This window comes from Bos indicus, chromosome 17, assembly GCF_029378745.1.
Source record: "Bos indicus isolate NIAB-ARS_2022 breed Sahiwal x Tharparkar chromosome 17, NIAB-ARS_B.indTharparkar_mat_pri_1.0, whole genome shotgun sequence".
Taxonomy (NCBI): domain Eukaryota; kingdom Metazoa; phylum Chordata; class Mammalia; order Artiodactyla; family Bovidae; genus Bos; species Bos indicus.
Genome location: NC_091776.1, coordinates 45,053,052 through 45,304,513, shown reverse-complemented (window position 1 = coordinate 45,304,513; position 251,462 = coordinate 45,053,052). Strand labels below are relative to the sequence as shown.

General features: G+C 50.4%; 5 protein-coding genes, 3 long non-coding RNA genes, 1 other non-coding gene and 1 pseudogene across 30 annotated transcripts; 6 read left to right on the top strand and 4 right to left on the bottom strand.

The window, feature by feature from the left end:
- Nucleotides 1–25,468: 25,468 nt before the first annotated feature.
- ULK1 (unc-51 like autophagy activating kinase 1) lies at nt 25,469–48,424 on the top strand. 6 transcript variants are annotated; one of them, XM_070769330.1, is made up of 30 exons: nt 25,763–25,807; nt 26,145–26,237; nt 26,320–26,361; nt 26,632–26,746; nt 34,103–34,135; nt 34,440–34,476; nt 35,168–35,341; nt 35,419–35,492; nt 35,801–35,902; nt 36,948–37,006; nt 37,098–37,180; nt 37,625–37,675; nt 37,979–38,067; nt 38,861–39,071; nt 39,759–39,819; nt 40,026–40,115; nt 40,616–40,741; nt 41,156–41,304; nt 41,426–41,512; nt 42,310–42,578; nt 43,248–43,441; nt 43,726–43,835; nt 43,922–44,065; nt 44,501–44,694; nt 44,792–44,964; nt 45,051–45,169; nt 45,510–45,667; nt 45,932–45,967; nt 46,506–46,641; nt 46,726–48,424. In XM_070769330.1, exons 3-30 carry the CDS (start codon nt 26,330–26,332, stop codon nt 46,779–46,781), a joined length of 3,162 nt encoding a protein of 1,053 aa, XP_070625431.1. In that variant the 5' UTR covers nt 25,763–25,807; nt 26,145–26,237; nt 26,320–26,329; the 3' UTR covers nt 46,782–48,424. The 6 variants fall into 6 exon arrangements, with proteins under 6 accessions (XP_070625430.1, XP_070625428.1, XP_070625426.1 ...); XM_070769329.1 differs by lacking the exon at nt 26,632–26,746 and having other exon boundaries at nt 25,469–25,807; nt 38,918–39,071; XM_070769327.1 differs by lacking the exon at nt 26,632–26,746 and having other exon boundaries at nt 25,469–25,807; nt 38,876–39,071.
- Nucleotides 48,425–52,034: 3,610 nt separating this feature from the next.
- On the top strand, nt 52,035–62,502 carry PUS1 (pseudouridine synthase 1). Of its 3 annotated transcripts, none has more exons than XM_019977937.2 (6): nt 52,035–52,156; nt 52,946–53,177; nt 55,978–56,115; nt 56,976–57,078; nt 59,709–60,400; nt 62,190–62,502. In XM_019977937.2, the coding sequence occupies exons 2-6, from the start codon at nt 52,956–52,958 to the stop codon at nt 62,235–62,237; spliced, it is 1,203 nt and encodes a 400-aa protein (XP_019833496.1). In that variant the 5' UTR covers nt 52,035–52,156; nt 52,946–52,955; the 3' UTR covers nt 62,238–62,502. The 3 variants fall into 3 exon arrangements, with proteins under 3 accessions (XP_019833496.1, XP_019833495.1, XP_019833493.1); XM_019977936.2 differs by having other exon boundaries at nt 52,116–52,291; XM_019977934.2 differs by lacking the exon at nt 52,035–52,156 and adding an exon at nt 52,438–52,640.
- A 6,453-nt stretch (nt 62,503–68,955) lies between these two features.
- LOC139176717 (uncharacterized) lies at nt 68,956–71,676 on the bottom strand. Its single transcript, XR_011561129.1, has 2 exons — nt 71,547–71,676; nt 68,956–70,569 (listed from the first exon to the last, which is right to left on the bottom strand). It is a non-coding gene; the product is annotated as an uncharacterized lncRNA (long non-coding RNA).
- Nucleotides 71,677–71,868: 192 nt separating this feature from the next.
- EP400 (E1A binding protein p400) lies at nt 71,869–179,066 on the top strand. 14 transcript variants are annotated; one of them, XM_070769309.1, is made up of 54 exons: nt 71,869–72,006; nt 91,020–92,377; nt 93,860–93,970; nt 106,128–106,215; nt 107,585–107,692; nt 108,198–108,583; nt 110,535–110,831; nt 111,314–111,499; nt 112,618–112,758; nt 113,793–113,871; nt 114,550–114,599; nt 115,008–115,065; nt 115,910–115,999; nt 120,546–120,653; nt 121,615–121,805; nt 122,053–122,230; nt 126,754–126,890; nt 127,866–128,035; nt 128,338–128,512; nt 128,595–128,731; nt 129,278–129,464; nt 132,002–132,168; nt 133,676–133,845; nt 134,672–134,914; nt 136,752–136,916; nt 138,152–138,307; nt 139,543–139,637; nt 140,138–140,409; nt 143,586–143,788; nt 143,878–144,047; nt 146,144–146,340; nt 148,341–148,452; nt 148,602–148,745; nt 151,510–151,653; nt 151,864–151,947; nt 152,251–152,385; nt 152,652–152,696; nt 152,799–152,952; nt 153,074–153,315; nt 153,450–153,623; nt 155,910–156,046; nt 156,170–156,226; nt 157,776–157,854; nt 157,948–158,199; nt 159,183–159,231; nt 159,314–159,423; nt 161,673–161,880; nt 161,992–162,182; nt 163,828–164,046; nt 165,847–166,042; nt 166,408–166,532; nt 168,031–168,177; nt 173,730–173,807; nt 176,098–179,066. In XM_070769309.1, exons 2-54 carry the CDS (start codon nt 91,055–91,057, stop codon nt 176,368–176,370), a joined length of 9,393 nt encoding a protein of 3,130 aa, XP_070625410.1. In that variant the 5' UTR covers nt 71,869–72,006; nt 91,020–91,054; the 3' UTR covers nt 176,371–179,066. The 14 variants fall into 14 exon arrangements, with proteins under 14 accessions (XP_070625410.1, XP_070625412.1, XP_070625411.1 ...); XM_070769311.1 differs by having other exon boundaries at nt 106,125–106,215; nt 115,008–115,041; XM_070769310.1 differs by having other exon boundaries at nt 106,125–106,215; nt 159,186–159,231.
- Nucleotides 145,775–145,905, top strand: LOC139176861 (small nucleolar RNA SNORA49). The gene has a single exon (XR_011561341.1). It is a non-coding gene; the product is annotated as a small nucleolar RNA SNORA49 (small nucleolar RNA).
- Nucleotides 179,067–179,107: 41 nt separating the features above from the next.
- On the bottom strand, nt 179,108–181,023 carry LOC139176718 (uncharacterized). 2 transcript variants are annotated; one of them, XR_011561131.1, is made up of 2 exons: nt 180,550–181,023; nt 179,108–180,362 (listed from the first exon to the last, which is right to left on the bottom strand). It is a non-coding gene; the product is annotated as an uncharacterized lncRNA (long non-coding RNA). The 2 variants fall into 2 exon arrangements; XR_011561130.1 differs by having other exon boundaries at nt 180,794–181,019.
- Nucleotides 181,024–181,032: 9 nt separating this feature from the next.
- On the top strand, nt 181,033–194,070 carry LOC109571437 (tRNA (cytidine(32)/guanosine(34)-2'-O)-methyltransferase pseudogene; annotated as a pseudogene).
- Nucleotides 194,071–196,258: 2,188 nt separating this feature from the next.
- Nucleotides 196,259–203,912, bottom strand: DDX51 (DEAD-box helicase 51). The gene is made up of 15 exons (XM_019977029.2): nt 203,567–203,912; nt 203,329–203,480; nt 201,020–201,170; nt 200,563–200,708; nt 200,406–200,477; nt 200,206–200,312; nt 200,007–200,115; nt 198,545–198,690; nt 198,211–198,409; nt 198,017–198,132; nt 197,812–197,928; nt 197,513–197,614; nt 197,334–197,397; nt 197,088–197,222; nt 196,259–196,900 (listed from the first exon to the last, which is right to left on the bottom strand). The coding sequence occupies exons 1-15, from the start codon at nt 203,874–203,876 to the stop codon at nt 196,874–196,876; spliced, it is 1,953 nt and encodes a 650-aa protein (XP_019832588.2). The 5' UTR covers nt 203,877–203,912; the 3' UTR covers nt 196,259–196,873.
- Nucleotides 203,913–203,940: 28 nt separating this feature from the next.
- Nucleotides 203,941–209,732, top strand: NOC4L (nucleolar complex associated 4 homolog). The gene is made up of 15 exons (XM_070769324.1): nt 203,941–204,115; nt 204,458–204,578; nt 205,076–205,182; nt 205,450–205,557; nt 205,713–205,862; nt 205,946–206,045; nt 206,124–206,158; nt 206,507–206,557; nt 206,648–206,759; nt 206,996–207,056; nt 207,450–207,560; nt 207,714–207,874; nt 207,961–208,043; nt 208,327–208,440; nt 208,544–209,732. Exons 1-15 carry the CDS (start codon nt 203,999–204,001, stop codon nt 208,661–208,663), a joined length of 1,551 nt encoding a protein of 516 aa, XP_070625425.1. The 5' UTR covers nt 203,941–203,998; the 3' UTR covers nt 208,664–209,732.
- A 29,428-nt stretch (nt 209,733–239,160) lies between these two features.
- LOC109571566 (uncharacterized) lies at nt 239,161–241,672 on the bottom strand. Its single transcript, XR_002182688.2, has 2 exons — nt 241,200–241,672; nt 239,161–240,798 (listed from the first exon to the last, which is right to left on the bottom strand). It is a non-coding gene; the product is annotated as an uncharacterized lncRNA (long non-coding RNA).
- Between the last annotated feature and the right edge of the window lie 9,790 nt (nt 241,673–251,462).

Genomic DNA, 251,462 nt, shown 5'->3' with positions numbered 1-251,462 from the left:
CAGATGGTAATTGCAGCCATGAAATTAAAAGACGCTTACTCCTTGGAAGGAAAGTTACGACCAACCTAGACAGCATATTAAGGAGCAGAGACATTACCTTGCCAACACAGGTCCGTCTAGTCAAGGCTATGGTTTTTCCAGTGGTCATGTATGGACGTGAGAGTTGGACTGTGAAGAAAGCTGAGCGCCAAAGAATTGATGCTTTTGAACTGTGGTGTTCAGAAGACTCTTGAGAGTCCCTTGGACTGCAAGGAGATCCAACCAGTCCATTCTAAAGGAGATCAGTCCTGGGTGTTCATTAGAAGGACTGATGCTAAAGTTGAAACTCCAATACTTTGTCCACCTCATGTGAAGAGTTGACTCATTGGAAAAGACCCTGATGCTGGGAGGGATTGGGGGCAGGAGGAGAAGGGGATGACAGAGGATGAGATAGTTGGATGGCATCACTGACTCAATAGACATGGGTTTGGGTGGACTCCGGGAGTTGGTGATGGACAGAGGGGCTGTTCGTGGGACAAAGAGTCAGACACGGCTGAGCGACTGAACTGAACTGAACTGAACTGAATCCAGTTACACTAATTAATTACTAATAGGGAAGGATTTGCTCTTGCCATTTTGTTCATGCTCTTCCTATTTACCATTTCTCTTCATCTTTCTTTTTTTTTTTTTTAAATTTATTTATTCTTTGGCCGTGGGATGTCTTCCCTGCTGCATGTAGGTTTTCTCTAGTTGCAGCAAGCGGGGGCTACTCTCTAGTTGCGATGCACAGGCTTCTCATTACGATGGCTTCTTTTGCTACGGAGCACATGCTCTAGGGCGTGGGCCTCAGTAGCTGTGGCTCCCAAGCTCCAGCGCACAGGCTCAGCATTTGCAGTACACGGGCTTAGTTGCTCCCCCCATGTGGAATCTTCCCGGACTGTTGCAGGAAAGGGAAACCTCTTCCAGGGCCTGAGAATGAGCTTTTATCTAACACTCTGAAATGAATTATCTGAAGAGACACCTGAGCTGACAAAGCAAGAGAGTTTATTGGGAAGGGGCACCCAGGTGGAGGGCAGCAAGGTAAGGGAACCCAGGAGGACCGCTCTGCCACATGGCTCTCAGTTTCGGGTTTTATGGTGATGGGATTAGTTTCTGGGTTGTCTTTGGCCGATCCCTGTGACTCAGGCTCCTTCCTGGTGGTGCACACGTTACTCATGATGGATGCCAGTGAGAAAGATTCTGGGAGGTGGCTGGACATGTGGCATTTCCTTTTGACTTTTCCCAGTCCCTCCTGGTTGGTGGTCGCTTATTAGTTCCATGTTCCTTACCAGGACCTCCTGTCGTAAAACGGCTCACGCCAATGGTTACTATGGTGCCTGGCCAGGATGGGCGGTTTCAGTCAGTGGTTCCCTAAGAAGACCAGGGATGGGACTAGTGTCTCCTCCATCCTAAGGCGGATTCTTAACCACCGGACCACCAGGGAAGCCCCATCTTATAATCTCTTTTCCTTTTGCCCGCTTCCTTGGGTTTGCTGATTTTTTTTTTAATATTGATATGCTTTGATTGCTTTCTCCTCTTTTGTATAACTCCATAAGTAATTTTTTGGTGTGTGGTTACTTTGGGATATACATAAACTATCTTAGTTATAAAACCCAACTTTAAGCTGATAACTTATGTTCAGTTGCATACAAAAGCCCTAAGTTACCTTCCCATCCTACACACACATTTTTTTTTCAGTTGAAGTATAGTCGATTGTATTCAATTGTATTAGATTCAGGTGTACAACAGCAATTCAATGTTTTTATAGACTGTACTCTATTTAAAGTTATTAGAAAGCACTATTTTCCTTGTGCTTTATAATAGATCCCTGTAGCATCTTCATTTTATTGACAGTAGTTTGAACCTCTTAATCGCCTATCCCAATCTCGCCCCTCCCCAGCCCTCTCCTCTCTGGTAACCACTAGTTTGCTGTCTGTATCTGTGAGTCTGTATCTGTTTTGTTATGTTCATAGGTGTGTTTTACTTTTTAGATTCCAGATATAAATTACAACATAGAGTATCTGTCTTTATTTCACTAAGCATAATACCTCCAGGTCGATTCATGTGTTGCAAATAGCAACATTTCATTCTTTTTGATGGCTGAGTAATATTGCATTGTGTATATGTACACTACATCTTCTTTATCCACTTATCTATTGATTAGCATTTAGGTTTCTTCTATATCTTGGCTATTGTAAATAATGATGCTATGAACATTGGGGTGAATGTATCTTTTCAATTTTGTGTTTATGCTTTCTTTGGCTATACACCCAGGAGTAAAACCGCTGGACTATATGGTATTTTTAGTTTTAGTTTTTAAGGAACCACCGTAATGTTTTTGTTAGTGAGTGCACCAATTTACATTCCCACCACACACACACACATTTTATGGTATTGTTGTCACAATTTAGATCTATTCATATTGTGTATTTTAACATGTTTATTAATTATAGTTACTGTTTAATACTTTTGTCTTAAAACTTTTATACTAGAATTAAAAGGGATTTACCACCACCATTGCAGTGATATGCTACATTTGTCTATATATTTACCTTCACCAACAAATTTTCTTATGGCATTGTGTTGTGTTTTTATAAACACAGTCAGTTTTATAAAACTTGAGAACAAACAAAGCTGAAAAAAAAGAACCGCCAACCAATGTAGGAGACAACAGAAACGTGGGTTCAATCCCCCGGTTGGGAAGATCTCCTGGAGGAGACCATGGCAACCACTCCAGGATTCTTGCCTGGAGAATCCCAGGGACAGAGGAGCCTGGCGGGCGATAGTCCATGGGGTCGCAAAGAGTCAGATACAACTGAGGTTACTTACGCGGTACATGCTAAGAAGAATACTGAAGTGGGTTGCCGTGCCCTCCTCCAGGTGATCTTTCTGACCCAGGGATCGAACCCATGTCCCTTATGTCTCCTGCATTGGCAGGCGGGTTCTTCACCACTAGTGCTGGGAAGCACGTACAGATATATGAATATATATATATATATATATATATATACACAGGTGCACACATATGCACATTATATATATAACACATGCATATATAATATGTATTAAGATTGTTTTGTAAAAGCGAGGGAAGGTTGAAATTTCACGGGTGAATCTTATGGACATAACTCTTCCTGAAAGAAGCCAGACACAGAGACTGAGCTCTGTATGACCCATTTTTATCAAGTTCAAGAACAGGCAGCATCGCTCTGGTGAAAGAGGCCGGGACAGTGGTTCACTGTCAGGGGCGATGGGGGGCACCTGAGAGTTTTCTGGGGCTGGGAAAGCAGCTCATCTTGAGCTGGGCAGTGGTCACACAGGTGCAGACGGTTGTAAAAACTGATCACCGTATCCTTCAGATTAATGCACTAACGTGTTGGTCAAACCCAAGTATCCTGCATTGCAGGCAGATTCTTTACTGATTGAGCCACAGGGAAGCCATTGTAAGTTACGTCTCAATTAAAATTAAAGCAAAAAGAGGACCTCCCTACTGTCGCAGTGGATAAGAATCTGACTGCCAGTGCAAGTGACACGGGTTCGATACCTGGTCTGGGAAGATTCCACAGGCCAAGGAGCAGAAGCCCATGCACCACAACTTCTGAGCCCACAGTCTAGGGTCATCAAGCTGCAACAATTAAGCCCGTGCATGGCAACTACTGAAGCCCGAGCTTCTAGAGCCTGTGCTCCGCAACACAAGAAGCCACGGCAATGAGAAGCCTGTGCAACACAACGAAGATTAGCCCCCACTCACTGCAACTAGAAAAGCCTGTGCACAGCAACAAAGACCCAGCACAGCCAAAAATAAAGAAAAATAAAATTATTTTTAAAATTTTAAGCAAAGGAATAATAAACCCAGGTACTGATAACTTCTGGCTGAGGGGTCGAGCAGACAGGATGGGAAGGAACACAGACAGAAATGGAAATTATTGGGAATGTCACCCTGCTTTAGCTCAGTGGGGGTTTCAAGGCTGTTTGTTGTCTGATTATGTCTTCCATGTGTGCTACACATGTTATTTTGTATGTTGCTGTTTTTCAGTTGCTAAGTCTTGTTTCACTCTTTGCACACCCCTGGACTGTACATGACAGGTTCCTTTGTCCTCCACTATCTCCTGGGGTTTGCTCAAATCCATGTTGAGTCAGTGATGCTGTGTAACCGTCTCACCTTCTGCTGCCCTCTTCTCCTTTTGCCATCAATCTTTCCCAGCATCAGAGTCTTTTCCATTGACTCGGCTCTTCGCATCAGGTGGCCAAAATACTGGAGGCTCAGCTTCGGCAGTAGTCCTTTCAATTAATATTCAAAGTTTATTTCCTTGAGGATTGGTTTGATCTCCTTGCTGCCCAAGGGACTCTCAAGAGTCTTCTCCAGCACCACAATTTGAAAGTATCAGTTCTTCAGCACTCAGCCTTCTTTATGCATACATGACTACTGGAAAAACCATATGTTTGACTATATGGACCTTAGCTGGCAAAGTGCTATCTCTGCTTTTTAATATGCTGCCTAGGTTTGTCATAGCTTTCCTTCCAAGGAGTTAAGTGTCTTTTAATTTCATGGCTGTGGTCACCATCTGCAGTGATTTTGGGGGCCCAAGAAAATAAAATTTGTCACTGCTCCCACTTTTCCCCTATGTGCAATGAAGTGATGGGACCAGATGCCATGATCTTAGTTTTTTTTTTATATTGTTTCAAGAAAGCTTTTTCACTGTCCTCTTTCACCCTCCTCAAGAGACTCTTCAGTTCCTCTTCACCCTTTGCCATTAGAGTGGTATCATCTGAGGTTGTTGATATTTCTCCCAACAACCTTGATTCCACCTTGTGATTCATCCAGCCCAGTATTTGCCTGAGGTACTCTGCATATAAGTTAAAAAAGCAGGGTGACAATATACAGCCTTGTTGTACTCTTTTGAACAATTTTGAATGAGTAAATTATATCATGTCCAGCTCTAACTGTTGCTTCTTGACCTGCATACAGCAATCTCAGGAAACAGGTAAGGTGGTCTGGTATTCCCATCTCTTAAAGAATTTTCCACAGTTTGTCGTGGATGTTTTTCTGGAACTCCCCTACTTTCTCCATGATCCAATGAGTGTTGACAATTTCATCTCTGGTTCCTCTGCCCCTTCGAAACCCAGCTTATACATCTGGAAGTTCTTAGTTCACATGCTGCTAAAGCCTAGTTTGAAGGATTTTGAGCATAACCTTGCTAGCATGTGAAATGAGCTCAACAGTATGGTAGTTTGAACATTCTTTGGCATTGCCCTTCTTTGGGATTGGAATGAAAACTGACCTTTTTCAGTTCTGTGGCCACTGCTGAGTTTTCCAATTTTGATGGCATATTGAGTGCAGAGCTTTAACAGCATCATCTTTTAGGATTTGAAATAGCTCAGCTGGAATTCCATCACGTCCACTAGTTTTGTTTGTAGTAATGCTTTCTAAGGCTGACTTGACTCCGCACTCCAGGATGTCGGCTCTAAGTGAGTGACCACAGCATCGTGGTTATCTGGGACATTAAGACCTCTCTTGTATAGTTCTTCTTCTATAGTATTCTTGCCACCCTTCTTAATCTTTTCTGCTTCAGTTAAGTCCTTACCATTTCTGTCCTTTAACATGCCCATCATTGCATGAAATGTTCCCTTGATATCTCAGATTTTCTTGAGGAGATCTCTAGTCTTTTCCCATTCTGTTGTTTTCCTCTATTTCTTTGCATTGTTCACCACCAGACACATTCACAACTGAGCATCATTTCTGCTTTCCCCCAGCCACTTCTTGTTTCTGTAACTATTAGTGATTGCCCTCTGCTCTTCCCTAGTAGAATATTGGACACCTTCTGATCGGGATGGGGGGTAGGGAGGGGCTCGTCTTCTGGCACCATACCTTTTTGCTTTTTTATACTGTCCATGGGGTTCTCTAGACAAGAATACTGGAGTGGGTTCCCCTTTCCTCCTCCAGTGGACCACATTTTGTCAGAACTCTTTGCTATGACCCATTCATCTTGGATGGCCTTGCACGGCATGGCTCATAGCTTCATTGAGCTACACAAGCCCCTTCTCCAGGACAAGACTGTGTTCCATGGATGGGATTTTGTATGTAATTGAATGTCAATAAACATTTTCAAAATAGATAGGAATGAATGTCCAATAAGTACTTTTTTATATCTCTTATGCAGAATTTATTTTCTGTTTGTCATGAAAAATGTCAAGCTTAGAAAATAGTTCATTGAGCAGTCACACAGCACCTAAATTTAATCATTGTTAGCGTTTTGCCATATTGCTTCACTTATTTTTGTCCTTGCTGAAGTAATTTTACATAAAATAGACCTTGTTTCATTTCTACTGCATTTTACAAAAATGTAGACTTGCGTTTTTTTGGACCAATTAAGGTGGTAAGTGAATTACATTACTTGGAAAACATAATTTGCTTTATCAGGAGACTTCATTGCCCTAATGCAAAAAAGTTTCAAGTGCAGTGATTTCAGGCAAGACCGGAAGTAGTGAAGGAGCTAAGTTTTTAACATTTGTTCAATAACTATTTCCTGAGTACCTGGTAAAAGCAAGATACTGTGTATTAGGTGCTGTGAAAGAAATCCAATTGCATGAGACCTGATCCTTGCCTTCACAATTTGGAAAGTGAATTAAAATATTTATGCAGGTATCCCCCAATTTTTAAAAATAAAGTAACGTCATGACACATTATCCTAACTGCTTTGTATACCTCTCTTTCAGAATAAAGACACTATTATATGTAACTACACGTCAATTAAAAAGGTCATTTTCCTATACGACAGCAGCAGCACTGTCATACTTTCCGAAACTGACAATCATGCCCTAATGTCATTTCACATGTGACTTAACTTGATGAGCAGCTAGGATTGATTGTCCCCAGACAAGAAGTTTATTTATTTTTTTAAGTTTAATTTTATTTAGTATTGGAGTATAGTTGATTTACAGTGTTGTGTTAATTTCAGGTGTAACCTATATGGTTACTACAGAATACTGAGTAGAGTTCCCTGTGTGGTACAGTAGGTCCTTGTTGGTTATCTATTTTATATATTGTACTGTGTATATGTTAATCTCAAACTCCTAATTTATCCCTACCCCCCACTTTTCCCCTTTGGTAACCATAAAGATTTTTTTGAAGTCTGTGAATCTGTTTCTGTTTTATAAATAAATTCATTTGTGTCATTTTTTAGATTCCACATATGCGATGTCATGGATATTTGTCCAAGACAAGAACTTTATTTTTTTTTAACTTAAAAAAAAGTATCTATTTATTTGGCAGCCCTGGGTCTTAGTTGCGGCATCCAGGATCTTTAGCTGTGGGATGCAGTCTCTTAGTTACAGCACATGGGACCTAATTCCCTGACCAGGGATTGAACCCAAGCCCTTGCATTGGGAGCATGGAGTCTTAGCCCCTGGACCACCACAGAAGTCCCCCGAGACAGGTACTTTAGACAAAGTAGACCAGAAAGAAGTGATGGAGCTGGGGTGAGGGAGCGTGGCTCTGCTTTAAGTGGCCAGGCATGCACTTAGAGGAGGAGACACCTGGGCTGACCCAAGAGCCAGCCACACAAATTTCTAGGGGGAGGGTGTGCCCCGCAAGGGTGAGGCACAGGCTCAGCATGTTTGAGGAGGAACGTGGAGGCCCGAGTGGGAGGGCCAGTGGACAGGAGGAAGTGCTAGAAGTGCAGTCAGAGGAGCTGGGGAGCCGGATCATGAGGAGCTGAACTCGCCAGTGGATAAGGCTGGTGCAGACATTCCGGTCGGATGACCTCCCATAGCTATGAATCATCTGCTGGGCATGAGCTGCGTGCTGGGCACGACACAGGCCCATCCTCACGACAGCCCAGTGAATTCCTGAGTGTCAGGACTTGCTAGGCTCTGCAGCAGTGACAGACAGCTCCACAAAGCTCTGAGACTTGAAGCATACAGGTTTATTTCTTGCTCCTGCTACGTGGTCCTCCATCGCAGGGTTGGCTGGGGGCTGCAGAACAAACGTTTGACTGTCTGACATCGACATACCAGGGGCGAGCTCAGGAGGGGCCATTAGGAGCTCCCTTCTGGAAGCTTCTACTGATAACTCATGGGCCAGAACCCATAGCATAGCTGTAACCATGAGAAGGGCAGAAAGTTTGTCCCCAGGAGCTGGGAAGCTGGAAACATCCTTATAGCATTGTGGCCCCATTGTACAGATGAGACAGCTAATTTAAAAAAGATAAAGCTGCCTTGCCCAAGGCCTCACTCCTGGTCATGGGAAAGGCAGGGAGAGTTGACCTGGACTTTGGCTCTGATGGCAGAGGCCACAGCAGGAGGATGTCCTGGGTGTGGTGGGAGTGGCTACTCTTACCACCTCTGACACGGGGCACAAGCATGCTGCCCGTCTGCCTCAGAAGACTGGAATCTGCCTCCAGACAGATTCCCGACTTGCTTCCTAGCCTGAAGACTCCCCAAGTTCCCAGGGGGCCACGCGGCTGGTGGTGGGCCTGGAACCAGGAGCCGCCCGCCTTTTCTGCCCAGGCCTCCCCGACCTGCGTTTTCTCCCCTGCGAGGGGTGTCCTGTACGCTCTCTGTGCCCCACATCCACACCAGGCTCTGGACCCTGGATGCTGCAGCACCCAGGCTTCTGATCTCTTCCGGGTTTGGTCAAGCAGAAGCCCTCAGTCCCGCCCCCTTCACAGCTGTGAGCTCTGGGACCACCTCCCCATCCACCCACTCAGCTCCAGTAGCCCCTGAAGGCCTATGAAGTCCCAGCTCCTCACAACTCTGGAACTGGGCTTCATTAACATCCAGTGAAGCTCTCCAGAGTGGAATTCTGTTTCCCGCCAGGACACTGACGGGGGTTGGTAAGGATAATGGTCACTTCACCAGGGAGGTCTGGAGGTAAGGCAAGGACCTCGCACGTGACTGCTCACACAACAGTTTCCACGGAGTGCTTCCTGAGGACCAGGTGCCAACTGATGTTCCGGAAAACCCCTTCCATCATGGAACTCACGTTCCAGTGAGGGCAACAGACAATGGACGCCATTAAACAAGGTCCGTTAGATGATGCTAGGTTTCCTGGAGGAAAATAGAACAGTGAAGGGGGATTGAGTGTGTGGGAAGGGTCACAAGTCTTATTGGGAGGTCAGGACCTGAGGGAAGGGGTGCTGGGGGAGATCTGGGGAAGACAGGTCCCTCCCAGCAGAGTCATCAGCAAGTGCAAAGGCCCTGGGGCAGAAGCGATGTCCTAAGTGTTCAGGAGGAGCATGGAGGCCAGATGGGGAGGCAAAGGTGTCCACCCTGGAGCGTGAGGACCTGGGGTCCTGTTTGGAGTTACCTGGGAGTCCTTGGAGAGGAGGTGCACTTTCTGACTTGGGATTTTCCAGAACTGTGAGCCTACAGAAGTGAAAAGAGATTACAGTGAGAACCAGCTAGAGGCTGGGGATGTGACCCCGGAGGGAGATGCTGGTGGCATAAACCAGCACCTCCCACCTGGAGCAGGTGCTGTACTGGGTGGCATAGAGTTCCCAGAAATTCATGTCCACCCGGAACCTCAGAATGTGAGCTTATTTAGAGAGAAGGCTTTTGCAGATGTACTTAGTTGAGTTGAGGTCATGTTCAATTAGGGTGGGTTCTAAATCCAACAACTCATGGCTTCCCTGGAGGCTCAGCAATGCAGGAGACACAGGTTTAATCCTTAATCCAGGAAGATCCCACATGCCTTGGAGCAACTAAGCCCTTGCACCACAACTACTGAGCTTGCACTCTAGAGCTATGGAGCTGCAACAATGGAAGCCCGTGCACTCTAGAGCCCATGCTCTGCTGCAAAAGAAGCCACCGCAATGAGAAGCCTGTGCAACACAACCAGAGAGTAGCCCCTGCTCTCTGAAACTAGAGAAAAGCCAACACGGCAACAGAGACCCAGCGCAGCCACATATAAACAGATAAGTAAAATTATTGTTTGTTTTTTTTTTAATAAATCCAATGACTCATATTCTCATAAGAGGAGAGGACACACAGACACAGGAGAGGAGGCCATGTAAAGAAGCAGGCAGAGATGGAGAGATGCAGCCACAAGACAAGGGCTGTCTGGAGCCCCCACAGCTGGCAAAGGCAGGCGCCTCCCCACCCCAGGGCCTCCAGAGGGAGCACAGCCCTGCCCACACCTTGATTCTGAATTTCTGGCCTCCAAGGCTGTGTGGGTGGTCATTTGTTACAACAGCCCCCGGAAACGAATCCCGGTGGTGGGATGTGGCAGGATTCTAGATGTGTCTTGAATATAGAGCCAGCAGGGTTTCCAGATGTGGGAGAAAGTGTGGGTCAAGGACACTGCAGGGTTCTGGCCTGTACAGCACAAAGGATGGAGCTGGCATCCGTTAGTTACTGGGATGCCTCCAGTAAATGTGACCTGGAGTTGCTAGTCTGCCCACCCTGTCCCAAGACCAGTAGGGAAACAGCCAAGATGCTCCTGGGCTGGGGCTGCCTCAGCAGAGGTCCCTGCCTCTCCCTGCAGCCTCCTGTGGCCCCAGCAGGATTGCTCTGATCAAAGACCCTCAGTGAGCAGAATTCACGGTCCTCTGAAGTCCCCTGACAGGCTAGGGCCACCCTAACCTCAGACAGCAGGGCCTGGAGCTGGAGGGAAGTTTTGATGGATGGAGAAAGAGCTACGACTCCTCTCAGGATGCCTCTGGGCCTTCTCCTCCTTTCTGACAGGGGCCCCAGGGCCTTTGCACTGGCCAGTCTGTCTGCCCAACTCACTTTGGCACCAGCTCCTGTCCACACAGGCACTTTGACTCTGTCCTCAACAGGTCTCCTCTCACCACAGACTTGGGGTTTCCTCACCTGGAAATTGAGATAAGGGCTCATAGCAGCATTCTGTGTAATAGCCAAAGGTAGGTTAAAAAAAAAAGTTGGGCTCAGACAGTAAAGAATCTGCCTGCAATTCTTTACCAGAAGACCTGGGTTCAATCCTTGGGTCAGGAAGATCCCCTGGAGAAGGGAATGCAACCCACTTCAGTATTCTTGCCTGGAGAATCCCATGGACAGAGGAGCCTAACAGGTTACAACCCAGGGGATCACAAAGAGTTGGACACAACTTAGCAACTTACAAACACACTTAGCTGTTCAATTAAAAAATGTGGAGTATCATTCAGCAGGAGAAAGGAATAAGGCACCAATATATGTCACAGCATAGATGTACCTTGGAAAGAATATACTGAGTGAAAGAAGCCGCACACAAACAAAACAATAAATAAATGGAATAGAAGGGAAAAAAGAACAGAAATGTCAGACATAAAAGGCCACGCATTTTACAATTCCACTCATACAAAATGTTCAGAAGGGCTAAATCCAGAGAGACAGAAAGACTAGTGGTGGCCAGGGGCTGGGGCGGGGAGGGGGTGGTGCCTGTCAGTGGATGTTGGGTTTCTTTTTGGTGTGTTGAAAATGTTGTGGAATTAGATAATGATGATGGTCACAGAACTACAGACGCGAAAAACCACCAAGTGTCCACTTTAAAAGCCTGAATATTATGGTATATGAATTACAGCATAAAAAAACATTTTTAATTATAAGAAATAGAGTACTGCCTGACCCGCCTGTCTCTGGGTGCCAGCAGTTGGAAAAGCAACCTGGGTTGGAGGATGCAAAGCGTCAGGGGTGCCACGCCCCAGTGCACTGCCCTCAAGGCATACTGGCGAGTGTGGATGCTGGTCCACAGCTGAGCTCCAGGACGCTAGGGTGTGGCTCTGGACTAGGCCTCAGCTTTCTCACCTGTGGAATGGTCCAGTGATTAGGACTTCAAGCTGCCAGCTGACAGCTAAGGGCACGGGTTCAATGCCCAGTCTGGGAACTGAGATCCCATAAGCCGAACAGTGCAAAGAGAAAAAAAAAAAAAAAGAATGGGGAGGGTAATGGTACCCACCTGGGGTGGAAGTGTAAAGGATGTGGATTGTTTTCTGAGGAGCACCTAGAGCCAGGCCTGAACAGGGCGCTGTGCTATCCATCCCCTCACAGATCCCTCGGAGCAGCTCTCCCCAAGCCAGAGCCCCTCAAGGTGTCTTTTCTGAGGTGCGATTCACTTAACACAAAATCACTCGTTTTAAAATGAACAATTCAAGGACATTTAGCACGTCCACAATGCTGTGCAGCCACCACCTCTGTCTGGTTCCAGAACATTACATCACCCTGAAATAAACCCCATCCCCATTAGCAGCCCCTCCCCACCCCCTTTCGGGCTCCAGCAACCCGTCTCTGCGGGTTCACCTCTTCCTGGTGTTTCATATAAATGTACCACCCATGTGGGACCTTAGACTTTCCCTCATTTGAGGCTGCCAGGAGATAAGAAAATAAAAATATGTCCCCACATGGTTATATAAATTGTCCTTTTCAAAAAAAAAAAATTCTAAACCTCAGATGCACTATTTGGTTGAATCTTAGTTCATAATGCAGTGTCACCAGCAAACTGGACTTATTTTATTTATAGTATAAAAATGCATGAATTCACCAACCCCTGCCAAGAACTAGGGTATCAACAGTAACTTCTTTCACCCGCCTCTGTGCCCCACACTGTCTCATCCGTCCCAGGAAGCACTGATTTTGTGTTGGATGGTAGTTTTAGTACAGACAGACAATCACCCACATGTTCATCATACATGCATCACAATGTCATGTTGAGTTTTAATTGTCTTCAGCTTTGTAGACAGGGTGTCATGTTCTAGGTCATCTTCTAGGACTCATTTTTCCCCATCGCATATTATGAAAGTAGAAAGCATCTTAGTTGTTGCAGGAAGTTGGCATCTGTTTCTTTTTTCACCACTGGGTAATACTCCACTGAATAACATGTTAAACATATTATAACAAAGTTGGGGGGAGGGTTCTAGTTTTTTTTTTTCCCTTTTATAAAGACTACTGCCGGGACTTCCCTAGTGGTCCAGTGGCTAAGACTCAATGCTCCCAACACAGGGGGCCCAGGTTCAGTCCCTGGTCAGGGAATGAGACCCCTCATGCTTGACCTTGCATGCTGCAACGAAAGATCCTCCATGCCACCACTAAAGAAAAAAGTCCCATGAGCCACAACTCAGACCTTGTGCAGCCAAATAAAAATTTTTTCAAAAAAAGACTACTGCGGTAAATGTCCTAAGTTCCCCTTTGTGAGTGTGAGTGAGGCCAGGGCATGGGCCTGGACGAGGTTCCACAGGAAGAGAGAACCATGCTCTGTCAGCAGAGAGTAGAGGAGGATCTCTGGGGATGGATGGACAGGTGAGCGCCTGGACACTCCCAGGCCCTGTCCCCTCCCATTCATTTGCTCATTCATTCATTGATCAACAATAATGAATTGAAGTTCTCCTAAGTTCTTTTTAGGTTAATGACAGATTCAAGTTTCCTGTGTGAGAGCTTCGACACTAGTGGAGAGAGTTAAGCCTGTGAGCCACAACTATTGAGCCCAAGCTCTAGAGCCTGCGGGTCACAACTGCTAAGCCCACGCATCACAAGAGAAGTCACTGCAGTGAGAAGCCTGCTGCACCCAACAACTAAAGAAAGCCCTTGTCCAACAACAAAGACCCAGAGCAGCCAAGATAAATTTAAAAAAGACAAAGTTCCTATAAGGTAGGAAGAAAATGATGTGGGGATGAAAGATTCTTACTTTTTTAAATCTTAAGCACTTTGGAGAGGGTGAACATTAGCTTTATATTGGAAGTAAGTGAAACAAGGATTTAAGTGTCTCTCAACCCACTTCCCTTAGCTTCCCAGGTGGCTCAAGTGGTAAGAAAGTGGCTTGCAATGCAGGAGATGCAGGTTAGATCCCTGGGTCAGGCAGATCCCCTGGAGAAGGAAATGGCAACCCACTCCAGTATTCTTGCCTACAGAATCCCATGGACAGAGGAACCCGGTGGACTACAGTCCATGGGGTCACAAAAGAGACACAGCTGAGGACACATTCCCACTTCATAGACCCTTGATTGTGTTCTAACAACAGCCCACTATTGTTAGAGTGCCTGGAGAGAAGGGGGCTTCTTTAAATGGAATGGCAATCAGGGAAAGCCTCTGGAGGAGGTGACTTTAGAGCTGAAACTAGCATTTGGCCCAAGATTGGGTCAGTGCAAAGGCCCTGTGGCTGGGACAGGTGGAGTGGGGCTGGATAAGGGAAGTGAAGAGGGAAGAAGACAGCATTTCTCTGAGGAGTGTGGCTGAAAAGGAGGAGCAGGACTAAGGGATCCTGGGGTGGCCCAGGTTCCAGACAGGGGTTTGGACAAGGGTGTGGCCAGCGCATGGAACTAAGTGACGGAGAGGACAGCAGGTTGTGGTTAGGAGGCAGGAGGAGCCTGGGCATCATCAGAAGACACACCGAGGTGCTACTTAAAACAGGGACGACTAGAGGGAGAACAGGTTTGCCAGGCTGGGAGAGCAAGAGCTCACAGGATTCCGGAGTTGGGGCCCAGAGGCTTAGAGAAAGCCCCAAGCCCTGGTCCCTGCCCCAGGCCTGGCAGAGGCTTGGGCATGACTTTAAGATGTCCCACAAGGCTCCTGACTGTCTGTCATCCATCAGCAGGGTGGCTAGTGTCCATGTCAGGCTGAGTCACCCACCTGGCAGTATATGAAGGCCTTGGGGCACTCGACTTTGACTTCTGCAGGAACCAGTCTGGCCAGCCGACGGCCCTGAGCCAGCCTGGGTCTCACTCAGGAGCTGCTGACTTCCAGGGCTGAGAAGATGCAGGGTAAAGCTCGGGTCACTGGACGCAGCAGTCACCCACTCCTTCTCCCTCCAGCCTTCGCTGACACTGACTCCTGATGTGTATCCTAGGGCCACACCACCAGCCCCCCAGGGCAGCATCAGTGGGCACAGTGGGAAGCCCCCACACACATCAGCAGTCACTGCCCCTCCCCATCCCCTGCCAGCCACCAATCCTCTTTCTGTCTCCATGGATTTGCCTGTCTGAACATTCCACATAAATGCATACAAGATGCGGCCTTTTGCATCTGGCTTCTTTCACTTCCCAGGATGTTTTCTGGGTTCATCAACTGTAGTGTGTCAGTGCTTCCGTGTGCGGCCTGTGAGAGTCTTAGTTACACCTTGCAGACTCTCAGTTGTGGCATGTGGGACCTAGTTCCCCACCCAGGGATCAAACCCAGGCCTCCTGCATTGGGAGTGTGGAGTCTTACCCACTGGATCACCAGGGAAGAGCCCCCAGTGCTTCTTTTTAAAATTAACTTTTAAAATTGAGCTATAATTCACACACAATTAAATACTTGTATTTCGGGACCTCCCCAGTGGTCCTGAGACTGTTTACTACAGACTGGGACTCGAACCTATGTGCTGGGACTCGAACCTGGCCAAAACCCAGCTTGGGACTCTAACCCGTGTGGCTAGGGCTCAAACCCAGCCACAACCCAACTCAGTCTTCCAATGAGATCGCAGACCTGGTTTCAGGACCTAATGAAGCTCTGGTTCTTGATGTTTCATTGCAGAAAGAATTCAGTGAGAGACAAAGTGATAGATAAGACGTGGATTTATTTAGAGACAAACACATTCCACAGACATCTCAGAAGGTGAGTGTTGCCTCGGAATGTGGTGTGGTTAGCTTTTATAAGCTAGGTAATTTCATAGGCTAATGAGTGGGAGGATTATTTCAATCACTTGGGAAAAGTGGGAGATTTCCAGGAATTGGGCCACCACCGAGTTTTTGGTCTTTGATGGTCTTTTTGGCTTTGCAACTGTCATGGCACCTCTGGATGTATCATTTAACTTGCTGATATGTTAGAATGAGCATGTAAAGGATCTAGGTGTAGTCAAAGTTGCCATACAGATCCCATTTGATTCTAATCATTCTATGTTGTGTCCTCGGGCTATGTCATTCTTTCTATGTCATTCTTTGTGTTCTGCCCTCTTCTCTCCTGTATCAGTCCAGTGGTTAAGAATCTGCCTTCCAATGCAGGAGTTACAGGTTTGATCCCTGATTCAACTGAAATTCCATGTGACTCCTGGTCAAAAAAAACGAAAATGTAAGAAACAGAAGCAATATTGTAACAAATTCAATAAAGACTTTAAAAATGGTCAACATCAAAAAATCTTTAAGAAATACTGGCATTTCAAGGCTTGTGAGAACTGTATAAAGCCCTATATCTACCACCACCCCAATCACTATAGAACATTTGTCACCTGCAAGGTCCCACCTGTCCTTTCTCAGTCAATCCTCCCAACCCAGACAACCAACAAGTGATCCAGTTTCTGACAGATGAATTCCACACAGGATGAGTCCCTGCAAGAGAAGTCTTCTGTGTCCAGCTCCTCCTGCTATGCATCCAGGGCGTCGAGGTTCACCCACGCAGTTGCGTGGACCAGATGGTTTTTGTCTCCACTCCAGAGTGTGGATATACTCCTCTATGTCTGCCTTCACCTGTTGAGGGACATTTGTTTCCACCTCTGGGCTACTCTGAATAAAGCTGTAATTAACATTTACATTCAGGGACTCTGTGTAAACATCTAGGAGTGGATTGCTGGGTAGTAAGGTACACGCTAGTAAAGTAATGCTCAAAATTCTCCAAGCCAGGCTTCAGCAATACGTGAACCGTGAGTTTCCAGATGTTCAAGGTGGTTTTAGAAAAGGCAGAGGAACCAGAGATCAAATTGCCAACATGCGCTGGATCATCAAAAAAGCAATAGAGTTCCAGAAAAACATCTATTTCTGCTTTATTGACTATGCCAAAGCCTTTGACTGTGTGGATCACAATAAATTGTGGAAAATTCTGAAAGAGATGGGAATACCAGACCACCTGACCTGCTTCTTGAGAAATCTGTATGCAAGTCAGGAAGCAACAGTTAGAACTGGACATGGAACGACAGACTGGTTCCAAATAGGAGAAGGAGTACGTCAAGGCTGCATATTGTCACCCTGCTTATTTAACTTCTATGCAGAGTACATCATGAGAAACGTTGGGCTGGGCTGGAGGAAGCACAAGCTGGAAACAAGATTGCCAGGAGAAATATGAATAACCTCAGATATGCAGATGACACCATCCTTATGGCAGAAAGTGAAGAGGTACTGAAGAGCCTCTTGATGAAAGTGAAAGAGGAGAATGAAAAAGTTGGCTTAAAGCTCAACATTCAGAAAACTAAGATCATGGCATCTGGTCCCATCACTTCATGGGAAATAGATGGGGAAACAGTAGAAACAGTGTCAGACTTTATTTTTGGGGGCTCAAAAATCACTGCAAATGGTGATTGCAGCCATGAAATTAAAAGACGCTTACTCCTTGGAAGAAAAGTTGTGAACAACCTAGACAGCATATTCAAAAGCAGAGACATTACTTTGCCAACAAAGGTCTGTCTAGTCAAGGCTATGGTTTTTCCTGTTGTCATGTATGGATGTGAGAGTTGGACTGTGAAGAAAGCTGAGCACCGAAGAATTGATGCTTTTGAACTGTGGTGTTGGAGAAGACTCTTGAGAGTCCCTTGGACTGCAAGGAGATCCAACCAGTCATCCTAAAGGAGACCAGACCTGGGTGCTCATTGGAAGGACTGATGCTGAGGCTGAAACTCCAATACTTTGGCCACCTCATGTGAAGAGTTGACTCATTGGAAAGGACCCTGATGCTGGGAGGTATTGGGGACAGGAGGAGAAGGGGACGACAGAGGATGAGATGGCTGGTTGGCATCACCGACTGGATGCACAAGAGTTTGGTTGAACTCCACGAGTTGGTGGTGGACAGGGAGGCCTGGCGTGCTGTGATTCATGGGGTCGCAAAGAGTCGGACACGACTGAGTGGCTGAACTGAACTGAACTGATGGTAAGTTGATGGCTTCCCCAGTGGCTCCACGGTAAAGAATCCAGCTGCCAGTGTAGGAGATGCGTGTTTGATCCGTGGGTCGGGAAGATCCCCTGGAGAAGAGAATGGCGCCCTTCAGTATTCTTGCCTGGGAAACCCCATGGACAAGGAGCCTGGTGGGCTACAGTCCATGGGGTTGAGAGACAGGACTGAGCAACTAAAACAGCAAGGTAAGTTTATGTTTAGCGTGTCCTGCCTGGGGGTCACAGGTGTAGCCCTTCCCTCTGGGCTTGGAGCTGGAAGGGATTGGCTGAGAAACTATGGTGGGTGTGGCCTTGTGGTTCACCCAGCTCATTTCAGTTCAGTCGCTCAGTCGTGTCTGACTCTTTGCTGACCCCATGGACCGCAGCACGCCAGACTTCCCTATCTATCACCAACTCCTCGAATTTACTCAAACTCACGTCCATTGAGTCCGTGATGCCATCCAACCATCTCATCCTCTGTCGTCTCCGTTCCCTTCTCCTCCTGCCTTCAATCTTTCCCAGCATCAGGGTCTTTTCAAATGAGTCAGTTCTTTGCATCAGGTGGCCAAAGAATTGGAGTTTCAGCTTCAACATCAGTCCTTCCAATAAATATTCAGGACGAATTTCCTTTAGGATGGACTGGTTGGATTTCCTTGCAGTCCAAGGGACTCTCAAGAGTCTTCTCCAACACCACAGTTCAAAAGCATCAATTCTTCGGTGCTCAGCCTTCTTCACAGTCCAACTCTCACATCCATACATGACTACTGGAAAAACCACAGCTTTGACTAGACAAACCTTTGTTGGCAAAGTAATGTCTCTGCTTTTTAATATGCTGTCTAGGTTGTTCACAACTTTTCTTCCAAGGAGTAAGCGTCTTTTAATTTCATGGCTGCAATCACCATCTGCAGTGATTTTGGAGCCCAGAAAAAGTCAGCCACTGTCTCCACTGTTTCCCCATCTATTTCCCATGAAGTGATGGGACTGGATGCCATGATCTTAGTTTTCTGAATGTTGAGCTTTAAGCCAACTTTTTCACTCTCCTCTTTCACTTTCATCAAGAGACTCTTAAGTTCTTCTTCGTGGTGTCACCTGTATATCTGAGGTTATTGATATTTCTCCTGGCAATCTTGATTCCAGCTTGTGCTTCATCCAGCCCAGAGTTTCTCATGATGTACTCTGCATATAAGTTAAATGAGCAGCGTGACAGTACACAGCCATGACGTACTCCTTCTCCTATTTGGAACCAGTCTGCTGTTCCATGTCCCAGGGGCCCCTTCAAATTCCCATCCTGCCCAACACTAAGCTTAGAACCAACACTGGCACCAGGGCAAAAGCCGTTCTGCCCTGCTGATGTTTAAACAAAGTCTGAAGCCCCTGAGGTGAGCCTAAGCCCTGGAAGCTTTGCTTAATATCCCCTAGGGGAGGACAAAGATCTTTCCTGGATGAGATCACTCGCTCTCCCTTCAGCAGTGTGCTCTCTTGGCTGGAATTAGCTTGGATAGGCAGGGAGGTGGTGGCATTCTAGGGAACTCCTCTTGAGGAAGCTGGCTACATTGTTCTAATTAATCCTCTTTATTATCCTGGGTGAGATAATCCAGGCTCAGAGGACCTAGGTGGCTACCCCAGTCTCCACCCTGTGCCTGGAGGGGACCCACCCAGGCAACGTCATCAGTTCAGTTGTCCAACCCATGGTTGGGGGAAGGATCAGGGCTAGAGGAGGAGGAGGGCCTCCCACACACCATCAGCAAGTAGTGTTTCAGTGGAATTTGAGGAGCACATTCATTTGTGGGCATCACGGACTGGGGTGATACAGACAGAAACTCCTAGGTTTTGCTTGTATCCTCTACCACTCTTTGGAAAAATGACCCAAAGTGTCAGTAATGACTTCACCATGCTCTTTTGTGGTCCTGTTGGAGCATCAATGAAGGATTACTTAATTCAAGGCCAGGGTCACCAAACTCATTTTGTAAAGGGCCAGATGGCAAATATGGCTTTGCGGGTCATGCAGTCATCTTTGCAGCTACTTAGCTTTCCAGGTACAGCTTGGAAGCAGCCAGACAATAAATAAGCAAGTGGGTGTGGCTTAGTAAATAAAGTAAACAAACTTTATTTACTAAGGTAGGCAATTAATCTCCAGAAAGTATAAAAAAAAACTACAACTCAAACAATCCAATTAGAAACTGGTCAAAGGACTTGAGTAGGCATTTCTCCAAAGAAGATAAACAAACGGCCAATAAGCACATAAGATGCTCAACATCACTAATCATTAAGGAAATGCAAATAAAAACCACAGTGACGAACCACAATCACTAGGACAGCTATTTTTAAAAAAGCAGAAAACAATAAGTGTTGGTGAGGATGTGGAGAGATTGTGATTGCTGATGGGAATGTAAAATGGTGCAGCTTCAGTGAAAACCAGCATGGTGGCTCCTCAAAATACTAAAAATAGAATTACTAGTAATCCCACTTCTGGGTATATAGCTAAAAGAATTGAAAACAGGATCTGGAAGAGACACATACATACTCATCATATTCGTAGCCACAGTATCCACAATGGCTAAAATGTGGAAGCAACCCAAGTGTCCATCAATGGATGAGTGGATAAACAAAATGTAGCATATGCATACAATGGGGTATTATTCAGCCTTTAAAAAGAAGGGAATTCGAACACACACTACAACACGGATGAAACTTTTGGACATTGCTGCTGCTGCTGCTAAGTCCCTTCAGTCGTGTCCGACTTTGTGCGACCCCAGAGACAGCAGCCCAACCAGGCTTCCCCGTCCCTGGGATTCTCAAGGCATTATGCTAAGGAAAATAAGGCAGATGTTAAAAGACTGTAGGATTCCAGTTTGATGAAGTACCTAGAACTGTCAAATCCACAGTGACAGAAAGTGGGATGGTGGGTGCCAGAGGTGTTAGTGGGTTTTTGCGGGGTGGCACATTAGTGTTTAATGGGAATAGAATTTCAGTTTGGGAAGATGAAAAAGTTCTGGAGATGATGGTGGTGATGGCTGCACAATGATATGAATTGTAAACTTAAAAATGGTTAATTTAAGATGGCAAATTTTAAGTTATGTATATTTCTAAACTATTAAAAAATAATAAGAAAGAAAAACACAAGAGGAGGGCTGGATTTGGCCCCTTAGACCATAAGTTTGCAATCCTTGTTGCAGGGGTTCTGCACCTGTGTTTACCTATCTGTTGACTAGAGATTGAAAGCTAAGGATCTGTGACATTATCTCCAAGTTAACTTGCAGGTTTCTGTCAAACAGAAGATAAACGATTTCTCTGAAATAGAAAAGATAATCAAAGGTTAAGGTTTTACCCTGGGAAACAATAACCAGTTCTGAATGTGACTGATCCATCTTATTCTAACATTCTTTTCAAATCCCTGTAAATAACCAATTCCTCAAATTTCCCCCAGGAACCATTTTCCTATCTGGTTGCTTCCCTCATTATTGAATTAACTAAACGTCTAGCCCACTTTTTGTGCCCCATTCATGTAAGAGTTTTAACTTCTTGAAAATTACACTGGTGAAGTCATGATGACACGAGCCCTCCATCTGTTTTAAGGCAACGGTCCCCTCTCCCCTCTCCTGGGACAGACACTACTAATCAATCACAGAACTCTTAAGAACTCTGAAGCTTAAGGCTGTGAGGAGCTGCCATCAGTCCCTTTGAAATAATACCTGTTCACTATTCCTTTCACAGAAGGTGGCACCTGTACTGGAGCCCTGTCTGGGTAGGCAGGTGGCACCTCTATGGAAGGTGATGTGTTTTGTGTGTTGAGTAAGCAAGTAGGAGGTGGTCTTTATTCTTTCAGCAAATTTCTTTACTGATTGCTGGGCACTGAGCTGAGCACTGGAGGTCAAAGATGAACAGGATTTAATCCTTGCCTTTGGAGGTTTGGGTGGCTTCCCTGGTGGCTTAGATGGTAAAGAATCTGCCTGCAAAGCAGGAGACCCAGGTTCAACCCCTGGGTCAGGAAGATTCCCCTGGAGAAAGGAATGGCTACGCACTCCAATATTCTTGCCTGGAGAATTCCATGGACAAAGGAGCCTGATGGGCTACAGTCCATGGGGTCACAAAGAGTTGGACACGACTGAGCGAGTTTCACTTTTGGAGGTTTGGAGACCTACAAGGATGAGGAGCAAGGGCTTGCAGTGGAGAGGCACCAATTCCTTATACCATAGGAGTCTACCTCCAAAAGGTTGACATGGGCATGAATTACTTCCTGTAAAGAGTATTGCCTGCATAATGCAAGGATAGCCGATTCTCACTGTTCAAGGTACTGGGAATGAAAACTGTCACCTGCCACATCCTTCAGTAAACAAAGGGTGTTGCAGCCGTCAAGCCATCACATTACAGCTGCCCGGATGGGGCACTCTGAGGCAACTTGGGCTGAAATGCACAGGATACAGGCCCCAGATTGCTGGGGTGCACATGAAAGGAATGATTTCAATGACCTCAGTCTTTGTGTCTTCCTATACACAGAAAAGTGCTAAATTCCTTAAGTCGAGATATCTGGTTTTCCTTAATGAACACCAATCTTTTGATGTTCCAACTACCTGGTCTTTGTTGCAAGTCTCCTATGTATCCTGGCTTCCCCTTTGCCTCTTTGGAGCGGTCCACTCTCAGAGTTATCTGAGTTGCCATGTCCTAGGCTTAAGTCCTCAGTTTTGTTCTTCAAATAAAGCATAACTCTCAAATTTTAGGTTGTGCATTTTTTTCAGTTGACAGTACCTATGCTCTATGACGGTGCCACCAGTACCGAATTAACAGATTCGGAATCTGCCCCAGGAAAAATACAGAGTTAGGCTCCTGCCACCCTCCAGTCACATTTTTGCCAACTGTTCAATCCATCATGGTGTCTTTATGTGAGTTTTTGTTCTTATTTGATACAGGCAGTTGATTCATTAATATCGTTACATTTTGAACAGCGAAATCACCAAGAAAAAGCACAAAGATTCAAGGAGTGCGGCCCTAAGTAGTTCACACGACACCTGTTTGCAATGTGAGCGCTGCCAACACAAAGCGGTCACCTCCCTCACTCTCATGAGGGCATGAGGGCCTCAGGAGACTCAAATGTTTTATCCGTAAAAGCATATAAGTATGGATTTGAAAGTTATAAAAAAAAAGTTAATGAATAGGCAAATTTGCAAATATGGAATCTGAATAATGAGGACTGACTTGGCACAGACCATGGTGGTCATGTCCCACAGAGGAGGGTGGCAGCCTGAGCCACTGAGCAGGGCCCAAGGCCATAGGGATCAAGCATATGTAGCCTCCCCACTTTTCCTCCCTCAAGGGCTTAGAAAACTTTTCCAGATGCATATTCCATCTCATCTGCCCCCTCCTAACTTCTACCCCATCAACTCATAAGTTAAGGGTAAAGATCTCCTTCCCAGGGTGGGTGGACTCCCTCTAGCAATCTTAGACCCTCCTGTCTGCCCTGCTCATTCTTTTCACTTTCCTGGGTTGAAATTTTACAACTCCTTCTGCAGTCATTGCTCATCTTGTTTCCCAATCCCAACCACTGAACAGCAAGGTCTTGGGCTTCCCTGGTGGCTCAGTGGTAAAGAATCCACCTGCCAATGCAGGAGACATGGGTTCCATCCTTGGTCTGGAATGATCCCACATGCCTCAGAGCAACTAAACCCATATGCCACAACTACCAACCCTGTACTTTAGAGCCCAGGATCCACAGCTACTGAACCTATGCACTGCAGCCACTGAAGCCTGAGCACCTAGAGCCCATGCTCGGCAACAGGAGAAGCCACTGCAATGAGAAGCTGTCACACCCACTGCAACTACAGAATAGGCCCCGCTCACCACGACTAGAGAAAAGCCTACATGAAGCAACGAAGACCCAGCACAGCCAAAAATAAAATAAATAAATAAAATTATATATTTTTAAAAAGGAAGGCCTTGAAGGAGGGGATTCTCTCTTTTTGTCCTGTGGCGACTCCTGGCATTAAATAGTCATTGAATGAAGTTGGGGGATGGATGAGGAGATAAGGGCAGGCTATGGCTGACCCGTAGAACTGCAATACCTGGTCCTTGGAAAACAAAGATGACCTATTGTCCAGCTCTGATAGCCTCTGGCCCCAGTCCAGGGTAGACAGCTCGCATGTCCTGAGGCTTGGAGTGGGGTTTCTCCTTGAGTGGCCTGGGAGCCTGCCCCTCAGAACTGCATCCCCACAGGCTGATGCAACCATCCAGGGCTATTACTGAAGATTGGGAGTGGCAGCAGAAATTGTTGAAGATTCTGCATTTCCAAAAGCAATACTTGAAGGTGATAAGAGCAATTCACACTGTACTCAAGGCATAAGGTGAAAAGGACTTACTCTTCCCAAAGCAACTGCTGTTAAAAGTTTCTCCTGTGAGAATCCAGACTCTTGTCGGCTGTGTGACTTTTGAGCCTACTACCTAACTTCTCTGGGCCTTAAATGTTCTCATCTGTAAAACAGGGATTTAATAGTAAGCACCTCATGGAATCGCTGTGAAGAATAAATGTATTAATATATAAAAAGACAATAGCCTGGCATATGGTAACCAATAGTTAGCTGTTATAAATTATACAATGTACTGTATATACATACATATAGTTCTAAGTACCCTATAACTGTAGGTGCTCAGTCACTTTCATGTCTGACTCTGTGTGACCCCGTGGAGTATAGCCAGTCAGGCTCCTCTGGCCAAGGAGTTTTCCAGGCAAGAATATTGGAGCAGGTAGCCATTTCCTATTCCAGGGGATCTCCCGGCCAAGGGATGGAACTTGCATCTCTTTCATCTTCTGCACTGGCAGGCGGATTCTTTACCACTGTCCCACCTAGAAAGCCCTCTATATATGTATACAAATATATGTATACATTTGTAGGTATTGTATACACATCCCCTTCTCCAGTGACTTTCTAAAATGACAGTGACCAGTTCATTGTTCGAAATCTTGCTTTCATTGAATTACATACTTTGGAGCACTTTTTTTTTTTTTTTTTTTGCCAAGATCCATAGTATGTGGAATCTTCCCCAAGAAGGGATTAAACCCCTGTAGCGGAAGGGTAGAGTCTTAACCACTGAACCACCAGGGAAGTCCTGGAGCACTTTTTATCTGACCACTTCTGCCTTTAAGAATCTGCTGTGTATTATTCCATAGAAAAGATGCATCAGAATTGACCTAACCTTTAGGACTTCTGGGCTATTTCTTCGGTTTGGTGCAGTTTTGGGGAAAAGTTTTTAACTATTGAGCACAATTTTAAATGCTTAACCTGCAATGCAGTAGTTGTTTTTCGAAGAATTTATTCTATCCAATCCCCAGCCCTGGGGTACGCAGTCGCCAGGTATTAATGGCGACTATGGCAAATGTGCACCGCTAGGGTGCACAGACAAAGGACGTAGTGCAAGGCAGCTGGAGGAGAACTGGCTGGAGGACCAACCTTGGCCTATGACCAGGCTTGTAGCTCCCATGCCATTACCAAGGGGGAGGGCCCGTTATTGTCCCCGCCTAACCATCCGATAGGTCCCGCCCCTAATAGGACCCGCCCACTATGGCCCCGCCCCACAACCGGCGCCACCACCTACTAAGCGCGGCCACTGGCCAGGCCCCGCCCCTCCCAGGCCAGGCACGCACCAGTCCCCGCCCCTTCCTGGGTAGACCCGCCCCCAGGCTCCGCCCCACCCGGCGCTCAATGCGCTTGCGCGGGCGTCTCAGGCTCCGGGCCCCGGCGGCAGCGGCTCTTTTGTTTCCCCGCCGGAGCCCGAGTCGGATCCGAAGCTAGGGTCCGAGCCCGGGTCAAGATCGGATTGGAGTCGAATCGCGTCCGCATCCCGGGCTGCCCGATGGGGTGCGCCCCCTGCCTACCGCCCCCGGTCTGTGCCGTCGCCTGAGCCCCGGCCTGCCTGGCCCCGTCCGCGCCATGGAGCCCGGCCGCGGCGGCCTGGAGGCCGTGGGCAAGTTCGAGTTCTCGCGCAAGGACCTGATTGGGCACGGCGCTTTCGCCGTGGTCTTCAAGGGGCGCCACCGCGAGGTGAGGGGCAGGCGAGCCCGGGCAGAGCCCTGGCGAGGGCGGCCCCCCCGCCCCGGGGGCCCCCCACATTCCGCTCCAGGGACCCCCTTATCCTTACCGCTGGGCACCCCCCGTCCCCACCTCCACATCCCGGAGACCTCTTCATCCCGCCGGGGGCCCCACATGTACATAGCCAGGCGTCCCCTCATCTCCACCCCACAGCCCCGGGACCATATCCCTCATACACTCCTGACCGGTCATCTCCAGGGACCTGCCAGGTGCTTACCTGGCTTGGGCAAGGCCTTCAAGGGGTTGCCAGGTTCTCGGCACTTGAGGGACACTCACGCTTCGTTTTCAGAAACACGACCTGGAGGTCGCCGTCAAGTGCATTAATAAGAAGAATCTCGCCAAGTCTCAGACTCTCCTAGGGAAGGAAATAAAAATCCTCAAGGTGAGCCGACACCAGAAGCCAGAGGGGCGAGGGTGGTGGGTGAGTCCACCTCACTCACCGGCAACTTGGCTTTCTGTCCTAGGAATTGAAACATGAAAACATCGTGGCTTTGTACGACTTTCAGGTAAGGCTTGGGGCTGTGGTTGTGGTGGGGAGGGGTTGTGCTCTCCCCAGGCTGGCCCCAGCTTAGCTTCAGGCCCTGGTGGCTCCCGTTCCCAGGCCAGCTAACTGCTGGAGACCCCGTTAGGAGTAGATTGTTCTAGGCCAGCATCTCGTGTTGGGGGAAGGAGCTGGGCACCCCTATGTGTTGGATGGGTGTTGGAGGCCTGATGGGACCTTGGAGACCCCACCCTCAGTCCAGTTCTTGTGTCTGGGCTTCCTCTGGGCATGTTAGGAGAGCTCCCACCTTCCCCGGCACCCCAATTGCCACGGGCACCAGCACTCTTCCACGGAGGGAGGTCTGGCTACTGTGTGGCCCTCCAGAGGTGTCGGACCCAGTGGTCCCGAAGGTGAGTCCTGTCCCCAGCCCAGGCCCAGGGTTATCCTGCCGGCCTGGACCACCTGTCTGGGCCGACCGATTGTTTGTTGACATTACTCCAGTGGCCTGGCATTGGCCAGTGTCTCCCTGCGTCAGACTGGGGGAGGGGAGGAGCCAAGGGAGATTCCTTCTTGCTGGCAGTTGGGGCCAGCCACCCAGGCAGGAGGCAGGAGGGAGGCGGGCACCCAGCTGATGAGGCCACCCCAGGCCTAGCTGGCCCAGAAAGCTGAGGCCAGCTTCCCTCAGTGCCCCTGGCCTGTGGGCCTGGCGGTGGGGCCCAGCCTTGGCCCGGGTCTGAGACCCTGGAGACCCAGTTTGGGACCGAGGAACCTGAGGCAGCAAATCTGAGGGCCAAAGTGCTGACTAATGGTTTTGAAACCTGTTTACTGAGGCCACGGGACCAGCCCCTGGCTGAGGGGAAGTTCCCAGCCCGACTGTGTTTTGGTGGCCTCCTCCCTCCTGCCCTGTCCTCTCCCTCCCCCTTCAGAGCTGGGCTGTGGCCTTGGGTGCTGTGGCATGACATGAGGTGACTTGGGGAGGGCCCACATCCAATGTGACAGCGAGAGCGGGTGCCTGGAAGCTGTGTCCTGGGGCTAAGAGGGCGGCCCCCTGTCTCCTCCTCTTCTTCCTCCTCTCCCACTCTTCCCTACCCGCCCCCGCTTCAGACACACACATATATACACACTTCTCTCCCTTCTTCCCATCCTGGCTGGGCCACACACCTGGTTGTGGGCAGTGCCACTTCCTCCAGGGCTGGCAATGCTATGGCTTCCCCTGTGTGGAGGAAGTGCTTAAGGGCCAGCCAGCCTCTCATTTCCAGGCTCCTCACCTGGGGCTCTGTGCTTTCAGCCCTCGGAGTGTAAGGTGGTTCCCCAAGTCCTTAGACACCAGTCTGAAACATGCTTTGTTTAGTTGCTAAGTCGTATCCAACTCTTGTGATCATATGGACTGTAGCCCGCCAGGTTGCATGTCCATGGTATTTCCCAGGCAAGAATACTGGAGTGGGTTGCCATTACCTTCTCCACTGAGACACCCATGGGACCCAGGAAATCATGGCTTTAAAAAACAATTAATGATTTGACTTAAAAATGAAGAAGCAGTACAAAAGGGGTGTGGAAAAAGGTGACTCTACCACCCCTGTCCCAATGAGCCCCATCTCCCCCAGAGGGTCTCTCTGGGATCAGGATACATCCTCACGGACCTTTTTGCTGCCACACCATCCACTGTTCTTCTATGGTATTTTTTGCTTAAGTGTGTGTTTTGGAGAAAGTCTATGTCACTCCACATTAACTGTCTCAGTCCTGAGGTGAGAAATGACACCCCCTCTCCTTCCAGGAGAATTATCCCCCATTCCTTCTGCAAGATTCAGAGCCCAGGCTCTGAAGCTAGGTGACCTAGTTCCAGTCCTGGTTCTGCCACTTAAACTAGCTGTGTGTCCTTGGACCAATATCTTAATTTCTCTGTGCCTCCATCTCTTTCTCTGTAAAACAGAGTCTGGAGTTGTTTGGTTGAAACTGTGTGTCTTAGTGTTGTTAATGATCGTGGCTGTGGGTATTATTTGCAGCTGTGGGCGTTCATGGCCCCATATTCCACAGTTGACCTCACCAATCCGCCGCTGATGGAACATGGGGTTATTCTGGGATTCTGACATGTCAGCAGTGTGGTGGCGACTCTCCTTGATTCACCTTTGCCATGTGTATGTGTCTGCAGGGTGGATTCCTAGAAGTAAGAGGATGCGTATTTTAGTTGGGAACAGTTGCCAGATTGTGGTCCATTGAGGATGGACCGTGGACACAGCAGTGCTACCTGTGAGAGGGCCTGTCTCCCCTCATCGTTGCCAGGAGATCTGTTATCAGAGTTTCATCTTGGCCACTCTGAGTGGTGGAAAATGGTGTCTCGTATGGTTTTGGTTTTCACTTTTGAGTGAGGCTCAGCATCTCTCCTTGTGCACAGGAACACTAGGAATGCCTCCTGCCCAGGGATGTATTCCTGTAGGTCTTGTGATTCCCAAGGCTGGACAGCATGGTGTTGAATGGCATGGGCCCTGTGCCATACTGCCTTTCTGGGCCCAGCTCCCCCATTTACTTACCTGTGTGACCTTGGGCAAACTACTCAGCCTCCTGCTGCCTCTCTGTTACCCAGAAAATTGGAGATTTTAACAGTACACCTGTGTCGTAGGGTGGTGTGGTGACAACTTGAGTCTATATATATCAAGCACTTAGACCTGTGCGTGCTAAGTTGCTTCCAGTCATGTCCAGCTCTTTGCAACCCTAGGGACTGTAGGCTGCCAGGCTCCTCTGTCATGGGATTCTCCAGGGAAGAATACTGGAGTGGGTTGTCATGCCCTCCTCCCTGGGATCTTACCAACCCAGGGATCGAACCCAAGTCTCTCATGTCTCCTATACTGGCAGGCGGGTTCTTTACCACCAGTACTACCTGGGAAGCCTGGTTAGACCTGTACTTGGTACTTAATAAGAGCTATATAAATATCGTTGATTTGTAGGAACTCTTTATATATTGGAACTGTTTATATATTAAGGAAAGCCCTTCTGTGATAGTTTACAAATATTCCCTCAGGTTGCCTCTTGTCTTTTGAGGTGGTTTTGTTTTGGGGCCATATGGAATAGTGACTGTTGTCAGGCCAGGCTGATGTGGGTGGGTAGGTGGTAGGTAGGCACCCGGCAGGGGCCGGGGGTGGGGTGGCGGATGGGGGTGGTGCTCTGTCCTGAGGCCTGCAGACTTGTGGGGAGGCACCTGGAGCCCTGGCCTTTCCTTGAGGGGTAGAGGGTTGGGCCCTCGGTCTTAACGCTAGCCTGCTGTGTGGTGTCCAGATGTGCTCTTTCTGGGGAGAGCGGCCATCCTAGGAATCTGGGGACCAGCCCTGCCCAGCGTGCCCCGGGAGGAGGGCCTTCCTGAGGCCTGCATGCCGTCTGGCTGGTTCCCACAGCTGGATGACTCACTCTCGCCAGCCTGGCCGACAGAGCCAGCCTCTTGTGACTTAGGGCTGGTGGACACCTTGTCGGGGGTGGCGGGGGGTTGGTCTGCCTCTCTGTGGGAACTTTGAGGACGGTGGCAGCCCTTGGCCTTGCTTTTTTCAGAGCCCCGGCTCAGTAGTAAGTGGACTATGCCGTCCCAGGGAGGACCGTGTCGATTCTGTGTTTTCCATTCTGGAAGTGTCCTTGCTTTTCCCGAACCAGGGGCAGGCCCGGCATGCGGGAAGAAGGGGGCTGGAGAGAGCAGCCGGCCTCCCCTTCCCCCCTCCCGGGAGCCGCAGGCACACAATAGAAGCTGAAGGAGGCTCCGTGAGGACGGAGGGTGGGCCTTCCTCCTCAGGGTGGGGCCGGGCATCCCTTCCTGTCTGGGCGCTGTCCAGGAGAGCCCAGCCTGGGGGCAGGGAGCAGCCTTGCTCCCGTGGGCGGCCGCGCTCTGGCGCTGGCTGTGGCTTTTGCCACCTTGTTGGGAGCCAAGACAGCCCACTCCCCAGGAGGTAACTAGGTCAGTGCCCGCCCACCCACCTGCCCACCAGGCCCAGCCCAGGATCACCAGACAGAGTGGGCTCGGCCCAGCCCTGGAGCTCGGATCCTATTAAGCAAAGCACCTTAGCACCCTGTGGCGGGGCAGCCTCCTACGTGCCTGGGCGCCCGTGCCAGGCTGCTCAGGACACCTGGCCCTGACACCCAGGCCAACCCCGTCCCCAGGGCCTGTGGGCACACCACAGAGAGAGAGAGGGTTCATGTCATCCTGCCTTGAAGGCCTTGCCCATTCACCTCAGGCGCACAGGTTGGGGCTCACCGCCCCCTGCCTTGGGGGCCACACGGTGGGGTAGTCAGGACTCCGGTACCCAACCCTTCCCCTCCCTTGCCAGTTGTGTGAGAAGCAGAATTGCAGGACCTCTCTGCCCTCAAATAGGAGGACATCACTGGGGCCTGCGCAGTCCTCAGGTTGCACTGGGGGTGACTGGAGTGATGGAGGTGGTGGCCCTGCTGTGCTCCCTGCAGGACCCGGGGGCCGGGGTGGGGGGAGGGCAGCGCCTCAGCCGTGTGTGTATTCTTGTGTTAATGACGTAACGGACCCCTGAGGACAAGAATACAGCTGGTAGTGCTCATCTGCCTACCTTCTCTCGCTCTGGGATCACTGCAGACCCAGGAGGCAGTCAGGTGTCTGGACTGACCCCTAAGGAGGAGGCCTGCCCTCTGGAGCCCACTTGGTCCCCACTTCCTGGGGGAGTTTGTGAAGACCAAGTTTAGCTCATGAGGAAACAGGCCGAGGCAGAACCTTTTCAGGCTCCGGGTGGGCAGCAGGCTGCCAGGGGCTGACCAGCTGTGCCCTCGAGGCCGCACTGACTTCTCTTCCCCCAGGGGGCCCAGAGAGTCGTCTGCTTCAGGGAAAGGTGGGTGGTGGGGGATGCCCAGCGAGGCCTCAGGTGGCAGGAGGGCCTGGGCACACAGCCTCCTTGGAAGAGTGTTCCACCGGGGGCCCTGCAGGCCCTCTCGTTGGGGCTGTTGTCATTGGACCTGGCATGAGGGGTGGCGGGGCCTTGGGCACGTTTCCTGACCTCCTCAGGGAATGGCCAAGGCTCGTGCCAGCCGGCTGCTTTAGTGCCTTACAAGCTGATGCCACTGGCGGGGAGACAGGCCGTGGCCTAAGGGGCCCTCTGATGCTAGGCTTGAATCCCACGTGGTGAGGTTTGGTGGGTGCTACTCCCCCCGCCCCCCACCCTTGACCCTCTATGCCCAGTAGGACCTGCGGGGTTTGGGGCGAGCCCCAGGGCAGTGGGCCCTGTGGGCTGGCACAAGGGAGGGAGTGCGTCTGGCCTGGCATTTGGAAGCTCCCTGGATGGAGTAGGTACGGTGGGTATGGGGGTCCCGTGGATTCCTGGGTGCAAAACACAGCATGTTGTCATTGAGGCCACAGGGACATCCTGGTGAGGAGGTGATCATGAGGTGTGGATGCTCCCAGATTTGGGGGACGACAGGTGCATCTCCCAGCTGGCAGGCCCCTCATCCCCAAGCGGGCATGGTGGTGGCAGCGTTCCTGCCAGGCCTGGGTGACTCTGGGGACAGACACCCTGTGGGCATGGATGCTGCATCCGTCTCCTGTCCTTGTCACTCGGTCCCTGGCTCGGTGGGTGAGTTGGGGGCTTTTCTGGGAAGCAGGGGCCCTGAGTCCCCGCTCTGCTGCCCGTTTGGCTGCATGGCCCAGGTTGGGCAGAGCCTCTGGGCCACTCGAGACAAGGGTGTTCCCTGGTGGGTGAGTTTGGGAGCCTGCTCAGCACGTCCGTCCGCAGAGGTGGCCATGGTCCGGGTGACAGCAGGTGAGGGAGCAGGTGGCCTGGGTGTCACGGGGAGTGGGTGTTCTGATCTCCGGGGTTATTTCTGGGTCCTTATCTCTGGCACCTCCCTCCGCCCTCTGCTGGGTCCTCTGCTGGGAGCCTCCGACTCTGCTCCTGAGCCTCCATGTGTTTTCCTCTGTCTTGATCTCCCTCTTTCTGTCCCCCTGTCTCCCAGTGTGCCTTCCCCGCTGGCCTGGGCCCCCCTAACCAGTCCACGTGTGACCTCCTGGGACTCCTTCCTTCCCCTACCCTGAGTTATCTCTGCCCACAGCTGGCCTGGGAGGGCGGGGCCTGCAGGCAGCTCCCACGCTCTCACTCCTGGGGGGAGGGGCAGGGCCCCTGTGGACTTCTGTGGACAGAGCCTGCCCCCCTCCCGGAGGAGCCCCAGCTGGGCACTTTGGAGGCTTCTTGCATGCCTGCTGGGACACAGAGTAACCAGCCTGGGGAGGCGGGGTGGGGACATGTGGAAATGGGCTTGATCCGGGCCCCAGCCAGCTCTAAGAGGTTTCCGTGTTGACCTCATCCCTGCTCCCTGGGGTATCTCCATCCTAGACCCACAGGCCCTCTGTTGGTAGAGCCCTGGAGGCGGGGTGGAGGGGTTTTCTTGTTATAAGGCACTGACATTTACACAGAGGGTGTCACTAGTGGCTTTGTGTCACCGTTGATGTGGGTCTGAGCCCGGAACCAACCTCCTGGGGGCAGGGTGACTGGGTCAGGGTCCTCTGTCCTGCCGGGTGGGAATGGGGACATGTCTGGGACCTGAGTAGGAGTGGAAGGCGGTGGCCTGCTGCTGAGGGGTCAAGTCTATCTGGGCCTCGGGTGCCCTCCCCCAGAGGCCACTGAGATATGTCCCTCCTGCAGCCACCTCCCCCTTGGGGCTCCCCCCTTGCCTTGAGAGCTACAGGGCCAGCTCACACACTTGCCCCCTTGCAAGGTGATGGGGGGTGGGTTAGAAGTTGGAGTTCCTGGGAGTAGCATGCTGGTGAGGAATGAGGACTTGGTGGTTTTGCGGGGTGGGGGGAGGGGCGGCGGGAGGAGCTCTTCCTGGTTTCCAAGACCCTGCAACGTACTGGTGCTGAAGGGGCTTGGGGACCTTGTCCTGGCTGGCAGAGCCCCCCGCAGTTAGGGAAAGCCCCACCTGGGGAAGACTGGAGGGAGTGGTCTGCAGGAGAGCGAAGAGTTCAGGTCCACACCTGCGTGGTGGACTTGGCTCCTCCAGCCTATTTCCTCATCGGTGACCTGGGATCTCAAGGGCATCTCCCGTAGGGACACTGGTGGGGTTCCACACCAGTCCAGGCAACAGGCCCCTCAGACTTGCGGGTGTGGACCGAGCCAAGGATGCCAGTGTCTCCTTGAGGCCACGGGTGGCCAAGGGCTGAGCCGGAAGCTGGCCTGGTGCTCCTGGCTAGCAGTGGGCTGGCAGCACTGACCTGTAATCCTCTTGGCATCTTTGAGTCTGAAGGCAGGAGTGGTTGCCTTGGCCTGAGAGACAAGGCCCTCATACCCCAGTTGTGTCGTTTTTGCGGGCCTGGATCCCCCACCAGCTGGGTCCACTCGGCCACAACTCGCCACTCAATAGGACAGGAAGTCCCATCAGGACCTCAGGGCTGGAGCTGACCCTGATCCTGTTGGAGTCCTGGGGTTACCGGGGGCCCTCCCTGGAAGGTGGGGTCGTCACTCCAGCCCTGACATCTCTCCTGGGACCTCAGCTCCTTTCCCGCCTTGACAAACAGAGTGATATGATTGGCTCCTCCTCCTGTCACTCAAACTCACTTGGCCCTCAGATGTCCTTATGTCCTGGTCACTAACCAACTGTCTGAGCCCTGGTGTGACTCCCGGAGCTGCTGCCTGAGCCCAGGCAGTATGTTGAGGACAGCTGCAGAGGCCGGGCACCCAGGTCACACTGGGGCTAAGCCGGGCTTCCCAGACAGTTGCCAGACTGGGGGACAGGGCGTGCTCCCCACCACCTCTCACTGCCTCTTCTGTGTCCTGCAGGAAATGGCCAATTCCGTCTACCTGGTCATGGAGGTGAGTCCTGGCGGCCGGCTGTAAGAACCAGGAGGCTGGGCCCTCCTGTTTCTCAGGCCCCTTGTCATCTAGGGGTTAGAAGTTGTCCTCATGTCTGTGGGCTTACCAAGCCAGCAGCCCAGCGGCCACAGCAGGGGCTGAAGGGGTGGTGAGCATCCCCGTTGACCTCCTTGAGAGTTGCAAGGCATGTCTACCCCAAGTGCCAGGGGAGCAGGTGTCCTGGGGTTGGGTAATGGGGAGACCTGGGCTGGGCTGCAGGGTCTCCCCTGGCAGCTGACCAAGACACGTGGCTGGTCTTTTGCAGTACTGTAACGGCGGGGATCTGGCCGACTACCTGCACAGTGAGTGGACACCCGCGGCTGAATGGGCTGTGTGCTCACCTTGACCCAGTGTGAGAGGTGGCCTGGTGTGAACAAGCTTTCTTAGGCCTAAAGGTGGTGTCGCCTGCTGGGAAGGATGGAAGGGTGACTGAAGACCTGTTAGGGTTACATGCTATGTCAAAACCACAAAGGATGGCCTTGCAGGGCAGACTTGGTCTGGAAGGGTCACTCTTAAGCTGGGCTCCATTCAGTCTGCTGGGATGTGGTGCCCTGCGGGGTGTCCCTATGGCCACTGATTGGTGGCTCTGCAGGAGACAGGCCTGTCCTGAGTGCTCTGGACTCCAGAGATCCCTGGCTATCCACAGGGGGCAGGCCTCCCCAGGGTCCTGGCAAAAGTGGGGAACTGCTCTCTCACCTGTTGGATGAGCCCTTCGCTGGTTGAAGCTGGACCTGGGGCTTCTCAAGCAGCCTCTGGCCATGGTGTTTACCCTGAGCAATAGGTGGAGGAAGCTGCTGAGAAGTGGTCCTAACCTGAGAAGGGGCAGGGTGTGCTGGGCGACACCCTGGAGCTGGAGGGCATGCTGGAGCAGCTCAGGGTCAGGTGGTGCGAAGGGTGGGTTCAGAGGCCGCAGGGAGCAGTAGGAGGAGTAGGAGGCCCCTCACTCTGGGTGCCCGGTGAGCTGCGCCCACCTGAACCCCGTCCCCTTTGCAGCCATGCGCACACTAAGCGAGGACACCATCCGGCTCTTCCTGCAGCAGATCGCGGGCGCCATGCGGCTCCTGCACAGCAAGGGCATCATCCACCGGGACCTGAAGCCCCAGAACATCCTGCTGTCCAACCCCGGCGGGCGCCGCGCCAACCCCAACAACATCCGGGTCAAGATTGGTGAGGCGGGGTGGCTGCGGCCCGGGGGCCCCAGGGGCCTCAGCCGCCCCCCCTCACACATCTCTCCTTGCCTGCAGCCGACTTCGGCTTCGCCCGGTACCTGCAGAGCAACATGATGGCAGCCACACTTTGTGGCTCCCCCATGTACATGGTAGGTGGCTACCCCCAGCCCCTGCTGCATTGCCCTGTCAAAGGGGGCCTCCATCCACACGGGAGCAGGGTCCCCTCCCGTGTCCAGAGCTGAGCCCCATCCTGTGGTCTCACCTTGGGTGGCAGCCGACATGGATATACCATTTGTTCCCCACCATGTCTATGGCGTTTGACACCTGGCTAGTGTCTGTGTGACTGGGTGGCCCCTGGCTGGTGTCTGTCCTAATTGGCTGATGCCTGGCTGGAGGCAGGCCTTGGTCAGCACAGTTCAGTGTCCATGCTCACCACACAAACTTGTACGCCCCGCAGGCCCCAGAAGTCATCATGTCCCAGCACTATGACGGGAAGGCAGACCTGTGGAGCATCGGCACCATCGTGTACCAGTGCCTGACAGGGAAGGCGCCGTTCCAGGTGAGGGCCCAGGGCAGAGGGGTCTGCTACAGGTGTGCACGTGCTCGTCTCTGCAGCCTGCCATAGTCGTGGGTCGTTAAAGTCCTGCAGCCTCCCCTCCACTTGCATGACATGATCACCCAGCTTCCCACTGTGCAGTCACTTCAGGGCTCTATCCTGCTTAGAGCCAAGGCCGGAGTCTCCACTGGTTCTGGAGCACTCCTGTGTTTGTCCATGTGTATGTCTGAACCAAGTGTCACGGCCTCCCTCCTACCCATTCCAGTGCCGAAGTGAGCCAGGACATTGATACCAGGACCCCAAACTCTGGGGTGTACCCTACATTTGGAAGGCAGTGGCCTGTCCTGCGCTGGACCCTAGAGGGCCCGTGCGTCTGAGCCCACCCCACAAACACACGCGTCCTGCAGTGACTCCATGGCCTGACCTCGCAGCTCTCCTTTGCCACCAGCTTGCCCCAGAGCCTCTGTGCCTGCCCAGTGACCTAGGCCAGCCTCCACCCCCAGCTCCCTCCACCCCTCCCTGCCTACTGTTTTCCCCATGTGGGCAAGCACAGGGCTGTCCCTGGCTGGCATGTCAGCCTTGGGAACGTTGTACCCTCGTGCCTGGAACAGTGCCTGGCACATAGCAGGGCTCAGTGAATGATTAATGAACATGCATGTGCCAGCCATGTGTTATCAAGGGAGGCAGGGCCCACTTGTGGAGCAAACTTACTCTAGGGCCCTCTTCTGGAGCTGGCACATTGGCTACTTTTCAATTTCAAGAAGCAAACAACCAGTTGCAGCAGTTACCCAGAAGTCATCCACAGCAGGTGGGTGGAAGGCCCAGCAACCTCCTCTGGGCGCCCCCAGCCTCCGCCTTTGTGCGGTCCCCGCGATTCCACAGCCTGAGTGGGGAGAGGGGCACTCCTTCTTTGGATGCGTGGGAGGGCCCTCAGTGTTCAGGCAGGCAGGCTGGCGGCGCTGGACCGTGGATCTCTCGGGGTCAGGTGCAGAGTGGGCAGTGGCCAAGTGGAGCGGGCGCTCACTCCTCACCCCTTCCTGCCTTCCAGGCCAGCAGTCCCCAGGACCTCCGCCTCTTCTACGAGAAGAACAAGACGCTGGTCCCCACGTGAGTGCCCCTCCCCTGGCGGCAGACCCCTGCCTGCTTCCTCACTGCCCCGATCAGGCTGCCCTGTCAACGCTGTGCTCTGTGCCCCCAGCATCCCCCGGGAGACCTCAGCCCCGCTGAGACAGCTGCTCCTGGCTCTGCTTCAGCGCAACCACAAAGACCGCATGGACTTTGGTGAGTGCCGGCCGCTCGGCCCCCTACTCCTTCTGACAGGCCTGGGGGACAGGGGCCCTTCTAGCTCTCAGCCCTGCACCCCTCATCCTGCACCCCCAGCTTCCAGGGCCCCTGTGGCCACAGTGAGCGGGTTTCCCCGTTCCCACAGCTCCTTTCCCAGCTGCACAGATAGAAAAACCCCCACTTGTGCAATAGGCAGCGTTGCTGGGAACTGTCGGAAGGGTGGGTGGAGCCCAGCCTGGACCACACTGGGGGTGCCAGATGTGTTCAAGAGCTGCCAGCTGGGGCTCTGTCTCCCCCCGTGCCTGGCGTGAGGCAGCCAGGACAGGGGCCAGAGCCTGCTGGAGCTCAGGCCCACAGGAAGGGATGGTGGGGGCCCAGCCTTCACCCTGGGAGTTCTGTTGTCAGACCCTCCTGAGCCCTGCCCCAACTTTTCTCTTGCAGATGAGTTTTTCCATCACCCCTTTCTGGATGCCAGTGCCACTGTGAAGAAGTGTGAGTCCCCTGAGGGTTCTAGGACTCCTGTGCCTCCCTTCTCCCCATGGGCTTCCAACCCCACCCCCACTTCCAGCTCCCCAGTCCTGCTCCAGCCTGTAGTCCCTAGGGACCCCCAGGCCATGGAGTGGGCTTGAGCTCAGCTGACTTGGTGCAGCGGGATTGGGGAGGTGGGGGCAGGGGCCTCGCACAGGTCTTCTCCCTGGCTTCCTGGAGGGTGTGGGGTTGTCATGGGCGGGGTGGGAGTGTGCAGGGCCCGGCAACATCCCGTGCTGACATGCGCTGACCCACACCCTCCCCCAGCCCCTCCTGTGCCCGTGCCCTCGTACCCGAGCTCGGGGTCTGGCAGCAGCTCCAGCAGCAGCTCCACCTCACACCTGGCTTCCCCACCGGTGAGTCACATGCAGGGTCGGGGCTACGGGCTCCTCTCCCCTCGGCTTTGGGGCATGTAGACAGCTGCAGGAACCCTGTTGGGGCTTCTGTCCTACCCAGGCCCCCACGTTTATTTCTGCAGTGTTGTCTGGTCAGATGACACCAGACTTACACATTCTGCTTGTGGACGTGGAGCGGTAGAAGTGGGTGAAGTCCCCTTTCAGGGCCCCCTCCCCGGTTGTGTCCCGGAGGCTGACCTGATGCCCGTCAGCGAGTTCAGGACTGCATCAGCTCTGAACGTTCTTGTGCATGGGTGGACACGGACAGGGGCCCCAGGGAGGATTGTGTGCAGGGGTCCCTGTGTCCTGGGATCCGATCCTTGCAGCCCATGTTCCCAGTACAGGGGTGGGGTGAGGTCTGGCAAGGTTGTGCGCGGGGTTGGGGGTGCTGGGACTTGAGCCTCCACCTGTCCATCCGTCCGTCCTGCTAGGCAGGGACCAGGGCTGGACTGGTGGCGGAGAAAACAGCTCTTTGGTGCCCCGTCTGCTGAGCGTGGCACAGGGCTTGTGCACAGGCAGCCTTGCCCCCTTGTATGTGTCCCCAGCGTGCCAGGCTGTACGACCCTTCACAGGACGGAGGGAGAAGTGGAGGGTCACCTGGAAGGGGGTCTCCCTGGAGCTTGTGGGAGTGAAGCGCCTCCTCACCCTGGGGGGCAGGTGGCTCTGTGAGATGACTGTCCTTGTGGGGAAGTCACAGGCGAGCGTGACCCGTTGGGGAGAAGATCATGCAGAGCCCTGGCCTCGTCCCCAGCAGCCCTGCTTCCCCCAGGCCCTGGGCCTGAGTCTCAGCGGGCTCCCCTCTGACCCCCAGTCCCTGGGGGAGATGCAGCAGGAGCTCCAGAAGACCCTGACCTCCCCGGCCGAGGCTGCTGGCTTCCTGCATGGCTCCCGGGACTCAGGCGGCAGCAGCAAGGACTCATCCTGCGACACCGACGACTTTGTCATGGTCCCGGCCCAGTTTCCAGGTAAGGGGCCCCCCACAGGGTGGGCAGGGGGCTCACTGCAGATGTGCCAGATACACCCCTAAGAAGGGACTTGGAAGCTCCCACCCCATATGTGGTTGGTCATTGAGTCAGAGCTGAGTCCTGCCTTTGGCCACACACAGGCCTTGTGCCCCCGAGTGTCCAGAGCGTCCAGAGCACCTGCCCATCTGTATCTGAGTTGTAGCCTATGCCCCACAACCCTTCCAAAGCCCTGTCCTGGGGTCCTCAGTTCCTCTCCTGACTGTAGATGCTGGTGCTTCTCTCGCTGGCCCTGGCCACCAAGACCAGCAGATGGGGTTGGGTGGGAGCCAGCCCTGGTGTCCAGTGGGGCACCCTGAGCCTGTCAGCTTGGCTCTGATGCAGAGGAGGGGCCTGGTACCCAGCCGAGGGCATTGCAAGGAGGACAGCAGGAGGGAAGGGGGGAACCTGAAGATCCGGGAGGAGGGGCAGACCCAGATTGGGAGGTGTGGACACCCGGCCTGAGGTTGGCTCAAGGCTGCTGGGCAGGGGAGGTACCAGGGTCTCCTTTAGAGCCCTGAGTCCAGACAGGCAAAGGGAGGTGGCAGTGTGAGTGCCAGAACAGGGACAGGAGAGTGCTGGGCCCTGCATGGCCCCCACCACCCCAGGAGGAGGTGTCTGGGTCTGGCCTGACTCATCTCCTGTCCACAGGTGACCTGGTGGCTGAGGCAGCAGGTGCCAAGCCGCCCCCAGACAGCCTGATGTGCAGTGGGTAAGCATCCCCTAGCCCCGTGCCCCTTGCCCCCTGTTCTGAGGGGAGGGCAGTGCCTGCTCTTAGGTTATCTTTCGACCCTCCGGGTCAGAGTTTGGGCAGGGCCAGGTCTCCTGTGCCCAGTGCAGGATGGGGTCCCGAGGGTGATGCCAGAGTCCGTGTGCACGTTTGTCCTGAGTGGGGACTGCCTGTTGCTCTGTCCGCAGGAGCTCGCTGGCGGCCTCCACAGGCCTGGACAGCCGTGGCCGGACCCCGTCTCCTTCCCCGCCCTGCGGCAGCTCCCTTAGCCCCTCAGGGTAAGTGGGGCAGGGGCCACCTAGGCTTCCCTTGGCATCACAGCACGCCAGCACCAAGCCGGGCCATGCAGGAAGCAGTCATGTCCAGAGGCTGGGCAGGCTGCCAGGCCCCTCATGGGTGGTCCAGCAGAAGGGAGGGTTTGTGGTGGGAAGGATGCAAGGTGGGGGCTGGGGGAACTACCAGAGACCAGTGTCATCAGCCCCGCTCCCCGAGCTTGTAGGGCCAAGGGGGCAGGGATGCCCAGAGCCCACAGGAGCAGCCCACTCACTGTCCTCTGTCCCCTTCCTACTGGCTGGTCCCAACCAGAAGCCACCTGAGTGTAGAGTAGTGGGGAGGGAGTGCCCACAGACAGTCCCTGATACCCCCTGGAAGCAGTAGTGGCCGTGTGCGGAGACAGGGAAGCAGGTGGCTGGAGTGGCCTCTGCCCCGGGATATTGGGCCTGGGGTTCAGCCCAGTGCCCCGCCTGCAGTGACCCTGACCTCTCTTTGCCCACCACAGCCGGACTGGCACGTTCTCCAGCAGCAGATGTGGGGCCTCTGTCCCCATCCCAGTCCCCACGCAGGTGCAGAACTACCAGCGCATTGAGCAGAACCTGCAGTCACCCACCCAGTACCAGACAGCGCGGTGAGTGCAGGGCCCCCCCACTGGCCAGGCTCGTTTGTGGTAAGAACCCCACTTGGGTGGTGCAGGGCCGTCTCTCAAGTGCGGTTGTGCAGGCTGCACACTGCTTAACCATCAGTGCCACCACTTGCCTCGTGGACATTCTGGCACTCTAGCTGTACGGTGACTGCTTGTGTTTATAAAACTGATGGTGATTTGTGTTAAGTTCCAAAAGAGAGTGGGAAGGGGTACTTTTCAAATTAATTCCCGGAAGCCCCTCTGAGTTGGCAGTCACCCTGGCAGGGACTGGGGACGCCCAGCTGGTTTTGGCTCCTGGCGAAGCCCATTATTTGAATGGAGGGGGACAGACACATGGCATGCTCGTGGCCCTTGCCGAGCGTGGCTGGGGACCTCACACCTCGTACTGCTTGTCCCCAGGTCCTCTGCCATCCGCAGGTCAGGCAGCACCAGTCCTTTGGGCTTTGCACGGGCCAGCCCATCACCCCCGTCCCACGCTGAGCACGGAGCCGCCCTGGCCAGGAAGCTGTCCCTGGGTGGGGGCCGGCCCTACACACCGTCTCCCCAGGGTGAGCCTATATACTGCTGGGAGACCAGCCTCTGAGTGGGACTGGGTGTCTTCACCCTGGGGCAGGGGAGGGTCTTGCTCTCCATCCCATGTTGACCCTGGCAATTTCTCTTTCCCCCAAGTCGGAACCATCCCTGAGCGGCCAGGCTGGAGTGGAGCACCCTCCCCTCAAGCATCTGAGATGCGGGGTGGCAGGTCCCCTCGTCCAGGTGGGTGCAGCCCTAGCCTGATTGATGGGTTTGAGGGTGGAGCTGGGGAGGGGCACAGGAGCTGGGCTGACCTCCCTGGGCTGGCCTGTCACTGCTTAGAACAGTGGTTGTCTTCCTGTCCACAACCGTCATTTTTTTTTTTAAGGTTTATTTAAGTATAATTTTCTTTCTTTATTTTTGGCTGTGCTGGCTCTTCGGGGCTGTGCAGGCTTTTCTCTGGTTGTGGCGAGCAGTTGTGCAGGCTTCTCATTGTGGTGGCTTTTGTTGCAGAACACAGGCTCTTTAGTAGTCGCAGCACACAGGCTCCGTAATTGCCAATTCCTAGGCTCCAGAGCACAGGCTGATTAATTGTGGTACATAGGCTTAGTTGCTCCGTGGCATGTGGGATCTTCCTGGATCAGGGATCAAACCCAGGTCTCCTGCTTTGGCAGGTAGATTCTTTACCATTGAGCCACCAGGGAAGCCCCATAATCATCATTTCTTATGAGTTGAAGAGAGAAAGAAAATTCCATAAGACTGTTTAACAAGCTCCAGCCTTCAGGTTATGGAGGCTGACGAGGGGGCTCAAATTCAGCCCTCACTCCTGTCATGCCGTGTGACCCTGGGCAGGTGTCTCAGTGTCTCTGTGCCTGTTTCCAGGTACGCAGTAAAGCGTGGGTGCAGTGTGGCTTGGGTGACTGTGAGGGTAAAGGGAATCCTGAGCAGAATGGGGGCCTCTATATACTATTGGTTGGTAGTGTGGGCTGGTCCAGGCGTCCACGGACGGCTGTGACTGGGCTCATCCTGTCCCCTCCCAGGCTCCTCTGCACCTGAGCACTCTCCCCACACCAGCGGGCTGGGCTACCGCCTGCACAGCGCCCCCAACCTGTCCGACCTGCATGTCGTCCGTCCCAAGCTGCCCAAGCCCCCTACGGACCCGCTGGGGGTGGCGTTTGGCCACCCACAGGCCAGCCCCCCCCAGCCCTCCCACGGACTTCAATCCTGCCGGCCCCTGCGCGGCTCGCCCAAGCTGCCTGACTTCCTGCAGCGAAACCCCCTGCCCCCTATCCTGGGCTCCCCCACCAAGGTAACAGGGCCCCAGACCTCCAGGGGGTGGGTGGGAGTGACGCTGTACTTCTCCCATGTGCCTGGGCCACTGGGCTTTCTCCCTGGTGGGATTCCCGCAGGACATGAGGGTCCCCAGAAGCCGGAGGTGGGGCCTGCATGCTCCAGCACAGCTGGGCCTGCCCTCTGCGCCCAGATCTTCTGCACCAGCTGGTAGCTGACTCCATAAATCTCCCCATTTACACGCGGAGTGCCGCGATGAAGACTGGCCCCAAAGGCACAACATTTCTTGGCCCTTGATGGGAAGTATCCTGACCCTGATCCAGGGTCCAGAGCACCAGAGAACCTAAGCTGCCGCAATGGGCAGATGATTTAGTTCAGCCCTTGCTTCAGTTTTCTGTCTGTGAAATGGGGCTAGTACCTGCAGCCACCTGATGGTGTCTGTGTGAGGGCATAGGTGCACACGTGTGTGCCCAGCATGGTACATGTCTGCATGTGTGCCTTTGCTCCAGCACAGGACGGAGTCAGCCACACACAAGTCTCACTTCTTTGCTGTGAAGACTTGGGTCAGTGAGGGTTGGGCCTTTGCGGAGGCGTGGGGCCTTGCAGATTCAGGCCAGCACTGCTGACCCTGTCAGGATGTTAGCGTTACCATGCGGGTCATCCTCAGCACCTTCCCTGCCCCTCCTAGACTGTGCCCGTGTTCGAGTTCACCAAGACCCCCAGCTCCCAGAACCTGCTGACCCTCCTGGCCCGGCAAGGCGTGGTCATGACGCCGCCACGGAACCGGACGCTCCCCGACCTCTCCGAGGCAGGGCCCTTCCAGGGGCAGCAACTGGGCCCCGGCCTGCGGCCCACCGAGGACACCAAGGGCGCCTTCGGAAGGTGAGTGTTGAGGATTCCCCCAACACTGCCTGGGGAGTTGCGGCGCGGCCTACCTGCTGTTTGCCTGCACCGCACTCCCTCCACCACCACTTCTGAGCCTCAGTTTGCACATCTGTTCAATGGGTGACAGTAACTGCCTGGAATGGGCAGGGCTGGGCACGCTGACCAGACTGTGAGGTTCCCCAGGCCCTGCCTGTGGGGTGTAGGGGGCCAGCCCTGGGAAGTGGGTAGACTGGTACCCCCAGGGCGGCTCATGGCACCTCATACCACCCTTCACCCTGCAGGTCCCTCAGCACCGGCCGCCTCACAGATCTGCTCCTTAAGGCTGCGTTTGGGACGCAGGCTCCCGACTCAGGCAGCACGGACAGCCTGCAGGAGAAGCCCATGGAGATTGGTGCGCCAGAGGGGTCGGTGGGGAGCTCTCTGGGAAGTGGGGGGCCGTGGCGGGAGGAACTTGAGCGCCTCTTCTCACTCCCCCAGCGCCCTCTGCTGGCTTCGGAGGGAACCTGCACCCAGGAGCTCGTGCTGGGGGCGCCAGCAGCCCTTCCCCCGTAGTGTTCACAGTGGGCTCGCCCCCCAGCGGGACCACGCCACCCCAGGGCCCCCGCACGACCATGTTCTCAGGTGAGGACTGTCTGGTGGCCTCAAAGCTGCAGTGAGTCAGTGGCCCACGCCGTCCTTCAGGAAGCGGGAGGGCGGTGGCTGACGGCACCAGTGCAGCAGGGGTGATACCCTGGGCACCGGGGCACCACCCCCACGCTGAGGCCCTGGGAGGGTCCCCCCGGGAGGGTCAGGGGTCTAGGGCTCAGCGCTGCCTCTGGGCGGGCACAGGTCATACAGACAGGCCTCTGCAACCCCAGCTTCTGAACTCGAGGGTCCCACCTACAGTGGACAGTGGACGGAGGCCTGGGAGTGGTGAGGCCTCCACTGTGGGCTCTACTCCCTGGAGGGAGAGCAGCCGGGTGGTGGGGACCAGACTTGTGTCTCAGAGTGGCAGAAGATTGGTGGGGAAGGGGCAGCCGTGGTAAGGGCCCCTGCTCACCAGCCCTCTCCCCACAGTGGGCTCCTCCAGCTCCCTCAGCTCGGCCGGCTCCTCCTCCGCCCGCCACCTGGCGCCCGGGGCCTACAGCGAGGCCACCCTCGAGGTCCCCGCCCCCGGCCACTGCTGCAGCTTTGCCGACCCTGTCACCGCCAACCTGGAGGGGGCCGTGACCTTCGAGGCCCCCGACCTCCCTGAGGAGACCCTGATGGAGGTGAGAGCTGGGGCTGGGATGAGGCCCAGCATGATCTCTGGGCAGGGCTGGTCACAGGGTTGTCAAGGTCCGTCGCTCAGCCGCCCCGTCTCCCCAGCAAGAGCACACGGAGATCCTGCACAGCCTGCGCTTCACGCTCGTCTTTGTCCAGCACATCCTGGAGATCGCGGCTCTGAAGGGCAGCGCCAGCGAGGCGGCCGGGGGGCCTGAGGACCAGCTGCAGGAGAGCGTGGTGGCCGACCAGATCAGCCTGCTGAGCCGCGAGTGGGGGTGGGTGTGCCCAGTGGGTGCCCAGCGGGGAGGCCGCCTGGGGCATGGGCCCCCCAGCCCCCTGACACATCCGTGCCGCCCTCCAGTTTTGCAGAGCAGCTGGTGCTTTACCTGAAGGTGGCCGAGCTCCTGTCCTCGGGCCTGCAGACCGCCATCGACCAGATCCGGGCCGGCAAGCTCTGCCTGTCGTCCACCGTGAAGCAAGGTGAGGGCGGATGGCTCGGGCTCCCAGCAGGGTCGGGGCAGGAGGCTGTGAGCTCGTGGGGAAGACAGGGAGGGTGAGGTGATGCGGGAGGCCTTTCTAAGGTTACCTGGTGCAGGCCCCACCCAGGTGGGATAACGGCCAAGGGGATGGTAGAAGGCCAGGTGCAAAGGCCCCGAAGCAGGGCCCTGTGTCTGGGGGTGGGAAGGCACAGTGTGCATTGCTGGGGCAGAATGCATAGGAGGTGGAGTCAGAAAGCTGCCCCGGGGGTGGAGTGAGGGGCTTTTTGCCTGTTGGTCCCCACTCCTGCAGTCAGCCTGAGCTGCAAGGTCCCCTCCTGCAGTGGTGCGGAAACTGAACGAGCTGTACAAGACCAGCGTGGTGTCCTGCCAAAGCCTGAGCCTGCGGCTGCAGCGCTTCTTCCTGGACAAGCAGCGGCTCCTGGACCGCATCCAGAGCGTCACTGCCGAGAAGCTCATCTTTAGCCACGCAGTGCAGACGGTACGACCTACGGGACCCCGCGTGGGGAGGAGCTGGGAGAGCGGGCCAAGGAGTGGGCAGGGCTGTTTGATGGCCACAGCTCTGCCAGACTGCAGAGGGCGTTGCTCCACCATGCTGTCTACTCTGCCAACCAGTGATACACAGGCCCCGCTCCAGCCCCAGCAAGGAGCCCAGAGCTCACCTGAGCTTAAGCCCCACAGTGTGACTCCATCGTCCAAGTGTATCTCTGGTCACACCCCTCTCTAAACTCAGTTTCCTTACCAGGAAAACAGGGGACCTCGTTTTCAAGTCTCTTTACAGGTGAGTTGGTTTCTTCTGCAGTAGAAGAAACCTGTGCAGGCAGGCCAGCTCGGAAGACACAGCGTGAAGACAGCTGGGGGCATAGAGGGGCCCTGCTCAGTGTTCTGCCTCTGTTGCTCTCCAAAACGAGTGGCTTCTAAGGCAATCTCTGTTTTTTGAAAGAAGTCACTTGTAGTAAAAGCAATGTTTGAATAAACATTTGGGAAAAGTCTGCCTTCTCATCCCCAAACTCCTGGGGTGACCATTGCTAAGCTATGCCGTCGCTGGCCCACACTGATAGTGACTGGGACCAGGTCCGAGGGAGCCTTCTCCCCAGTGGCAGTGCTGACCTGGGAGCAGAGCTAGCCACCCTCGGGGTCTGATCTGCAACCCCAACTGCCTGAGGTGAGTGGGCATCTGTTTAGGCCTCATGTGACTTGGACGGTGCCCGCACCACCCTGCCCCGTCACTCATGCCCTCCAGCCTGCAGGCAGTCAGCTCCAGGTCCTCCTACCCGGTTGGGGGGCTGCCAGACCCAGCCTCCACCCTCGCCCGGCAGGTGCAGTCGGCCGCCCTGGATGAGATGTTCCACCGCCGGGAGGACTGTGTCCAGCGCTACCACAAGGCCCTGCTGCTCATGGAGGGGCTGCAGCAGATTCTCACGGACCAGGCGGACGTGGAGAACATCGCCAAGTGTCAGTGCCACTGGGCCTGGGGGAGCGGGGGGGAGCAGCTGGGCACCCGCTCACTGGGTACCCTCTCTCCCTCCCTCGCTGCAGGCAAGCTGTGCATTGAGCGGAGACTCTCGGCCCTGCTGACCGGCATCTGTGCCTGACCTCTTGGAGGCCCGGCCTGTTGTGCCGAAAGGACTGGACCTTCTCTGCAGATCCATGGGGCGGGGAGCAGTGTGCTGGCCAGGCCGAAAGAGACAAGCCTGTGGCCTTGACACTGCTCGCTGGTGCTGGGGAAAGGACCTCGGCTCCCCACCCAGCGGCCAGAGCCAGGCCTCAAGCCACGTCTCCATCTCCTGGGCTCCTCGGCCATGGACTTCAGGGCGGTGGAGGGCCCCACCCAGAACCTCAGCACAGGCCAGTCCCTTGGCCTGGCTGACAGGCAGAACTCCTAGCCCAGCCAGCGATCTGAACTTCTCTCTCGGCTGCCTCGATGGCAGGTGGGGATGCGTGGGCATCCCCCGACCCCACCTAGACCCCAGGGCTGTCATGCTGAAGACAGAGGTCCTGAGACCATGATGCCCACTCAAGCCAAAGCCGCCAGGCCTGCCCAGTGGATCCACCCAGGAAAAGGTGTATCCTCCTGGCTCCCTCCTCTGCCCTTCCCCGAGACCACCACCCAGCTTTGTGAATCACCCAGCACTTTATGCAGGCGGACTGGACCCGGGGCTGCCACTCGGTCCCGGCTGTTGCACTATGAGGCGTGTGTGCACACCCGTATTCTCGTGTACGTGTATAAACAGCCCCACGAGCACATGTGCTATGCCCGCCACCCGGGACCCTCTTCGGGAAACAGCCGTCTTATTTAAATGTTCTTTTAGGGACGGACAGTACGAAGCACCGAGCTTCCAAAACCCAGCACAGACGTTGCAGTCTTTCACATTTTTCTCCTAAAACGTGTCTTATTTTCTGTAACTCTTTTTTTTTTTTTTTAAGAAAACTCATACGAGTTGATGTTTTGTTTTGAAAGGGTGGGAGCAGGGCAGGGACGGCCTCGGCAGCAATGCCGAGACCTGGGGGGGTCTATGGTGCTGGGCGCGTGCGGTCTGCGCTTAGCTGTCTGCCCTACCCTCGCCCTCGTTTCCTGCCTGAAGATGGTGGGCAGGTGATGACCGTATTTGTGCAAAAGCCTCCCAGTCCAGCTTTCACAGTAGGTTTTAACATTAAGTCACCCCACACACACCCAGGTCCTGGCCATATTTGGGGGGTTGGCGGAAAAGCCCTCCTCTAGGCCCTAGGGTGCCCTTCCTTGATCTGCCAGCCCTGCCCAACTTCTCTCAAACCTGTTCACAAGGATGCAGAGGGGGCCCCAGTCCATCACCCACAGCTTTGAGGTCTCACCCCAGGCCTAGGTGAAGACCCTCATTTTTTCTCTCGGTGATACTTGAAATCTTGCCTCCATGCTTGGACCTAAAAGCAAGCAGGCCTGGGACCCCTTTCTGTCTCATCACCAGTGACTTGAGTTTCTCCTCCAATGCAGAATGTGTTCGTATTTATTGCTTTATGATCTGCTGGAATCAGGGCCACTGGGAGGCCAGCGCCATGGGAGTAGCCACTCGCAGCTCTGTTCGCTGTCAGCCTCCCAGGGCACAGGGTGCGTGCTGCCAGCCCGTCCTGTTCTCCATGACACAGCTCTCCTCTCAATCTACCTTAAGAGATGTTTCGTGTGATCCCCACCCCCACACACACACCATTATGTTAAATTGTGTAATATCAATTTAAGGAAATAAACATCTGGATTTGTTGAGCTGCTGTTACTGATGGTTTGTCACTGTCTTGTTCTGTCACCTCCTTTCTTGGCCCCCCTATCCCCATGTTCAGCAGCATCACCTGGCGACTGGGGATCAGGCTCAAGGCAAGGCTGAGGAGCTCAGTCTTCTGGGGGTTCACCAGCCGCCAAACCGTAACAGCAGCCACAGCATTTCCATCCCAGGAGGGTCCCCCGCTCCACATCGGTGTGGGTGTGAGAGGCTGTGGTTTTGATTTGCACTATCCTCATGGTTAGTGACCGCAAGTGTCTTCTCACAGGTTTGTCAGCAATTTCTACATCTTTTCTATTTTAAGTTCCTTACCCATCCTTGAATTGGATGGTTTCTCTATTGTTGAGTGGTAAGGTTTGCATTTTTAGACTACATATTGTTTCAATAGGTTAAAAATAATTCATTAAGTTACCAAAGAGGCTAACCACAATGTGAGATGAAAGTTCCTGGAAAGGTAGCGTTAAGAGGAAGTGGAAGGTGGGGCCCCAAAAGGTCGGGTCCCAGCAGGGCTGCTCCAGTCTGGCTTCCTGGAGCGCGTGCTCCCTTCTCTGTAGACAGGAAGGGTCGTGCTGGCAGAGAGGCAGCCCCTTCCGTTCTGTGGGGCTCCCCCGTATGTTACAAACGCCAAAAGAGCATTAAGACAACCATGGCGTTTTGTTGTCACTTTAATAAACTTCATTTCAGCAGTTTCAGGTTCACAGAAACATTGTGCAGGAAGTACAGAGAACTCGCACATACTTCTCCCTCTCCTGCTTTGCCCCCTTCACTGCCCCATTAATAACTTGCACCGGTGGGATTCATCTGTTAACCATTGTTGAACCGGCACCAACACGTCATCACCCAGAGTCCACGGTTTATGTTGTGATTCGCTCTCGGTGCACATGCTGTGGGTTTGGACACGTGTAAAGTGATGTACCATTTCAGTATCATTTCACTGCCCTTGTTCATTCCACCAATGTCAATCCCTGTCCCTTTACTGTCTCCATAATTTTGCCTCTTCCAGAATGCTGGAATCATACAGTGTGCAGTTAATTCAGAGTGGCTTCTTCATGTCTTTTCATGGCTTGATGGCTCATTTCTTTTCAGTGCTGAATGATACCGTCTAGAGGTACCAAGTTTATTTATCTGTTCACCTACCAAAGGATGTCCTCTGGCTTCTCAGTGTCAGTATTTATAGGTGAAGCTGCTATAAATATCCCTGTGCAGGAGCCTGACAGTAAAGAGGGCCCAGGAGAATTGGCTAGGCCTGGGGGTGCAGCAAGCACACAGGAGGGACTGGCTTTCTTTCTGTAGACCTTGCATTGCACGTTCCTGGCATGCTCACAGGGACCCTCAGCCAGGAGGCCCAACTCAGGGGCCTGTCCCACTTCAAACTGTCCCCTGGGCACCTATCCCAACCTCACAGGCTTCAATGTGTACTCTGACATAGGTCAGAGATGGCGAGATCAGAGCTGCTGGCATCGATGAGAGAGCAGGCATGCTTGGCGCTGCCATGGCCGGTTTGCAGGAAGCCGCCTCTGTGGCCTTTTCCTTTCATTCTGTCTCACCTGATGCAGGACCTGAGAGCAGGGCCCCAGGCTTCTATGGTCCCCACCTGTTAACTCAGGCCCCCTGCCCCCAGGCACAACTCAGGGTCTTGGACCTGCCCCTGAGACTGACTTCACCCTGCCCGGGGTTTCCATTGCAGCAGAGTGGGCTTCTTGGTTCACTCGGGCAGGGAGAGGCTGACTGATCTCCAGGACACAACCCAAAGTCCCCATCATTGAATTTCAACAGCTCTCCTCAGCAGCTCTAGTTCCTCTGCCATTTCAGCCATCACAGTTGCCCAGGTCATGCACTCACAGGAGCAGCTCAGCCTGGGCCCTCGTGTCCATCTGCAAGTGCCAGAGCGGGGCCCACACCTCTGGAGCTGCAGAGGCTGAGAGCGGGAAAGAACCAGCCCCTGATAATGGGTCTCTGTCTATGGTAAGGGGTGAGGGGGGCTCTGTGTGAAAGCGCCCTGCTGCTTCTCAAGGCCGCTTAGCCACTTGAGTTCCTAAGACCACACATAACCTTGACCTTTACTCATGCCTGGAGCCCTGGTGCCGCTCTTCCTTCCCTTCCCCCAGAGGGATGGGCTGTCCTGGAGCTGTGGGGTGGGGGGTTGTTTAACACAGGTCAGCTGTCCCCTCCCATCTGCCTGAGCTCTTGTCCAACCAGGTCTGACTTGTGTGCAGAGGAGGAGGCTGAGTAGAGTTTGATGCACAAAAGAATCCTTGGCAGCAGTCACAGATCTACTTTCTTTCTTTCTTTCTTTGTGGATTTGTTTGTTCTGGACATTTCATGTAGAGTTGACCCATGAACAACGTGGTGGTTAGGGTCACAGACCCCTCAAGCAGTTTGAAAATCCACATATAACTGGACAGTTGGCTCTCTGTATCCATGGTTACACATCCGTGGATTCAACCACTGGCAGACTGAGTTGTACTGCAGTTGGGATTTAGTGACACAAACCCTATATAAGTGGAGCTGCACACTCAACCCTGCATTGTTAAAGGATCAACCGCACGTGGAGCCACGCATGATGTGGCCTTTTGCATGTGGAGGCCCCCATGTCCATGGGGACCAAGCAGGAGCAGGATAAGAAGGCCCGGAGTGGCTTCTCCCGCTGACCATATTCTCGGGTACCCCTGACTGTAGCATGCGTCAGTACTTCTGAGTCATTCTTCACTCAGCATTTACTACTTGATCACACTCTCTGACTGTTGGTTTGTTATGACCTGTCCCCCCAGGAATGGAAGCTTTCTGTGGACAGGGGTTCTGCTCCTCATCTATTCCAGCCTCTGGAGGCACCGGGAACCTAGCAGGTGCTCAGTACATAGCTGCTGACCAAATGACCCACTCAGGGAGATATGAGTACCCTGCCTTCAGCAGCACTTCCTTCCACCTTCTGTGGGTTCTGTTGCTCATTCCACCCACCCATAGTCTTCCAAACCCCACGCATGGATGAGTTTCCCAACTGTCTTCCACCAGTTCCCGGGAGGTCATCACTCCCTGGAGCCTCAGCATGACTCACTCTCTCCCTGGCATTTCGGGGCCTCTGGGTGTAAAACGGGGACAAGAAAACTTTGCTCAATGTTTCATGAGGTTTGAATAAGCTAACATGCATCCGAGCCACTAGAACAGCACGTGGCACATGGCAAGTGCATTTTTAGGACAGGTTTGTGGGAAGGCGCTGGTCTGCACGCTGTTGAAAGACAGGCTCTCATTCCACATGCCAGGGCTTGCTGCTGTGAAACTTCAGGCAAGGGGCTCAGCCTCTTTGTCCCTCGGGTTCCTCTTCAGTAACGAGGAGATCCTATGGTGCTTGCTCCCTAGGGTGGGTGAAAGGACTGAATGAACTGACACATGTAACACGGAGCAGGGCCTGGGAGCGTTTGCTGCGAGGATGATTCGTTCTCTCTAAAATGGTGCATTCACAGTGCCGCGAACCGGCCGGGAGTCTGCGGCGGCTGCGGCGGCGGCCGGGAACCCGGCTCCCGGCACCAGGTCCCGCCCCTAAACCACGCCCAATACCGCCCAATACCGCCCAGTCCCGCCCCCGACACCAAGGTCCGCCCCAAGCCACCTCGGCCCGCCTCGCCCAGAAGGACTTTTGTCCACGTCCGGCCGCCGTCCGGCAGTGCTCTCTACTTCCGCCTTCGCCCACGTGGTCAGGTTCGCGCTCAGTCCGCGGCTCCGTGAGTGGGGCCGGGTCAGGGCGCGCCCCGCTGGTCCCGGCGTGGGTGGCCGGGGTCTCCCCGACTCCCGAGGGAGAGCCAGCTGGGTGGGGCGAGAGGACGAAGGGGTAGCAGGAGGGACTAGGGAGGTCAGAGGTCAGCCTGGGGGTCAGGGACGTCTGAGGTTATCCGCGGGCGGGGCTGGAGCGGGAGAGGGTCCCAGGAAGGTTAGAGTTCAGAAGGGGCGGGGCTGGAGCGTGGCGGGTTGTGGCGGGGGCGCGGGGAGTTCGGGAGGGGCGGGCTGGTGTGTAGGGGCCCCGGGGAGGTCAGGGATCTAAAGGGCCTGGGAGGGTGCGTCCCGGGTGAGGTCAGGGGTCGGGCGCGTGCCCCCTCACCCCCGCCACTCCCGGCACTGCATGGGGCTCCCCGGCCTGCGGGCGGCGGCCTGGGCCCTGAGGAGAGCCTGCGGACCGTGGACCCCGCACCTGGGACCGCGCCTCCTCTGGTAATGACGGTGCACTTGTCTGTGACCCTGGGGTAGCACGCTGACCCCCACTGAACCCGACTGCATGCCCGGCGAGCACCAAGCCCTGGTCGCGTTAAGTGCTGTCACTGCTCCGTTTTTCGGACAGTGAAACGAGGCCAAGTTAGTGGTTGGGCAAGATCTCCAGTTAGCGCCCAGCTGGGGTTTGGACGCCGCGGTGGTCAGTCCAGGGTGTTTACCGGCCCATGCTGCCACCGGCACTCTTTCACTGTTTCCTTCTTTGTTGCTCACCGCCCCGCACCCTACCCCGCACCGTGTCTTTTCAGTTTGCACCCAATGGCTGGGAACGGGGAGGCCCCCATCCCCGTGGGAGCCAAACAGGAGCAGGACAAGAAGGCCCGGAGTGGCTGGCAGGGCCCCACCAGGATCTGGGAGGAAACAGAGCAGCAGGCCAAGAAGCTCAAGAGCAGCGAGGATGGGGAGCAGCAGAGGAAGCTGCCCAAGCGGAAGATCGTGCTGCTCATGGCTTATTCTGGGAAGGGCTACCACGGCATGCAGGTGCGGGTGCCCCGAGGGGCCTGGACAGCTCTGACCTCTCAAGGCCACCATGTGCTTGGGGCGGGGACCTCAAGAGTGACAGTTGCCCTGTGAGCCATCTCAGGAGATGGCAGAAAGGGAGGTCTCATTCTTCACCTGTTCTATTGGGTGGTTCCCATCAAGTAAGATTCAAATGGAAGCAGCTTGAGACCTGTGTCATCTGTACATTGCTTGGATGCTTGTAGGGGGTGTTCACGAGCCTCCTAAGGTGATTAAGGTCCTAGGCCTGCTGATGACCAAGCACTGTGGCCTCAGGCAAGTGACTGGAGCTCTCTCGCTTCCTCTTCTTTAAGATCACAGTCCTGGCATGAAGAGTCATTATTAGGCTGAATGATGCTGCTCGCTAGGATTGGGACAGTGCCAGGGATGCTCAGAAGAGGCTGCTGTTTCTCTTTGTCAGAGTCGTGAAGGTGACAGTTTGCAGGTGCATGGGCGCATGAGAATTCCCTGCCCGGCCCCACCAGGCAGTCCTTTCCTGGAAGGCAGAAGGGTCTGGGTGTCCTGACAGATGCACGTGGGTTTTCTTCTTGTTCCTTGTGGTCAGCTCTGTGGCTCTTACACTTTGGTTTCTTGTTCTGTAAACTTCTTTAAGCTTGGCTCCCAGGGAGTAATTCACTGCTGTGTAAAGTATCTAACTGAAGCAGAAGTTTAAGAAAACGATGCCCAACCTTACCAAGCGCTGTGGTAGCCTTCACTGTGAATAACAGTAGTAATGAGCTACTTCATTTCCTATTTCATTATTTTCTTTATAAGGTGGCACCCATGAACCCAGTTTGATGACCACTGGTAGATTGTGACAGTGGGTGAAAACAGTGCTTCAGTCCCACTTAGTGGAACAGGCTGACCACCTCCGCTGCTCTTTGTGGTTATTTAAATGCTTTTTTGAGGGTGACTTTGATCACATGTGTTGTTGCCTTATCACCGACTTGAGAATTTTGCCCATGTCTCCTCATACCCAGTTGGCCTCAGTTTCGTCATCAGGGGAATGAATGAAGGGTGGGGAGTGACGGTAGCTCACATGGTGATAGGGCACGTCGGGATGTGTGGAAGGGTTGTTACCCCTGTTTCCTAATACCCATGCCCATCGCTGGAGGAGCATTTACAGCTTCTTGCTGAGTGACTGGCTTATGGTGCCGTGGAGACTGTAAGGTGAACTTTGGGAAGAATCTTCCCACTGTGATGAGCCTTGGTGAAGTGCGTGTAGGACTGTGTCCCTTCCTTGTCAAAGGTTTTCTTGGAGAATGTCAGGTTGGTGATCTCATCAATGTCACGGGATCCTGCAGGACTGGGCTGGGGTTACACCGCATCCCTCACCCACTCACATTCCCATCCGCACCCACTAGATGCTGGTAGTACCCTGGGGTGGCTTCCTTCTTTAGCGAGGGGCCTGCCTCCCTGTAGTGATGCAGGAGGGCATGCTCAGGACCTGAGGGGCGGGGGGACCCTGGGGTGCTGGGGGAGGGGATTCCCAGGGTGATGAGGGAGAGGAGTCCCTCTTTGGCCAGGTGCTGCAGACAGATGGGTCTTCAGCAGGAGGGTGCTGGTCTCTGACTTGTTATTCAGTCGTGTCTGACTCTTTGTGACCCATGGACTGCAGCACACCAGGCTCCCCTGTCCTTCACTATCTCCTGGAATTTGCTCACATCCACTGAGTTGGGGGGATGCTATCCAACCATCTCATCCTCTGTCGTCCCCTTCTCCTCCTGCCCTCAATCTTTCCCAGCATCAGGGTCTTTTCCAGTGAGCTGGCTCTTTGCATCAGGTAGCCAAAGTGTTGGAGCTTCAGTTTCCAAAGAATATTCAGGACTGATTTCCTTTAGGTTGACTGGTTTGATCTTCTTGCTGTCCAAGGGACTCTCAAGAGTCTTCTCCACCCAGCCCTGGTGGGGTTGCCCCCTCCCCACCACAGCAGTATTGCGCACGCCCTTGACCCCAGGGGGCAGCCCTGGACCCACGAGCCCAGCGGGTGTGTGGAGTGCAGACTGGGGTCTCCTGGGGTCCTACCACTTGCCCCCCCTGCTCAGCTCCAGAAGAGAGAGCTGCAGCTGGTGAGGAGCTGGGGCCCCAGGCACTGACCCTGCAACTTGAGAACTTCTGGCGACAGTAGCAGCTGCAGGGGTGATGTCATCAACTGCGTGCTGGCCTGGTGGTGTTGCTGACACGCTCACGACGTTACAGAGAAACCGTGTTAGAGTTGACTTTGCCTTGATAATTACTGTGAACGCTTTGTTCATTTTTCTTTTTTATTCACAAACTAAACCCATAGGAAATTATAAAGTTGAAAAAACAGTCTTCTCCAGCATCACAGTTCAAAAGCATCAGTTCTTTGGAGCTTAGCCTTCTTATGGTCCAGCTATCATATCCGTACCTGACTACTGGAAAAGCCATAGCTTTTGGACCTTTGTTGGCAAAGTGATACCTCTGCTTTTTAATACGCTGTCTAGATTTATCATAGCTTTTTTTCCAAGGAGCAAGCGTCTTTTAATATCTGACTAGGTAGGGGGAAATGTTGTCTCAGGTGAGGCCAATGTTGGCTGCCCAGGGTTGGAAATTTCTAGGACTGTGGGGACCCACAGGTGGCTTTCCTACTTCTCATAGGTCGGGGGACGAGCTGCAGGGTCTCTCCACGTCCACAGGTGTGGTCCCCACTTGCCAGGTGCGGGCAAACCACACACGTCCCTCCCTGGACCGGCCCCAGCCCAGGGCCCCTTTTTGTGGGTCGTGACTGAGTAAAAAACAATTTTTCTTCTCTTTTCCTCAGAGGAATGTTGGGTCCTCGAAATTCAAGACCATCGAAGATGACCTGGTGTCGGCCCTGGTCCGCTCGGGCTGTATTCCTGAGAATCACGGGGAGGACATGCGGAAGATGTCTTTCCAGCGCTGCGCTCGGACGGACAAGGTAGGTGCTGTCCCCAAGTCCCCGGCAGGTGCGAGCAGCACCGAAGCCGCCTGTTTGTGCTTTCTGTTTGTCCTTGTCCCACTTTCCCTCTTAGTGTCTCTATCTCTCAAGGTTCTCTTGGTCACAAATGACAGATGCACAGATCAAGCGAGTCTAAGTGGAAAGAAATTTTTTGCCTCGTGCGACCAAGAAGCCGGGGCATTTCCGGCCCAGGTGTGGCTGGACCTAGGTGCTTGGGGCCGCAGGCCCTGGTGTCCTCTCTGCCTGTGCTTTCTCTTTGGCTGCTCCTGCGGGTGGCGCAGTGGCCACGACATCTGCCTTAGGGCCAACCATCTCAGGCTCATGATACAAGCAGGACCATGTGGCCACAGAGGTATAATATACAAATGGTTACTGCATTCATCCTGAGCACAGAGCTCGATCAGTTGTGTAACCAGCGCCCCATCCCCAAAGGATTCCTGCTGTTGCAACTCAGATAGTGACCTCTTCCTTGCTCTGCCCTGGAGTTCTGTCATCTAACTTGCATTTTCTTTTTTTCCTAAGTCCTGGAGAATCACATCCAAGGTGGGACTTTATCTCCTATCTGCAGGATGTCATAGATTTGTTCCCTAGCTTTATGTTTTGTTGAGCTTCAAAGTTCACTTGTAATGTTTTATGAGTGGCACAGCATTCGCTCCCTTGGTATACAGAGCACTGTTCTCGTCTCTGATTATTCCCTTCAGATGCATTTCTAGAAGCAGAATTCCTCCGTGGAAAGACGCAGCGTGTGCGTGGTCCTTCTGCTGAAGAGACCAGCGTGCCGAGCGTCGTGCTCCAAGTGCAAGGCCCAGCTGGCCCTCCCACGTCTGCTTCCTTTGCAGGGCGTGTCTGCGGCCGGCCAGGTCGTGTCCCTGAAGGTGTGGCTGATTGATGACATTTTAGAAAAGATCAACAGCCACCTTCCGTCTCACATTCGGATTCTGGGTAAGCCATGTGTCCCTGGGGCTGTGCACCAGGTGGTGGCCGGTCCCAAGAGAGAAGGGACATGCAATTCCTTCTCTCGCTGAGTTTCTCTATTGTGGAGATAAGACAATAGAGCAGGTCCTTAGCGGTTGGTTGCAGTGGCTGTACGTCAGTTATAGAAAAGGATTCAGGACTCGAGTCTCCTTCAGGAAGGGACACAGCCAGACAGACAGACTCAGGCCATCGGTGCAGCACTTTGGCACTACATGTGCCTTGTTTTAACCAAATGCTTGGGTATGAAAATCTGGATTTGATCAAATTAAAACAGGGGCAATTATTCCCTTTTGTAATAGGCCTGATAATGGGATTTCTAGGTCCTTTTCTTTTTTTTTAATCAAGTCTGACTCTGCCTTTTAGGTGGCGTATATGTGCCATTGGTGTTAATAATTATCATAATGTGTGCTGGGATGGCTGGGTGAAGATCTTCTTGCTTCCTGTTTCTCTCTGTCCCATCTGTTACTTTGTTCCCCTCCTCTGTTTCTCCCTCCTTTTGGATTAATTGATGTTTCTTATAATTGCTTTTAATTATCACTTTGGGCTTCCCTGGTGGCTCAGCTTAAGAATCTGCCTGCAATGTGGGAGACCTGAGTTTGATACCTGGATTAGGAATATCCCCTGGAGAAAGGAGCAGTTTGGTTAGTTAATGCTATGACTTGCTATAGTTTTTTTTTTTTTTTAAGTGATTGCTTTGGGGTTTAAATTTAAAGCAAGAGTTGGCAAACTTTTTTCTGCAGAGGGCCAGAGGGCCACAGAAGTCGTGGACTGTAGCCCACCAGGCTGATCTGTCCATGGTATTTCCTGGGTAAGAATACTGGAGTGGGTTACCATTTCCTTCTCCAGGGGATCTTCCTGATCCAGGGATCAAACCTGCATCTCCTGCATTGGCAGGCGGATTCTTTACCATTGAGTTTCCAGGGAAGCCTGAATTTACTTTTAGTATAATATAGTTTTGTTTTTATTACACTGTGGTCTTTCTCTCCCTGGTAGGGTAATCCCTCTTGAAAACCTCCTCCTAAGTCCCATTTGACGCTTCTTAACAGTCATTTCCCCAGGGAATATTCTAATATTCGTCATGGGTTGTTCCCCAGTTTTGCTAAAACAATACCAAACCCTATGCACAATCGCAGCTGTTTATACTGCTTCTATAACGTGACACAACACAACCATTAACAGCCCAGCTGTCTGGTCGACTGCCAGCCTCCCCCAGCCTCTTGGAGATTATGTTCCACACAACGGAAATTACATGCTAAAGCATATTTGTGATGCTCAGTGTCGACCAAGATGAATTCTTAAAGCAAGACAAAAAACAAAAATAAGATTACCCCAAGTCAAACATAACAGCAGAAACAGATGGTGGCGAGCACAGGGAAGGTGCAGCCTTGAACTGGCAGTGGTGAGCGGAGAGGCAGGGGCAGCCTGGAGGCGCTGGCTGCTGTGGAGGGCTGTCGGGGTGGGGAGGCATCGAATCACCCCTTGAAATATGAAGCCAAAGTTGGCCTTTAAGCCAGGCTCCTTGTGAGGCTGACTCCTTGCAACTTGGTTGTGCCTTCAGCGTGAGGACAGCCATGCAGCAGGGAGCATCCAGGCCACGGGGGACTTCTGGTCCCCAGCTCCCAGAAGCCATCCCCACCAACAGTTCTCGCCATGCTTGTAGAAATTTTCTGTACAAATATGGACATAATCTCTATATGTGTATTCCTATCACAAAAAGAATCCCCCTTCCTGTAGTTCTCCATTTTGCTTTTCTTTCTTTATATTTTCTTTTTTTGTTGTGTTGTCGCTCTGGGTCTTCATTGCTGCGAGGGCTCTTGCTAGTTGCGGCAGGTGGGGACTATGCTCTTAATTGCAGTGCACGGGCTTCTCATTGCGGTGGATTCTTTCGTTGAGGGCACAGGCTCTAGGTGCGCAGACTCAGTAGTTGTGGTGCACGAGCTTAGTTGTCCCGAAACATGTGGGATCTTTCCAGACCAGGGATCGAACCCATGTCCCCTGCACTGGCAGATGGATTTTTATCCACTGTACCACCAGGGAAGCCCCATTTTACTTTTTTTTTTTTTCCACTTAACGGTTAAATATTTTTGGAGCTCCTGCCAGTACAGTGAGCCCTCAGCCATGAGGCCCCCGGTCCAGGTGACGTGACACCTGCCCTGCAGGCCTGCCTCTCATTTCATCCTGCAGATGTTCAGGAGCCACTGATGGCTTTCCTATTGCTGGGCTTTTTAAGCTGCTTTTGCTGTTGATCACACTGCTGCCCCCGGCCTCACCTGCAGAATGGCTTCTGACCCACGGGTTCCAAGTCAGGGTCACCGGCTGGTGCTTTGGTCTCCATGGCAACTGTGCCAGGTCCCCCTGGGATCCTAGAGACGAGAGCAGGATGCCCAGCACTTTGGCCGACTCTGGGTTCTGACAGATGCCTGAGAGTTGGCTGTACTGGTTGGTTTGGTTCTGAGACGGAGTGTCTGGTGGACTGAGGGTTTAGCACGTGGAGCCAGGTCCCCCTCGGGTTCATCTGGGTTTGGGAGGTGAGGTGCCAGCACTCAGAGCTGGTCATGGTGTCATCAGTTTGTTCTCGTTGCTTCCTCTGCCCCCAGGACTGAAGAGGGTCACGGGCGGCTTCAACTCCAAGAACAAGTGCGACGCCAGGACCTACGTCTACATGCTGCCCACGTTTGCCTTCGCCCACAAGGACCACGACTCGCAGGACGAGACGTACCGACTGAGCGCGGAGACGCTGGGGCGTGTGAACCGGCTCCTGGCCTGCTACAAAGGCACCCACAACTTCCACAACTTCACCTCCCAGAAGGGGCCCCACGAGCCCAGCGCCCGACGCTACATCCTCGACATGTTCTGTGAGGAGCCCTTCGTGCGTGAGGGCATGGAGTTCGCTGTGATCAAGGTCAAGGGCCAGAGCTTCATGACGCACCAGATCAGGAAGATGGTGGGGCTAGTGGTGGCCATCGTCAAGGGCTACGCGCCTGAGAGTGTGCTGGAGCGCTGCTGGGGGGAGGCCAAGGTGGACGTGCCCAAGGCTCCAGGGCTGGGGCTGGTCCTGGAGCGAGTGCACTTCGAGAAGTACAACCAGCGCTTCGGCCATGACGGGCTACACGAGCCGCTGGACTGGGCACGGGAGGAGGCAGAGGTCACAGCCTTCAAGGAGCAGCACATCTACCCCACGATCATTAGCACTGAGCGCCAGGAGAGGTCCATGGCCCAGTGGCTGAGCACCCTGCCTATGCACGACTTCAGCGCCACTGCCCATGCTGCCGCTGGCCTAGGCACCAAGGTGGGGCTGGGGGCTGGGGACCACGGGGACCGTGGGGGCTGGTGCCGGCCTTCCCAGGAGCTCAGCCAGGCGCTTGTCCACACCTGTCATTGAGTGTGCCCATTCTATAGATGAGCAAGCCTAGGTGCCAAGAGCTGCGTCACTCCTCCAGGGTAACAGCAGCGGCAGGAGCCAAGGCCAGGGCAGAGGTTCTGGTGGCTGGTTCACCTGCTCTGTGCTTGGTGACCCCGGCTGAGGGGCACACTCAGTGGCCCATCTTCCCAAGTGTGAGATGGAGGTGTCACTAGGATGTCCTTCTCTGGCTCATGCACTTGGTCAGTATGCATGTGTCTGACTCCAGAATGTGGGATCGCTTGGACCCAGGACACTGAGCAGCCCGGAGGCGTTCTCCTCACCTAGGGCGGTGTTCCTATCCAGGCCCACGGTGCTGCCTTCCATCTGTGGGGGAATGCAGGCTGATGCAGACCCTGCATTTTGGCCCATCTCCCAATCAGGCCACTTTGCTCAGCGAGCAAGGGAGCCAGGCTTGCTGTCAAGTACCTCCCAGGGCCCTGGCTCAAAGTGTGACTCATCTGTTATGTAACTACCAACCTTATGTTAGAAGGAGAATATCCATGATTCAAGGTGCTGGAGCTAAGAGTTAACATTTTAACTTTAGTTCTCAATTCTTTACCCTGCAGTGAGGGAGGTCCCCAAAGCCCATGTTCTCTTGTGGTGGTCCAGCAGGCAGTCAGAGGGTGAGATTCCCACCTGGAGCTCTGGGAGATTTCTTCCCATGTTCTAGATATCCAGAAAGACACTGTCTTTCCTCCACAGCTGGGCTTGTAAACTCAGGTGCATCCAGGGAAGGGAAGTAAGCAAGGTGGGCCAGGTGTAAAGAAAGCAGGTGTGCAGGTCGGATGGTAAGTAGCATCCATTGTCAGGAGGCAGTAGGGCTTGGTGGAGACTGTGGCCAACAGGAGAGCTCTTGCTCCACCCGAAGGGGCAGGTGCGGTCAGTTCAGCCAGTGGAAGTGGAGCCAAGTGGTATCAGTTCAGTTCAGTCACTCAGTCATGTCCGACTCTTTGTGAACCCATGAATCGCAGCACACCAGGCTTTCCTGTCCATCACCAACTCCCGGAGTTCACTGAAACTCCTGTCCATCGAGTTGGTGATGCCATCCAGCCATCTCATCCTCTGTCGTCCCCTTCTCCTCCTGCCCCCAATCCCTCCCAGCATCAGAGTCTTTTCCAATGAGTCAACTCTTTGTGTCAAGTGTGTCAGAGCTTATGTTTTTTTTCCAGAGAAACTGGCATTCCAGGATTTTATGTGAAATATTCTACCTTTTATTTATATACTTTGGGTTGCGCTTCTACCCTTTGATGGTTGATTATCAGTTTTCCCAAGCACCATGAGGCCAAGTCGAGCACATGTACGGATATGACCTGGGGCCAGGCTTGCCCTCTGCTTGATTCTGTGAATAGAGGCCTCCGGCCATTTGCCATCTGTACATACTGCTGAGGGGCTTGTACTTGTCCAGCTTTACAGTGGCCCAGTTTTATGTTCCCAGGGTTCTGCAGTGGTGGCCTCTGGGCGTTTGAAGGAGCCCAGTGAAGACCTCCCTTCTTGTTCCCAGCCCCTGGCTTTCCCAGTCTTAAGACAGGTTCTTGAACTAGTTAAGAGACACAGAGTCAGAGTGAGCTCTGCCTCAGGCAGGTCAGGGCAGCCCAACCTCCACCCCGGGAGGAAGTGCCTGCCCCTGGACGACATGGTTCTTCACGGCTGTCTCCTGTGTGCTGTTGCTCTGCAGGCCCCCAGCTCCCTGGAAGGCAGTGACGGGGTCGGGGACAGTGACTGAGGCCCTGGGAGCGTCTTGGAAGTGGCCCACGACACATGCCGGGACCTGCCAGCCTGCTGTTGGCTGTGTGCCTTCGCCAGATGGGAGAGCCCCCACATGCCCTCTTCACCTCAGGGTCTTGAGACCTGCGTGTTTCTGAGTTTTCTCACAGGGAGAACCTGCTGCAAATCTTTTTTCAGCTCAACACGTTGACTACACACACCTGAGCATGTAAAGACTTATTTTTTTAAAGAAGCGATTTTCTTATTAAATATGTACAAACTTGGCTTAGTCACTTCTATTCATTTTTGAGCTGTGGCGCTGGGCATGTGGGATTCTTAGTTCCGCAACCAGGGATTGAACCTGGGCCCCTGCAGAGGCCTAAGCACAGAACACCAGGGAATTCCCACTTAAGATACTTCTTTGACTTTTTTCCTCAGTCTTTTCTGTGGGTCTTTCATGGAGAGAGACAGTTATGTGCTGTGTTAGCAACAGGCCTGGCTCTGCCTCCACCCTGAGCTGTGAGAAACGTGGGTTGGTCAGTGCACATCAGGGGCCGGCTAGTGGGTGGAGGCTGGAGTGGATGGGACGCTCTTGGCAGGATGGGGCTCAGTGGCCAAGAGAGCTGCACAGACAAGAAGAGAACAGGGTGACTGTTGGGCCATGCACAGCAGTCCCCAGCGCCAGAGAACATGGGTTCCTTCTGTGTGTCCACCTGGCCCCCTGCAGCACATAGCTTTCCTCTGGATCCATCCATCCCTGGCATGTTCCACACTCAGGGAAGGAGCATGAGACCCGGGTGGGAAGACCGAGGGCAGAAGGAAGGGGCACATTGTTGAACCTCTCCCTTAGCAAGCTTTCCTGCCAGCAACTGCATCCCCTCATTGGCTAGAAGTGTGTCATGTGGTCTTCTGTAGCTGCAAGGGAGGCAGGGAATGCTTTTTAAGTGGTGCCCTGCAGAAGAACAGTGATGTTCTGTCAGCGAGGAAGAGTGGGTCAGGAGGTGGCAGTCGCTGAGTAGCAGCAGAAGTTCATTTCAGTTCAGTCGCTCAGTTGTGTCTGACTCTCTGTGACCCCATGGACTGCAGCACACCAGGCTTCCCTGTCCAACACCAACTCCTGGAGCTTATGCAAACTCATGTCCATTGAGTTGGTGATGCCATCCAACCATCTCATCCTCTGTCATCCTCTTCTCCTCCTGCCTTCAGTCTTTCCCAGAATTAAGGTCTTTTCCAATGAGTCAGTTCTCATCAGGTGGCCAAAGTATTGGAGTTTCAACTTCAGCCTCAGTCCATCCAAAGAAATCCCAGGGCTGATCCCCTTCAGAATGGACTGGTTGGATCTCCTTGCAGTCCAAGGGACTCTCAAGAGTCTTCTCCAACACTACAGTTCAAAAGCATCAGTTCTTCGGTGCTCAGCTTTCTTTACAGTCCAACTCTCACATCCATACATGACCACTGGAAAAACCACAGCTTTGACTAGATGGACCTTTGTTGGCAAAGTAATGTCTCTGCTTTTTAATATGCTGTCTAGGTTGGTCATAACTTTTCTACCAAGGAGCAAGCATCTTTTAATTTCATGGCTGTAGTCACTATCTGCAGTGACATGAGAGCCTCCAAAAATAAAGTCTGTTACTGTTTCCATTGTTTCCCAATCTATTTGCCATGAAGTGATGGGACTAGACGCCATGATCTTAGTTTTCTGAATGTTGAGTTTCAAGCCAACTTTTTCACTCTTCTCTTGCACTTTCATCGAGAGGCTCTTTAGTTCTTTGTTTTCTGACATAAGGGTGGTGTCATCTGCATACATGAGGTTATTGATATTTCTCCCAGCAATCTTGATTCCAGCTTGTGCTTCATCCACACCGGCATTTCTCATGACATACTCTGCATGTAAGTTAAATAAGCAGGGTGACAATATACAGCCTTGACATACTTCTTTCCTGATCTAGAACCAGTCTGTTGTTCCATGTCCAGTTCTAACTGTTGCTTCTTGACCTGCATACAGATTTCTCAGGCGGCAGGTCAGGTGGTCTGGTATTCCCATCTCTTTAAGAATTTTCCACAGTTTGTTGTGATCCACACAGTCAAAGGCTTTGGCATGAAGAAGTAGATGTTTTTCCGGAACTCTCTTGCTTTTTCAATGATCCAACGGATGTTGCCAATTTGATCTATGATTCCTCTGCCTTTTCTAAATCCAACTTGAACATCTGGAAATTCACGGTTCACATACTGTTGAAGCCTGGCTTGGAGAATTTTGAAGATTACTGTGCCAGTGGAGACCCAGGAGCTTTCAAATGGAGAAGTGGTGTGTGTGTGTGTTGGGCCTGTGTGGGTACGTGTGTCCCCTGGGATGCAAGCATTCCTGTGCTGTGTGGTATGTGTTTACCCGTGTGTGCCAGAGTCCAGCTCCAGCAGCCAGGGAATCAGCCTGAAGAGATGAGCGGTATCAGTGGAGAATGATGCAGCCTCTGACTCAAGGTGCGGGACTGCATGTTTATTTCAAGTTCCAGGTTCTCTTTTATACTTTGAAAAGCATTAGGTCAGAGGCTTAACATTTTCAGTTCCCCCTCACCCAGATTTATTGTCTCATTGTTGCCCTTCAAACAGAGTTCCTGCTTCAGCAATTTTCTCAAAATTGTGTTTACTTGTGATTACATTGTAACTCATGCTTACGTATGGGCTGCATACCACATTCCTCAGTTTATTTCTTATCTTTCTAAATCCTGCTTGCCCCTAGTATCCTAAGCTCACTATCTCCTAAAAAGGCTTCTAGCTATTAATATCTCTAAAATTCCTAATCCCTACAAGCTACAGTAAAATATGCTAACACTACAACATTCCTTAAACTTTTAGCTTCTAACTATTCTTAAATATTCCTAAACCCTAAACTCAGCAACCTTCCTTTGCCATTAACATTTCTCTCACAAACAGGTCTCAGATAACAATCCTTCCCATGGCCTCAAGCTACGGTCTACGTGCTCATCCTGGAACGTTCTTTGTAAAGATCCTTGAATAAACGTCAATGGTTAACTTTATGGATTATTCTCTGGGCACAACTGCAGAAGGCTTTGTGCCTTCTCATGCTCCTCTCAAGAACAATAAGCACCTTAACATTCTTTCCAGCCAACTCAACCGAAGAAAGGAAAAAGCAAGTCAGAATCACAAGACCTAACTCCTTTATCCTGGGACCCTGCCTGTGGGACGAGGAGACGGGGTTGGGGCTGTGCCTTCATTTTGTCAGCAATGCCTAACGCGGCTCCTGACACATGTGTATGCACATGTGTTGTGCAAGTGGTCTATACATGTGTATTTATGTCATATATAAGTGTAGGTGATGTGTGTGCACAGATACCTGTGTGTGCGTGTGATACATGTGTGTGTTGCACACCCGTGTGCACAATGGGACAGATCTTTTTGAGGGGCTGTTCCATTTGGGAGAATAGATGGAGTTGGGCAGTAGAATCAGGAAGACTGGCAGTGACGTGGGGGAGGCACTGTGGTTGGGGAGAGGCCGAGTGAGGTGTGCCTTTGGGTCACTGCAGGTGTTCCCCTGACTACTGGGACAGGAGGGAGGGTTTAATGCTGACTTAGGCTTTGTGTTTGATGAATTGATGAGCTGGGCCATTAACAGGTGGGGTGATCAAGAACAGGATGGGGTTGAAGGAGAAATATTGGGGGTTGTCTTTAAGCATGTTAATTTTACCTGTGATAGGGTTTTGTAAGTCACTTTTTAAGTCACCAGGGCAGAAAGTAACCTTAAAACTGCTGCAATCATGGGGTTCTCCCCATGAAAAGTTACATGGTCTTGGTCTCAGGGTCAAATTGTAGACAATTCCCAAGTGTGACTCCAGGCAATTAGTGGGTAATCATTTCAGTCATCTTGGAGGATCCATAGGTATGTGATATTTTAAAATAATATGTGTTTGGAGGGGACTTCCCTGGCATTCCAAGGGCTAGGACTCTGCTTCCACTGCAGGAGGTATAGGTTTGATCATCTCAAAGTCCCTAACTATCCCTTCCCCTACAGGTAAGTCTTTAGTCTCTTGCTTGGCCATTTCTGCCTGTTTTCCCTTTGCTCCCCTTTTCCCATTTGTTTGCACCAATGGCCCCATGACTGGAGATGTGTGATCCCTGGCCCAGAGCTGAGTCCAGGGCCAGGGATTCAGGTCAAGAAGTCACTCACAACTGGACCTCCCTTATAGGAGAGACTCAAATTTGTCAACTCCTGCAGCAAGTGCAGCCAGGAGCAGCAAGGAAGCCACCTCCCGGTGCCTCCACTCCTGCAGAGATGCAGCCAGTGGGAGGAGCTGGGACTCTGACCTCCGAGGAGTCTGAGGGGTGTAGTTTTTTAACTTCCCAAATTCACTAAGTGGGAAGTGGAGTGAAGATTGAAAGGGCCTCCCTATCAGTGCTCAGAAACACAAAATTGAACTTTCCTGGTGGTTCAGAGGTTAAGAATCTGCCTGCCAATGCAGGGGACACAGGTTTGATCCCTGTGTCTGGGAGTCTTCCTAGTCTGGAAAGATCCCGCATGCCAAGGAGCAACTAAGCTGAGCACTGCAACTATAGAAGCCTGCAGCTCAAGCTCTGTAGCAAGAGATCAGCACCCACCCATCTCCATCTCCACAATTAGAGAGAATTTCACACTCCTTGTGGCTCAGTTGGTAAAGAACCTGCCTGCAATGTGGGAGACCTGGGTTCGATCCCTGGGTTGGGAAGATCCCCTGCAGAAGGGAAAGGCTACCCACTCCAGTATTCTGGCTTGGAGAATTCCATGGACTGTATTGTCCATGGGATCTCAAAGAGTTGGACAGGACTGAGCAACTTTCACTTTTAAAGCCTGAGTGCACAGCAATGAAGACCCAGCACAGCCAAAAATAAAATAAAAAAAATGTTTTAAAAAGTAAAAGAAACATGCAATCATTCTGCTCTGCTCTTTTATCCAACTAATTATCCCCTTTTATGCTCCTTTATGGTCTCCCTTTTATAGTCAAGTTTGTTCTTTTTTTTTTTCTTTTTCTGTGTGTTTAATATCAGAGGTGGTATTTGCATGTGCATTTTGCTGAGGAGTTGGATCACTTTAGCTTGCATCTTTTTAAAAACAGAGTTGTAATTGAGGTATAATTCATGCACCACAAAGCTCATCCTTTCAAAGTGCACAATTCAGTGGTATTTAGTAGATACACAAAGTGGTGCAATTGTCAGCACTACCTAAATTCATATATATATACATACACATAGACATTGGCTGTGCTGGGATTTTGCTGGGGCGCACGGGCTTTCTCTAGTTGTGGTGAGTGGGCTTCTCTTGCTGCAGAACATGGGCTCCAGAGTATGTGGGTTCACTGATTTCCAAGCACAGGCTCTTTAGTCATGTTGCACAGGCTTAGTTGCCCTGTGGCATGCCCTGAGGCATGTTCACAGACCAGGGATTGAACCTGCGTCCTCTGCATTGGAAAGCAGATTCTTAACCACTGGACCACCAGGGAAATCCCTGTACATTTGACATAAATGAAATCATGATACATGGCCTTTTGTATCTGACTTCCTTAACTTACTATAGTATTTTCAAGGTTCATCTATGTTGTAGTCTATGTCAAATTCCATCCTTTCTTTTTTTGCTGATTAATATTCCATTGTATATATTTAATGTAATTTTATAGAATATATAATATTCCATTATATACATATATTCTCAAGTTAAACAGATTTATTAGCTCCAGTGGCCACAGCAGCCAGCTCTTGGCAGATGGAGGCTTTGGGACCAGTGAGGTGCATGGATGGTCCAGTACAAACTATAGTACTAAATCAGGCCCTGAGAGAGTGCCCAGAGGTCCTCCCTCCCTCCCTGCCCTGTGAAGAGGGCCCAGCTGGTGGGAGGCAGGAGTGTGGGCTCTGTTCCTGGCTGACTGGCTCCAGGCTGGAGGCTTCCTGGACTGGTCTCAGCTGTCTTTGGCAAAAGGGAGTTCAAGTGCCCACACCCAGTGTGACATAGTTTATTTATTCATCAGTTGATGGATATTTCGGTTGTTTCCATTTCCTGGGGATTATGAGTAATGCTGCTAAGAATATTTTCATATGCGCTTTCATGTGGATGTGTTTTTAATTCTCTTGGATATATACTTAGTAGTGGTATTCCTAGGTCATATGTTAAGTCCTAACAACTCTTCTGTGGAACTGCCAAACCATTTTTTTCAAGTGGCTGAATCATTTATTTTTTACTTAAAAAAAGTATTTATTTAGGCCGTTTCAGTTCTCAGTTGTGGCAAGAGGGATTTTTGTTGTGGCATGCAAACTCTTGGTTGTGGCATGTGGGATCTAGTTCCCTGACCAGGGATTGAACCCCAGCCCCCTGCATTCAGACTGTGGCTTAGTCACTGGACCACCGGGGAAGTCCCTGACTGCATCATTTTAAATTCTGACTAGCAGCAGGTGAGGTTTCTGATTTTTCCAATGGGCTTGTGAACACTTCTTACCTGATTCTTTGGTTTAAGCCATCCTAGTGGTTTTGGTTTATATTTCCCTGATCCCTAATGTTGCTGAACATCTTTTCATGTGCTTATTTGTACATCTTCTTTTGAGGCATGTATTCAAGTCCTTTGCCCATTAAAAATGTTTTTTTAATTGAAGTATAGTTGATTTACAATGTTGTGTTAATTTCTTTTGTACAGCAAAGTGATTCAGCTTTATATATATATATATATATAACTATATATTTAGATAGATAGATAGATAGGTAAGGAAGAGGATTATTTTTTTTAATTTGAAACATCACAAAAGCAGTCTGGATTTCCAACATGGTAATAATACAGATTTTAAGCAACATCCAGTTTATACAGGTTCTGGATTAATATTTTCATGTTTTATGCCCAGTTCAATACTTTAAAGCAGAATTAGGAATAAAGCAGTAAATATTATAAAATGCATTTTGTACATTTCGGAACTGTACATTTTGGAAAAAACAAATTCCTTCATTAGAGCAAATGTTTTTACAAAAGAGTAAAACAGCAAATAGATTAACTTTTCTAAGGTAACATGCATTTTTTATAATGTAATTAAAAAAAAGTTGGTCAGGTAAGTGTACAACATCTATACTGTTTCAAGTCGTCTGCTCAAATTAAGTATTAAAAAATCTATACTGTTTCAAGTTATTCCAAGTATGGGCTTCCCAGGTGGCACGGTGGTAAAGAGTCCGCCTGTTACCAATGCAAGAGATGCAAGAGAACTGGGTATGAACCCTGAATCGGGAAGATACCCTGGAGTAGAAAATGGCAACCCACTGCAGTATTCTTGCCTCGAAAATTTTTTTGGAGAGAGGAGCTGGCTGTCCAGGGGGTCCCAAAAAGTTGGACACGACCGAGCATACACATACACACACATATGTGTGTGTGAATATGTAGATATATAATCTTTTTCATATTCTTTTCCATGATGGTTTGTCACAGGATATTGAACATAATTCCCTATGATATACAGCAGGATCTTGTTATCCATTCCTTTGCCAGTTTTAGAATTAATTGTCTTTTAATTATTTAGTTGCAAGTTCTGTATTCTGGATACAAGTCCCTTATTTGATATATAATTTGCAAATATTTTCTCTCATTCTGTGGGTTGTCTTTTCTTAATGGTGTCATCTGAAGCACAAGTTTTTTTATTTTGATGATGTCCAACCTATTTTTTTTGTTGTTGTTGTTACTTTTGTTTTTGGTGTCATAAAAAATCAGTGCCTGATTTATGATACTGAAGATTTGTATCTATGTTTCTCTTTGAAAGTTTTGTAACTTTAGTACTTACATTTAGGTCTTTGATCCATTTTGACTTCAGTTTTGCATAAAGCATAAGGTTGGGATCCAACTCCATTCTTTATGAAAGCAGCTCTTTTGTCCCTTTATTGGCCCACTTCTGTCCCCCTCTGACCTTCAGTTCAGTTCAGTCGCTCAGTCCTGTCCGACTCTTTGCGACCCCATGAATCGCAGCACGCCAGGCCTCCCTGTCCATCACCAACTCCCGGAGTTCACTGAGACTCACGTCCATTGAGTCAGTGATGCCATCCAGCCATCTCATCCTCTGTCGTCCCCTTCTCCTCCTGCCCCCAATCCCTCCCAGCATCAGAGTCTTTTCCAATGAGTCAACTCTTCGCATGAGGTGACCAAAGTACTGGAGTTTCAGCTTTAGCATCATTCCTTCCAAAGAACACCCAGGACTTTAGAATTCCTTTAGAATGGACTGGTTGGATCTCCTTGCAGTCCAAGGGACTCTCAAGAGTCTTCTCCAACACCACAGTTCAAAAGCATCAATTCTTTGGCGCTCAGCTTTCTTCACAGTCCAACTCTCACATCCATACATGACCCCTGGAAAAACCATAGCCTTGACTAGACAGACCTTTGTGGGCAAGGTAATGTCTCTGCTTTTTAACATGCTATCTAGGTTGGTCATAACTTTCCTTCCAAGGAGTAAGCGTCTTTTAATTTCATGGCTGCAATCACCATCTGCAGTGATTTTGGAGCCCCCCAAAATAAAGTCTGACACTGTTTCCACTGTTTCCCCATCTAAGAACGTAATTACAGGAATGAGATCACTGAGTAATTTAACCGAACTCCTGACTTGTGCTTTCCTTATTGCCCACTATGCCTGCGCCTAACGTATTGATTCTTTTCCTACGTTGAAAGAAGTCAGAATGAAGAAGTTAAAGAATGACTAGTTCTCTCCCCACAGCGGCTCCCTCAGCAATCCAGAGGGCAGATCACTTGTGCAACATCTGAAGAGTCAGCCAGTCTGCACACGGAGGAAAAGGATGCAGAGCCCACCCTCCAGATTGACGATTCCCTGAGGTTCTCTCCGCTTTTTCCCTTTAAAAACTGTCAAGGCTGAGCAGAATCTTCAGAGTTGGCCTCAGGACATAAGAACACCTCCTGCCTAGAACACCAGATTTCTTTTTCTTTTCAAAAATTAATTATTTTGGTTGTGTCAGGTCTTAGTTATAGCACACAGGATCTCTGTCCTCTCTTGTTGCCCTGCACAGATTCTACAGTTGCGGTACACGGACTTGGTTGCCTGAGGAGGAATCAAACCTCTGTCCTCTGCACTGCAAGGGGGATTCTTAACCACTGGCAGTTCCGATTGCCAGTTTTTCTGATTAAAGCACCTTCCCTTTCTCCTGACTCCTGCCTCTCTTTATTGGCTTTGAGCAATCAATAAGCTGAGTTGAGTAACACAGGTGGACACCCGGTCTCCCCGTGTCCTTTTGTTTGCTTCTGAGGTATGACTTTCTCTGCCCCGCCCCGTTTCTGCACCTCCTCCTCACTCAACCCTGGACTGGCCTTTTCACCTGCTTGGTCCGCCGGGCTGTCAGCCCCTCGCCCCAGCCAACCCCACTTCTCGAAGAGGCGGCTCCACAGGCATTCGAGGTCTCCTCCCCAAACCTAGAGCCGGCGCTGAACGCTCGATCCGGCTGGCCGGAGTGAACGCATGCCCACACCGTCGTCTACGCAGCGCCCTCATGGCAACCTCCAGTCTTCACAAACTCGGAACCGCTCCGCCGCCAGCCCATCGGCCCTCGCCCTCGCCTTGCCTGTCTAACTCTCCCAGCCCCCTGGGCGCCTCCCGCTCGGCCGACGTCACACCAATGCGCAGCTGCGAGCGCGCAGCGCGCGTCCCTTCCGGCTCGCCGTAGCAGCCGCGCCGCCGCTTCTTCCGGCCGGGCCCCGGATGTGTTGAGCCGATCGGCGCTGTCTGGGCCCGGACCCCAGACCCAGCCCCAGAGCTGAGGAACGCGGCCCACACCCGGGGTAGGTGTGGGCGTGGCGCGGACGACCGACTTGCGGGTTAGATGGCCCGCGCCCCGGCCTCGGTTCGCCCTGGAGCCCCCGAGCCGCGCCGAGGAGGGAGGCCCGGAGCGGCGCTGGCTGTGGGACGGCACTGAATCTGTGCGGGGACCGCGGGTCGTGACGGGGGCCGCCGGCGGCCGGGGGTGCTGCGGGTTCCCTGCCTGCCGGCTCGTTCCTCCCTGTGAGCGGGGCGCCTCGCGTTGTTTTTTCTGCGCGGGGTTAAAGTTAGGTCCGGTGCTTTCTTTTCACTTGGTTTTCCGGGTTCGATGCTCGACTCCTTCCTTCCACAGGATGGGGATCGCACCACTTTGCTTCTTCGCGCGAGGTGCACCGCGCAGGGGTAAGCAGAGGTGCAGAGGGAAAGTGACTTGTCAGACGTCGTCCAGGAACCCCCTGCGCCGCTCCCTCCAGCTCCTCTCCGCCGCCCGCTAGCATCCCTTAAGTGGCGAAGCCTTTTCGCTCCCGGGCCTTTGCGTTGCACGCCCGCCCCTGCCCGGAACTCACCTTCCTGCAGAGGTCTGCAACCCGCCTCTCTGCTCAGACGTCAGCTTATCAGTTAGAGAAAAATAATAGAGCGGGATGCTAGTAGTGTTTAACCTGGGGGTTATAGTACGTTTTTTCTCTTCGTTTATTTGTGTTTTCTGATGGATTGCATTTTTCTTTTTTACGTGATATGTACCATGAAATAGTTTCTGTGACTTTTTTAGTGAAACCAATGAAATAGAAATATGCTTTCTGAATGATTGGGGGAAAAGTAAAAATACGTCTTAAAACTAAATCATTCAACCACCCAAAGATAAGCATAATTAGCAGTTTCTTTGTGGCCTCTTGTCCTTTTCATTTAATTTTTTTATTGTACAATGTAATTTTATGTGCTTTTAAAAACATGTAGTTAGCATGATCAGGTGCCATTAAATCTTCCACAACAGTTGTTGTTAGTGGGACAATATCTGTAAGCCATTGGCCATTTAATCTCTCCTGTTGGATCCACCCCTTCTTGCCTTCTCCAGCCCGTGGCTCTAATATTTTGTTTTGCCTTCAGTTCTTCTCTCCAGAGTATTTCCATCAGTATGCAAACCCCCCAGCTACCGTTACCTTTTCTAGATCTTCAGATCTTCTTGTTTACTTGCTAAGTCTTGTCTGACTCTTTTGCAATCCCCTGGACTGTAGCCCACCAGGCTCCTCTGTGGGATTTCCCAGGCAAGCATACTGGAGTGGGTTGTAATTTCCTTCTCTAGGGGATCTTCTCAACACAGGAATTGAACCCTCATCTCTTGCATTGGCAGGAGTATTCTTTACCACTGAGCTACCAGGGAAACCCTTTCTTGGTCTTTGCTTCCTTTTATACCAGAATTGGGAAGAATCCTGAACTCCTATTTCCTCTTCTCTCATTTCTCTTGAACATGGTTCAGGCTAAGCTTTTGGTCCCTCCCCTCCTCTGAAACAGCTCCTCTTGGGGTTGCTGCTGCTGCTGCTGCTAAGTCACTTCAGTGGTGTCTGACTCTGTGCCACCCCAGAAACGGCAGCCCACCAGGCTCCCCCATCCCTGGGATTCTCCAGGCAAGAACACTGGAGTGGGTTGCCATTTCCTTCTCCAATGCGTGAAAGTGAAAAGTGAAAGTGAAGTCGCTCAGTCGTGTCCGACCCTCAGCGACCCCATGGACTGCAGCCTACCAGGCTCCTCCATCCATGGGATTTTCCAGGCTAGAGTACTGGAGTGGGGTGCCATTGCCTTGGTTAGGGACCACTATATTGCCAAGTCCCCCTGTTAGTAGCCTTTGGTTCGGCCTCCCATGGCTTTCTTGAATCACTCTCCCTTGGTGGCCCTGGGACACGACTCAGTTGGTTGTCCTTTTATCTTGAAGGCTGCTGTCCCTAGCCTCCTTGCTGGTTCCTTCTCATCTCCTTAACTGCTAAAAATTGTACTGCCTCAGAGTGGTCCTCCCATCTCCTCTCTGGTCTGTACCCTGGGGTGATCTCATCCAGGGTCATGGCTAGGCCACTTGTCAATACTCCCAGAATGTGTAGCTCCTAGCTGGATCTTCCGGTTCCAAACAACCACTTTTACTTGTGTGCAATCTACTGATACCTTGTTGCATCTCAGTCAGAGGTAACTCCCTTCTCCTATTGCTCAGCACAGAGCTCCTTGTGTGGTGTCTGCATTTCTTCCAGGTACCAAATTTGATTGGTCGGCACTCAAACCTGACGCTTCTCACTGCCTTTTTGGGTGCAGCTGTCATTTAAGCCCCCTACATCATCTTGCCTGGGTTATTCCAGTGACCTCCCTGCTCTCTACTCACCTGAGCTGAGCTGCTCTGCAGTTGACTGTTAATACAGATCTGGGTGATGCACTGCTTAGCTCAGAGCCCTCCGTGGTTTCTCATCTCCCTCAGAAAAAAAAAGCCAGACTCCCTAAGGCAGTTTATGGAGCTCCTTGTGGCTAGGTTCCTGCTGCCCCTGTGACTTCATGTCCTGACACTCCACTGGTTGTCACCTGGCTCCGGCTACACCTAGCTCTGTGCCTGGGCCCACATCGGCTCTGCCTGAAACATCAGGTTCCTGCGTGCCACAGGTCTGGTTCTTACTCAGTTCTCTTTTCAGAAGTTCCCTCCTCAGAGAGGCTGCTGGGTAACCCAGGGCCTTGTCCTCTCGCCCACACCCTCCTATCCCTTATCCTGACTTTGCCATTGCACGGATGGTCTGGCACTTACGGTTTTGTTCATTGCCTCACTGCCCGCTCCCCTCACCCCCAGCCTAGGGGCAGGAACTACGCTTTGTTCACTCTCCTACACACAGTGCTTCAGATCTTGTCTGATGGAGTATATGCTTAATAAATGTTGAGTAAGTAAATAAATGAACAAATTCTTTCCTAAAGCAGATTAATTTGGTAGGGACCTAGGTCTACAGGGTATTAAAAGTTATAGGGGTTGCTGAGGAATAGACTTCACCTGCTGTAAGTTAGAGGAGAGAAGTTGGCTTTTCTAGTAGAGAGAAGCTTATGCAGGAGGTGAGGTTTGATGTAGATGTTGGGTTTCGTAGGTAGAAATAAAAAGAATTGGATTTGACTCCTCCAGTGGAAGATGAGAGCTCTTGAGGCTGTTGAAGGAAGGATTAGCTACTGGATTTCACATTCAAGGGCCTTGTGTGAAGCTGGATGTCCCACACTGGCAGTGTGGTGCCCTTCAGATGGACAGGATCTTCATCCATCTTCTGTTTTGAGTTCTCTTGTTGGCATTCTCTCTGCACAGCAGGCCCCACCCCCTCCAACAGATCTGCACATAGCCGCGCACCCGCACCCCAGGTCCCATGTTCCCATTGTGGTGGCAGTGAGTGCCTGGTGCATCTGCCCCCTTCCTCCAGGATAGCGAGCAGCTGATGGTAGCTGTGACCTGCACATCTTCCTCTGGAGCCTGGTTCTGCTCCTCAGCCCCTTGTAGAGGGACCAAGTACCTGTTGCCTTTAGAAGTCAAGACCCTGACCCTTAAGAGTTTTCTTCTGGGTAGAGCATCCTTTGGGCTTGTCATCTCAGGCCCACCCCCTCTGTGATTTCTGCTTTATTTTTAATCAACAGAAATTTTTATCTTGTTTTGGTGCATTATCATATTATAGAAATAAATTTTAAAAGTCATTTATGTTCTGAGTGAAAGGGAAGGTCTTTGGACATCCTCACTTTGTTACTTTACTTAGCTTTTTTTTTTTTTAATGTATATGTAATAGTATTCACTTTTTTGGTATAGAATTCAGAGAATTTTGACAGATGTCTAATTTCCACAATAGTTAGAGTACAAAGAAGTTCCTTCCTCCCAAAAATTCCCTTGTGCTGCCACTCTGTAGTCAGCTCCTCCCTAAGTGCTCAGTAGCCTCTGACCCCTAAGTGTGTGTTTGTGTTTTTTCCAGGATGTCAGTTAAAGCAGCTTACACAGTGTGGGGCCTTTTGAGTCTGGCTTCTTCCACTGAGCATAATGCATTTGAGATTCATCCAGGTTGCTGCATATACCAAGAATGTGTCTCTTTTTGTGGAGGTGTGGTCTGCAGTGTGGATGGACTACAGTTTATCCATTCACTCGTTGAAGGGCTTTGGGTTGTTGCCAGACTTTTAATACAAGTAATGAATGAACAAGTCACACTGCATTATAGTCAGACAGTACAGAAGTACCCCGAGCATGCTGAAGTTCCTCTTTGCTCTTTCTTCTCATTCTTGACTTTCCCAAACTAACTGATTCGGTATCCACTTCTTTTGTTTTTTAATTTTTAAAAAAATTTACTTATTTTTGGCCGTGCTGGGTCTTCGTTGCTGTGCAGGCTTTTCTCCAGCTGTGGTGAGCGGGGCGGGGGTGGGGGGCCACTCTGTAGTTGCGGCGCTTGGGCTTCTCACTGTGGAGCGTCCACGCTGCTGTGGAGCTTAGGCTCTAGAGTGTGTGGGCTTCAGTAGTCGTGGCTCCCAGGCTCTAGAGCCCAGGCTCAATAGTTGTGGTGCACTGTCTTCATGCTTCCTCGGCATGTGGGATCTTTCTGGATCAGGGATTGAACCCATGTCTCCTGCATTGCCAGGCAGATTATTTACCACTGAGCCAGCAGGGAAGTCCAGTTTGGGTTTATTTTTAAATTAAAAAATTTTTTTAAACACTGGCAGCTTGCAGGATCTTAGTTCCCTGACCAGGAATTGAACCTTGGCCTTCTGCAGTGAAAGCACCTAATCCTAACCAGTGGGTCACCAGGGAATTCTCACTATCCATGTATTTTACTTTTTGAAGGTTTATTTATTTTTGACTGTGCTGGTATTCACTGCTGCTGGCTTTTGCTAGTCATGGCCACCGGAGGCCACTCTCTAGTTGCTGTGGGGCTTCTCACTGTAGTGGCTTCTCTTGTGGTGCTTGGGCTTCGTTGCCCAGCATGTGGGATCTTCCCAGACCAGGGACGGAACCTGTGTCCCCTGCACTGGCAGGTGGATTCATAACCACTGAACCACAGAGAAGCCCCTCCATTTCTTTTAAAAGTGTATTATTGTAAACAGCATAGGAAAAGTAAAAAGTCGCTCCGTTGTGTCCTACTCTTTGAGAGCCCATGGACTGTAGCCCGCCAGACTCCTCTGTCAATGGAATTCTCCAGGAAAGAAAACTGGAGTGGGTAGCTGTTCCCTTCTCCAGGGGATCTTCTAAACCCAGGGATTGAATCCACCTCTCCCGTATTGCAGGCAGATTCTTTACCATCTGAGTCACTAGGAAAGCCCAAGAATCCTGGAGTGGGTGGCCTGTCCTTTCTCCAGAGGATCTTCCTGACCCGGGAATTGAACCTGGGTCTCCTGCATTCCAGGCAAATTCTTTACCAGCTGAGCTTTCAGGGAAGCCCTTTTTAAAAATAAATTGAGGCATGTCACTCAGTAGGAATACCATGCATTTGTATATGCTGTTGCTTCAGTTGTGTCTGACTCATTGAGACCCCATGGACTGTAGCCCTTGAGGCTTCTCTGTCCGTGGGATTCTCCAGGCAAGAATACTTGAGTGAATTGTCATACCCTTCCTCCAGGAGATCTTCCCAACCTAGAGATCAAACCCATCCAAGCCTCCTGCCTCTCCTGCATTGCAGGCAGGTTCTTTACCCACTGAGCCACCTGGGAAGCTCAAGCAGCATATAGTTGAGTCTTATTTTCTTAATCCAGATTGAGACTGTAGGATTTTAATTGGATATTTGGTTTATTTAGTTTTTAAATGCTTTGGAATAACTTTAGATGTACAGAAAAGTAGCAAAAATGTTTCTTTCTATGCATTAGAACCTGTGTTCTCTGTGAAGGTGGTATTTCCCACAAGGGGGTCAGAATGGTTCTTGGGAGGAGGGTGAAAAAAAATTAGATGTGACGGTGTTTTGTGGCCTCCTGAAGGGTCATAGTTCACAGAGATACAGTATGGCTATGGTTTAAAACTTCACCAATAGACTTCTTAGGGGGACAGTAGGGGGAAAAAAGACTGAGAAAGAGCAGCAGAATAATAAATTGGGCTTTTGTGGCTTTATTGCCTGGAGTTTGAAGAAGCACTTCTTCGGTTTGTCTTGAATGTTCCTCTCAAACAGAAATAGAGCCCACTTAACTGCAGTCCAGGGGGCTCTGGCCCGTTGGGTTAAGGACCTACCACTACTACCATGATTTTGATCAGAAGGGACATTGGTGGCATCAAGTCTGGGCTTCCCTGTTCCCACTGCAGCCCCTCGAGAGGTCAGTTCTCTGTAGTGCACATGTAATGCATCCTAGACAGTTTTTATTTTTTTTTTTTAGAACACAATGAATTGCTTTTACTTTGATATGCATCCACATCTCAGCATTTAGTCATCCAGCTGCTGCTGCTGCTAAGTCGCTTCAGTCGTGTCCGGCTCTGTGTGACCCCATAGACGGCAGCCCCCCGGGCTCCCCTGTCCCTGGGATTCTCCAGGCAAGAACACTGGAGTGGGTTGCCATTTCCTTCTCCAGTGCATGAAAGTGAAAGTGCAGTTACTCAGTCATGTACGACTCTTCGAGACCCCATGGACTGCAGCCTACCAGGCTCCTCTGTCCGTGGGATTTGCCAGGCAGGAGTACTGGAGTGGGGTGCTATTGCCTTCTCCGTTAGTCATCCTAGACAGTTTTAAAAATTAGTTTAGTCTGTTTTATCTTTTGGAACTTGCGTATTTTAAGGTCTAGTATGGAACCTTCATAACCTGCTCTAAGGTGGAAGAATGAAGTTTTGTTAGCAAATAGGACTTTTGTTACAGCCTTTTATTTATTAAGTGACATGTGACATTGCCATCTTAATAGATGCTAACATTCTACTATGAAAAATTTCAAAGATATACCAGGATTGAGAGAATTTTATAGTAAATGCCTGTATACCCACCATTCGATTTTCTATTATTAACATTTTACTGACCTGCTTTGTCACACATCCATCCACCCATCATCTTTTAAAAATTTGGGGGAGCAATTCAAGGTGAATGAAAGCATTGTTTTTAACATTTTTAAACCCTTTTTTACTCCGTCTGGCAGATGTAATTGGTCCATTTTGGGGGTGTCTATCAAGTCACTTAGGCCAGCACAAAGACAGTTTATAAAAAGCCCTTGAGTACCAGTTACTGGGGAGTAGAGGGCAGAGAACATTCTCTGTGGGAGGAAGGTTCTTATGGTGTAGCTGCCACGGTTCTGCTGATCGGGGTCAGTCTCTGTCCCTGCCTGGGCGCCCCTTAGACTGCTTTCTCACAGAAGTGAGATGTGGTTGGTGGTGGTCGCTCGGGCCCCAGGCTCCCTGGCTGATGCTGTGCACATTTCTGCTGTGCAGAGACCTGTTCTCTGTGGGGACATGGCTCCCACGGTGCTGAGCTGTGAACTTCACCTTGGCCTTTCTTAACCCACCTATGCCCATCACCACACCTGCCAATCTGAACTCTTCTTGGTTTTCAGGACTGTGAGTGTGTATGCATCAGTAGCTCTGTTTGAGGAGAGCCCCAGGTAGAAAGGAGAAGCTTTACTTAGTCTTCTTGGATTTGTTTGTAGTCCCACCACTGACATGACTTTGAAATACAAATAGTGTTAAATGAGGGCATGACTCTCTTTTTTCAAAGATGAGAACCACTGTCCTAAAATTTCTTAACCTTTCTCTCCATCTTCCATCACCACCCCAGGAGAGGCTGTGTAGTCTGCTGCTTTTCCCACAGAGCTCTCTGCTTCCAGTTTCCCTCCTTTCTGCCAGGATGTTATTGCTTTTAGGCCATTTCAGGAGACAGAATTAGGAAATGTGTTTTAAGGAAAGACCCATGAGTTGATGCTGACTCCTAATTCTTATCCAGTGCCGTGGAGTTGATTGGTGTTCCTTCCCGGTTCCCTTGGTGATTGCTGTCTGTGCTAAGTCGTGTCCAGCTCTTTTGCAACCCAGTAGACTGTAGCCTGCCAGGCTTCTCTGTCCATGGGATTTCCCAGGCAAGAATACTGGAGTGGGTTGCCATTTCCTACTCCAGGGGATCTCTTCAACGCAGGGATCGAACCTGAGTCTCCTGCTTTGGCAGGAGGATTCTTTACCACTGAACCATCAAGGGAGCCTCCGTTCGTGATTATGTTGTCCTTCTCAGAGTTTCTGTTTATATTCAGTTTTAGGGAGTTCTTCATTCTTTTTGATTTAATTTTACTTTTTGAACATGTAGCACTTTAAACCTGATTGTAAAAGTCAAAATGATACAGATGGTGTACTCAGAAGCGCCCCTGCCTTCACTGTCCTATGAGTCGGCTTGCACTCACCCCTCTTCATTTCTGGTTTATTCTTCCTAAATTACTTCCTTTTTTTTGTTTTGCAAAAGTAAGCAGGTAGTTACAGGGCATCATTGCTTTCGGGACTCTTAGTGGACATAACTAGGAAATATATTTTTTAAGAAAAAAATATGTATACGTACGTACTTATGGCAGAAAGTGAAGAGCTGAAGAGCCTGTTGATGAAAGTGAAAGAGGAGAGTGAAAAGGTTGGCTTAAAGCTCAACATTCAGAAAACTAAGATCAAGGCATCTGGTCCCATCACTTCATGAGAAATAGATGGGGAAACAGTAGAAACAGTGTCAGACTTTATTTTGGGGGGCTCAAAAACCACTGCAGATGGTGATTGCAGCCATGAAATTAAAAGACGCTTACTCCTTCGAAGGAAAGTTATGACCAACCTAGATAGCATATTCAAAAGCAGAGACATTACTTTGCCAACAAAGGTCTGTCTAGTCAAGGCTATGGTTTTTCCAGGGGTCATGTATGGATGTGAGAGTTGGACTGTGAAGAAAGCTGAGCACCGAAGAATTGATGCTTTTGAACTGTGGTGTTGGAGAAGACTCTTGAGAGTCCCTTGGACTGCAAGGAGATCCAACCAGTCCATTCTAAAGGAGATCATTACTGGGTGTTCATTAGAAGGACTGATGCTGAAGCTAAAACTCCAGTACTTTGGCCGCCTTATGCGAAGAGTTGACTCATTGGAAAAGACTCTGATACTGGGAGGGATTGGGGGCAGGAGGAGAAGGGGAGGACAGAGGATGAGATGGCTGGTTGGCATCACTGACTTGATAGACATGAGTTTGAGTGAACTCTGGGAGCTGGTGATGGACAGGGAGGCCTGGCGTGCTGCAGTTCATGGGATTGCAAAGAGTCGGACACGACTGAGCAACTGAACTGAATGTGCTTGCTAAGTTGCTTTAGTCTTTTCTGACTCTTTGCGACCCTGTGGACTGAAGCGTCCATGGGATTCTGCAGGCAAGAATACTAGAGTGGGTTGCCATGCCCTCCTCCAGAGGATTTTCCTGACCCAGGGATCAAACCCACATCTCTTTCTCTTAAAAAAAATTTTTTTTCTAGTCTTTATTGAATTTGTTACAATATCACTTCTGGTTTTTTGTTTTTTTTTTTTAATGTTTTTTTTGTTTTTCCCTTAAGACATATGGGATCTTAGCTCCCTGACCAGAATCAAGCCTGCGCCCCTGCATTAAGGTGAAGTCTTAGCCCCTGGACCGCCCAAGAAGTCCTGAACCCACATCTCTTAAGTCTCCTGAATTGTCAGGAGGGTTCTTTACCCCTAGTGCCACCTGGAAATGTGTGTGTATCAGCTTATTTTTATTGGAGTGTAATTGACATACAACATTATATTAGTTTCAGGTGTCCAACATAATGGTTTGACATTTGTATACGTTACACAGTGATCGCTACAGTAAGTCTAGTTACCATCTGTCATCATATAAAGTTACAAATTTTTTTCTTATAATGAGAACTTTCAAGATTTACTGTCTTAGCAACTTTCAAATATGCAATGCGATGTTATTGACTGTAGTTATCACACTGTTACCCCATGACTATTTATACTGGGGATATGTGCCTTTTGATCCCCTTAACCCATTTCACCTGCCAGCCAACCCTCACTGCAGCCGCCAGTCTGTTCTCTGTACCTATGAGTTTTGCTTAGCTTTCGCATGCAAGTGAAATCATACAGTATTTATCTTTCTTTGTCTGACTTATTTCACTTGGCATAATACCCTCAAGTTCCATCCATGTCATTGGAAATGGCAGGACTTTATTCTTTTTTATGGCTGAGTAATATGCCATCACATCTATCTCTCTCCACCTCACATTTCTTTATCCATTGATCTGTTAATGGACACTTAAGTTGCTTCCATATCTTGGCTGTGGTAAATAATGCTGCATATGAACATAGGAGTGTTCATATCTTTTCAAATTCAAATCTTTTCATATCTTTTCAACATATATTTTCACATTAATGTTTTTTTTTCCTTCAGATAAAGTGGAATCACTGGTAGTGGAATTGTCATACAATGAAGATCTAGTTGCTAAGTCGTATCTGACTCTTGCGACCCCACGGACTATAGCCTGCCTGTCCGTGGGATTCTCCAGGCAAGAATACTGGAGTGGGTTGCCATTGCCTTCTCCATGTCATATGGTGGTTCTGCAAGAATACTGGAGTGGGTTACCATTGCCTTCTCCATGTCATATGGTGGTTCTGCTTTTTATGTTTCTGAGGAACCTCCATATTCTTTTCCACAGTGGCTGCACTGCTTCATTCCACCGGCAGTGCGTGGAGGGTTGCCTTTTCTCCAGATCTTTAGCAAAACTTGTCATTTGTCTTTTTTGATAACAGCCATTGTCACAGGCGTGAGGTGATACCTTGTGGTTTTGATTTGTATTTCCCTAATGATTAGCGATGTGGAGCATCTGTTCACGTATCTCTTGGCCATCTGTTTCTTCTTTGGAAAAACGTCTCTTTAGATCGCGTGTCCATTTTCACTTCGATTGTTCGTTATTGAGCTGTAGGAGTTCTTCATATATTTTGGGTGTTAACCCCTCATTGAATATTTGATTTGTAAGTATCTTCTCCCATTTAGTAGACTGCTTTTTATTTGTTTTTTTGATGGTTTTCTCTGCTGTGCAGAGCTTTTAAGTCTGATATCTCCCATTTGTTTATTTTTGCTTTTGTTGCCATTGCCTTTGGAGTCAGATCCAAAAAAAAAAAAAGTCTCCAAGAGAGAATCAAGAAGCTTAACCAGCAGTATTTTCTTCCAGGAATTTTATGATCTTTGTTCAAACTTCCAAGTCATTAAGTTGAGTTAATCTTTGCATGTGGTGTAAGATAGTGGTCCATTTTCTTCTGTTGCATATGGCTGGCTGTTTTTCCCAACACCATTTATTTTCAAGACTTTTTCCCATTGTTTATTCTTGCCTCCTTTGTCATAAATTAATTGATCATATAAGTGTGGGTTTATTTCTAGACTGTTTCTTCTGTTCCGTTGATCTGTGGGTTGGTTTTTATGCCAGTACCATATTGTGATTACTGAAACTTTGTAATATAGTTTGGAATGAGGGAGCTTGATGCCTCTAGCGTTGTTCTTCTTTTTCAAGATTACTTTGGCTATTCGTGATGGATACTTTGGCTATCCATCATTTGTATGGTTCCATACAAATTTTTATGGAATTTTAATTTTTATCCCCAAAATGCCTTTGGGATTTTGATAGGGATTGCAGTTAATCTTTAGGTTGCTTTAGGTAGTATGGACATTTTAACAATATTAATCCTAATCTGTGAGCACAGATTAGCTTTCCATTTATTTGTGTCATCTTCAGATGCTCTCATTGGTGTCGTATAGTCCTTAGTGTACAAGACTTTGACCTGCTTGGTCAGAAAATTCCTAAATATCTTTATTCTTTTTGATGCAATTGTAAATGGAATTTTTTCCCTTTAATTTCTCTGATAATTCTTAGTGTATGAAAAAAATCGAAGATTTTTGCATATTGATTTTGTATCTTGCAACTTTACTGAATTAATTTAATTCTAACAGTTTTTTTGGTGGAGTCTTGAGGATTTTCTATATATCATATGGTGTCATCTGAAGATAGTGACAGTTGTACTGCTTCCCTTTTTTAAAAAATAAATTTTATTTCATTTTGGCTGTGCTGGGTCTTTGTTGCCTTGCTCGGGCTTTCTCTGGTTGCAGTGAGCGGGGGCTACTCTTCGTTGCACAGGCTTCTCATTGCTGTGGTTTTCTTGTTGCGGAACACAGGCTCTGGGTGCACAGGCTTCAGCAGTTGTGGCTTACCAGCCCTAGAACGCAGGCTCAGAAGCTGTGGCACACAGGCTTAGCTGCTCTGCGGCATGTGGAATCTTCCTGGACCGGGGATTGAACCTGTGTCCCTACCTTGGCAGGCAGATTCTTATCCACTGTACCACCAGTGAAGTCCCACTTCCTTTTTGATTTGGATGCCTTTTATTCCCTTTCCCTGTCTGATTGCTCTGGCTGGGGCTTCCAAAAGTATGTTGAATCCAAGTGGCAAAAGTGGGCATCCTTGTCTTGTTCCTGATATGAGAAGAAATGCTTTCAGTTTTTCACTGTTGAGTATGATATAGCTATGAGCTTGTCATATGAAGCCTTTATTATGTTGACATATGTTCCCTCTATACCCACTTTGTTAAAAGAGTTTGTATTCTAAATGGATGTTGAATTTTTGTCAGATGCTTTTTCTGCATTTATTGAGGTGATCATATGATTTTTATCCTTCATTTTGTTAATGTGGTGTATCACATTGACTTGATGTTGAACCATCCTTGTATCCCTGGAATAAGTCCTTGTTGATCATAGTGTTTTATCCTTTTAATGTATCATTGAATTCAGTTTGCTAATATTTTGTGGAGGATTTTCACCTCTGTTCATTGAGGGTGGTAACCTGTAATTTTCTTTGTGGTGGTGTTGTCTAGCTTTACATTATCAGTAATGCTGGCTTTGTAAAATGATTTTGGGAGTGCTGCCTCTTCTTTTTTTTTGTTTTGAGGGGAGATACTGCACTGTGTGTGGGATCTTAGTTCCCCTATCGGGGATCAAACCCACGCTCTCTGGATTGACAACGTGGAGTCTTAACCACTGGACCATCAGGGAAGTCCCTTCTCTTGTTTCTAGGTTTCACACCATGTTTAGGAAACTCTTCTTTACTGTAGGATTATAAAGATATTCTCATCTGTTTTAAAATATTTTTATGGTTTGATTTCCCCGCTTTGAGTAATTTTTTTGTGAATGATGTGAGGTGTGGGGGTAGGTGGACCTCAAGAGTAGATCTGACTTTTTCCCTTTACTCTTTGGCCACACTGTGTGGCATGTGGCATCTTAGTTCCCTGACCAGAGATTGAACCTGTGCCTCCTGCCGTGAAAGGCAGTCTTAATCGCTGAACTGCTAGGGAAGTCCTTGACTTTTATTTTTTAAAATGGATTGATCTAAGAAACTCTGGATTTTAGTTCTCTAGCCTCACAGAAAGCTGTTACGAATTTAGTAATGCTTAAAAAAAATGTTTATTTTAAAAATCTCAGCAGCAGTCAGAGAGTCTTTAAAATGGCATCTGTCTGTAGGAGGTGTTTTTCTCTTTGGTCTACAGCTCTTGGGAGGCACCCATTTGTGGATCCCATGGAACCCTGAGAGGCTCCCTGGGTGAACCACAGCCAGAAGTCACAGAGGCAGGGAGAGATACATCAACGGGGCCTTGTGTCTTACGGCCGAGAACTGCCGGGATTTGTGTGATGGGCTGCAGTGGAGGGTGAGGAGTCACTTCTATGAGGAAGGGTTTTCTTGTTTTTAGTTTTAGTTGAAAGATCGTTGGGGTACAATATTATGTTAGTTTCAGGCGTGTGATGATTTGACATGTGCACACGTTATGAAATGATCATTGTGATGAGTCTAGTAGCCATCTGTAGCCGGCCGCATACAAAGGTGTTACAGTATCACTGCCGGCGTTCCTCATGCTTCACCTGGTGCCCCATGACTTATGTACATCTGGAGGTTTGTACCACTTACTTCCCTTCCCTTTGCAAATGGGCAAAACCACCCATTTGCCCCCTCCCATCTCTTCCCTCTGACAACCACTGTTTGGTCTCTGTATCTATCAGTCTCTTTGCATTTATTGTTTTATGTGCTGGATCAGCCAAGATATACCCAGTTCTCGCAGTTAACAGGTGCTCCCCAGATGTCCGTGACTTCCCAGGCAGGGCGGAGTGCCCACCACACGTTTCCTGAAGTTAGCTTGCTTGTCATGCCCCCTGAGGCTTCATCTCTGTGCCCCTGTGAACCACCAAGCAGAAGAAAGTCAGCATGGCAGACAGCATGCCCCTGTTTTTGCCACAGCATGTCACGTGACCACTTGATTCAGGGCTGGGAGATGCTCACCAAATACTCCAGGAGGATCAGAGTATTTGGTGAAGGCACTAATGACCATGGCACGTACCAGTTAAGGACAAGCTTGGAAGCAGCGAAAGGTAGCAGGAGAAAAGTAGTGTGTGCACTGTCACATATTCAGTATTGATGCTGTTTTGCATAGATGTATCAAAGTTTAGTGATGTTTATTGTTGCGCATGCCAGCTTTCTGCTATAAATAATGTAGTGAATATCCATACTGGAATGGGTAGCCATTCCCTTTGCCAGGGGAATCTTCTCGACCCAGGGATCGAACCTGGGTCTCCTGCATTGCAGGTGGATTCTTTACCATCTGAGCCACCAGGGAAGCCCATATTGAACACAACGCTGATGTTTTTTCTAAGGCTGGTCTAAAAGTCAGATGACTGCATCAGAAGATGTGAATGTGCTGTAAGACTCTTACACCTGCTGCCAAATTGCTTTCTGGAGTTTCCACTTGAAAGTATTTCCGGACACCCTTTGTGTCTTCTGTCCTCTCTTCACTCATATCATGTTTTGTCTGTCTCTTCTGCCCTGAATCCATGCTCCAAGGCCTGCAACTAACACTTTCTTTATCTAGAACTGTGTGTCCAAGGCCTGTTCACCCTCCTCCTTGTTCCCTTCTCCTTGCTCTCCTCCCATCCTGGGGGCTGTTTACTACAGAGCAGAACTACCCACAGCAGGAGACTGACTGGCGGGAGGGCCGGATCTGTCTTGGGAGGTGTGGGGGCCGAGGGGGAGATGGCTCCTGACATGAGCGCCCTGCCTGTTGAAGGAAGGATTCCTGATGCCTGGCTGCCTGGACTCTGGCAATGCCCAGAAGAGTAACTGGGGCGGGAGGGGCTGGGGGGCTTGGCCTCAGCCTAGTGGGGGTGGGGTGGGAGCAGCTGCTATCAGGACCCCATCTTCTGAAGCCTTTTCCCCCTCACTCTTTCCAGTTCTCACCTGGGACCCCTGACCTGCACTAAGGACAGGGCCCAGGTGGGTATTTCTTAGGGTGGTTTCCCGGCACCAAATGTGCCCCTTTGGGATGTCAGCATTGTCCTGCGAGAGCAGCAGCCACACAGATGCCTGCCCCCCATCCCCCCGTGTGACACTGGTGGGCACTGCCCGCAGTGGTCGGAGGACTTGTCCCTGCTCCTCACAGGTTGTGGCAGTGCCCTGACCCATTTCGCCGACCTTGGCCTGCTCCGGGCAGTGTCCTCCGAATTGTGGGCCAAACAGCTCACTCCAGCTGCTTCTGACAGACCTTACAATTAGGAGCATCGCCAGCACCAGTTCAAAGTTGTCTTGCCTTTGGTGGTGGCTTTGCTTTCTGCCAGGGTATCTCTACCATATTTTGGGGGGATGCTGTTTTAGATAAGTGGTTTCTTTACATTATAGTTGATTGGGTTTGTTCCTATAACTTGACTTGTAAGCTCACTGACGTCCGGAACCTTTTAAAAAAGTTGAGGTGTAGTTTACAGTTCTATGAATTTGGACAGACACACTCATTCTTGTAACCATCATCGCAAATCGAATGTACAAGTAGGTCCATGCCGCCAAGTTCCTGCCTGCTTTTGCAGTTCCTTCTCCACCACTCAGATTCCGTCTAATCTGTCCCTGTGGTTTTGCCTGTTCCAGAATGTCTTGTCAATTCAGTGGCCAGCAGTCAGTGGTCCTTGTGTCTGGCCGGGCTCCTTGGCGTCCTCGTGGTGTGGGTGTGTCTGTAGCTCAGCCTTTATGCGGCTGAGGCAGCTCCATTGTGTGGCTCTTCAGGTGTCTTACCTCTTCGGCAGGTGCAGGTCAGTATTTATGTTTCCATATATCTTAGTAGACATTTTAAAATTTTTATTTTTTAACAGTGGAGGGTTAAGTTGTGCAATTGATATCCTGCTTTTTTCACTCAATAGTATATTTGAAAAACTGAGAATGGCAGCTCACCCTAGTAGTCTTGCCTGGAGGATTCCATGGACAGAGGAGCCTGGCGGGCTACAGTCCATGGGGTTGCAAAGAATTGGACACGACTGAGTGACTGACACTTAGACACTTTCACGTTCTCTATCTAGAACTTGAGTATTGGATATTTCTGGTTGCTCTTTCTACTTTCACTGCATTGTTCTGTCATAAATATCTTTAAGCATAATTTTAAAAAATTGGTAGGTGAATTTCCTTAGAGATTTACAGAGGTCAGATTACTGGGTCAGAGGTAGCGAGTTCTGCTTTCCCACCGTTGTCTCACCCTGCTAGGCATGCTCTGAGCTCTGACCCTCTGGCATCTGCTCTGTCTCCCTCCACATTTGTTTTAATTGAAGTGTTGATCTGGGCTTCCCTGGTGGCTCATTGGTAAAGAATCCGCCTGCCAGTGCAGGAGACGTGGGTTTATTCTCTGGCTTGGGAAGATCCCCTGGAGAAAGAAATGGCTACCCACTCCTGTGTTCTTGCCTGGAAAATGCCATGGACAGAGGAGCCCGGCGGGCTACAGTCCATGGGGCTGCAGAGAGTCAGACATGACTGAGCGACTGAACAATAGTAACAACGACGACGACAAAGTGTTGATTGACAGCGTTGTGTCAGACTTTGCTGTGTAGCAGAGTGACTCAGCTACACACATAGAGACATTCTGTTTTTAAATATCTTTTCCATTACCCCTCCACAGTTTTTCAGCATGTTAGTGATCACAGTGTATTCTCCTTATCCTATTTTCGTGTCTGTTGTACATGAATCTTCCTCATAGCGCTTGTTTAAAAAGATCAGGAACAAAAGCTCCTTTTGAAAGCAGTCAGCATGGGAGAGGCCCCCTCCCAAGTTGTGTCCCCCAGCGCACAGTTCCCACCTACTTTGCTGGGCTCTCTCTGCTGGGGCTGAGAGGGGAGTGGGCTCCTGGCTTGATAATTAAGGCTGTTCTTTACTGTGGTCCTGGTTTCCCGTTCAGCTGTGCTTTCTGAGCTTCAGAGATAGTCATCAGAGCAGAAAGTGCCTTCTAGTTTGAATAGGCACTGGTTTTTATGTTTTCTCAGCCTGTACTTGTGCATCCCATGAGTTCTGTAGCTTTTGATTTCATGTATATGTGTGTTTTAGCCAGGCGCCCAGGTCTGGGAGCTTTCATATAAATGTGTGTTTCCACTTTGTAAGCTTGTAACTTTTGGCATATAATGTTTTTCACCCCTTACTGTCTTCTCAGTGAGATAATAGTGATGCCCTCAAGATGAAAGGCATCACTTTCCTGCTTTTCCCGGGGGGGTGGGGGAGTGGTGGAAGGAACACCAGAGATGGGGAGCTAAGCGTGTCAGTGAAGACTGAGAATTTTAAATGGTGGGAGGGTATTTCTGTGTCTGTTTCCCAGCTACAGTGGGGTGCAGACAGGCTGAGGCTGTCGTTCTCTTCCCAGCGGGGTTCGTCCCCTTGCAGGCCTCGGGGCTCTGGCCGGATGTGACTTGTGAGCAGTCTCCCTGCTCCATCTCAGAATTGGCCTCCTCTCTCTCCATCCTCTGCTTTTTCTTGTCCTTTCTCCTGTCGTTCCCTCTCCCACCTCCCCCTCTAGTCCACGGCACTCAGCAGTGTGGGGGCGTAAGCCCCTTTAAAGCCGTGTCCCAGCTCCCAGAGAGTAGGTGAACCCCTGACCAGGACTCTCCTGGAATGGGGACTCTCTTGGAATGTGGATCCAAGTCCTGGCTGTTCCCCTCTCTCCTGAGGTTTCTTCCTGAAATCCCCACTCTGGATGAGCTTGTAAAGAAGGCTGAGGTGCAAGACTGACACCCAGACCAGGGCCTTCTCCCCAGGAACACAGTGTCTGCCTGGGATGGGGGCTGTGTGTGTTCACACTCAGGTAATGCCGAAGAATTGATGCTTTTGAACTGTGGTGTCTGGTGTTGGAGAAGACTCTTGAGAGTCCCTTGGACTGCAAGGAGATCCAACCAGTCCATTCTAAAGGAGATCAGTCCTGGGTGTTCTTTGGAAGGACTGATGCTAAAGCGGAAACTCCAGTACTTTGGCCACCTCATGCGAAGAGTTGACTCATTGCAAAAGACTCTGATGCTGGGAGGGATTGGGGGCAGGAGGAAAAGGGGGCGACAGAGGATGAGATGGCTGGATGGCATCACCGGCTGGATGGCATCACCGACTTGATGGACATGAGTCTAGGTGAACTCCGGGAGTTGGTGATGGACAGGGAGGCCTGGCGTGCTGCAATTCATGGGGTCGCAAAGAGTCGGACACGACTGAGCGTCTGAACTGAACTGAACTCAACCCAGGGGTATCTGCCTGGGCCATAGCACAGACGTTTATGAAAACTGCCGGCGAGTGAAGGGGTAGGGGCTCTGTTGTGGTGACACACAGTGGTGGCATGCGGTGGGCATCACTGACTACCTCCTGGGCGCCGTCCCTCTTCTGGGAGAGACAGGCAGATCACCCCAGCCTGGCATGGAGCAGGGCTGCTCGCCTCCCCGGAAGAAGTGTGCAAGCCATGAGCGCCAGCTCTGAGTTCAGATCCTGCTGGCCTTGAGCAAGTAATGGCTAATTACCTTCCTCAGGAGCTGGTTGGGACCCACCTACTCCTGCCAGGCTGTCTTGGCCCCGGGCACAGCGAGACCCAGAAGGCCCTGCCCCTCCCCTGCCGAAGGAGCTGGTCTCCAGTGCCATCTCCTCAGGAAGACAGTGGTTTGTGTCAGATGCTGGTGGAAATATTCCTTCAGAACCCCTGTCCTGGGCTGTTCAGTGGTACTGGGAACAAGTAGTGATCAGATAGTTTTATTTGTCCTTAAGTAACTTGATTTTAACTTTGATTTTTCAGGAGAACATTAAGTTGGATAAAAGAGGAGGGCGATCATGCACCATGGCAGCGGCCCTCAGAATGTCCAGCACCAGCTGCAGAGGTCAAGGGCCTTCGCCGGCAGCGAAGAAGAGCAGCAGGCCCACCCCAACCCCCCCCAGTCCCCCGCCACGCCCTTCGCCCCAGCGGTGAGCCCGTCTGCACCCCAGTCCCCCGGTTACCAAGTTTCGCAGCTGATGAATCGGAGTCCTGTGGCCGGGCAGAACGTGAATATCGCCCTTCAGAATGTGGGGCCGGTGGTGGGCGGAAACCCCCAGATCACGCTGGCCCCCCTGCCGCTGCCCAGCCCCACTTCTCCGGGATTCCAGTTCAGCGCGCAGCAGAGGCGGTTTGAGCACGGGTCTCCATCGTACATACAGGTCACCTCGCCGCTGTCGCAGCAGGTGCAGACTCAGAGCCCCACCCAGCCCAGCCCCGCGCCAGGGCCGGGCCTGCAGAGCGTGCGGGCAGGTGCCCCCGGCCCCGGCCTGGGCCTCTGCAGCAGCAGTCCCACCGGGGGCTTCGTGGATGCCAGCGTGCTGGTGAGGCAGATCAGCCTGAGCCCGTCCAGCGGCGGCCACTTCGTGTTCCAGGAGGGCTCGGGCCTGGCGCAGATGGCCCCGGGCACTCAGGTTCAGCTGCAGCACGCGGGGGCGCCCATCACGGTCAGCAGAGAACGGAGACTCTCGCAGCCCCACGCGCAGTCTGGGGGTACCGTCCACCACCTGGGGCCTCAGAGCCCCGCGGCTGCGGGCGGGGCGGGCCTGCAGCCTTTGTCCAGCCCCGGCCACATCACCACGACGAGCTTGCCGCCCCAGATCAGCAGCATCATCCAGGGGCAGCTGATCCAGCAGCAGCAGGTGCTGCAGGGCCCACCACTGACCAGACCTCTGCTCCCCGGGGTTGGGGTAGGGGTTGGGGGGACTTCGGCGTTTGGGATGACGTCCCCACCGCCCCCCACCAGCCCTTCCAGGACCGCAGTGCCCCCGGGCCTCTCCAGCCTTCCCCTCTCGTCTGCGGGGAGCACAGGCGTAAGGAAGGCTCCCAGAAAGTTGGAGGAGATCCCCCCGGCCTCCCAGGAGCTGGCTCAGATGAGGAAGCAGTGCCTGGACTATCACTACAGGGAGATGGAGGCGCTGAAGGAGGCCTTCAAGGAGTATTTGATCGAACTGTTCTTCCTTCAACACCTTCAAGGGAACATGATGGATTTCTTAGCGTTTAAGAAGAAACATTATGCCCCTTTACAAGCTTATCTTAGGCAGAATGATTTGGACCTTGAAGAAGAGGAGGAGGAGGAGGAGGAGGAGGAGGAAGAGAAGTCTGAGGTTATCAACGATGAGGTGAGAAGCAGCGGGTCGTGCTATGTGGAGTTGAGTCTGCGCAACTTCAAATGAAAAGTAGTCTGTGAGCCTGGGGTGTGTATAAGATGCAGTCTCATGAGGATTTCATCCAGGAGTAAAATTGAAGAATGGATTTGCTTTTTCCTTCATGGAAAGAAAGGGCTGGTCTAGTTGGGAAGATGGGGCAGAGTGGTGCTGTGAGTAATGCTGGCTCATTTAGAACAGCTACACCTCCCTGGTTTGGAGAACTAACCTGTCGTGACCCAGCTTTACCCTATGCTCTTCAGGGTGTCTGGGCATTGCTCAGCCCTGAAGAGCCTGCAGAAGCCAGGGGCGTGGCCACCTTCCTGCTGATTCCCCAGATTTCACATTTTACTTCTGTAGGTCCACCGACTAAAAACAGCATGGATATCATTTTTAAAGAAAGAATTTGAATCACCAGCTTGTTACAGTGTATCAGATGAAATTTAAATAACTAGATATATTTTTAAGGTATCTTTATAAAATATGGTTATTACAGCAAAACAGAGTTTTTTCAATTTGTAGATGTCTTAGATTTAAGATCATGTATTTAACTCACACTTTTGCAGATACCTACAGAATGATATTTAAGATAAGACTTTTTTAGGTGGTGAAAGTTTTGGGTGCCTGGAATGGGTGCTTAATCAATCCTCCCTGTTGGGATTTTTCAACCCCTCAGTGATTCTTAAGATGCTTTTATTTATACTCCTAAGAATGAAGCTGATCAGACAGGGTGACAGTGAGGTGACTGTGACGCACTGTTTTGTGCCTTTGTGTTGTGTACTGTACACTATGTTGGTGGGACTTACTTTGTTTTTTGATATAGCTAAAATGTAAATTTCTGTCAACTCTTCTGCAAAGAAATCAGCTTTTGATGAACAAAAGCTGGCCTCTTTGTTCATCTCCTCATTGGTATTTATTACATGTGGCTTTGCCATTTGGTGTTTTCTTTAACACCCTTTCCAGGATGAACCATTTTTTCTTTTCTAAAAGGTTTATATGGTTTTTTTGAGGGTTTCCCCTCTGTTGCCATGAAATAGTGAAGTTCAGCTCTCTTTATGTTTGTACACCAATGTTGTCTGTGGGCCCAGTCCCCTTTATCTGTCATTGCCATTCTGACCTGCACGCAGTAGGCCAGGGTGAAACTGCCTCTGAAGTTGTCAGGGCTTTGCTACTTCAAGACTGTCTGCCATTCCCCCTTTTAAAGTTTGAAGTTAAAGAATCTAAGGATATTGTACTTATGACTTAAATTGGAGTTTCTGCAAGATTTGCAGTTGAGTTAGGGTGTTATGTTATAAATCTGTCATAAATTAGTTCAGTGTCCTTTTACAGGATTTGATGCAAAAACATTCCATTTTTAAACACCAGAGATTGGTGAGCTGTCAGCAGTAAAATTCTAACAAGATTTTGAGCAGTCTTAAAAATTATGTTGCCTTTTTTTCTCAAAATATTTCCTCTCAGGTAAAGGTTGTGACAGGAAAGGATGGGCAGACTGGTACTCCTGTTGCTATAGCAACCCAGCTTCCTCCAAATGTTTCTGCTGCTTTTTCATCCCAGCAGCAACCATTTCAGGTACTTTTCGATGGTTCTAAAATGTAGTCTCATCCGAAACTTTTCCTCATCCAGATATTTTAACCTTCAATTTACTATTTGCTCTTCAGCATTTTTTTTTCCAGAGCCCATTCCTTATTTTAAAAAAGTAAAAAAGTCTTCCTGCATATAAAATTATACAACTAAATTGCATGAGTAAATGACAACACAGACCTTAATGCATTATTTTTTTGTGTGTTGACCTGTAACTCAGTAGTAGCTTCAGCATGCATGTCATCTAATACCTATAGTCCTGTTGAATGTGTGCTCAGGATTCCTGTGTGCTGTGTTTTCAATGTTGGTTCTTTCTTGTGTCTTTTATCTGTATTTTTGAGAACAGTGCAAACAGAGCAGAAAGAAAGATCATATAGATAACTTGCTATTTTCTGTAGCTGGAAGAAACCCTAAAGTAAAACATAGTTTTGAACTATCAGGACCTTAGGCTTCTAAATGGATGTTAATTGAATGCAGACTGATTAATTTTTGAAGATTAAGTCATTCAGTGTTACATTAATAAATGCCAAGAACCTAAAAGTACAGGTCAGAGTCTAGTCATTTTGGAATAGATTATGCTAGGTTCTGAAAGCAGTTTAATTTTGTGGTGGTATATCTTAAAATGCTTAATTTTTAATTTTGATATAATTTCAAATCCATATAAAAGTTACAATAACAGTACAAAGAACTCCCCTTTTATCCTGTACCCACATTCACCGGTGGTTAACTTCTTACCCCATTTGCATTATTTTCATTTTCTGTCTCTCATATGTACACACAGACACATTTCCCCTCAAACTGTTTGAGACTAAGTTGTGGACATTGTATTCGTGCACTTGTATCCCTGAGTACTCGAGCATGTAGTATCAGGCACCAGTGTCATCTGGTCTAACCATGGTATGATAGTTCCAGAAATTTTACAGTAACTTTTACCATGACTAAGCCACAACTCATGTGCAAATTTTATCTCTTGTTCCAGTGACTTCCTTTGTGTAGTTGTTTTTCCCCAGTCTGGGATCACCAATTGTGTTTAGTTGTCATGCCTCTCTTTAATCTAGGTCTTCTTTAATCTAGGCTGACTCCTCACTCTTGGGAGGAGTACTGGTCAGTTATTTTATAGAATGTCCTTTGACATGGGCCACTAATCTACCACCTCTTGATGAGCCTTGCCAGCATTAGTTGTCATGTTAAAGATGGCAAAGTGGATTTTCTAACTCCATTATTCCTTCTACATTCACTCGTTGGCATTCTGCTGCAATGTGAGCTTCCTTTTTTCTCCCATTCTTATGTTCATATGTGGATTCTTATTTTTATTTTTTTAGATTTATTTACGTATTTGGCTGTGCTGGGTCTTCATTGCTGTGTATGGGCTTTCTCTAGTTGCAGTGAGTGGAGGCTACTCTTCATTGCACTGCATAGGCTTCTCATTGCACTGCATAGGCTTCTCATGTTGTGGCGGCCTCTTGTGTTGTGGGGCATGGGCTGTAGACGCACGGGCTTCAGCAGTTGCAGTGCGTGGGCTCCCTTGTGCACAGGCTTAGTTGCTCTGAGGCATGTGGGATCTTCCCAGACCAGGGATCGAACCCATGTCCCTTGCATTGGCAGGTGTATTCTTAACCCCTGGACCACCTTGGAAGTCCCTTATTTAAACTTGCTTAATTCAGTAAAACTCATTTTTTTGGGTGCGTAGTTTGGTGAGTTTTGTCAAGTGCCTCAAGTTGTATAACCACCACCACACAAGAAACAGAGTTTTCTCATCCCCCAGGTGTTCTCATGCTACATCTTTGTCATCAAATTCTCTCCCTCCCTTAACCTTTATTCTCTGTCTCTATGATTTTTCCTTTTCTGGAATAAAATGTAAATAGAATCATATAGTTTATGCTGCATTTTCAGTCTGGCTTCTTTCATGTAGCGTGATGCATTTGAAATTCAATTCATATTGTTGAATTTACCAATTGTTTCTTTTTTTGCTGAGCAGTATTCTGTTGTATGAATGTTCCCTACTTTGTTTATCCGTTCACCCTTTGAAGGACTTTGGGTTGTTTCCAGTTGTTGGCATATCTAGGAGACAGATTGCTGGGTTGTTAATAAGTATACATTCAGTTTTATATGAAACTGACAAACTTTTCCACAGTGGCTGTTCCATTTCGCGTTCCCACTAGCCATGAATGGGAGTTCCTATTGTTCTGCATCCTCCCCTCTGTTCTTGTCAGTTTTCTTTTGTTGTTATTCTAATACTTTAAGTAGTGGTTTTAATTTTTATATCTAAAGACTAATGATGTTGAAAACAACTTATCTTGTGTTCATTTGGCATTTGTATATCTTCTTTGGTGAAGTATCTGTTCATTTCTTTCACCATTTTTTCCCCTATTGAGTCATTTGCTTTATTGTTGCATTTGAGAACTCTTTATACAATTTGGATGTAAGCTTTTTGTCAGATACAAATTTGGAAATATTTTTCTCTTCATTCTCTGCCTTAGCTTCTTTTATATTGTTTTTTTATAGAGCAAAAATTTTGAGTTTTGATGCAGTCTCTTTTACCATTTTTATCTTTTATGTATTGTGCTTTTGACATTTGTCTAAGAACTCTTTGCTCAACCCAGGGTCACAAAAATTTCCTCTGGTTTTTTTCCCCTCAGATCAGATCAGATCAGTCACTCAGTCGTGTCCGACTCTTTGCAACCCCATGAATCGCAGCACGCCAGGTCTCCCTGTCCATCACCAACTCCCGGAGTTCACTGAGACTCACGTCCATCGAGTTAGTGATGCCATCCAGCCATCTCATCCTCTGTCGTCCCCTTCTCCTCTTGCCCCCAATCTCTCCCAGCATCAGAGTCTTTTCCAGTGAGTCAACTCTTCACATAAGGTGGCCAAAGTACTGGAGTTTCAGCTTTAGCATCATTCCTTCCAAAGAAATCCCAGGGCTGATCTCCTTCAGAATGGACTGGTTGGATCTCCTTGCAGTCCAAGGGACTCTCAAGAGTCTTCTCCAACACCACAGTTCAAAGGCATCAATTCTTTGGCGCTCAGCTTTCTTCACAGTCCAACTCTCACATCCATACACGACCACAGGAAAAACCATAGCCTCGACTAGACGAAATTTGTTGGCAAATTAATGTCTCTGCTTTTGAATATGCTATCTAGGTTGGTCATAACTTTCCTTCCAAGGAGTAAGCGTCTTTAATTTCATGGCTGCAGTTCACCATCTGCAGTGATTTTGGAGCCCAGAAAAATAAAGTCTGACACTGTTTCCCCATCTATTTCCCAAGAAGTGATGGGACCAGATGCCATGATCTTCGTTTTCTGAATGTTGAGCTTTAAGCCAACTTTTTCAGTCTCCACTTTCACTTTCATCAAGAGGCTTTTTAGTTCCTCTTCACTTTCTGCCATAAGGGTGGTGTCATCTGCATGTCTGAGGTTATTGATATTTCTCCTGGCAATCTTGATTCCAGCTTGTGTTTCTTCCAGTCCAGCGTTTCTCATGATGTACTTGATGTATTTTCATTTTTATAAAAATACATGATGTATTTTCCCCCCTAGAAGTTGTATAGTTTTATGTTTTACATTTAGGTCTGTGATCCATTTTGAGTAAAGTTGTTGTTGTTGTTGTTGTTGTTGTACTGAGTCTTTGTTGCTGCGCACAGACTTTCTCTAGTTGCAGCTACTCTAGTTGCTGTGCGGAAGCCTCTGTCCATGCTGGCTTTTCTTGTTGCAGGGCACAGGATCCAGTGTCCGTGGGCCCAGTAGTTTTGGCACGTGGGCCTAGTTGCCCTGCAGCATGTGGGATCTTCCCAGACGAGGAATTAACCCATGTCCCCTGCATTGGGAGGCAGACTCTTAGCCCCCGGACCACCAGGGAAGTCCTTGAGTAAAATTTTGTGTAACATGCAAGCATAGCTAGAGGTTTTTTTCTTCACATATTGATAGTTAAGCACCATTTCTTAAAAATGCTATCTTGTAAAAAAAACAAACAAAAAAAACAAAAATGCTATCTTGTATCTGCTGAGTTGACTTTGCATCTTTGCTAAAAATCCCATCTGTTGGGTCTGTTTCTAGGCTCTCTTCTCTTGCATTGATCTATATATCTTGTTGGTAATGCCATACTGTCTTTACTACTGCAGCTTTATAGTAAGCCCTGAAATCAATATTGTTCTCTTCAGCTTTGTTCTTTTTCAAAATTGTTTTGGTCATTCTGGTTCCTTTCACTCTTTATATACATTTTAGAATCAGCTTGTCCATATCTGTTGCATTGACTCGGTTGATCTGTTTGGGGTGAAGTAATATCTTCACAACATTCAGTCTTCCAGACCAGGAATATGATATATTTCTCCATTTATTTTTGTCTTCTTTGATTTCTTTCATCAATATTTTACAGTTTTCAGCATGCACATTCTAGGCACATTTTGTTAGATTTCTGTCCATAAAGTCTAGTTTTTCTGTGGTTCTATAGATGGTACTTAACTTGAAAAATTATTTTCTAGTTGTTTATTACAAGTATATGGGAATACAGTGAGTTATACAACCTTGCAAAAAACTCATTTATTAGTTTTAGGAGCTTTTTTGTAGATCCCATGGAATTTTCTACCTAGAGAAATCATGTTTGCAAAGAAAGCAAGATTTATGTTTTCCTATTTATATGCTTTTTTTTTTTTTTCTTTTTCTTGCCATGTTGCACTAGCATGGACTTCCACTGTGAGGCTGAATAGGATTGGTAAGAACAGACATTCTTACCATGTTGATCTTAGGAGGAAAGCATTTAGTCTTTCACCACTAAGTATGATGTTAGCCATAGATTTTGTAACTATCCATTATCAAGTTAACGAAATTCCTTTTTTCCTAGTATTTGTCATGAATGGATGTTGAATTTTGTCAAATACTGTTTCTGCATCTAGTTACCTAATCATGTGATGTTTCTTTTTTGGTGTAGAAATGATGAATTATATCACATTAAGGTATAATTTGTAAGCAGGGACTACACAGATCTCAAGTGTTACAGTTTGTTGAGTTTGACAAGTGACGGTGTAACCCACGCATATATTGAGATGTTCACTTCCATCAAGTCTTCTCATGTCCCTGCCAGCCATCTGCTACCCAGCTCCCAGCCCATTTTATTCCTGTTTATTCTACTACTACTGTTGATTTATCTTTAAGGTGTATTTTGACTGCACTGGGTGTTAGTTGCAGCATGAGGGATCTTTGCTGCATCATATAGGATCTTCTGTTGCTGTGCATGCACTCTAATTGGAGCACACAGGCTTAATTACTCTGAGGCATGTGGGATCTTAGTTCCCCAACCAGGGATTGAACCTGCGACCCTGGTGGTGCTAATGGTAAAGAACCCACCTGCCAATGCAGATTAGACATGGGAGACTCAGATTCGATCCCTGGGTCGGGACGATCACCTGAAGGAAGGCATGGCAATCCACTCCAGTATTCTTGCCTGTACCGCAGCAAGCGAGGCCATGCTCTAGAGCCCATCAGTGGCAACTACTGGAGCCCCCGCACCTAGAGCCTGTACCGTGCAATAAGACAAGCCAATGCAATGAGGAGCCCTCTCAACACAACTAGAGAGTGGCCCCGACCACTGCTTGCCACAACAACTGAGCCAAGCGGGCCGCAGTCTATAAGGTTGCGCAGAGCTGGATATGACTAAAGCAACGTAGCGTGCATGCATGCCCCTGGTATTGCAAGGCGGATTCTTAACCACTGGACCACCACGGTAATCCCTCTTACTGTTTATTTTGATATTCAGTTTCTCTGTAATTTGACCAATGAGAGCCCTTTCAGACAGGCTCTATATACTTTTGACACATCCCTGTCACTCTCTGAGTACTTCCTTACCTTCTGGCACAAAATATTGAAAGTTTGTCTTCCATATGCTTTGATTCAGTCCAGGAATCAGTCATTTCTGTAAGGAACCTGGTTCCATTTAGTGGGGAATAATCATTTGAACCCAGTATTTAAGTGCTTGTGGTAATGAATGTGATACATTTTCTAAATTGGAAATTGTCAGAAAATTTATCAGTGAAACGTCTTTCCTATTAGTGCTTAGAAGAATGTAATATATCAATGCATTTATAAACCACATTGATAAATATTTTTGTAAGGACAGTGGGACAGTGAAAGGCAGAGAGTACCCATAAACCTAGGTGCATGATCTCCACAATGACATAAATTAAACCCTCCGATTTACTATCATACTAACCAGATTGCCGGATTAAAATTGGACAGAATCTGTTGATTTAGGTTTGTGGAAGTCTCTTCCACTTAAACAAAATTATTTGTTTATTTACTTATTTGTATTTATTTATTTTTAGCTGCACTGGGTCTCTGTTGCTGCACAGGCTTTCTCTAGTTGTGGCAAGTGGGGGTTGGGGCCACTCTCTAGTTGTGTTGTGAGGGCTCCTCATTGCCTTGGCTTTCTTGTTGCAGGGCAAGTCTCTAGGTGCGGGGGCTCCAGCAGTTGCCATTGATGGGCTCTAGAGTGTGGCCTCGGTTGTTGTGGTACACAGCACGTGGAATCTTCCTGGGTCAGGGATCAAACTTGTGTCCCCTGGGTTGGCAGGTGGATTCTTAACCACTGGACTACCAGGGACGTCCTCTCATCCACCTTTTTTTTTTTTTTTTAATATTTATTTATTTGGCTACAGCTGGTCTTAGTTGCACCATGTGGGATCTAGTTCCCTGACCAGGGATTGAACCCAGGCCCCCTGCATTGGGAGCACGGAGTCTTAACCACTGGACTACCAGAAAAGTCCTTTCTTATTCACTTTTGATGGGAGTGTAGTGTGAAAACATTTCACACGATCTGGAGAAGGTGAACGTGGGCAGGCCCTTTGACCCAAACAGCGTACTCTAAGGATACTCTTGTGTTTGTGAGCTGGAAAACATATCTAATAATGTTCCCAGCAGCATTGTTTATGATAACCCCAAACTGGAAAGAAGCAAAATGTCCACCACAGCAGAACAGATCAATTGGTTGTGCACACTCATATGTTCTGTATGAGTAATCAGTGGTAAAAATGAGTGCGTGGGTGTGGGTGGGCCTCAGCAGCACCATGTGGAGCAGAAGGGGCTACAGGAGAGCCCAAGGGCAGCGTTCTTCAGTTAAAGTTCAGTAGGAAGCAAAGTGTTAGTCACTCAGTCGCGTCCCATTCTTTGTCACCCCATGGACTGTGTAGCCCGCCAGGCTCCTGTGTCCGTGGAATTCTCAAGGTGAGAATACTGGAGTGGGTAGCCATTCCCTTCTTCAGGGTAGATTCCCAACCCAGGGATCAAACCCAGGTGTCCTGCATTGCAGGTGGATTCTTTACCATCTGAGCCACCAGGGAACCTTCTTGACCTGTATGCAGGTCAAAAAGCAACAATTAGAACTGGATGTGAAACAACAGACTGGTTCAAAATTGGGAAAGGAGTATGTCAAGGCTGTATATTGTCACCTTGCTTATTTAACTTAAATACACAGTACATCAAGTACATCATGCGAAATGCTGGCCAGTCTGAATGAATCACAAGTTGGAGTCAAGATTGCTGGGAGAAATATCAACAACCTCAGATATGCAGATGATACCACTTTAATGGCAGAAAGTGAAGAGCAACTAAAGAGCCTCTTGATGAGGGTGAAAGAGAGAGTGCAAAAGCTGGCTTAAAACTCTACATTCAGAAACTTAAGATCATGGCATCTGGTCCCATCACTTCATGGCAAATAGAAGGGGAAGAAGTGGAAACAGTGACAGATTTTATTTTCTTGGGTTCCAGAATCACTGTGGATGGTGACTGCAGCCATGAAATTAAGACACTTGCTTCTTGGAAGGAAAGCTATGAAAAACCTAGACAGTGTATTAAAAAATAGACACATCACTTTGCCAACAAAAGTTTATATAGTCAGAGCTGTGGGTTTTCCAGTAGTCAGGTGTGGATATGAAAGTTGGACCATAAAGAAGGTTGAACACCGAACAATTGCTGCTTTTGAATTGTGATGCTGGAGAAAATTCTTGAGAGTCCTTTGGATTACAAGGAGATCAAAGCAGTCAATCCTAAAGGATATCAACTCTGAATATTCATTGTAAAGCCTAATGCTGAAGCTGAAGCACCAATACTTTGGCCACTTGATGCAAGAGCTGACTCATTGGAAGAGACCCTGATGCTGGGAAAGATCGAAGGCAGAAGGAGAAGGGGACGGCAGGTGATGAGATGGTTAGAGAGTTTCACTGATTCAGTGGACATGAGTTTGAGCAAACTCTGGGAGGTAGTGAAGGACCGGAAAGCCTGGCCTGCTGCCGTCCATGGGGCCGCCAAGAGTCAGACACGAGTAGGCGACTAAACAACAAGGAAGCAAAACCAAACGCAGCATGGAGTGGAACGTGGCCTGTGGGTTTTGGCACCAGGAGGAAACGGTCACCCGTGGATCAGGTGGCCAGTACCTGGTGGGCCAGGGGATCCTTTCATAGTGCACCAGGTCTCCAGGGCATGAAGCCTCAGGATCAGTACATGGGTGTTATTACTTTGTAAACTTATAAGTCTTTCTACTTAGCGTTTTATTATGAAAAATTTCAAATAGAGAAAAACAGTGTTCAGTGAACATTCATATCCCACGATTTAAATTCTCTGGTAACTTTTGGGGAAGTCCCAGTTCAGAACTGTTTATGTTAATATATATTAATTTCTGTTTGCTTCTCAAAGATTTTGAGGTAGTATTTTTTCTTTTTGGCTTCACCATGCAGCTTGCAAGATCTTAGTTCCCTGACCAGTGAAAACCTGGCCCCATGACAGTGAAAGCGACGAGTCATAACCACTGTACTGCCAGGGAATTCCCCCAGATGGTTTTTATTACAGTTATTTAGATCTTAATGTTAAAGGAAATGAATAATAATTAGAGTTCTGTAACCTTATCTCAACTATTGATTTTTTTTCCATTTAGAAAAATTTTATTGAAAAATAGTTGATAAACTGATTTCAGTTATATACACATGTATATATAGATGTATATAGATATTTGTTTTTTTTTTTTTACATTTTCTTCCATTATAAATTATTACAAGACATTAAAAATATAGTTCCCTGTGCTGTACACTAGGTCCTGGTTGGTTATCTGTTTTATATAGAGTAGTGTGTATATTTTAATCCTAAATTTCTAATTATCCCCCAACGATTGATTTTTTTATTTTTATATGTGTGTTCATGTTTTTATGTGTATAGTTAAAAGTTTATAGTTATAAAGTGGTAGCTTAACTTGATTTAAAGACATACTTGCAGAAAGAAGGCATGAGTGATTTGTTTGTGCTTTCCTCTCCTTTATCCTTACTGAAGAATAACCTTGGGGAGACTTCTTTTTAGAATCTTGAATTGAGAAACAAAGTCCTGTCTACTTACAAGTAGTTCTTTTCTTTTTCAGGCACTTAGGAAGGTCACATCTCATTGACCATGTCCTTTTCTTTCACCCAGCCCTATAGTCCCAATGGTGCCACTCAGCTTACATGTGTTGTTTAAATTGGATAGAAATTTACCCATTGGTAACCAGCTGGTTGTTAATACAGCAGTTGGTCTTAATTTCTTCCTCCAGAGTAACATAAGTCTGTTTTTCTTTTCTGACAGCTACATCCCCAGTTCCTTCAACTGTTCTTTTTTATTCTCCCCCATAAGTATTTTTTTTAATTTTTTAAAAGAGTTCTAATATATGATTGTTATTTAAAATCAAATTGGTATTTTAAAGACAGCAGTGTCTTTCCCATTAAAATAGTCATGAAGACGTATAAGAGGAAATTAAAAATCATTCTGAAAACCAAGAAACAGTGGCTATCAGGAATTAGGCCAAGACAAGTGTCTTTGATGACGTAGTCTTTTATGTTTAATGAAGTGTAATTTGTCAGCTTCTTCATATGAATGTCCAGTCTTGTAGCTCATTTGGTTGTAAAGACTTCTCATTGGGTTTATGTTGCTTTGGAGTCTTCAGGAACTGACAGGGTTGTGTGCGTCTGAGTCCCCCTCTGGGCTCTCTGCTCAGTTTTTACCTGTCATCCATCCTTCAGCAGCATTGTGCTGCTCTGGTGTCCACACCCTGTGGTGAGTCCTGAAGTCCAGTCCTTTTCTAGTTCTTCTCTCAAGAATCTGTTTACAGTTCACTGACCTCTGCATCCCCACTCTACTGTTCAGCCTATCGAATGAATTTTTTAAATTTCAGACACTTTTTCAGTTCTAAAATCTCTGTTTGGTTCTCTTTTTATTTTTTTGCTGAAATTAATTTATTTACAGTGTTTCTGGTGTAAAATGATATATATATTCTTTTTCAGATTGGTTCTATTTTTTAATAATTATTTTTTTTTCTGTGAAGATAGCCTCTCATCCTTCGTAAAAACATACTTTTATGTCCTTGGACATACTTATTAAAAGTTGCTATGAAATCCCTGCTGCCAATTCCAGCACGTGAATTGTCTAGGGGTTGGTGTCCATCGATTTGTTTTCTGAGTATGACTCATGTTTTGTCTCTTTGTGTTTTGAAGTAATTTTGAATTGGATCATGGGTGTTGTGAATAATAGGTTGCAGAGACTCTGAGTTCTGTTAATATAATATTCTTCTGAAGAGTATTGATGGTTTTGCTTTCACATTTAGTTAACGTGATTGAACTGAGACAGTGAACCCTGTCTCCTGAGATCTCAGTGTAGTTATGCTGGCCTGTGCTTGGAGCCTTGGCACGAGTGTGGTTTAGGAGGCAGCCAGAGATCAGGCTCCAGCTGCCCCTTGTGGTGATTCCCCCTCACTCACTTCTGCTGTGGTCTCCTGTTCTCCAGCCTAGTGGTCTTCAAGCCAGTGAGGCCCTCTGTCTCTGGGTCTGAGGCCTGCCTTGTGCCAAATGCCATAAGCCCAGAAACCTCTGCTATTGATAGTTCCAGTTCCTCCGTGCAAGTATCGAGTTCCATCCTGTATCTGCACACCTTTTCACATTTTTTATATTTCTTTTAGAGTTAATGTGTTTGGCCCAATGGGAAGTTCTTGGCCATTACTGAACACAGAACCCTGTACCAGTTTCTTTTATTGAAAACAAAACAAAACAAAACACCCTCTTTTTGCTTACAGAAGTAATACATTTTCATTGTAAAACATTTGGAAAATTTAGAAAAAGTGCACACACACAAATTATAAATTGATTATAATCTTATCCCCAAAGATAACCACTGTTCACATATTGTCTGTTTTTTTATATCATTCTTTTCTCTCCTTCTCCCTCCCTTCCTCCCCCCATCTTTGTTACATGTAAACAGGGGTGGGGTGGAGTGCTTGCTTTGCCTTTTCATTACTGAGTCCCTGTACCATGTGAGGCAACACCTGCTGCATGGCTGGTCCTGGTGGTGTAGTACCCATTCCTAGATGTCAAGGATCAACAACCGCTCTCACAGGCAGGTACTTTGTTCAGACATCTATAACTTGCATTTAAAATGCCTTGATAAGTAGAGTAGATATAGTTTAATTATTTAAAAATAATTAGCAACTGTTAACCTCATTTTTAGCATTCAGTATCTCTGCAAGATGGTACAGAGATGTCAACGGTGTAGGGTGCCCAGTTTCTGTCTTTGATGGTAGCTTTTCATTAGAACATTTTAAATAACCTATATATATTTCACACAGCTATATATCAAGTAGGGTGCTAATTGCAGTACCATTTTGAAGTTAGATTGTTATTAATTGGAGTTTTAGTGCCATTTTCCAGTAGGAAGACAGTTTCAACCTTTCTTCTTATCATTCAGCTTTGTGATTTTGGCGGGCTATGTGACGACAGGTAGTGTAATAATTAGGGAGGCTAAGCTGTAGTCCTAGACAAAACTAAGATTTCCTGCATTAGAGTCTGCTGTCACTCTGTGTACAAAGCCAGTTCGTTTCTGAAAGACTCTAGAGTCACATTGATCTGAAATTCCATTTAAAACCAGAATGCAAGTCCTTTTTTATTCTCCAGAGGTAAGTTAGAACTTAAATTATTTTTTTTACAATATATTGGGTACATAACATTTCTCAAAAATGAATGGAGTCAGTGTTTGGGGTGATTATGACAGTTTTAGTTTACATTCATTCTTGTGATGCACTTAATTTATGAAAATCTCAGTTTTTTTTTGTTTTTTGTTTTTGTTTTTGTTTTTGTTTTATCCCCAGCAGCAAGCCCTTGCAGGGACCCTGGTGGCAGCAGCTGGAAGTGCGATTGAAACGGATCCCTTTAAGAGACAGCAGGCGGGACCCCCGGCAGGTATGTCATGGAGCACAGGCTCAGGGGCCTACAGAGCCAGTTGGCTTCTTAGTTTGGGAGTTCCAGTGTAGTGGCCATCTGTTTCTGAAGCGTGGCCCTTAAAAGAATTTAGTTCTGGTTTGTTTCTACTTCGAAAGTTAATTTTTCTTTGGGTAGTAATCAACAAAATATTCTTGTGCATGTTTATGTGTACTGAAGTTAGAAGTTTATTAGTTGAATAGGTATATTCCAGTTTCATTTTCTATGTGCATTTATAGGCTCATGTCCTCAAGTGTAAAGCCATCTGCCTTTTCAAATTGTCATTTATTTTTTCAAACTGGATTTTTTCTCCAACTTAGAAACTTAATACACATTTTGTGTAAAAGATTCAAACAATTCAGCAGGGTATAGTTTGAGCTCACCTCTGGTTTGGTATTCCTTCTCCATTCCATAGCCACACAGCTGGCTGCATGTGTTCATTTTCCCAGATAAGCATTGCTTCAGGTGTGTCATTCTGAAAAAATTAAAATGCAATCCTATATGCACTGTTACGCCTTTAATATTAAATGACTAGGTTACGTTTCCCAGTCATGGACCTCATTCTTTTTGATGGCTGCAAAGCATTGCACCCGGTGCATGGATGTTTCCTTTATTCATTAAAGAATAATGTTAGCATTCATTTGTTAGTGTTACCTTTTTTCTGTTATAATAAAAATAGGATTAAACCTTTAGTTTCACATTTTTTCCTACATGTCTGTGCATGTTTATAAAAGCAGCTCTCCAAGAATGAGACTGCTGATCAGAGTGTGTGCATAGTGAAGGGTTAGTGGTGCTAGGTTGCCCTCCAAAAGGATAGGGCCAGTTTTTGCCCCATTAGCAGTTTCTGGTTCTCTCAAATTTTGGCCATGTTATTAAGTATGACCAATCTTTTAATCTTTGTCAATCTTGCGGGTGAAAAATGAAATGTTTGTTTTGAAGTGGATTTCTTTCATTTCGGTAAGGTTGTAGTATCTCTTCACATTTTTAACCATTTGTGAATGTGTCCCTCTGCTAGCTGTTTGTGTTCTTTGCCCATTTCGTCTGTCTGGTTGTTGAGCCTTTTCATATTAATTTGTAAGAGCTTTCTGAATGTTGCCCATCGTGTATGTTGCAGATATTGTCTCTTAGGTTGACGCTTATCCTTTGCCTTTTTATGATGCTATTCTTTATATTTACAAGTTTTTAACAGAAAGAAAGTGTATTTATCAACCTTTTATGGCTTCTGCATTTTGGTTCATGCATAGAAAGGCCTCTCTGTTCAAAGATGATAAAAACACTTAGACATGTTTTTTCTACTACTTTTGTGGTTATTTTTTACATCAAACTGCACCTTTTCTGAAAATTATTCTAGAGCAGTCTAAGAGACCTCGACTTGAAGTGGGTCACCAAGGGGTAGTTTTCCAGCACCCAGGGGTGAATACAGGAGTTCCTCTCCAGCAGTTAATGCCGACAGTTCAAGGTAAGACCCAGCACCAGAACCAGCTCTCTAGTTCAGAAAAAGGGAGTGCAGAGAGGGCTTAGGGAAGCAGCACCAGGCTGGACGTGTGCAGTCCAGGTAGCATATCCCGGTGGTTTCTGCCGCTGGGATGTTCCTCTGAGTCCCACTTAACACAGCATGAAGAAACCACTGGAGACTAGCTCTTGTCACCTTAGCGGAGCCGCACGCCCCACTGTCCTCAGCTTCTCTCTGGTTTTCCCTCCTGTGTATTTTCTGACTTGCTGCTGTGGTAGGGACCCTGCGGTTAGTCTGTGCCTGCTCTGCTTGGTGCTAACTCGCAAAGGCTGAGTGCCTTTCTTTCTTGTTTGTGTGCTCATTTATCACATTAGACCTAATACACACAGGTTTCCCGCCAGTTAAATTTCCCCTCTGAGTGTGTGGTGCTGTCAGCGCAGGGTCTGTGACAATGCTGGGAGGTGGAATCGAGCCCCAGAGTCAGGGCTGCTGGGTCTTCCCTTTCTTGCAGGGGGAATGCCTCCTGCCCCGCAGGCCACCCAGCTCGCCGGCCAGAAGCAGAGCCAGCAGCAGTACGACCCCTCTACTGGGCCCCCGGTGCAGAACGCCGCCAGCCTGCACACGCCTCCGCCGCAGCTGCCCAGCAGGCTGCCCCAGGCTGGCCTCCCCGCCGCACCACTGCCCCCCGCGCTGCAGTTCCCCCCACAGCCGCAGATGGCGGAGCCCCAGACCCAGCTCCCAGTCCCCGTGAAGACGCAGCCGCCCAACGCTCCGGCCCCCGCGCCCCCACCCGGCCCACTCCCCACAGCTCCCCCGCAGCCCACGCCACCCACCCTCCACATCCCGATGCCCGGGAAGGCGCAGATGCAGGCCCCTCCACTCCCGGCCCAACCACAGGTACTGCGGGCCCTTGCTGTTCCCCAGGTTAGAGGGGGAAGAAAAGACAGGTGGTTTGTTGGATGGGACGGTGCGTGGCCAGATAACTTACCCTCTCCTAGCAGCTCACTCTCCACTGTGTAGCAGTTAATTCACTAGTTGCAACATAATTTTGTTTGGTTCTGCAGTCCTAGTCATTGTTATTAAAATGTCAGAAAATGACTCAATTCTTCCTGCTGCTCTCTCTACTGAGAGGTGAGTACAGGGCTCCATGACCCTTGTCCCACCTGATATGCTGGGTCACAGTATGTCACTGCAGCTCCTGACCGTCCACCAGGCTCTGTCCCCAGGTGCCTCCCCTTGGACGCTGGTTCCATAAGTGGTGGGCACGGCATAGATTTCCAGGCTTGATACATGTTTCCTTCACTAATTTGCTTCACCCAGATGCCTTTGTGAAATGTGTACAGTGAACCGTGTGGGGTCCCTGACGAGCAGTGAGGCCAAAAAGCGTGGGCCTGGGGCCCCAGAAGGGGCAGGAGGGAGTGTTTTCAGAGGCTTATCTTAGCTGCGTGTAGTCAGCTGCACAGGAAAACCACCCCGCCCCCAACTGGTTAATGAGGAGACTTCCCCGCTGGACTTGGAGCTCGAGTTCTGGTGATTGGAGACGCTTGCTCTCCCACAGGGTGGTGGTGCCTCCCATTGCCTGCAGGTGTGGGGCACGGCACGGCACGGCGTCACCTGCTTTCCTCCACCTGGCAACTGCTGTGGTAGAGTCTTTATTATTGTCCTCATTAGCCATGAGAAGATTGAGGACAGAGAGGCTGGATTACATGGCCAGGGTGGCCAGCCAGCGCTGCAGGGGCTGTGACTGGCTCCCGGCATTGACTACGGAGCCTTCTGTGTGCCTTGAGAAGGAACCCCCTTCTCCCACCAGGGTGGCTGAGCCTCTCCCCAGGCAGGCTGGAGGTTTGCGTGGAGATGAGTCTTTTTGTTTTGGACACGGTTGTTGAGCCCGGTACCAACTTCATGCAGCACTGATGTCTTTCTTGGGTTTGTTTCCTGCCCTGCTTGACCACATGTGCTGTGGGATGTGATTTTAGAGGAGTTCTTACAGAAGCCATTGAGTTCCGTTCCTTCCAGGTTGGGAGGGACCTACAGACTTCTTCTGTGAAGGGCCGCAGAGAGGAAGCATAATGGTATTCCAGGCTTTGTGGGCCGTGTGGTTTCTCTTGGGCCACTCAGCTCTGCCCTGGAAGGTGAGAGCAGCCCCAGGGCCCACAGATGTGTGGCCGCAGCCAGTAGAACTTTCCGAGTCTGTGGCTGGTGGAGGACATTTCCGTAGATGTGCAGAGAGAAGCTGCAGGTTGTGAGAGGCCCATCCTTGGCTGTGGTGCCCTCTCCACACTGCAGGTTATAAACGTGCTGTGTTTGCACCTCTCTGTCCCCAGCCCTCTTAGTGGGGCAGTAACTTGCCTTCCCTGCTCTCTGCACCCCCGCTTGCTCCCGACAGAGTTCCTGTGTGAATTTAACTTCAGTCCAGGGAGGGAGGTGAGTTCTCAGCTTTACAAGCTTGACTCTCAAGCCAGGACTGAGGAGGGCCCCTAACCTTACAGCTTGCCTACCATAAGAATTTGTATTTGCCCTTCAGAATTTGATATTTTTCAATTAAGGAGAACTATATACAATTAAAAATTCTAAAAAATTATTTGAAAAAAAGCAGTAAAAGCTGGAAAAAGGTAAAAAAACTTAGATAAGACATTATGTGAAAGCACAGTTTACAGTGAGCCCTTAATGTGGTTTTGTGGACAAACAGGACTTCTTTTCTGTGGACATGGCTTAGTTTGCCTGTTATCGTGGTCTGCGGATGGGCTTTGTGATTGGTTTCGTGGCGGGGGAGAGGGTGCATTGGTGTGTGCCTCTCTGCTGGCCTGTGGGTTCCGGGTGCAGTTCTGAGCCCTGTTTCCCCTGCTAGACAGTGGCACCGACCAGACCGCCCGTGGACCCCACCCAGTCCTGCCTGCGGCCCCCGCCCTCCACCTCCACTACCTCGACTGTTGCCCCCGCCAGTGGCTCAGGCCTGGGACCTTCACCTGCACGCGCCTCCCCGGTGAATAGACCCTCCTTGGCAACCAACAAGTCACTGTCTCCAGTCACCGCCCGCGCCCCGGGGGCAGCCGTGTCGGCACCCCCAAAACCACAGAGCCCAGCTCAGAATGCTGCCCCGCCCCAGGACAGTTCTCAGGATAAGCTGGCAGAACAAATAGCCTTGGTAAGTGCCTGGGAAGATTGTAGTGTGGAGCCCAGCTGGTAGAATGCATTTGATTTTACTTTCTAAGGGGGCAGTAGTTTAAAACGAAGCCCCTGATGGTCAGGATGACTGACGGAGGTATGTGATCAGGAGAAACCAAGATAACAACTGCATGGTGGGCCCTGTCCTGCTGCAAGTAGTCTGGTGTGGAGAAGGTCTTTTCTGTGCCGGTGTCAACAGTTTTGGGTGTGGGGAGTGGGCAAGAGGTGGGGTGCTGACTGAGCGCTCAGAGCCAGCTGGAGCCTGCCCAGGCCAGTGCAGGTTGCAGGCTGCACTAAGTTGGTGCTTACTGTTTGTTGGGTGACTAAGCAGTTACGTGTAAGTGCTCTGCTGTGAGTGTTGGTCTGGGCACTCGGCCCCATGTGTGTGGGATGGGGCAGGATTGTAGATTCAGTGTGAATTAGTGGTACGCACCTCAACTGTGTGCTGGATGCTCCTTGCAGGAAAACCAGATCCATCAGCGCATAGCGGATTTAAGGAAGGAAGGCCTGTGGTCCCTCCGACGGCTGCCCAAACTTCAGGAGGCCCCACGGCCCAAATCGCACTGGGACTACCTGCTAGAGGAGATGCAGTGGATGGCCACGGACTTCGCCCAGGAGAGGAGGTGGAAGGTGGCCGCTGCTAAGAAGGTAGGTTTGGGACACAGGCAGTCACAGTTCTCAGGCAGCCTTGGGAGGTGTTACGGACGGAACGTGCTGTACATGGCAGGTCTCCCAGCCCCAGTCTCTAAAGGGTTTCTTGACTCATGATGTGGATGAAGAATATCCTGTTGTTTAGAGAGTACCTGCTCTGCCATTCCTTTCTGAGGATTGTCCTCAGGGCTCCAGCATGGACTGCTGGAAACAGACCCGGCTCCTCTGCTGCAGTTCTGTCCTGGCATCTAGTTTCTTTTCTGGCCAGTTTCACCTGACAGTTGGCATGAGGGTGCCTTCAGCTCCCCAGATCCAGGCTTGAGAGTAGGAGGGGGAAGAGGCCAGCTGGCTGGAGGGCAGCTCAGGCACTCATGCCTGGCCTTAGGGCTGCTGGCAGGCTGCCTGCTCCGTGCTGCCTAGTCTGTCCATCCAGCTTCTCTCCATTTCTGCCTCAGACTTCATTTCCCTCTCTCTGTTCCTAAAGCAGGCACGCAGCCTGGGGGAGAACCTCTGGGAGGTGTTACTGCTGATGCTCGCAATGTAGAAGGTGGCAAGTTTCTAGGGCTCTTAGGTCCCAGAGCGCAGAGCAGCTGTCCTTGTGTGCCTGTGTGTAGCTCCAGGCCAGGTGCTTCTCCCTCCACTGCTGTGTGTCTTTTCCTCTGGATTAGATTCATATTTCGTATACTTTCAGGACTGAGATTGGTCTTGTGTGCCAGACTGTCCACATCCCTCCTCTAAATTCTTACCCCTGCTTTCCCCACATAGTTTTGGTAGAGAGAAGCTGAGTCCATGAGGATAACAGCAGGGTGTGAATCTAAAGGGTCTTAAATCAGGTTCTTTGGTATTTCAGAAAATAACAGTATCATACTCCATTTTAGAGAAAAATATGTGTCCTTGGTAAAAATAACACTTGTAGGACAGTTAAGCAGCACATTGGCAGTCATTTTTGCTGGAGTAAGCTTTTCTCCTCTGCTGTGCGTGCAGGTGAGGATGCGTCTCTCTGTGAATTACATGCAGTTATGCGCTGAGAAGATTTTAAGAAAATTTAGCACATCTTTTTTTCTGATGGCATGACACAGGGCACAACATACAGTTGTTGAACTTCTGTTTACTAGCTTGTCAGAACTGTAGCTCGTCATCATGAAGAGAAGAAGCTTCGGGAGGAAAGGGGGAAGAAAGAAGAACAGAACCGATTGAGGCGAATAGCTGCGTCAACTGCTAGAGAAATAGAGTACTTTTGGTCAAATATTGAACAGGTAAATTCTGAAATTTTGATGGGGTCTTGGAATCATAGACTGTGTCAGAGTTGACAAGGCAGGCTTCTGAACCATGCCTGACTCTGTGCTGGAGAAATCCCACAGGTAGAGCCCCAAGTGTCATTTAGAAAGGCGAGGTCCCTGCACTGCTGTGGCACCTCTGGACTGTTGGCTTATTAAGATACCTGGTTCTCCCTCTCTGTTTCTGTTTGTGCATCAAAATCCCCATTGGCCACGATCTGCACGTTGTGTGATGTCTGTGAGCCTCTGTGAGGGGCCCTTCAGACAGACCTCTGTTGCAGGTCACTAAAGGGCTTCCCAGGCAGCATAATGGTAAAGACTCCCCCTGCCAATGCAGGAGATGCAAGAGACATGGGTTTGACCTGTGGTCGGGAAGATCTGGAGTAGGAAATGGCAACCCACCCCAGTATTCTTACCTGGAAATTTCAATGGCCAGAGGAGCCTGGCGGGCTACAGTCCAGGGGTTGCAAAGAGTCAGACCTGACTGAGCAACTGAGCACACACATGCAGGTCACTAAAGACTGGTTCATACTTCCAGAATGGCTCCTCTGTCTGTCTTTCTGTAACAGTTCTCATCTTACCCTCTGACAGAATTTGGGCAGGATGCAGCTGATACATTGTAATTAAAGAGTACCAAATTGAACATTTCTCTCTGAACAGCATGGGGGTGAGGCCACCAACTCCGCATGCAATTGAAAGTCTGCGTACAACTCATCATCTGCCCTCTGTGTCCGCGGGTCCATGGCTACTCGTTCAGCCAGCCGCCGAGTGTGCGGTTGTCACGTTCAGCCAGCCGCCGAGTGTGCGGTTGTGTAGGCTTTACCCCTGGAGAACATCTGTGTGCACCAGTGACCTGCACAGCTCAAACCCATGTTGTTCAAGCATCAGCTGTAATCTGAAGTGAGGTTGGACAGCTGGGCTTTTGGTCTACAAATTTTAATGTTTTCATATACGAAACTTTTATAATTTACATCCTTAATAGCATGCTTATTTATTTAACTGTTTGCGTTTAGGTCGTGGAAATAAAACTACAAGTAGAATTAGAAGAAAAAAGGAAAAAGGCTTTAAATTTACAGAAAGTTTCCCGGAAAGGTATGATTACTTTTTAAAAAGTCTTCCCTTTTGTGGATTGTGTCTGCTTGGACTCTGCTCATCACCTCCCTGTGACATCGTGGCCCCCTGTGGAGCCTGCCCAGGGAGATCTTCCTTCAGCAGCCTGGTCCTGGCATTTCAGTTCTTTTGAGATTTGCTAGTGTGAGTCCATGCCCACGGGGAGGTCAGCTTCGGCAGGCTCTCAGAACTGAGGACAGTGAGGTGAACTCCCTTGGCTTTGACCCCTGGGGCCCCCATCTCTAGCTGTCTCACTGCTCTCATGTTGCTTCACAGTAGCTGCCTGGTCACTGGCCACCCAGGGGGTAGCTTTCACTGGGGGAGGGGATAGTTTCTCTCTTTTATTGATGAGGAAACTGAGGTAAAGAGGTGGTCCCTGCTGAAAGGCATGGATCTCTAAGATCATACAAATCATGAAATAGAAACTTTGCCAGATGGGAGACTGGGTTTCTGCAGAAGCATCGGTGCTGAAAGCTGAGAGCGTGTGTGGAGGTGGGGCTGGCACTGTGCCGCCCTGTGTTCCTGGAGGGGAGGCGGGCCTCGCCCTTGCTGCCCTCTCCTCTCGTGGAGGGGGCGCAGCAGAGATGCCCTTGGTTGTGTGAGGAACGTCACCTCCTTCACAGCCCTAGTGAAAACAAATCATGTTACCTGTCTCTTTAGGAAAAGAGTTGAGACCTAAGGGACTTGATGTACTACCGGAAAACTTTCTGGTAAGTTTGGGACTGTCATGTCACTGCGTGAGAGGATGGAAGTGGTGTGAGTGAAATACAGTGCCTGACAAAGTAGAGTTACTTGTGTCTGGAGAAACTCGTAGACATGAGTAATGTTCTCTTGCGTTATGAAATCAGTCTCCCCTGGGCATAAAGCGAGTTCCTCATAGCTTTAGGCTCATCTGGGTGTTACTTTGGTGGTTTGGGGAGACACGCTGAACACAGCAGGTGTGGCTTTAGTCTCCCTCCTCCTCTGCCTCCTCTGCACCTTTCCCGTGTCTGATGTGGACACGCCTGTCATGGCCTCTCCCACCTCTTCTAAGTGCATGTTGAATAGACATCTCTGCTTTGGTTTCTCATTCTGTGTTTTCAGATTGCACGCTTAACGATTTTTGTTCTGCATTTCAGGATTCGGGAATATCTGGAAGAAAAAGAAAAGCGAGTACGTCTTTAACTGATGATGAAGGTCTGTCCCCCTCCTGGTGCTCTTGGCTGTCGGGAGGGCTCTCTGACAGCGCAGCTAGAGAGCTCGCTCAGTGCCACCAGGGTGTCGAGTATGGCCCTGCCTGGAAGAGTCAGTGGTTCAGTGGCTTGTGCTCTTGGGGGCCAGATGCCTTGGTGGATGGTGGGGATTTTGCAGTGAAGAAGTGAAGAGCTGGACTGTGAAGGAGAGAGTGTGTTGGATGGTGTGTGTGTGTGTGTGCACGTGTGTGCATGACCACAGATGCATGCTTTTTGTTTGTAGGGAGGAGAGGTGGTTAGTGTTGAGGAGTTAGCGGGAAGAAAGGCCTGCTGTCGTGAGGGCTCAGTTCAGATGGAGCAGTGGCCCGAGGGTGGGTGGAGTTCCGCTTGGGTGCTGGTGGCCTTTTCTCTGCCAGGATTCCGGGGCAGGGGTGCAGGATAGGAGCTGAGCTCCAGGAATTTTCAGCTGGAGCCTCCAAAATGGCGATGGTGAATTTGCAGTGACGCCATGTAAAGCGCTCATGGATTTTTCTGTAGTGGGCTCTGCAGGTGGACAAGAAGTTCCACGTCGCTTCCTATTTTGGCCTGAATAAGGTCTGTCATGTGATGAAAAACCAAGCTTTATTTCACACCCTGAAAAGGAAGAGAAAGTATAAAGCATGGTCCCTGGTTTTTTGCTCACTTAATATATACTGTCATTTCCAGATTCAACCTGAGAAATTAGGACTTAGTTTTAACTTCTGTAATAGCTGTGTGAAACAGTTCTGGAGCCTTGTAGTGTTTCATGAATAGCTGAAGAGAAGCTGACGTGGAGTCTCTCTCTCTGACATTTGGTGATGACATTTCAGTGGAAGATGAGGAGGAGACGATTGAAGAGGAAGAAGCGAATGAAGGGGTCGTGGATCACCAAACAGAGCTGTCTAATCTAGCCAAAGAAGGTAGGCCTGAGCAGCTTACTGAAAGTGCTCTATTGAGCATTTAAGCCATTATAAACGTTTAAGAGTAAGGTGTAAAAGCCCAAATATATTGCGTTCATTGTAGCCAACCACACTGCCCAGGGTTGGATAGAGTACGGGGTAACCTTTCCCAGGGGTGACTGCCAGCCTGAAACTTGCCTTTATCATTTCTTTGGCTCCATTTTACCCCTTCCAGGCACGTAAATCCTAAACTACCTACAGCTTTGCTTGTATGTTGAAACTTTGTATAAACAGAACCACTCTGGAGGCTCATCCGCTTGCTTTTCTCAGTTCTGTTGCCGATTTTTGTCCCCTGTGGTCCTGTGTTGCTATAAGTTCATTAATTCTCACTGCTGAAGTGTTGGGTGTGTGCCTGTGTCGCGGGTTGTAGGTTGTACTGTTGGTGGGGTGTTGGTGGTTCCCTTGCATTTGTCCTGATAGACGGTGCTGTGTGCATCATTCGAGTGTTTCCTGTGTGCACGTGTGGGAGCGTCTGCTTGGAGTAGCGGGGTCGGCTTGTGAGGTATGCACACATGAGGTGGTGCCCCGTCAGAGTTAGAGCGGTTGTCTCAGGCCCCACGTCTCAGGAGCACCTGTTCTTGTCATCCTGTGGTGGGGGGAGCATTACCCACGAAGTGCAGTGTCTTCTTACCGCTATCCTTACCAGCTTGGTTTTGCATTTTCTTTCCTGTACTCACGGTGGGTGTTCTTCACCAGTTCTGGGCACATTTCCTTGTCAGTGATGTTTGTCGTAGTGACCGTTTTCCAGTTGGTTTGGGGTGGGTCTTCATTCTCTTTGTGATGCCTTTTGAGAAATCAGTGTTCTTAATCTTAGTGCATTTGAGTTTGTCAGTGTTGATTAAAAAAACTTTTTTTAATCTCAAGATCAAAAGGATGTCTTTCCGTATTGTCTAAAATTTTTTTGCCCTCATACTGATGTCTTTTCATTCACCACAAGTTGATTTTGTCTCTAGTGTGAAATAAGAGTGCAGTGTTTCTCCCCGCCTCCGCCAATGGATTACAGATTGTCTCAGTGCCATCTGAAACAGCCATCCTTCCCCAGTGATGCCCGGTGTCAACTCAGATATTAGGTTTCCTGATATGCACAGCTTTTTTTGGGACCTTTATTGTTTTATCGGTCGGTTTATACCAATACTACACTCTGTTGATTGTTCTTGCTTTATAGTAATTCTTTTTTTATATAATACTATTTTTTAAAATTACTTTTTTATTATTTTTATTTGCGCTGCATCTTCATCACCGCACAGACTTCTCTCAAGTTGCAGCGAGCAAGGGCTGCCCTTTGTGGTGTGCAGGCTTCTCACTGCAACGGCCACTCTTGTTGCGGAGCAGGGGCTCTAGCGCTCAGGTTCAGTAGTTGTGGCCCAGGGGCTTAGTTGCTCTGCAGCATCTGGAATCTTCCTGGCCCATGCCCCCTGCCTTGGCAGGCAGATTTTTATTCACTGTGCCACCAGGGAAGCCCTATAATAATTCTTGAGGTCTAGCTAGGTCAGGCCTTCTGCCTCATTCTTCTTTGAGGAGAGCCTTGACTATTTGGGGCTTATTTCAGAATCAACTTATCAAGTTTCAGAGAACCAATTAGGGATTTTGGTGTAAATGTAGTTGAGTTAGTGGGTGTTTGGTGAGAACCATGTCTCTATGAAGAGCTTTTTAAAACTGTGATCAAAATAGTCTCTCCATTTACATAGATCTCTTTAAATAGCTTCCACTAATATTTTCTGGTTGTATATTTTTGTTAGATTTAGTTCTAGGTGCAATATATTTTTTAAAGCTGTAAAAAATGGTGTATTTTTAAGGTTACATTTTAATTTTTTTGCTGGTGTAAAGAAATGAAGTTGATTTTTATTTGTTGATCTTAAATCCAGCAACACTGCTGAATTCTCATGTTGCTTGTATGTATACAACCTCTTCATCCCCAGAGAATAACGTTCTTTCTTTATAATCTTGATCCTTTTATTACCATTCTTGCAAAAATGTGTAGCAACAAAAGGGTTGATGGTGGACACCTTTGGCTTGTCTTTGTTGTCTTTGGCTGTACTGGACAACTTGTGGGATCTTGGTTTCCTGACTGGAGGTTGAACCCTGGCCCTCAGCAATGAAAGCGTGGAGTCCTGACCACTGGGCCACCAGGGAATTCCCTGGCCTTTGACTTGTTCTTGACTTGAGAGGGGCATTTTCACCTGGAAAGACAGTAACTTGTGGTGGTTGGTCATGACTGGTTCAAATTCAGTGTTCTGTTTCACCTCTTAGTCTTTGAGCTTCACCTTATCTTATGTTCTTGTAGGCCTTTCTCATTCTTTCTCATTCTTGTGTGCATCCCTGACTTGGTAGAGTCTGTGTTAACTTGGAGTTTTAGCTCTTCCACCACTTCCTGTAGTGCAGGAATTGGGAGCAGCGCAGCTGGGTGCTTCTGGCTTGGGTCCTGCGGGGATGCAGCCATCAGCAGGCCCAGTTTCCGGTCTGTGCCCTGCCCCTCCGGCCACCCACAACTAGCTGGCTGGCTGTTGGCAGGTGAGCCCCAGTCCCCTCACATTGGGACTTCTCTGGGGGTTTGTTCTAGCGTCCCCAGAACAGGGTGGAATGGAGGCTGGTCTCCCCAGAGGAGGTGGTCCATGAGCGTCTGTATCTCCTACAGTGGAGCCTTATAAGCTACTCACTGTCATTTCAAGCCATCTGGTGGTCACCCTGGTTAGCCCTGACCACTGGGGGAAGCTGACCAGCCTGTGAGTGCCATGAATGGTGTCACTGGGGGCGTGTCTTCATCCATCCACAGGGTGCCTCTTCCTGGTTGAGTCTCCTCTCACGCCCTTCACAAAACTTTCAGCACTTTCTTTATGTAGACGTGAATTTTTTAAAACTTTAATTCTAAGTATTTAAAATACTTTCTATCTAAAGAAGTATAGAAATACTTTCTGAGTAGGATTTTTTTCTTCCATTATGTCTTCAGGCTAGTTTTTATGTGTGAAAGCTGTTGATTCCATGAATTAAGTTTGTTCCAAGACACCTTACTAAATTATCTAATTGATGAAGTAGTTTTTCAGTTGTTTCTCCTTTTTTGTTCCTACTTTGATAGCCATCATATGATGTATATGCACATTTCCTTGTATTTCGTTACGAAAACATTCAGACAAACCAGAGAAGTAAAGAACCTTATTATGAACACCCATGTACCTACCACCTCTCTTCCATAATTTCTTCTGCTTGGCTTTATCACATATCTACCTGTCAGCCCCATGTGATGAATAGTTTAAATTGTGAGCAAATCTGTCACTAGAATATTAAGTCTTAAACAGATAGTGCCTTTCCTACTGCTCTTTTGGGGTACTTCTCTGTGGCATTTCTTATTTTGACTACCAATTTTATTGACATACAATAAATATTCAGAAAAGCTTCTGTGTCACAGATACCTAGCTCACAGTGTTCTTTGCCTTGTTTTATCGTAACACCATGTGGAACTGTGTTTGAACATGAACCTGAAGTCCTGGTTTCCAGTTACTTCCCCAGACAGACCCATGGAATTGGGAAATAATGACATTAGAGGGCACGACATTTAAAGCCCTTCAGCTTTTCATACTGGTTACCAGAGAAATAAGCCTGTTTATACCACCACCTGCAGTGTTGAGAGTATTTGACTCCGTATATTGGTCCAGCATTACAGTTTTTAAGATGGTTGCTGGTGTGATGGAGGACCAATCGTGCACTGGTTTCTGGAGAGGCTCAGTTAAATACTTCATGAGCCCTTTATTTTTTGTGTGTGACAGCTCCATATCCCTTGCCCACTGTGGCCGGGGCTTTAGTTTGCTGCGTTATTTGATCAATTAGGGTGAGCTCTTTATACAAAAAGGCTAATAATCTTTAATCATCCTTTTTGAACATTTTTTACTCGTGACTTTTATTTGATGTTTTGTATTTTTATGTGTCATCTCCACCAATTATTTCCATTAGTAATATTTTTATGTTTTCATTTATTAATCTATAAGTTTTATGTACATTTATTAGGTTGTATTTGGGTTATTTTAGGAGTATTCTTTTATGAACGAAAGTTGAGTTTCTCATTTCAAAGATTCTTACCTTACTTTATAAAGAAAATGTCTTATACTTTGTATCAGTAATGGGCAATCATTATTAGCTTTTTTAAAATAAATGTGCTTTTAGAAAATACACACTTTTCCTAAGGAATTATTTTAAAGCCAGGGAAAGGAGTATACAGTTGAGCCTTGAACAACAGGTATGAATTGCGTGGATCCACTTACACGTGGATTTTTTTTTTCCAGTAGTAAATAGTAAAGACTACAATGCTCCGCGATCCATGGTTGGTCAGGTGTGAAGAAACCTCTTACAAGGAGGGCTGGAAGTTATACTCATATTTTCCTCTGCAGAGTTAGCACCCCAACCCCTGAGGTGTTCAAGGTCAACTGTGTGTGAAAGGGCCCTTCTCCCAAAGGGCCTTTCTTCCCAGCTGACACTGTTTGTGTAAAATAATCTTTCTTGCTGCAATCCTTTCCAGCTGAATTACCGTTGATCGATTTGATGAAGTTGTATGAAGGTGCCTTTCTGCCAAATTTCCAGTGGCCCCAACCTAAGCCTGACAGTGAGGAGACAAGTGAAGAAGAAGGTCTGTCTTGACATCTTTGAAGAATTCAGCTTTGAAAACAAAAGCCAAAATACCAAACAGAAGAAGGACACTTAAAATAGAGTTTAAGAATTACCTTTACTTCAGTCTGATGAAAGAAAAAGTTGAAATATATTTAATATAAAGTTTACATTGATAGTGTTATTAAATTCTGTGCTTTTTATTTTTATTGGTCAACTTGGGATAGTTATCAGAACGTTTGATCAAGTTGTGAACAGTGTAGAAACAGTCTTCTCTAGATTGTATGTCACCTAGATGTTATCATGTTTATCCAGGCTGCACTATGCTTGTTTAATTTAGCACACCCATTTTAAGGGCTTTACCTGACTTTTATTGACTGTTCCAAGCAGGTTCACAGACTATGCCCCATAGAGTCTACTTCTTGTTTTCACCCCACCTGTTCTGGTTGGTAGACTTGGCTGCCTGTGGCGGGTGGTGGACGAGGGAGGAGCCAAGAAGAGTTCTGTGGGGATATAAGGGCCTTCTGGACCCCTCGCTGCAGCTGGACTTAAGGAGGGGCTGCTGGCCCCCTTGCCCAGACTTAGATGCTTCTGATCCTTCCTTTCTTGATGGCAGAGGGGCAGTTACTGAACCCTTAGAGGCCGTGAGTCTGTGAGTGGTACTAGCTCTAACACTGTGCAGACATTTTCCAGCTTCACCCAGTGGCCTTCCAGAGTGCTCCTCCAGACTCTGTAAGAGTTTGTACCTGTTTATCTGGAGAGCATTGTTAGCTGTATAAAAGTGGATTAAAAACAAACTTGCTGCTTCGTTCTCTATTTGAAGTATTTGGGTTCTGCCGACTCCTTTTTTCTCTTCTCTTTTTTCTTCTTTTCCTTCTCTTTTCGTTCTTTTTTTTATTTCTTTTTCTTTTCATGCTAAGTGGGCTCATAATACTATCACAGCATCTCTGATCCCACAAATCCCATTTTCCTGTTGATCACAGACATGGAAGACTGCCCAGGGGACCGGGAGAGCCGGAAGGATGTGGTTCTCATCGACTCGCTCTTCATCATGGACCAGTTTAAAGCTGCAGAGAGAGTGATTGTCGGGAAACCTCATACCAGGGACATCGCGGAAGTGACCGCTGTGGCTGAAGCCATCCTGCCCAAGGGCAGCGCTCGGATCAGCACCGCGGTGAGGCTGCGCCCTTTGTGAGGGATGGTATCCCTGTGAGGGGAAGGTTCCTCCTTCTAAACCAGCTCTTCATCCCAGCGGCAGAAGTTGTCGGGAAAAACAATCACTGACCTTTCCTTTTCTGTTATCTGTGAATCACCTTTATGGCCTTCCAGTAGGCTTATCCTGTGACTGCTCTGACTTCACTTTGGAGAAAGAATTGTAATGGTTCTCCTGAGATGTGTGTGTTGGCCCGTCTGCCCCACAGGTGAAGTTGAACGCCCCGGCCCTGCTGTATGGCGCCCTCAGGGATTACCAGAAGATCGGCCTGGACTGGCTGGCCAAGCTCTACCGCAAGAATCTCAATGGCATATTGGCAGATGAAGCTGGGCTTGGGAAAACAGTGCAGATCATTGCCTTTTTTGCTCACCTAGCCTGTAACGAAGGTAAGAGCCTATCATTGTTTAAATAGTTTGTATTTGCTGAGACTGAAGCGTGAGTGGTACATCTAGCTTGAGGGTTGTGGGGGAGGCCTTTTTTCTCAGTTCCTTTTTTCTGCTCTACACTCTGATCCAGGACTTGAGGGAACAGGGCTTAGAAGCACTCATCTCTGGAGCCAACAAAACTCTCGTTCACAATAGATACTACATCGAGTAACTCACAAGTTCTCTAAGTCTAATGTAACATAGGATCCAGCCGGCTGTGGCTAAGGCTTTGTGACTTCCAGGGTTCTGCCGCCCACTCGTGTGGATGGCAGAGCGGGCAGCACGGCCTCTGTGCTACTTCTCATTGCTGTGAATCCTTTCGCCTGGGCGCTCCCTGCAGTCTGCCCCTGGGCTGGTTGGGGAGCGGCCCTCCTGCTAAGATCACTAGCGCTGCCTTCCTGTCTCTCTGCTGGATCCTGTCACCCACAGGGCTTCTTTCCCAGGAGGGTTCCATGGGAGTAGCCTGGAGCCCTGTGAGGGTTCAGCATCTGCACAGCAGCAGAGGGTCGGGGTGTCTGCTGCCCCCACAGGAGGCTTTGCCCTTTACCCTAAATGTCCACTTCCTCAGCCCTTGGCTCTTTGAACTCACACGGAAGTTCAGCTTGGCACTGTTCACCCCCCTCCGTGCCCACAGGGCTACAAATGAGTCTGTGCCCATGTCTCTAACCAGGACGGGGGCTTGTGAGTTTCCTCTCCCAAAGGAAGGGTCTGCTGGCACCTGGGGTGGAGTGATGGAGGGCAGCAGAAGCTCATACATGTTCCAGCACTTAGTCAACTCCCAGGGACCCTTCTGTGTGTCAGCGCTTTAGAGGCAGGGTGGGACCGCTTGAGCTGGAAGAGTTGATATCCTGAGTTGCTGGATAGAGGTTCCTTCAGCCCAGGAGTAGTTTCTTCCTCTGTGGCCCCTCTGGATTCTGACACAGTTACCTTAGCGTCCTCGGTGAATAATTCTGCCTTGCCCTTAGTTTTGAAAGCTTACATTTAATACAAGTGAATCAACTTTGGGACCTTTTTTTCTTGTGTTAATAGGTTTGCTTTTGACCCAGTACCACAAAGTGTTCAGTGTAGTACTTTAAAATTGGTTTTAATTATCTCAAGATAGAAAAGCTACCATGTTTCCTCTCTTGTTTAGTTGAAAAAAATGTTTCTTATTATATTTATAATAGCGTGAAATTGGAAGCAACATACACTTCCAAAAATAGGGGATTTTATTTCATTATTTGAATAAACAAGTGACTCAGTTATTCATTCTGTAGGTGCTTACCTAATGCCTGCCCCATTCCAGGTACTGTCGTAGTCACAGGGGTGCACAGTGAATGTGGATGCGGCATATTGGCGTTGTGTACGTGTGCCTCGCAAGGCCTTTGCACAGAGGCCTGAGAATGCTGTGGCCACCTGAGCGCAGGGTTTGGGGAGGTGGGGTGGTGGGTGCAGAGGCTGAAAGAGTTGCTGGTGTGTCCACGGGCAGTATTGAGGCTGGTGTGGTGGCTGGAGGGTACAGAGCCAGGAAGGCCCATCTGCTGGCCGGGTGGAGGCCTTGGTCTTCCTCCTTACAGGTTTGTGTTACTGCTAGTGTTGGAGGAGTCACTCGGGCACCTTGGTGCTGGAAGCAGACTGAAGGTCCAGCTACTGGGAAGCTTGACAAGTTGGAGCAGAGGCAGGTGCTTGGCAGGTCTTCGCGGGCTCTGAAGGGTGCGTGGGTGAACCTCTGCTGCCTGCCCCACTTCTGCACAGGACAGACCGAGGATGGCTCACCTTGGATGTGGCTCCCCTGTCTGCCCTCACCCCAGGGGGCCCAGTGTCCTTGGGCGCATCATTGAGTAACCATAAAACTGTTCGCCACTTCCTCAAGAGTAGTGGGGTAGCTCCAAGAGAGTTTGAGTGAGGGGGTTCTGATAAGTTCACACAGTTAAAATTGCTCATAAACTCACCACCTTCTTTTCTTTTTAAAGTAAAACAACAGGCTGCAGCTGTCCACATGCATCTGCTTCCACCCCCAGTGGTGACCCCTCAGGGCAGTCTGGGGCGAGTCCTGCCCTGTTTCGCCCAAGTGTCGACAGACATGTTCATAAACACATTTGTGGACACTCTGCTCCTCTCCAGAAGTGGAACAATATGCTAAATGCTAGTAAAAAAAAAAATCTTGTTTTTCACTGGGAGGAAAGGGCCACTGGGGTTGGTTTGCGTTTCTATACTTGTAAAGTCCTGCCTTTCAGAGTTACTGTCTGCTTGTCTTTTTTCCTTTGTGAAGTTCCTCTCTCTCTTTTTCTTTCTTGACTGCCACATAGCTTATGAGATCTTAGTTTTCTGACTAGGGATTGAACCTGGGCTCTCAGCACTGACGGAGTCTTAGCCACTGTACTGCCAGGGAATTCCTGTCCTTTCTGAAATTTCAGTTCACTTGCTTGTTCATTTTCCTCTTGGCTGGTTTTTTTTCTTCATTTAATTGAAGTATATTTGATTTACATTATTGTGTTAGTTTCAGGTGTACAGCAAAGTGATTCAGTATTATATGTATATTAGTATTTTTTTCAGGTTACATATATTTTTATATATACTTTCTAGGTTGCAGATATAAGTGATAACATAATGTTTGTTTCTCTCTGACTTACTTCACTCAGTTTGATGATATCTGGGTCCTTCCATGTTGCTGCAGATGGCATTATTTCATTCTTTTTTATGGCTGAGTAGTATTCCACTGTGTGTGTGTGTGTGTGTGTGTGTGTGTGTGTGTGTGTGTGTGTGTGTCCACACACACACACACACCACATCATCTTTGTCATTCATTTGTTGATGGACATTCACATTGCTTCCTTGTCTTTTTTTTTTTTTTTTTTTGCTTCCTTGTCTTGACTGTTGAAATAATGCTTCTGTGGACATTGGATGCAGTATCTGTTCTTTCTTTTTTTATTTAATATTTTTTATTTTTATTGGAGTACAGTTGCTTTATACAGTGTTGTGTTATTTTCTACTGTGCAGTGAAGTGAATGTTTTATATATATGCACACACACATATATCCTGCTTTGGATTTTCCTCTCGTTTAGACCACCACAGAATATTGAGTAGACTTCCCTTTCCTGCAGTAGGTTTTCCTTAATTTCTGTTTTATACATAGTATAAACCCAGCCTCACAATTCATTCCTCCCCACCCCCTTCTCCCCTTGGTGTCCATATGTTTGTTCTCTGCGTTTGTGTCTTATTTCTGCTTTGCAAATAAATTTTTCTGTATCAGTATTTTAGATTCTACACTATGCCATGTTATATTTGTTTTTCTCTTCCTAGCTTCCTTCACTCTTTTCTAATAGAGATTTCTCTGGATATATACCCAGGGGTGGGATTGCAAGATCTTGTGGTAGAGCTCTGTTTTTAGTCTTTTTAAGGAACTCCCAAGGAACACCTGTTTTCCACAGCAGTTGCACCAATTTATATTCCCACCAACAATGTAGGAGGGTTCCCTTTTCTCTACACCCTCTCCAACTTTTATTGCTTGTAGACTTTTTTCTTTGGCTATGCCGTGTGGCATGTGGGATCTTCGTTCCCCAACCAGGGATCAAACCTGTGCCTGCTGCATTGGCAGCATGGAGTCCTAACCAGTGGACTGCTGGGGAAGTCCTGCTTGTGGACTCTTAGATGATGGCCCTCCTGACCAGAGCGAGGTGGTGGTATTGATGTGCACTTCTCTAATGATGAGCAGCGCTGAGCATATCTTCAAGTTACTGTTTATATGTTTTGAATGTTAACCGTTTGTCAGTCACGTTGTGTGCATATATTTTCTTCCATTTGGATAATTCTTTTTAAGGATCAGTATAATGCTTTGCATATGAGCTGTTATGCCTATAGATGTGTGCATTACAGGTATTTTTTCCAAGTCTGCCGTTCCTGATTTTTAACTTGGTTTAGGTTTATTTTATAGCACAGGAGTTGAAATTTATGTGTGTGTTACTCTAGTAATTTAAACAACCTTACTTTTCTGGAGAATGAGATTGAAACTGTGTGGTTTGGGATGGGTTGGGATGGTTTGGGTGTGTTCTGATTAGCAGTTGGCAACCGTCATAAGCATGAGTGTTGGACCAGCGCCCATAGTGTGGGGGTGACGGAGGGCCATCCTGGGTAGCGAGGCTTGCCGAGTGCTGGGTTCAGGGCTCCTGCCTGAGGTTTCTTCCTTTCTGAGCATTGTTTTGTGTAGATGAGGGTTCTTCGCCCCCCTTACATTAGTGGGCCATGGTTTTGAATAAATTGTCATTTTACTGGGCACTTACGTTTTCAGCACCTCTGTGGAGTGTGCCCTGTGGCGGCGCTGGGAGTGGAGACACAGCATGTTGTCTGCTCTGTAGGGAGGATGGAGGACAGCCCTCCGTCCCCGGTGATGCCTGCTCTAGTCGTGCCTGGACTCCCCCACACACTTGCTCACCAGGCACAGTGCTGGGCGCCTGGACTGGACACACGGCTTTTGTTACACAGGAAACTTCTGTCTCCTTTGTAGGCAACTGGGGCCCTCACCTTGTCATTGTGAGGAGCTGCAACATACTCAAGTGGGAGCTCGAGTTGAAGCGTTGGTGTCCGGGGCTCAAAACACTCTTGTATGTTGGCAGCCACAGAGAACTCAAGGCAAAGAGACAGGTATGTTATTTTAAACGTGAAAAAGAATGAAACAGAAAAGTATCTTAATTTCTATAGTAAGCAAACTTCAAAGTGTTAGCATATGCTTGTTAGTGTAATTATTGTAAATCACTCATTTGCGAGACCCCAGACCTTGTAGTTGTCTGGACTTGGAGCCCCCGGAAGCAACAGACCATACTTAGTAAACTGGCCTGCAGGGTTCCCCCCGCCCCCCGCAGAGCTCAGGTGGTCTCTGGAGGGGCTACCATCCTTTTAAACCATAAATCTGTTGGTTATCACAGGCAGAAATGAGAAATTGTGATGCATCCTGGGTTCTGAATTATAAATCCATAAATAATTCCCATGGACGTGTTTATAAGGAGCATTTGTGACAAACAGAAGAGCTTCTGAAACAGATTTGGACTTGTATCTATTTTCTGCCCAGTCGTTTCTAGTACTAGATTCTAAGTAAATGTTCCAGATCAGTTATTCATTGAAGAGAAAAATATGGCTTATGGTTAAACTCTACTGTGTTGAGTAGTAGTTACTAAAAAAGTGTTTTTCTCTGAGGTGTCTCTTCTTGGCTTTTTCTTTTTTATTTTTACGATCTCGGGTTCCTGCTCTTTAAAACCTTAAATGTAGTCAGTTGCAACATAGCTATTCGTGTTTCCTGTCAGCTTCTGAATGTATGTTTCCCTCACTAAGATTATATACCATGAAGACAAGCCCCACTTCAGGATACTGCGTGCTATTGTATTTTCCAAAAGCAATTGTTAATGCCCCCAAAGCAGTTTCTTAATTTGTCCACACGAGGGCCTTAGCCTCCTAGAGAAAAAAGATCCTAAAAATACAAACAGCCATTTTCTATGTGGTGGCAGCAAATTATTAAGAAAAAAGAGTGGAGTGACGGTGATGGGGACAGGGTAAGTGGGTGGTGAATCCTCTCCCGACGGCTTGCGCCCGAGGAGGTGGTGAGGCCTGGCTTGTGTGCTGCAGGAGTGGACGGAGCCCAACAGCTTCAACATCTGCATCACATCCTACAAGCAGTTCTTCAAGGGCTTCGCGTCCTTCACGCGGGTGCGCTGGAAGTGCCTGGTCATCGATGAGATGCAGCGCGTGAAGGGCATGACCGAGAGGCACTGGGAGGCCGTGTTCACCCTGCAGAGGTCTGACTGCCCCTGCCACGTGCCCTGTGCTCTGTGTTGCTGATGTAAAGGTTCCTTGGAGGAACTGTAGGGAATTGCAGACCCCCAAATGGCCTTTCAGCTGCAAGGACTCCCCCTCACCTCTGTCTCAGCACTTGAGGGCTGAGGAGACCCAAGGTTCTTGCCTAATTCAGTTCATTAACTTAATTTGTGTGTGCGCACGCATGTGTGCAGGCTCCACAGGATCACTGTTCCTCTCCTTGAGTATTGTCAGAGAGAGCGATTCTGTGCCCACCCTGAGTCGTCTCTCCGCCTGTACTCAGCCAGCAGCGCCTGCTCCTCATCGACGCGCCCCTGCACAACACCTTCCTGGAGCTGTGGACCATGGTGCACTTCCTCATCCCCGGCATCTCCAGGCCCTACCTGCACTTCCCCCTGAAGGCCCCCAACGAGGAGAACCAGGACTACTATCACAAAGTGGTCATCCGGCTGCACCGGGTACGCGCCTGTGGGCCCCTGACGTAGCGTGGCTGTGACACTGTTTTTGGAAAGGAAACGATGGAGAGCTCTCTCTTTTCAGGTGACACAGCCCTTCATTTTGCGGAGAACTAAGAGAGACGTAGAGAAGCAGCTGACGAAGAAATATGAGCATGTCCTCAAGTGCCGCCTCTCCAATCGACAGAAGGCCTTGTACGAGGATGTCATCCTGCAGCCTGGGTGAGTGTGCCCCCCACCACCCTCTCTGCCCGCACGGAGCAGGGCCTCCTCTGGTCTTTTAGAAGGCTCCTTTTTGGGAGGTGGGTGCCTGGAGCTGGAGGCCACGCTCCTCTCGGGCTCAACAGTCCTACCTCCTCCCTGGTCCTGTCAGAGGCTCTGCCCATAGCCGGCCCAGGAGGAGCACAGCATGCCGCCAGTGTGAGAGGACTCGTGTGGAGTCAGGGCATTCCTTCCCCGACCCAGACAGACCCCTGGGCTCTTTGGGACACCTGCCCTGTTGCTCTTTGGGGGCATGCCATGGAGGGTGCCCCGATGTCTAACCCGTACCCTGGCTCTCTGGCCTCCCGTCCTCTCTCATGGGGTGGTGAGCCAGTCTCAGAACCACAACCTCATGGAGGTGGGTTGGCATGTGGCAGATTTACTCACCAGGTCAAGGGGATGCACCAGTTGTGCGTTCATAGAGTGGGGATAGCAGACGGGGAGAAGCCCAGCTGGCACATGTTTGCACCCCTGGCAATGCTCCTGTCTCTTCCCGCATGTGCGCAGGACCCAGGAAGCGCTGAAGAGCGGGCACTTTGTGGACGTGCTGAGCATCCTCCTGAGGCTACAGCGGATCTGCAACCACCCTGGGCTGGTGGCACCCCGGCTCCCGGAGTCCTCCTACACGGCAGGGCCGCTGCAGTACCGCTCCGCCTCGCTCGTCCTGAAGGCGCTTGACAGAGACTTCTGGAAGGTACAGAGAGGGTGCCAGAGGGGTCTCCATTGAGCTCTGTTCCAGGAGCTTCTGGACATCAGTGTCCACTAACTTGTGTCCTGTGTTCTGCATTGCTGGATGCTGGGCAACATCAAGGGCGTTTGTGATGGGCCTTGCCCTGGACCCAGAACCTGCTTTGGAATGGACCCGAGGGGCGATCCCACGATATGAAGGATGCTTTGAGGGTTTTCCTCCCTGGCTGTTGCCCTGTGAGCAACAGCAGAGTGTGTGAAGGAGAGCAGGACTTAGAACTGCAGGACCCTTGGGGTGTTTTCATAGGTGTAATTTGGGGGTGGGGACCCAGGTCTTTTTATTAAAATATTAGTAGCTATACCTAAGGCTTCCCAGGTGGCACAGTGATAAACAGTCTAGCCTGGGTTTGATCCCTGGGTTGGGAAGAGCCCGTGGAGGAGGACATGACAGTCCACTCAGGTGTTCTTGCCTGGAGAATCCCATGGACAGAGAAGCCCAGCAGACTGCAGCTCCTGGGGGTTGGAAGGAGTTGGATACAGCTAGCAACTAACCATACACACACAACTATCCCTAGGAGGGAAATTTGGTTGTTTTTAACCAAAAAAGGTATAGTTGTATACCTTTCTGTGTTTGAATTTGGGGGTAATGAAAGTTTTTGAAAACCCCAAATTTTAAAACAGAACAGATTGGGTTAGGTCAGGTGATTCCCAACACAAGTGTGCTGAACTCACGGGTCAGTAGGGTGGGGCTGTGCCCTCATTCCTACGCTGGCTTCCACACGGGAGACTGAGAGCTTGCCCTGACCACCAGCCAGGCCACTGGCAGGCTGGTGCCTGAGTTCCCCTTTGCTGCCTCTACTCCCAGGACCAGGGATCAGGTCTCACGTACACTGAGGAACGGGAACAGCTCTGTGGCCTGGATAGACTTGTGCAGGTTTAGCATACGACCCTGGGGCCAGATCGTTATGGGTGGAGGTCCCGGCTCTGCCTCGTCAGGGGTGCGGCTTTGGGTGCTCAGTTGGCCTCGGTCTCCTCAGCACACCAGGCGCTTGTGAGGAGTCAGTTAATGTACATGATGGTCTGAAGAAGGGGCCGGTTGGTGAGCAGTTTATGGTGAGTTAGTGTGAGGGGTGTCGTGCTGCCACTGTGATCACTACTCTTAACCTAGGGATGTGTCCTTTGTTGAGTTAGAGAAGACCTGAGCCGTGAGGATAAAGATGAGTCAGAAGCAGGTTACCTGAAGATACTGCTTGGGTGGGGAAATGTTTCATGAATGGAAGTCTTTATATTGTGTTTTCATTTTCAAAACAGCTTGGTTGAGACAACTCACTGCCATAAAACTCACTGTTCTGAAATGTACAGTTTGTTGGTTTTAGTATATTCATAGAATTGTGCAAGCATCACAACTAATGCTAGAGCATTTCGTTGCCTCAAAGAAAATCCACGCACACTGTCACTCCCATTCTCCCTCCCCCTCCCCACTACCCACCTGCGTCTGACCCTGTGGATTCATCTGGTCCAAATAGTTCACGTCAGTGGCTTACTTCACTGAGCGTAGTGTTTTCAGAGTTCGTCCATGTTGCATCATGTGTCATAATCTCTTTCCTCTGTTGTCTGGATGGACCACATTATGTTCATCTGTCCACAAGCTGATGGACACTTAGGTGGTTTACACTTCTTTAGCCACTGAGTGCACATTCATGTACAAGTTTTGTATGGATGTGGGGCTCCCTTCTTGTGGGGCTCTCTTCTCGTGGGCACATGTGTGACAGGTGAAAAATTGTGGGGTCATGTGTTGAGTCCATGTTTAACCTTTAGATGAGTTACCAGACTATTTTCCACAGTAGTTGCTCAGTTTCCCATCCCCATCCATGTGTGAAGGGATGAGGGCTTTCATGTCTCCACTTCCTTGCCCACACCTGCTGTCCCTCCTCTTTGATTCCCACCATCCTGGTGGGAGTGAGAAAGTCCCAAGAGAAGAACAGATGGAGCAAGCTTCCCCAGGGCTCTGGACACAAAGACATGCCACATGCCCAGGGCACCCACACCAGCACACTGGGGTCTCTTCCCAGCCCCGCCTTGACAAGACCGAGCATCTCCGTCTGCTTAGACCAGCGTTTCCCAGGCTCGTTCCTCTCCTCTGCCGAGTCTATTCTGTCTCTAAGTGCCGCCCTCTTCTTTCCCACTGCCTCTCGGGATGACCACGTGCCATCACTCCCATATTACTGATGGGGAACTTGGGACTTGACTGTGGTCCAGTGGTCGAGATTTTACCTTCTAATGTAGGGACTGTGAGTTCAATCCTTGGTCAGGAGCTAAGATCTCACATGCTTCATGGCCAAAAATCCAGAACATAAAACAGAAGCAATATTGTAACAAACTCATTAAAGACTAAAAATGGTTCACATCAAAAAAAAAAAAACAAAAAGTGGAACCGAGCACACCAAGTCCCGCTGGGCGTCTCTTGGAAAGATGGCCAGTAAGGGCCTGTCCTTCCCAGTTTGGAATCCACCTGTAGCAAAATTGTTTTCTTTTTTTCCTTAGGAAACGGACCTTTCTATTTTTGATCTTCTTGGCTTAGAAAATAAAATGACTCGCCATGAGGCAGAACTGCTGGGTAAGAAGAAGGTGACACGGAAACTCTTTGAGGAACTGTTCACTGCGCCGCCGCCATCAAGCAGGCCGGCGGCCGTCAGACTGAAGCCCAGCAGGTGTGTGGCGTGATGTGGAGCGGTGCTTCCTGCTCACTGGCTGCCTCTGACTGGGTCTTGGCTGGCTGTGGGTCGTGGGGTCCGGGTGGCATCCCCTCTTCCTCCTGCTGAAAGAGACCCTGGCCTCTCAGGGAGAACTGGGATGACTGGGTTTGAGTTCCACACGAGAACTTGGGCTACAGCTTGTGAAGAGAAAGGCTAATCGTCTAATCTGGTTACCTGCTTCTCCTCGAAATGCCCCGGTGTGCTTGGTTTCTGGGATAAGCAGCAAGTGTGGACAGGCCAATGTGGCCACTCGGCTGCCTGAAGAGTAGCCTTTTCATCATTTTGGAGAAGCGCTGGGCTTTGGGAGGGCTGTCCGTGGGGAGGTGGTCAGAGACGGGGCAGTCAGACTGCCTGTAACCTGGTGCAGGCTCTAGTGACAGCTGTCAGAGTAGGAGGGCAGAGGGGGTACTGTGGGGGCAGGATTGGGGTCCCTGAGTGCTGTGGGGGTGGGGGTGGGGCCCTGAGGTCTGGCAGAGGCTCCACCCCAGCTACAGTGTCCGGGGTAAAAAGGGACATCTTGCAGGTGCCATGAGACTAGACGGAGCAGGCACCCTAGACGATGAACTCAAAACACAAATGACTTGAAGTAGGCGAGGTAGGCGAAATCCATGAGTTGGATTTATGCACAATTCTGGGCACCAGTCAGAAACAAAGGAAAAAGCAGGTTGGTGATTTAGAGAGAAACGGGCCAGCGCTGCGGTTGGCAGCCTGTTCTTACTGCCTTTTCTTGATGTGACTTACTTGACGACTTGGGTCTGACTGCCCTTCCCTCAGCTTCCTTGCCTGCACTCGCAGGAGCCCTGCAGCCCTCAGTTAAATACAGAGCCTGGGCGGTGAAGCCAAAGTCCTCTCTGGGCTGTTGCAGCCTCATTTAGTTGCTTCTGCTGGCTGTCTCCACCTGTTGCATTGCACAGGGGTTTTGAAAATACAAAATTCCTGCCATTACGGTTTCTAGGTAAAAGAAACGTGAAGAGCACATTGCCTTGTGAAAAAGTCAGACAGGGAAGCTGTGTTGTGGCTCTCGCTTTAAGTTTTCCCCACTGGCACCTATGAGGTGCCTTTATCATTTCTGCTGTTTCTTGTTACCTAATTGTGCACGTTGACTTTTCACTCTGCTTGACTCTTAATCAAAAGAGTAGTCTAATGGACTTTGTGTTAGATATAATTTTTCTAGTCCACATTCATGGAAACCTAAAAACTGCCATCACATTCACTCCTGAATGTTGCCTAAGCATTGCAGGGGTAGAGGTACCACTTTTGTGTATTAAGCACCCCTCTCCCTGTCCTTGATGAGCGGCTGCTTCTTAATACTGTATTTAGAAATCTCCCTATTTAAACTGCCCCTGAGGTGGGAAGCCCTCTGCCCTCAGGTGGCCCTAGGTCCCCAGCGCCCATCTAGGGGGCCCTGCCTTCGCGTCTCAGCAGTGTCCACGTCTCCCTGCCCGTGCACATGGGCGTCCAGGTTGTTCCAGCCTGTGCAGTATGGCCAGAAGCCTGAGGGCCGCACCGTGGCTTTCCCCAACACACACCCACCCCGGACGGCCACCCCTGCCACAGCCACGGCCACGCCACAGGGCCACGTTCGAGGACGGCCACCCATTGCCACATTCTCTGCAAATCCGGATGCAAAAGGTATGCTTCTCAGGGGGCTGTGCTCGGCATCACAAAGGGTTTTTGTGGAAGAAATTCCTCTCGCACTTTCCCCGGCCCCACGGGGATGTGTGACCACTCCTCTGAGCAGGAGTGGGACTGTCTGCTCTGATTCTCCCAGGAGACCATGTGTAGTTCTTACATGAGTTTAGTTTTTTTCATGTCTTTGAATTGTATAAGACATTACATTCTTCGTTGAGTCACTGTTGATGTGATGGTGAAAATGTACCTCAGCAGAAACGTTCTCTTTTATGTCGGGAAATACACGTCAAAAGTCATTTAAGAAACTTCTGAGGAAGTCTGCTCTTGTGTTCAGTGCCACCACTTCAACGTAACCTGCTTACTGTGAAGAAGGATAGGGTTAAACAGCAGGAAAGGTAATAAATAGTCTTGTAACCCTTATCTGTGGGGTCACGTCCCATGTTTTTCTGAGATCTTCATAAATGCCAGAGCAGCTTGTTGTAAGAGCTCTTTGGGAAGCCAGGGGGCCAGTGCTGCCTACCTTCTCGTGTGGTGAGGACATGGCTCTCATGATGTATCTGAGGGCCGACTTTTGACACTCCGTTTACTCCAGAAGCACACCATGTAGCAGGATGGTGAATGTAAAGTAAAAATAGTTAACAACATATAAAAAATTAGATTTTCTCATCCCATAGGCCATCCCGCCCCCCTTTTAGGGAGGGCTTCTCATTGGAGAGGTGGTGTGAAAGAAATACTGTTTGTTTTATTTCTTTAAAATTCGGATTTAATACTGCATTGTATGAAGAACCTCTAACAGCTTTGCACAAACCAACCTTATCAATTGCAGCGGCAGCAGCCCCGTTTCAGACCTCTCAGGCCTCCACCGGTGCTCCGAGACACCAGCCTACCTCGACCTTCAGCACAGCACCTAGCCCAGCCCATCCTGCGAAACTGCGGGCTCAGACCACTGTCCCAGCCTCCGCCCCGGGCCCACCCCAGCCCCAGCCCCAGGCCCCCTCGCACCCGGCCGGGCAGAGCGCGCTGCCTCAGGGGCTGGTGCTCACCTCGCAGGCCCAGGCGCGCCTGCCGAGTAAGTGGCCTCGCCTCTCCCTGGTCTGCCACCTCTTTGCACAAGGACGTTGTATTCAGATCAGCGGCGTGTGAAGAGCCTTGCTGTCCACTCCCTTCGTCTCCCTGACCCCGTGTCCGGTGCTGCCTTTCGCCACACTGTCCTTTCTAGCCCTTGGCCTACAGAGGGAGGCCCCACTCAGGGCCAAGGTCCAGGGTCTTGTCCTCTCTCTGTCCTTTCTCGTGGCCCCGTCCATCAGCTCTGCTTCCCTCCTGGGCTTGTGCTCCGCCTTGGTGGCTGAGGCTGGCACTTCTCCTTAGCAAGCCTTGGGCTCGTCCTGTCAGCCTCCAGGGCCCCTCAGAGAGCAAAGGGCAGGGGAAAGAAAGCCTGTGAACTGCAGTCCCACTTCCTGCTAGTCTCTGGGTTTATCCCCAGATTTGAAGCTGCAGTGAGTTATTACTTAAGTGAGACGTTTTGCAGTAGGTCACTGACATTTTTAAATAGAACTTTTTATTGTGGCCAGTGTGATTAGCCTACTCCCTCTGTCCATGCTGCAGTCAGAAGTGTACTGACAGAACTATCTGGGCTACACCATTTCTCAGATACCACCTGGAGCACTTTATTTGTTGGCACAACAAGTTATGTTGAGGCTTCTCTGGAAAGACAGGAGAGGGAAGTAGGGTCATGAGGAGACCCTGAGTTACGTTAGTTTTCTCTTGTGTCACGCCCCTCTTTCATGCCAGCAGATGAAGAGCACTTATCCTGGTTCATTGCCCAGGGCAGGAGAGCCCTTACATGTGTTTTGTGGGTGTTTTTGGCCTGAGGTAGTAGTCCTGAGGGGTGTATTGCAGGAGCCGTGCTTAGGGGAGTGTGAGGGGCCAGGCCACCTTTCACTCTGGCGCCTCCACTTTTGGACTGAGGGGAGCTCATGGAAGAGTCATGTTTCTGTGCACAAATCTCTGCATCTCCTTTTCCGTTTCCCCTCCCTTGTTTACGGTTTCTGTGGGCAACATATCCTTCGGCGTTTTTCTAGTCTTTGGCTAACTATTCTCTTTATAGTATCACTAATAATTCTGGCATGAATTTCATGGGAGGAACATTTAGACTCGAATATCAACCATTGGGTTTAAAGAAACCTTTGAAGCTGTTGCTCAATTCCAGCTTGAATGTAGTATCTTTTTGAGTTAGGTACATATGATCTCATCTGAGTTCTGTTTGAAAGAATTTAAGCACTATTAAATTTTGCATTTTTTCAGTTAGAATTATAGACCAAATTCTACGATCTAGTTCAAATTACTGTGAATATTGTATCGTAAAGTGTGATGTATTTATGTACTTAAATACATTGCCAAATTTTGAAAAGGTTATGGGTATAATTGAAGCTAGTTCTGTGTTTTATATTTGTAGTGATAAAATCTCATTTGTCTCTGTGAGCTAAATTGGATATGTACTTTCTCACATTTTAAAAGTATTCTGAAATGAAGAGGTTGATATGAGAGTTTCAAAGTGTATGGCCAGTATATTTCTGTTAACTTTTGATGTTTGCTACTTTTTCTTGTTTGGAAAGAAAAGTAAAATGTTCCTTAATGGTTTGGTTAATTATTAATATCTGATATTCTAAAATTTCTACCAGTTAGGATTAAGTAAGTTGACCATTAAAACCTGGTGTTAATTCTAATTGTTTTTTCTTTTCTATTAAAATATCTTCTGAAAGTGTTAGAAAGCAATACCTAATAAACGTTCCTGTGACACTTTAGTTTGCTACAGACGGTCATTCTCTGTGACAAGTGATTGTCAGTATAGCAGTCGCCAACCCTTCCAAAGAATGTTCATTCCCATTTCGTCTGCATCTCTGCAGGTGGGGAGGTGGTCAAAATAGCCCAACTGGCTTCCCTCGCAGGCCCGCCGAGCCGCGTCGCCCAGCCAGAGACCCCCGTGACACTGCAGTTCCAAGGCAACAAGTTCACCTTGTCGCACAGCCAGCTCCGGCAGCTCACGGCCGGCCAGCCCCTACAGCTCCAAGGTAAGGCTCTCTGATGGGTGGTGACCCAACAGGGGCTTGACTGGGGTGCCCCCTGTGGCTGTGATTCTGGCCCCTTTAGCGCAGGTGCTTCACCTGGCAATGGCCTAAATGAGTCTCACCTTGTAGGTGTTCTAAATGAGGGAGGTGACTCGTAAATCACCCAGTGGCCTGGCCCTTGGCCCATATTATATAGAGGATAGTATTTAAAAATTTTTCGAATACGGTTTCCTATTCTAAAAATCAAAACAGAAATAATTGCTCCTTTCAGATTTTAGTGTGAGGTAAGTTGCCCTCAAAACTCTAAAAGACTAGCAATTTACATAGGAGAAATTATTTTCTTTTATGTACAGACTTTAAAACTTCCAGACTGCCTCTGGCTGAGAGCGGTGTGTTCCTGCAGTAACTGCTTCTTGGAGGAAACAAGGGGATACAGTTTGAGTGGGATGTTAAATTTCATCCTCAGTGACTTGGCCAGAGCTCCCAGAGGTGGGGTCCGGCCACCTCCCCTAGCAGCCTCCCAGACATGTGTTTATGACTCCTGTCAGAGTGGACAGTTCAGTTGTCAGCCCTGTCTGGGGTGTTCCATGTGGACACCAGGGTCACATGTTAGCAGAGTGGAGGCCCCCAGGAAGCCTGCAGCAAAAAAAAAAAAAGTTTCATTTGATTTACTCCATATTTCTCCAGTTTTTTGACCAGAAAGGCGAGGCCATCTCTTAAGAATTTCAGGTGCACTCTAGTTTTTGTAGAGTATAATTCCAGAGTAGAGGACTTCAGGACTAAATCACACAGAGGCTGGAAATGGCAGGTTTTTTTAAACAATGGTTATAGAGCCACAGAGATTTTTGATATTTCTTCATCCAGCTTGACCAGCTGGCACGCACCCAGTGTGTGATTTGGGGGCAGGAACCCCCCACCCCCACCCCCGCATGATGGCTCAGGCTTGGAGCAGACAGTGAGTGGGAACCTGCCTCACTGCCTGAAATCTGGCATTGCAAGGAGTTGCAGAAGTTTTTCTTGACATTAAGCCAAGTGTCTTTGATCCTCAGAGTTTTCATTCATTGAGAATGAAGTAGTTCCATCTTTCTCCAGCAAACTGAACTTTGTGTTGCCTCACTGGAGTAAATTTGATTCTGGATTTTTGGTTTCTCACCTCATTCTGTGCCTTTGGAAGTGGGTGTGGCTGGGGGATGGAAGGCACAGGCACCTCGTGACTGACCCGTGCCCTTTGCTTGCAGGCAGTGTGCTCCAGATTGTGTCGGCGCCTGGGCAGTCCTACCTGCGCCCTCCTGGCCCTGTGGTGATGCAGACCGTGTCTCAGGCAGGTGCCCTGAATGCCCTGGGAAGCAAGCCTCCAGCCAGTGGCCCAAGCCCCACGCCTGTGACCCCGCCAGGTAGAGTGGAGAGCTTGGGGGATACTTGGCTTTGAAACCACTTACCAACTCTTTTTGCTTCTGAGGCAGGTGGAGGATGTTGATGGGTTCTGCAAGGCCCCAGAACCCGACAGTCCTGTTTGTGGCTGCCTCTGATTTCCGCAGGCGGCCCGTGTCTGCTACGTCTCTTTTCTCTTTTGTTCCCAAAGGTCCTGGTTGAATACAACCGGCCGTCACTCACCTTAAGACTTTTTGTTTTGATTTTGCTCTAACAAGAGACTTGGAATCATGAGAAATTTTGCTTGTTCATGTTACAAATACATTTAGGGAACATGCTAGAATTTCCCTCGGTCAGGTAACAGAATAGGGTTGTTCCTGCCAGCTGGCTGGTGCTCCTTCCAGCACCCCCACTGCCTGCTTCCTACCAGGGTCCCTTGCTTCAGACATACCCACCCTCCCGCGGTGCTTGCTGGGGAGCACACCTGTTGCACATGGGCACTTCTTCAGGTTGATGTGTGGAGGTGGCAAGGACCTCTCCTAACTGGAACCCCTGGTCACTACACTCCATCTCTGTCAGGGGCTCTGTTGGTGGTGTGGGTACTGGAGGGTCCTGGTCACTGCTCTGTGTCCAGCTGGACCACCTGCAGTTCTACTTGTATTTGGTTGGCTTCATACTTCAGGTTTTCTCTCCCTAGAGGGTGCTCAGTCCCGTTCTGTGAGGCCCCAGACTCCCAACCTGATACCAGTCCAGCCACTGGGTTCTAGTCATCTTAACCCTTTCCCTTGCTCCCTGCAAGTGGATCCTTCACTGAGAACTGACGACTGACCTCAGCTACCCCCTTCACAGTCCTTGTGGAGAAGTGTCTGTCAAGACGGGCTACATGGCTTGGCTGATGGGAGCAGACTGTCCTGGGCCCTGGCATCCCTCTGTACAGGGCACACAGGGTTGATGCTGCCGAGATGTCAAGGACAGCAGAGCGTAGGGCCCATGTGGCTGCTGCTCAGAGGGATGGTGGGGAGGTTTGAGGTGCACACAGGGCTCTTGGCAAAGAGTCAGACCCTGACGTTCACTTCAGATCATGGCCTCAACAGGAATGCCTCACTGTTGGTTATGAATGATTTAGACTTGAGTTGACATATTCTAGAAATGTGCTTGTGAAAGCCAAGGATGCTCCAGGAAGCATGCCAGTGAAGGAGGGCCTCTAGAGGGCATGCCAGTAGTTTTGTGTGCCAGCCCTTCGTTTTTGCATTTGTAGTGGGTGTGCCTGGTCGAGTGGCAGTCAGTCCCCTGGCCGCAGGAGAACCCGGAGCGGCCTCCAAACCAGCTTCTCCTGTAGCTGGCCCCACCCAGGTATGGTGCAACAGATCCCAGCGCAGCATCGTGGCATCCCTGCACACACGGAAGTCCTTCTCAGAAGCTGCTTGTCATGGGGGAGGGTTGTGATATTAATATATCCCCGCCTCTGTGAGGCGTTTATCTGTTTACTTGCCATCAAAAACATGGTGTGCCCTTGAATTAGAGAATTAAAAACACTTTTTCTAATCAACTAGGCTTTAGCATTATAAAAATTACCTTTCCCATTTTTTGTATGCTTCTACTAGTCTTTCAGACATTAGAAATGCTCACAGTGTCTGAAGAAATACTACTCATGTTGGCAATGAAAATGGCGCTGTTTTCTCTGCTTGCTTTTCTGTCACTGTTTTTTTCTGTCACTGTTTTCCGTGTAGCCTGGCCCCATGAGTCTTACGCGTGCTCTATGGCCAGTTGCCATACATGGGGGACTCATAGGGCTCAGTAAGACCGGCCATGCTATTTCTCAGTAGCCATTTTCATCCCTGTTTTTGTTGAAGGAGGAGAAGAGCAGACTTCTGAAAGAGCGGCTGGACCAGATTTACTTCGTCAACGAACGGCGCTGCTCCCGCTCCCCCATCTACGGCAGAGACTTGTTGGGGATTTGTTCCTTGCCTGGCAGAGAGCAGGTGCCTTGGTTCCGGGCTTCTGACCGTGGTCACGGGAAGGGGGCTGGGCCTGCAAGCAGGCACACATCGCCCTCGAAAAGTCACAGGGACCTGATTTTGACGCTGACTCAACGTCAAGAATCCCTCCAGGATGTCATCGACAGGTAAGGTAGAGTATTGTAAGCATTCTTTACTCACTTACTGTTGGTGGTGGTGTTCACTCGCTAAGTCATGTCCAGCTCTTTGGAACCCCATGGACTGCAGCAGGCCAGGCTCCTCTGTCCTTCACTGTCTCCCAGAGTTTGTTCAAACTCATATCCATTGAGTCAGTGATGTCATCCAACCTTCTCATCCTCTGTCGCCCCCTTCTCCTCCTGCCCTCAATCTTTCCCAGCATCAGGATCTTTTCCATTGAGTTGGCTTTTTGCACCAGGTGGCCAAAGTAGTGTAGCTTCAGCATCAGTCTTTCCAATGAACATTCAGGGTTGATTTCCTTTAGAATTGACTGGTTTGACCTCCTTGCCATCCAAGGGACTCTCAAGAGTCTTTTCCAACACCACAGTTCAAAAACATCAATTCTTTGGCACCCAGCTTTCTTTATGGTCCAACTCTCATATCCATACATGACTACTGGAAAAACCATAGCTTTGACTAGACAGACTTGTTGGCAAAGTGATGTCTCTGCTTTTTAATATGCTGTCTAGGTTGGTCATAGCTTTTCTTCCAAGGAGTAAGCGTCTTTTAATTTCATGGCTACAGTCACTGTCCATAGTGATTTTGGAGCCCAAAAAAATAAATGCTCTGTTGCACCCCACCAACTTTTGTGGTTGTTGTGTGGACATTCATCTCACTTCTCTCCCCAAGTTGTCCTTTGGAGTCTGTTCAGAATCGATTTTGGGGTCTTCAGCTTTGGCATCAGATGGTCTCTCCACCCTCTAGGAAACCTGTGGGTGATTCCTTTGGGTTGATTCCTTCCTATTTATCCCTCTCTCCCCACCAAAACCTGGCAATCACTGATCTTTTTACTGTCTCCATAGTTTTGCTTTTCTGGAATGTCTTATAGTTGGAGTCATACAGTAGGCAACCTTTTCAGATGGCTTCTCTCATTTAGGAATGTGCACTTAAAGTTCTTCCATATCTCATCAGGGCTTGATAACTCATTTCTGTTTAACACTGAATTATGTTCCACTGTCTGGAAGCACCCCCTCCGTGTGTGCTAAGTCACTTCAGTCATGTCCGACTCTCTGTGACCCTGTGGACTGTAGCCCGCCAGGCTCCTCTGTTCATGGGATTCTCCAAGCAAGAATACTGGAATGGGTTGCCATGCCCTTCTCCAGGAGATCTTCCTAATCCAGGGATCAAACCCGCATCTCTTACATCTTCTGCATTGGCAAGCGGGTTCTTTACCACTCGTGGCACCTGAGAAGACTTGGAATCACCAGTTTGTTTAAAAACATTCACGTACTGGGACTTCTTGGTGGCCTGCACTTCCTATGCTGGGGGCGCAGGTTCAATCCCTGGTTAGGGAAGAAAGATCCTGCAAGCCACCTGGTGCAACTGAAAAAAATAAAAAACGTTTGCCTTCTGAAAGACAACATGGATGCTGTGGAGTTTTGGCAGTTATGAATAAAGTTGCTGCAAGCATCTATGTTTTTGTATAGACATAGTTTTTATCTATGTTTTGTGTAGACATAGTTTTTAATTCCTTTGGGTAAATACCAAGGGATGTGATTACTAGATCTTATGGTAAGAGACTAGTTTTGTTAGAAATTGCCAAACTGTCTTCCAAAGTGACTGTACTATTTTGCATTCCCACCAGCAATGAATGAGAGTTCCTGTTGCCCCACATCCTTGCCAGCAGTTAGTGTTGTCAGTGATCTGGATTTCGGCCATTTTAATAGATGTGTAGTGGTATCTTGTTTTAATTTGCATTTCCATCATGACATATTATGTTGAGCATCTTTTCATATGCTTATTTGACATTTATATGTTTTTGGTAACGTGTCTCTTTAGGTCTTTGGTCCATTTTTAAAGATTTAAAAATTTTTATTATTACAGTAGGACTATGTTGACTATCCATTTTAAATACCTCAGTGTGTACATGTCGATCCCAAACTCTGTAGCTATCGCTTCCCCCATTTTTCTTATTGTTGCATTTTAAGAGTTCTTTGTATGTTTGGATACAGTTCTTTAGCAGATGTATCTTTTGTAAATATCTTCTTCAAGTCTGTTGTTTGTCTTTTCATTCTTCTGACTTTCTTTCACAGAGCAGATATAATATCATCAAATGTCTGTTCCGTATTCACATTTCTGGTTATTTCATGGTTTTTTTTAATATTTCAAGCCGGAGTCACAATGAGGTACATACATAACAATCAACTTATATCTTTTATGTATCTTTTAATACATAGGTTCTGTTTCCCCCTCTTTTTTTCCTTGCAGTTTATTTGTGGAGAAAATCTGGTGATCATTCCTGTTCCATTGATATCTTTGTTGTTTGACGGTATCATGCTGTTGATTACTGTAGTAAATCTTGAAGTCAGGTAGTGCCAGTCATTTGACTTTTTCTTGTTCAGTATTGTGTTGCCTGTTCTGGTCTGTTGCTTCTCCATGTAAACTTTAGATTGAATTTATCACTATCTACAGAATAGCTGACTGGGATTGAATTGAATGTCTTGATCAAGTGGGAAGAACTGATGACGTCTTGACTATACTGGATCTTCCTATCCATAGTTATGGAATATCTCCATTTATTTAGTGCTTCTTTGGTTTCATTGATTAGAATTTTGATCAGAAATGGTTTTCAGTTTGCATGCAGCAAGGGAGAGGGTTAGAGTTCCTGGAGCAGGTGGTATCTGCAGGTTGGGAGGTGGGTGTCCAGTCGACAGTCCAGGTCCTCTGAGTCATCATCTTGCTGCCCTTGGCAGGGCCTCCTCCTCCCAAGCCTGGCTCCCAACCCTGGCTGGGGATGCTGTGGCTGTAGCAGCTTCAGGGCTCACACCCTCCCCAGACCATCCAGGAGACAGAGTGCCTATGTCCCGCCTCCGCACACATCCCTGTGCTCCCAGGGGGTAGGGGGCAGTACTCTGCACTGCTTATTTTGATCTGGGCAGTCCTCACTGGCCAGCACCCACTCCTGTGGCTGCTGTGATGGTGTGTTCCAGCAGCCACGTCCCCCCCAGGGGGACTGGAGTTAGGCACCCTGACTCCTCTCGTGACTCTCCACTGCCAGATGGTTCTGCCCTCTGCCTTCTCGAGCCTTCGCTGCTTGAGCCAGAGGGACTGCCTGGTGGAGGTGCCGTGGGTGTCAGCTGTGACATGCATGCTTTCTGCTTCTCAGGGTGGTGTGCGTGATCCCGCCTGTGGTAGCCGCGCCCCCGCACTTGTGGGTGGCAAGGCCACCCTCCCTCTACAGCCACAGGATGCGGCTCTTCCGGCACTGCCTGCGGGAGCACACAGCGCCCTACGCACAGCAGCTGCAGCGGATGACAGCTCTGCACTCGCTCCGGTTCCCCGAGCTGAGGCTGGTCCAGTTTGACTCAGGTACCAGAGGCGTCCCGTCTACTCCGCTCCCTGTGTCGGGCTTTCTCGCTTTGGATTATGAGATGCTCTCGGTGTCACTCGTTTGACAGGAAAGCTGGAGGCCTTAGCCATCTTACTTCAGAAGCTGAAGTCTGAAGGACGCCGAGTGCTGATCTTATCACAGATGGTTCTCATGTTGGACATCTTAGAAATGTTCTTGAATTTCCATTATCTCACCTACATAAGAATTGATGAAAACGCCAACAGTGAACAACGGCAGGTAGGAAGGAAATCGATTCTTTTGTTCCCGTTTATGATTTGGTTGGGTTAACTTTGGTTGCCAGTTTCTAAGCTGGTTTCTCGGAGCCATGCGGCCTCAGTGTTGTCATGCTATCTCAACAAAGGGAAGAACCTTTTAATGTCTCTGGACTTTAGCTGCACCCTTTGAAATTTTTTCATAAATCCTGTAACTTGGGAAATCAGTTGGCTAGATGTCTTAGAATTAAAATTGGTGATTTGTGGTCCTTATAGGAACGAGGTGGTTGTCCTTCAGGAAGTAGCCACATGAAAACAGCAAAGTCCTCCTGACTGACTTACACTCTAAAAATGCATGTTCAAATAACATGCCAGTTTTTACTTGGCCAGGTTAGCTGAGGGTAACTTGATTCCATCAGGCTTCTGGTGGAGGTGCAAATTAGGACACCTTTCTAGAAAGCAAATTGACAGGATGGGTTGTAAACCTTAAAAATGAATATATGCTTGGCCTGGTAATTCTGTATCTGAAGTGAAGTGAAAGTCACTCAGTCGTGTCCGACTCTTTGCAACCCCATGGACGTACTCTATGGAATTCTCCAGACCAGAATACTGGAGTGGATAGCCCTTCCCTTCTCCAAGAGATCTTCCCAACCCAGGGATTGAACCCAGATCTCCCGCGTTGCGGGCAGATTCTTTACCAGCTGAGCCACAAGGGAAGCCCAAGATTACTGGAGTGGGTAGCCTATCCCTTCTCCAGTGGATCTTCCCGACTTGGGAATCGAACCAGGGTCTCCTGCATTGCAGGCAGATTCTTTACCAACTGAGCTGTCAGGGGAGCCCTTATTCTGTATCTAGAACTCCTTTAGCAGCACCACGCTTCTTAAAGATGTATCTATTCAATTGTCTGTGAAAGTGTTTGTAATAACCCCCAGTTGGGAGCAAAGTCCACGTCCAGGAGTAGAAGCATGGGCCACAGTGGCCTGTGGGCCACAGGGCTTGGCGCCGTCCTACGTGTCCCACAGGGTGAACTAGGAAGTCGTACTCAGCAGTGTTTCATAACGGGTCTTGGTATCATGGTGAAGTGTTCCCGAGTGCAGACAAGCTGCTGGGCTCTGCATCGCATTACCCACTTCACATCATCCAGTACACCCAGGCCTCCCTACGCTGAGAAGGCCTGGAAGGAAATAAACCACAGTCTTAAGCAGTAAATTCCCTCAAGAGTAATGTAACACAGTACAGTAAGTCCCCTACATACAGATGAGTTCTGTTCTGAGAGCATATTCATAAGTCCAGTTTGTTTGTAAGTCCACCAAAGTTAGCCTAGGTCCCCAGCTAACACAACCAGCTGCATTGCTGCTGCTTTTACACTGGTTTGGACACTCTGGGCTTGAAATAAAGATGATGCACCACTGTGCTCTGTGCAGTGCTGTACAGGGAGGTGCACAGAATCACAGCCACTTGCAGAGGATGCACTCACGTGACAGTGTACACCAGGCATATGAACTAACTTACATGGTTGAACGTGTGAATTCACCTTTGCATCTTTGAAAGCTAGCAATTTGAAGGTTCATATGTAGGTGACTTACTGTAGATAGAGAATTTCTTGAAGGAAGAGGACTGGTCTGCTGAGGGCTGGTCTGCTAAGGTCTGCTTGGGCACTGAAATCATTGTAGGAGAGACGTCGTGGGAAGGAAGCCATTTCAGCTGGCAGCCCTGAGGGGAGTGGAGGGCCCTGCCCCTGGCTGGCTGCAGCTCCCTCGGCCTTACTCCAGGGGCTTTTTGCTGTAAGGCTCCTGGCATTGCTGGAGGGTACATGAACAAGCACGCATCCCTCCCCAGGGAGACTCTGCTGTTCTCTGGGGCCTACACGTGGAGCTGACAGTTCAGGGCGGGGGGCTGGCTGGCAACCTTCAAACCAGTAGAGATGTTAGCGATCAATAATCGAAGAATAGAGCACATGCCTGAAAGAATCAGGATAAAATGCTAAACTCTGATGTAATTGGAACATGAACCATGCATCAAAGGAAACACACACCCGTTTCTAACTGATTAGTATCTGAACATGTTGGAGGTTTCCCGTCATGGTCAGGAGTACTAACTTGGGAGCTTATCTCACCCCAGGAACTGATGAGGAGTTTCAACCGAGACCGGCGCATCTTCTGCGCCCTCCTCTCCACACACAGCCGCGCCACGGGTGTAAGCCTGGTGGAGGCGGATGCGGTGGTCTTCTATGATCACGACCTCAACCCCGTGATGGACGCCAAGGCCCAGGAGTGGTGTGACCGGATAGGGCGGCGCAAGGACGTGCACATATACAGGTGAGGTGGCTGCCAGCGGGGCAGCCAGGGGTGGCTGCAATGCACTGCAGAAGCTTCTGCTTTGCGTTTCCTTTCCTTCATGTGGGCTCACGTTCCTGCTATCCCGTCTGTGCTTTCTTTACACTCAGCCTTGCTTGGGACGTAGTTGTTTGCAGTGGTGACTGGGTTTGCTACTGAGACACAAATGTTGTCCTTCTAACATGTACCTATTATATTTCTTCTAGAGTCTCTGACCCTTAAGAGGGTGTCTCAGGTTTTAGGTTGTTTCAGGTATTGTCAAATGTAAATGATTTTTATAACTTAGCTGTGGCAACTTGTAAACAAGCTACTGAAAGAATTTAAATCTTATAAGTGGTCATCCACACACAGCTGAGAAAGGCAGAGGAGGCTCTGCCTGTGTGTCAGCCCTCTGTCTGCCCATCTGGTGCCCAAGTGTGCAGGCATGTGACACTCCCCTTCCTCTGTGCTCCTGCCGCCTCTGGGAGGGGTTGTTGCAGAGTGCGTGGTCCCTGGCGGCTGGCCCAGGGCTGCAACCCCAGCCCCACATGCATAACCTTTACCATTTTCAAGAGGTAGTCATCCACACACTGTGTTTAAATAGCTTAATTTTTTTGTCGTTGTAAATGTGTTACTTGTTCATTGAAAAGAAATAAATAAAAATGACAGCACATGGAGAAGGCAGATAGCCTGCCCAATAGGCTATTAGTAGCATTTTAGTGTCTTTCCAGACATATCCCCAATTTTTTAATATAAATTTGTTGTTAATAATTTTACTTGTTTTTGCCCGCACTGGGTCTTGTTGCTGTGCAGGCTTTTCTCTAGTTGAGGAGCAGGGGCTGCTCTCTGGTTGCAGTGCACAGACTTTTCACTGCAGCGGCTTCTCTTGTTGCAGAGCACGGGCCCTAAGGTGCTCGGCCTGCAGTAGTTGCAGCTCTCGGAGCTCTGGAGCACAGGCTCAGTAGTGGTGGTGCACAGGCTTAGTTGCTCTGTAGCGTGTGGGATCTTCCTGGATCAGGGATCGAACTCATGTCTTCTGCTTTGGTAGGCAGATTCTTTACCACAGAGCCACCAGGGAAGCCCTCCCTGATTTTTTTAAATGGGTCGTGCCAGCAGTCTTACCATGTAATGCTGTTTTGTCTTAACAATATATTTAGAGCCTGTTTCCATGCAAATATATATAAATTTGGTGTATTGTTTATGTGATTGAATAACGTTTCATTGTGTAATTGCTTACCCTTGGCCCTTTAGCAGTTACTAGCTAGTAATGGGGAAAACATTTTATTCTCAGTAGCCACAGTCTGTAGACACTCAGGAATGACCTTGGCAGTAAAGGTGAAGGATGTGCAGGAGTGGAAGGTAAAGTTGGGAAAGGATGTAACCTGAGCGATGTCCTGAACTCAGGACATGCTCTGTTCTGGGACAAGAAGGCCTGGTTCACAAAACTGTAAAGTTTCCCCCAAGTGATAGTGAAGTTTAACATCATTTTAATGAAAGCCCTGATCATGGAAGTAGGGAGTGGTTACTGCAGCTTTTCAGGTGGCATGAAGCAGAAGCCAGGGGACACTGGTCCTAGGGCTGCAGCCTCTAGACTCGGGTTCCTTTGGGAGGCGCACAGTGACTTGGGGGCACCTGCCCACCGTCCTCAGCACTGAGGGAGACAGGGCTCAAGGGGTCCGGTGTCCTGGGGGCTCTTTCCAGGTAGAGGCCAGCGAGGGGACATGGCCAGCCAGCATGGGTGGCGGGGGCCTCTGGGGCCAGCCCTCCTGCTGCATGGGAGGTGGTGGTGTGGCTAACCTCATGTGGGGTAGCAGCCAGTCAACCCCGCAGGCCTCCAGTCCCCTCTGGCCACCACACAAAAGAAGGAAAAGCTCAGAGCGCTGCCAACATGCCACTCCACGTGGGTGCTGTTCTGCTGGGTAGTCCGGGCGCCATGGCACTCAGGCTGCCCTCGGGCTCCCAGGGACTTAGCTGTGGCGTGTGTGTACGTGTTTGGTTTGCAGGCTCGTGAGTGGCAATTCCATTGAAGAGAAGTTGTTGAAAAATGGCACCAAAGATCTGATCCGAGAAGTGGCTGCTCAGGGAAACGACTACTCCATGGCGTTCCTCACGCAGGTACTGTCATCCATGAGGAGGCCTGGGGTGGGGGAGGGGGTGCCACACAGTGACCAGAATGGGTGGGTTTAGTGCTGTTGAGGGGTTGGTGGCTGCTGGTTTTCTGGGAGCAGAGGTCACGGGCTCAGTGATATGCATTTTTGTTTCAGCGGACGATCCAGGAGCTGTTTGAGGTTTATCCACCCATGGATGATACTGGCTTCCCAGTGAAGGCCGAGGAGTTTGTCGTCCTTTCTCAGGAACCTTCTGTTACAGAAACCATCGCACCCAAAATTGCAAGACCTTTCATAGAGGTGAGCATGGCTGGTGCCTGCTTGGCATCATTGGATCTGGAGCTTTGGGTCTGCCGCTGCAGCACCACTGCTCCCTCTCCCAGGCCTTGGGCCTGATCTGTCAGCTTTCTCCACCCGTGCTTTCATTCTTGGGGATTTTAGCTGTAAAAAGAGGTGAAGGGAGCGGGAGAGAGCGGAATGCCCCACCGCCACCGCCACCCGCTGTCACCGTTCGCACCCACGCTTCTCGGGCCACCCCGCACTGTCGTGTGTGACCTTCTGCTCCAACGCCTCGGCCCTTGCCGGCTGCAATCTTAGTGCTCCCCTGTCGCAGTGCTGCTGGGCTGAAGGCAGCCCTGGCGTGAGCCCCACGTCCCACTCTGAGAACAGGACCCCAGAGAACAGCAGCTCTTTCACTCGGCCGTCTTTGTGGGTTACGTGCCGAGATGATGTGCCTCAGGTTTATGAGAGTGAGTGAAGTCCTGCCTTCTGCGCTTTTGGCCCAGACGCTTGCAGGTTGCACACTTGTCTCACAAGCCGTTGTGCAGACATGTCACACACCCACCTGCACACCCACCTGTCAGGGCCACCTCGCTCTCCTCCCTGAGGCTCTGCTCCTGTCCTGCCTCTTGGAGAAGCGTTTGGCTATAAGATGCCTCCTCTTCTATTTTTGAAACTTAATTGTTTGATTATTGAGTAGTAATAAATGCATGTGGTAAAATCTTCAAAAAGTTATGATGAAAAGTAAGTCTCCTGCATCAGGCCCTCACTTCCCTCTCAGAGACAACCACTGTTCACTATTTCTCACATTTTCTTATAGGAGTTGTCTGTGGGTAATGTCAGGTGCATAGAAATACTTACAGCTGTTTCTGTATCAGGAGGAACAGATCGATTTACCCCATTGTTTTTAAAATAGGTGATAGGAGCCTTAGGCTTTTAAGAAAATCTCAAATAGCATGACGGGGACTTCCCTGGTCGTCCAGTGGTTAGGAATTCACTTTCCGATTCAGGGCGCCTGGGTTCAGTCCCTGATCGGGGAACTAAAATCTCGTAAGCCTCGGACAGCTAAGCCCTTGTGACACAACTACTGAGCCTGCACACTCTGGAGCCCCAGTTCAATGCTGAAGACCTAGTGCACCCAAAATTTAAACAGTAAATGAAAAACAAAACAACTCTCAACTTTAGAACCTCCCCCCCCTGGCCCCCCGCAAACCCAAAACATCGTTAACATAAACCTCGTAACAGAAATGATAGTGGGGAAACAGTAGATTACTTCTCCTGGAGGTAATCATTAACCATTGGTAAAAATCTTACTGGATATTGTGGAAGACAAATGTGTGAGGTCTAAAGGCATGAGTGTTTGAGGAATGTGAGTGTGTCACACACCCTCGCTGTTGCTTCTTAGTGTGACTTAGAGACGTTGGCTTGGGGTTCTTTCAACATACAGATTCTCTGAAATGTTCTGGTGGGTTGTCTTACACTGTGTGTCAAACACTGTTCTAAACAGTAGGGGTATAGTGTTGAGAAAAAGACTTCTCGTCCTCCCCGGAGCTTCTGTTCTAGTGACAGGAGAGATGCCAGACCGTCACCTCATGGAGATGGTGTGACGAGCAGTGTCTAGGAGTGTTACGGGTGGAGGGACAGCAGGTGTGTCAGCAGGGAGTCAGGCATGGCCGGGGGTCAGCGGCGATGGAGACAGGCTGCCCAAGAACATGTGGCTCAGGACCGTCATCTGGCTCTGTGTGGACACTGGGCTGGGGACCGGTTCAGAGGTGCAGGTGTGGGGCCATGTGGGCGCATCTCTGGTTGAACTGCAGCTTGCTCTTGGCTGGTGAGCTTTGTGTTCATTGGTAGTGTGGGTACTTTTCTGTGAGATGCTTGTTCGCATCTTTTTCTGTTTTTTTTTTTTGTTAGACTGGGTTGTCTCTTTTTCTTAATGGCTTGTTGGCGTTTTTTCCTACATTCTGAGTGCAAGGCCTTTGTGGGATACATGTAAAATGTATTCTTGCAATCTGTGGTTTGCCTTTTTTAATACTCTGTGAGCAGAAATTCTTGGTCCTAATGCCACTGTCTTTGTCAAGTGATTGACGCTTTTGCGTTCTGAGAGGTTCTCCTTTACTTTCTTCTAGATGTTTCAGTGTTTTATCCCTCATGCTTAGATGGACAGTCTGTCTGGAAATAATTTCCGGGTATCGTGTGAGGTTGGGTTACCTTTTAAACTTTGAAGATTTGCCCAGTTGCCCTGAAAAGAGGTGCTAGTTCTTAACTGAATCCTCTAAGCTGCGTGATCCCCCCTACCACCGCCCCCGACGTGAGTGTGTGTGTCTTGAGTCTGCCAACCCCTGACAGGTATACCTTCCGGCTATCAAGAGAGGAGCACGCGTTATCTGCTAGAGTAATTTGCATTTCGTGAATGGCGGTGCCAAGGACCATCTTCCTGGGGTTTGGTTTCTGTTCATGCCATGGACCAGGGCCTGTGTCACATGAAGTGCGCTTGTGGTGGGACTGGGGCGGGAAGGTGGGTGTCAGGTATGAGATGGAACGAGACACCCCATTCTGCTCGGTTCTCAGAGTCTGGGGGCCTTGCTGTGTGTCTCGGCGTGTGTCCTGAGGCTCTTCCCCAGGGTGTGTGAGGGTCCGAGGAGCACACTCATTGCTGTGGTGGGGGGCTTGGTGTGCAGTGTGGGCGTGTAGTCAGCTCTGTACGTGGCTCTTTTCCAAGACCCCTTATTTAAAGTGTTCAAAGCATATTAAAGTCACCCCACGCAGCGTGCACATCCTGCAGGCCCTCAAGAGCATCGAGTACCTGGAGGAGGAGGATGCCCAGAAGCCGGCTGAGGAGGCCGTGCCCGGGTCGCCTGACTCCAGTGGTTCCAGGTGGGACGAGGAGCCCTCGCAGCTGGAGGAGTTAGCGGACTTCATGGGGCAGGTTTGGGCATTTTCTCCTCTGGGTTTCTACTTCAGTTTTTCTTTATACCTAAATATTCTAAGCACGTGACCTTTCTGTGGGGCATTTCTTGTTCATTCTGGACCAAGACCAGTCGCTATTTTGATTCAGGTGCTGGTGGGGGGTTATATGAGGAACTAAATCCTTATGAACTTGCTATTAATTCTGTTCAAAAAATGCATTTTGAAACAGCTCACACCAATTGAAAAATATGCTTTGAATTACCTGGAATTATTCCATACTTCCATTGATCAAGAAAAGGAGAGAAGTAGTGAGGTAAGAGATTGCACTTTTGATCATCTTCACATGTGAGAATCTCAAATTCTTCAGTGTTAAACTGGGTTGGAAGTAAGCGTGACTCGCCCAGAATTCAAGGCATTAAAACCAAACCCCACCCGTATGTAAACTGATCAGATGGGCAAAGCCTCAGAAACCCTACACCAGGCTGTTTTCCTTGGTTTTGAAGCAGCTCGGTGCTTGGTTAGAGGGTCAGGTACTGGGAAGAGGAAAAGAGGCCCAAGGACTGGGGGGCCAGGGGGCAGTGCGGGGCAGCGATGGGAATGGCCGGTCTCCCCACAGGGTGCCGTGATGACCGCTGTGCGTGAGTGGGAGGCCCGGAATGCACAGAGCCTGCGGGAGCAGGAGGCCAGGGCGCGGCTGGAGCAGGAGCAGGAGCAGCTCCTCACCTACACCCGGGAGGACGCCTACAGCGCGGTACGGGCCCCAGGCCTCCTGTCCACGGCCCGGGCCGGCGGGCTGGCCTGTCTCGGTCCAGCCCGGGTTAGAAGGTTTCTGTTCCCTGCTGCTGGCTCTCCCCACCGTCACGCCGGCTGTGATGCAAGTGCAGTTTAGGTCTTGGCAGTAGTGGTGCTGCCTGCTTATTTCGAAGGCTTATTAACTGATGTGAAGGTAGATGGTTGACTGCTCGCAGCTCAAAGCGAGGGCTGCATAGACCTGAAAAGCCTCCCCTTTTCCCGCAGGAGTTTGTGTGTGAGGGCGCCGACGGGCAGACGGAGGTTATGCCGGTGAGTGCCCGTGTCCCCACACCCCCAGACCCCTGCCTCCCGCGGTGCCAGGCCGGCTGCCCTTGTGGCCACCCAGCTCAGGCTTGTCCCTCCTGCACGCAGCTCTGGACGCCACCCACACCCCCCCAGGACGACAACGACATCTACATCGATTCGGTCATGTGTCTCATGTATGAAACCACGCCCATCCCCGAGTCCAAGCTGCCGCCCGTGTACGTGAGAAAGGAGCGCCGCCGACACAAGACGGACCCCTCAGGTGGGCTTGTGCGCAGGGAGAGGGCTTGTGGCTGCCGGTGGCCTCGGTGACCCTTCCCCGTGGCTTTTCCGCTCCCCACCTTGGCCCGCTGACCCGCTGGCTGAAGCTGCTTTCCGTGCAGCCGCAGGCAGGAAGAAGAAGCAGCGGCACGGGGAGGCCGTGGTGCCCCCGCGGTCACTGTTTGACCGCACGACCCCCGGCATGTTGAAGATCCGCCGGGAGGGCAAGGAGCAGAAGAAGAACATTCTGCTGAAGCAGCAGACACAGTTTGCCAAACCTCTGCCAACTTTTGCCAAACCGACCACTGAATCCGGACCTGACAACCCTGAGTGGCTCATCAGTGAGGACTGGGCTCTGCTGCAGGTGAGTCTGAGGCCCCGACCTTGGCCAGCCCTGTCATTGGGATCCTTGGGACGGGAGTGGGGGGGGGGTGGGGGCGGGGGGAGGTGTCCAACGGGCAGGCCCTTGACCTGCGGGTCCTGAACCTGATCCTCCAGGCCGTGAAGCAGCTGCTTGAGCTGCCTTTGAACCTCACAATTGTGTCCCCGGCCCACACGCCCAACTGGGACCTGGTCAGCGACGTCGTCAACTCCTGCAGCCGCATCTACCGCTCCTCCAAGCAGTGCCGGAACCGCTACGAGAATGTGCTCATCCCCAGGGAGGAGGGCAAGGTGCGGCTCATGGGGGCTGGGGGGCTAGGCAGAGGCGGGTGAGGGTGTGCAGGGCTGGACAAGGCCCTGAGAGGGGGCGGCGCGGTCACAGTTACTGCTGGCAGCGGTCTGGGTGCTGAGATCCCACCTCATAGGGAGTGGCCGCACTGCTGTGTCCTCTGGAAAGTTCTGTGTGCTGTCTGGTGGCCTCAGCACCATCCGAGGCCTTCCTGCTTCCCGGGTTGGTGAGTGGAAGGGCCCATGCTCTGCTGTCAGCTGACGTGAAGAAGGGTCTGTCCGTGTGGCCGCCTCAGTGCCTTGCTGTAGGGGGCTGATGGGTGTTGGACACCTTGGTCCTAGCTGCAGGTTTCGTGGACACTGACTGCAGACGTGGTATGTTGTCACGAGGCCCAGCCCCACGGTTAGCGTGGCTGCTGAGGATGTCTCCACTGTGGCACCTTTTCTTATCCCCCTTGAACTGTGTTTGTCTCTTGCTATTTCTCCATCTGCTCTGTCCTTCAGTTCAGTTCAGTCGCTCAGTCGTGTCCGACTCTTTGCGACCCCATGAATTGCAGCACGCCAGACCTCCCTGTCCATCACCATCTCCTGGAGTTCACTCAAACTCATGTCCATCAAGTCAGTGATGCCATCCAGCCATCTCATCCTCTGTTGTCCCCTTCTCCTCCTGCCCCCAATCCCTTCCAGTGTCAGAGTCTTTTCCAATGAGGCAACTCTTCGCATGAGGTGGCCAAAGTACCGGAGTTTCAGCTTTAGCATCATTCCTTCCAAAGAAATCCCAGGGCTGATCTCCTTCAGAATGGACTGGTTGGATCTCCTTGTAGTCCAAGGGACTCTCAAGAGTCTTCTCCAACACCACAGTTCAAAAGCATCAATTCTACAGTGCTCAGCCTTCTTCACAGTCCAACTCTCACATCCATACAGGACCACAGGAAAAACCATAGCCTTGACTAGACGGACCTTTGTTGGCAAAGTAATGTCTCTGCTTTTCAATATGCTATCTAGGTAGCTCTGTCCTTACCTTTCTGCCTTTGGGAGTGGGTCCACAGCCTCCATGTAGAAAGCCTCTGTGTGCAGTGTTGGGCCTGTGGCTGGTGGCCTTTGGGGTGATGGTCCTCACGTCCAGTCACAGAACAGGAGAGATGACCTCGTCTCTGCCTGGGACCGGCCGGGCCAGATGTAGCAGCAGTAGACATCCTGAGCTTTGATGAAGTTTGCTCATGAACGTTACTTAACTTTTTTCTATGAGCACCCTTTAACAAATCTCAAGTTTTCAATTTTCTAAAAACAGTTGTCTCTGGATAAGACATGTTTGTTTCCTCATTTGAAAATAATCACCAGAAAAGCAGTCTTTCCTCAGAACACCATTTTGCGATGCTTTCATCAACAGGGCTTCCAGTGTCAGGGCCATTAGGTTTGGGAAGCATTTCTAACAATTGTCATAACTTGGATATGGTAAATCATCAAGCTGAAACTTGACGCTCTGTTACAGCTCACGTGTGAAGCTAAAGAAAATGGCAAAAGAGGTTTATAGGGTTTGAAGGTAGTATTCTGAATAAACTGGAAAGCTTGTTAAGTGCCCGTGCAGCAGAGTATAGAGTGGGGTTAGAAATGAACCATAGTCCAGTGACTGGCAGGCACTCAGTGTCCAAGGTGTCTCACTTCTGCATGTGGGGATTTGCTGCTTTGCGTTAGAGCGCTGCTGCATAAGGGCATCCTACGTCGACGACCTGCTTGCACCCATTGAAGCAGGGGTGGTCAGACGTGTTACATCTACAGGAGGGACTCACGCAGCCTCTGTGGGGCGGCCTGCAGGCCGAAAGGGACCACCCTGAAGTTCTACAGGAGCAAGGAAGTGCCTGGTTTCACCATAGGGCCCATGGAGGAGAGAGTCCCAGGCACAAATAATGCTAGAGTCCGGGCCTTCACGTCCACTGGAGGCCAGAGGCCCCTGGGAGGGCAAGCTGGTGCCCAGGGGCGGATCACAGTCAAGGTGTCCTGGCTGTCAGTGGCTTGCCATGTGACCCAGCCACTTGGCCTCACCGCTGTCTCCCCAGCTGGAGGAGTCCCCTTCTTCCTCCAAGGATGGGCAAGGAGGCCTTGCACAGGCTGGGGAGTGTGGTCGGTGGATGACGGCCGCTGTGTCATTGCTGTTCTGTGTTGGGTCTCAAGAAAAGGTCAGAAAGAAGGGGCTCGGTTTTTAACCCAAAGGTTTCACATTAGGTTCCCAGTTGGGGACCCTGTTCACAGGTAAGTGTCTGACTGCTGTGCTGCCCCGTTCTGTTTCAGAGTAAGAACAACCGTCCTCTGCGCACAGGCCAGATGTACGCCCAGGACGAGAATGCCACACACACCCAGCTGTACACGAGTCACTTTGACCTGATGAAGATGACCGCCGGGAAAAGGAGCCCCCCCATCAAGCCGCTGTACGCTTCCCAGGTCCCCCAGTGCTGGCCGTGCGGAGTCAGTGGGGGCTTGTTCTCGCTGTCAGCCTTCCCTTCCTTTGCGTTGTTCTTTGTTCAGTAATTTTTTCTCTTTCTGTGTTGCAGGCTTGGCATGAATCCCTTTCAGAAAAACCCCAAGCATGCTTCTGTATTGGCGGAAAGGTATTCCTGTGTTTGTGATACAGTTTTAACCATTTGAAAATGACCTCATTCTAGGGCTTTCTTAAAGTCTACAGGTTCAGTGAGTTACTGTGCAGACAGTGTGTCCAGGCATCAGCTGGGGGTGGGTTTGAGGTGTGGAGTGCCCGGCTGGCCGGTGTCTCCATTCACCTGATGAGGGGGTGTCCTGCCTGCAGTCTGACGGCCTGATGGGCTGCAGGAGGGAGAGCGGCTTCTCCTTCAGCGTCTCTACGCTGGCAGATGTCTTGTTGGCTCTGCCCTGAAAATATATGCTGTTAGGGGTTGGTGTTCTTGCTTTGAAAATTTGCAAAGGGAAAAAAAAATGACTAGGTAGATGGGTAGTGAGACTGGTTGGTGCAAGAGAGCAGTGACAGAGAACTGTGCAGTCTGAGTTGCTTGGCATCTGGGTGTTGGCTGTAAAATCCCTGCCACTCTCTGTGTTTGGCTTCTTAAAATTCGGGGAGGAAAGAACGTGTTCAGATGGAACCTAGTTGCCACTAGGGCTCAAGCTTTCCTTGTAACCGAGCAGGTTTTGCAGATACTGCTGGACACGGGCCTGTCCCTGCTAAGAGTCCCGGCCCTCCCAGCCGCACCGAGGGCCCAGGCCTCTGGGGCTGCTCCTCGAGTGGGCTGGCAGTCCCTGCCTCATGGCTCTGCCTTGTGGGTCACTCTATCTGGGATGGTCTCCCCCGGCATGTTGGCCTCTCCCCTTGCCTCACTCTCACGTGTCACCTTTTTCTTGTGGGAGCTCACACCCCAGCCCCTCTCTGTGTCTCTTCATGGTACAGATTGTCTTTGCATCTTTACTTGAATATGGGGGCAGCTGGATGGGTTGCAGGGCAGCCTTGGGGGGCTGAGTGGACTGACATGGGCAGTCAGAGGATGGGAGACAAAGTGCTGGCGGGCTAGGGACATGTGACTTGGAAGGGCTGGCATCCAGAGATACCAGACAGGTGCACCACAGCATCTGGGCCGTGCTGGTGAGCCGCCCTGAGACGGGGGGCGGGGAGGGGCTTGCACAGGGCAGAGCCAGCCTTCCTGTGACTGTCACGGGGGCCAGGAGGCACAGGAACCTTGGAAGCAAGGGTGCTGTGAGAGGCTGGGGAGGACCGTCAGGTGCTCACGGTACTAGGCGGGTGACCAGCTGACCTCTCCCTTGGAGTAGGGCTGATGCTCAGGGCAGGTGGGGTGAGCAGTTTGCTGTGCTGGGTGGAGGGGCAGGCAGTCTGCTCTGAGGAGCACAGTGCTGAATGGCCTTCTTGTCCCTACATGCTCGGGGCCTCCTGATATCCTGGGCACCTGGCCGAGTACCGCTGCAGAGGGGAGTCAGACCCAGGCCCACCTTCCAGGAGTTCCTGTTGGAAGGGCATCCTTTCCCCTTCCTAGGGCCGACCCACCAGGCGCCCTGGCCTGTGGGGCTTTGTAGGAGTCATGTCCCAGCACCTGGCAGGATGGGAAACGGGGGATTTGGGTTCCTAGAATGTTTGTCTGCTTTAGAACTTGCAATACGTTTCTATTTTTTCATCTTTAGTGGCATCAACTACGACAAACCCCTGCCTCCTATTCAGGTCGCGTCCCTCCGGGCAGAGCGCATTGCCAAGGAGAAAAAGGTGTGGTGCAGTGGGCGGGCAGGGCCCAGAGGGGCTGGGGTGGTCTGCTGGGCCAGCTCCTTCCCATGACGCTGTTGCTTCTTGCCCCTGTAGGCGCTGGCCGACCAGCAGAAGGCACAGCAGCCGCCTGTGACACAGCCCCCACCACCCCCGCCTCAGCCGCAGCCCCCGCCGCCCCAGCAGCCGCCTCCGCCTCTGCCCCAGCCCTCAGCAGCAGGCAGCCAGCAGCCCGCGGGGCCGCCTGCCGTCCAGCCCCAGGCTCAGGCACAGCCCCCTGCACAGCCCGCGCCACCCCCACCAAAGGCACCCCCTGCGATCACGACGGTGGGCAGTGCCGCAGTGCTGGTGAGAAGGAACAGGGAGGTCGGGTCCAGCACACCCATCGAGGGATCCCGCAGCTTCCAGCCCAAAGCCCTTCAGAGGCCCAGTCTCCCCCCTTGAGGAAGCGGCTATTTCACCTGCATCACCCCATGCAGGCCCAGCTCTGCTCTCCTGGCTGGCTTGGCTCAGTAGAGATGTGGGAGGCAAGGCCGCTCTTCTTGGTGGAGGAGACAGGAAGTTTGGGATTAGGGCTTTGTGAAGTGTAACTGTGAAGAGGTCGACCTCTGCGGACTTGCAGAGCAGTTAGTGCAGACCTCCCTTTCCTGACCCTGCCCCACCCTCCCCCAAAGCTTGTGCACTCATGAGAGGGAGGCAGTAAAAAGTGTTTAAAAAGAATGGTAGCCTGACGGTCTCACGCAGCGTGCCCTGCCATGTGCCCTCTCTGTATGTGCATGGTGACACATAAGCATCCCCCATGCGAAGACACTGCCGCCTGGCGTGGGATGGCTTTGTTATACAGAGTCGTTTCCTCCCCGTGTTCTTTACTGCATTTGCCACAGTGGTGTTTTTATGGGCACTTAAGCAGCTCTGTCCTTCCTTGTTCAGAAAACTAAGCACCTGCTTGGTGTGAGAGCTGCTGTTGCCCAGTGGTAGGTAGTCAGGAAGACTTTCTGCAGGACTGGCCCCTAGCCTGTAGTCAAGTGACACTAGTCAGAGAAGAATGGAAACTAGCAAGCACAGAGGCCCTGAGTTTGACAGATACGGGGTTAAAAGGATCAGTGTGGCTGGAGCTTGGTGACTGAGGCACAGACCCAGCAGTGTGGGAGGAGGTGGGAGAATGGGTAGGTGTGTGGGGAGGACGTGGGGAGAGATGGGGCTAAAGTTGGCCGTGTGGTCTAAGTAACCACGATTAAGACTTTCAGTTTTATCCTGATGAAATGGAGGACTTTGGAGCATCTGTGCAGGGGAGAACTTGACCTGAAATTCAAATGGTTTCGTTCCTTCAGCAGGCAGGAGCCATCAAAACGTCCGTCACAGGGACGAGCATGCCCACGGGTAAGAAGCCTCACGGGTGAGATGCCACAGCTGGAGATGAGTTCTCTCCCGTCCTCCTGCCTCACACCCTCTCTCCCTGCAGGCACCGTGAGTGGAAATGTGATCGTGAACACCATCGCTGGCGTCCCCGCCGCCACCTTCCAGTCCATTAACAAGCGTCTGGCTTCGCCCGTGGCTCCTGGAGCCTTAACCGTGAGTTGTCCCTGCTCCTGGGTGTTTGGGGTGGTGTGCATGACCTGGGATGCTGCCTAAGCTGTAAAAAGAATTCCATTGGTATAGAGATTACTGATGTAGTCTGAATTTCATAAAATACCAAGAATGTTCAGGTGTGCAGAGGATGGTTTCCACATTGTTCTTTCTGAGGGAGAGGGTATTGAAATCCCCCACCGTGACTCCAGGAGGAGGAAGGGAATGAGAGCGTGTCTCTGACCCCACGGAAGGGGTACCCCACGTGCCGTACTGACAGGTTAGCCTGTGAGTGGATGGTGGCCATTGCACAAGTACAGGAGTGGACAGTGCTAGATGGGGCACAAGGTGGGGTGGTGGGTTTCTGGGATATCTAGGCCCATGAGTAGGAAGCAAGAAGGGGCCAGACCTGGGCAGAGAGAATGACGCAGAGTGGCAAAACCCCTGAGCACGAAACCAGAAGACAGGGCACTCACCAGAAGACACACCTGCTGGGCTGTGGTGTTTTACCATAAAAGCAGAAGTGAACAAATGAAATTGACGAGTTTACATTTATGTCCTGAGTTCCAGTTCAGTCACTGACCTAAAGTAACATGTGCCCCAAATGAGAAGAAGCTGCTTCAGAGTCAGCAGTGCATTTGGCAAATAGAGTGATGTCCTTCTTGGGTATTTTTTAGAAATTTACTTATTTGGCTGCGCTGAGTCTTCGTTGCTGTGCGTAAGCGGGGGCTACTCTCCAGTTGAGGTGCACGGGCTTTTCATCGCAGTGGTTTCTGTTGTCGTGGAGCATGGGCTTAGTTGACCTGTGGAATCTTCCTGGAACAGGGAATTGAGCCCATGTCCCCCCGCATTGGTGGGTGGATCCTTCACCACCACCAGGGAAGGCCCCTCTTCAGTTTGGAAAAATGTCTTTGTTGTGCAGGTGTTGCTGGTAGTGATCTAGATGAGTGGTGTTGGCAAAGGATGGCCACACAGATCCATGGAGTAGGATAGAGAGCCCAGAAATGGACCCACGTGTACATAGTTGGTTACTTTTTGCTAAAAGGGCTAGAGGATTTCATTCAGTGGAGAAAGGACAGTGTTTTCAACAAATGGTGCTAGAGAAATTGCAGAGCCGTGTGCAAAGCAATGGACTTTGACCTGTTTCACTAGTACTCTATATAGAAAGTCACTCAAAGTGGGTCATAGGCCCCAAACTATAAAATTTCTAGGAAAAAAATAGAACATCTTTGCTACCTTGATTTAGGCGAGGATTTCCTAAGATACCAAAAACCTGTTCATTATGAAAAAATTAATAAATGAGGCATCGTCAAATCAAGAATTTCTGCTCTTTGGAAAAATTATTAATAAAGTTAAAGGTATGGAAAATATACCTGAGAAAGAACTGGTGTTTAGATTATATAAAGGTTCTTCCAGACTTCCCTGGTGGGTCAGTGGTAAGGAATCCTCCTGCCAATGCAGAAGACACAGGTTTGATCCCTGGTCTGGGAAGATCCCACACGATGTAGAGCAGCCAAGCCCTTGCATAGCAATTACTGAGCCTGTGCTCTGGGGCCCAGGAGCTGCAACTACTGAGCCCATGTGCCATAACTCCTGAAGCTTGTACTCCCTAGAGCAGGTTCTCCACAAGAGTAAGCCACCTCAATGTTGAAAAAAAAAAAAGAGTAAGCCACCTCAATGAGAAGCCCGCTCACTGAATCTAGAGAAAAGCCCATGCAGCTGTGAAAACCCAACACTAGCCCAAAATAAATTATATATATATAAAGATTCTTGCATCAACAGTAAGAAAATGAACAACTTTTAATAGTGGACAAAATAATTTTAATGGACAAAAGATTTGAGCAGTTACTTCAATTGGGATGCCACGAGGCCTGGAGTGGGTGGAAGTGGGTTCAGGGCTGCAGCTTCCATGCCCGGCTGGGGATGACCATGGGGAGTAGGGTCCTGTGTGTTTTGTGGGGATAAACACGGGCATCTAGATGGTTTCTTGGAAACCAAAGGTCTTTCGAGTGAGGACACCTGGACAGACATAGGGCAAGTGTGGTAGACGGGGGAGGGGATCTTCCTTTTCTGCGTGTTGCCTCCTGCTCTAGCCCAGGGCACAGGTTTTGCGCTCACAGGTCTCTCAGCACTCTGTCAGAAGGCTTCGTTTTCTAGGTTTTAGAGTTTTGTGGCCTTTTTTCTTCACCCGATGACTGTAGAGTCTTGAGTATCACGAAGCAGCCTGACAGTTCTCTTCCCTTCACCTTTTCCAGACCTCGGGAGGCTCTGCTCCTGCCCAGGTGGTCCACACCCAGCCTCGAGCAGTTGGTTCCCCAGCCACGGCCACATCCGACCTGGTGTCCCTGGCACCGACTCAGGGTGTTCGCGCGGTCACCTCAGTGACGGCCTCGGCTGTGGTCACTACCAGCCTGACCCCCGTGCAGACCCCGACCCGGTCTTTGGTGACTCAGGTGTCCCAAGGTAAAGGCAGGGTTGTTTCCTGCGTGACCTGCCCTGCTCTTACAGCTCCTGAGGGCTCAGGTGCGTGTGTGTGTGTCGGGGGGCTGTGGTCTCACCAGACAACCTCTTCAGCCACAGGGGTCCAGCTCCCGGGGAAAACCATCACGCCCGCACACTTCCAGCTCCTTCGTCAGCAGCAGCAGCAGCAGCAGCAGCAGCAGCAGCAGCAGCAGCAGCAGGCGGCCTCTCAGGTGCAGGTCCCGCAGATCCAAGGCCAGGCCCAGTCGCCGGCACAGATCAAGGCTGTGGGCAAGCTGACGCCAGTGAGCATCTAGAAACCTTTATACCCCTTGTGATGACGCCTTGTTGTGTCGTGTCATTCAGAGTGTGTTCTGCACAGCCTGCCATTGTCTGTATGTGTGAAGTGTGTGTGTGTGTGGTCTTTAGAAACAACCTTGCCTACAGGGCCACTTCCATGATCACGTGACCAGCCTTTCCCCCGCTCTCTGAGGCCTTAATCCCTGTTTCCAGATGGATCTTCCCACCTGCTTGCTTGTTCTGTGCGCAGCAGCTCAGGCTCCAGGGAGAACTTGAAGGCCTCTGGACCCTTTTCCCAGCCTGAGAAAATGTTGGTGAAAAGCATTCCTCTACAGTTTAAGAGCCGAGGTGGTGAACACTTGGTTTCTCTAGGAGTAGTTCATTTGCATTATCATTTCTCAGTGTCAGTCATTTGAGTACTGATGTTCCTGAATTTTGCCAATCTCTGTACCACCTGTGCTGTTATACAACCAAATACATTCATTTTAAAAGGAAATACTGCCACAAATGGAAAAGCATTAATACTCAACATAGAAAGGAGCCAGAAAAACGTATGTAATAAAAACAAGATGGTATTTTAGAATTGCAGCTGGCTGTCGGAGCTGCCACAGTAAGTACCTGCCCTCGGGCCTGCCCCTTGAGGGTGACAGAGGGGCCCAGGGTGCTGGAGGGCCCTGAGAACCTGCGAGCACCAGCCAGGACTTCATCCTGGAGGGGCACTCGAGCGCACACCACAGAAACAAAATGTGACCAAGCTCAACTTTCCATCCTCCGTCACACCAGCGACAGCTCAGGGGTGCAAGGCCATACATGGCTGTGACCATCTCACTGGACAGCCCAGCTCCAGAGTATGTCCATTGCTGCGGAGTGCTGATGGGCAGCACTGAATTAGGGTTGTCCACCCCAGCAGGGGCGAGTTGTCAGAGCGGGTCTGTGCCACTCCCCACGCTGTTGCCTCCCCCCACCCCCCATCTCCCTACTTCTTCTGCTCTGTGATGGCAGGCCTTCAGTGGTCTGCTCCCCGCTTTCAGCTGCTCAGAGCCCCACTGACCTACTCATGCACCTGATTCCTTTCCTCTCTTCCCTGCCCTCTCTCAAACCAGTTGCAAAGTCCTTTTCTTTTTCAGCATCTTGAAAGAGATCTGATAGTCATGAATGAATAACTCAATATCAGTTTTCCTAAAAAATTTTTTATTCCCTAGAATATTTTTACCTTGTTATTTCAACTTCTTTTAAAGACATGGGTTTATTTATCAATTAAACTTTCATTTGGAGACAATTGGAATACAAAATTTAGAGCTACTGCTTATAATACATTTTAAAATTTCAAGAAGGACTACGATTTTAAGACTTTTAGAATTTTTTTGATGGTATTGCAGATTTAAATTAACTTGTTTATGAGTGATCAGAACCTAGAAATTTTGTTACAGATTTGCTGATCTGTCAGAATCACAGTTGCTAGTTTTCATCATGATAAACGAACATTTAAAAAATGTTTGGCAAAAGCCTGGAGGATTGTTTGCAGACTGCATAGTAGCAACTGTTTGCTTCAGTATTTAATGGGTAGTAGAACAGTAACTTAAAACCAAGATATATACAAAGTGGAGTACAGTTAATGTTGATGAAAAGATTACTTTATCTGGGTTTTAGGAACACCTGATCAAAATGCAGAAGCAGAAACTGCAGCTGCCCCAGCAGGCGCCCCCAGCACAGGCCCCAGCGGGGCCCCCGCAGCCAACGGCTCAAGTGCAGGTGCAGCCCCCGCAGCCCACGCAGCAGCAGAGCCCCCAGCTCACCACGGTCACGGCCCCGAGGCCCGGCGCCCTGCTCACGGGCACCACCGTGGCCAACCTCCAGGTGGCCCGGCTCGTAAGTTCCCGTTGATACGCTTGTTTTTCCAGAGCAGCGTCTTCTTAACGTTTTAACTGAACTGTTATTGCTTGCTCAGGCCCTTGCAGGTGTGATGGTGGAGTGACAAGTAAAGACATGGTCTTTCCCCAAGAACTTTAAGTTCTCCTTGGAGAGGGCGAAGCACAGCACACGTATGGGAAACATGTACACAGTCGTGCTCCAGAACGTCAGTGTCACAAAGCTTATGGTGGCCTGAGAGGTCAGGGAGGAGGGGAGCAAGCCAGACCATGAAGGGAGAGCAGGGTTTCCATGGGGGATGAGGGGAGCATGAGACCGGGCGCATGGAAAGTATGCCAGTGCTGCTGGGCAGAGGGGAGGTAGGGGAGACTGCAGGAGCCAGAGGGGCTAGTGAGGCCCCAGAGCCAGGCTCCAGGATCACAGTGCTCTGCGGGCACGGAGAGACGTTGGAGATTTCTGAACGAGGGGATGATGCTAGGGGGAGAGGGGTGTCTGGGACGGTCAGTCACAATCAGCAGGAGCCGAGGGAGTGTCTGGTGGGCCATTCTGTCACACCTGGTGACAACTAGCACTAGGAACCCTGCTCTGGGCTGGGTGCTGCCTGAGCCTCTCTGCCTGTCACCTGATTGGTGCTGAGGTGGGACTGAGTGCTGTGATGCTAACTCCATTTTGCAGGTGCAGAAACCAAGCCACACACCTTTAGTAACACCCAGATCCTACAACTCATCACCCACAACACAGCTGTAACTTGGGGGTCCAGGCTCTGCTTCTTGGGTGCTTCACTCTGAGTCTGTAAGAGAAGGGACAGAAGTAGGTAAAAACTGTGAGAGCAAGCTTGGTGTTGCCTGTGTTCACAAAAAATGCCAATTCAAACGAGCAGAGTAGTGATCACACTTGAAGGCCAGGTTGGGGAGCCCATTCCTTGAATGGGACTTGCTGGCGGGAACTGGCTCCCTCTGGAGAGAGTTCTAGTCAGTTGAGCTAAGAAACATGCATGTTATTTTACCCAGTGATTCGTTTCTGTTACATTCTGAAGAAATAATAGAACAAGTACAAAGTGATAAATACACAAACTTGTATTGGGACTGTTAGGAGAGGGTTAAATCGCCATCACTAAGGAGTCACCTAAATAGACTGTATAGCAAGCACATGGTGGAATAGTATGCAGCTTTGCAAAAGGATTGTTACAAAAGGAAGAGACTCAGATTACAAAATACCTAAAGTTCATCTCATTTTACACACTTTCCCAGCGAGCCATACAGATAAGACATATTTTCTTTTTCTGAGTTTTGTACATGTAAAAACGGGTCTATTTCCATTTTCCTTTTTAAAAATACAACTTAAGGAAAGAAGTGTTTGGAAGCAGCGTGATAACGAAGTCTCAGGAGATGGGGCCCGAGCGTGGCCTGTGGGAGGCTGTGGCAGTAGTCTCAGGGTAAGGGTTGTCGCTGAAAGACTAGGAGATGAGGCTAGGAGACGTGGCAGTCTGGGGCTGCTGTGAGGCTCTGAGGTGTAGGGCGAGGCAGAGACGCACGTGCCCTGTGGGACAGGACAGGGGCCGTGGCTGAGCGGCAATGTGCCCGGGCACACGTGGGGCTTTCTGAGCCCCGCTCCCTGCGTCTCTTGGTGATGGGCAGGGGGCGTAGGCAGCCCACAGCAAGGTGTTTTCCGTTAGCTGAGCACCACATTGCACCTTCATGAGTTTTTCAGTTTCTCACCACTTGACCTCTGGTGGGAAATGTTTGCAGGTGCATGGAATCCTGAATATCTCTGGACTCTCCCATTATTTTCATTGTCTAGACCCGGGTCCCCACTTCACAGCTGCAGGCGCAAGGGCAGATGCAGGCCCCAGCACCCCAGCCGGCCCAGGTGGCGCTGGCGAAGCCCCCGGTGGTGTCAGTGCCAGCAGCTGTGGTCTCCTCGCCGGGCGTCACGACCCTGCCCATGAACGTTGCTGGGATCAGTGTGGCCATCGGGCAGCCGCAGAAAGCCGCAGGTGCCTGTCTCACGCCGCCCCTTGCTCCCCCCGCACATCACCCCCTGCTTACAGCCTTCAGTGGGGCTGACAAGCCTTTTCTAGTAGCCATGGCCGTCAGCCCTTTTCTGAGTGTCACAGTGTGTGTTAGCAGAGGTGTCCCTTGATTTAACCGTTAACATTGTCAGCTTCCCAGACCTTTGTCTGAATGTTATTATGAACCCAGAAACATTTAAAGTTGTCATAAGAGACGGCTTTATTTGCCTCAACACCATTTCAGGCTGTTATTTTCTGTAAAGAAATCACTGAAGCTGAACTCAGTGTGAGTCCTGAGACCTTGTTCGTCCCTGGTGCTCGTAATTAAATGATCTGCTTGGTGTTCGCAGGACAGACTGTCGTGGCCCAGCCTGTGCACGTCCAGCAGCTGCTGAAGCTCAAGCAGCAAGCCGTCCAGCAGCAGAAGGCCATCCAGCCGCAGGCTGCCCCAGGCCCTGCCACTGTCCAGCAGAAGGTACTGGGTACTGGGGTCCCTAGCATCCCCGCTGCATTTGAGGTGGGCCCTGCTGCCAAGCATTGGATGCACAGAGGTGGAGAGGGTCCTGAATAATGGGCCCTGCCTGGTTGCCTGGCCTCGTCACACAGGAGACCCTATGGTTGTGGGCTTGGGCAGCACAGAGGATGGTCTTAGGCTTCACCCTGGAGGGAGAGAGACCCCCATGCACCGAGGGCTTGTGGGAGCAACCATGATGGACTCAGTCTATGGAATTGCATGACTGGGGAGGTGCCAGAGGATTCTAGGACATGGGTGTAGCTCATGGTGTGCGACCCACCTGGGTGTACTGGACAGATGGAGCCAGGCCACGGCTGTCGAGCTGTCAAGAGGCCAGGCAAGGACCGTGTCCGTGTGAGAGAGTGTGTGTACACTGGTGCTCATGTTCAGAGGATGGATGGAGGGAGGGAAGAGACCGTGGACAAAGGTACTGCAAGAGGAGTATTGTCAGTGTGTTGCTGATACCCTGACTCAGAAGGCTGGGAGGCAGCTCTGGGCTGATTGAGCTCCCAAAAGCAAATCCTCCTTGGAGGTGGGGGTTCGGGGTTGTACTTGCAGGCCCGTGTTGACGAGCAGGAGCAGAGTGCAAGGCATTCTGTTTTCCGTCTGCTTCTGGTGGCATGAAGCCTGGCCTACAGATCATGATGTATCATTGTGCTGATTTCTGACTGCTGATACTGAACTGTGTGCTGTATCTGTTTTCTGAACCGGAGCTGGAACATTCCCTCTGTGTGCTGAGGGCTCTGTGGGTGCTGGCACCCATTCTCAGAAACTGACACGTAGAGAAATGAAGTGACTTGTGAGTGGGGAGTGCTGGACAGGCAGGGCTGGGTCAGCATGGAGGCTTAGCCAACATCCAAAAGAGAGAAGAAGGGCTTTATGAATGTGCTGGTCTGTATGTTCATATGACTTGAAAGAAGACTTTTGAGACCTTAAAAATGTTTGTGCATGGAGGTGACTTTGTAACCAAATATATGGTCTGTGTATTACGCATGGCTTTCTGAATAGAAATAGTATTAAATAGAATAGTATTTAAATTCTCCTGGCAGGGAAAGCTAAAAATCAGACTAAAGATGCAAAGATTGTGCATATAGTTTGTTTCTATTTGTCCTAAATGTATTTGAGTATATGTCAAATTCTTAAAATTAGATTCGAGAAATTGTGCACATGTGTCTCCTGTCTTGTCAAGTTCACTCACTCACTCACCTGATGAGCTGACGTGGCCCCAGGTTCTGAAGAAGATGTGGAGATGAAGCCCAGCCTGGGTTGTGAGGGGACCTCCCAGGAGAGGAAGCGATGACCTGGGACTGGGCTCTGGGGGTGGGGGCAGTGGGCAGGCAGGGCTGGGAGCTGGGGTGGTCAATGCTGTGGGCACCTGGGGGAGGGCAGGGCCCGGGAGGAGGCCTGATGGCTCTGAGACGGGGACGCAGCTCTAACCCTGGGCGGTCTCTTTCCTCAGATCACAGCACAGCAGATTGCTGCTCAGGGCCAACCACAGAAGGTCACCTATGCCACCCAGCCAGCCCTTAAAACCCAGTTTCTCACCACACCCATCTCCCAGGCCCAGAAACTGGCCGGGACCCAGCAGGTGCAGACCCAGATCCAGGTGAGCAGGAGGGAGCCTGTGGACTGACAACAGACTTGGCAGAGGGGCACTCAGAGGTAGAACAAGGGGGACCACAGATCAGCACCCCATGAAACACACTGTGGGGCCCCACAGTGTGGCCTGGGGACCACGCTGAGGGCCCACCGCAGTGGCAGCCTTTGTGCTGGTGAGGCTTCTCCAGGGCTCGTGGTCGTCCCTGTGCTTCAGGAACTCGTGAGCTCTCCCTCTGCTGCTCCCCGTGCTGCCCAGCCCAGTGTCACACATCCTGTGGGTCCTGCATGTAAGCGCCACATGTAATGTCTGGGACGGGGTGTGGGGCTTGGGCACACACCCTGCTGAGGCGCTATGTGGTCCCCTGGCCTCCACCCACGCCGGCCTGGCCTGCTGTCTGCCTTCCTCTAGCAGCTGTGTGATTCTGTTCTTGGTGAATCTGCTGATTGTTGGGGCCCCTTTCAAGGGACAAGCCTGTTCAGGGCTTCCCGGTGCAGTTGTATATCCTGGTGTTCACCTTCGGGTCTATGTCATACTTTTCCCAGCTTGTAGCTTATCTTCTCACTCACTTTACGAACAGAAGTTCTGAATTTTGAGTCAGCGTATTAAGTGTTCACATCACAATCAAACTGATGGGGTTTTTGTTAGAATACATTGACCCTGTAGATCAGTTTGGGGGAGAGTAGACATCTCTACAGCCTTGACTTCAGATTCACCAACATGAGACACCCTTTACTGTTTAAATCTTATTTAAGGCCCTTCAAGTAAGTTTCTTGGTTTTTTTCCCATAAGGATCTTATTGCTCATCCCGGGTTTATTCCTGAGTAGTAGCATTTTCTGCTGTTCTACTGTGAGTTCCCTCTCTTTTATGTGTCTCTAAGGCACTGTGTGTGTTGACTTTTGAATCCTGCAGCCTCAGTCTGTCCTTCTATCATTTGTGTTGACACTGTCACCTGTGAGTCTGGTGGCGACACCTTCCCCTTCCTCCTTCCCGTTCTTCCTGCTCACGAGGGCTTGTAGGGCAGGCGCAGATAGGAAGCTCGGCCACATCGCTCTCCTTGGTCATTCTGCAGGGTTGAATTTTTAAACTCACCCTTCAGCACATAAGAAAATTCCCTTCTTGATCTAGTTGGCTACAAGTTTTTGTTCCTTTGCTTGTTTGGTGTTTTGTCTTTTTAAAAACCCTCTGTCTGCACCCCTCTCCTCGTAGTCACTCTAGTCATGAGGCTGTGAGCCCATCTCTCCTGATGAGTCCAGATTCATATCTGTAGCCAGTTGCCATTCCTCACAGGGTTTTTGTTTGCTTGTTTTTATTATGTTTCCTGACTGCGGCAGGTCTTGTTTTGGCTCTCAGAATCTTGCGTTGTAACGCTTGGGGTTGGTTGCTCTGGGGCATGTGGGATCTTAGTCCCCAACCAGGGATCAAACCTGCATCCCCTACATCGGGAGGTGGATTCTTAACCACTGGACAACCAGGGAGGTTGTGTCGTCCCCCCCGACCCCGGGCACAGTTTTCATCCCAGCTGCCTGAGGATGGCTCCCTGGAGGTGTGCACCTCCAATACCTGAGACCCTCCTGTGCACTGCAGCTCCTCTTCCAGCCCCGGGACAGCAGTTTCGTCCTGACCTTACCTGGGCCAAACTCTCTGCTGCTCTTCACACTCCAGCCCCGGCCCAGCGCTGATCTTGCAGGGAAGTGTGCTGAGATATGGTTTGTGTTGGTGCAGGGTGTGGCTGTGGGCTCCCTTTGTCACCTCCAGGTCAGGTTTATTCTGTCAATTATGAGACAGGTGTATTAAAAGCTCCCATTCTTGGACTTCCCTGGAGCTCCAGTAGTTGGGACTCTGTGCTTCCAGCGCAGGCAGGGGGCATGAGTTTAATCCCTGGTCAGAGAACTAAGATCCCACATGCTGCGTGGCATGTCCAAAAATTGGAAGAAAAAATCTCCCATTCTGATTTTGGATTTATCCGTTTTTCCTTATGTTCCTTTCTATTTTTGCTTTTTATATTAGGTTCTTTATTATTGTGTGTATGCTAAGTCACTTCAGTCATGTCCAACTCTTTGTGACTCCATAGACTGTAGCCCACCAGGCTCCTCTGTCCATGGAATTTTCCAGTCAAGAATATTGGAATGGATTGCAATTTTCTTTTCCAGGGGATCTTCCTGACTCAGGGATTGGACCCTGGTCTCCTGCATTGGCTGGCCGGTTCTTTACCACTAGCACCACCTGGGAAGCTCTTTATTATTAGCTACACATAAATTAAACTTTGTGATTTTATTACTTTGAAGTACTGTTTTGGTCTGGCAGCCTGCTCTGCCTCAAACTGAGAACTCCACCCATTTTGTGTTAGAATTTTCTGATGCATTGTTTCCGTCTTTCATGTTCTCTGTTTCATACATATGTCACAGAAATGGTCGGGTAGATGCTGCTGCACTGCCTTCGTCCTGCATCTCAGCTGATGTGACAGATTTGCTCACCTTTGTGGTGAGACCTGGAAGGGTGGCCTTTGGCTTCCATTCTGTTTGGGTTTTCAGCTTGCTCTGTGTTCTCATCCTGCCTTACTTGTCTTCTCTCCTTCCATTTGTCTATTTATTTTTGTCTTTCTCTTTTTTCTCCTCTACTTGTTTGAAAACTGCCTGTTTTCGCTGGGTTCTCTGAAGCGGTTTTCCTAAAATGTCCATGTGCAGGTGCGCCTTTTCACAGAGCAGCGCGAGCCCCTCTTAGCTCTGCTCTGAGCACTGGTCTGTCACACTTGCTCCAGCCTCTGCACCCACGTGTGCTGTGGTCACAGTTTCCTTCTCTCCTGTTGCCTTGGCACTTTTCGTGTAAAACTACTTGTCTTCTGCTTGAAGTCCATTCTTTGGAGTTTCCTGTAGTGTTTGAAAATGCATGTATTTCACTCTTATTCCTGAAAGATACTTCTTGGTGTGGAATTCTAGATGAACATTTATTTTCTCAGCACATTAACAGCTGTCCCTGTTTCCTGGTCTTTTATTGCTGATGAGAAGTCCAATGTCTGTCTAGCAGGTCACTGCTTCTATGTAACTTGTCTTTTCTTGTTTTCTTTTGAGACCTTTTCTTTGTCCATCTTTGTAATCTCAGCATTTAGCCCAGTGTCTTGTGTATAACTGCTGCTTGAGAAATACTGGTGGTCTTGAGACAGGCTGGGACTTGGGGCCTTTTGCTGCAATACTTGCACCTGGACAAACACCTCCTATAGCATCAAACTACAAAGAAACTCTGTGTGTGCCTGCTCAGTCATGTCTGACTCTTTGTGACCCCACGGACTGTAGCCTGCCAGGCTCCTCTGTCCGTGGGATTTCCCAGTCAAGAGTACTAGAGTGGGTTGCCACTTCCTTCTCCAGGGGATCCTCCCGACCCAGGGATTAAACCCACGTCTGTTGTGTCTCCTGCGTTGCAGGCAGATTCTTTACCACTAGCACTGCCTGGAAAGTGCCTTTCTTTGTCTTGGGTTTTATGAATGCCATGACGCCCTGGCTTGGTATCTGTCGACCCCCTGGAACCTGGGCATTGGCCAGCCGTTATTGCGGTAGATGCCACCGCTGCTGCATCCCCGCCTCCCACGCACCTTCAGTCTCTTGTATTCTCCTCTCATTGTCTCTTTGTGCTATATTCTGAGTGACATCCTCTAACCTGCCTTCCTCTTCAATGATTTTCCCTTTTGTTAGGTCTAATTTGCTGTTAAAATTTGCCCATTGAATTTTAATTTTGGTGATACTTATTTTATTCTCATTCTTTGAAGTTTTGTTTGTTTTTATCTCAGATCTGCTTGGTCTTTGTAGTTTCTTGTTCACACACGTGTTTTCAAGCTGCGCAGAGCAGCATACTATTTTGTGCGTGTCTGGTAATTCCCCTATTTGAAGTCAAGGTTCAGCTGATTTTACTTATTTCTTTTCCACTGTTCTTGCTTCAGGAACTGTGGGGTTTTTTGTCTTTATAGAAATTGTCTTGTTGTGAGCCAGTTTCCCTTGAAGCTTGTTTGTGGGAAGGCTTTGAGGTTTGGGTGGAAGGTAGGTTCTTCCTTCTGCTAGGCTTCTGTGGGTGCAGTCAGGACCACACGAGCTTGTGGCTTGAGGGTTTGGTCTCTCAGCCTGTGTCTCCTCCTCCCCTGCCCACCACTGAAGTCTCAGGTGACCTCCTCACAGACCCTTTGAGTGACAGGATTGCAGCTGTAGGGGGCAGCATGAGGCCCCCCTGTTAGCTCCCCCTGAGAGCGGGTTTGGATGCGTCTCCTGTCTGCCACACCCGGGGGGTGGTGAAAACCCAGTCTAAGGCTTCACCTGCAGCACAGGGTCTTTGGAGCCTTGTCATGGCTTGGGGTCTCCCCTCTTTGCTTAGATTTTGAAACTGGGAGCTCTGGACTGTGCAAATTTATTGATGCATTTGAGATGTCACCTTAGGGGAGGGGTGGGAGGGAGCTCAAGAGGCAGGGGATATTTATATGGTTATGGCTGATTCGTATTATTGTATGGCAGAAATCAACACAGCATTGTAAAGTAATCATCCTCCAATTAAAAAAATAAAGAGGGACTAGGGTAAAATAAAAACAAAATATAGGTGTCACCTTAGTTTTATCCACGGCATTTCAGCATATTCAGTGTCTGCCCATCTGAGCTGTGGCCCGTGTGCTATAGCAGCTGATTGCCCATCTCTCCTGTCAGAGGAACACAGGGTTCAGTCAGGGGTTGCTTTGATCTCAGTAAATTCTACTCACAGTTTTTGATTTAAGTTATAGTAAACTAGTAAATGTCTTTTGATTAATTTTAATTTCTTAATGAGAATTCATATTTACTCAGAGCTTGTTATTTGCAAGTACATCATATAATTTCACATTTTCTCCAGAATTATCTTGGGCATGACTTATTTTCATCCCGTTCTACCAGTTAGAGGCCTGAGCAGGGTTTCCATGGCCCCCAGCAGCTGCCCACTTGGGAGCCCCTTCTGCTTCTGTGAGCCTGTGCCCCTGAAGCCCTGAGTAGACAGATGGCCTGAATTGTCTTATTGTGTCAAGATAGCACGATAGGCAGGTTTACAAAAAGTGACCATCGGGTGGAAAATTTTGTTTTATAAAGAGGAATATCTCGGTTGTGATGAAGAAAAGTGCTTAAAGAACCACTTGGTGGCACATCTCGGGACTAGGGCTGAACCGTGGCATGGGTCCAGGGCGCTTCACAGTGGAAGCACGCCTGGAGTGGCGCCCAAATGTCCCATCTTCCATTTAATTCTCTCACGTAAACTTCCAGAGATTTTTAGTAAAAGAAAAATGTGACTGTCTGAAATATGAGACCAGTAAAGCCTCAGATTACAGATGATTACAGATTAGGAAGACAATTGTTATTCAGTACAAAAGTGCAATAACCAACTTTCTGGGCTCCAGGTGAGCACACTTTGAGAGTTGCTATTTTGTGGCATCTGACCACTGTTTTGTTTTTGTTTTTGTTTTGCATTAAGAGCTGAGAAGGAGAGAAAGGGTGAGAAATGTCTTTTCGTGCACACACTGATTCGGCCTCTGTGTTTGGCTTTTTTCCTTTTGTCCAAGGTTGCAAAAATCCCTCAAGTTGTCCAACAGCAGACACCCGTGGCCAGCATCCAGCAGGTCGCCTCTGCTTCCCAACAGGTAGGATCCGGAGACCAGAGCCACCTAGGAGGTACTCACAGAGAGAGATCTCGGTTTCTCTCTGAAGAAACAGAATTTTAATTCCTAGAGAACTGCTTGTCATTTTCATAGTATAGAAAAAGCAGTTAACTTTGGGGAAAACACTTGATATCGTTAATCTGGCAGGAAAAAGCCTGAACAGATGTGTTCAGACTCAGTGTCATGTGTACAGAGAAGGGGCTCATTTCTGGGATTCTTCCTTCAGCCAGTAATCTTAGGTGTATCATGACAGCTGAAGCCACCACACATGAGTTTTAGGGAAACAAAGAAAAGAGAATCTGCTCGTATTGACCTTGAGTTCAGAAGTAGAATAATACAGGCAGCAACCAGGACTTATCAGGTTGGTGCAAATGTAATTGCAGTTTTTGCATTATTGAAATTTGCTGTTTGATATTGGAATACATTCTTAATAAATGTGGTTGTTATACATCATTTTAATGTGCAGTTCTCACTTAATGTTTTTTGCTAATGACTTATTACTTCCTGTTTATTTTAGATTTATTTTAGACTATGGAAATGTTAGACAAAAAGCAAATCTGAGTGATTTTTTTTTAATTCAAAACTCACAATATCAGTGACACATTTGGCCTGCTGCTGCTGCTAAGTCACTTCAGTCGTGTCCGACTCTGTGCGACCCCAGAGACGGCAGCCCACCAGGCTCCTCCATCCCTGGGATTCTCCAGGCAAGAACACTGGAGTGGGTTGCCATTCCCTTCACCAATGCATGAAAGTGAAAAGTGAAAGTGAAGTCACTCAGTCGTGCCGGACTCTTATCGACCCCATGGACTGCAGCCCACCAGGCTCCTCCGTCCATGGGATTTTCCAGGCAAGAGTACTGGAGTGGGGTGCCATTGCCTTCTCCGCATTTGGCCTAGAAACTGCTAACAAACATACAGTGCACTGGTGGTTCAAGAAGTTTTCCAAAGGAGGCGAGAGCCTTGAAGATGAGGAGCATAGTTTCCAGCCATCAGTAGTTGACAATGACCAATTGAGAGCTATCATAGAAGCTGATCCTCTTACAACTACCTGAGAAATTGCTGAAGAACTCAACATCAACCATTCTACAATCCCTGGGCATTTGAAACAAATTGGAAAGGTGAAAAAGCTGAATACATGATGCCTCATGAGCTGACTGCAAATGAAAAAAAATCGTTTTGAAGTGCCGTCTTCTCTTACTGTACACAGCAACGAACCATTTCTCGATCAGGTTGTGACGTGCCACGAAAGGTGGATTATTCATACGACAACCAGCGACAACTAGCTCAGTGGCTGGACCAAGAAGAAGCTTCAAAGCACTTGCCAAAGCCAAACTCGGACCCACAATGTTCATGGTCACTGTTTGGTGGTGTGCTAGTGGTCTGATTTTCTGAATTCTTTCTGAATCCTGGCAAAATCATTACATCTGAGAAGTATGCTCAGCAAATTGATGAGATGCACCGAAAACTGCAATACCTGCAGCTGGCATTGGTCAATAAAAAGGGCCCAATTTTCACAACGCCCGACTGCACATCGCACAACCAATGCTTCAAAAGTTGAACAAATTGGGCTGTGAACTCTTGCCTCATCCACCATACTCATCTCATCTCTTGATAGCTTTTTGCAGGGAAAACACATTCACCACAAGCAGGATGCAGAAAATGCTTTTCAAGAATTCATTGAATCCAGAAGCACAGATTTTTATGGTAGAAGAATAAGCAAACTTACTTCCCATTGGCAAAAATGTGTTGATTTTAATGGTTCCTATTTTGACTAATAAAAATGTGTTTGAGCCTATAAAATTCACAATCCAAAACTGCAATTACTTTTGCACCAACCTAACACACCTTCCTAACAGAGCCTAGCTTTCGGGTTCTTACCATTTTATTTACTGCTGAGAAATGTGGTAGTATAAAAGCAGTGCTTTAAAATAATTTTATTTTGTTCAAAATCACGCTGGCACGTAGATTTCAAGAAACCAAATGGTATTAGAAGCTGAACACCAGCGCTGTCAGTCCCCAGTCGTTGACGTGTGCGTTTCCCCAGAGGCATCATCCACTTTTAGCCTAAAAGCACCAATAGTTCAGTGTTCTGACTTTTGTTTGGTTAGACACTGGAGGTCCTATTTTGATATGTTGGGTAGTTTTTACACTTCACAGATGCATTCGTGCTAGCTAAGTTTCTAAACACCCCTCCTTCCCACACCCAAGAGTGTTTAATTTTGTGTGTCATCTGACATGCATTTTCGACACTGTGTGTTTCTCTTTTGGCTCAGGCTTCCCCTCAGACTGTGACTCTCACCCAGGCGACAGCTGCTGGGCAGCAGGTCCAGATGATCCCTGCGGTGACGGCGACAGCACAGGTGGTGCAGCAGAAGCTCATGCAGCAGCAAGTGGTGACCACAGCGGCCGCCCAGCTGCAGACCCCTGGTGTCCCCACCCCTGCCCAGGTGCCAGCCGCCTCCGACAGCCCGAACCAGCAGCCCAAGCTCCAGATGAGGGTCCCTGCCGTCAGGTTAAAGACGCCCACCAAACCTCCGTGCCCCTAGTTGGGACAGAGGGGCAGCCCCAGGCGGGCTACCTGTGCGTTCCACCGTCCTACCAAGATGGGATAGACTTTATTTACTGAACCCTGGGACTGGGTCCTGTGGGATGTTCAGCACCTGGAGCGGCAATTCTCAGCGAACACCCTTTCTGTGTTACGTAACTGATCGAAAAAGTGACAGTGGCAGTTTTTCCTAGGTGTTTGACCTTTAGTTTCTCCTCCAGAGCAATAGTGCTGGGTCTTGAAAGCCAGCTAGAATTTCTCTGTTAGTGTACAGTGTTTTGCATGTTGCAAGCAGCCATTTGGAAGGTGCAGTGAGTCATAAAGTAGACCATAGAAGCTAAAACGTGGTCTGACAGCATCTGCCTCTGTTTGGTTCTTTATTCCTATTTGAAAACACAGTATGGGAGGAGAAAAACTGTCTAACATCTAAGGTAGGTCATCTCAGAGAAAACCAGTGTGATTTTTCCCCTCCCTCCTAAAATGTGACTTGTTTGGACCCTTAAAGGAGAGGCTTAAGGCTGATACATATCGAAGCACATTTATAACGTGTCCCCAGCTGGCATTGAACGGAAGTGACCTGAGGTTGAATTTTCATTCCAAAGAGCACTGGTGTGGCTTCCCCTAGAATGACCAGTTTCCATGTAAACGGAACCTTTGGGACTGCTCCCATCCCAGTACATCCACAGTATTTTCCCAGGTTTTGGATAAACTTGTAATTGGACTTAGAGTATTGAGGCAGCTCCCGAAGACTTTGTGAGGCTCCCATCTGGGAGTGGTTCAGGGCCCAGAGTGCTGTGCAAGGGTCGTCACACTGCAGAGTGCACCGCTGAGTGCAGGGTGGGGCCAGATGCCCACTGAGGGCAGGCAGCCTGCATCGCCCCTTTGCTCTCAGGCCGAGCCCAGGCGTGACCTGCGGAGGTGAGAAGTCTCTATACAGGTGGTGTGTTTATGCACCTACAAGTATAATCTACAGAAATGGATGTGGTGGCATCTTCATACTAGACTTGTCATGTCTCATCTGTGAGTAGATCGGCTGCTTGGGTTTCTGCCTAAAGCGGGGAGCTGTCCAAGCTCTTTGGCGTGGCAGCCCCATGGTTGAGGGGCAGAGAGGCGGCCCTGTGTTTGCTGCTTTTAGGTGTTGTTTTTTTTTTTCCCCACTATGGCAACTGCAGTGGACTTGATTGGGTGATGATGTCTGCTTACCTGGAAGTGTCCACCCAAGGAAAAGGCACTCGTCTGATGACACCCTCTCTGCTCTGTCTCCGTGCATATTTTACAGTTTTCGTCCTGGAGATCAGGTTGTGTGAGGTCTCTGTGTACTAAGGAAAAGTTTTAGCATACCAAGAGATTTTTCATTTTAATCAGTTTCCTCCCCCTTTATATCACTTTTTATGACAAAAAGGAAAGTGTTCTGTCCTGAATTTTTCTTATTTCCCATCAATTTATGTGGACAGCAGTATGGCAATTGATACCTTAGTGAAGCCAACTAAGCAGCTCATTTTTGCCTTCTTGGCACGAAATTTGGAAAAAAGTTAAAATGAGGTGTTGAAAGTGGGAGGGATTTAACATTTCAATAAATTGAACATACCAAAACAGAACACTGTAATTTGCCTTCTGACTTGTTCATTGTGCTTTGGTACCTGCTGTGATGAGAGAGTACTGCGTGCAGGAAATACTTCATAGCTGAGTGCTGAGGAGAGTTTCTACATTTTTTTAAATCCTCAAATGTGCAAAACTAAAAAGGAATTCTCCTTTTCAGCTTATTTTAATTTGTGCAGCCGATGGTTTTGTTCTTATCTTTCATGGAGTGTTGACGGTCTCTTTGTAGATGGTGGTGAAATGTTGAGTGTTTAGAATATCCTAGAAATAGCTGCCTGAATAGAAGTCCTCTATTAATCTAGAACACTAGAAGAAAAATTTAGAAAAGTCTCTCAAAAGCCTTCTAAGAGAACAGAACTGGAGTCTGAATATTTGCAGTGTGGAACTCCTGCCCTGTCTTACCATGTGAGTGAAAGAAGTTGTTTCCTTTGCAATTTCCTGTCGCAAGATATGGGAGAGAAAATAGTTTTATTGGTATCACTCAATTTAGTAACATCTAGATGTCGCCACTGACCTCATAGTCTTCCATAGTGTCATTTGTAGGTAAAAGTTCCAGTGTATTGTTTTCTTGACCTTCTGTTTTAAAGGTTAAACTTTACATATTTAAGTGTGAGTTTAGGGTGGTGTTTTCCAGGTTTCCTCAGATTGATACTGTTGGCAGAATCCCATATTACCTTGCAGAATAGGGTCCCCCCCCCCCGACCCCCACCCCAGTGCAGTGGTAATGATTGAAAGAAATCTTCAGAACATAAAGCAGCCAAACACTGTCAAACTGGAATTGGCCACCGTGGAAATCAGTCACCCAGTTTTTCGTTGATTCAGAGACATTTGTTCTAGTGGGGGCCGGGTGGTGGTCAGAGGGTTGAGGGAAGCAGGAGACTGAAGTGAGCCTCCTCAGGCAGAGGCTTTCCCTTTTGCCACCTTCAGGATTTTTTGTTAATTGTTGTGTCCAGATAGCTGTTGTGTTTTAAAATATAAAGAAAGAAGACTGAAATTGTAAATACTTTGTAAACATAATCATTTGTACTTGAATAGTAGGGTTTTAAAGGGCACTGATATCCCACCAAACAAAAGGTATAATAAATTGACCTTTTTATATGCTTGTTTGTTTTGTCTTTCATAGAAAACTACTGTTCAAGTTAAAGTAAGATATTGTATTTATTTCATTCATGTGAAAACAAAATACAGAGAAACCAAGTAGTGTTGGAAGCTGAAGTTTTCTTCTCCTTGCCTCTCCCCCACAGAGTAGAAGGAACTAGAAGGAATGGAGTCTTTCAGTGAAATCACCAGTTCTCTCCTCAGAGACCATGCGTTCTTGGCCACTCTGTTCCAAAGCCACACAGGGAGGAAAGACCGGATGCATTTTATTATTCATAATATTCTTGTTCTCCAGTACTACCTTGTACAAGGTAGCAGTGTTTACCCAGCTGTGCTGTGGTCCTATTTTATCCTCTTCAGCAAATATTTATTGAAGCATATTAAATGCCAGCTTTATCACTAGTGATGGAAATTTTTTTTGAAAAAGCAACACTTGGTTCATTTCTTTAAGAAAATCAAAGCTAATGAGAGAGATGGAAAATTATTGGTTTATTCAGCTAATGTTTATTGAGCATGTGAAGTGAAGTCGCTCAGTCGTATCTTTGTGACCCCATGGACTGTAGCCCACCAGGCTCTTCCATCCATGGAATTTTCTAGGCAAGAGTACTGGAGTGGTTTGCCATTTCTTTCTCCAGGGGATCTTCCCAACCCAGGGATCGAACCCAGGTCTCCTGCATTGCAGGATAGAGAGGCTTTACTGTCTGAACCACCAGGGAATCCCTTTATTGAGCATCAGATCAGGTCAGATCAGATCAGTCGCTCAGTCGTGTCCAACTCTTTGCGACCCCATGAATCCCAGCACGCCAGGCCTCCCTGTCCATCACCAACTCCCAGAGTTCCATCACCTCCACTAGCTTTGTTCATAGCGATGCTTTCTAAGGCCCACTTGACTTCACATTCCAGGATGTCTGGCTCTAGGTCAGTGATCACACCATCATGATTATCTGGGTCGTGAAGATCTTTTTTGTACAGTTCTTCTGTGTATTCTTGCCATCTCTTCTTAATATCCTCTGCTTCTGTTAGGTCCATACCATTTCTGTCCTTTATCGAGCTCATCTTTGCATGAAATGTTCCTTTGGTATCTCTGATTTTCTTGAAGAGATCCCTAGTCTTTGCCATTCTGTTGTTTTCCTCTATTTCTTTGCATTGATCGCTGAAGAAGGCTTTCTTATCTCTTTTTGCTATTCTTTGGAACTCTGCCTTCAGATGTTTATATCTTTCCTTTTCTCCTTTGCTTTTCGCTTCTCTTCTTTTCACACCATGTGGCAATTTGTTTTCAAGGCCCTGGAGCTAAATCTATGAGCAGAGTAGAAAAGGAGGTTACATTCTCATACTCCATACAGATAATAGAAGAATTCAAAACAGTGTAAGTACCATGCAGAAACAGGGACAAGGTCATGACAAGCAATCTGAATTTCATTCCAAGCAAATGGGGAAGGTTGAAACCTGGAGGACGACTTGATTTTCAATTTTGAAAGCTCACCCTGTCTGCAGTGCAGATGGTGTTTAGTGGCAGCAAGAGTGAAACCAGGGATAGACACACTGGACCATCTCCCTGGTCACAGGAGAAAACAAATTATCCCTGTGGACCTTTATATCCCAGCTTAGCCTATTAGGCGTCTTCTGACTCCCTTCCCCCAACTGAAAATAGGCACTGAACCACCACCTCCCTTTCTCAAGCTGCTCGGCCTGTCTGGCCTAGCCTTATTTTCTAATTGGTTATTTACTTGTTGATGTGTGTCCCCTCCTCCCTGGACTGCAGGTTCTATCAGGGCAAGGACGAGATGTGCTTCGTCACCGTTAACAGGTAATTAAGTATGTGATGAGGGGGTGGACGGGACGGGGGAGGAGCGGACGGACGAGTTGGACGCAAAACAGAATGATTCAACGAGGGCTTGGGCCCAGGTGACCGCGGGTGAACAAGGCCGGGGGAGTGCGCAGGCGCTGACCGAGCACCCGCGCGCAGGTCCCGCCCGCATCCCGCCTCTCCTTCCGGTTCCTACACCGCTGAGCCTGCGCACTGGGCTAGGCCGGCCGGCTGGTAAGTGGAAAGGGCCTGGTCACCCGGCTGACGCAGCTCTCGCCCCGCTGGCGCTCGCCGCCGTGTCGCCGGGCAGCCACGGTGAGTGCAGAAGCTTGTCCGCACCCGGACGGGGGGCGGGGGGCGGGGGGCGGGGGGGACGTGCTCATGGCGGCGCAGCTTTCAGCCCCCGCGCCCGCCAGTGGCCCCGCGGTTCCCCCGGCCCACCTCATCCTCAATTCTCCGCGCTGCCCCCCACCCGTGACCTTTGCCCTGGTGTCTCTCTTCCCGGGAGCCCCCAGCCGGCCCCTGGAGGGCGCTGTCCTCGGTGCTGACGCCTGCGGGTGCTCCATGTCGGCGCGTCGTCTGGCGACCCCGCCGGGGGCGTCAGTCGGAAGAGGCGCTTCCCCACCCCCTCTCCCCGGAGGCCTTCCCCAGGACCCAGCGAGAACTGTGAACACCTTTGCGTAGTTTCAGGGACGGAAGTCTGTCCCCGAAGCTGACAAGGATTTCTTCCTCACGGAAACCTGGTTTAGCTTCGAGTAGCTCTCAGTTCACGTGCGAAAAATCTCTAGGCTCCCAGGCTGCCAGATTGGGTTAACGGTTCTCCAGCCTCACTCACGGGGCCGGGGTCTGAGAATGACGCGTGCTGTCTCAGCGTCTGCAGAACTGAGGGCGTGGAGGGTCTCTCAAAACCAGGTTTATTTTCCAGATGCGATGTCGAATCTTAAAATCTTCCTAGGGGCTTTGTGTATTGTGTAGAGATGGCCAACGCCTACAAAATGACTCAGGTTTTGCACACACATTTCTCTAACCTTTAGCCAAGCAAATGGACATGTTAGTTTATTTATAAAAGTGTCTACTTAATGTTGACGTCGAGGTAATAGATAAATAGAAGTTTCTCCTTTAACAATATGTAGCAGATGAGATTGCGAAGAAAAATAGGTTTAATGAGAACAGCGTGATACAGAGTACTTCTGGGTGTGACTCTCTGTACTCCTGGGCCTGTTGATACACCACTGATGGTTCATAATATTAATAATTAAATATCAGTTATCATCATAAGTTTCCTTTATGGATGCCCCAAAGCAGTGAAGTTTTAATATTTGAAAGTTGATAATGCAATGTAGGGGTCCTTGGGGAAGTTTTGGGAGGATCATCAGTTGTCGGGTGGTATAAGAATATGGTTTTCAGACATGACCCTGAGAACTATGGGGCACGACACGTTTGGACTAGGAGAACAAAATGGTCTAAAATGAGTCTTGGCCCCTCAAAGTTTTGGTGACACCGACCATGTGGAGGAGAGTGGTGAAAGATTGTGCTCGATGCAGAGTTGTGCTGAGGTACTCTAAGAAGAAGGAAAACCCAGCTTTGTTATTCTCCTGTGTTTGTTTCATTCCAACTGCCACAGAGATTACATATTTGTGTCTGACTTACTTTTTTAAAGTACTTATTTATTTACTTCTGTATTTGGATGCATCAGGTCTTAGTTGCGGTATTGCAGGCTTGGTTGTCCCACAGCATGTGGAATCTTAGTTCCCTGATCAGGAATCCAGCCCATGCCCCCTACATTGGAACGTGGATTCTTAACCATTGGACCACCAGGAAAGTCACCTGGCTTATTTCTGTATTTTGATTTATTTATTTTTGACCACACCACAGCATATGGAATCACACTTCCCTGACCGGGGATTGAACCTGCCCTTCCTGCATTGGAAGTATGGAGTCTTAACCAGTTAGTTTTTAAATAGTCTCATAAAATTCAAACAACATAGAAAAATAAGAATTCCTTTCTGTTCTCTGTCCTTAGACCTATTTACCCCACCCCACCCCACTTTTTTTCCTCACATAATAGATCTCCAACAGCTATTCAAGTCAAGAGATAAACAACTTAATTCTTTTTATGTCTGATAATAATCCACAGTGAGCATATACTATATTTATTTCATTATTCCCCATTGATGGGTTTTTCACTTAGAGTCCGGCTTTTACCACTAAAGAGTCATACTGAGGTGAGTATTTTAAAAAAATTTTTTTTAATTTTTTAAATTATGAAAGTATGATAACACATTGACAGGAGACTTGGAAAATACAGAACAAAGTTACATATAGATCCACTATCACAATTATTTTTAAGTAGATAAATTAAGATTTTTAGTTGGATTTGGTTTCATTATCAAGCTCTCAAAAATAATAGAATGAATAGACAGAAATGTGGGATATAGTAGACCTGAAAATGCTATGAACCAATTCAACATAATTAAGATTTATACAGTTTTCACCCAACAGCAGAATAAAAATTTTATTTAAGTTCCCATAGAGTATAAACCAGGAGACACTGGAACGTATCCAGAAACATAAAACAAGGTGCAAAAATTTCATGGTATAAAGGTATTAAATCATACAGAGTCTGTTTTCTTATCACTGTGGAATTATGTTAGAAATTAATATCAAAAGATATTTGAAAATAACCCACGTATTTTCAAGTGCAATGTGATGTTTACCAAGAGAGATCTTTGATTCCAGTCACTGAAAGCTGAGGTAAGTATTTTAAAACGTAGGTCATTCTGCTTTGTTTCTATAGATTCCCATTAGTAGGAACTAAATTAGGATAATGGGTCAAAGATACACATATTTAAAATCTTAATAGGGATCCTACTGTATAGCACAGAACTCTGTTCAGTGTTATGTGGCAGCCTGGGTGGGAGGGGAGTTAGGGGGAGAATGGATACATGTATATGTATGACTAAGTCCCTTTGCTGTCCACCTGAAACTGTCACAGCATTGTTAATCAACCATCAGTTCAGTTCAGTCGCTCAGTTGTGTCCGTCCGACTTTGCGACCCCATGAATCACAGCACGCCAGGCCTCCCTGTCCATCACCAACTCCTGGAGTTCACTCAAACTCATGTCCTTAGAGTTGGTGATCCCATCCAGCCATCTCATCTTCTGTTGTCCTCTTCTCCTCCTGCCCCCAGTCCCTCCCAGCATCAGAGTCTTTTCCAATGAGAGTCAACTCTTCGCATGAGATGGCCAAAGTATTGGAGTTTCAGCTTCAGCATCAGTCCTTCCACTGAACACCCAGGACTGATCTCCTTTAGAATGGATTTATTGGATGTCCTTGCAGTCCAAGGGACTCTCAAGAGTCTTCTCCAACACCACAGTTCAAAAGCATCAATTCTTCGGGGCTCAGCTTTCTTCACAGTCCAACTCTCACATCCATACATGACCACTGGAAAAACCATAGCCTTGACTAGACGGACCTTTGTTGGCAAAGTAATGTCTCTGCTTTTGAATATGCTGTCTAGGTTGGTGATGACTTTTCTTCCAAGGAGTAAGCGTCTTTTAATTTCATGGCTGCAGTCACCATCTGCAGTGATTTTGGAGCCCCCCAAAATAAAGTCTGACACTGCTTCCACTGTTTCCCCATCTATTTTCCATGAAGTGATTGGACCAGACACCATGATCTTAGTTTTCTGAATGTTGAGCTTTAAGCCAACTTTTTCACTCTCCTCTTTCACTTTCATCAAGAGGCTTTTTAGTTCCTCTTCACTTTCTGCCATAACGGTGGTGTCATCTGCACACCTGAAGTTATTGATATTTCTCCAGGCAATCTTGATTCCAGCTTGTGCTTCTTCCAGCCCAGCGTTTCTCATGATGTACTCTGCATATAAGTTAAATAAGCAGGGTGACAATATACAGCCTTGACGTACTCCTTTTCCTGTTTGGAACCAGTCTGTTGTTCCATGACCAGTTCTAACTGTTGCTTCCTGACCTGCATATAGGTTTCTCAAGAGGCAGGCCAAGTGGTCTGGTATTCCCATCTCTTTCAAAACTTTCCACAGTTTATTGTGATCAACCATACTCCAGTATAAAATAAAAAGTTTAATAAATGATTGGTTTTAAAAATGAATAAATTGTAAAAATCTTAACAGGTATTGACAGAATATTTCTCCCCAAATATAGCAACTTATATTCCTGTATGCCGTGTAGGGGAGGACCCTTTACTTTACATCATGAAGGTTTGCCAGTTGAGTAAGTGAAAGGGCATTCTGCTGTTGAGCTCTGTTACTTTTTCTCAGCTGCTGTTGCCCGCTGTCATCTCTTCTGTAGATGCCCTTCATACTCTTCGCCATTTCCCCAGTAAGTTGTTTCCTTACTAATTTGTAGGGGCTGTTTTTATATTAGGGATATTTTCCCTTTGCAGCTATAAATAAAATACTGCATATTATTTCCCCCTTGATTATTTTTGTCTTTTTAACTTTGTTCAGAACATTTTTACTTTGTTAAAACATAGGACTTGGCCTATAGCTCAAATGGTAAAGAATCTGCCTGCGATGCACTAGACCAGGGTTCCATCCCTGTGTCAGGAAGTTCCTCTGGTGAAGGGAATGGCAGTCCACTCTGGTATTCTTGCCTGGAGAATTCCATGGACAGAGAAGCCTGGTGTGCTACAGTCCGTGGGGTCGCAAAGAGTTGGACACTACTGAGCAACTAACCACAACACACACCCACAGAACGTTTTTACATAATTGTTTTTTCCTTTATGACATCTCTGTTTCTTTTTGTATATAATTAAGCAACTTTTCATTTCAACTGTACACTGATAAAATTTAAAAAAAAAAAAAAAAAAACATGGGAAAAAGTTTTTGGGACTTGCCTAGTGGTCCAGTAGTTAAGACTCCATGCTCTCACTTGCCGAAACTAAAGATCCCACAGACAGCAATGAAGATCACTTAATGCTGCAAGTAAAGTAAGACCAGATGCAGAAAAATAAATTAAAAAAATTTTTTTTCCTTCAAATTTTTCTGCATAGAAATTCTATATCAGGGATTTCCCTGGAGGTTCAGTGGTTAAGACTTCACCTTCTAGGGAATTCCCTGGTGGTCCAGTGGCTAAGACTCTGCACTCCCAATGGAGGGCGGCCAGGTTCAATGTCTGGTTGGGGAACTAGATCCCACATGCCACAAGCAAGAGTTTGCATGTTGTAACTACAACCTGGTACAGCCAAATAAATGAATAAACAAAAAAAAAAAATTTAAAAAACAAAAAAGACTTCTCCTAATGCAGGGGGTGTGGGTTTGATCCCTGGCCAGGGAGCTGAGGTCCCACATGCCATGCATCCAAAAAGCCAAAACAAAACAGAAGCAACTTTGTGACTTTAATAAAGAGTTTTTTAATGGTTCACATAAAAATCTTTAAAAGAAATTCTGTATCAGATAATGTGATCTGAAAAACTTAAAAATGTTTCCCCTGAATTTATATGATGTACTGTGATGGAAGAAACGAGATCTGAACATCTTACAAAATATATTTGTCTGCAATACATGTACTTTATTCAAGCACATTTGGAAATAGGAAATCGCCTGTGTCCTGGGCTTTAGTCCCAAGTTGTGAAGGAGTGGAGGGGCTGAAGAAACCAACTGCATTTTGTCCTATGCGAGAGGCTCCCCTCTCAGCCTCAGTTCCCTCTGTGTCACATGGGATGATGGTGGGCTTGGTCTGCTGGTGGTCTTGTGAATAATCAGTGAGGGAAGCCATTAGCACCATGTCTAAGCCCAGAGGACTGACCTCAGAAAATGTTAGCCTCACTGGAGGAACCCTCACCTCCAAGCCTCAGGCCAGCGGACCCCCCAGAATGCACATTCATAATAGAAAACCACAATATACATAGCACAGAGCCCTCAGGAGTGAGACTCACAGCTGAAGATATGTTAGATGATAGAATTGCTGGATCTAGAATACGATAAGCAAAATGTATTTAATATAGTGAAAGAAGCAAAAGGAGGAAATAACAAGCATGGAGAAGAGACAGGGTCATCAGAGACCAAGCAGATGGAAACATGAACCAGATCTAGAAACTAAAACAACTGAAATTTAAAACTTTATGGCAATAATCTCAATCCCTACCTCATACCATACATAGGAATGGATGCAAAATGGATCGGAAATGTAAAACTCACAATTCTGAAATACAGGAAAAAAATCTTTGTAGCCTTGGATAAAATTTCTTGGGACTTCCCTGGTGGTACAGTAGATAAGAATCTGCCTGCCAGTGCAAGGGACACAGGTTCGATCCTTGATCTTGGGAGCAGTTAAGCTTGTGTGCCACAACTACTGAACCCGGGTGCCCAGAGCCTGTTCTCCGCAACAGGAGAAGCCACTGTAATGAGAAGCCTGGGCACCCCAACAAATGGTAGCCACTACCTGCCCCAACTAGAGAAAGCCCATGTGCAGCAATGAAGACCTGGTGCAGCCAAAAATAAAAGTTTTAAAAAAGATTTCCTGGATACAACACCAAAAGCACAATCTATAAAAGAAAAAAAGTGGAATTTAAAAACAAGTTTGCTATGTGAAAAATATTTAGAGAATGAAAAGAGTTACTAGGAGAAAACATTTGCAAAAGACACAACTTATGAAGTACATCAGTTCAGTTCAGTCGCTCAGTCGTGTCCGAGTCTTTGCGACCCCATGAATTGTAGCTGGCCAGGGCTCCCTGTCCATCACCAACTCCTGGAGTTCACTCAAACTCACGTCCATCCAGTCAGTGACGCCATCCAGCCATCTCATCCTCTGTCGTCCCCTTCTCCTGCCCCCAATCCCTCCCAGCATCAGTCTTTTCCATTGAGTCAACTCTTCACATGAGGTGGCCAAAGTACTGGAGTTTCAGCTTTAGCATCAGTCCTTCCAATGAACACCCAGGACTGATCTCCTTCAGAATGGACTGGTTGGATCTCCTTGCAGTCCAAGGGACTCTCAAGAGTCTTCTCCAACACCACAGTTCAAAAGCATCAATTCTTTGGGGCTCAGCTTTCTTCACAGTCCCAACTCTCACATCCATACATGAAGTACATAGAATATATAAATAATAATAAAACACGTATTTTCTGCACTCACAGCACTTCTGACACCAGATGTGTGGGGTTTCCCACACCAAGCAGTTCTCCAGGTTCCCATGACATTGGCCAGCTGTCCTGGCAGAGCGCAGTTGGATGCTGAGAGCCCAAGGCTAGCGCAGAGCCCCTCAGGTAACCCCAGTTCAGGTGCCAGTTAGACCAGGTTGTCACCTGGCCATTTGACCCACCGGCTATAAATCAGGAGGATTCCACTATCCTCAGGTTGAATCATTTGCTAGAACAGAACTCAGGAAAAGTTTACTTCCTAGGTTACTGGTTTATGATTAAAGGGTATAACTCAGGAACTGCCAGATGGAAGAGATTCACAGGGCAGAGTGTGGGGAAGGCGTGTGGAGCCCCTGTGCCCTCGCTGGGCTCCAGTCTCCACACCTTCCTGCATTCACCCGGCAAGAAGCTTCCCTAGACCTGTCCTTTGGGATTCAGTGGAGGTCCCATTACTTGGGCCTGATTATTAACTCAATGTCTAGCCCTTCTCTACTCCGCAGAGGATGGGGAGTAAGGCTGAAGGTTCCAAGCTTCTGACCATAGTATATAGTCTTTCTGGTGATCATCCTCTGGCCAGGAGCCCACCAAGAGTCACCTGGTTAGATCAAAAGACCCTCCTGGCAGCCTTGACACTCAGGAGATTCCATGGGTTCTAGGAGCTCTGTGTCAGGAGCCGGGGACAGAGACCAGTATATTGTATATTTCTTATCATTTCCCAATGAAGAACTGTGAAAACTTAATGAGAAATAATTCATTTTTCTTTTCTTTCGTTTTTGGCCATGCCACATGGTATATAGGGTCCTAGTTTCCTGACCTGACCACGGATTGAACCTGTGCCCCCAGCAGAACAGCAGTGAGAGAGTTCGCCAGACTGGCCACATAGGCACGAGATACTAGAACTCGTGGTACATTCAGGTCTGGTCTCCGCTTCGCACAAACGACCGCTTTCCTTGATGACAGGCTTGCCCTTAGGCATCTGCGACATACTCAGATCAACTGAGAACACAAACTGAAATCCTGAAATCTCACTGGTTTGCGCTCTCGCCGAGGCTTGTACTGCTCCTGGACTGGCAACCTGCTTCACTCCTTTTCTCCAAACTGAAATTTTGAGCTTACTGTTGGCAGGTGCCTGGACAAACTGTGAGATGGGCCGGACATCAGAGGACAAGCAGGATGTCTATCACCACCTCTCCAAGGAGACTGGCTGGCGTGCCCACAGCGCCTTCAAGCTGCTGCAGCTGGATGAGGAATTCCACCTCTTCCAAGGCGTGATGCGGGCTGTTGACCTGTGCGCGGCCCCAGGCGGCTGGACCCAGGTGCTGAGTCAGAAGATCGGGGGCCAGGGCTCTGGCCACGTGGTGGCTGTGGATCTGCAGGCTATGGCCCCACTGCCAGGTGTGGTGCAGATCCAGGGGGACATCACCCAGCTGTCCACTGCCAAGGAGATCGTCCAGCACTTTGAGGACTGCCCCGCAGACCTAGTGGTGTGCGATGGGGCCCCTGATGTGACCGGCCTCCATGATGTCGATGAGTATATGCAGTCGCAGCTCCTCCTAGCTGCCCTGAACATTGCTACACACGTCCTGAAGCCAGGGGGCTGCTTTGTGGCCAAGATCTTCCGAGGCCGGGATGTGACACTGGTCTACAGCCAGCTGCGTGTCTTCTTCTCCAGCGTGCTCTGTGCCAAGCCCAGGAGCAGCCGGAACGCCAGCATCGAGGCCTTTGCTGTCTGTAAGGGTTATGACCCTCCTGAGGGCTTCCTGCCTGACCTGTCCAAGCCGCTGCTAGACCACTCTTACGATCCAGATTTCAACCAATTAGATGGCCCCACTCGCGTCATTGTGCCGTTTGTGACCTGTGGGGTCCAGAGCGCCTATGATTCAGACTGCGGTTACCCGCAGGACCTAGAAGACGGCTCAGAATAGAAGTAGACTCCACGCACTCAGCCCCCACCCTCTCACCATTGTACCAGGAGGCCTGAGCATTGAAGAAGAAGGGGCGGCTGGCCAAGAAGATCTGCCCCCAGGACTACCCCATCAGCACAGTGTCCACATTGCCCCCATCCCTGGCCGCCCCGCAGGTCACACCCTGCTGACCTCTGAGGTAGAAGACAGTGAAATGAATTATTCCCCTTAACACGTTAACTAAGCTGGCAGTCTGATAAGGACTTGGAAGCTGTTTGCTGTTCAAGGAAAACCATAACTTGAGTAGGTGAACTTGTTTTCAAATACATCAAAGCGAGTCCTGAACATACAGGCTCCAAGTGGGAACCTCCAGCCCACAAACACAGCAAGGACAGAAACATCACAGAACATACATCTGCACTGCACAGGGGATTCTTGAATAGGGTCCTGCCTCTTCTCTAAATCTTCGCAGCCGTGTGTCCTGAATGTGTCCAGAATTTACTCTGAAAGCAGGACTTCTAAACCCTCGTAGAAGTCAGCAGTATCTGTGAACTTGATGGAAGAAAATATTACATCTTTATTTTCACGGATATAGCTGGAATTTTAGCTTTACTCGGGAATCTGAACGCTGGCGGCATAATCACGGTAGTAAAAGCAATGCCTGCAACTTTCCCACTACTACTTTTGATCAGTTACTTTTGTGTTGTGTTACAGTTGCAGGTATCTTAAAATGTTGTTCACATTGGCCACTACTTTGAATAAGATCTCATAATTAGATGTACTGATTTTTAAAAGTTCATATATTTAAAAAACAGCAGTGAGATACAAGGACACACACGTTAGACTGGCTCAACAGTGAAGACCTTGGCTCCTGAGGATGTAGGACAGCCCGTTCCCATGCTCTTGGTGGGCACTTGAAAGTGTAAAGCCTCTTTGGAAGCAGCTTGTATTATTTAAACCATCATTTACTCTGACCCAGCAACCTTACTTCTCGCTGTTCACACACGAGAGATGAAAACAGGCATTTACATAATCACCTGTATGCAAACATTGAGAGCAGCTTTATTCATCATCTCCGCAAACTGGAAGCAACCCAGTCATTCACCTGGCAAAGGGAGAAGCAAACTGCGTTCCCTCCAGATGATGACACAGCACTCGGGAAGCAGGACCAGGCTGCTGGTGCTGGGACGGCAGGCAGATCTCAAGTGTACTGTGCAGAAAGGAAGAGGCCAGACACCGAAGGCTGCATTCTGTAGTTGTGCATGCATGCTCAGTCATGTCTGACTCTTTTGCGACCCCATGGACTGTAGCCGGCCAGGCTTCTCTGTCCGTGGAATTTTCCAGGCAAGAATACTGGATTGGCTGCCATTTCCTTCTCTAGGGGATCTTCCCGACCCAGGGATCAAACCCACGTCTCTTACATCTCCTAGCAGGCAGGTTCTTTACCAGTTGAACCACCAGGGAAGCCCCTGCATTCTGTATGATTTCACCTATATGACATCCTGGAGATGGCAAAACTATAGAGTCAGACTACAGCTTGGGGATTTTAGGGGTGAGATGGCTGTAGGGGAAAGGATTGACCTCAGAAGGGCCATTGGAGATTTGGGGGTGATGCAAATGTCCTGTTCATAGCCTTTCTCAACACTCACAATACCATGCATCCAGAAAATTTGGGGTTTCCCTGGCGGTCCACTACCAGATCCCTGGTGGCTCAGTAGGTTAAGAGTCTGCTTGCAACGCAGGAGACTCAGGTTCGATCCCTGAGTTGGGGAAGATCCCCTGGAGAAGGAAATGGCAGCCCACTCCAGGATTCTTGCCTGGAGAATTCCATGGGCAGAGGAGTCTGACAGGCTACAGTCCATGGGGTTGCAGAGTTGAACATGACTGACACTTTCACTGGAGGTCCAGTGGTTAGGGCTCCAAGCTTTCACTGTCCAAGGCCTGGTTGGAGAACTAAAATCCCACAAGCTGCCCAGAAAAGAAAGGCCGGGGGTGGGGGTGGTGATTTTTACTGGATGCAGATTTCACTGCAGATTTTTGAAAACTTCATGGGAGAGTAAACTGTCTGTTAGAAAATTAGTGACTGAGAGGGGTGTGGGGAAAACCTGGCTAACTTCTCAGTGATAACTCTGGAAACCAGAACGTTCTTTCTGGTGTTGGGATAAACAGGCTCCGAGGAGTGCCTCCCTCATGGCTCCAGGGGAGTGGCCTCTGCAGCCTTCACACCCCTCATCCTTCCCTCTGCCTGCTGTGCCCGCAGTTGCCCCCTGTGGGCGCAGGTCTGAGGACAGATGCTCTCATGTGGGCTGGGGCGGGGCTGCAGCTGCTTCTAGCCAGGTGGTGGCTTCTGCTTTGTCTCCACCTGCAGGACTCGTCCTTCCAGCTAGGAAGGCACTGGTCTGGATGTGGTTTTTGGCCACAGACCCGAGAGCTCAGAAAGGGAGCAAAGGATTGAGGAACGTTTCAACAACAAAGCTCTTCCTCATCCCATCAGTTTATTTTTGGGAATGGGATTTTTTTCGGTGTTTTGATCTGTAAATTGGAAAACAATAGAGTTGACATTGAATCCTGTGGATATAGGAACTAATTGAAGAAGAGATAGCCCTCTCCATCTGTTAGATTTCACTTTTTATATTTAGTAATTATTTACTATAATTGTAGTATACTTGTCATACCAATAATAATTGTACCAGTTTATCAACCCAGAAGACTATTTTTGAATACTTAAGAGTCTTGTGGTCGGTTTTTGAGCACATTTCTATTGCAGAGACACATGATCTGGGGTCTATAAAATAATTCCCCCAAAAAAATGTTAGATCTGTGGGGGAATGGGATGGGAATAGGGATTCACAGAGGGGAGCATGAGCTGGACCCTTGGTTATTTAAGAGTCGTGTGGTCACACGTAGTTTTATAAGGTTATGACAAGTGCCCGGTCATAGATGGAGTATTTGGTGATACCCGACAGCCCCCTTCTTTGCCTTTCATGCCTGACTCTGTCATGATGCTGAGTGGAGATGCAGGTTCACACACAGGTGTTCAGAGCTGTGGCTGTAGCCTCGCCATCATCTTCTGTCTCTTGTATCAGAAGGTGGCTATGTGCTGGGGGAGGGGAAACTGTCAGGCCAGGGCACCCCCTTCACACATCTGCCAGAGAAAGCTCCCAGAAGCACCTGTGGGCACATTCTAGACTGTTCTTTAGCAGGAGGGAGCCTTTGCTGCCCCACGGTATGGTACCTTCCCCAGCTCCAGCTCAGAGGCAGCACCTGGGTCTTTCCTGGATGACAGGACCTGCTGTTGCCTTCCCTACCCCAACCCGGCAAAGCTGCCTCACTCCCCATCCTTACCCTGCACCCCTAGGTGGGCGAGGGCAGCAGAGCAGTTGCACTGAGACCACGCTGTCTTCTGGCCTGACCCAGGGGTCACATAGGAGGGCAGACCAGACTGCCCAGGGATGTTGTGACCAGTGCAGCTGCTGGACTCGGGTCCCCGCTAGGCCCCCTGTTCTGGGGGCCGCCTGAAACATGACCAGTTCCTAAACCCTGGGGGATGCAGTTCTGGTTATTTAAGAGTCCCCCTAGATCCTTCGTGAGCTCAGTGCCCGCCAGCCTACCCTGCTGCTCGGTGGGCCCAAGGCCACTGCTGGTTGGCCACGTTCCCAGCCTCTTCCATTCTTTCCTTTTTCCCCAGTTTTATTGAGATGTAGTTGACCTATAGCACTGTGGACAGCATAATGATCTGGCACATCCATGGAAGGATTATCACACTAAGTTTAGTGAATGTTCATCACATGTAGATAGAACATTAAATAGAAAAAAATTTTCCTTATGGTGAAAATTCAGGATTTACTCTTCAATTTATCTATTTGGCCATGCCAGGTGTTAGTTACAGCATAAAGGATCTTTGATCTTCACTGCAGCATGCAGTGAAGGATTTACTTGGAACATGCAGGATTGCTTACTTATGGCATGTGGGATCTAGTTCCCCGACCAGGGATGGAATCCAGGTCCCCTGCAATGACAGTGTGGAGTCTTAGCCACTGGACCACCAGGGAAGTCCACGATCTACTCAACAACTTTCATACGTATCATGTATAATCTACAGCGTGCTAATTATACTTGTCATGTCGTACATTACATTCCTGGTACTTATTTACCTAATAAATGGAAGTCTGTACCTTTTGACCATTTCCAGTCCCTGCTTCTGGTAATGACATATCTTTTTTGATGAGTTTAATTGGTTGACTGCACTATTAGAGAAGGCAATGACACCCCACGCCAGTACTCTTGCCTGGAAAATCCCATGGACAGAGGAGCCTGGTAGGCTGCAGTCCATGAGGTTGCTAAGAGTCGGACGCAACTGAGCGACTTCACTTTCACGCGTTGGAGAAGGAAATGGCAACCCACTCCAGTGTTCTTGCCTGGAGAATCCCAGGGATGGCGGCGCCTGGTGGGCTGCCATCTATGGGGTCGCACAGAGTCGGACACGACTGAAGCGACTTAGTAGCAGCAGCAGCACTGTTAATCCCTCCTACTTCACTCTTTCCTGAAGTCTTTTTTTATTCCAGATAAAATGCCTAGCAGGTCACTGTTGAAACCCAGCACCAAAAAGTGACCTGTACCTCCAGCCCACCTGAAAAGCACTGTTCCCTCCCGTCTCCCAGACACGTAGGGCCCTGGGGGCCCAGCAGGTGCAGGGGCTGCTGCAGGCCGACTCTGTATCTCCAGGTTCAGAGGGAAGTCTAAGGCAAGCCATGTCCAGTTTCCTTGTGGTCACTTGGCTACTTCCTTGGAAGGGAGGATGCCAGCAGGTCTGGACTCAGACCCCCTCCCACTCCCACTGCTCAGGAGCACAGTTACATGGAGTCCTCAGCACATGGCACCCTTGGCCCCTGGTTGAAGCCTCCTGGCCTCCCGCCCTCTCTGCTGACCTGGCCCAGAGCCTCCACCTGTATCCCTGCACGTGTACCCTCCCCGCCACTTGCACCCCATCTGAGAACTCGTGGACAGGCTCGGGGCCACTGTGCATACCCTGGGCCCTGCTGGGACAGTGGGGTTGGGGCTAGCCTGGCCACCCCACAATACTCGGTAAACGTGATACTGCAATTTTTTGTCCTGCTAGTATTTATTACAAAACTTTCAGGCTCAGCTGTTGTCTTTAGTCACCTTCTTCTGATATAAGCGTGTCTGGATGTAAAGAAAAGGGCAAGCTGAGGGGCAAGCCGGGATTTCCAATAACCCTATCACCACGGGGCACTGCACCCACCACCAGCCAGCCACTGCCCTTGCCTGCCCCTCCCCAGCCCACGTCCACACTTCATTCCTTTTATTCCGGTGCGCACACACCCTGTGTTCTCATCCATTCATCAGGTGATGAACACCTGGGATGTTTCTACTCCCTGGCTGTTAGGAGGAACACTGTCCTGCGTGAACACACGTTCATTCTCTGGGGCATGTGCCCAGGTGTGGGACTGCGGTCACACAGCAGCTGCACGGATGGCGGGTCACACCCACCAACAGTGCCAGCGTGTGGGGCTGTCCCCACGTCAGTGCCACACCGGTACTGTCCCGGCTCACTGCTGCAGGGGTGGCCTGTGTCTGGTATGCACCTCCTGGGTCATCAGTGACACCAAGCACCTTCTGATGACTTGTTGGCCGAACCCACCAGGAGGGGAGCCTCCGACATGCTGGGCAGGGGTGGGGGGTGGGGTGGCACAGGTTGAGCAGGAGCTCAAACACAGCTGGCCCTTGTCTGGATTTTCTTAGAGAAATGTTTCTCCATTTGCTATCTGCCCTTAGGACAATTTCTGGACTCTAAGCAGCTGTTTTTGTGATCTTGCCAGTAGTTTTGTTAGGGAGAGGGTCTATGGTATTCCCCGTTCCATCTCCTGGAAGTTGACTCCAGTCAACCTTACCTTCTGTGAGCAAAAGCTAGACCCAGTCACTAGGGGCTGTTGATTTATCAGAAATAAGACTCCGGTAATTTTGGGCGCTGTTTTTCAATAAACTGGACGCATCCAACCTGAGGTTTCCTGAAAGTGAGTCAGGCTTCTGCTTCACCACTGGCTACACCCGTGCCTCCCCTCACCCCCACCACTTGTGCAGACTGGTTCCAGCTCCTCGGGAAGCTGTGAGCCAAGCCATCTGTAATCGTGTCCCTCCAACACACAGGCTCAGACCACAGCCGGACAGCAGGCCCCTGTGCTCCCAGGGACTTTTTGCAGAAAGCAGTGCAGCTCCAGGTAGCGGCCACTGCCTCCCTGACTCGGTGACAGCGAGCACTCGGGAAGCCAGGACTTGTGGGTTGGGTTGTTACTCTGCCAAAACAAGTGACACGTGTCCAGGCAGAGATGAGAAGCCACAGTCAGTCCCCAGTTTAACACTTTATTTAACGTCACCACGTGAGTCTTGGAGATGAGGCTTGCTCACATCCAGCGGTTAGTGCTCTGAAGCCATTTTCTGGATGTTCATCTTACACACTCTGAATAATCATGAAGTAAAGCACTGATGACCACAGCGTGTCCTCTGGTCTCTGCAATGCCTCTCAGGGAATGGCTACCAAGTGGCTGGTGCTTTGCCCCAACAGTGAGGGGCCCAGGGCCACCTCTCCCACTCAGGGTGGTGGTTCATGTCCTTAGAAGAACTGAATTCCTGAAGGCACTTCAAGGCTGACCCCCAACTTACAGCCAAACGAAGGCAGACACCACCCTGTCAGTTCTGGGCAAGTGTGAACAGCTTCATTGGAGCTTTGTCTCCAGGAAGACCACCTACGGGAAGCTGACCTGACCTTGTGCCCCCTTGCCGGTCTTGGGCCTGGGCCAAGCCTCCTGTGTGTCCTGGGGCCTGGTCTGAGGCAGCAGAGTACCTGGGGACCAAGACTCTTGCAACTGAGGAATCCCTGTCTCCTGCTCACGCGTCTGGCAGCCACTGCTCAGGATCTTTCCAGAAAGGAGGGAGCCCTCGCTGATGTGTCCCCAGTCCTGGCCTAGGCTGCCTTCTGCTTCCGCTCCTCCTGCAGGAGGGGAGACAGGGTTGGCCCACACCACCCTCCCTCACTCCCTGCACCAGCTCTGCCCATCCAAACCCGAGATGCCCTGAGCCTGCTCAGAAAGTGAGCCCAACCGTGGGCCTCACCGCCCCGTCTCCTCCCTCCACTTCGGGTTTCCCCGAGAGACGAGCCCCCGCGGTTGGCCCCTTACCTTGACAGCCTTCTCCAGCAGGGACAAGGCCTCCTCGTACTGCGGGACCAGCGGCTGCAGGAGCTCGCTGGGGGTGTCATGCCGCTCCAGCCCAGGCACCCCACCTTCCTCGAGCATGCGGAGGAACCTCCTCTCCTGGAGGGAAGCACACGAGGGGATGAGGTTCCTCCCTGCCCCCCTGCCCCACCCTGGGCGGCCCCGGGTAGAACCCAGCCCTGGCCTCCTGCGGAGACCACACAGACTGACCTGGACTTTAAGGAGCAGCGTGAAGGCCTGTCCGGATTTTCCTGCACGGGCAGTTCTTCCAACCCTGAAACCAAGCACAGCTACTGCAGAGCACTGGCCCCCAGCCCCTTAGGGATCTGAGGGAGCTGTGGTTCCTCCCCAGGCTACCCCTGCCCCCAGACCCAGGGTCAGGCCTGCACCTGTGCACGTAGGTCCGCAGATATTGGGGGGCATCGTAGTTGACCACCAGCTGCACGCCCTGCACGTCGATGCCGCGGGCCATGGCATCAGTGCTGATGAGACTGCCGGGATACAAGGGGCTGTGGGGCCTGTCTGAGGCCAGGAGCAGTGACACACCCCCGCTCCCAGTCTGCAGGGGACACGCCTATGAAGTCCAGAGGCGCATTTCCTACACCAGGAAACCTTCAGGAACCCAGCTGACCCCTGAGTGAGCGCCCCTCCCCAGAGCAGGACCCGGCCCATCTCGCCAGGTACTCACAGCTGGATCTTTCCCTGCTCAAACTGCTTCAAGATGCTCTTCCTCTGGCCAGGCCCATAGCGGGAGGAGAACTCGGCCACAGTCACACCCCCAAAAGCCTGGACCAGCAGGAATAGCCTGCATGGGAGAAGCCAAAGCCCAGTGGGCTGGAGCAGAACCACCTCTGCCTCCGCTCCTGCACCCGCCCTGGGCAGCCAGGCCTCACCTGTGTGAGTTCTCGCGGGAGTTGGTGAAACAGAGGACCCGTGAGAAGTTCATTTCCAAGATCAGATGCAGGATGACTAATGGCTTGAAGCGGAGACTGCAGGGCACGTAGTGATGCTGTGGGGGACGGCATGGGGTTGGCCAGGACCCAGGTGCCTAGATGCACCCCCTCCCCACCCCCAGTGCCCTGCTCACCTTGAGCCCTGTGGGGAAGGTGTACTTCCCACCTGAGTCCTCGTCCACGTCAATGTCGGGGTCACTGGGGCCCCTGTGTGCTGACCCCGTTGAGAAGAGCCGGGGCTGGTAAAGGCCGAGCTGCTGTAGCTTTTCGGGGTTCTGGGTCAGAGTGGCTGAGAAGAGTAGCTTCTGCAGGGGCATCTGGGGACAGCACATGCTGAAAGGGAATGGGGTACTGGAAAAGCAGCCACAGCTCAACCAGCAGGCCCTCCAGCCCGGCGCGGACGGCTCAAGGGACCAGCTCAGGGCAGCTCCACTGGGCCAGGAGCAGAGCAAGCTCAGGGCTGGGTACCTGGCAGCAGTCAACACCCGGGGCTGCGTTCTCTGGAACACAGCACAGGGATCCCTGGGGCCTTCACTGGGAAAGGCAGCAGCCACCACCCGTGGCAGCCAGGACTGGTGCATGCTGTCGATCATGCGGTCAGCCTCATCAATGATCTGCAGGAGACAGGAAACTGAGGTCAGCTTCAGCTCTAAGCCCAGCTGGCCTCTGCTGGGAGCCAGCACGGGAGCCCCACCCATGACAAGGTCATGTGGGAGAGTTCTGGTGGGCAAGGCAAGCCAGAACTCGAGGGGTGCCCCTCTGGGCCTGCCTGAGCGTCTACCCCAAAACCAGAATCTGTTTTACTATTTTACGACTTTCACCAACTCTTCTGACATTAACGGGGGGCTATCCCCGACCACCTTTCTCTGTAAGAAAATCAACTTAAAACTCTAGTTAATAAGTCTCCTGGGCATAATAGGAGTGTTTCAATTCAAACCCCTCTGATGACTTTCTAGCTTGCCTGACAGGTTTGTTCAGATTCACAACCTCCCAACTACGGGAAGCTTAAGATATTCTAATAATGCAGAGCTTCTCAGAGAGTTAAAATTGTTAAATAGAACTAGTAGAGGATTTCTTTGTTGAGCTAATGCTTGCTGCCAAGTTTCCATATCCCTTACCTACTGTGTCCCTGGGAGTGTATTGATTAATATAGCTGGTGTATAGACATGTAAGTAGTAGCTTTAATGTTTGTAACCTTGGACCCTTGAGTTAACTCTTCTCTTATTATAGCCCACCACACTTTTGCCCTATAGGAATGCAACTTTATCTAATGCTTTCAGAGGGTGGCGCCTGACTTTAGAATAATCACCATTAGAGAAAAATAAGTTTTCTAAAGAAAGGGTCATAAAATGTTAACAGGCCTCCTGGCCAGAAGATGATGTAAATCACCTAAAGCTTTTGCATATGATAAGTGTGCAGAAAGAAAGCCTGGCTTCGATAAGGATCAAGGACTGCTGACCTTGCATGACTCTACCTGCACCCCCTCCCCACCCATTATCCTCTATGCACAACTTAAGGTATAAAAACTACTTTGGAAAACAAAGTGCGGGCCTTGCTCACCGAAGCTCGGTCTCCCCTTGTAATTCTCTTTCCTTTTCCTTTTCTGGCTGATCTCCCTGGAGCGCAGAGGCTCTCTGCATTCACTTTCCTGCCTGGGCTTCTAAGACCCACTCGAGAAGGTGCCTAAGGTGGGGCACCTTCTGCGATTTGAGAGGGCACCTGCGGCCTACGTGAACAGAGCAAGTCCTGTGCTAGGGCTTTACTGGCTTTCTGTGTAAACCAAGGAATATCAGCCTCTTTTCTCTCCTCTATTTTCTTAACTGCAAAATTCTTTCCTTATCTCTTTATCTATTCTTTTATTCATGCCATCCTCCCCGAGGGAATCCCTCGTTCCTGCCGGGGTAGGCCTCCCTCCAGGCGGATGACCTACCAGGAAGCGGAGGTGCTGGAGGCTGAATCCTGGGGTCTGGTCGATGTGGTCCACCAGGCGGCCAGGGGTGGCCACCATGATGTCGGCCAGGCAGCGGAAGCCGTCTGCTCTGTGGAGCAGAGGGTGGCTCAGCGAGGTCCCCTGGCACTGACCAAGTGAGCCTGCCTCCCTAAGGCGCCCACAGCCCAGCAGGACCTACGTCTTCTGCACGAGGCTCTCCTGCTCCTTAGCCAGTGACTTCTGCCCAGTGATCAGGGCTACTCGAAGAGGAGTGGCATCCGTATAGACATTGAACACTTTGCTCACCTGGAAGAGGAGTGGCCATCACCAGTGTGATCTGAGGCCCCCCTGCAGCAACAAAGACCCTGGATCTGACCTCCAGGCATGGGGTCCACGTACCTGCTGGGCCAGCTCCTTGGTTGGCAGCACAACCAGGGCACGAACCTGGCACACAGCTCGATGTAGCAGGGCCTGCAGAGGAGGACGACCGCTCGTGTCAGCAGGGTCACTCCCTGCCTGCATGCCCAACTGGAGGGTGAGGGGTCCTTATGCTCACCTGCACCACAGGGATGACGAAGGCCAGGGTCTTCCCGCTGCCCGTTGGGGCAGAAACACAGAGGTCGCTAGGCCGGTAGCCGCCTCTGCTGACCAGAAACCCATTGGCTGTGCTCTCTAGGACAGCAGGAATCACTGCAGCCTGCACTGGACAGGGAAGGGAAAGAGGCAGGTCATGTCTGTGCAGGGACACCCAGGATTAGCACAGGCTCTGAGGCCAGAAATAGCGTCTTCCCCGTCTGTGACCTCTAGGCTGGGCTCTCCCTCAGGGTCGGCACCAGGGCCTCCAGGAGTGTTGAAGAGGCTGAAGGCACTGAGACCAAGTCCACACGTGACACTGGACGTGTACAGGGGCTGCCTGTGTTGGCAGCTGCTGAGTGAGGCCCTGCATGGCTCTGAACATGCTCTAGAAGGAACCCTACCCCCGTCCCCAGTCCACCTGCCCAGGGCTGGGGCACCTGGAAAGTAGGATGAGATGCCCTGTGCCCGCAGCTTCTTCTGCAGGTCTGGGTGAACTTCAGGGATGTCTTCAATAGGCACCAAGCCTTCCGTTACATTCTTTCCAACACAGCTTGGCTGAGCCAACCACACTGGCAGGAAAGGCTGGACCTATCACAAAGGACAGAAGAGAAAGACCGGGTCAATTCTCCAGAGCCAGTTGGGCAAGGCCTGGGAAGCCAAGAACTCAAAACACTCAGGCTAAAGAGGCTATAGAAACAGGCAAGGCTTCAAACTTCTCCCAGCCCTTTTTTTCCTCCACTGCCTATGGGATCTGAGTTGCTGTTGAGGGATTGAACCCTCAGGGATCGAACCCAGGTCCTTGGCAGTGAAAGTATGGAATCCTAATCACTGGACCATCAGGGAGTGCCCAGCTTTTCCCAGCTTTTCCTTGACCCCTACAACTCACTCTCCATGTGACATTTAAAGGAACTGAGAAATACAATCCAAAATGTGCCACTCCATGAGCCAAACAAACCACCCAGGGACTTACCTTCGCACTTATGATAACATCCATGTTCTAAAAATATCTGTGCTCTGAGCCACAGCTCCAGGGCCTCATGACCTGGCAGTTTCTCGCCCCCCAAGTACACAACCCCCTCCATGCTTTTTATACACTAAGCTCATTAGTACCTCAGGGCCTGTGCTCCAATCCGGCCTTCTGCCTGGCACACACTTCCCTGCCCCTCTTCCCCCATCTTAACTAGGCTGATTTCTGTCTTTGAGAAAGACAGATCCCAACTCAATGTAGATCTCCCAATAAGGACCTACTCTACAGCACAGGAAACTCTATTCCATACTGTGTAATAAGCTATATGGGAATAGAACCTAAAAGAGAATGGATATAAAATGCTTGCTCCTTGGAAGAAAAGCTATGACCAATCTAGACAGCGTATTAAAAAGCAGAAACATTACTTTGCCAACAAAGGTCCATATAGTCAAGGGTATTGTTTTTCCAGTAGTCATGTATGGATGTGAGAGTTGGACCATAAAGACGGGTGAGGGCCAAAAAACTGATACTTTTGAACTGTGGTGTTGGAGAAGATTCCTGAGAGTCCCTTGGACTGCAAGGAGATCCAATCTGTCAATCCTAAAGGAAATCAACCCTGAATATTCATCGGAAGGACTGATGCTGAAGCTGAAACTCCAATACTTTGGCCACCTGATGTGAAGAGCTGACTCATTAAAAAAGACCTTGATGCTGGGAAAGATTGAAGGCAAGAGAAGGGGACAACAAAGGACAAGATGGTTGGATGGCATCACCGACTTATTGGACGTGAGTCTGAGCAAGCTCTGGGAGATGGTGAAGGACAGGGAAGCCTGGCCTGTTGCAGTCCATGGGGTGGCAAAGAGTCAGACACGACTGAGCAACTGAACAATAAATATATAACTGACTCACTTTGCTATATAACAGAAATTAACAAAACGCTGTAAATCAATACTTTGATACTGCTCCTGCTACTGCTGCTAAGTCACTTCAGTTGTGTCCGACTCTGTGCGACCCCATAGACGGCAGCCCACCAGGCTCCCCCCGTCCCTGGGATTCTCCAGGCAAGAACACTGGAGTGGGTTGCCATTTCCTTCTCCAATGCATCAAAGTGAAAAGTGAAAGTGAAGTCACTCAGTCGTGTCCGACCCTCAGCGACCCCATGGACTGCATCCTTCCAGGCTCCTCCGTCCATGGGATTTTCCAGGCAAGAGTACTGGAGTGGGGTGCCACTGCCTTCTCCAATACTCTGATAAAACTAAAAGAAAAGAAAAAAAGTGGATCTCTTTACAAGGGCTCTGCCAAGCCTCTCTTATTTTTCCTAGTGACTGTCACCATCCAAACACCCTTTAGCTCCAGAATTTGTTTACTGAAATCTCTTGTGCTAAGATAAAGCTGCAACTCCCAGGTAGAATCTCCTGTTTGTTTGGTAAGCAAGTGTGAGCACAGTAGAACCTCCTTAAATGTGCACCAAGGAAGAGAAGCTGTTTCGAGATCTCTGTGACGGCAGCACAGAAACCAAGTCGATCTCATAGATTATGAAAAAAAGAGAAGTTTTACAATTGAAGGTAGAAACGCTGAGCTTGCACAGAACTCAAACGATTAGTAGCCACCGCAGACAAAACAGCTGAGGCTTCAGTAGTCAGCCCACTCAGTAAGTCACTCGCTGAACACAAACCTGACACCCACCAGGTGCAGGCACCGTTCTCCAAGCTGCTCCACGAACACGAGCCGCGTTAACGACAGTCACCCCAGCTCTGCAGCCTCCCCGAGGCCTCTCACCTTTGGCACCTTGCTTCTCCCGAAGCCCCCGAGCACCAGGGCGTGCGTTAGGGGTCCAGAGGCCTCTTCTGGGGGTGGTCCGCCCCGGCCCTCCGGCGATCCTGCGGCTTCGGCGCCCACGCTGCTCTCCGCGGGTGTCTCTTCACTGCTCTCTGCGCGGCAGAAGCGGGGCCGGGGCGGCTGTCAGCACCACGCGGCCCCGAGTCTCAGGACCCCGCCCCGGCCCGCGAGGCCCCACCTGCGCCCTCGTCCTCGTTCTCGTCCTCGTCGTCGGTCTTCTGCCGCTTGTTGGGGGGCGCGGGCGGGCTTCCTGGTTCCCTGCCGCCCTCGCGCCTCCGAGTTCTGCGAGGTCGCCGCCGCCGTTTCCCCGCCGCCGGCGCGCTCTGCGCGGCCTCCTCGGGCGCTTGCTGCGGCGGCTGCTTCTGCAGCTGCCGCTCTCGGGCCCGGCACTGCAGCCGCTCCAGCAGCGCGCGAGCCCGGCCGTCTGCCTCGGCCTCCGCCCCGGCCGCCTCGGGGCCAGCGTACCGCGCGACGTGGAAGAGCGCCATGCCGGCCACCACGCACCTCTCCTGCTCGGCGCGCAGCGATGACGGCGGGGACGGGGCGTGACGTCAGTGGCGCGCCAGACGGCGGAGCGACGGGTCTGGTCTGTCCCGCGTGGGGTGGCGGCATGGAGGGGGACGCCGGCCCCGGGGACGCGCGGCGGGCGCTGGGCCACCTAGTGGAGGCGGTACTGGCCAGCCGCGGCGAGGCCAACGCCGTGTTCGACATCCTGGCCGTTCTGCAGGTGGGGGCACGTGTGGTGTGGCGGGGGTCGCGGCCGGGTCCGCGGGTTAGAGACCAGGATGGGGGTCTCCTCGGGCACGGACGAAGTGGGATTTGGTCTCGGATGGGGGCAGATAATTGTGAGGTGGAGTCCAGGGCTATACTGGAAGTTTTCTCCAGCCTCGCAGGGCTCTAGGTTGGAGGGTCCCGGGGCGGGGCTGGGGGAGCTTTGACAGAGGTGGGATGGGAGAATCACGCCGGGATCAGGGGTGGAGGGGGATGGGGCTGAAGTCCTGGTCGGGAAAGGGAGCAGGGGCCACAGTTCCTGACGGGGTACCCTGCGAACACCGGCATCTCCCCACAGTCTGAGGACCAGGAGGAGATCCAGGAAGCCGTGCACGCATGCAGCCGACTTTTCGGGGCCCTGCTGGCCCGAGGAGAACTGTTTGTGGGACAACTGCCCTCTGAGGAGATGGTCCTGACAGGTGAGTGTCCAGGAGGGCCTAGTCTTGACAGTGTTGGAGAGGGACTTCGCTGACATGGAATGAGCCCCCCAACCCTACCCCAAACTCCATCACGGGCCATGCAGGTGGGTGGGATCAGGGGATTATATTTGGGGAAAGGGGTGGGGTTCAAAGTAATACAGACTTTGAGGCTGAGTTTAAGTAAAGAATGGATGGGGTATAACTGTGTCTCGTGCCTCTTGTGGGATTTGACATTCTGGAGCGTTGGCTGTTAGTACCACGAAGATTGAGGTGTATGTGTCTGGTCCTTGGGATGTCTGGGTCTTGGGATGAGAGAGAGGGCCTAGCCCAAGTAGGACCTACCCTGCCTGCCTGTGGGAACGTGCTGGTCCCACCCCAGGTCTGGAGCCACAGTGACTCGTTTCCACTCATTCCCTGGTTGCCCAGAGTAGAAGGCAGGGGGAGGTTGGGGCTGGCACCAGTCAGGGTGTGGGCTGACCACCCTGTCCCGCCTACAGGGTCCCGGGGGGCCACTCGCAAATACAAGATTTGGATGCGGCACCGGTACCAGAGCTGCTGCAACCGCCTGGGGGAGCTGTTGGCTCACCCCTCCTTTCAGGTCAAGGTGAGCTGGGGTGATTGGCTTTGCCTCTTACCTGCACGGCCCCTGCCCCACCTTCTCTGCACAGCAGGGGTCTGGGGCTGTGACTGCAGACCCCTCGCTAGGTAAGGATGTTCTCTCTTTCTGTGGCTGGTTTCGAGGGTGTGGTTTCATTCTGTCTCCTGACTCTGCCCGGAGTGTGGTTTTGCGGGCATTCAGGTCTAAGCACCTGTCTGCAGGGGTAACATGTGAGGATGTGCAGCGTGGTCCCTTTGCCATCCCTCCTCCTAGGAGCTGGCCCTCAGCACACTCATGAAGTTTGTGCAGCTGGAGGGTGAGCACCCACTGGAGAAGCCCAAGTGGGAAGGCAACTATCTGTTCCCCCACCAGCTCTTCATGGTGAGTCTTGGGGTCTCCCCCAGCCATCTATGGGTTGTGGGGTTGAGGGGACTCTCGCAGCTCCTCTAGACTCTGGTTTGTGAGCTCCACCTCAGGGCTGTCTGTCCTGGGGGTGGGAGAGATGCTCAGTGCCCTGCCCTGCTCCCCATGTGCAGTTGGTGGTGGGAGGCCTGCTGTCTCCAGAGGAGGACCGCTCCCTGCTCCTCTCCCAGTTCCGGGAGTATCTGGAACACGATGACATCCGCTACCATACGATGCAGGCCGCCTCCAACACCGTGGCCCGGACCACCGATGGGCGCCCTGAGGTGAGCCACCCAGGTCCCTGGGAGCAGGGAGGGAGGGGGCAGTGGGCATGCAGCATCCAGGTGCTCAGCCTGGCCTCTGACAGGTGCCCCTCACTTTCTGGAACAATGCCTTCATGCTGCTGTCCTCTGTGAGCCTGCCCCGCCAGGAGAGCACCCTCTCCAGCTTCTATGTGAAGCACACAGGTGAGTGTTGGGGGTGGGAGGGCGGGCAGGAGGGGCCCGCCGGGTCGCATGTCTGGTGACCCCTTGCATTCCTTGCAGAGCTGTCAGACAAGTGGAAGGTCGTTCATCTGAAGGTGAGACTCCCTGGACAGATGGTTGGTTGGCCTTCCTGGGAACCACCTGATCCTAGGCCAGCACCTCCTTCCTAGCCTCAACAGTGGGGTCAGGAGGTGGAGACAGGAGGACCCAAGGAGGAGAGGATGCCCACAGGCACGGTTCCCGGAGGTCAGAGGCAGCCTGCCCGGACCTCTTGGGTGCTGAGTGTTATTGCCAGGGGTGGGCTATGAACACTGACCCTGTGGTCCCGAGGGAGGTTTTCTCTCGCCGCGACCCCTTAGGTCCTGTCCTGGTATCAGAGGCAGGAGGAGGGTGGGGTGAGACTGAGAACGTGGGGGACCTCGACCCCTGCCGCTTCCCTGCAGGAGCACAGGAAGGCCTTCCAGCAGATGTGGCTCCACTTCCTCAAGCACCAGGTAGGAAGATGGGGAGGGACCCAGGGCAGGGCACCAGTATGGGGCTCTCGGGATGGGGAAGCCGGCACCCTGACCTGCTGCTTCCCGCAGCTGCCTCTCCGCGTCTGCAAGAAGGTGCTAGTAATCATGCACGACTCCATCCTGCCCCACCTGGCGCAGCCCAGCCTCATGATCGACTTCCTCACCCGCGCCTATGACATCGGTGAGCAGGAGATGCCCGGCGGGCCCAGAGCGGGACCGGGCATGGGGTGGTGCTTTGCGTTCCTGGATGCCGGCATCCAGCAGGGTTGAGAGCAGGGGCCCAGCTGGTCAGCAGTATTTGTACTGGAGGTTTTTTCCTACCTCCCATCTGGCGGATGGCCTCTGGCTTTGCTGGAATCTCGTTCCCAGAGTTGGGGTGCTGTTAGGTTGGGGCTTCACAGCTGTGTCTGTCTGCAGGTGGAGCCGTCAGCCTGCTGGCCTTGAATGGACTTTTCATCTTGATTCATAAACACAACCTGTGAGTGTCTGCCTGGGGGTTTGTAGGCCTTTTAGCTCTGCTAAAAGGTCCTTGACCTGAGCTGGCATTTTTTAAAAACTTAATTTATCTCTTTCTGGCTGTGCTGGCTCTCCATTGCCACGTGGACTTTTCTCTCCTTGAGGCGAGCACTCTCTAGTTGTGGTGACTTCTCCTGTTGCGGAGCACAGGCTCAATAGTCGTGGTGCACGGGCTTAGTTGCCTCATAGCATCCAAGATCTTCCTGGACCAGGGATCAAACCCGAGTCTCCTGCATTGGCAAGTGGATTTTTTTAACCACTAAGCCACCAGGGAGGCCCCCAGGTCAGGGTTCTGATCTATTCTCTCTGTGGCTTCTCCCCACACGTGCCCCCCTCACTTACCTCACCCTCCTAGGGAGTACCCTGACTTCTACCGGAAGCTGTATGGCCTTCTCGATCCATCCGTCTTCCACGTGAAGTACCGGGCCCGCTTCTTTCACTTGGCTGACCTCTTCCTGTCGTCCTCGTGAGTACAGGGGAGGGGGTGGGACTAGGGGATACCTGGCCTAGCTCAGCGCGACAGGGGCTACCTGGGCCCCACTGAGTCCTGCGGGGTAGGAAGGGAAGCTCGGGGCCTGTGCAGGGGGCAGCAGGGTCTCACGCCCACTGCCCTGCCCAGGCACCTGCCTGCCTACCTGGTGGCTGCCTTCACCAAGCGTCTGGCGCGCCTGGCCCTGACAGCACCCCCCGAGGCCCTGCTCATGGTCCTGCCCTTTATCTGCAACCTGCTGCGCAGACACCCGGCCTGCCGGGTCCTCATGCATCGGCCCCGGGGCCCTGGTGAGTGCGGCTGGAGGTGGAGGAGGCTGGGCCGCGAGGCCAGTACGTGGGGGTGAGTGGAGATCAGCCCTGGATCTTGTTCCTAGAGCTGGACGCCGACCCCTATGACCCCACAGAGGAGGACCCGGCCCAGAGCCGAGCCCTGGAGAGCTCCCTGTGGGAGCTGCAGGTAAGGGCACCCTGACTGCCCAGATCACACCCTAAGCTTCCTGGAGCCACCCTCCCCGGGGCACTTTCCCTGGCCACCCGCCCAGCTCTGCTTGTGTGTCTCTGCCCAGCTCCTTCCTCTGGCCTTTGTCCTCCAGGATCCCATCTTGCCCCATCACTTTGGTTTCCCAAGGGAGTCTTTGGAGTTTCCACTCTGTCCCCCTCCCCGGGCTGCTGAAGCACTGGGATGTCCACTGCTCAGTGCTGCCCGAGGAGGGCTGGTGAAATCCCATATGTCCCTCCAGGCCCTCCAGCAGCATTACCACCCCGAGGTGTCCAAGGCCGCCAGCGCCATCAACCAGGCACTGTCCGTGCCCGAGGTCAGCATCGCCCCGCTGCTGGAGGTCACCGCCTTTGAGGTAAGGGCGTGGGGCGGGGCTTCAGTGGAGAGGGTAGAGGGGCGGGGGGATGGGGTGGCCGCGGCTGCACAGTGCAGACTGACTGTCCATCCTTTCCTTGCAGATCTTTGAGCGGGACCTGAAGAAGAAGGGGCCTGGGTCGGTGCCGCTGGAGTTCATCCCAGCACGGGGCCTGCTGGGCCGGCGGGAGGACCTCTGTGCCCAGCATTTCACGCTGAGCTGACCCTGTGCCTCCTGCTCCCCACCACCCCCCATAAGTGGTTTCATAGCAGAGCTATTCGGGTGGGCTGGTGGGTCGGGGTCTAGGGAAGCCCACCCCCTCTTCCTTAGCCTATGGGGCTGGGATCAATGCTGGCAGCGTGCCCTCATGACTGCAGTGTGTTGCTGGCCTCGCTGGAACATGCTACCCAGGGACCCTCCATTCTCTGCAGCCTGGTGGGGACATAGGTGGGGGTTTATGGGGGAAGGAGGTACAGGAGCAGTCCCTGCCCCCAGGGCTGCAGTTACGAGCATGCTGGTTCATCCCTCCAGCCCCTCCACGCCCTGAGCAGAGCAGGCGCCTTGGCCGCAGGCCAGCAGCTGCTTGTGTTTCCAGGGTGGTTTTTTTTTTTTAGTCTCCTGTTTTACCATGGATGCTTGGTTCTCCATCTACAGCAGTGACCCCATTTCTTTAAGAAGCTGGTTTATTCAAGCACACAACTGGTGCTAGCTTACATTTGGCAGGGACTGAGCAAGCCGTGGCAGGGGCAGGGGGCGGGCGGTGGCTCTCAAGCCCAGCAGGAAGAGACCCTCGCTGCCCCCAGCAGCCTCCTGTCCCCACCATGTTCTGGGCACACCCCTCCCCAACTCCACCTGCACCCCTATCCAGAGGAGCAGGGTGTGAGCTCACAGCAGGCACCCTGGGAGTCACAGCAGGGAATAGTTAAGCCAGTTTGGTCTCCGGGGACCCTCACTGCCAGCCCAGGGTCCTAGTGTGCACTCAGCACCCCGTTGGGAGCAGCACACGGCACGGCCCCACTGTCCTGAGAGAACCAGGGACGCTCCTCCCCGCCCTGGAGATCGCCTTGTCCCTGGGGTGCAGGGCCTGCCTCGGGCCTGGGGGCCCTCATGCACGTTCGTGGTGAGTGGTTTCCAGGGTCCCGGACAGCCTGGCACCAGGAGTGTCCAGTGAGCCAGAGGCTGCCATGGCCTCATCAGGGACACCAGGGGGCAGTGCTGGATGGGCCTGAGTCCTCTCGCTTTTCCTGAAAAATAGCAGTATGTAAAAATTTAAATAAATTATGAAATGCGAACACGTTTTCTTGGTCTTACCTGGGTTCAGCCTCCTGTGCTCCCCGCAGTTCCTCACTCTGGCAGCTCGGGGACGCCCGCCCACAGCCACTCTTGACCCCTAGACAGCTGCACTTTGGATGGTTGACCTTGGGCAGGTTCCCGTTTCCTGTTGGAGAAAGGGGCTGAGAGTGCCCTTCCCAGAGGCCATGCAATTGGCTGAGTGGCTGTAGGTGAGCAGTGAGCGGTGGTGAGAACTGAGCAGGGTTGGAGAAAGGAGGGCGGGGTATCCTGCTGGGGTCTGTTTTCTTTCCCCGTTTCTGTACTCCTAGAATGACTACATCCTGTGTGCTGCCCACCCTCTAGGAGAGGTCGAGTACGCCCCCCACCCCCACCCCACATAGACATGTTATTTCCTAGCTTGGGTCGGAGTTTTTACAACCGGCTTTTAAAAATTTCAGATATACAATGAACACATTTTTGGTATAAGCATGCCCCATCTGATATCTGAGGTATACTAAATTTTAAAAGTTGAAGTCCACAAAGCATAAAATTAAGCACTTTAAAATGCATGGCTCTGTGGCATTTGTGCATTCATGGGTGTGTGACCACGGCCTGTATCTAGTTCCAGAACTTTCCATTTCCCCCATGGGTGTATATCTTGACCCCTCCTGCTTCATGATGAAGCCCGTTGGAAGGCATCTGAGAACCAGAAGCCCCCACTTGGAAAGCCACAAGGCAGAGGTTCTGCCATCCTCTCCCCCTAAGGTCAGGTGGCCGCCACAAGCTGGATCAGCCCCAGGCCTCAGGCAGAGGCACCTGGGCTGGGGTCTGGAGGAAGGAGGTGCCTGCCCACCCTGGGGAGTCTGGCATCTGGTGGATGATTTAACCTGGTCCAGATCGAGGGCTGGCCTTTGTCTGGCTCCAGGAGGGACCCAGGCCCTGGGCATCCTGTCTCCTGGGATTGCTGTCCATGGGGCTGGGGTCCATTGGAGTCCCCATTGGGGCTTTGGACTGAGCGGTGCCCACTCCCCCTCCAGAGGGAATTTACACTTCCCTGCAGTGAGAACAGAGCCCTCAGGTGCTTGGGGGAGTCCTCCCAGGGGGTTGTCCATCATGAGGGAGTTTCAAGGACCCCAGACTTGGCAGTCAGGGTCAGGCTGGGGATGTTCTTGGGGAAGGGAGTGTGCATGAGATTGGAGGGCCCCTGAGAAAGAGGATCCCTGCACTTGCTACCCCACCAAGCACTAGGCGGGATGAGAACCCTGCCCCTGACCCCACCTTGGTAAGCATCCCCAGGTGATCCAAGCAGGGCAGGAGACACCTCCAGAGAAGGAAGGTTGGTGGAGGACCTTGGATGGTGCATCCAGGATCGCCGGGGACAGCAGGGCAGACAGGAGCCTCACGGTGGGGAAGAGCGGACCAGTGGCCTCCAGACAGGATGGTGGGAAGGCCGTGCCTCTTGGGGTGCCAGCCAGGACAGGTAGTGCCCCGTGTGTCAAGGGACCACCAAGTCCTTCCCTGTGACCTGAGTCCAGGCTCCTCGCAGGCAGCCCCATGGGAGGTGGGGCTCCCATACACACCTTGGCTCCCCACCCCAACCTGCTCAGGGTGACAGCTTCCTGTGGCTCCAATCTCAGGGCCACCTCCCTCCCTGCTGGCTCTTCAGCTCTGGTCACCGGAGCCGCTCCCGGATCAGGCGCTGCTTCTCTCTACCAGCCCTCACCCTGGCACACACACCTCCATCCTGACACCACCGGGGAAAAGGGGCATCCTGGCCAACAGAGACCCCATTTCTGCCTCACTCAGAGTTGGAGCTTGGAATAGAATTTGCATCCCGCTGCAAAAACACAGGGACACAGCGTCTCCTGCAGGTCCCGTGGTCCTGCCTCTTAGCTTACTGAGCTAGGGACACAGGGGACCCCTTCCTGGATCCATGAGCGGTCCCCCCACTGACTGCCCCTCGGCACAGAGTTGGGCTCCAGGGCCTTTGGTCCAGAGTTTGCCCAGAGTTTCAGAAAATCTTGGAGGGAGGGCAGTGTGCTCAGTCATTGGAGCCGGGGTAGGGGGTAGATGCTGCCCGCTGTGTGCCCGGCACACAGTCTGTATGCTGGTATATCCCGAGTATGCAGGGCAGTCCTATCTCCGGAGCTGCCCTCCTGATTCTCAGTCTCTCCCTCTCTCTCTCCCTGTCTGTCTCCCTGTCTCCCTCTAGGAGATGAATGAGGCTGGCTGGCAATTAAGTCATAGTCACACACGTAATGAGGAAGTCCGACGAGACGTGGAGAACACTCTCCAGCGATAAGGAGCGCTCAAGCATTTCACTGGCATTTAGCAAATTAGCTGCAGAAAATTGGATGTCAGAGGAGTGTCTCCTGAGACGTCAGTCAGGGCTTCAAGCTGGGGGAATGCAGTTGCCCCCTCATCAAGGGTTTCCCGTTGGACCAGGGGCCAGGGTAAGGGGTCCCCTCAGCACTGAGTCACCCTCCTCCAAGGGGGATCCTCGGTTAATAGAAGCCACTCCTGCCCTGGGGCCTCAATCCCACCTTAGCAGCTGAGGGTGAGGTCACGGCCTGGCGCCCACCAGCTCGGGCTCCGCTCTGTGCTCAGAAAAGTCGCTCGGACCATCCAGGTCTCAGTTGTCTCATCCACAAAGTGGGCGGTTCCAGGAGCCTTAGCTGCTCGCGAAGTCACCCTAAAACTTAGTGGCACGACAACATCGATTTTGCTCGTGAGTCTGTAGCCTAGGCAGGGCTTCGGGGGGACAGCTGGCCTCCTCTCGGCTTGGCAGGACTTGGGGTGGCTGGAACCTCAGGTTGAGCTCCCCTGAGGTCTGGGGTGTTCTAGGGTGAGAGTGGGAGTAACTGAGCTGGTGTGTAGGGCCATCAGAGGTCAGACAAGGCCTGGACCACTGACATTGTCTCAGGCTTAAAGGCGTGTCCAGGAAGATGTGCTGCAATAGGGCAGGATGTTTTTTCACTGCACAGTTCATCCATGCCCATTATTGAACTTCAGTTATTATAGAAGCAGATGTAGGTGGGAAGGGAAAAGCCGCTTACAGAGAACTTGTGAGACTCTGAAATGATCAAGAAGGTTCCCAGGAGACGTCTTTGGGAGGCTGGGGACTGCCCAGTGGGACCATCCGCAAAGCTTCTGCAAAGGCCTGGAGGTTGGCTGGTGGCAGTAGCTCACCTCTGCTGCAGAAAGCCACCAGGACGCAGTGGACACGAACGCTGTGTGCCAAGAAGACGCTCTACAAAAGCAGGGGCAAAAGTCAGTTTTCATTCCAATCCATGTCATCTAACTGTTTTCTGGGCTCCAAAATCACTGCAGATGGTGACTGCAGCCATGAAATGAAGACTGGCTCCTTGGAAGAAAAGCTATGACAAACCTAGGCACTGTATTAAAAAGCAGAGACATTACTTTGCCAACAAAGGTCCATCTAGTCAAAACTATGCTTTTTCCAGTAGTCATGTATGGATGTGAGAGTTGGACCATAAAGAAGGCTGAGCACCAAAAAATGGATGCTTCTGAACTGTGGTGTTGGAGAAGACTCTTGAGAGTCCCTTGGACTGCAAGGAGATCCAACCAGTCCATCCTAAAGGAAATCAGTACTGAATATTCATTGGAAGGACTGATGCTAAAGTTGAAGCCCCAATACTTTGGCCATCTGATGCAGAGAGCTGACTCACTGGAAAGGATCCTGATGCTGGGAAGGACTGAAGGCAGGAGGAGAAGGGGATGACAGAGGACGAGATGGCTGGATGGCATCACTGACTTAATGGACAGGAGTTTGAGCAAGCTCCAGGAGATGGTGAAGGACAGGGAAGCCTGGCGTGCCGCAGTCCATGGGGTCGCAAAGAATAGGACATGACTGAGCACCTGAACAACAACATAGAAAACTCTCTACAAAAGCAGGGTGTCAGATCCAGCCTGTGGGCTGCAGCCTGTGCACCCCTGGTCTAGCGACCTTCCTAGGTTATGTCTGTGTCCAGGTCTTCATTAGTGGGCATGACCAAGGACATAGTTCTCGTCCACGGAATGAACTTGGTCTGTAGAAGGGACGGTCATATCCCTTCTGCAGGTGGAGGGGCCAGCTTGGCATCATTTTGGGGGATTCGCTTCAGTTCTCCCGATCGGCCTTCACTTGGGTTCCCTGGGAACTGTTTGAAGTCTTTCCAGCCCCTTCCTTAATTACTGGCTAAATAGACTCTGACAGAGGCTCATTTGTATCTGCAGGGGAGTTATGTTTTTCCCTTTTTATAGGAGTTGTCCATTAATGGTCCCCGGGATGTCAGTCCCAGACTTGACCATGGTTACCAGCTCGGTGCACATCTGTCTCCTCCTCAGGATCCTTTAATTAAAAATGGCAGCGTTCCATTGTAAGTCCCACATGCCCTCGCCTCCCCTCTGCCTGGGACACGTACAGGCACAGCGTGTGCACAGAGCACTCTCTGTCTGGCTGCCCCCAGTGTCCCCTGAGTTGTGATATATTGACTTTCCATCGAATGTCTGTCATTGCAGTATTGATTCTCCTTCTGTTTTGCTTCTTTAGGCTGTGCTCTGGAGCATGTGGGATCTTAGTTCCCTGACGAGAGATCGAACCTGTGCCCCTTGCAATGGAATCTTACACTGGGCTGCCAGAGAAGTCCCTCCACCGCCTTTCTTTTTTTGACCCATGAAGAGTATTTGTTCGCATTTCCAAGAGGCTGTGACAAATTTCTAGTATTACTGGATGCAACAGATTCTTGGGAAGTGGATTGAATATTAGATGCGTGACCAGGTGTTCTGCCAGGAAGAGGTGGCAGTATCTGCTCTGTGACACCTTCTGTGTCCCTCACTCTGCATCCTTGCCAGGCCCAGAAGCTGCCCCTGACCCCGTCACAGGGCAGGGGGCAGAGGGCAGGGATGGTCCCGAGTAGCAGGGCCTCCGCCTTGATGCCCCCAGCCCCCAGGCAGTGGAGTTCAGAGAGGTGAGTTTTCACCCTGGAAATCCAAATTTCTTACCAGATGAAGGGTCTCCTTTGTACCCCCTCCCCACCGTGTAGGACCTTTCTCTGTCTGCAAAGCCTTTCAGTGATGCACCCCTTCCCCAACAGTCCCGGCTGGGGTATTGAAGCCCATCACACGCTTTGTATCACAAGCTGCGTGAGCCTCCCCAAGTAGGGTGCAGCCCAACAGCCCCTGGGAGGGTGTGTGCGTTTCCCCGCAGGGCTTCTACCCCTCTGGTTACTGTTAGTGTGTAACAAACTGCCCCCAAACTCAGTGGCATGAAACAGCCCAAACACCCAAGTCCTTTGGGTCAGAAATTAGACGGGGGCCCCTGGGCGGCTCGCTTAGCTCCACAGTATCTGGGGCCCCAGCAGAATGATGGAGTCTACGGTGGGGCTGGGTCATTTGGAGGCAGCCAGACTCCCAGGGCTGGTTCCTCAGCTCCAGGGGCCTCAGGAGTATGAATTCCACATGGCAGGTGGGGCTCTGAGAGCATGTGGACGCTGCTTGGCTTTTTAAGACTCAGATCCAGAAATCTCCTGGGGCCACCGGCTATGCTCCTAGACTCAAGGGGGGAAGGACATAAACCTCACCTCTGAACTGGAAGGGTGTCAAACCGTGGAGCCTCTGCTGACCCTGGGCTGTGGGAGGGGAAGGTCCTTCCTCTTACAAGCACAGGGAGTGGGGCTGTGCATGGGGGGAGCCATGGGCAAGTGACCTAGCCTGGCTGGGCCTCAGTGTCCCCATCTGTAAAGTGAGGACAAGAACAGCACTGAACTCATGAGAGATGAAAGCGAAAGTCGCTCAGTCGTGTCCCACTCTTTGTGACTTCATGGACTGTAGAGTCCATGGAATTCTCCAGGCCAGAATACTGGAGTAGGTAGCCTTTCCCTTCTCCAAGGGCTCTTCCCAACCCAGGGACCGAACCCAGGTCTCCCGCATTGCAGGTGGATTCTTTACCAGCTGAGCCACAAGAGAAGCCCAAGAATACTGGAGTGGGTAGCCTATCCCTTCTCCAGCGGATCTTCCTGACCCAGGAATCAAACCAAGGTCTCCTGCATTGCAGGCAGATTCTTTACCAACTGAGCTATCGGGGAAGCCCCTCGTGAGGGGTAAATGAAGAAATGTGGGGGAATTAGTGTCCAAGGGCTGCATAACAAGCATCACAAGCTTTGAGGCTTAAAACCACAGGAATTTATTCTCTCGTGGTTCTAGGGGCCAAAGGTCTAAGATCCAGGGGCCATTAGGCCATGCCCCCTCTGAGGTTCTAGGCAACAGCCCTTCCTGCCTCTTCTGGGGTGCCCGACGGTCCTTGACTGCGGCCGCCTGCCCGCCCGCCCAGTCTCTGTGGGAGGGGTGCTCTCTTCACATGACTTCTCCTTGTGTGTCTGTGTCTAACCTTATAAGGACAGCCTATATGGAATCCAAGGCCCTCCCTACTCCAGTATGATCTCATCTTAACTACACCTGCAAAGGCCTTATTGCCAAACAAGGTCATCTTCTGATGTTTCAGTGGACGTGAATTTTGGGGAGATTCAGTTTAGCCCATTACAGTGAAAATGTGTCGAGGAGACCCTGACCCAGCCAGGGCTCACCCGAGGGTAACCAGTGTCCACCTCAAGGGATCAGTACTATGTGGAGGTGGCCAGAGATGGTCATACTGGGTAAACAGACGCTGGGGCCTGGCCTCTCTCTGTCCTGCTGCGCGGCTGGGACAGTGTCTCCTATCCCTGGACTGGTCAACTTTAGCCCCTTAAGAAATTTGGTTGGGGACTTCCCTGGTGGTCTGGTGGATAAGAACCTGCTTGCCAATGCAGGGGACACAGGTTCAATCCTTGGTCGGAAAGATCCCACACCCCACAGGGCAACTACTGAGCCTCCGTGTCTAGAGCCTGTGCTCAGAAGCGAGAAGCCACTGCAATGAGTAGCCCGCGTACCACCACTAGAGAAAGCCCACCATCGAAGACCCAGTGTAGTTATAAATAAATGTTATTTTAAAAAAGAGATCTTGCATATGCTCAAATCTACTTTAAAAAAAAAAAACATATACACACATATGCCTAAAATATCACTTTAAAAATACCCAAGAAATGATGTTGTTGTCGTTGTTCAGTTGCTAAGTCGTGTCCGACTGACATGTGTTGTCCAGGGACTGCAGCGTTCTCAGGCTGCAGGTTGATTAGAATTTCAGCTGGCGCTTGGGCACCTCTGCAGAGGTGGCAAGAGAGCCCGGGGCCCCATAGATGAGGGAGGCGTGGGGCTGGGTTTTGATTTCCCCAGGGGATGACAGCTCCGGTGGTAGGGAGCTTGGGGCCTTGCTGGAAGGTAGCCTGACTTCAGCAGGAGGACCTGATGGGACAGGAGGCCAAGTACAGCTCTTCTGCTTTGGGCCCATAAGTCAAGAGCAGAACCAAGCAGGGCTTTAATTTCAGGTCAGAAGTAAAGTCGGCCTCAGTTTAGGATAACTGGGGTAGGTAGCCACTAGAGTCCTGGTTGGCGTGGGCCAAGGGGGCGACCAGGCTGGGCACCCCCCGAAGGTGTGCCTTGATGGGCACTAAAACACTGCTACCACCTGTCTTCCAAACTGTCCTCCTGGCCTGTGGTTGGCATCAGCAAGGTCCAGGATTGGCTATTCAGATGCAAATTCCCCCTGAAGGGAAGATACCAGACTCCCTCATCCACCATTAACAGGGGCTAGATCCATTTATCACATCCTGCTGTGGGTAGAGCTGTGTCCCCAGAGAGCTGTTGTTCAGTCACTCAGTCGTGTCTGAGTCTTTGTGACCCCTTGGACTCCAGCACTCCAGACTTCCCTGTCCTTCACCATCTCCCAGAGCTTGCTCAAACTCATGTCCATCGAGTCAGTGATGCCACCCAGCCATCTCATCCTCTGTTGCCCCCTTCTCCTCCTGCCCTCAATCTTTCCCAGCATCAAGGTCTTTTCCAGTGAGTCCACTCTTCACATCAGGTGTGTCCACGTCCTAAGTCTGGAACCTCATGGGGCAAGTGGGGTTCAATTAAGGATGTTGAGGTGTGGGTGTCTGATCTGGATGGACCAGGGGCCCCATGGATCACAAGGGTCCTTCTAAGAGGAGGAGGGCTGGAGTCAGAATGCTGAGGAAAAGAGATGTTAGCAGAGGCTGGAGGGAGGTGCTTTGACGGTGGAGGAAGGGGCTGCCGGCCCAGGGCAGTGGGCACCTCCTGGAAAAGGAAGGGAGCAGAGGGGCCCAGCTTCCAGGTCATCTGGGGGCCTGTGGGGATTCTGGCGTGAAACAATGAGCACAGGCCTTCTCATGCATAGGCTGTGGCACCTGCCATCAGGAGGGGTGAGGGCAGCCCCCCAGCCTCCCCACAACCCAACCTCACTCTTCACTGTGTCCCCCACTTTCCTGCCTTTGTTTGAGGGACACAGAAGCTGCTTTGTAAGCATTTATTTATTTATTTGGCTGTGCTGGGTCCTGGCTGCGACCCACGGGATCTCCCATCTTCATTGTGGCATGCAAGAAGATCTCTTAGTTGTCATACATGTGGGATCTAGTTCCCTGACCAGGGATTGAACCCGGGCCCCCTGCATTGAGAGCTTGAGTCTTAGCCACTGGACCACCAGGGAAGTCCCCGGAGAAGCTGCTTTTGCAGTAAGTGATTCTCTGATGGCAGCAACCTTAGACCTGGGTCCCTGGGCAGGAAGGGCCTCTGCAAAGCTGTCCTCCACGCACCTCCCACCTCCAGACAGACCGGCATGTCCCTGGTCTGTCTGTCTCCACGGCCCCATCAAGGAAACCTCAGGAAATGGCTGCATAGTCCAGCCCTTTGATGTCTGTCTCCACGTGCCCTGGGCTTCGGGCCCCAGAGGCTTGTGGTCTGAGCCCCAGTTTGGAAGCGGGGCTGGAGACAACTCCTCCAGCGAAGATCCCCTGGAGGAAGCCACGGCAACCCACTCCAGTATTCTTGCCTGGAGAATCCCATGGACAGAGGAGCGTGGTGGGCTACAGTCCATGGGGTTGTAAAGAGTTGGACATGACTGAAGCGACTTAGCATAGTGACAACTTGGCTCCTTTGTCCCAAGGCATGTGGCTTTTCAGCAGGGATCAGTAGGACCCCACCACCAACCTCCTTCCTGGACTCAGGCAGCCTCGGGCTGACCACTCACCACTGCCTGCAGGACCACTTTCTGAACCAGGCAGGACCCTTTGGAGGCAAATGAGGGCCACCTTGGGCCAGCTTGTATCCACAGGAGCCCGAGGCCACATGACTGGGAAGACAGTGTTGGAGTTTCCTGTGGCTACTATAGGAAATGAAAGGCTTGAGATGACACAGATTTATTATCCTATAGTCTGCAGGACCGAAGTCCATAGAGTCTTGCTGGATGAGATCAAGGTGTGGGTCGGTTGGTCTCTCTGGGGCTCCAGGGAGAATCGCTCTCTGCATTCTCCAGCTTTCAGAAACGCCTATATTCCTGGGCTCCCGGCTCCTTCCTCCAACTCAGAGCTCATGACTCCAACCTCTGCTTTCATCCTCAGGTCTGCTTCCTTGCGATGACCTTAGGCCCATCAATCACCCAGGACAAGCTCCATATTGCAAAACCCTTAACTTAATCTTGTCTGTAAAGTGCTTTTAAAAAAAATAAAAATTTTATTTATTTATTTTGGCTAAGTCGGGTCTTAGTTGCAGCATGTGGGCTCAGCTGCATGTGGGATCTTAGTTCCCCAACCAGAGATCAAACCTGAGTCCCCATATCGGAAGGCAGATTCTGGACCACCGGAGAACTGCCCTGCAAAGTGCCTGTGCCCTGTGAGGTGATGTGTACACAGGCTCCTGGGTTCAGGACATGACAGGTGGGCCGGGTGGGTGGCGAGCCCAGCTCCAGGAGATGAAATGCTGTCTCCTTTTCTCTCTGCCTTCCCTTCTCTCAGCCTTTCTCTGCCCAGCCCCCTGCCGTGGACCTGGGCACTGTCCACATGATGTCCAGGGCACCCCAAAATCCTAGTACAGTATACCAAGACCCAGCTGGGAAGGGCTCCACAGGGCACTCTCTGCCATCACCAAAGCCTGGGGTCAGGCCCCTCTGCTGGGCAGGTAGATGTCAGGTCTGGCACCGGGGGAATGATCGGGGGCCACTGATAACACTGTCACCACGGCCCAATGGAGGTTTCTCACCGGGCCGTCTGGTGGAGTCAGTGTGGCTGGTGGCTGAGGAGGGCATGGACCTGCTTACTGATCCCACACCATCTGGGTTCAGCTGCAGAAGAGAATGAGAACTGCAGACAGAGAACAGAAAGAAGTAGTTAAGAGATGAGGTGCTAGTTCATGGAGACGGCTCTCATCTCCAGGTCGGCAGAGCTCTGGGCCTGCCAGGGTGGCCATAGTGATTGGGGTGGAGGAGGCCACCCCCGGGGACTCTGCAGGCTCCTAGGAACAACGAAGGGGGTCCTGAGCAGGTGCCTGAACATAAGAGCTTCTGGATGGTTCTAGCGCCTGGACATGGAGTCCCTTTCCCAGCAGAGGCCCCTGTCCTATGGACCAGAGGACACTCAGGCAGCCCTGCTGCGTCCTGTCTGAGCCTGACCCACAGAACCGATGGCGTGAGCCAGTTGTCCCCGACCATTTTGGCACTGGGACTGGTTCATGGAAGAAAATTTTTTCCATGGACCAGATTAGGGGTGGGGATGGGTTCAGGATGATTCAAGTGCATTACACTTATTGTGCTCCTAAGGCTGCTGATCTGACAGGAGGCGGAGCTTAGGCAGCTGTAAATGCAGATGACGCTTCACTCACGTACCTGCCGTTCACCTGCCCCCTGTTCACCCACCTACCACTCACCTCTTGCTGGGTGGCCTGGGGACCCCTGGTGTAAGAAAACAATTGTTCTGCACCTATATTATATATATATATATATATATATATATATATATATATATATATATATAATTTTTTTATTGAGTGGAGCTTTAAAATTTATTTATTTATTTAATTTGGCTCTGCTGAGTCTTCATTGCCGTGCAGGCTTTCTCTAGTTTCAGCGAGAGGGCTAATCTCTGGCTGTGGTGCCCTGGCTTCCCATTGCGGTGGCTCCTCTTCTTGTGGAGCACAGGCTCTAGGGTGCACGGGCTTCAGCAGTTGTGGCTCCCAGGTTCTACAGCACAGGCTCGACAGTTGTGGCACGTAGGCTGTTCGCTCTGCGGCATGTGGAATCTTCCTGGACCAGGGATCGAACCCGAGTTTCTTGCACTGGTGGGTGGATTCTTTACCACTGAGCCATTGATTAGGGATGTTTTGTTACACAGCCACGGGTCCGCGGCTGGCTGAGTGAGTTCCTTGTTGTTCAACGTCTATGACAGTCACCTCTGCTGACCCCAGCTCCCACAGGGTCATTGCTGTCTTAGAGTCTACACTCCAGCTGTTTTCCGGGTGAGGGGCCAGCCTCCTCGGTGGCTCCAATGATCCCTGCATTCACGCCGGTGCAGCCTAGGAGCAGGTTACAGCTGTACCACCATCACCAATAGCACCTCAGAGGAGAAGGCATGTCACTTCCAAGATTCAGCATGAAAGACCACAGCTTCAGTCTTCAGTCTTCTCTCCATCACTCACTTCTGGGTCACCAGCTGCCAGGCCCCAAGGAAGCTCGGCAGCAGAGGGAGAGCCACGTGAGATGTCCTGGAAGAAAAAAGTCAGAGGCCAGGTGGCCAGGTGCACACAGGATCCAGGAGGTGTCTGGGGGGGGGGTGGTCTATGGGGCAGATAGAGGGGCTTGGCCAGCGCCTTGGGTCAGGACTAGGAGCAGGACACTGTGGGTCGGCTCTGCACCGCTGCCTGGTTCCAGAGCTGGTCATTTTTATTGGTTGTAGCAACTGCACTCTGAGGAAAAATTACTGTGCTATGAAATATTTCCCCTTGCCTCTGCAGTCAGTTTCGGCTTCATTTAAAATTCAATAATGGCATGGCCGTCTTCCCGGGCAGTGGTGGTAATCGCCTTTGGTGGCTGGAAATGCAGAATTAGGAGACCGGCAGGGCTCTTTCACTCCCTCCCCGGCCACTGCCCTACTTCTCCTGTGCCTGGGTGAGAACTGTGAGGGTCCCACGGGGCTGCTAGAGGGTTGTGGTCTCCGGAGTGGCTCCTGGGAAACCCTGTACTCCAATTCCTTCACTGTCAGCAATGGGATTGCTTATTAATATTTCAGAGAAGACTGGGAATCATCTCTGAATTTGCAGTTTATTTCGTTTGGACCACAGAGATGACCTCGTTCATTTGTTCTGGCTACAAACGCAAGGGCTCCAGGGGGCGTCTGGGCAGGGTTCTGGCTCCGTCTGCTCTGTCTGCTTTTCTCTCCTGCTGCCAGGATCTTGCTGTCTGTCTCTATATCTGTTTCCTTCCACAAGTTCTCCTGGCTATGTGCCCCCTTCCTTGGTCCCTCTTCCCTCTGACAGCCCACTTGGCTGCATCCACCCAGCCAGGGGCCTTCTAAGGGGTGGTGTGATAGCAAATTCACCTCTTGGCAAGTGGGAGGCACTTCGATGCCTTTTATTTCCTTTTCCTGAAAACATACTTGACTCACATGGGGACATTGATGGGCTCAGGTCCCTCTGGCGATGATGGCAGGGTGCTCCGGGCAGGTGGAAGAGGGCTTTCTGCTAGTTAGGTGGAGGTGGGTGGGTGCTGAAGGAGGACCCCAGAGCTCTAGAGCAGTCACCACTGTCATATCTCATCTCCCTCCACACATTTGAGGTGTCCCCTGAGTCTAAATGCAGGCAATTCACTCACAAAAAAGTGTGCTGTGCAGAACTGACCCACAGAGGCTGGTCTCCACAGAGGCTGGTCTCTGAGCTCGGCCAGGGCCAGGCCAGGTAGGAACAGCAGGGGGCCACTCCCAAAAGATACTACCCTGAAGGTTCAGGGTGTTGCAGCATTGCTCACAGAGCCAGAAATCGTTGCCAAGTCTGCTTGCAGAAGCAGCAAGACCTCTGGAGTTTGATTATGTCCCATCTCTGATGGATAAATGGCCAGGGCTGGCTGCATCCACCCCATCAAGGGCAAACACTTTGAGGGGTCCCAGAAACTTGTAGAGACTGATCCCTACCTCCAGGACATCCTCGATCATTGCTCAGCATGCTAAGCCCAGGACTGTACCTTCCTGGGGACCACAAAGCCCATCTCTGCCCCACAGGACGCAGCAGAGTCTGGGGTTGGAGATGTGCAAGGACTGGGGTGTCCCTGCCCCCACCCTGAGGCTCTGTACTACCTACTGTGAGCAAAGGGAGCCTTTTCAGTGTATGGGGCTTAGGTGGGAGACAGGGCCAAGCAGAGGCAGTGCATGGCCTAGGGGGGAACCTGATCCTTCATTCTTGCTTCTGGACCCAGCTGTATCTGAAGCTGAACCCACACCCTTCTCCAAGAAATCATGTGAAAATGCTTTGGTTCTGCAGCTTAGGGGACCCCAAGACTACACTCAGGTTTAACAATTCATGAGAAGGGCTCAGCATTGCTCAGTGAAGCCAGAGGACTCATGATTTACTTCAGTGAAAAGCCCAGACTACAAATGGCAATAGGAAGAGCAGTGCAGGTGGCCAGATCAGGAGAGACCAGCCACCAGCTCCCACCGTCCCCTCCCAGGGGTCATGTGGACAGTGCTGAGCTCTCCTAACAGTGACATGTGACAGAGTGTGAAGTGTGGCCAACCAGGGGGCTCACCCCAGCCTGGGGGTCCAAGGTTTTTACTGGAGGTTGGCCACTTAAGATGACTACACACATGGCTGACCTGTCTTGCCCCCAGAGGTCAAACTGATACCACACGGCCCAAGACCCCCAAGTAAACAAAGACACTGATTGGACAGGACCTAGGGCCTGAGGTCACTTCCTAGGAGCTGGTCTAGGGCCAGCTCTCACTTTGAGCACAGTTAATCTTTTACTACACAGGGTCTTTTGAGACACTAGAGCAAAAGTGCACAGCCAGGCACCCTCAATAACCTTGGGCACAGCACTGGATCCATCCAGCCCCTAGATCAAGCCATGCCTGAAGCCAGAACCATGTGTTTTTTCCCTCACTTCTGAGCCAAGTTTTCCCTTTATCATTTGAATCAGTGTGAAGAGCTTTTCTATCTTGATTAATTTGTCCCTAGAGCCCAAAGTTATGCAGTTTCTGAGGAAGTGTGGTCTAAACCTGCCCACAAGCTCTCTGCCATACTTCCCACCCAGAATGCATGACTAGTGAGGGTCCCGTGTTGGGGGTCCCACAGTCAGGAAGCCCACAGACAGTGGAGGCTCAACCACACCCAGCCCCGTGGGCCATTGTTGAGAAGCTGGGGTCGGCTGGGCTCTGGGGAAGGGATGGTCATTGTGGGCGGGATGTAGGGGCTGACCCGTCCTCAGGGCTGGGCTGGCCATGGTGGGGCCGGTGAGCACTGAACCACTGCCCCACTGTCTGTCCCACGCCTCAGAGCCTTGCCACAGGCTCGGGCATCTATGTGAAGACTTGTGCTCTCCCTGGACTGCGGGCGGGCGGGTGGTATGATGAGGTGGGGGTGTGGATCTGGAACCTCGGCTTCCCACTCATCATGTGATGGCTCGGCCAAGTAACCAGAGCCGAAACAGCCCCTGCCCACAGGCTCAGTGGCAGCCCTCAGGCTGTGGGAGCTCTGGGAGCAGGAGTCAGGGAGCAGGATTCACCAGCTGAGGGCAAGGGTGCAGGGCTGGGAGGGACCCTGGTCTGACCTCATGGAGCTGGCAGCAAAGCTTGTCTGTCAACTGAGGCCGGGAGCTGGTGGCTGGTGACTGTGGTCACAGACCTGATCTCACCACGGATGGGACGGGAGCTCTGGCCTTGGCTGTCCCCAGCCAGAAGTTCCTCCTCCTCCTTCCAGCCAGACTTGGAGAGTGCCCTGTCCCCATGTGGAGGACAATGCCCGCTCCTTGACTTCAGCTACAGTCTGGCCCCCAGGAGGCTCATAAGCTTGTCAGCTGAAGTATGTCCACCTGGTGCTTCGGCCTGACCTATCTGATCAACCTTCAGATTCTTCCCTGGTGGGGAAATTATGTTCCCACTGATTCAGCTGCTGAGTTGAAAAATAAAATTTAATACTTTCTCATAAAACACACCTGGTGTCCTTGACAGGCAGGGCTGTCAGAGGAGCCGGTTAGGAGGCTCCTTCTGGGGGTCCGGACACAGGGTACAGATGAGGTAGGTGTGAATTTCAAGGAAGATGGCCCCACACAGCCAGAACTGGCTCCTGGTGGTGTGGGCCTGGACTTGCATTTGGGAGCCCAAAGACCACGAATGGCCATGGGGCTGGATGGAGACTGGGGATGGAGATGCGGGCAGATGGGTGGGAACTGGTATGAACACCCTCTGGGCCTGCACTTAGGGTCTGTCCCTTTACATTCATTCATTCATACATTCAATTATTCTTTCATTCAAGACTTGCTGGCACAACCGTGTGCCTGAGGCATTGCAGAGATGATGCTGCAGCCCAAAGCCCCTGCCCTCCTGGAGTTTGTATTCTAATCGAGGTGGACAGATGGAAATGAGACAAAATTTTTTAAATGTTCAGTGTTCCAGAAGGCAGTGAAGGGAGAGAGCACTGGGGCAGAGACAGGAGGTGAAGAGGGAGCCCTGGAGCTTGGGGGTGGGGTGAGGGAGTGGGGAGGACTCCCAGTGCAGGGACCTCTTGGAGGCTGGAGTGACTGGAAGTGGGGCTGCGCGCTGGAGCTCTGAACATGAGGCCGGGAGACCACCGGAAGCACAGGAGGGTCTCCGTTTTGGGGGAAAAGGAGAGGAGGGTCTTGGGGAGGTTCAGGCAGTTCTCAAGCCAGTGCGCCGGAATCAGCTTTCCCTCAGCAAGTAGCCAAGTCGGTGACTCTGTCCCTGTGTGTTCTCAGCTCTCAGCTGCAGAACCGGGCTTCACCCTGGGGGTGACCCAACACAGGCAGAGGTGGGGGCCTTTGTTCTTAGGCTGAGCCCTGGTCTGCAGTATCGTGGCTGTCTGGGCACAGGCTGAAATAGAATTTCCAGACACAGAGTATTGCATAAGGGAGTGAGTTTATTAAGAACAAAGAGCAGAGATAATGTGGGCACTATGAGCACAGAGCGCCGACCTGACGGGCCAAGCAGAGTCGACTGTTAGAACAGTGGGCCAGCTCAAGGGACAGCCCACCCCTTTTGTGGGTTGTGTGTGTGGGCTGAGTCACTCAGTCGTGTCTGACTCTGCGACCCCGTGGACTGCAGCCTGCCAGGCTCCTCTGTCCTTGGGATTTCCCCAGCAAGAATACTGGAGCAAGTTTCCATTTCTTTCTCCAGGGGATCTTTCCAACCTAGGGATCAAAGCCGTGTCTCCTGTGTCTCCTGCCCTGGCAGGGGGGTTCTTTACCACTAGAGCCACCTGGGAAGTCCCCTTTTGTGGGTTAGTAGCCACTGTTTATAGCCTCAGGACAAAGAAAGCTCCTGCTGAAAAGGTGGCATCAGGTGACTGGTTTGGGCACTGTAGGTTGAGTACCGGAGTGGGTACTTTTGCCTGACATGGGGTCAGGAAGCTAGCCAGGAAGGATCAGGGATCTTTTGGTAACGGTTACAATGGGGTTCAGAAGCTTCCCAGGTGGCTCAGCTGTAAAGAACCCACTTGCCAGTGCAGGAGACATGAGAGACGCGGGTTTGATCCCTGGGTCAGGAATATCCCCTGGAGGAGGGCACCGCAACCCACTCCAGTATTCTTGCTTGGAGAATCCCTTGGACAGAGGAGCCTAGTGGGCTACAGTCTATGGGGTCGCAAAGACTTGGACATGGCTGAAGCGACTTAGCACACACACACAACGGGGCTCAGTCAGCTTTGGGGATGACCGTGGTTCTGGGCTCCGCTTCTGTGACCTTGGTACAAGGCTTTGCACTAGTGGCCTTGGGGTAGGACTCTACACCCCGGTCAGTGTGGGGTGGGGGCAGGTGGAATCTCACATCTCAGGTTCTTCTCACTGTCTGTGGAGCCAGCAGCCTCCTGTGCAAAGCCCGTGGCTGGATCAGGAGTGGGACAAGGCTTTGCGGTCACCCTGTGTGATGCCACAGGTCAGGGGACACAGCAGGCAAGCAGGAGGGTGGAATTTCTCCCGATGCACTTTTACAGCAGTGGAGGTGGGTCTGGGTTTGGGGAGCTTGCTTAGCACTGATGCACTGGGTGTTCTTTCTGTTCCAAAGGCTCTGGGTGCTGGTCTCTGCCCTGCAGGTGGCCCTGCCTTCCCGCCCTGGGCCCTCCAGGCCCTCAGCTCCTCCACCCTCTGGGCTGAGCTGCCAGAACACTCTTCGGGGTGGGGAGCCTGGCTTCTCCACCTCACAGGCTTCAGAGCATTTGTTTGCCCCTCCAAATCCACTCCCACTCTGCCCCCTCAGGGGCTATACCCAGGGCTCAGTGGCGGTGGAGTGTGTGTGAGGGGGTGCCTCTCCCCAGCTCCCCCCACCGCAGAGAGGCCTCAGCCTGTCCCTCACCTGAGGAAGGTGAGGGGTCCCGGTCCCAGGAGAAGTTGGTGTCCCCTGGCAGGGCTCTGAGGCCCTGAAAGAGACAGGATACCCACCCCCACCCCCCATCCCCGCCCCGCCTCACTCCCTGCGGCCTGCCCTGTCCACACAGTCTGGATGGAGGAGACAGGGCGTCTCTCACAGTCCCAGCTCAGAGTTAGAGCCCCCAGCCTGGGGTGCTTTGTCACAGGGGCCACAGGAAACTCTCAGAGACCCTGCAGTGCCCAGGTGGAAGATGGCACCAACAGCAGATGGGGGTGAACCTGGGTCAGGATCCCAGCTCTGGGCCTGGATCCAGGCTGGCATCTCTGAAGCTGGGGAGAGGGTGTGAGCGCCAGGAGGAGTGTCCATCCCTCTCCCATCAAGCAGCCTGGGTGGGGATCCCCCGGGCACACTGGTGATTAATGAGCTTTCATTCCTGAACTTTCTCCTTGTCCAGAAGTCTGGGTTATTAATGGACACTGACAGGCTTTAGCATAGTCAGTGAAGCAGAAGTAGATGTTTTTCTAGGGTTCCCTTGCTTTTCTATGATCCAACGAATATTGGCAATTTCTCTGGTTCCTCTGCCTTTTTTAACCCAGCTTGTGCATCTGTAAGTTCTCAGTTCACATATTGCTGAAGCCTAGCTTAAAGCATTTTGAGCATAAACTACCTTACTAGCATGTGATGGGCTTGCTAGATGTTGGGCTAGCCCCAAAGAAGGGCACACTTGTTACACAGCATTGAGATGGACTGATACCAGACCCTCCCCTCTGCCCTCTGGGGCTCCAACCCCAATACAAGCCCTCACTGTTCCTTTTCCATTAATAGATTATTTTAAAGAGCGATTTTAGGTTTATAGAAAAACCGAGAAGGAAGTACAAAGAGTTTCTATGAACTCCCATTGTTAACCTCTTGTAGTCATTGGTACATCTGTTACAATCTGTTACAACTGAGCAGCCAGCACTGACTCGTGTTAATAACTGAATTCTGCTGTTCACATCAGCGTCCCTCTTGGTGCTGCACATCCACGGGTTCTCTGAATGCACAATGCCACCTCCTCGTCGCTGTCCCACATGGAAGAGTTCTCTGCCTTAAAAGGTCCTGGGTCCTTTCTAAAAATGAGATATAATTCACTTATTAGGAAACGCACAGAGAAATGTTCCGTTCAGAGTTCTGACAACTGTATATACCCAGGTAACACCACTCTAGCAATATATTTGGAGAGTGTGCCCGCTTCTTCTGGGAGTTTGAAAAGAATCTCCCAGTTCCTTTCTTTTCCCACCATCAACATCCCAACAGTGGGCAGATGTTTACTCCTCCCCAATCCTCAACATTCAGAAAATAAGATCATGGCATCTGGTCCCATCACTTTATGGCAAATAGATGGGGAAACAGTGGAAACAGTGACAGACTATTTTCTTGGGCTCCAAAATCACTGCATTGGTGACTGCAGCCATGAAATTAAAAGACTCTTGCTCCTGGAAAGAAAAGTTATGACCAATCTAGACAGCATATTAAAAAGCAGAGACATTACTTTGCCAACAAAGGTCCATCTAGTCAAAGGTATGGTTTTTCTGGTAGTCATGTATGGATCTGAGAGTTGGACTATAAAGAAAGCTGAGCGCAGAAGACTTGATGCTTTTGAACTGTGGTGTTGGAGAAGACTCTTGAGAGTCCCTTGGACTGTGAAGAGATCCAACCAGTGAATCCTAAAGGAAATCAGTCCTGAATATTCATTAGAAGGACTGATGCTGAAGCTGAAACTCCAATACTTTGACTACCTGATGCGAAGAACTGACTCATTTGAAAAGACCCTGATGCTGGTAAAGATTGAAGGCAAGGAGGAGAAGGGGACGACAGAGGATGAGACAGTTGGATGGCATCACTGACTCAATGGACATGAGTTTGAGTAAACTCATATCCAACATGAGTTGACAATGGACAGGGAGGCCAAAGAGTTGGACACGACTGAGTGACTGATCTGAATTGAACTGAATCCCCAAATCCGGGCTTCCCTGGTGGCTCACATGGTAAAGAATCTGCCTGCAATATAGGAGACTCAGGTTCGATCCCTGGGTCAGGAAGATCCCCTGGAGAAGGGAATGGCAACCCACTCCAGTATTCTTGCCTGGAGAATTCCATGGACAGAGGAACCTAACAGGCTACAGTTCATGGGATTGCAGAGAGTCGGACATGACTGACTGACTGAGCAGGCAAACCCCAAATCCATCCTCCTTTTCCCACCTCCAAGCCTCCACCCCCTCTGGCCTGAGGGAGCATAAAAGACCACCTCCATCTCCTACTTCCTCTTTGGGACCTCCAGCCCCCAGCAGTGGTCCCTAAGCAGCAGGGCCACCTTTGCAAAAGGCCGCTAATATCACGTGCTGCTCAAATCCCACCAGCAACCTCCTATCACCCTTGAACAAAATTCCAGCTCCTCACTCTGAGTCCCAGACCCTGCATGACCCTCACACCTTGCTCTCACGACCCCCTCCCCCCGCACTGCTTCTCGACCTGTTGGTATCTGTGTCCTTCAGACACATGCAGGTGGTCCCTACCTCAGGGCCTTTGCACCTGCACTGCCCATTCCCATAGTGCCCTGCGGTGGGTTGAAGGGCGTCCCCGGAATTTATGTTCAGTCCTAACCCTCAGTAGGGCTTCCAAGTTAGCACCAGTCATAAAGAGCCTGACTGCCAATGCAGGAGACTTAAGAGACATGGGTTCAATCCCTGGGTCAGGAAAATTCCCTGAAGGAGGGCATGGAAACCCACTCCAGTATTCTTGCCTAGAGAATCCCATGGACAGAGGAGCATGACAGGCTACAGTCCATGGGGTCTCAGAGTCAGACACAATTGAAGCGACTTAGCACAGTACGGTAACCCCTGGTACCCATTAAAACCAACTCCCCAGCCCCTGGTGCCCATCCTTCCACTTTCTGTCCCTGTGACTCTGACAGCTCTAAGGACCTCATTTAGATGAAATCATACAGGATTTGCCCTTCTATGGCCAGTTTATTTCACTTAATGTAGGAAGCTGCTAACTTTTCTGTTAGGCATAAACTTCAAAGTTCCAAAGAAAGGTCAGAGGATGCGGTTCAACAACACGAAAGATCCTGGTGCCCTGCCTAGAGCAAAACCCCAGGAGGTGTCAGGGGTCCCTCCCTGGACTGTCCTTCCGCACTTGGGTCTGAGAGATTCTACTCTTGGTTAGCTTGCCCTGATGTCCCCGCTGCAACCCCCAGGCTGAATGTCCAGGCAAAGAGCCTGGCCTTCCAGAACAAGGGTGCGGGGACTGCTGATATAAGGACCCCACGTGCTGCAACCAGATTTAAGCCGCAGAGAAAGTGGATGCTCTGTGGTCACTCCAGGCTGGGTTGGGGGCACTCTCCACCATCTGTCTCCTGCACTGGGACTGATGCTCCTCCTCACGGTAGGGCTCTGCTCCCAGGCCCGGGGCCATGCAAGCCCCAGCAGTGGGTGCAGCAGGCCTCCCAGGGAGGTCACAGCCTCTCTGTGCTTTGTTCTGTCTCCTGCCCAACCCGCCTCCTCTCTCTGCTCATCTTTGGAACCAGCATTAGTTTCCTAGGGCTTCATAACAAGTTACCACAAGCCAGATGACTAAACAACAGAACAACAGAAATGTAATCTCTTGCAGCTCCGGAGCTCAGAGGTCAGAAACCAAGTCTCCTGAGATTTGAGAAGGATCCTGCCAGCTTCCAGTGTGGCCAGGAGCGCCTGGCCTTCCCGGGCTTGTACCTGCATCATTGCAAAGGCAGAGGGACCTCTGAGTCTCTGAGGCTTGACCCCTTCCCCAGGCCCAGTGGGGGTGGCTGTCAGTCCCTGGGGGGTCGGGGCAGAGGACAGTCTGGCATCCACCCTGGCCTGGATGGAGAACTTACACACAGACAGCTGGATGGATTCCATCAGCAAGCCCCTCCCTGGAATGATTTTGAGTTAAATTTTGTTTCTTTCATCGTCATCAATACCTGGGCCAGGCTCTCATCAGAGGAGGCCACCTGAGTGTGACTGAGTGACGGAAGCCCCAAAGAACTGGATGCCAGATGCCTCTGCAAAGAGACCACACCTGCCATTTTCCCACAAACACCCCCGTATGAAATGCCCGCTTGAGGGTCCTTGGCAGCCTCTCTTCCCAGGTCCTCCCCACAGCTAGAGCTCAACCTCTACCAACTGGGAGGAGAACCCTGATGTGGGAGTGACTTTGTGTTACAAGTCACCACTCAACCCAGACTGGCCTAAATCCTTAAGGGAATTTTTGGGCTCATGCAACCGAAGAGTCCAGAGGTAGATGGGCTTAGGGGGAACGTCTGTCTGGATTCTCCAAAAAGCAGCAGTCTTGTCTGACTCTTCGCGATCCTATGGACCATAGCCTGCCAGGCTTCTCTGTCCATGGGATTCTCCAGGCAGGAATTCTGGAGTGGGTTGCTGTGTCTTCCTCCAAGGGAATCTTCCCAATCCAGGGATCGAACCAGCGTCTCTTAAGTCTCCTGCATTGGCAGGCAAGTTCCTTACCACTAGCGCCACTTGGGAAGACTACTTTGCGTATGAGACCAGAGCTTGTGTGCACATCCTCTTTTGTGGGGGATCCTGGAACAACAGCCCACAAAGATGCCCATGTCCCAAACCCCAGATCCTGCGAACATGTCACCTCACAGGGCTCAGCCAATGGGATCAAGTGAAGGACCTTGAGGTGGGGAGGGTATGCTGAGTGATCTGAGGGCCCCACGTAAGGCTCCCACAGGGACCTGTAAATCTGAGCACCCTCCTGGCTCTGGTCAGAGGGTGGCTGCGAGGAGAACCTCTGCCTTTGGGGGAGGTGCCACTGCAGAAAGAAGGCAGGTAAGCCGACACTGCCTGCAGGAAGCAGAACCATCCACCTCTGCTGTGGTGGGAATGAGAGGGTAGAGGCAGCTCTCCCACCTGCGGCCCTCTGGGGACATTTTGTGTTTGCAAGGCGCAGAGCAACCTGCATGGGGAGGCGGGTGCTGATGCGAGAGGAAGTTGACAGGCAGTGGGAAGGGATGCACGCAAGGAGTGAGGCAGAGACCCCCAGGGACACCGGCTGCTGTGGAGAGCATCTTGGACCTGGCCAGACCACCAGTGGGAGGGGCTACAAACTCATGAGGACCTCAGCCTGACCACCTCCTCTGGAAGTTTTTAAAGCTCTCTGTTCCATTGAGAAATAGCAGCCATGCATGACAGCTGCCCCTGGTCACTTTTTGGACCAGCAGCTGTGACTCCCTTCAGATGTCCAGGGAAAAATTCATTTGTCTCCTGGGTGCTGCAGCAGAGCTGGCCAACCCTGCTCAAGACACATGTCAGGACAGGAGTCTTCTGCTGTCTTGGGGGTCTGGGGCCACGTCCTCTGCTTATGTTGAGAGTCCATGGGTCCTCCCCTACACCCTCTACTCTTGGAATGGGGCCTGTCTTCCCTGGGGTACACTTTCCACAATCCACAAACCACCAGGGCAGTAGGCAGGGGTTGTAACGTGGGTTTGCTCCCAGACCCCTTGGAACCACTGGTGTGAGACCATACTGTAGATAGACTTACCCAGCCCTCTTTTGTCTGGCTTTCCTCAACTATTAATATAAAACCAACAAACTTATCATCAGACTCTCTTGCAGCTGGGTTGGCTGTGTGATGCAGATTTACCCATGAGACAAAAAGCAGTCTCCTGAGACTTCTGGAAAAGCCTTTGTCTTTCTGGTATAGACTTCTGCTTTATCCTCCTTCCCTTTCCTCTTTTTTATTGCCTAGAATGTGTATGCAATGGCTGGAGTTGCAGCAGCCCTCTTGAGATCACCAGGAAAAGATGAGGGAATCAGAGACATTCGGTTCTGATTTTCTTGAAATGCTTCCCCGGAGGGTACATATATGAGAAAAATAAAGCTCCTAATCTGTTTAAGGCACTGTTTTTTTCAGGTTTCCTATTTCTTGCAGCTGAATGTGGTCCTTATCTATCCCCACTCACAAAGGGGTCTCTGCTTTCTTTGGCAAGGACACTTCCATGATCCCACAAATAGGACCAAATTTCCGAATCATAAACAAATCACTAGAGGATAATTTTGTATGAAAAGGATTTGTTAGAAAAAGGAAGTCTGACCCAGGAAGGCAGAAGCTGAAGGAACGTGATTTGCTGTCTTCCAGTTGCTTCTCCTCTGAGTTTAATTAGGACTCCCAGCTCAGTTGGTGGATGTGTGCTTCCTTTTTGGTGTCTTCAAACAGGATGGTGGATTAAATGCCCTGTGAAAGGAGCGCATTTAAAAAAAGGAAAAAAAGCAAGATGTCAGTGGAGACCCTGCTGTTGTTTGATGTAAATGTTAGGAAAAGAGCTATGTTCAGAATTCACCCCAGGGAGAATATTGTACTTCTTTAGAGGAAAAGCATCAGCTTGTTTGTGGAGCAGGGGCTCCCTGATGCTTACAAATACAGGATGGCAGTGAAGCTGCTCAGAGGAACAGGGAGGGGACTGTGGGGGTCAGAGCCCAGTGCAGGGCACCTGCAGGGTGATCCTTGAGACCCACCACCCCTCAAATGGCAGGACTGTGTGCATCAGAGCCCCGGGGGCTGCTGTAACAAGTGACCATGAACTTGACATCTTAAAACAGCAGACCTTTGTCCTCTCACAGCACAGGCGGCCAGGAGTCTGAGCGAAAGGTGTCTCAGGGCCGTGCTCCCCTGAGGCTCTAAGAGGGGAAGCCTTCCTGCCTCTCCAGCCTCCGGGGCTGCTGGCACCCATGGTGTCCTGGGCTGGCAGCTGTATCTCTTCATTCTGGGCCAGCACAAGGGCAGATGCGCTGTTCCAAGGAAGTGGAGGCAAGGGAGGAGTTTGGGCCACGTGGACACAATTTTGGACATCAGAGCTTTGTGGCACTGGGTAAATTCTCACAGGCTCAAAAAGGGATGAGGTTTTCTGTTGGTTGTTTTTTGAGGGACTGAAAGCTGGGGTCCAACTTTGGATGGATGAGCGGAGTGTGGCAGGTGCAGACGCCGGGGCACAGCTGCAAGGGACCCGATACACAGACAATAAATGTGGAAAATGGTCAAAGGTAGGGTTTGATGGGAAAAAAAGCAGAGGTAATAGATCGAGATGTGGAAACACAATACCACTGATGTGACTGGAAAACACAAAACAATTCTACACATTTTGCAAGGATATGTGCTTTTTTTTTTTTTTTTTTTTTTGGCCACACTGTGAGGCAAGTGGGATCTTAGTACCCCGACCAGGGATTGAATCTGTGCCCCCTGCAATGAAAGGCAGAGAGTCCTAACCACTGGACAACCAAGGAAGTTCTGGTGCCTTTTAAAAGATAGATATCAGACACACTGGAGAGGCACCTGCGGGGAAGGAAATGGGAAGGGGGTGCAGACGGTGATGACGCATCTCAGAATGAACACCTGAAGAAGTCACCTCTGCGTTCCTTGTCATGAGGTCCCAGGAACAAGAGAAGTGACTTCCTGAGCTTCTCAGGGAGCAGGGAGCTGCTTCCCACTCCTGTTTCTCAAAGTGGGGTCCCTGGAGCAGCAGCAGCAGCATCACCTGGGAGCCTGTTAGAAAATGCAATTATTGACATTATTTTATAAGTACTTTTTAAAAAATTGTAGTGAGAACTCAATGTGAGATCTGCACCCTATGTGTGCTTCTGTGTTGGATACAGCAGACCTCAGCAAGTCTTTAGAAGTCCAGTCCAGGCATCCTGCCCATTTTTCTATTTGACTTTTCTCTTGATCTGTAGATGTTCTTTGTGTATGTACTTGATGTGGTTCTTTGTTATATGTGTTAAAATATCTTTTTGCCCTAAAAACAAAGACAAGAACTGCAAATTTGGGCCCCACGTGGCTCAAAACCTCTACAGCTGGGGAGGCCTCCATGCTCACACAGGCCCCCAGGCCCAGTGGCACTGGTTTAGAGGCACCAGCACTCAATGCCCTCCCGCCCTGGGCTGGTAGAGGGCCTCTTGGGTGATGCTGATGGAGCCTGTCTGGGATGGACCCTGAAGCTGAAGTGGAGAATTTATTAAGAGGCATCACTTTGCCTAACGGCTGGGATGGGGCAGATGTAGACTTGGTCTTGTAAGTAGGACAGCATTTCCTAAAGCCATTAGGAAATGGAGAGGACCTGGAATTAAGGTCATTTTCTGGAGAGGACCTGGAATTAAGAAGTGTCCTGAGGGGGCTGGGGACGGGGATGACTGAAAACGTCTGGCTGGAGATGAAGGGAGGTGGCCGTGCTGTGAGGACAGGGCCAGGGATCTGCTAGCTGGACCCAAGGATCTGCTAGCTGGACCCTAGGTCTGCCTTTGAGGAGCAAGGTGGGGTCTCAGGTCTGGGGGTTCCTGCTGCCCACTTCCCCTTGCAGAGGTGGTGGTCCCCCTCGCCCGCAGAGGGTGCTGCCACTCAACCTCACAGGCCTGAGCTTTCCTAAGACAAAATGGGCCCTGCTTGGAATCACAGGTGGGCACCAGTCAGGTGTTACCAGTCAGGCTACATTACCCAGACCCCACCCAGCAGGTGGTCTCAGTGATACATAGCTGCCCCCCACTTCCCCCAGCTGCCAAAGGGCCCAAAGATGCCTTTTCAGTCCCTTCAGCCCAGCAGAGACCTGTGGGCCCTCACTCGACTCATCCCTGATTTAAGAAATAGTCATTTCCTTTTTAAAAAAATTTATTTTATTGAAGTATAGTTGATTTGTCTTCTCAGGTGGCTCAGTGGTAAAAAATCTGCCTGTCAATGCAGGAGACACAAGAGACATGGGTTCTCTCTTTGGGTTGGGAAGATCCCCTGGAGAAGGAAAGGGCAACCCACTCCAGTATTCTTGCAGGGGAAATGCCAAGGACCGAGGATCCTGGTGGGCTACAGTCCGTGAGGTCACAAAGAGTTGGACACAACTGAAGTGATTTAACACACACATATAGTTTTAGTTGTAATAACTACCTAATTATGTCATTAATTTATTTAAATAATTTCTATTATTTGTATTAACAATTAAATAAAATTATTAATATAATTCTATAGATATTAATTATAACTACAATCCCCAGGAGTAGGAAATGGCAACTCATTCCAGTATTCTTGCTTCGAAAATCTTACGAACAAAGGAGCCTAAAGTCCATGGGGCAGCCCCTGTGGATAAGTGGTACCACAGACACTGGGGGTATATATGCTTCCAAACCTTTTCACATGCTTACCTAAACGTGTTATGTACTACGCAGAATTATAATTTATGCACTTAAAATTCTTTATTTATTTTTGGCTGTGTTAGATCTTCGTTGCTGCACAGGCTTTTTTCTAGCTGTGGCATGGGCGTCTCATTGCAATGACTTCTCTTGTTGGGGAAAGCAGGTTCTAGGTGTGGAGGCTTCAGTAGCTGGGACACAGGGCTCAGTAGCTGTGGCTCCCAGGCTCTAGAGCCCAGTCTCAGTAATTGTGGCACACAGGCTTTGTTGCTCCAAGGCCTGAGGGATCTTCCCAAGCCAGGGATCAAACCCAGGTCTCCTGCATTGGCAGGTGGATTCTTTACCACTGAGCCACCAGGGAAGCCCATTTTATGCACTTTTTAAACAAAAATTTTCTTTGTTGAGGTATAATTTGCATATAATAAAATGCACATTTAAAAAAGTCTTTTCTTAGTTTTGCCTTTTTCACTTTGAAATGATTTGACTGGTAGAAACAGAACAAAGAATTCCCGAATGCCCTTCCTCCAGCTCCCCACCTGACATCAGCCTGCTGTCAGAAGCTGGGGGCCCTGGGGTACAATGCAGTTGACCGTCCCTATATCCTTGTTCTGTAACAGGACCGTCCAGTATCCTCAGGGCATCCTTGGGGCGGCTCACTCCCCTTAACTCAGCTAGTCCCTTGGTCCTCCACTCCCCTGCAGCCCTATCCTTTTGAAGAGTGCTGTGCTCAGTCACTCAGTCATGTCTGACTCTTTGCAACCCCATGGACTATATCCCAACAGGCACCTCTCTCTGTGGGAATTCTCCAGTCCAGAGTACTGGAGTGGGTTGCCATGCCCTCCTTCAGGGGATCTTCCCAACCCTGGGTCTCCTGCACTGCAGCAGATTCTTTATCATCTGAGCCACCAGGGAAGCCCAAGAATACTGGAGTGGGTAGCTGATCCCTTCTTCAGGGGATCTTCCTGACCCAGGAATCGAACTGGGGTCTCCTGTTTTGCAAGCAGATTCTTTACCAGCTGAGCTGTAGTGACCAGTTTTCCCTCCACTGAGTGTAAATTTCCCAGGATTAAATCCAGCTTATCCACTTCTGGCAAGAAAACCGCAGGAGCAATGCCTGCCTCCTCAGAAATGTACCATTTTAAATGTGTGGTTTGGAGAGCTGGCTGGCCATGCATATCACACAGACCCCATATCTCCCAGAGCACCCCAGGACCTGGTTTTAGTCCTCAAGGAAGGGGGGAATAGAGTTCTCAGAGCAAAGACCCCCAGGGCACTTGCTTCCCCCTCTGCCACATGAGTTCACAGCCAGAAGGTGCCATCTGCAGCCAGGAAGAGGGTCCCCACGAGAACCCAACCACGCTGAAACCCTGGGACCCCTGCCGCCCGAACTGTGAGGAATTCATGTCTGCGAAATTTGTGAGGACAGCCCAAGCCCACTAAGATGATCTCCAGCCAGGCCCTGCTGCCAAGGGGCTGGGTTGCTTCGGAGTAACCATCCACACAGCCAGCATGGACTCAGACCCTCCCAGGCCACCCAGGGTTCACCAGTGACAAGTCCTTAGTGAACAGATGGTGAGGCTCATGGAGACTGGCAAGAGTGGGGGCTTTGGGACCCATGTTCGAGGGATAGCTGTGTCTCCAGGCCTTGGAGAGGGCCAGAGCCTGGAGCGGGGGCCACCCAGCGGGTGCAGCAGTAAGAAGGGACCTGGTTCCCAGGGAGGAGTCCTTGGTCCCCTGCTGGGGCTTCGGAGGCCATGGAGCCCATGGAACCCAAATGCAGCATCACCAGGAGCCTCCAGGGAAGAGGGAGGGGGTGGGTGGAGAAGGAGGGGTGCTCCAGCAGAAAGGGGCCCAGTGCGGGGTTGGGCAAACAGCTGACATGCAATCTAGGAGGTACAGTAAGCCGTCCTCACAGGCTCTGCTCCCTAGAGTCCACTGCACCCGAGGTCACAGGTCCAGACCCCGGGACAGGCAGGTGAAGGCCCACTCCTGCCTGGCCTCTACCCTGGACTCCTCCGCAGCCTGATGCAGGCTCTGGGCCTCCCATCCAAGGGGGCCTGACGGTGGAATGCAGGCAGGGGGAGGGCTGCATCTGGGCAGAATCTGTGCCACTCGAGCTGGGGAGCCACTTCCTGGCGGCCCAGCAGGTCCAGAGGGCTCTCAGAGGGCCCCCGGCCCCCACCTTCAGGAGCACTCTGCAGGCCTGGGGGTCCTGGCTTTGCCGGATGACCTGGGAGTCTCACAGAAGCTAAGGACAGACACCTGTCCACAGCAGATGTCCCTGGGCTGTGAGGTTTATCCCCTCAGCACTCTCATTTGTTTTTCCATAAAATTAATTTTTCCGGGCTGCTCTGGGGCAGAGTGTGTGTCAGCTGAGACCCCTCACCTCCTTCTGGGACCCACCTGCTCAGTGACACCGCGGGCTGTCAGCACTTCAAACAGCCCTCTCGTCTCTGAGGCTGGGGGCTGGGGTGCTCCAAGGAAGATACCACCACGTGGCTGGGGTTCCCTCCACCTGCCCTCTATGCCCACTTTCAACAAGGAATCGGTGTCCAAACACTGATCAGCATGTGTCTCTCGTGGCCCTGGAAGTATGGGCTCTGAGGAAACCCACCTTGACCACTGTGATGGCTAGTTTTAGGAGTCCATTCAGCTGGGCCATAGGGATGCCCAGGGAGCTGGTAAAACTTTATTTCTGGGTGGGTCTGTGAGGGTGTTCCCTTGAATCAGTGGATAAAGAGAACCATCCTCTCCAATGTGGGTGGCATCATCCAGTCTGTTAGAGGCCTGGATACAGAGAAAAATGAGAAGAAAGGCAAATTGGCTTTATTTGTGTGAGCGACAGCCCCTCTGACAGGGGCTCCTCTGATGTTAGTTCAGCCTTTGAATTTGGACTGAGTGACACCTGTTTTCCTGAGTCTCCAGCTTGCAGATCTTTCAAATTGTGGGATTTCTCAGCTTCCAAAACCATGTGAGCCAATCCCTCATAAGTCTCTTCTATCTATTGATCCATTTATCATCTACCTATCTATCATCCATCCTTCCATCCATGTACCATCCATATTGGTTCAACTTCTTTGGGGAACTCTGACTAATAAATACAACTTCTTGCTGGCTGTGTGACTTCAGGCAAGTTACCAAGCCTCTCTGTGCTGCAGTTTCCCCTTCTGAAAAATGGGGGTTAATACTGGCGTTTTCCTCCCAGGCTCCTTGTGAAGATTTGAGAAGTGAAGTACCAAAGTGCTGAGAGCAGTGAGTGCTGTGCCCTGCAAGAGCTCACAGTTGTGACCATTGCCATTGCTATTTGCTGCCCTTTCCCACATGTGTGCAAGTTTCTGTCTTCCACAGAGGCATCTAAGAGACGTGACTCCATCTTCCTTGAACTTACACCCTATTTATTTCCAGCTTTCATCTAGGCAGAGGTTGAGTAGGTGGGGACCCTGGACCCACAGCATCAGCATCTAATGGGACCGTGTCAGAAGTAGAGATTCTCAGGTCACCCAGATCTGCTGGGTCAGGAGCTCTGGGGGTGGTACCGTGTCTGTTCTCATGAGCCTTCCAGGGATCTGGTGCTTGCTCAAGAGTGGGTCCTTGTCTGAGGGTGGACCTTCAGCTGAGGGTGTCAGGAATGGAGAACTCCAGGTGGCAGGTGAAATTCCTGGCCCCTCATGCAAAGACCATCCTCCCACACCACTGACTGGGAGCCTGACCAGTGGAATGCAGACAGAGCAGGACATCGTGGGGCCAGGTCCCCAGGGGAGCCTGTATCCTTAAACCGTCCGCAGCATCCCTGATCCTTTTAGCATCTGTAGGGTTGGTAGTAGTGTCTCGGTTCCATTCTTGATCCTGGTGATTTGTCTTCCATCTTTTCTTTTTGTCATTCTCACTAGAGACTTGTCCACTTTATTGATCTCCTCACAGAACCGGGACTTTGATGGTCTGTACTGTTTTCCTGTTTTCAGGGTCTCTGATTTCTGTCCTTTATTTTCTGCTACCTGATCTGGGTTCATTTTGCTCTTTCCCAGTTTCTTGGGCTGGATGCTTAGATGATGGATCTGAAAAATTCCTCTTTCCTATGAGGGTCGGGGGCTGCACATCCCAAATGCCCCCACATCTGAGATATTGTTTTCCACCTCTGTCTGGGGTGGGGGGCTCCTAGTCCCTGATGACCTCTGTGAAGAGGGCTCTGGCAGGAGAAGCAGGGCTTGGTGTTGCAGATGGGGGTGGAGGTCCTGGCTCCCTGGGTGGTTTCTGCTGACTCCATGGCTGGGCTTCAGTGCTTCCCGGTGGGGCAGCATGCGTGGGTGTAGGGGTCCAGACTTGCCTCAGCATTTGGGTAGAGGAGAGCAGTTAGTGTGTTTTTGGTCCTTTGGCTGACAGCAGGCTTTGTCCACTGGGTTTCTGGGTTGCCGGCTTCATGGGCTCCAAGTCTGTGTAGGATGACAAGGCAAGAAGAAATTCACTCCTGTAATGAAGCAGGACCCTATGCGGCCTTCTCAGGATAGAGAACCCCTACTTCCCCCATGTCCTTTGCTTGCTTTTTGTTTATAGAGAGACCTTAGTCAAAGAATAAATTTAATCAGAAAAATGAGAAACTGCAGAAAGTAAAACAGTCACGTAAGACAAAAGAATAATACTTTACCCATTAAGCAAAGTCAAGGACCTTTATTTCCTCCTCAAGGGCTATAGGTAATATTCTGAGCTACGTCCTAAGAGATGTTTTGCAGATACTGAAACTCTCACAAGGTGGAAGAAGTTAACTGCATGCTGCCCATAAACACTAGACCCCAGACCAGTTGGAACCAGAAACTTGATGCTAACTCCCACTTACCTTACCACCAGCCGGTCAGAAGGATGTCCATGAACTACTCATGCCCTCCTCTTTGAACCATCACTATGAGACTCCTCACTACCCCCTCCAGGGCTGGACACAGTCTTACAGGCATTAGTCTGCCATGGCTTCCTTTGCCTAGCAAAGCAATAAAGTGATTCTTTTCTACTTCACCCAAAACACTGTCTCCGCATTTCTATTCAGCACCAGTGAACAGAGGCTGAATCTCGACAACACGCCCCACTCTACCCCTCAGGCCTGAGGCCCTCAGCCAGCCTGCCCTTCTCTCCTCCTTCCAGAGTCTCTCTCCTTACTCTCTCTGGAATGTCTTGAGTTTTAGGCTGAACTTGTGGGAGGAATAGAAGACAGTATATCTGCTTGTTTTGCTGGAGGCGAGTCCGACTGGGCTGTTCTTTGACCTTGAGTGCTGGCGCTGCTGTGTCTGAGGTCAGCCCCTGCCCTGTAGGTGTCGGCCTGGGTTGCCAGTCAGTAAACAGTCTGTATCACGTGTCCTCGAAGCACCATGGACTTGTTCAACATGAGCTCAATTCATTTCACTCATTCATCCGCCTTCATCTCAGGCAACTTTGCTTTCATTACATCTTTAACTAGTTTTCCTGGTTTTTCTGTTGAAGTTTCTTCCTCCGGACACCGGGTATCCTTGAGCTGATGCATCTTTGTGTGGATTCCCAGTGGTTTATCATCTTTTCTCTAGTGCTTTTCTCAAAGGGTTTTTTGTTTGTTTGTTTTAATCTCTAACCAGTGTGACTGCCTTGAGTTTTTCTGCTGCATCAGCAGTCTCATCCTTGGTCATGCTTCTGTTTTCTTTGTTTGATTTACTCTTTAGTTTTGTATTATGCTGTTCTGAGACTTATTTTGTTTCTTTAACTCTGAAATCAGTGGTTTTCATCTCATCCCTTAGTTTTGTGGTCTAATTTGTAAGCTCTTCTTTTGAAATCTTAGCTTCTTAGACAAACACCGTATGATATCACTATATGTGGAATTTAAAATATGACACAAATGAATGTATCTACGAAACAGGAACAGACTCATGGACATAGGGAACAAACTTGCGGGGGGAGGTGGGACGGGGAGGGGTGGAGTATGAGTTTGGTGTTATGAGATGCAAACTGTTATATACAGGATGAACAGACAACAAGGACCTAGTATATAGCACAGGAAACTATGTTCAGTATCCTATGATAAACCATGATAAGAATGTAAATATATGTATAACTGAGTTTCTTTACTGCACAGCAGAAATTAATACAATGTTATAAATCACCTATAATTCAACTTTTTTCTAAGTTTAAAAGAAAAGTTAGCTTCTCAACTTCTTCTCAAGTGAGAAGTACTTGTGGAAAGTTTTCTTTATTTTGGGGTGTTTTTTTCTAGAATGCTTTTTGTCTGTCTTCTGCCTGACTTTCCCTCATTTTTCTCATCCTCTGCACCCTCCTTTCTTCTTCTTCTCCTTCCCTTCTCCTTTCCCTTCTTTTTTTGTGGAAGCACGTGGAGGGGTTGCTGTATGAGGCCGGGCACAGGAGGAGGGGAGGTGGCAGGGCAGCTGGGTCCCAGCATGGTCCTGATGGTGAGTGCCTGGTCTTTCCTGAAGCAGCTCCAGAGCCCTGCAGAGAACATCATGAGGATGTTCCTGATTCTGTGGGGACACTGGGAGCAGATCCCACTGCTGTGGCTTCCAGATGCCTCACGGGACACAGGAAGGAGGGTTCTGAGGCTAGAAAGGACAAACCTTGGAAGCCACACAACCGTGACCTTCAGGAGGGAAACAAAGCTGGTTTTGAAAGTCAGCACTTGGAAGCTCGGGCCAGGCTGTGCTGCGCTGAAAGGAGGATGTTCGCAGGGTGAAGACACTGTCAGCCATCACTTGTTACAGAAGGAAGATCACCCCGTCCATCTGTGTTAGCACAGATAAGCCATTTAATTTTAAAATGTCTATTGGGTATCTAAAAGGGAAAGAAGAAATAAACAGGCTTCTCATCTTATTTATCACCGAGCAGTTACTTGTACGACTTATCAAGGCTGTTGGTTTAATTAACTTTGGCCGGGGAGGCAGTTCTCCTCAAGAGGAGGGAGCAGCATGACTGAGCCAGCCCTTCGGGTTGGCTCTTCTGAGCTCTTCTTCTGGCCTCAGACCCGGAGCCCCAGGGCTGGTCCCTCCCTCCTACCTCCGGGAGCCCAGTGAAAGTGAGGATGGTTCTACGGGGGAGCCCAAGAAAAGCGCATCTCAGCCAGTACAGGGGGCTCCTCAAACCCTTCCCCTGGGCCAAGCTCCTGTGGCTGCAAGGGTGTGACAGGAACCAGATGAGAGTGAGCCCCCGAAGCAGTCCCCAGGGCCAGTGAGCGTGGGAGGGAGAAACCGTATCTCTGTCTTCACTTACTTCTGAATGGAAAGCGGCGTTTCCTTCAATTATAAACACGCTTAATTCTCATCCTCTTTGGGGGTCCCGCACTATGAGGTCATGTGATCATGAAATTAGTGGCACCAAACTTGCTCCCGGGAAAGCCTGAGCCCCTGGACACCATATTTTTGTCCGCCAACCAACAGACAACTTTATTTGATGTGTTTCTATTTAAAGACACCTCTACATTTGTTGGCTCATAGTGGGGACTCCACAGTGCCCACAGCGCTGTGATCATGCTGGGATGAAGCCCGTCTAACACGCATCTTCTCGGTGGCACATCACAGCCTTCTTATCCTTAGGACACTGGATGGCGCTTGAGCTCCGAGCTTAGGGCCATTTTAAACAGCAAAACAACAAAACAGAAATATGCAAAAAAACCCCACAAAAAACCTTACACAGACACAAAGGGCACTTGCTTACGGCCTCAGAGCTGACATGAATCAGCTGTGTCAGCTGGTTCCGCGCCCGCCAGGAGCACACGTGTGGGAGTCACGTGTGCTGGCACTCCGCAACGAGTCACGTCTCTCCTGCCCTGCCACATTCTGAGTGACCACGGAAGCACCCACCTGCTGATGCTGGGGTTACAGATAGATTTAACAAGCAGGTGCATTCACAAATACAGAATCTGGGCACGAGGTGGGTGGCTGCCCGGTGGCAAAGCTCGCTTTTCCTAGCTGCACATTGATGGCGACGCTGTTGTCAGTGGAATCCCAGAGTTTCAATCCGCGTCATCGCCACCGCTGAAGAATCGCATCTTGGCGGCTGCTGGTCACCGCTCTCACACGTGTGGCTGCATCTTGCTGTCAGAAGCGTGAATATAGCAGCATAGTCTATCCTCTCACACTGTGTTTGTTTTTAATATTTTGACAACTGGCTGGATTCCAATAGAATCAGTTTCCTCTATGCTGCTGCTGCTGCTGCTAAGTCGCGTCAGTCGTGTCCGACTCTGTGCGACCCCATAGACAGCAGCCCACCAGGCTCCCCCATCCCTGGGATTCTCCAGGCAAGAACACTGGAGTGGGTTGCCATTGCCTTCTCCAATGCATGAAAGTGAAAAGTGAAAGTGAAGTCACTCAGTCGTGTCCGACTCTTAGCGACCCCATGGACTGCAGCGCACCAGGCTCCTCGGTCCATGGGATTTTCCAGGCAAGAGTACTGGAGTGGGGTGCTATTGCCTTCTCCAGTTTCCTCTATAATCCTATGTATTTTATTTGATTTTGGTACAAAATAGCTGTGCATCTCCCCCGAGGTTCCTCTCTTCCCAGGTGGAGACGATGTTCCAGTGGACCTCATTCTTGTTCAGTCCCCATGTGGACATCCTCGGCCACCAGGCCTGGAAGATCTGACTTCTGCTCTGCGCCCCCTGGAAGCAGTTGTTGTGTGCTGGTCCAGGGAGTAAGCAGGGAGTGGGGAGGAGTTAGAGTTGTGATGTGAGGCTGTGATGCTGGCAGGAAGTGGGGAGGAGTTGGGGGTAGGGTTGGGGGCATCCATGATACAAGAAACGTCAGCTGAGCTCCGGGGTTGCTGTGGGCACTGTCTCTGTCCTTCAGGTGCTGTGGGAGGGGAGCATGTCACCTCACGCATCTCTGAGATGGGGTTACCTCTAATGGAGTGTATCAGTGTCCTGGGACAGCTCTACCAAGTGACCACAAACGTGCTGGCTTAAAACAGCAGGAGTTTCTCCTATCACAGTCCGGGGTCAGAAGTCTGAGACCCAAGTGTTGGCAGGGCTGGCTGCTCCAGGGGGCAGAGGCAGAAACTGGTCCAGGCCCCTCACCCACTCCTGGAGCCGTACTCTCCATGTCCTGGGCGTGTGGCTATAGCACTCCAGCTCTGTCTCCATCTCTGCGAGGCTGTGTTCTCTGTGTGTGTCTGTGTGTCGTCGCTTCTTATAAGGACCCTGCGAGGGGATCAGAGCCCATTGACTCCTGGCTGACTGTACCTTAACTAATTACACTACAAAGACCCCAGTCCCAAAGAAGGTCACCTTTTGAGGTTCCGTGTGGACCCCATCTTGGGAGCACTGCTGATCCCAGCACAGGAAGTGACCGTCTCCCTGGCCCAACTGTGTCCCAGGAAGGCATCCTGCCTGCCTGCTAAGTCACTTCAGTTATATCCAACTCTTTGCAACCCTATGGACTGCAGCCGACCAGGCTCCTCTGTCTATGGGATTCTCCAGGCAAGAATACTGGAGTGGGTTGCCATGCCCTACTCCAGGGGATCTTCCAGACCCAGGGATTGAACCCATATCTCCTGCAGCTCCTGCATTGTAGGCAGATTCTTTACCACTGAGCCACCAGGAAAGCCCATAGATAGGCATTGTTTCCACCTAAATTGCCCAGAATGAGTTGGCTGTGTGGTGTTTCCCTCTGCATCCCTGGGCTTCTGCTGGCTCAGGCCACCTCCCTGCCTACTCCATGCCCATTTGATGTTTCTGCAGCCTGTGTTTTCTGAGCCAAATTCAACTCGGGGGATTGGCTCATGTCCCCACTTTTGTCCCCATGTTGTCCCTACTGGGATGGCTTCCATTCTCCACCCACTGCTCTGTGGAGGGGACCTGGGGTGCTGCTGGAGACTGGACCTGTCACGAGCTTGGGACACCTTGGGCAAAGGAAGACCTAGCCTGAAAGTTAAGGTAAGTCCTTGTCCCCAAGAATGGTTTCTGCCTTTGGTCAGGCTATGACTTCCTGCAGCTTGTGAGAAGTTCTCAGAAGGGAGGGAAACCAGGCTCCAGGATGGGCGTCCACGGGGGTGTCTGAGAGCTCAACCTCCTACCTTACAAGCCCCCCCACCCCACCACTTGCTGCAACCCCCAGAGCTCTGCCCTCCCACCCAGGGAGCCCGGCTTGCAGCATCTGTCCACCCAACTTGGCTTCTCATCACTGTGCTGGGATGTGGCTCCCACCCTGGCCCCTCTGTTCCTTGCTCTCCCTGGGGCCGATGGTGCTGTGAGTATCAAGAGCCAGAACCCCAGCCTTCTTCCTAGTTCTGCCAGGACAGTCCGTCTGCACGAGGCTACAGCAGGGCGATGTCAAAGCTGTGTCTCACACTGGGGAGGACTGCATCAGGGTGGGCGAACCCGGGGGGTTTGGGCTTCGGGGCCTTGTCTGCCGTCAGTTCTGCAGGACAGTTCATCTCTGAGCGCGAACACCCAGGCCTCTGTGCTCCCCCACGCGGGGGCCTGGCTGCCAGACGGCTCTGTCTGCCGCAGAAGAAAGTTAAAGCAAAAAAGAAGAAAGTTAAAGCAACAAAAAGAAAGTTAAAGCATCAGTGTGTGATGTGAACTATGACCCTCACTCCCAAGATTCAGTCCCTGGCATCTGCACTGGCAGCTTCCTCATGTGGAGGTAGGGCCTTTGCAGACGCCATCCAGGGAAAACGGGCGGGTGGGGGTGGGGGTCTCATCCATGGCTGTGTGTCCTCAGGAGGAGGGGGAGGGCCAGACACAGGAGTGGGATGCTGGCCTGAAGGGAGGGGCAGTCAGGCAGGCAGGGTCCCCGGGGGCACCTGGGATGTGCCTCCTGAGGGCCCTGGGCACCCCTTGGGGTAATGGGCATTGGCAGCCAGCACTGTGGTCCCATTTTATGCTCCCCTCTGGGCCTCGGGGCTAGAAGGCGTCTCTTGGGGTCCACTTCCCAGGGGCCAAGGAAGCAGGATCCTAAACTGTCCAGGAGACCTGTCCCTGCAAACAGGGGTCCTTGCACCCACCACATGGCCTTGAGTAACCCTCTTCCCTGTGGGAGGTCCCTGTGCTCTTTCAAAGCTGTGGAAGGAGCTTTCTCAGCCTCTGGGGGTCTTTTCTCCATTGTCTACTCAGAGCCCCAGGACAAATGGTGCCCTTGCCTGCCCAGGAGGGGTGGGTTTGGGGCCCTGTGCCAGAAGTCCCATGGGCCTGGGACAGTTTATGTCCTCATCTTCAGTCCTCTGCTGCCAAACACAGAAGACATTTTTCAAAGACAGGTGATCAATTTTTCTCTTGCTCTTTCTGCTCAGTCATTCATCTCCCTTGAAGCAATGCAGGTGAGAGATCCATGTACTACAGCTCAAAGCAGCAGTATTTTGAAGCAAAAGGGTCTGTGATGATCTGGATCTAGGAAGGAAAGGATGTTTCCTTTTCCAAGCCTCAGGGGTGCTTCAGGGTCCCTTCCCAGAGGGTGATGGAGGCAGTGTCCTGGTCACCTGGTGGCTGAGAGCCACCCAGTAAAGCCACTCCAATGGGAATCTCTTGTTTCCTTTTGGAGAACTTTGATGACTCTGGAAAATAACAGACCTTGGGGCTTAGAATGCAAGGATCCACAGACTAGCTGTGCGTTCCCTGAAGGCCAGTGCACAGAAGGTGCTAACTCAGTGCCTGCCAGCTGGTGCTGTGAGTTAATAAAAGCTTGGCCCATACCTCATGCGAGCTCCAGGCTCCTCGTCCTGAATAATGTTCTTTGTAGACTTTTGTTGACAAAGAGCTCATAATTCACCTTGTCAGGGAGGCCCTGCATCCTGCTCCCCAACTGTGGTGGGGGGGACCCAGTCATGTGCTGGGGGTTTCCTGGTACCTTTGACTCCCTGGCGTTTGCTCCTCGACTACCCACTCTCAGCTAGGGTGCTCAGAACACATTCACAGAATAACTGAGAGAGTGAATAAATGAATAAATGGCTCAGGCAGGTGGAATTCCCCTCTAGTCACCAAGGGCATCTTGGCAGAGGCTTTGGGGTGCAGTGCACGTGTCGGGGACTAACCGCACGAATTGCCAGACTCCCTGTTCAATCATGTTTAGGGACCTTGGATAAATATTAAATAAAGCTGAGGCCCCTGTGAGCAGGAAGGGAGGCCCCGTGGGGACGTCGGGTGGCACCCTGCTGACTCTTAGTGAGTGTACTTGGGGGCAAGGTCTACCCTCGAGAGAACGCCCTGGAGGGTGAAACCATAGTGCTGGCCCCTCTCCATGTCTACAGTTGGGCTGGGCACCCCAGGGACTCAAGGACAGGGTGGGTGCTGGGGGCCCCCTCATCTCGTTTCCCCTTTCAGGCCAGTCCCTCCCTCGGGGCTGCATGAGAACTATTAATGACTGTGCTGTGCTTATCTCCACACATTGGCGGGCAGTGCTTTATCCAACTCTTACTGTCTATCTGACGGTCATTTCAGCTTTCCTCTTACTCCATCCACGGGCACACAGTTTCTCCCCCATAACATACTGTCCTTTTACATTTACTTATTTATTTTTGGCTGTACTGGATCTTCATTGCTGCTCAAGGGCTTTTCTCTAGTAGCGAGCGGGGGCTATTCTCTGGTCATGGCGCATGGGCTTCTGGTCGCTGCGGCTTCTTTTGTTGATCTAGGTGCAAGGGCTTTAGTAAGTTGTGGTGCACGGGCTTGGTTGTCCCGCAGCATGTGGAATCTTGCAGGACCAGGAATCGAACCTGTGTTCCCTGCATTGGCAGCCAGATTCTTAACCACTGGACCACCAGGGAAGCCCATGAAGCGATTTCTTCACTGGTACCTGCTGCTGTCCTGCTGTGGGTGGAACTGCACCCTCCTTGAAAAACACCCGTTGAAGCCCTAACCCCGAGGACCTCAGGCCGTGAACTTACTTGGAGATGAGGTCTTTACAGAGGTGATTAAGTTAGAGGGAGATCATTAATGTGGGCCCGGATCCAACAGGACTGATGTCCTTATAAAAGGGGAGATTTGGACCCAGACGTTCACACAGGGAGAAAGCCATGTGCAGCAGAGGCAGAGATGAGCTGATGCTTCTACAGGCAGAGGGGTGCTGCCCGTGGACCACCAGGACCTGGGGGAGGGGAAGGACAGACCCTCTTGCACGGCCTCAGGAGGAGCCAGCCCTGCCGGCACCTCAACCTTGGAATTCTGGATGCAGAGCTGGGAGACATATCTATCTGTTGCTGAAGGCACCCGCTCTGTGGCACTTCATCTGGCAGGCCCCAGCAAACTTGTTCTCCTTCCCCAGGGCCTCCTGGTCTCCAAGACCTTTACCTATGAGCCCTTCCTGGTTTCTCCTCCTGGTGACACTCACTCCTCAGTGCTCTCACCCAGTCTGACGTCTTGAGACATCCCTGATCCCAGCCCAGACCTCTCCCCCAACCCCAGACTCCATTGGTATCCTCAGTGAACCTTCCCCCACCTTCACCGTCCCCAGACCCCCATCTTGGTTGACAGCAACTCCATCCCTTCTAGGGCTTCTCTAGTGGCTCAGATGCAAAGAATCCACCTGTAATGCAAGAGACCTTGGTTTGATACCTGGGTTGGGAAGATCCCTTGGAGGAGGAAATGGCAACTCACTCCAGTATTCCTGCCTGGAAAATTTCAGGATCAGAGGAGTCTGGTGGGCTGCAGTCCATGGGATCACAAAGAGTTGGACACAACTTAGCGACTAAACCACCACCACCACCATCCCTTCTAAGCCCAGATACCTGAATGGAAAAAGCTCCCTTCTTCTCTTTCACCCCCATGTCCAATCCTGGTGGTCCCTGCCACTCAGTGATGCTGCTCTGCCTGACCCCAGATGGTCCCCAAGGGTCTTCAGGGCTGCCCTCTCTGACCGTTTCCACTCCTCTCCCCATACCTGCCCCACCCCATGGCACTTGCCTTCTGGCTGCTCCTGTCCCCAGGGCCTTTGCACAGGCTATCCCGTCTGTTCTTTTCTCCACGAGGTTTCCCTGATTGACTTCTTAACGATTTCACCCCAGCCTCTCCCTCTTCTGTTGTGCTTTATTTTTTCTCTCAGCACCTACTAGCTTCCAACAGGCATTTTGTCTACTGCTTATCATCATTTTACTGGCTATGTGAAGGTGAGGCCCAGCTCCATGGCAGGGCAAGATTTTATTCTGTTCCATTCCCTGCAGAGTCCTCAGTACCAGGGACAGTGCCCAGACTGCAGAAGGTGTTGAATACCTTAATGAATGAAAGAGTAGATTATCGTTCACAGCAGACACATTTCTTGGCAGAAAAATACATACAGACAGACAAGAAAAAGAAGCAAATAAAAAATCAAAACCACCATGGATAAGAGTTATTTGTTTTTTCTTAATCCTCAGGGCAAACTTTGGGGCAGGTATTACTTATCTTTTTCAGGTTCAGACAGGGAAAGAAATTGACCAAAACCACACAGCAAATAGAATCCAGGTGTGTCTGCTCCTGGCCTAGGACATAGGGCTGATTCCCAAAGGTCCCACAGACCCCAGAGCCACCCCTGTGTTTATTTGTCAACATTGCTTCCCTCTTAGCTAGATTTTGCTCCTGAACAAGGACAAGATGCTTCTCTTGGGTTCTCAGATGACCCTCCATCCCTTGTGTCTGCTGGATCCCTGGCCAGCCCTTGCCAGGCCTGCATCCCTGCCCCCCTGGGGGCTGCTGCTCCCACCTACTCCCAGGTGTTGAGGACTGCCTGCTCCCCTGCCTCTCTTCTGGGGACCCCACCCCCTGGGCCCAATCCCACTGCAGTCCTCTCCCTCAGGGTCACTCACTCAGTCTGAGCCATAAATGAAGACTCATAGGAGTGATGAATATTTTTATTAGACAGAATTAAATTCTGGTACACATCATCTCTATCAAGAGCGGAGGAAAGGAAAAAAAAACCCTGCTCGTTCACTGTGTTCCACCAGAAGCATCTGCTTATTAATGGGCTTTCCCAGAAACCCGTTTATTAGGTTGGGTTACAAATGAACCGTTTTAAACAGATGATGTGGATTTTTCTGAATTTGCTGCAGAGCCAATTAATAATTGAATTAATGAAAGAAGTGGGCCTGCTATTAGGTTTTATTAAATGCTGTTTGTTGCATCTTTGCCATTTAAAACATGACTGTTGTTTAAAAAGAAAAAAAAATCCAC

Excerpts from the sequence above, each read along its gene's own strand:
- EP400 (XM_070769308.1), top strand. The coding sequence starts at position 91,055 with ATGCACCATGGCAGCGGCCCTCAGAATGTCCAGCACCAGCTGCAGAGG. Across the intron at positions 92,378-93,859 it reads CTGAGGTTATCAACGATGAG|GTAAAGGTTGTGACAGGAAA; the intron begins GTGAGAAGCAGC and ends ATTTCCTCTCAG. Across the intron at positions 108,584-110,534 it reads CACTCCCGGCCCAACCACAG|ACAGTGGCACCGACCAGACC; the intron begins GTACTGCGGGCC and ends TTCCCCTGCTAG.
- PUS1 (XM_019977934.2), top strand. The coding sequence starts at position 52,552 with ATGGGGCTCCCCGGCCTGCGGGCGGCGGCCTGGGCCCTGAGGAGAGCC. Across the intron at positions 53,178-55,977 it reads AGGGCTACCACGGCATGCAG|AGGAATGTTGGGTCCTCGAA; the intron begins GTGCGGGTGCCC and ends TCTTTTCCTCAG. Across the intron at positions 60,401-62,189 it reads CCGCTGGCCTAGGCACCAAG|GCCCCCAGCTCCCTGGAAGG; the intron begins GTGGGGCTGGGG and ends GTTGCTCTGCAG.
- NOC4L (XM_070769324.1), top strand. The coding sequence starts at position 203,999 with ATGGAGGGGGACGCCGGCCCCGGGGACGCGCGGCGGGCGCTGGGCCAC. Across the intron at positions 204,579-205,075 it reads TGAGGAGATGGTCCTGACAG|GGTCCCGGGGGGCCACTCGC; the intron begins GTGAGTGTCCAG and ends TCCCGCCTACAG. Across the intron at positions 205,863-205,945 it reads CCACCGATGGGCGCCCTGAG|GTGCCCCTCACTTTCTGGAA; the intron begins GTGAGCCACCCA and ends GGCCTCTGACAG.
- DDX51 (XM_019977029.2), bottom strand. The coding sequence starts at position 203,876 with ATGGCGCTCTTCCACGTCGCGCGGTACGCTGGCCCCGAGGCGGCCGGG. Across the intron at positions 200,116-200,205 it reads GAGAGCCTCGTGCAGAAGAC|AGCAGACGGCTTCCGCTGCC; the intron begins GTAGGTCCTGCT and ends TCTGCTCCACAG. Across the intron at positions 198,691-200,006 it reads TCCAGCACCTCCGCTTCCTG|ATCATTGATGAGGCTGACCG; the intron begins GTAGGTCATCCG and ends TGTCTCCTGCAG.
- ULK1 (XM_070769325.1), top strand. The coding sequence starts at position 25,697 with ATGGAGCCCGGCCGCGGCGGCCTGGAGGCCGTGGGCAAGTTCGAGTTC. Across the intron at positions 37,181-37,624 it reads CAAAGACCGCATGGACTTTG|ATGAGTTTTTCCATCACCCC; the intron begins GTGAGTGCCGGC and ends TTTCTCTTGCAG. Across the intron at positions 41,513-42,309 it reads TGGCAGGTCCCCTCGTCCAG|GCTCCTCTGCACCTGAGCAC; the intron begins GTGGGTGCAGCC and ends GTCCCCTCCCAG.